The sequence below is a fragment of the Monocercomonoides exilis genome (genome assembly GCF_001643675.1).
Source record: "Monocercomonoides exilis strain PA203 chromosome Unknown scaffold16-1735695, whole genome shotgun sequence".
Classification (NCBI taxonomy): Eukaryota; Preaxostyla; order Oxymonadida; family Polymastigidae; genus Monocercomonoides; species Monocercomonoides exilis.
The window spans coordinates 828,651-1,097,354 of NW_027150561.1; the positions used below are offsets into that span (position 1 = coordinate 828,651).

General features: G+C 38.6%; 56 protein-coding genes across 56 annotated transcripts; 28 read left to right on the forward strand and 28 right to left on the reverse strand.

Annotated features, from left to right (window-relative positions):
- Nucleotides 1-1,038: 1,038 nt before the first annotated feature.
- On the reverse strand, nucleotides 1,039-6,153 carry MONOS_16762 (DNA mismatch repair protein Mlh3; the record flags this gene model as incomplete). Its single annotated transcript, XM_067869634.1, has 1 exon — nucleotides 1,039-6,153. One exon carries the CDS (start codon nucleotides 6,151-6,153, stop codon nucleotides 1,300-1,302), a length of 4,854 nt encoding a protein of 1,617 aa, XP_067729599.1. The 3' UTR covers nucleotides 1,039-1,299.
- A 13-nt stretch (nucleotides 6,154-6,166) lies between these two features.
- Nucleotides 6,167-13,102, reverse strand: MONOS_4311 (putative Myotubularin-like phosphatase domain; the record flags this gene model as incomplete). Its single annotated transcript, XM_067874375.1, has 4 exons — nucleotides 6,167-12,590; nucleotides 12,665-12,792; nucleotides 12,842-12,999; nucleotides 13,084-13,102. 4 exons carry the CDS (start codon nucleotides 13,100-13,102, stop codon nucleotides 6,377-6,379), a joined length of 6,519 nt encoding a protein of 2,172 aa, XP_067729600.1. The 3' UTR covers nucleotides 6,167-6,376.
- A 3,774-nt stretch (nucleotides 13,103-16,876) lies between these two features.
- MONOS_4312 (uncharacterized protein) lies at nucleotides 16,877-21,226 on the forward strand (the record flags this gene model as incomplete). Its single annotated transcript, XM_067874376.1, has 1 exon — nucleotides 16,877-21,226. The coding sequence occupies one exon, from the start codon at nucleotides 16,877-16,879 to the stop codon at nucleotides 21,224-21,226; it is 4,350 nt and encodes a 1,449-aa protein (XP_067729601.1).
- Nucleotides 21,227-21,337: 111 nt separating this feature from the next.
- Nucleotides 21,338-22,534, forward strand: MONOS_4313 (putative nitroreductase). Its single transcript, XM_067874377.1, has 2 exons — nucleotides 21,338-21,788; nucleotides 21,856-22,534. Exons 1-2 carry the CDS (start codon nucleotides 21,744-21,746, stop codon nucleotides 22,363-22,365), a joined length of 555 nt encoding a protein of 184 aa, XP_067729602.1. The 5' UTR covers nucleotides 21,338-21,743; the 3' UTR covers nucleotides 22,366-22,534.
- Nucleotides 22,528-29,707, reverse strand: MONOS_4314 (Vacuolar protein 8 B (Vac8B); the record flags this gene model as incomplete). The annotated part of the gene is made up of 4 exons (XM_067874378.1): nucleotides 22,528-27,160; nucleotides 27,306-27,562; nucleotides 27,695-28,765; nucleotides 28,972-29,707. 4 exons carry the CDS (start codon nucleotides 29,705-29,707, stop codon nucleotides 22,718-22,720), a joined length of 6,507 nt encoding a protein of 2,168 aa, XP_067729603.1. The 3' UTR covers nucleotides 22,528-22,717.
- An 870-nt stretch (nucleotides 29,708-30,577) lies between these two features.
- Nucleotides 30,578-31,525, reverse strand: MONOS_4315 (uncharacterized protein; the record flags this gene model as incomplete). Its single annotated transcript, XM_067874379.1, has 2 exons — nucleotides 30,578-31,339; nucleotides 31,400-31,525. The coding sequence occupies 2 exons, from the start codon at nucleotides 31,523-31,525 to the stop codon at nucleotides 30,578-30,580; spliced, it is 888 nt and encodes a 295-aa protein (XP_067729604.1).
- A 4,934-nt stretch (nucleotides 31,526-36,459) lies between these two features.
- Nucleotides 36,460-38,275, reverse strand: MONOS_4316 (putative calreticulin family protein; the record flags this gene model as incomplete). Its single annotated transcript, XM_067874380.1, has 5 exons — nucleotides 36,460-36,479; nucleotides 36,728-37,670; nucleotides 37,740-37,972; nucleotides 38,038-38,167; nucleotides 38,234-38,275. 5 exons carry the CDS (start codon nucleotides 38,273-38,275, stop codon nucleotides 36,460-36,462), a joined length of 1,368 nt encoding a protein of 455 aa, XP_067729605.1.
- Nucleotides 38,276-38,408: 133 nt separating this feature from the next.
- Nucleotides 38,409-40,014, reverse strand: MONOS_4317 (uncharacterized protein; the record flags this gene model as incomplete). The annotated part of the gene is made up of 4 exons (XM_067874381.1): nucleotides 39,958-40,014; nucleotides 39,761-39,890; nucleotides 39,442-39,711; nucleotides 38,409-39,374 (listed from the first exon to the last, which is right to left on the reverse strand). The coding sequence occupies exons 1-4, from the start codon at nucleotides 39,963-39,965 to the stop codon at nucleotides 38,409-38,411; spliced, it is 1,374 nt and encodes a 457-aa protein (XP_067729606.1). The 5' UTR covers nucleotides 39,966-40,014.
- Nucleotides 40,015-40,210: 196 nt separating this feature from the next.
- MONOS_4318 (uncharacterized protein) lies at nucleotides 40,211-42,615 on the reverse strand (the record flags this gene model as incomplete). Its single annotated transcript, XM_067874382.1, has 5 exons — nucleotides 40,211-40,444; nucleotides 40,538-42,208; nucleotides 42,265-42,416; nucleotides 42,471-42,531; nucleotides 42,586-42,615. The coding sequence occupies 5 exons, from the start codon at nucleotides 42,613-42,615 to the stop codon at nucleotides 40,355-40,357; spliced, it is 2,004 nt and encodes a 667-aa protein (XP_067729607.1). The 3' UTR covers nucleotides 40,211-40,354.
- Nucleotides 42,616-42,764: 149 nt separating this feature from the next.
- On the forward strand, nucleotides 42,765-45,719 carry MONOS_4319 (kinesin; the record flags this gene model as incomplete). Its single annotated transcript, XM_067874383.1, has 3 exons — nucleotides 42,765-42,859; nucleotides 42,931-43,105; nucleotides 43,178-45,719. The coding sequence occupies 3 exons, from the start codon at nucleotides 42,765-42,767 to the stop codon at nucleotides 45,263-45,265; spliced, it is 2,358 nt and encodes a 785-aa protein (XP_067729608.1). The 3' UTR covers nucleotides 45,266-45,719.
- A 526-nt stretch (nucleotides 45,720-46,245) lies between these two features.
- On the reverse strand, nucleotides 46,246-47,902 carry MONOS_4320 (putative Hsp40; the record flags this gene model as incomplete). Its single annotated transcript, XM_067874385.1, has 3 exons — nucleotides 46,246-47,484; nucleotides 47,550-47,641; nucleotides 47,789-47,902. 3 exons carry the CDS (start codon nucleotides 47,900-47,902, stop codon nucleotides 46,386-46,388), a joined length of 1,305 nt encoding a protein of 434 aa, XP_067729609.1. The 3' UTR covers nucleotides 46,246-46,385.
- Nucleotides 47,903-48,336: 434 nt separating this feature from the next.
- On the reverse strand, nucleotides 48,337-51,677 carry MONOS_4321 (uncharacterized protein; the record flags this gene model as incomplete). The annotated part of the gene is made up of 1 exon (XM_067874386.1): nucleotides 48,337-51,677. One exon carries the CDS (start codon nucleotides 51,675-51,677, stop codon nucleotides 48,909-48,911), a length of 2,769 nt encoding a protein of 922 aa, XP_067729610.1. The 3' UTR covers nucleotides 48,337-48,908.
- Nucleotides 51,678-52,347: 670 nt separating this feature from the next.
- Nucleotides 52,348-60,260, reverse strand: MONOS_4322fu4323fu4324 (uncharacterized protein; the record flags this gene model as incomplete). The annotated part of the gene is made up of 3 exons (XM_067874387.1): nucleotides 52,348-59,872; nucleotides 59,924-59,952; nucleotides 60,014-60,260. 3 exons carry the CDS (start codon nucleotides 60,258-60,260, stop codon nucleotides 52,583-52,585), a joined length of 7,566 nt encoding a protein of 2,521 aa, XP_067729611.1. The 3' UTR covers nucleotides 52,348-52,582.
- Nucleotides 60,261-60,931: 671 nt separating this feature from the next.
- MONOS_4325 (uncharacterized protein) lies at nucleotides 60,932-65,614 on the forward strand (the record flags this gene model as incomplete). Its single annotated transcript, XM_067874388.1, has 2 exons — nucleotides 60,932-61,249; nucleotides 61,347-65,614. 2 exons carry the CDS (start codon nucleotides 60,932-60,934, stop codon nucleotides 65,238-65,240), a joined length of 4,212 nt encoding a protein of 1,403 aa, XP_067729612.1. The 3' UTR covers nucleotides 65,241-65,614.
- A 1,414-nt stretch (nucleotides 65,615-67,028) lies between these two features.
- On the reverse strand, nucleotides 67,029-69,044 carry MONOS_4326 (uncharacterized protein). The gene is made up of 2 exons (XM_067874389.1): nucleotides 68,106-69,044; nucleotides 67,029-67,803 (listed from the first exon to the last, which is right to left on the reverse strand). Exons 1-2 carry the CDS (start codon nucleotides 68,853-68,855, stop codon nucleotides 67,519-67,521), a joined length of 1,035 nt encoding a protein of 344 aa, XP_067729613.1. The 5' UTR covers nucleotides 68,856-69,044; the 3' UTR covers nucleotides 67,029-67,518.
- Nucleotides 69,045-71,382: 2,338 nt separating this feature from the next.
- Nucleotides 71,383-71,997, reverse strand: MONOS_4327 (uncharacterized protein; the record flags this gene model as incomplete). Its single annotated transcript, XM_067874390.1, has 1 exon — nucleotides 71,383-71,997. One exon carries the CDS (start codon nucleotides 71,995-71,997, stop codon nucleotides 71,383-71,385), a length of 615 nt encoding a protein of 204 aa, XP_067729614.1.
- A 307-nt stretch (nucleotides 71,998-72,304) lies between these two features.
- Nucleotides 72,305-72,910, reverse strand: MONOS_4328 (uncharacterized protein; the record flags this gene model as incomplete). The annotated part of the gene is made up of 1 exon (XM_067874391.1): nucleotides 72,305-72,910. The coding sequence occupies one exon, from the start codon at nucleotides 72,908-72,910 to the stop codon at nucleotides 72,305-72,307; it is 606 nt and encodes a 201-aa protein (XP_067729615.1).
- Nucleotides 72,911-73,547: 637 nt separating this feature from the next.
- MONOS_4329 (uncharacterized protein) lies at nucleotides 73,548-74,234 on the reverse strand (the record flags this gene model as incomplete). The annotated part of the gene is made up of 1 exon (XM_067874392.1): nucleotides 73,548-74,234. One exon carries the CDS (start codon nucleotides 74,232-74,234, stop codon nucleotides 73,548-73,550), a length of 687 nt encoding a protein of 228 aa, XP_067729616.1.
- Nucleotides 74,235-78,881: 4,647 nt separating this feature from the next.
- On the forward strand, nucleotides 78,882-87,347 carry MONOS_9728 (putative nuclear pore complex protein Nup155; the record flags this gene model as incomplete). The annotated part of the gene is made up of 2 exons (XM_067880255.1): nucleotides 78,882-78,969; nucleotides 79,044-87,347. 2 exons carry the CDS (start codon nucleotides 78,882-78,884, stop codon nucleotides 87,188-87,190), a joined length of 8,235 nt encoding a protein of 2,744 aa, XP_067729617.1. The 3' UTR covers nucleotides 87,191-87,347.
- On the reverse strand, nucleotides 87,347-88,834 carry MONOS_9729 (Syntaxin 18; the record flags this gene model as incomplete). Its single annotated transcript, XM_067880256.1, has 3 exons — nucleotides 87,347-87,715; nucleotides 87,865-88,015; nucleotides 88,086-88,834. The coding sequence occupies 3 exons, from the start codon at nucleotides 88,832-88,834 to the stop codon at nucleotides 87,629-87,631; spliced, it is 987 nt and encodes a 328-aa protein (XP_067729618.1). The 3' UTR covers nucleotides 87,347-87,628.
- Nucleotides 88,835-88,901: 67 nt separating this feature from the next.
- MONOS_9730 (Conserved oligomeric Golgi complex subunit 8 (COG8)) lies at nucleotides 88,902-93,124 on the forward strand. Its single transcript, XM_067880258.1, has 2 exons — nucleotides 88,902-92,157; nucleotides 92,388-93,124. The coding sequence occupies exons 1-2, from the start codon at nucleotides 88,950-88,952 to the stop codon at nucleotides 92,903-92,905; spliced, it is 3,726 nt and encodes a 1,241-aa protein (XP_067729619.1). The 5' UTR covers nucleotides 88,902-88,949; the 3' UTR covers nucleotides 92,906-93,124.
- Nucleotides 93,125-93,961: 837 nt separating this feature from the next.
- On the reverse strand, nucleotides 93,962-96,228 carry MONOS_9731 (putative protein SHQ1; the record flags this gene model as incomplete). The annotated part of the gene is made up of 5 exons (XM_067880259.1): nucleotides 93,962-94,465; nucleotides 94,708-95,616; nucleotides 95,690-95,881; nucleotides 95,940-96,033; nucleotides 96,077-96,228. 5 exons carry the CDS (start codon nucleotides 96,226-96,228, stop codon nucleotides 93,962-93,964), a joined length of 1,851 nt encoding a protein of 616 aa, XP_067729620.1.
- Nucleotides 96,229-96,443: 215 nt separating this feature from the next.
- MONOS_9732 (uncharacterized protein) lies at nucleotides 96,444-98,444 on the forward strand (the record flags this gene model as incomplete). Its single annotated transcript, XM_067880260.1, has 2 exons — nucleotides 96,444-96,458; nucleotides 96,674-98,444. 2 exons carry the CDS (start codon nucleotides 96,444-96,446, stop codon nucleotides 98,285-98,287), a joined length of 1,629 nt encoding a protein of 542 aa, XP_067729621.1. The 3' UTR covers nucleotides 98,288-98,444.
- Nucleotides 98,445-100,862: 2,418 nt separating this feature from the next.
- On the reverse strand, nucleotides 100,863-108,410 carry MONOS_9733 (uncharacterized protein; the record flags this gene model as incomplete). The annotated part of the gene is made up of 1 exon (XM_067880261.1): nucleotides 100,863-108,410. The coding sequence occupies one exon, from the start codon at nucleotides 108,408-108,410 to the stop codon at nucleotides 100,863-100,865; it is 7,548 nt and encodes a 2,515-aa protein (XP_067729622.1).
- Nucleotides 108,411-114,217: 5,807 nt separating this feature from the next.
- Nucleotides 114,218-120,598, reverse strand: MONOS_9734 (uncharacterized protein; the record flags this gene model as incomplete). Its single annotated transcript, XM_067880262.1, has 6 exons — nucleotides 114,218-118,636; nucleotides 118,862-119,641; nucleotides 119,729-119,942; nucleotides 120,021-120,323; nucleotides 120,395-120,425; nucleotides 120,495-120,598. The coding sequence occupies 6 exons, from the start codon at nucleotides 120,596-120,598 to the stop codon at nucleotides 114,351-114,353; spliced, it is 5,718 nt and encodes a 1,905-aa protein (XP_067729623.1). The 3' UTR covers nucleotides 114,218-114,350.
- A 949-nt stretch (nucleotides 120,599-121,547) lies between these two features.
- MONOS_9735 (uncharacterized protein) lies at nucleotides 121,548-130,579 on the forward strand (the record flags this gene model as incomplete). The annotated part of the gene is made up of 3 exons (XM_067880263.1): nucleotides 121,548-121,722; nucleotides 121,837-130,472; nucleotides 130,568-130,579. 3 exons carry the CDS (start codon nucleotides 121,548-121,550, stop codon nucleotides 130,577-130,579), a joined length of 8,823 nt encoding a protein of 2,940 aa, XP_067729624.1.
- A 1,219-nt stretch (nucleotides 130,580-131,798) lies between these two features.
- On the forward strand, nucleotides 131,799-137,015 carry MONOS_16300fu16301 (putative multidrug resistance-associated protein 1; the record flags this gene model as incomplete). Its single annotated transcript, XM_067869215.1, has 1 exon — nucleotides 131,799-137,015. One exon carries the CDS (start codon nucleotides 131,799-131,801, stop codon nucleotides 136,560-136,562), a length of 4,764 nt encoding a protein of 1,587 aa, XP_067729625.1. The 3' UTR covers nucleotides 136,563-137,015.
- A 1,610-nt stretch (nucleotides 137,016-138,625) lies between these two features.
- On the reverse strand, nucleotides 138,626-143,343 carry MONOS_17425 (putative multidrug resistance-associated protein 1; the record flags this gene model as incomplete). The annotated part of the gene is made up of 2 exons (XM_067870344.1): nucleotides 138,626-142,438; nucleotides 142,489-143,343. 2 exons carry the CDS (start codon nucleotides 143,341-143,343, stop codon nucleotides 138,626-138,628), a joined length of 4,668 nt encoding a protein of 1,555 aa, XP_067729626.1.
- A 1,512-nt stretch (nucleotides 143,344-144,855) lies between these two features.
- On the reverse strand, nucleotides 144,856-148,365 carry MONOS_14323 (uncharacterized protein; the record flags this gene model as incomplete). The annotated part of the gene is made up of 2 exons (XM_067867116.1): nucleotides 144,856-148,260; nucleotides 148,322-148,365. The coding sequence occupies 2 exons, from the start codon at nucleotides 148,363-148,365 to the stop codon at nucleotides 145,656-145,658; spliced, it is 2,649 nt and encodes an 882-aa protein (XP_067729627.1). The 3' UTR covers nucleotides 144,856-145,655.
- Nucleotides 148,366-148,562: 197 nt separating this feature from the next.
- Nucleotides 148,563-149,173, forward strand: MONOS_14322 (peptidyl-prolyl cis-trans isomerase, cyclophilin-type). The gene has a single exon (XM_067867115.1). It carries the CDS (start codon nucleotides 148,575-148,577, stop codon nucleotides 149,025-149,027), a length of 453 nt encoding a protein of 150 aa, XP_067729628.1. The 5' UTR covers nucleotides 148,563-148,574; the 3' UTR covers nucleotides 149,028-149,173.
- A 2,224-nt stretch (nucleotides 149,174-151,397) lies between these two features.
- On the forward strand, nucleotides 151,398-156,634 carry MONOS_14321 (uncharacterized protein; the record flags this gene model as incomplete). The annotated part of the gene is made up of 8 exons (XM_067867114.1): nucleotides 151,398-151,467; nucleotides 151,530-152,023; nucleotides 152,079-152,465; nucleotides 153,087-154,022; nucleotides 154,252-154,804; nucleotides 154,973-155,082; nucleotides 155,258-155,541; nucleotides 155,596-156,634. The coding sequence occupies 8 exons, from the start codon at nucleotides 151,398-151,400 to the stop codon at nucleotides 156,632-156,634; spliced, it is 3,873 nt and encodes a 1,290-aa protein (XP_067729629.1).
- A 1,309-nt stretch (nucleotides 156,635-157,943) lies between these two features.
- On the reverse strand, nucleotides 157,944-165,326 carry MONOS_14320 (uncharacterized protein; the record flags this gene model as incomplete). Its single annotated transcript, XM_067867113.1, has 1 exon — nucleotides 157,944-165,326. The coding sequence occupies one exon, from the start codon at nucleotides 165,324-165,326 to the stop codon at nucleotides 157,944-157,946; it is 7,383 nt and encodes a 2,460-aa protein (XP_067729630.1).
- A 5,502-nt stretch (nucleotides 165,327-170,828) lies between these two features.
- On the forward strand, nucleotides 170,829-179,059 carry MONOS_17426 (uncharacterized protein; the record flags this gene model as incomplete). The annotated part of the gene is made up of 2 exons (XM_067870345.1): nucleotides 170,829-173,931; nucleotides 173,994-179,059. The coding sequence occupies 2 exons, from the start codon at nucleotides 170,829-170,831 to the stop codon at nucleotides 179,057-179,059; spliced, it is 8,169 nt and encodes a 2,722-aa protein (XP_067729631.1).
- A 1,307-nt stretch (nucleotides 179,060-180,366) lies between these two features.
- On the reverse strand, nucleotides 180,367-186,689 carry MONOS_7120 (putative Homotypic fusion and vacuole protein sorting (HOPS) complex component Vps18B; the record flags this gene model as incomplete). Its single annotated transcript, XM_067877423.1, has 8 exons — nucleotides 180,367-181,743; nucleotides 181,918-182,027; nucleotides 182,195-182,732; nucleotides 182,952-183,845; nucleotides 184,104-185,774; nucleotides 185,883-186,289; nucleotides 186,343-186,427; nucleotides 186,483-186,689. The coding sequence occupies 8 exons, from the start codon at nucleotides 186,687-186,689 to the stop codon at nucleotides 180,367-180,369; spliced, it is 5,289 nt and encodes a 1,762-aa protein (XP_067729632.1).
- Nucleotides 186,690-186,776: 87 nt separating this feature from the next.
- Nucleotides 186,777-187,554, reverse strand: MONOS_7119 (pre-mRNA branch site protein p14). Its single transcript, XM_067877421.1, has 5 exons — nucleotides 187,505-187,554; nucleotides 187,363-187,441; nucleotides 187,259-187,298; nucleotides 187,101-187,205; nucleotides 186,777-187,031 (listed from the first exon to the last, which is right to left on the reverse strand). The coding sequence occupies exons 1-5, from the start codon at nucleotides 187,526-187,528 to the stop codon at nucleotides 186,905-186,907; spliced, it is 375 nt and encodes a 124-aa protein (XP_067729633.1). The 5' UTR covers nucleotides 187,529-187,554; the 3' UTR covers nucleotides 186,777-186,904.
- Nucleotides 187,555-187,999: 445 nt separating this feature from the next.
- On the forward strand, nucleotides 188,000-189,865 carry MONOS_7118 (putative pseudouridine synthase; the record flags this gene model as incomplete). Its single annotated transcript, XM_067877420.1, has 2 exons — nucleotides 188,000-188,550; nucleotides 188,641-189,865. The coding sequence occupies 2 exons, from the start codon at nucleotides 188,000-188,002 to the stop codon at nucleotides 189,698-189,700; spliced, it is 1,611 nt and encodes a 536-aa protein (XP_067729634.1). The 3' UTR covers nucleotides 189,701-189,865.
- An 85-nt stretch (nucleotides 189,866-189,950) lies between these two features.
- Nucleotides 189,951-191,895, forward strand: MONOS_7117 (acylglycerol lipase). The gene is made up of 7 exons (XM_067877419.1): nucleotides 189,951-190,098; nucleotides 190,145-190,231; nucleotides 190,283-190,544; nucleotides 190,608-190,684; nucleotides 190,739-190,812; nucleotides 190,872-190,950; nucleotides 191,063-191,895. Exons 1-7 carry the CDS (start codon nucleotides 189,963-189,965, stop codon nucleotides 191,446-191,448), a joined length of 1,101 nt encoding a protein of 366 aa, XP_067729635.1. The 5' UTR covers nucleotides 189,951-189,962; the 3' UTR covers nucleotides 191,449-191,895.
- MONOS_7116 (putative Choline Transporter-like (CTL) Family Protein) lies at nucleotides 191,865-194,765 on the reverse strand. The gene is made up of 3 exons (XM_067877418.1): nucleotides 194,721-194,765; nucleotides 194,460-194,649; nucleotides 191,865-194,410 (listed from the first exon to the last, which is right to left on the reverse strand). The coding sequence occupies exons 1-3, from the start codon at nucleotides 194,740-194,742 to the stop codon at nucleotides 192,628-192,630; spliced, it is 1,995 nt and encodes a 664-aa protein (XP_067729636.1). The 5' UTR covers nucleotides 194,743-194,765; the 3' UTR covers nucleotides 191,865-192,627.
- A 126-nt stretch (nucleotides 194,766-194,891) lies between these two features.
- Nucleotides 194,892-197,780, reverse strand: MONOS_7115 (uncharacterized protein; the record flags this gene model as incomplete). The annotated part of the gene is made up of 10 exons (XM_067877417.1): nucleotides 194,892-194,945; nucleotides 194,999-195,063; nucleotides 195,138-195,204; nucleotides 195,320-196,130; nucleotides 196,412-196,466; nucleotides 196,659-196,820; nucleotides 197,053-197,183; nucleotides 197,330-197,414; nucleotides 197,495-197,573; nucleotides 197,637-197,780. The coding sequence occupies 10 exons, from the start codon at nucleotides 197,778-197,780 to the stop codon at nucleotides 194,892-194,894; spliced, it is 1,653 nt and encodes a 550-aa protein (XP_067729637.1).
- Nucleotides 197,781-202,053: 4,273 nt separating this feature from the next.
- MONOS_7114 (uncharacterized protein) lies at nucleotides 202,054-203,440 on the forward strand (the record flags this gene model as incomplete). Its single annotated transcript, XM_067877416.1, has 5 exons — nucleotides 202,054-202,097; nucleotides 202,179-202,377; nucleotides 202,429-202,648; nucleotides 202,709-202,801; nucleotides 203,130-203,440. 5 exons carry the CDS (start codon nucleotides 202,054-202,056, stop codon nucleotides 203,438-203,440), a joined length of 867 nt encoding a protein of 288 aa, XP_067729638.1.
- A 4,988-nt stretch (nucleotides 203,441-208,428) lies between these two features.
- MONOS_7113 (uncharacterized protein) lies at nucleotides 208,429-208,887 on the forward strand (the record flags this gene model as incomplete). Its single annotated transcript, XM_067877415.1, has 1 exon — nucleotides 208,429-208,887. One exon carries the CDS (start codon nucleotides 208,429-208,431, stop codon nucleotides 208,885-208,887), a length of 459 nt encoding a protein of 152 aa, XP_067729639.1.
- Nucleotides 208,888-214,497: 5,610 nt separating this feature from the next.
- Nucleotides 214,498-222,416, forward strand: MONOS_7112 (uncharacterized protein; the record flags this gene model as incomplete). The annotated part of the gene is made up of 2 exons (XM_067877414.1): nucleotides 214,498-214,511; nucleotides 214,685-222,416. 2 exons carry the CDS (start codon nucleotides 214,498-214,500, stop codon nucleotides 222,414-222,416), a joined length of 7,746 nt encoding a protein of 2,581 aa, XP_067729640.1.
- A 796-nt stretch (nucleotides 222,417-223,212) lies between these two features.
- MONOS_7111 (uncharacterized protein) lies at nucleotides 223,213-224,449 on the forward strand (the record flags this gene model as incomplete). Its single annotated transcript, XM_067877413.1, has 3 exons — nucleotides 223,213-223,374; nucleotides 223,449-223,986; nucleotides 224,076-224,449. 3 exons carry the CDS (start codon nucleotides 223,213-223,215, stop codon nucleotides 224,447-224,449), a joined length of 1,074 nt encoding a protein of 357 aa, XP_067729641.1.
- A 73-nt stretch (nucleotides 224,450-224,522) lies between these two features.
- On the forward strand, nucleotides 224,523-224,840 carry MONOS_7110 (uncharacterized protein; the record flags this gene model as incomplete). Its single annotated transcript, XM_067877412.1, has 1 exon — nucleotides 224,523-224,840. The coding sequence occupies one exon, from the start codon at nucleotides 224,523-224,525 to the stop codon at nucleotides 224,838-224,840; it is 318 nt and encodes a 105-aa protein (XP_067729642.1).
- Nucleotides 224,841-225,031: 191 nt separating this feature from the next.
- Nucleotides 225,032-226,003, forward strand: MONOS_7109 (uncharacterized protein; the record flags this gene model as incomplete). The annotated part of the gene is made up of 2 exons (XM_067877410.1): nucleotides 225,032-225,179; nucleotides 225,300-226,003. 2 exons carry the CDS (start codon nucleotides 225,032-225,034, stop codon nucleotides 226,001-226,003), a joined length of 852 nt encoding a protein of 283 aa, XP_067729643.1.
- A 63-nt stretch (nucleotides 226,004-226,066) lies between these two features.
- On the forward strand, nucleotides 226,067-226,834 carry MONOS_7108 (uncharacterized protein; the record flags this gene model as incomplete). The annotated part of the gene is made up of 2 exons (XM_067877409.1): nucleotides 226,067-226,446; nucleotides 226,495-226,834. The coding sequence occupies 2 exons, from the start codon at nucleotides 226,067-226,069 to the stop codon at nucleotides 226,832-226,834; spliced, it is 720 nt and encodes a 239-aa protein (XP_067729644.1).
- A 159-nt stretch (nucleotides 226,835-226,993) lies between these two features.
- On the forward strand, nucleotides 226,994-227,833 carry MONOS_7107 (uncharacterized protein; the record flags this gene model as incomplete). Its single annotated transcript, XM_067877408.1, has 2 exons — nucleotides 226,994-227,426; nucleotides 227,553-227,833. 2 exons carry the CDS (start codon nucleotides 226,994-226,996, stop codon nucleotides 227,831-227,833), a joined length of 714 nt encoding a protein of 237 aa, XP_067729645.1.
- Nucleotides 227,834-230,395: 2,562 nt separating this feature from the next.
- On the reverse strand, nucleotides 230,396-232,170 carry MONOS_7106 (putative Protein of unknown function (DUF410); the record flags this gene model as incomplete). Its single annotated transcript, XM_067877407.1, has 2 exons — nucleotides 230,396-231,959; nucleotides 232,018-232,170. The coding sequence occupies 2 exons, from the start codon at nucleotides 232,168-232,170 to the stop codon at nucleotides 230,769-230,771; spliced, it is 1,344 nt and encodes a 447-aa protein (XP_067729646.1). The 3' UTR covers nucleotides 230,396-230,768.
- Nucleotides 232,171-233,365: 1,195 nt separating this feature from the next.
- On the forward strand, nucleotides 233,366-234,980 carry MONOS_7105 (putative protein of unknown function (DUF4586); the record flags this gene model as incomplete). Its single annotated transcript, XM_067877406.1, has 5 exons — nucleotides 233,366-233,455; nucleotides 233,519-233,650; nucleotides 233,742-233,848; nucleotides 233,934-234,462; nucleotides 234,670-234,980. The coding sequence occupies 5 exons, from the start codon at nucleotides 233,366-233,368 to the stop codon at nucleotides 234,724-234,726; spliced, it is 915 nt and encodes a 304-aa protein (XP_067729647.1). The 3' UTR covers nucleotides 234,727-234,980.
- Nucleotides 234,981-235,115: 135 nt separating this feature from the next.
- Nucleotides 235,116-240,607, forward strand: MONOS_7104 (putative nuclear LIM interactor-interacting factor related; the record flags this gene model as incomplete). Its single annotated transcript, XM_067877405.1, has 5 exons — nucleotides 235,116-235,202; nucleotides 235,292-235,534; nucleotides 235,603-236,047; nucleotides 236,373-238,979; nucleotides 239,220-240,607. 5 exons carry the CDS (start codon nucleotides 235,116-235,118, stop codon nucleotides 240,605-240,607), a joined length of 4,770 nt encoding a protein of 1,589 aa, XP_067729648.1.
- A 4,093-nt stretch (nucleotides 240,608-244,700) lies between these two features.
- Nucleotides 244,701-248,410, reverse strand: MONOS_7103 (uncharacterized protein). The gene is made up of 3 exons (XM_067877404.1): nucleotides 248,333-248,410; nucleotides 248,081-248,265; nucleotides 244,701-248,000 (listed from the first exon to the last, which is right to left on the reverse strand). The coding sequence occupies exons 1-3, from the start codon at nucleotides 248,390-248,392 to the stop codon at nucleotides 245,042-245,044; spliced, it is 3,204 nt and encodes a 1,067-aa protein (XP_067729649.1). The 5' UTR covers nucleotides 248,393-248,410; the 3' UTR covers nucleotides 244,701-245,041.
- A 264-nt stretch (nucleotides 248,411-248,674) lies between these two features.
- MONOS_7102 (putative Zinc finger protein) lies at nucleotides 248,675-250,212 on the forward strand (the record flags this gene model as incomplete). The annotated part of the gene is made up of 5 exons (XM_067877403.1): nucleotides 248,675-248,890; nucleotides 248,951-249,124; nucleotides 249,190-249,245; nucleotides 249,291-249,715; nucleotides 249,876-250,212. The coding sequence occupies 5 exons, from the start codon at nucleotides 248,675-248,677 to the stop codon at nucleotides 250,082-250,084; spliced, it is 1,080 nt and encodes a 359-aa protein (XP_067729650.1). The 3' UTR covers nucleotides 250,085-250,212.
- Nucleotides 250,213-250,655: 443 nt separating this feature from the next.
- On the forward strand, nucleotides 250,656-256,126 carry MONOS_7101 (putative Importin-7; the record flags this gene model as incomplete). The annotated part of the gene is made up of 5 exons (XM_067877402.1): nucleotides 250,656-251,249; nucleotides 251,387-251,633; nucleotides 251,773-251,970; nucleotides 252,145-254,286; nucleotides 254,479-256,126. The coding sequence occupies 5 exons, from the start codon at nucleotides 250,656-250,658 to the stop codon at nucleotides 256,023-256,025; spliced, it is 4,728 nt and encodes a 1,575-aa protein (XP_067729651.1). The 3' UTR covers nucleotides 256,026-256,126.
- Nucleotides 256,127-256,668: 542 nt separating this feature from the next.
- On the reverse strand, nucleotides 256,669-261,442 carry MONOS_7100 (vacuolar protein sorting protein 18; the record flags this gene model as incomplete). Its single annotated transcript, XM_067877401.1, has 5 exons — nucleotides 256,669-260,026; nucleotides 260,396-260,929; nucleotides 261,006-261,141; nucleotides 261,205-261,282; nucleotides 261,341-261,442. 5 exons carry the CDS (start codon nucleotides 261,440-261,442, stop codon nucleotides 256,776-256,778), a joined length of 4,101 nt encoding a protein of 1,366 aa, XP_067729652.1. The 3' UTR covers nucleotides 256,669-256,775.
- Nucleotides 261,443-262,477: 1,035 nt separating this feature from the next.
- MONOS_7099 (uncharacterized protein) lies at nucleotides 262,478-263,589 on the forward strand (the record flags this gene model as incomplete). The annotated part of the gene is made up of 2 exons (XM_067877398.1): nucleotides 262,478-262,641; nucleotides 262,737-263,589. 2 exons carry the CDS (start codon nucleotides 262,478-262,480, stop codon nucleotides 263,587-263,589), a joined length of 1,017 nt encoding a protein of 338 aa, XP_067729653.1.
- Nucleotides 263,590-267,067: 3,478 nt separating this feature from the next.
- MONOS_17427 (uncharacterized protein) lies at nucleotides 267,068-268,171 on the forward strand (the record flags this gene model as incomplete). The annotated part of the gene is made up of 4 exons (XM_067870346.1): nucleotides 267,068-267,327; nucleotides 267,534-267,618; nucleotides 267,786-267,899; nucleotides 267,991-268,171. The coding sequence occupies 4 exons, from the start codon at nucleotides 267,068-267,070 to the stop codon at nucleotides 268,084-268,086; spliced, it is 555 nt and encodes a 184-aa protein (XP_067729654.1). The 3' UTR covers nucleotides 268,087-268,171.
- Between the last annotated feature and the right edge of the window lie 533 nt (nucleotides 268,172-268,704).

The window sequence follows — 268,704 nt, forward strand, 5'->3', positions numbered from 1 at the left end:
TAACTCACTCCTGTGATGATTACTATTCTGATTACTCCGGTTATTGCGTCTTTTTCTTCTTTTGTAACCAGCTCTGGTCGACGAACTATTCCCACGAATCTTCACTTTTCAACAGCAGAAACAGCACGATTGATGGATGAAAAAGAGAATTCATTAAGATTAATATCTACGGTTTCACTTCATTTTCCATCAGCAATAATTGTATCAATTCGAACAAATCGATTTTTGATTTGATGGTTGTGGAAAGATTTTGTCAAATCTCTCAATTTCGTCAAACCACTTTCTTATCTTTGTTTCACTACGCTCATACAAATAAAATATTGGTTATGATCATTCTTTTTATTTTTAAAAAAAATTTTTTTTGAAATGGGTTATTCTTTTTGAAAAGTCGCAAATGTTTAATTTTCAAACAAATCAAAAATTTCATATTTTGCTCAAATTTCTGTTTCTTCTCACGAATTTTCTTAAGAATGTTTGAAATAGCATTATCAAGATATTGATTCCATGTTTGTGAAGTTTAGTGTATGTCAACAAATTTTTGAGCAAAATATGAAATTTTTGATTAATTGGAAAATTAAACATTTGCGACTTTTCAAAAAGAATCACCCAAATGAAAAAAAATAAAAAAATTTTTTTTCGATTAAATTCTAACTTAGTAATACCCCTTGCTATTACCTAATCTCCTCAGGGGAGGCACAAATCAGAGATGGAGGAGCTGGCCTTCCCATCTCCCCCCATCAGAGATTAGGTATAGTAATTTGATGTTAATTTCTGACTTCTGACTTTTCCTTATATAATCAAAACTATTTATAAAATATGAAAAGTGGGAAGAAATAATTCATAATTAAAATTTTTGTCCGGATAAAAAAAAATGTCCGGAAAAAAAAACCACCCTATAATTTTTTTCTGTGTGAAGCGATTTCGTTTGTAATCACAATCGGATAAAGTCACAAAAAGTTGTGCAAAATACGATGTGATAAAATTCGGATTAGACTGAACTTCTTTCGAAAAGAAATAAATTTATTCTTAAAAAATAAATTTTTTTCCAATGAAAATATGTGAAAATTTTTATTTTGTTTTAAAAAAATTTTTCATTTTGAATTGTTTTTAGCGTATCAAAAGGAAAGAAAGAAAATGAGCCATAAAAGAAAAAGGATTTTTCCATCTGAGATCATTGCAATCAAATATCCTTTTAAAAAAAATATCGAATCAATTCATTTAAACTTTTCAAAATTTTAAACAAATTGCATTAACTCAATATTTTTGTGAAAATAATAAAATATGATTTAAATTTCCTTTCTATGAAATCTTGCTCGTATCGTTTTTTCTTTTCATTTTTTGAATAAATGAAGAAAGCGAGAGAATAATTGCTTCTTTTTCGGTGTCTCTTTCCTTCCTTCTCCTCCAATTTTCTCTTGCTATCCACTCGCTCAGTTCAGCAAATGGAGAAGCATTGTTACGCCCATGCGCACACTCAAAGCAGCACTCGCAAGCTTTGAGATCATCCATCATTTCATCAAGCTGCTCAATGCTCAAAGGATCTCCAAACATTACAGCTCCTCTGCATGCACGAGACGCTAATATCCTTCTGAATGGAGAAGGAATCATCGCGTCACAGCACCCGCAATCACGAAACTCATTTAAAGTCTGTAGAAAAGTGGAGGGCTGAACACAAACACCGAATATTGCTGGAACAGAATGAAGACGCCATTCAACTGTTTCTGATGTGGAAGCAAAATCTGCATCAAATGAAAGGAAATTGATATCTGGATCTTTGTCAATGTTTTTGTGATCCACTCCTTTCACAAGTTCAAGATCAAACCAAACAGCATGAAAATAATCTCTGTGCTGCTGAATAAACACAGTGTCGTCTTCGCTCAGAAAAAGGGTTACAGGAGGAGAAAGCTGATGTGCTGAAAGAGACAAATCGTCCTTCAAACGAGAAATAGGCTGCACAGCAGACAAATAAGCTTCATGTGAAAGTCTTCCAAACGAGAATGAGCGAGGCGTTTCCAATTGAATTGATCTCAACTGCTTTTCTGTCTGCTCTTCAATGACTTTATCGCTGTCCAAATGATAATCCAGTTCAATGGTTTCGCTATTGTCTTTCTCGTTTTTAGTTTTATTCGAATTAAATTCGTTTTTCAGTCTCAGATTTTCATTTATTTCTTTCAATCGATTGGATATTTCGCTTTGCAAAATTCTTTCAAAATGCTCCAATCTAATCCTCTCTGAAACTGCATGCTGGTCAAACATTGTGAGAATTATGCGTTGTTGTGCATCCAACTCATCTTTGCTTTGCTTGTGCAATGCCGTTGCATCACAAGGAAGTTTCAATACGCTAACAACAAATCTGTTGCTTATTTGTCCTATCACAGTCGAGTGCGAAAGATGGGAGCGTACAAGGGAAAAAGCTGGAGGAATCCTCATTAAGGAGTTGTCAGATAGAAGGAATGGAAGCCTCTCAGGCTTCGTATGCGAGCTGCAACTGGTTTGTTGCTTATTATGCAAAGTTGTGGAGTCTAATGTTAGCCCCTCTTTCGAAATATGAGATGACATAGTTTCAGCAAATGGTGAAGTAAATGAAATCATTATTCCGCTTGAATTTTGAAAAGATCCCTTTGAAGCATCTGTTACAGTTGTTTCTTGCCTCTTTTGAGAATCTTTTTCGCTTTTCTGATCAAATGGCAAAGGTGCATCCTTAATAGATTCGTCATAACGAAAAGCAGCATTGCTTGATAAGGAAACTTTCATGTCTTCATTCAAAAAATCTTCAAAAGTTGTTTCATTGCAAGGAATCCGATCTTCTTTTGCACATTCGAACTCGAGTCTCTGAGAATGAACTGGAAAAACACGGACGTCATTCACTTCTTCGTGTTTGCAGCAATCAGAGTGCTTACACCTTTGAAAATGAACTGATTCTGAACCATCGCCTGCGTCGCTTTCATCCAGAAAACAGCACTGCGAGTCATCAGATCGCACAGAATGAGATGAAATTTCAGACCCCGTTGAAGTTCTTTGAAAACGTTTTATTTTCCTTTTTGTCTCACTAAATTTTCTGTGTTTGGAAACACTACGATGACGATGACCATTGCAAGAATGACATTTATGGCAACGAACCGAACAGCATGAACGGCAAGAAGAACTGGAAGTATTTGAAAAAGAGGAAGAATTAGAAGAACATTCGGAACAAACTGATTCAGAATTGTCGGAATCTGCACTTTCCGATGAACGGTGGTGATTATGACTTCTACTGCAATGATAGTGATGGTGATGCAATTTCCGATGGTTATGTTTTGAATGTGATCGGAAATGTGTTGAATTGTCTCGTTCCTCCCTTAATCTTTTCGTGTGATGCGATGTTAAATGTAGCTTCCTCTGTTCTTGCTGTTGGGGTTCTTTTCTTTTTTCGTCTTCTTTCTCCTCTTTTTCAATCATTCTGATCTGATTCTTCAGTTCTTCTCGTTCATGTTTTCTTTTCTTTATGCATTCCTCTGTTTGGCTTTGGCTTTGACTCAACACTTCATCAACCTGCTTGTCAAAAAGGCTGTTTTCGAATTTGAAACGAGACGCATTTTGCTTGGAAGTCATCAGAGCATCTTCGGTTTTGAATGCTTCGTGCGTCTTTTCAATGGGAAGGAGCGGAACATTCGACGATGAGGCCATTTCTCTCAAGCGCCTGCTTTCTTCTTTGTGCAGAATTTCGTCTATTGAACGCTGAACAGAATTCACAAATGGATCGGGCTTCATTGATGTAATGTCATCAAAAGATGACTTTGTTGGAAAAACAAACGGAGATGAATTGCTTGAGTGAAACACATCATTTGATGAAGAAAAGAATGCAGGCGCTGTACGAGGAGAAAATGAATGATGTGATAAATTGCCAGTTTGCCTTTCAAACGAATGATAAGCGCTTTTTTGGAATGGAAAAGAAGAAAATGAAGCATTGTGAACTGGAGTTGTTTTACGCAAAGTGTTCGAAAATGGAAAACCTTCTATTTGCTTTATTCCCTTGTTAAGGTCAAATCCAAAGCTGTCAAATTTGTGATGATCATCAGCAAATGACAGAACAGGAATGTGCTTTCCAATAGGAATTGTGAATGGATGTGGTGTGTTGTGAATATGTGAAGTGTGATGATGTGATGTTGACTTGTAATCTTCAGAGGGAAGTAATATGTGAGATGGGCTGCTCGGAGAATGAGAAAGTGAATTCGAACGCGAATGTGAATGTGAATGTGAATGTGAATGTGAATGTGAATGTGAATGATCGAGATGGGTCTTGCTTAAAAATGTTTGACTCATAAATATGGGACTTAGTTCATCTTTTTCTTTCGATATAGGACTATATTGCGACAATGGAGAAGAAAACGGTGATATATCCATTGGGATTATATCTGATGATGATGGATGACTAAGCAATGAAGGAGTGTGTTCTTTAACTTCTTCCAGTTGCTTGCCTATTTCCATAAAACAGTTTTTGATGTCTTCATCATCAAAACTGGATAAAGAAACATCACGTTTTTTATTCACCGAATCCTTAATTGCATTGTCAAGAGGAAAAGAACAAGAGTTCTTTTCAATTGAATTGTAATTTAGTGCTTGTGGTTGTTCCATGCTTTTCTGTTCTTTTATATAAGTTTCTGCTTGCTGTAGCCTCCGTTCCATCTTTAATCTCATTCGTTCAAAATGAGTCATTCGAAAATTTTTGTCTGGAGTTGATTTTGAAGAAGAAGAAGAAGAAGAGGACGAAGAAGAGCGTAGAAAAATCTGTTCGTCCATTGATTGACCATCTTCGCTGGGTTGCTGAGATAAACGTTTATCTTCAGATTGACGTTTTATTGAATGTTCTGGTGTTTGAATAACGTCTAACGAATGCTTTTGAGATTCCATTTGTTTTTCTTGTAAGTAGTTTTCTTTCGCTTTAACATTGGCGAGAATGGCAGAAATGATAGCATTCCACTCAGTCTTTCCAATGACCGCACTATAAGAGTCTCTTTCGAATAAAAATGAAACATAAGCAGGCGATACTTCTATTCTAATAACAAAAAAAGGATAAAATTTGTTCGATTCGCTGCTGCGAAGCTGCTTCACTGATTGAGACAATATTTGTAATGATTGCTGATGTGTTGATGAAGGTGATGACTGATAAGATAAGCATCGGTTTAGCTCTTGGTGCAAAGGGGACTGCTTCACTAATCTTCCATTTATAAATAAAAATTGAATGCTTTTTGTTTTGTTTCCGAAATGTGGTAGAGATATAAGTCCATTCGCAGAAAATTTAAAAGCAAGTGATTCGTTGCTAAGAATCTGAAGAGAAGAAGATGAAAAAGATCGAGATGGCCCATGAATGGAAAAATGAGTAAGTTGTTTTGCTCTCTCCTTTCCGAACAGAAAAGAAAACATTTCAACATCTGATTTCTCTCCAGGTGTGCAAAAAGTCATCGGATCATCAACTGGCGAAATGGCTTTAAAAGAAAAACGAATTTGCGGCAAAAATATCCACAAGCAACGCACCAAACCCAGTAGAAGTCCTCCCCATTTTTTTCCAGCCTTTCCTCCGTTATCAGATTGTTCGTCAAAAAGATACCTTCGTCTAACTGGCTGGTTTGAAAATAACCCAAGAACTTGAACACGGGCCCAAGACTCTCCATATTGCCCACGATTGTAAAATAGAGGAGAAGGAGGTTTTACACATCCAGATGCAAAGCCACAATATTGTTCCTTTCCTTCTTTAAAAATTTTAACATACGGTTCGTCTTCAAATACAACTTTGCTTTCAACTTGGAGGCAAGATACATCTGCAATTGAAGCAAGAGCTTCACCACGAAAACCGAAAAAAGAGGAAGAATACAAATCATCATAAGATGAAATTCGAGATGTGGAATGATGCTTTCCACACAAAGGAAAATCATCCGGGGAAATACCATTTCCATTGTCTGTAACTGACAAATTCATAGTTGACATGTCAAAAGCAACATCAATCCTCGTAGCTCCAGAATCAAGAGAATTTAAAATCAATTCGTAAAGAACATGAAGTGGAGATGAAATGACCGAAGACGAATGAATTGCCTTGCTACAATCTTTAGATAGAACATGTATAGTTCGTCCGAAATTTGTATTCGAGGAAAATCCTTGGTTTGAGTCGGAATTCATGGAAAAGCCATTGTGCCGGTATAGAATTAAAATTATTATATAAAAGATCTCATTGTGAAATGTAATTTTTTGAAAAAAAGAAAGAAAGAAAATTAAATGAAAAAATATATAACTGAGAAATACAACATCAACATACATAATTATAAACTGTATTTATAACAACAAAGTTGAAAACGAAAACGCAAAAAGAAAAAAAAAAAATACTCTGAAATATCACAATTGATTATAACATATCATTAACAATTGTTTTGTAATCTCCATTAATACTTTCTGAGCTACCTTCACTCGCACTATTATCAATATTATCTCCACACTCTGCATCAATATTGCATTCACCATCGACACTGACCTGCACAAGCCTGCTTCCAGGCAGAGGCGCCTGATACACCTGCGCCACTCCCAAAGGTGTTGTTGATCTTTCCACAATTTGATCAGGTGAAAATTCTATTTCTTCTGTCGCATCGCTCTCTTCATTCAAAACAGGCTGCCGTGTTCTTGTGCGGTGTCTGTGATGATGTTGATGCTGATGTCTTCTGAAGTGGGCTGAGCGTGTGTGCTTCGGAGCCTGCTGCACTTTGGTTGAATGGTAGCTTTCGGAGACAGAACGAGGAGGAGGCGGGAAAGGGGGTGTGGGTGGAGTGGCAATAGAGCCAGAATTGGAATGAGAGTGGGAATTAGAGTTAGAACTGGAAATTGGATTGGATATTAGGAAAGAGCCAGAACGAGAGCCAGAACCAGAACCTGAGACAGAGCCTGAGACAGAGCCTGAGACAGAGCCTGAGACAGAGCCTGAGACAGAGCCTGAGACAGAGCCAGAGCGAGAAGAAGAGCGAGAAGAAGGAGCATTGGATGACAAAGTGATGGAAGAAGAGCGAGAGGAAGAAGAAGATGATGATGATGAAGTGCTTTGTGCAGAAATTGAAGCGGACGATGAAAGAGAAGGAGATTTCACAGGGGAAGGGCGGAAGGGAAGAGGAGGAGTGGGAGAAGGAGAGGCTGGGTGTGAAGGAGAAGCAGGGCGGATGAGAGGAATCCATTGGCTGGCAGGGAATGAGGCAGAGGGAAAGATGGAAGGAGAGCGGGAGAGAGAGAAAGAAGAGGAGGAGGAGGAAGAAGAAGAGGAAGAAGAAGAGGAAGAAGAAGACAGAGAAGGGAAAGAAGATAGAGAAGCTGGGGGAGGTGGCGAGGCAGCCGAAGTGTTGAGAGAGGCCTGGAGGGACGAGGAAGAAAAAGAAGAGATGGAGAACGGCTGGGCAGAGGAAGACGGGGTGAGCAGGCCAGACGAAAGAGGAGCTGAGTCCAGGGGGATTTCAGTGGCAAGCGAAGAGAAAGTGTCCAGTTTGCATTCAAAAGGGAAGTAAACTGACCAGACATGGAAGGACTCGAATTCAGGGAAGTATGCGTCCTCCAGGGGCTGGTAAGAGGTGTTGGTGTATTTGTCCCTGTGCAGCATGATGTGGATCCACACAGACTGCGTCTGGTTGGCGAGGTCGTTGCGGATGCGCTCTTTGAAGCAGTCGCAAAAGAAAGTGCCAAACAAACACGAAGTCAGATGCTTCGCGAGAAAACGGAGCATTTTGTCGTTGAACTGGAACAAGTCGGGGCTTTTGTGCAGAATCTGATGGACACAGTCCAGAAACTGCAGGAACACGGGTGACATCTGCTCCACATCATATCCACTGCTTCCACTACCACTTCCACTGCTACTTCCTCCCTTTTCGCTTCCTCCACTTCCTCCTCCTCCTCCACCTCCTCCTCTTTCCCCACCACCACTACCATTATTACTGTTACTATTGCCATTGCTACCATTACCACTGTTATTACCACAACTGCTATTACTATTGCTCCCACTCCCTTGTCCCGACTGCTGAAACGCCGATGCAAACGGCAGCGAATCCAACACAGACTCAGAAGGGTATATTGCCTGCCTCTTAACTGGATACGACCCTGTGCGTGTGGCAAAGCGGTGTCCGAACTGCACCCAGTCTTTCTCCACAAGTGTGATAAACCCAACAAGCGTGCGATAAAAGGGCTCCAAAAACAGAGCAGCCAATGAACACAAGCAAGGCGTGCGGTCCCAGCCGTCGGAGCAATGCACAAGCACGTTCCGTTCACTCAGCACGGCCTGCGCAATTGCCTGCGAGCACTCCAGCAGCTGCAGCACATGCGAATTCCACTGGCTGCTCCGCACAAGCGCGATGAACTTGTCGTTCGTGAGCCCTTCCTCCACACCCACCCGGCACGCCTCTGTCAGCTTCCACAGGCTCTTCCTCATTGTGTGGATGTTGCCTATCCCCAGAAACTCTACAGACGCAAAGTCCAGCGCCTTCTCGTCTTCCGACCCGCCTTTCTTGAAGCGGTTGCCCAGTGCTGCTATTTTGCTTCGTGCGTCGACGATGTGCAGAGGGAGAGGAGGAGGAGAGGAAGAGGAAGAGGAGGTGGAGGAGCTGTGGAAAGAGGATGTGGTGTGAGGGGAAGGAGAGCGGGAAGCCATGGGGGAGATTGGGAGCGGAGCTGGGGGAGAAGAAGGGAGAGGAGGGGAGAGGAGAGGAGAAGGGCGGTGTTGGATGTGGATTGGAGAGACAAGAGCAGAGGAAGTGTGGAAGGTGATGCCGGAGGGGAGAGAAAGAGGAGCAGGAGGAGAGATGCGGGAGAGGTGAGAGGGATGAGAGGGATGGGATGAAAGGGTTGAATGAGATGAAGAGGAATCAGAAAAGAGAGGGGAACGAGACTGTTGAGAAGAAGAGGAAGAAGAAGAAGATGATGATGATAATGATAATGATGAAGGTTTAGCTAATGCAGTTGTAGAAGCTGACAGATGTGGAGAAGGGTCAGAAATGACAGTGAATGGAGAGGAATAAAGTGACGTGTGAAGAGAAAGTGTCAAAAGGGAGCCTTCAGAAGCTGAAGAAGAAAGGTTCTTTGGCAGTTCTTCTTCTGTCAAGTTGGTGATTTGTGGCTGAGTGTTGCCTGGTGAATTGTCCAGAGGTAGCTGAGGAGGAGAGGCAGAGGGAGAAAGAGAAGGGCGGATGGGAAGAGGAGCAGAGGGCTTGAGAAGAGAGGTTGGATGATGTTGATTGGATTTCTCTTTATTTTGTTGAGTTTGCTGTTGATTTTGTTGGTTTTGTTGATTTTGTTGTTGTTTTGTATTGATTGCTGAGTCATCTTCAGTGTCTGAACATTGAAGAGTTTGAAACGTGGGGGAAGCAGATGAGTTGTTAGAGCGGAGGGAGAAGCGAAGAGGAGGAAGAGGTGGAGGAAGAGGAGGGGGAAGAGGAGGAGGAATAGAAAATGGGGTGTTTGGTTTGTCTTCGTTGTTGGTTGTGGCAAGATTGCAGAAGACGGATGATGTGGAGGATTGGGGAGGGGAGTGTTTGAAGAGAAGAGAGGAAGAAGAAGAAGATGAAGAAGAAGAGGAAGAAATAGAAGAAGATGATGATGATGATGATTGTGAAATAGAAAAAATTGAAGAAGAAGAAGAGGATGAGGATGAGGAAGAAGAAGAAGAAGAAGAAGAAGAAGGAACAGTCATCTTCAACCCAGAAAAGGAAGAAGTGAATGAAAAATCAGGTGAATTTCCAGATGAATGAAGAGTGAACTCAGGGATGGGTGCTTTGTGCATAGAGACGACGGCAGAGGAAGAGCGTGTGAGAGGAGAGGCAAGTGGAATAGGAGAAGAAAGAGGGCGAGAGGAAGAAGAGGAGGAGGAGGAAGAAGAATGAGAAGAAGAAGAGGAAGATGATGATGATGATGATTTATTATTTGAATTATAAGGAAAAGAAGAAGAAGAAGAAGAATATTTCGATGTCGACAAATAAGTTGTGCTCAATGAATGATCTGAGGGAGGAGGAGGTTGAGGTCTGCTGTGGGTGAAAAGAGGAGGAGAAGCAGAAGAGGAATGGAAGGTAGCAGAGAGAAGAGGAGGAGGGGAAAGCTCATATGAAGCAGAAGGGGAAGCAGGCAAAGGATCAGAAATTGAATGAGATGAAGGAGAATAAGAGGAAGAAGGAGAAGAAGGAGAAGGAGATGAAGGAGATGAAGGAACAACAAGAGAAAAGCCGTTGGTGAAAGAGGAAGAAGAAGAAGATGTGGAAGAAGAAGAAGGAAGGGAAAGATGTTCAGCAGTTGTGAAGATATCATCAGGATGCTTCATTGAAATGAGATCAGAAGTAGCAGGAGCAGATGAAGAAGAAGAAAAGGGGGAAGAAGAAGAAGATGATGATGATGATGTTTGAATTGATGTTAATGTAAATGAAGTGGGAGGAGAAGAAGAAGAAGGCAATGATGATGATGATGATGATGAATTTGAAGAAGAAGAAGAAGAAGACTGCAAGAAAAGCGACGGGAAATCGCCACAGCTTGAAGAGAATCTTCCATGTGTGCATTTTCCATCAGGCGAATAAGGAGCAAGCGTTGTTGTGAAAACTACATCATTTTCGCTGGAGACGGTTGATTTGAAAGAAGAGGAGAATTCTGAAGAGGAAGGGAGGTTGACATCAGAAGCAGACGCTTCTGAGCCGAAGGAGCGGAGGGAAGAAAGAGAATGGAGGGAATTGAAGGTGCATGTTCCACTGATGCTGCCTCTACTGCTTTTATCGTGATCTTTGTCTTTATCTCTTTCTTTTTCTCTTTCTCTTTCTTTTTCCTTTTCTCTGTCATTGTTTTTATCTTTATCGTTTTCTCCCTCTTTTATGCTATCTTTATTAATTTGCTGATAAAAAGGCAAATGCTGTTCCTGTTCTTGACTTCTATCTTTTTCTATTTCTCTTCCAATATCTCCATTGTCATCAGCATCACTTTCTTTCTCTCTTGCTTCTGAATTCTTTCTGTTTGAAGATAAGTTATCATTCATATTTGTGTCAATGACTTCTTCTTTGGTTGAAGAAGAAGAAGAATATGAAGAAGAAGAAGAAGAATATGATGAAGATGATGTTGTGGATGATGATGCACGTGAACTTCGTCGTGAGTGATCAGAAGAATTGTATATTGAAGAAGAGGCAGAAGGCGAATACTCAACACTCCAGTACAATTGCTCAGCTTCATTGCTTGCTCCTTTTTCTTCCTCTTCTTCCTCTTCTTCATTGTACTTTTCTTCATTCGCACTTTCTTCTTCTTCTTCTTCTTCTCCATCTTCTCTTTTCTCTTTCTTCAGCTTCGATCCCAAATGTGAAGGAAAATTTTCTTTCTTTGAACGAGATTGCACTTCTTTCTTGCTGAGGCTGAATGAAAAACGCGAAGGCGGAGGTTTTGGTGAAGGAGCAGGAGACGGATGCGGAGAAACATTTTCCGGCTCCTCCTTGTTTTGGTCAAATGTTAATGGGCCTCGGAGAAATTCGGAGAAATTTTCGAGGGATGGAGGAGGGAGCGGAGGTGTTTTGTGCTCAACTGGTGAAAGAGGAGAAGCAGAAAATGAAGAAGAAGAAGAAGAAGAAGAAAGCGCAGGAGAAGACGAAGGAGAAGACTGTGGTGATCCCCCAGGCACAATCACCGCATAATCCTCTTCTCTTCCCCACACTGTGTGCTCATCTGTATTCTCGAGCGTCTCCTCATCTTTTGACTGAAATTGCGTTCCCTTCGCCTTTTCCCTCTGAATGTCTGTTGCATCATCAGTCCAAGCCGTCAGCCTTGTTGCTTCTTCGATCTTCTTCGCCTTCTCCTTCTGCGCATCGCTGTGAATTGCGCTGCTTTCGAGTGCCTTGAGCAGTGTTTCTGATATCCCCTCTGTTTTGATTCTCTCCATGTTCATCTCCCCCGAAGACTGCTGCTGCTGGTTCTGCTGCACCGCTGCCAGCATCTCCTTGATGACAGCCTCGCACCGCGCCTCAAACAGCGCCGTGTCGCTTTCTGTGTCCCTCCGCACTGCTTCCCCCACCGCCCCTGCAATTGCCCTCAAAAGCATCTCGTCGATGGCGTTGCGGATGGACATCAAGCCAGACATTGGTTGAGACGAGCGGCAGATGGCGTGCCCGTTCGTGTGGAGGTATGTCAGCACAGGAAGCCGCCCGCTGCTGCGAAATGTGGCAGCGTCGCGCAGCTCTCCGTCGCTGACCACTGCAGGCACACACAGCAGCGGCGGGTACGTCTCACACACTTCAAAGTGGCTGTTGGCCTTGCTGATGCGCCACCCGCTCAGGAACGAGCTGCTCCGCGTGCTTGTCGGCGAGGACGGCGGCTGGGCCTGCAGAGGGGGAGAGTGTGACGGTGGTGATGATATGGACGATGATGCTTTTTCATCGATATATGTTATCCCCATTCTTTTGTATTCGTATAATAGATCGCAAAGCGACCATTCTGTTGTCTTCAATCTGTAATTCTCAGAAAGATGATTATATAATGGCATCAACGCTGATTGAAAAACATATGCAAATAAATGACGTTCTGAAACTCCTGCGGGAGTTTGAGGAAGCTCCAAAAATAAATCTTCAGAAGAGTATAAACTAATTTTTAAATAAAAAGAATGAATTAATAAAATGATAAGTGCATTTGAAAGTAATTGTTTGCAAAAACAAACGTCACTTGACGATTGTCCTTGAGAGTGAGCTTTAAAACTTGGGAATCCGGCTCTCCATCACGTAGTCGTATTTTTCCTCTCTGAATGCCTAGAATTGACTTGAGAGGAATTTGTAATTTTCTGTGCTTCTGACAAAATAATAAAAATTGTCAATTTTTATAAAAAGAAAATATAAACTGTTGCTTGCTTTTGCCATAGAGGAACGAAGACAAAACGATAGTTTGTGATCCACATGGTTCCGACGAGATGGAGAGAGTTAAAGCCAACACCTGAAAAGCCATTTCTGCGCAAGCACGTTTCTCCAGGAAGCAAAATTGAGTCGAACAAATTTGCTTCTGAAATTGAAAGAAAAAATAAAAAACAAAATTTAAAAAGTTCAAGCAACAACCCCATTTTAAATGTATAAACAATTTTCAAACTATTTTGCTTATTGGCCATCTCCTCTTCGCAGTTATGAAAACGCAAATATGAACAAAGCAAGCTGGTTTATTGTTTTTTTCGAAATAGCACTTTCATAATGGGTCGAATTGAATAAAAATAAACAATTTCTATTTTCAAAAAAGAATGAAAAGCTTTTCTGCATAAAACTTTCATGCAATGATTAGCCCTTTTCATGAATTTTTTATTGAGAAAGAATTTGTTCATTATTTCAGCAACGAATGTTGTTTTATTTTTATTTCGAGAAATTGTAACTTCTGTCCATTTTTTTTTTTTTTTTTTTTTTTTTTTTCGAAAAATATTGCATTATTCTTTATGATTCATTTTTCCAAGTTGTTCATACTTTTTGAAAAATATTGTGTTTAAATTTATTACATTATTATTTAGTATTTGATTAAATAAATTTCAATTAAAATACATTTCAATTTTGAATTCTGCAAAATGTGGATACAATAATAAATCAAGATTATCAAAACTCGTCATAAAGAAAATTTGAAAATAAAAAAAAAAAGTTGGTGATGGTTGTATGATTTTGAAAATATGTTCGAAATTAATTCACTTTCACATTTACAAGCAAACTTAACAAAGTTGTGGGAAAGAATTGATGTGCCAGCAGCACGATTTATTTCGTGTGCTTCGAAAAACTTCTCGCAAATTTGTAAAGTTTGTTTGTAAATATGAAAGTGAAATAACACGAACATACTTTCAATATCAAAATAAATAAACACTCAGACAAATCAAACTGAGTATGAATAAAATCTAATCACATTTAGCAAAAAAAAAACTTTAAATTAAATATAAATGATAATTCATTGATAAATAAAACAAATCAAAGCGATAAAAAAAACAGCAGAAATTAAAATGATAAATAAAAAATGCTTCAAAAGAAGCAAATAAAAGATATAGAGTGAATGGCACTTTTTTTCAAAACGTGCAAAAACCATTTAATTTAATCGAATTTTAAAGACAACGCGAAATATTGATATTCGAAAAATGATCAACAAGATCTGCTGAAATTATTCATTATCTAGTATTGGTCATTATCTGTTCTATTAAAGCTAATTTGTAAATCTTCGTAACCTTCTTCTTCCAACTTCCTTTGAATTGTCATCTTCAACGCAATTTTCTTTTTTTTATCTCTTGCAATTCCTACGTTTTTTTTCAATCTTTCTGTTAGTGATGATAAAAATATCATCCTTTTATCGGTAGACTGATTATCTGAATTGAATTTGCACATTTCTTCCAAAATAAAGCCGATAGTTCTTTCTCCAAAAAAATCGCTTATGTGCAATGTTGAGTTTCTATCCATGCAGGTAACAATTATCGTAATGCATTTCTCAACGGTGCTTCTGTGATTATCCTTCGCCAGTTCAATCAATCTTGTTGCGCACATAACAAACCAAACACTTTCTTCTTTATCTAAGTTGAATTTCTCTGTATATACACAAATTGTTGAGCACCATCTCTCAATAATACCTATTGTTGCCATCTCTTTAATGGTGATATCTTTCTTCTTCCAATTCACACATCCTGCAAGCTTTTCAATTTCTTCTGTTGATTCTCTCGCAAAATGAATTTCGTCATTATCCAAAGCAAATTCTTTCAGTATGTCATGATACTTGATAAAATAAATATGTAAAGCTGATCGAAACGCAAGTTGTGAAAGGTTGCGGGAGTTTAGATGTTTACGAATTAATTCTTTAAAGTCTTTGGCATCTGTGTAACATACATCAATCTAATTGTTATACATAAATCAATTTTCATCGAAAAATAATAAAAGATCACACGTCTTTGACATTTAAGTGACAAGCTAATAGTAAAGCTATTTCTTTATCTTTTTGAGCGCATTTGCTTTCATTCAGGTCAATTGCAATTCTTAAAAAATAGGACTTGATAGTTCGTTTCCAGCTTCTAAAGTGTTTGTCGATTCGTTCCGATAAAGAAGCAAAGCATCCGCAGAGATCTTTCACCAGTTTCCCATTCTGTTGCTTTTTTTTCATTTCATCAACCATTATGAATTCAAATCTTCGTCTTAAAAATGAATCATCAAAGCTTTCATTTTTAATTCCTGCTAAAACCTTGGAATATCCAATGTGCATCAAGAGTGGAAAGATATTTTCCAACGATAATTTGCATCTTGCAATTAAGTCGTTAAGATCATAATAAAAATCTTCTGTTATGACTGTTTGAAATTCCTTCTCATTCATTGCATCGATCAATCCTTTCAATTCATCAATTTTTATTTTTTGTTCTGCATAATTGCAATTTTCCAACTTTGCAAATGTTTCTGAAAATTATGTTCAAATTTTGTAAAAAAATAAATGATGACATTGCGAGCAAACCGATGAATTTTGTAATAGTAGACAACTGTTACGTATTTAAAAATTAGCAGCAGCGTTAATTGTAGCGTAGGTTTGGGATATTTTACAGCACAACATTCAAAAAGAAGAAGCAAATAAAAAATCGTTATAAGTCAGTTGGCAAACTTCAGACATTAACCAAAATGTTTTAAATGTTTCTTTGAGTATAATGGGTATTTGACCTGCTTAATGAAACTCAAAATCTTTCGGTTTTTTGATGAAATTTTGTGTATTAAATAACTCAACATAATGTGTTTCATTGCCAAAGAAAAAGCGAGAATCCTTTTTTTATCCTTTTTTCAAAGAGCAAATATGCGTTAAAGAAAGATGAAATCTGAATAGGACCTTCCAATTTGAATAAAGAGTGTTTTAATGAATAAACAGCCAATTTTTGAATAATCATATTATTTATTAAAATAAAGTCTGATCATTCGAAAGAAATATTCTTTTTCACATTTCTAACAATCACTTGTTCTTTATTAAAGTGTGCAGGCGATTAGAAAAAGAATGATAAAAAAATATTATGCTTCATCTTCAAGTTCGTTCTTTTTTCCTTAAAAAAATGGAAAGCTTTCGCTTGAAATAAGCACAAAAAATGTTTCCATTAAAAAATAAAAATATCTATCGCTTGTAAAAGAAAATATGAATTTTTCAAGGTGATGGGGATGTTAATCAGAAAATGTGAAACATTCAAAGTTTTTTTGAACATAAAATAACTTCACCTTCCTTTTCATATGGTGAACTTTTGGAGGAAAAATTGTTATTTGCATCATGACGTAAATGAACTTTTTTCTTTCCTTTTTTTTTTTTCCATTGTTATACAATTAAAAACAAAATTTTGGAACGCTTCTCTTTTTTTATATGATGATATTGTCAATTATAAAAATGTTGTTGATATTTTTAAAAGAAAAACATAAAAAGAATGTTGATTTTTGATAATTTTTAAAAAAATAATGGTTAGATATGATAATTGATATTTTTCTTCTTGTTATTAATGTTAGATTAATTGGTGAATGCATATTTCGTTCTGGCAACATATATAATTATGATTATTTTTTGAACTGTGCGAGTACTATTCCAGTTTGCTGTTAGAAGCGCATTTTTCACATGTTTTAATAAAAATTTTTGTATTAATTTTCACTGAAATTTTCTTTCATTTGTTTATTTTTAATTTTTTTTTTCTTTTGAGTACTACATTAGAAATAGCGAGTCCCGCAAAACTATCGCTTCAATAAAAGAACATTTAAAGGATTATGCATATTTAGATGAATCTTTTTATTTGAAAGCTTGGTCATCAACTCCAGAGAAAGATATTTTAAAGCGAATTGATACAATTGGAATAACTCAATATGATAATGGCTTTAAGTTTTATCAAGCTCTTGGGAAAGAGATATCATTTTTTAAAGATGGAAACATGCAACTGACTTCCCCGTGCTTTGAGCGGTTCATTGCAATTTTGCCTTTTGGTATTACTGCTTCAGTCGATGAAACAAGTCAATTTTTCATTCATATTTATGCAACGCCTCCATATTTCTTGAGCGCATTTCAGCGGCATATTTCAGAGAATAAGGAGGATATAACTGGATATGAAATTTTGAGGATATCGGTAGATGGAAAACATTTTCCGTTAGAGCCTTCCTGGAAAACGATTCGATCGTGGGCAAACGACAATTTAAGTTTCTCAAAAGATGCTTCTGGTCGTTTTAACTGTGCAATTGCGAGTGAATGGGCTGCAAGAGATTGCTCACGTTGGTATTTACCTGAGAAAGAAGCTATGAAATATGAAGTCAGAGATTTGAATGGAATAGTTAAAGAGGTGGAGATCAAGTGGTACATTTACAGCACTACGGATTCGACGACAATTGATTCGTTATGCTCTTTGACATCCTCAAATCATGGATTGAATGAAAACATTGAAAATCAACAAAATTTGAGAGAAAATAGAAATTACTTTTGTTCCAAAAGTACAAAATATCTCTCAAAAACAGAAGAATTGCGCAGAGAAAAAAAGATGACTCAAAACAAGAAATTTATTCAAAACGTGTTTTTTGCAAATTCTGCAAGTTCTTTAAAATCAGATGGAAATATCTATCCAGATGGCCTTTTCAGCAATCTTACACTGCATTCTGACATCTCATCTGATAAAATTAATACTGGTGGCATTCGTGTTTTATCCGAAAGCTCTGACATAAGCGCATTTCTTGATGAATCGCACAATATTGGCGTGATTTCTATTCGATCTTTCTCTTCCACATCTGCCTTTGCCCAGAGCTTCTTTAGCGCTCTTTCCACAATCCTTGCCAGTGCTTCCTTTCCTCCCTCATTCAATGCCAACACACACCAGCCATCCAGCACAGCACAGAAAGCGCGGTTGATTCTCGATCTTCGGCAGAACAGTGGCGGAAGCGCTGCAGCTGCAGATTCTGTTCTGAAACTCCTCTGGCCGAAGGAGTGGGGCCTGTCTGAAGAGGCGGAAGTGAGGAAGAGCTCTTTCATGGAGCAGCTGCAGGCGGTCCTGAAGCAGACAGAGAGGAATGTGCTGTATTGGAACAAGACGACGCTGAGTGATGTGAGTGAAGGGTGGTACAAAACAGAGAGGGAGAGAGAGTATTCGATGGAAGATACCAGCAGAGCATTGGAGATGGAGAGAAGCAGCTTGACAAAAAGCAGATTGTCTGATGATGATCATGATTATGATGATGCAATGGATGTTGATGTTGAATCTGATAGAAAACAAAAGAAGCAGAGATTTCTGTTGAATAGAAATGCGTTCAGACAGAAATTTTCATTTTGGAGAGAATTGGTTTCATTGTTATTTCAGCTTTTTCATTTCACTTCTGCTTCATCTTCTTCGCTTGATCCACCAACTTCACCTTCGCCATTATCTTCTTCTGCTTCGACTTCGAACAACGAAAGGAACATCTCTTCTTCCTCCTTCTCTTCCTCTTCCTCTTCCACATATTCCCGCTCCTTTTCAATGCCTGTGTCACTCTCATATCCGCTCCAGGATCTCTTTGCTTCGCACACAGCTGGCTGGTCATTTGCCAACAAAACGCTTTTCTCCCCTCAAAATGTGATGCTCCTTTCAGACGGAATCTGCAGCGGCGTCTGTGCAAGTTTTGTGGCTCGAATAAGAGAAAGAAACTTGGCAAAGGGAATGTTTTTTGGGGGTGTTCCAGATGAAAGTGAGGAAGTTGCGGATGAATTGTTGGTTAATAATGCTGAAAATAATTGTGGATTGAATTCGACAGTGTTTTTGGATCAGTTTGAGATGAATAATGTAACAAGCCGAAAACAACAAAAATTGTCTTCATCAATTTCATCAAACAATTTTTCAACCACCCAAAAAGAAAGCAATTGTCAGACTAATTTGTCCACTTCACGCATTTCAACCACAAATCCTTATTCACATCACTCTTCTTCCTCTTCTTCTTCTTATTCATCATCTTCTTCCTCTTCCTCTTCCTCTTCCTCTTCCTCTTCCTCTTCCACAAACCTTCTTGCGTCCTCTCCCAGCACCCGAGTCATCACATCCTCTCAAATAAACTCACTTGGATATAGTTTTTCGTCTCTCATGAACACTTCCTCGTTCCCTTCTCAGTTTCCGAGGCAAGGAACAGAGCTGCAGATGCCATTTATGCGTTCTCTATCAACCGATCCATTTTTGGGGTATCGTGTTGTTGTGGAGAAGCTGAGCAATGCCAAAGTTAGCATTTCTGTGAAAAGTAAGAAAAACCATTTGAACACAGCAAAATTTCAAAGAGCTTCACAAGAGACAAGTGAATATTTAGTGTCAGAGCATGCTGAGTTTAGTTCTGTTTATGATTTTCTGAAGGCGCCAAGCATTTTGGAGCATGTTCCGCTGTATGCAGATGCTGATGTCCAGATTTATCCGACGGGAAATGGCGGAGATTTTTCTGTGGAGAAAATAGCAGAAGCGGTTGGTGCTGTTGATGCTTACTGGAAGAAGTGCTTTGAATGGGAAGTTTTAGCAGTGAGTGAAGAAGAGGAAGAGGAAGAAGAAGAAGGAAAAGAGATGATGAATGAGGAACAGAGAAGATTTGAAACAAAAAGAAAAAGAACTTTGAAAGAAGGAGAAAATAGAGAAGGTGCTTTTGATTACAAATTGAAGTCAAATGAAGAAAAAGAAGGAAATAAAATTGGAATTAAAGAGAAAGTGAATAAAAACAATAAAAAAAATAAAGAAAACAAAGATGATAATGATGATCATAATAATGATGATGCGCCAGAATCTCCCACATTGCACATGATCTTTGGCCATCCCTGTGACACAGCAAGCGGCCAGTTCGATTTCTCCAGACTTGTCTTTGCGAAATGCGAAGACGGATTTCACATTCAACTCCTGGTGAATGGAACAACTAGAATCACTTCTCCTTCACATTCATCTTTCATCAGCTTCTTTTCGAATGCCAAAGGTTTTGATAGGACAAATGTTGTCCCACCAGAAAAGATCCCGTTTCGCTGTGTGAACAATTACGAGCCTCTGGTGACGATTAAGCCAGCAGCGGCAGATGACACTCAAATCAATCAGCTTCAGAAGCAGGTAAAAACATACAAGACAAGCACAATTGTGTTCAGTGTCTTGTTTTCTGTGTGTTTCGTGTGTTTTGTTGGGGTAATTGTCGTGTTTTGTGTGATTTTGAGAAGGAAAACGAAGGAAAACGACTTGCTTTCTTTGCTTTTGCTGGAAAGCGACGAAGATTCTGCACAGTTGAGAGAGCTGACTGGACAGAGCAATTTTCCTCTTCCTCATCAACAACAACAGCTTCAGCAGCAGCATCAGTCTCAGCGTGATTCTATCATTGAAAACACTCAAAGACAAAGACAAAAGCAAAGCCAGAAGCAGAAGGAGAAGGAGAAGCAAAAACAGAATCAAGAAAAAAATCAAAAACAAACACAAAAACAAAATCAAAGACAAATTCAAAGACAAAGAAGAGAAGAGCTTGATGGAAATGAAAGAATGAACAGCAGAGCAAGTCAGATGGAGATGGTTGATGATGATGTTGATGTTCATGCAATCAGAACGGGAAAGAAGAGGAATGAAGCAAACAATCAAAACAGACAGAAAATACAGAGCTCAACACGAAATATGTCAAATAACAGAATGAGGGAAGTATCAAATGAAGAAGAAGAAGAAGGAGTGGAAGAGGAAATGGAAGGAACTGAAGCAGAAGAAGCAGAAATGGAAGAAGCAAATGAGGAAGAAAGAGAAGAAGAAAGAGAAGAACAAGTTGGCAGAAACAGTTCAGAAAGAGCCAAAGATCGCAAAGGGAAGCTGACGGTGAGCGTTTCTGTGCCTCCAGTCGATTTGAGCCGTTCAGTCGGGTTTTTGTCTCCTTCTTCTTCTTCTTCTTCTTCTTCTTCAAGTTCATCATCAGATATCCTTTTTTTGAATTCAATGCACAGTGAAAGAGATCAGGTGCAAGATGGAATTCCTCTTTTCTTTCCTTTCTCTTCACCAATGCCTTCTTCTTCTGCTTCTGTTTCATCTTCCTCTTCCTCTTCTTCCTCTTCCTCTTCCTCTTCTCCTTCATTGTGTGCTTTTGGCTTTTCAACAGAAAGAATTGCTGCTTCGATGGAACTAATGCCTCATCACTCTTCTCATTCTCATGAAGAGCAGCCGCCTCCCTATTCACATGTATTGAACAAGAAGATGAGTGCCAATATTTACAGCAGCCATAATGAAGGCGATTCCAATTATGGACAAGATAACACGTTTGAAAGCATTTCACCTGAAACCTGAATTTTTTATATATTTATATTGAAGCAAATGGTAAGAGATTTTCTTTCAAAAAAAATAATTATTTTTTTATTTTTTTATTGTTTATTCGCTGAGAAATAGAAAGCGTTTCAATGAAATAAATATACGTACATTTAACAATCACATTTATTTGAAAATTAGATTCATTTTTTTTTTTAATGTTCTTTGTAGTTCTGTTTAAGTTCTCGATATTAAATTGTTCTTGATCTTCATTTTTGAAACTTTTTTTGTTTGTATAATCTTAATATATTCTTCGTAGCATCATTGATATTACAATTAATCATATTTAAAGTTATTACGATTTTTGTTTTTTATTTTGGGCTATTCAAAGAATTTGACATACACCATAATTATTAATATATATGTTTTCGGCAATTGTCTTTTTTTGCTTTTATGAACAATATGAACAATTTTATTGCAAATGAGAAATGATTATCCGATTTCAATCAGTTTATGAGTTTCTCCGAAAAAATGAAGAAATACCATAATAAATTTAAAGATGTCAGTCATGGATAAGATTCGGAGTCGTCGCTCGTGCAGAAAGGTATTGTGCACAAGTTCTTTTGCTTTTCGTTTATAGTTGTTGAATTTATTGATCATAAACATGTTAGTATGATCCAAAGCCAGTTCCTAAGGAAACAATAATGCAACTTATTGAAGCAGCACGCCTTGCTCCTTCTGGAAGAAATCTGCAACCTTGGTTTTTCTATGTTGTGACAAACATGGAGCGAAACCAGAAAATTGGAAAAGAAATTGAGCCCAGACTCATTGAATCTGTCCCTGCATATGCTGGTGCAGCTGAAAAGATGGGAGTTAGCAACATGCTTTTTTATGATGCGCCTGTTGTCATTTATTGCACTATCAAGAAGGACGGAATTGACACCAAAGAGCTCGACATGGGATTGGCACTGGAAAATTTGATGCTTGTTGCAGAAGAACTGGGACTTGGCACCGTTCCAGTTGGATGGGCAAAAGTTTATGGAACTGACATTGTTACAAAAGAACTTGAAATTCCGGACGATGAGCAATTTATTATTAGCATGTGCGTAGGATATCCCGACAAATCAGTTACGCGCTCACCAAAAGATAGACATGAAGTTGTTGCAAAGTTTTTTGAGTAGAGATTGAAGATTACTTTCGCATTTTTTTGTTTTCATTTATGAAATGAGGGTGTTAGTCTTTGTAAACTTTTTTTTTGCGTTTGCGTGTTTCATTCCGCCTATATCATAATTTTTGAGATCATCATTTGATTCAACTTTTGTAAAATGTTAATAGAATTTAAAAAACACATGTCTTTATTTTTTTGAAAAATTAAAGTGATTTGATAAAATAGCACAAATATAAAAACTCAAATAAAAGAGTGATAGTGAAACAATAACGATTCAACTCAAACAAAAAAATAACATTTGTCAAATTCTTTTGGATAACAGTGATTTGTACAAACAGAAGTTGCTTGTGATCGAAGCTCATCTCTCAAAGCAGTGGAAGTTTCTCTTCTTCTGATATTTCATCTTCATCCTCGTCTTCATCATCCAAATCATCATCATCCAAACCTTCTATTTCAACATTTCCGTATCTATGCTGTCGCCTCTTCTTCCTGCGTTCCTCTCTTTCTTGTTCTTTCTTTCTCTCTTCTTCTTCCCTCTTCAGTTCTTTGATTTTGTTTTGCACTTTTTCTTCCACTTGAGCTTCCCACAAAAGACGCACTGCCTCAACTGGTGTCATCACCGGCATTTCCTCTTCTCCTTTCTCGTCTGCAGAGTTATCATTCTCATCTTTCTCTCTTTCTGTGACTTCACTTGACGAAAGAATAGAAAGCGCACTTGACGGATGCTTGTTGGAATAAGCCAGTTGCATCGATTGGGAGGTGAGTGGTTGAGGGGTCGATGAAGTGAGAAGTGATGTGTGATGAACAGCAGAAACAAGATCAGCCACGCCTCGTGATGTGCCTAGGACATCGTCGTTGTCAATATCGTCAATAACTGCAAGCGGCGAGGCTGATAAGAAAGCAGATTTCGGAGAAGAGAAAGAAGAGGAAGCAATTGGAGATGAAGTGATATCAGTTGAACGACTTGTTGTAGAAGGAGATGAAAGTGCGTTGTTGTGGACTGAAGCTGATTTTGATGGAGAGAGTGGAGTGAAAGGATATATCGGAGGAGCAGTGGCGCCTGGAAATGGAGATACGACTTCTCTTAGAGATTTATTCGCTTGCTCTTCTTTCTCCCTAATCTTCTGTTCTTTCTTCTTCTGAATGATTTTGTCTTTGCCTTCCTGCTTCCACAGCAGGAACCAGCGTCGGATGTTGGAAATAGCGTCTGCTGCAGCGTCTTGTGTGCCAGCGTCGGTGCTGGTGACGCATTCTGTCAGGAGCTCCACACACCCACAGCGACGGAGCAAAAGAGAATTTTCGCGGTTAAATGAGACCATTCGCACAGCCAGCACAACTGCGCGGAGGAAAGATGTGTCGTCAATCAAAGTGATTGGAGATGCTGATATTGTGAATGATGATGACGAGGAGGAAGAAGAGGATGATAACGATGATGACGAAGCAGAAACTGAAGTGGGTTTTGATGAAGAAGATGTGGAAGGTCTATTTGTTGATGCTAGTGGTGAAGAAGAATTAATAGTGGAGGACAGAGATGATGATGATGAGGCTAAAGCTGAAGAAGAAGAAGAAGAAGAAGAAGAAGAAGCATTTTTGGGAGTCGGTGCAGTGTACTTCAAATAGCTCTTCTGTTTCATCGGCGCTTGCTTCACTTCGCTTTTCGGCTTCTTCTTCTGCGCAATGCGCAAGAAATCCACCAAAAGCGGAATTGATCCGAGCTGTCCGAAAAGCCAAGCCGTGTCGTCAGTTCGGCAAGTCGCTGCAACTGCCTTGCTGATCTGCACAATCAGCGTTCTGTCGCGTGTCGACATCAGCACAGACATCAGCGGCATCACCCCAATCTCAACCATCACTGCCAAATTCTCATCGTTCATCGCCAGTTTGCTCACAAGCCCGCACCCAGCACCACAAACACCGTCATCGCTGGAGCCCACCATCTCAACAACCTGCTCAAGCGCTCCCACGTACTGCCTTCCAATCATTCCGGCGTTCGTCTCCCATCCGATCAGCCTTTCCAGAGCTGCTCCAGCCGAAATCAGCACCAACGGAGACTGAGATGAAAGAAGCGACCACAGCAGCTTTACTCCATCTTGCTTCAGCATGATCTGCACAGACTCCGCCTCGCTTCCGCACTCGCACAAAGTGTTGCACACAGCTATCAGCAGTGCCTCCTTCATTGCTCCAGACAGAAGACTCAGCATGTACACAAGCCCTCCTTTCTCTCTCATCACCTGCTTGCCTGATGGGAGTCGGCATAACACCTCCAATGCACTGGCTGCATGAACTTGCACGTTTGTTGTCGAAGACAAATCTCTCTGCGAAACAGAAGGACTTGAAGATCCCGTTCCAGAAGCAGATGAAGAATATTCCTTTCTCACAACAAGAAGAGACAGAAGATCTGTCATGCAATGTGCTACCATCCATTCTACGCTCTCGTCATCTCCATCCATCGCCCGCACACAGTCTGCCAACCCTGTGATGATGCAGTCTTTCATGTTGACGTACAGACTGGGCTTGATAAAATCGTTTCTGACTTCTTCGTTCTTATCTGAGCTGCTCTTTTCTGATCGATTTTGATTGTTGCTGTTATTGTTGTTACTGCTGCTAATGCCTTTTTGAAGTTCTCTGAACATTGCTCGTTCTTTTTCCTGCTCTAATTCTCTTTCCTTTGCTTCACGTTTCTCCTGCTCCGCTTGCAAAATAGCTATTTCCCTTTTCTTTCTGTCTTGTGCATACTCCTTCAGCAATGTCTCAACAGCTGGCAGTCCATCAATTATCCTCATCTCCTTTTGCATCCACTCGTTCGCAGCACACAAACGGCCAACCACAACAATTGACAGCTGCAACGTTTCTTCCACAATATCTTCCTCATTCTCTGCCATTTTGTAGTTCATGCCAAGCTTTGCTTTCTTTCCTGCTGTATTTGCATTCTCTCCTTCTTTCTCTTTCTCTTTCTCTTTTTCTTTTTCTCCTCCCTTTACAGCCACCCCAGAGAAAGGTGCTCCTCTTTTGACACTTGCATTATATCCACCCACACCAGTGTATGCTCCACTCCCATCGCTTCCAGAGCTCGCAGTATTTCCGCTTCCGCTTGTTTTGTTCTTCGTTTCCTTCAGTTTCTCTCTGCACCACAACATAAGTCTCACTCCTTCAAGCAGAGCATCCGAAGCGAAAAGAGGAACGGACAGTGAATTCTCCAAGCACAAATGCGACAGAATCCCAACAAGAGAGCGGATCAGATTGATCGACGTGAGGTTTGCTTTCTGCTTTGCATATTCTATCACATGGGGCCAGTTGCGCGTGAATGGAAGTGACATCGCCAGCTGAGAAGATGGTGTGGCTGAAGAAGACGATGAAAGAATAGACGCCGACTGCAGCCGCTTCTGCTTGCTGAGAAAGTCGCTTTCTGTGCTCATCACAGGAGGAGGCGGTGGTTGTTTCAAATATTCGTATTGCTCTTCAACCGAAGGAGTTGCCGAGGCAGATGATGAAGATGAAGCTGCAACAGTTGAGGACAGCATGGAAGAAGATGTTGGAGAAGCAGGAGGATTCACACCTGTTGAAGAAGGAGCGCGCGAATAGGACGAACGTGAAGGAGGAACAGAAGATGTGCGAGGGCGTGGGCGAGATGTCTGACGTGAGGACGATTGCATTGCTGGAGAGGAAGAAGAAGACATCATTGTTGCCATTTGTGGATCAGCAATCGTGATTCCCTGTGTTGCTTCGTTGTCTGAGTAATATCCATTAGGCTCTTGATTTCTGCCAGAAGATGGCCTTTGTTTTTCTTCCTTTGATGGATTTGACAAATCACGCCTTTTTGGTGTTGGCCGTGATTTAGCAGAAAGCGAACGTGGCTGCCTTGACTTCCTCCCTGTGGGGCTTGTTGGAGTTGTTGAATTCGGAGAAATCGGAGAAACTCCTGAAGTTGAAGTGGGTGTTTTTGGTTGATTTGTTCCTGTGTAATCAGATCTTGTTCCAGAAGAATCAGAAAATCCTTGCTCATTTGCATCCAGCGCCTCGCTCAGCGCAACAGTTGTTGTTTTGCCTCTCATCGAAAGAGGAATATAAGCAGGAACTTTTTTCGCCTGATCTCCATCTGTCCCAGCTCCGCCATATCCTGTTTTCGTGGGCTTCACCTCCTTCGGCTTCAGAATCGGCTGGTTGATTGCTGCTCTGAGTCTTCGCATTGCAATCTTCAGGAGATCGAGTTTAACAGCCTCTTTACGACACTCTCTGCTCTTCAGCGCCTTCCACAGCAGCCGCGACGCAGCCTCAACAACCTCTCTGTTTGTTGACTTGTTCAGTGCCTCCACAGCCACTGTCATTCCTCCTCTTTCTCTGAACACTCTCCTATTTCCTGGATACTCCACCAGCTCCGACACGACAGACAGGCACAGCGCACACACCTCCTCTGAGCCGTCTCTGGCGCAGTCGACCATCCGCCCTGTGAGCTGCTGGTCGTACATCGCAGTCTGAATGAACGGAGACACGCAGATCAGCTCAAACACACGGCACACCGCCGCCCGCAGCTTCGCATCGGACACGTGCATCAGCTTCATCAGGACAGGAAGGCCGCCACAGTCGCGCACTGCCAGCTGGTTGCGCGGCGCAGACAATTCGACCTCGAGGAGCGAGGCAATCGCCACGTTGATGACGGGGATGTTGCCTTCGTTAACAACTGAGATCACTTTGTAGATGCGGCCGTAGTCGGCGTTGTTACCAGAGGAAAGGTGCCGCGTGTCCCGCCGCAGATTCAGCTCGTCAAAGCGCTCGTCGTCGCTCTCTGTTCGATCGCTTGAAGGCGAATATGACTGTTAATTGTGTATTTATGAGTTAAAAGTTCGATACAAAAAACAATTTCAATTGAACATTTAAAAAAAAAAGAAAATGAAAATGAAAAAGAAAAAGAAAAAATTATTAAGTTACAAAAAATTACGCTTTAAATGAAAAGCATACTCTTTTGTTATCACTTGATTTCCCTCTTTCCGTCACATTTCCGCTGTTCATTCCATAAATAGTCCCAATATCCAAAGAGTCTGTTCCTCTTCTAATCTTCCTCTCCCACCCATCTTTCGTAAGCTGCCTCGGCTCCATCGAAGAGGAAACCGAAAACCGCCGCTCAGAAAATGATGACTGAGACGCACTTGTTTTCTGCTTGAAGCGCTCATATGCAGCGATCCATTCATCGCGTTCAGAGGGAATCGGAGCAGAAGCTGGGGAAATGAGGGGAAAAATAAATTAATTGATTAAGTATTGAAGTCGAAGTATTTTTTTGTCACAGTAAAAATAAATATATAAGAAAAGTTTGTTAACTTTGAGTATTGAAAAATCTATTAATTCCAAACCTGCAGACAGAATTCGATCTTGTCTGTCTCGTTCAATTTCCAACTGCTGCCACATCAGCAGATGCTGAGGCGGTTTGTGCATCGGAGCTCCTCTTCGCTCCATCCTATCCTTCGAAGACGTCGTGTCGTGGATTGCGAAGTATTCCTGTTCCGAACGACGCTTCCTCAGCTCCACAGGAGTCACCCCGTTCAGCATGAGAAGCGATGAGTGCATGTTGTGGCTGCCACTCCCACCAAACTGCGGTTGAAATCCAGAAGTGGACGGAGAACGGCGAATCATCGCTCCCGTCTGCGAAGTGTATGGGCGAGGCTTCTGCCTGCTGCTTCTGCTTTGATAGTCGCGCGATCCCATCCCGTCGCCTGTGGCAGATCGCCGCTCAGTCGACAAAGGACGCCTCGATGATCGGAACGTTGGGCCAGATGATAAAGCTCGCCTTGGTGTCTTGTAATTCCGAAAAGCGCCTTCTTTCACAAATTCATCGTCGCTCACGCTTTCGTTCGCTTCATCGCCAAAAAGCATCTCTTGCCTGTCTATTTCATCAAGACCTGAGTCATTGGCACCGCTTGGTCTGTCTGTAAATTCTGTTGTGCCGTCTTGTGAAGTGTACTGTGACTGTCTGTTTTGACTAAGCGGATGAGCTGATGACACCCTCTTTTGGTTCTGCCGCCTCAGATACGAAGATGTCGAAGGGCGTGTGGTTGCTCTGCCGCTGCCGCGTTGTCTGGCCGATAGATACGAAGCAGAAGAGGCACGTTTTGCACTGCTGCTGCGCACTTTTCTGCTTTTGTTGCTCCGGAAGCTCATCAGCGACTCATTGTCATAAGCGGAAGAGAGGTTTCTCCGTAGGAACTGGTCATGGCCGCTGCCTATCCGCGATGCTGCATTTACGCCTGGACGTGAGAATGATCGAAATGAGTTCGACGATTGGTTAGGGGCGGAGCTTGAAGGTGTTCCAATGTTTGTGAGCTGAGGTGACGTTGAACGAATCAGAGACAATGGAACAAGATGTGTTGATGCTGACTGCTGGCTGTGTCCTGATTTCTTTTGGTCTTTGAATCTTTGGGCGCAGTCTAAGACAAAATTTGTTAAACTTTTGGAAATGGGCGATGAACGAAACATTGGCTCAGTAGCTTCGAAGAGAAAAGCAATGTGGAAATGAATTAGAAAATTGGAAAGAGAAAAATAAACAAAGAGAATGCAGAGGAAAAGGAGATCAGAAATGAAAATGTCAAATATGTCTTGTTAGGCAAGAATAAAAAAAAGTCTGTTGGCTTACCAAATTGATCTGGTACTGTTCCATCAACTTCAAAGCATCCATATGTCGTACACACAACAAGTCTTCTACGAGTTTCTTCAACACTTGGTGCATCTGACATAATAATGTATGCATACGCCAGCTCGCAGAGCTGCTCCCGTGGTTCTGGGACACGTAATCCGTCTTCTGATGGCTGATCGATAACCCACTCAATCATTTTTGTCAGAGGTTTCCCTTCAATTGTCATTAAAGTTCTGGCAGAATTAAAATCTGTTTCAAGAGCATCCACTGTTAAAAGCTTAGATTGTGAAAAATACTTTTTTGTTAATTGCACATCAAAATCGTAAAAAGCTTGAAGAATTTGCAGGCATAATTCAGGTTTCAATCCCTTATCAAACCAAGTCGGATGCAAATGTCCGCTCATTGAGACTTCTATCAAACTCAATTGCTCCTCTTGCTCATATGAAAGAGATCTTGGGGGTGGCTTACCCAATATTGAAGAGAGAATCGGACGGTTTTCATTCATTAAAGCCAAAACTTCCACTGTTTTGTTCACCGTGTTGAAGAGAGAACAATGCAAATGAAATGCGCGAAATGTCAAAATTGTTACCTCATTTCCTGGTCCTGCTGGTACGCTTGTTAGTGTGGGAACTGTTCCAACAAATTCTCTTGTTGTAACAATTCTGGTTTTTCTATCAAAATGAAGATTTTTCCATTCAGGATGCTTTTGGTAATGAGATTCTGTAACTGAAGACATGTAAGTTATAGGTTTTCTAAATGTAACGCCACTTAATAATTGATAATTTGCGTTTAGAAAGTATTCGACTTCTGGCCATAGAAAGTTGATAATTTGTTTGCTTTCCTCTGTACTCTCTATTATTCCATGTTTCCAATGAAATGCAGTTGATATAAAATTCCCCATGGCCCAGGGAAGTCTATAAATAAAAAATTGTTTCAAATACTTACCCTTAACATGTTTTAATTTATCGTTGAAAAATGAAAAGCATGATTTTCAACAAATTGTCTTTTGTTTTATTCTGCATCTTTTAAATTGATTCAGTATAAAAATTAGAAATTAAACAAATGTTCGTATTTTTTTTTTTTTTTTTTTTTTTTGAGAAATGAATAAAAAAGAAAAAGATATAATTATGGAGTTACAGAAATAGAAAAATTGTTGAAAAGGAAAATGAAAAATGAATGATATTTGTGCTACAAAATTTCATCCATTTCATTTTCTCAAACATTAACATCATCATCAGATAATTTAACAGACACGATCCAACAAAAATTATCGATAGAAAAAAAACTACAAACAACCGTTTGCTGATGAAGGAAATTATCTAAAAAGAAAAATACGAATTGTGAATATAAAAATGTGAAGCATTTCATTTCTTCAAACATTAACTGAACAGTCAGAAACAGATTACATCGAAATAATATTTTTTGTTTTTTAAATAAAATATGTTCAAAGTTTTGTTGAATCAAAAAATAAAAATGAAAATGAAAATGAAAAAAAAAAAAGAAAAAGAAAAAGAAAAAGAAAAAGAAAGAAAAAAAGAAAGAAAAAAGAACAAAAGAAAAGAAAAGAGAGATTTTTGAGTTACAAAATTCAATATGTCTCATTTCCTCAAGCATTCACAAAATAATCAAATGTATTTTTTGTTAATTCCTTTAGTTGTTGGTGAAAGCAATCAATCGTTTCATGAAAGCTTGTAATGACATCTTCGTATCCGTCTTCTTCCAACTTTTCCAACATTTTCTTTTTGTTTGCCTTTCTTTTCACTTCTTCAGCTTTGTCATCCGTCTTTTCTTTCAGTCTTTTTAATATTGTCAAAAAGAACTCTAAGCAATCCCATATCACTTCAACTTGCAAAGTTGACTGTTTCATTTTCTCTGAAATCAGATCAACAACACCTTCCTTTTGTAAACTATCAATTTCTATGTTTTTGTTTTGAACCGCTCCTCTGAAGGAAAAAATGCACCATTTAGTTATATTTTTGTAATTATCCTTTGCTTGTCGAAACACATTCACAACTCCGCCAATAAGCCCAACAAGTTCTTCGTTCCACAATGTGCAGCATTCTAAGTAATTATTAATTACATTGATCCATCTATTAACGATATGTACTTCTTTCATTTCTTTTCCTTCCATTTTCTCTTCTTTTCTCTTCCAATCTACGCATTTTGACAGATCTTCCAGTTCTTTTGCTGCTTCTCTCGCAAAACACAATTCATTCTCAATCACCCATTTTGAATTGTTGCCTTCGTAATATCTATCCATCAAAAACTTCCATGCTGATTGATAGGCAAGGCGAGTGAGGTTGTAATGTTCTTGATGATATTCGATGATTTTTTTGATTTCATTCAGATACGGTTCTTTATCAATACTCTGTAAAAAAATTAAGAAAAAACGTAAAAATATCAAAAATAATGTTTGCTGTTCTCATACAGAATAAAACTGAATGTGACTTAATGCAAGCAAAGACATTTCCACTTCTTTTTGAACTTCCTCGTTTTCCTCCTTTTTCAAGGCAATTTTCAGAAGGCAGTGAAAACTAATGTTAAAGACTCTCATTGAAGGACCTTCATCACACAGTAAAAGATAACATTCACAAAGATCAATCATCAGCTTTTCGTTCTCATTTTCTTTTTCCTTCTCCTCCTCAATTATTATCTTTTCAAGTCTATTTTCCAATATGGAAAAATCAAATGAAAAATTGATTATGTTTTTTAACATTTTGCGATGTCCCATGTGCCTCAACAATAAAACTGCATTTTTCATCATCAGTTTCCTTTCTTCAATAAGTTTGCCTATTTCATTGAAATTTTTTATTGATAAAATTGAATTAAATTCTTCTCCTTCCATTTTGTCAATAAGCATGTTCATATCTTCAATTTTTTGTATCTGCTCATTTTCTGTGTAATGCTCCAGTTCAGAAAGAAATTCTTCAAAAGGCATTCAAAAAACAAAAATTTGTTCAGAATTGTTCAATCCAAATAAAATGGCAAACTTGAAAACTGCTCGGTTCTGGCCGTAGTCAGAATTTTATCTTCAGAATTGTCATCTTCAGAATTATCATCTTCATAGCAATCATCATCTGACAAACTCATTCTGTTTGTTCCAAAAAAATATTCAAACAGAAGGGCAAATCTTGTCAAGCAACAAAATAAAATAAAACAGCAAATATTGTTATTTATTATGCAAAATAAAAATTATCTCAATATATACTGCTAAGATTTACTCAATATAAAGAAGTGCAAAACAAAATGCAAAGAAGTTACAAGGACTGGCTGTATGAGGAGAAAAAGAAATCTTTTATTTCTCTTGGATCAAACCAACAAAAAATTTTGAAAATTGATAAAGTTGGGGCAAAATTTTTTCATTTATGAAAAAAACAACTATTTGTTCCAAACTTTTTCCACAACCTTATCATTATAAGTCTTGCATTCCCATGTCAAAAAAATACATTAAAATTCCAAAATTGAGAAAAATATTTGTCAGAGAAGAATGGAACAAAATTCTTAAATCAAAAATTTTTGTCCCAGTTATCAAAAATCCATCTTCTTTCATAATCACATTTTTTGTGCAAACGGAGCATATTTTTTGTCTTTGGAGAAGATGAATGAGACTGAAAACATGAATATGCGATGTTGCATTCTCGATATTTTATGCGAATTATTGCATTTTTGGCTCTTTTCGAAAGAAACATTGAATGATGGAAGAGGAAAAGAAATGATTTCTGAAAATATACACAAAATCACAGGAGAAATGAACTTAATACATCTTCAAAATACGAACAAGAAGAATATGTTTGTCGAATGGCAAAAGATCAATGTCCAATTCTTCAATTTCCAAATAATCATATGCCAAGAAGAAAAACAATGAAGACCTACTCCAACAGAAATGTTGGAAATACTCAAGTTTTGTGAGACGGAAACATCAAAGGTTATGCATTCATTTCTTTGAAAGTTATCAGAAGATTTATGCATAAAAGACAATTTTTACTTCAGCTGAAATGAGACTTGGAGAAGAAAGAGGTTGACAACTTTTCTATGAGGCATATTCAAGAAACACATCAGCAAAGCTTTTTTTAACATCGGAAATGGAGAAAAGGGTTTTGAAGGAAAGCGATTTTTCTTGAATTCAATAACAGTCATTTCAGAATGAAGAGAATGAGAACATTTTTGAATTGTCACATTCTTCAATGGGCACATCAGAATGTTCTTCATTCATCTTCAAGGAATTCGATTGAACGCTATAGAAAATGAGAATTCAAGGAGAATCGTTTTTATTTCTCACAAGAGCTTCTTCTTTCTCCGCAAATGCAGATATAATAAGAAATTTTTGTTCATTTTTAATTTCTGCAACGAGTCTTGCTAAGTCTTTCTCTTTTGTGTGTGTAAAAGCAGCTCATCAACATATCATTTGATTGACGATGAGACTCAGTGCAACTGCTCTGATGAAACAGAAGCATGTGCTCTTTTTAACATAAAGAGCTCTGGAAATCAAATAGACTTTTCGCCATCTCCGCAATCATCTTTAATATTATCATTTTCCTCTTCTTTTTCTTCTTCCTCTTCGATTGTTTGATTATGATCACATTCTTTTTGAATTCTTTTTTCACATCGTCTTCTGCATCTTGATGGATAATCCCATGAAGAAGGCAACAAAACCAACATTGAAAAATAAATTGTTAAATTGGTTTCAGGAAATGCAAATAAAGAAAGCGAAAGTGATGAAGAACATAATTTAGAAAGCGAAAGAAGAAGAAGAAGAAAAGGAGAATGAAGTTGTTAAAATTCAACAAAAATAGAAATGCATTATTTTCAGGCACTTTGATTCGGATGTCAAACGACGAACTTTTTTAAGATTGCTTTTCTTTTTGTTTTTCATTTCAATCAGATCAAACTGATTCATTTTATTTGTTTCTTTTTTTCTGTTTTGAAATTTTTGTTGATAATTGCCCTTTTGAGAATAGTTGTGAGTTTTTCTGTATTTCAATCAAAAGAACGAACTCAAAACAAAATTGAAAGTTCTCTGAATTTGTTTTATTAGGAAATTTGTTTATTTAATTTTTTATTTTTGATCTTTCCAATAATTTTTCCTCGACTGCAATTACCAATCAACAATTCTTTTGTGAAATGATTTCCGTTGTTGAGGAGGTTTGATGGTTTTGTTTCGATTGAATGTGATGAAGGATATCGTTTGCAGAAAAGTGATCAAGTTTATAAACATTGTTTCACTATTATTTTTTATTTTTTTTATGATATTTTTTTAATCAATCACATAATACTGATAAAAATCATAAAATTGAAGAAAAAAGAAATTATTCTGATTTTGTATCTAAAGAAATGTAGTCTTAACAGGATATAATTTCATCTAACATTATCACGCTCATTCATAGTCACACTTTTGTATGCAAATATATATTTTTGCTTGTTTTCCATTCATTGCTCATTGCATTAAATCAAAGGTCCAAATATAAATGCAGGTATTTATTATTGAATTTATATTTTCCCAATCAATATTTTAGGTCTGAGAATTCTCTATGAATACTGAAAATCGACACTGAAAAGTTTCAACTCCTTTTAAAAGATCATTTTTACGTGAATAATGTCTCATATATCGATTTTTTAACAATCATTATTTTTTTATCTTTTTATTTTATTATGTATTGTTTTTTTTTTCCAAAAGTTTCATTCCTCTTCCAAGAAATAAAATATAGGAAGAATTCACTCCACCAAAATTGTTATGATTTCAAAAATAATCACCGATATAACATCATTTTTAATAAGAAAGAGTTCATTTAATAATGAACAATCAATGCAAGGATAAAAATTATTCCTTTTTATTTTTAAAATAAAGTTATTAATAATCGAAACAATGTTTATTAATGGTTCAAAATGTAATCGCTTTCGAAAAACAAGTTTAAATGAAAATTTTCCAATTATGAAAATATTGACACTTAAAATTTTTATAATTTTTGGAATATTTAGTTTTTTTCTGTTTGAAGCAACATTTCACATACTCATAACATTTTGAAGCCACAAAAATTTGTGCAAAACCAGATGTGATTATATCCGATTGAGTCTGTAATGAATTCAAAAGAAATAATTAAAAGTTATTTCAACTTTTTAATTCTATTTCAAGTGATGAAAAAAAAATGAAAGTGATATTATCATTTTGTTTCATGAGATAAACATCCAGAGTGTTCATTTCACAAAAAGAGTTTTGCTTTGCTATCTGAAAAAATAACTCACAAATATAAGATGTGCAGCAAATGGAAAAAAAAGACAGCTCAAATATTCTTCAGATTGACTGATATTCAATAAGATAAGAATAATATTTATGATCATTATATTACTGAAACAAAAGCTAATAGAAGCTCATTCATGCTTTTCAATTTCTGTTCATCCAGAAATTGGCGTGTATAAAAGTTTAATTCAACAAATTGAACTTAAAAATAAGTAAAACTCAATTTAATAATGTTTTGAAAGAAAGAGATATCTTTTGATATTAAAGAATTCATATGGAGAAATTGAAAATAAAATTTAGAAAGAAGAAGATTTTTTCAAGAACCCAAACATAAGTTCATCTAATAATATTACTCATTTAAATGTGAACAGCAATAATGAACAATGAATAGAGTCCATTTTAGCAGCTTAAAGGATCATGGACTTATTTGACAATCAGAAAATCATTATTTGAACTTTGTGTGGTTCCAATCACATGTATACACCTAAATACAGGAGAAGGAATGTGGTCACATCTGAGATTGTTTTTTCCAAGATTTGGTCCAAGTGAGAAATTAATTGGCAGTTATCTTTTTTTTTGACAGTGATTAAAACAGTGAAAGTTTCTTTTTTAGACATAGTTGGAAATAATGCCCATGGAAGAAAAAATGAAAGAGAAGTCACAGAAAAAGATGAACAATAATAAAAAGATGGATAAAATATTGATGAAAACGAAACAATCTCTTTTTCAGAAAATGATAATACTTCAAGAAATGAGATGAATGATTCAGCAAATCATTAAATAAATTCGAAATCAAATGGAATTGCATATTCATTCATAACAAAAAACAAAAACAACTTTTCCAATCAAGATAGAAAAGTCCAAAAAAAATACGTCAGATCGGATGGTCTTTTTGATTGTTAAACAATAACAAACGTATTCTTGAATAAATAAACTTTTTTTTCAAAAAAAAAAAAAAAAACAACGATAATGGATAATGAAAAAGTATTTTTACGTTTCCTTGAACTTTCATATTCAAATGCATTGTCTGAAAAAAGATAAAGATGATTTTCTAATTCGAAATAGATAAATTATAATAATTCAGAAATTTTTAATTTTGATTAATTTGACTGTGTTCTAGATATGTTCAAGGAAGAAAAAATCAAAACTGATCTGGATAAAAGATGTATCAAAAACCAAAACACTTTTTGTTGCAATTTTTGAAGCAAAAAAGAAAAAAGAGAACTTCTTTTAATTCTTTCAAAACAGCCAGCTTAAATATTGTTATTTGTATCTAACAAATAAGTGTTTGATAAATATATTCATAAAATGAAATAAAAATTAACTCAAAAAGATAAAAACGACGCCTTTTACAAAATTTAACTGAAATAAAAGTTTCTCTTTATTTCCTTTTCTTACTGCTTTTTTGTGCGTCATTTTTAATTTTTGTGTTCATCAAATTTTGAGATCGCTTTTTACTGTCATTTTGAGTTTTTTCTCTGTTATTAACTTTCTTTGAACTTTCAAGAATACTATTCATACGCGAACGTAGCTCGTTAATCTCTGGACGAGAAAGTACAATTCCGGACACGCTGTCCCCAACCTTTTCCTTTGAACTATTGTTATTTGATGTGGATTGTGAAGGATCAAATGAATTGGTTGAAGATTTGTCAGAAGAAGAAGAAGAAGAAGAAGAAGACAACTGCAAGGAGGACGAAGAACTAGATGATTCATGTTGAGGCACACTCTCATCCATTTCTTCTTCCAACTGTGCAAGCTGCCTTTCAACAGAAGATTTCTCAATTTTCGTCTTTGCAAATACACAGCAAAGCATTAAGGGGAAACCAAGCCCAATTATAAGCATGAAGAACATCATAACAAAAAGCTGAGGATTTTCGTCAGCAAAAAGAGTTATTATTTGAAACAGTATCAATGCTTTGCTGCCTAATGACTTTTCCGTCTTAAGTTCTTTCCACATTTCATCTCGCTTCATCTTCCGCCCAATGTTTGTATATGCCTTAACACGTGTATTTTCTAAGACATTCAAAGTCTCCCAACGTTTTTGCCCTTCTTTAACAGATTCTTCATCATCACACAAAAGTATCGAATCAAAAGACACCGGCGAAGAAGAAGTGAATAAATCTATGCCTATTGCCTTCACTGATTTTGCAGAGCGGAGTAGATTTGCATCCTCTTCTTTTTTGCCAGTTGGTTGTAAATTCATTTCACTATCGAAAGACTGATCTTGGCCATTTTGATCCAATGAAAAATCTAATATTGGTGGTGAGAATAAGGTCTTATCGTGAAGTGATCCCTGCAAGACGCTCTTTCCATCAACCATTATTTCAAATGTATCGTCCGCAGATAAACAAAGCGAATATAAATGTGAAAAATTCGTGCTGAAACCGGAAGGAATATTCTTTGTCAATTGGTGAGCGACAATCTCATTTGTCTTTGGATTGATTTTTTGAATTATGAATATTATCTTATGAAAAAGGAATTACATCAGAAAATTTTGATAAAAATGTAATAAAAATTAAAAGAAAATGCACACAGAATCTTTAGAACCACAATAATCCGGACCAAATTGAATGAAAAATGGTGTGTCAGACGAATAATTTTTTTGATTTATTTCTTCTGTAAAAAGTTTTAAAGTTCCTCCTCCACATCCGAATGGATAAATTTCTCCTTTTGCTATAAATTGAAGATAAAGATATGGATTTGAAAGCGAAACATCAACTTTCAAAGATATGGCATGCAAAGATCCTCTTGAAGCAGCAGTGAGAACTTTAGTGATCAAAAGAATTATGAAAAAACAACATTTTTGAAGTTATTAATAAACGAAGCAATACCAGGATTAAGCGCTTGCTCGTAATCATATGATCTTCTCGATATTACCCAACGCCCAGTATATGATGGATTTGAAGAAATTTCCCATTTGTTCAGTTGCTCCCCATTTATGAAGGTTTCATTTAAAAGTATCTTTGAAATGAAAAATGACGTGAATCAAATAGTAAAAATTATATGGAATATTTTAAAGTGTTGTACCTTCGATAAAGAAAAAGAAAAGAGCAACAGCAATTGAAGCATTCCGCTTTGAAAAATTGAATCAATTTATTATGGGTGTTCTTTCGAAAATTAAATCACTCATTTGAACAAAAATAACTTCATTTAAGCATATCATTTATAAATTGCAAGCATCAAAACACGATTAACTGCTGGATTAGTCGGTTTTAGGGAAAATTGGTTGACCATGATGTTTATAAGGAATTAAAAGTGAATGATCAACCTGCTTTGAAGAAGGAACGGATGATGATGAAGAAGAAGAAGCTGAAGATGACGAAAGAAATTCCAAGCTCCTTTTCATAAGCCCGCTTGTATTCCACAATTCTTCCACTTTGGCGATTATTTCCTTTGCCTCTTTTTCTTTTCCTTCCTTCACAGTGTATCGCTTCTCCCCTCTGAACCCAGAGACGGTGCAAAGAGGTGCAGACAGCCAAAGAGCAATGTCATTGCCGATTGCGCGAAGCGACTCGTCAATCAGCTGAGGCAACGTCTTCACTCCGGTCACCTCTGGACTTTCAGCGTCATCGTCGGAAGAGCAGACAGACTCAATGTCTCCGCTGAGGCGAGCCGGAGTGGGCGAAGCGCTGGCGGCTGGGCGGCGCGACGAAAACTTCTTCCGCATTTGGAGCGAAACAACAGAATTGCGGTCCTTTGAAGCAGATGAGTCGCACCTGAATACAATAGGTGCTTCCTTTAAAACTTTCTTAAGCTCGTCAAATTCTTTATTCATCAGCTCCTCGTTCTTTTTTTTCATTTCTTCTTCTTCGTTCTTCTTCTCTGCATCCTTTTCTACCTGCTCCATTTCAGCTTCCCAATCGTCAAAATCTTCTTCCGCTTCTTCAGATTTTGGCTCGCTAGTTGAGGCTGCTTCACTATTAGCACGAATACCATATTTATCTGGTGAAGCAACTGACTCATATCCACGCAATGAACCCAAAATAACAAATGGCTTTTCAAAAAGATTTTTGCCAAATATGCGGCTCAACTGTTCTTGAATAAACGGTTGAGTGCACGCACGATGTGCATATTTCTGCTTTCCTGATTCAAGAGTTATAACTGTTCCCTTTGCTGCATGCACCGACCTTTCTTTGCAATAAATGCATCTTCTACCTCGTTCTTGGAGCTGTCGTATTGTAAAATTCATTTAAATCAATAATTGTAATTTCAAAAAACTCACTAAAAAAACACACCTCATATTCAAACTCATCCCTTTTAGTTTTTGGCTTTGCATTTTCAATTTCACCAACAAAAAATCCTTCCATAACATCTCCTTCTCTTCTGCTAGTTATTCTATCATCCCCCAAGTATTTTTCATCATATGATTCCCACATGTCGAACGTAGAGCCATCTTTCATATTTTCTCTCTCAGCCAACGCTTTCCTCTTTAAACGTTGAACCTGTAATGCATAAACATCATCGTTTGAAATGTATTGCTTGAAAGCTTTTGTTGTCCTAAGAAGCTATATAACGTTATTGTTAAATTAAAAAGATCACTTTTTCCTGGCACACAGCTCCCAATGTTCTTGGAGAACAAAATCCTAGTATTGCGGTCAAAGAAGATTTAGTGAGGTTTGAGAATAAGCCAAGCTGCTTTTCAGACAAAAGAGCTTCTGCAGTTAATATTTTATTTTTCTTTTCTCTAATGAAACAACAGCAAATTTCGAAGTTCCAAAAGAATATGTAAATACTATGCAATGCAAGCAAACTGCTCCATTAATATGAATGATATGACGAGTGATTTTGCTCGAAAATGGAAATTGATTTATGAATAATTCCTCAATATATTTGATCAAATCATTTAATCATTTTTTTTGAAATGTTTTTTGATTGAGAATATTTTCAAACTTGAAAGTCGGTTTTGAAGTGAAAAATATGTTCCTTAAAAAACAAGTGATTTTGCTGCCATTCTCCATGATAGAAAATATTTTGTTTTCATGTTAAAAAGTATTCGTAGTTTTTTTCTCTTAATGAATATTTGCACTTGAAAAGAAAATAAAAAAAGAAAATATAAACACAAAAGAAGAGTTACTAAGATGAAATGAAGATAATGAAAATTATGAAGAAAAATATGTCACAATTTTCTGTTTTAATACAAAATTCAGATCAAAAAGCGAAGTGTATATTTGGTTGTTTTGCTTTCAATTTTTTCATTGAAATGCGATGCCTAAAGCCATCAGGAGTTCCAACTGTGATCTAAAAAAATTATAAAATATTAATTGAAAAGACAATTAATAATTAATAATTTATAATCAATAAAAATAAATGTGATACACAACAAATTCATACCCCTTCTTGTGATATGCTTTCAATCACTCCAGTTATCTTCCCCTTTTCTCCTTGTTCCTCAATCGTAATAAAATCATTCGCCCACAAGATATGCCCCATGTACAGCAGCGACGAATCGTCCAATAGCCGAATGGCAGACAGCCCACCGAAGTTTCCTCTGAACGCCTCTCCTTTCTCTGCAATGTATTCTCCGTCTTCTTTGACCTGCGCATCCGACAGGGTGAACTTGACTGGAGGAATTCCCGATGACAGCCTCCGCTTCAGCACCAGCGACGAAGAGCCGCTGATCGCTGCTGCAGTCACAGCCTCTGCCGCCGCCGAAGCGTTTGAGTGGTGCTCTCCGCTCTGCTCTGCACGCAGCGTGGGCGCAGAAATCGTCGGCGCTGAGGCAGACGGAGGCGGGTTGACGGGCGGGACAGTCGTTGCGGAAGAGGCAGAAGGTGGGGAACTGAGAGTGGTGCTGGAAAGAGAGGGAGAAAGTGATGCGGCTGAAGAGGAAGGAGAAGGAGACGGAGACAACGAGCGGCGGTGTTTCAATGGAGGGTGATCTGTTGAAGTTGCATCGCTTGGATACAAAGACGCTCCTTCAGCACTTGCACTTTCGCTTTGATTGGCAGCTGCATGTGACAAATCAGCATCGTGAATGCTTGCATCAATACCTGCTTTTCTGCTTTCTTTTTCTCTGCCTCCTCTGCTTTCTGAAGCGCTTGATGTGTGAATTGATGAGGTTGAAGAAGAAGATGAGGAGGATGAGGATGAAGGCAATGAAGAGGCTGTTAAAGAAGCTCCAGAAACAGAAAGTGAAGAAGCAGAATCAGACGATGTTGTGTTAGCAAAAGAAGAAAGCATTGAAGTGGATGACAGATGCGAGTCAAGGGGAACATGAGAAGGCAAAGCAGCCGAATCGTTCGTGGCAAACAAAGCCTCGTTTTCGGCTGAATGAAATATGGACAGAGGAACAGGAACAGGAGCGGTGTCTTCAGAAATGTTGAATGTGGGAGTGGAACTGTATGGCGTGCGTGTGGTGGGTGCAGACAAAAAGGGGAAGTAAGTGTGGATGTAGTCTGTGGAAAGAAGCCCTGTGTACGAAGGAAAGCGATCGGAGAAAGGAAAGGGGGGAAGACTGGAATATGGGGATGCTGTATCTTTCAGATTTTCGATATCTAATTCAGGGTCGTGTGCATCCAGCAATGAAGAATCATCAGCGGGAGGATCTTGAATCATAGAAATCGAATCATCATCATTTCTGCTTGTCTTTGATCCACTGAAAACTTTTTGCTTTGAAGAATTCGTTTTTGTCTTTTGCATTTCCTTGCAATTGACATCATTCCTAAATTTACGTTTTTGTCTATATTGGTTGTTGAGGATGATGCTTCGTTCCTTTTCTTTTTTCTGCAGCATATTCATCAATGCAATTCGTTCTTCGACATTCTGCCCTGCTTCACCCACACTCGAAATGAGTCCTTCAGCTTCATTCCACACTAAGGCGCTCGAGGTTGTCAGCACCCCAACGTCAAATACCTTGCCATCCACTGTTAGAAAAGTTGACGGAAACATTGATTGTTCCGAATCAGGATCTGTCTGCTCGGAAGATGGAGTTTTGCTTTGTTTTCCGATTTTTCCATGTGAAATTTCATCTGAAACAGATTGAATAAGCTGCTCTTGAGCTGCCTGATAATCATAAATAAAACAAAAATTACAATGCAATATTCATATTTTGAACAAACTAAAAATGTTTGGCGGGCCAGGGCTCTTTCATGGGCATAAGTGCGAAGTATGTTGGCTTCTTCTGTTTGAAGTGCAAGAACCGCAGCAGTTAATTGGTTATCTCTCTCAATAGTTATTTTATTCAATTGATGCTTTATTTTCGAACTTGTACCTGAAAATTTGATTGTTATCAATCTTTTTTGAAATTTGAGGATTATTCAAAAACCTGCAATAACTCTATCTGCTTCTTTATAAAGATAGTCGAGCTGGGCGCATGTTGCCTGATACTTAAATATGTTGAACATATCATTAATATTTCACACATATGCGTATTGACATACTTTTGAAGCTAATTCATCAACTGAAGTCATTCATAAATATCTTTAAGGTTTATGTAAAGTTTTTCAAGAATTGTTGGATATCTTATTTTCAATGCAAATATTCAAAAAATTCGATTGCTATTTTGGTATGTTCATTTTTCATTTTTCCAACCATAACTAATAATTTCTCACTTGAAGTCATGGCTTTTTTACCGGACCATTCAGTATACTTTCAGTCAAAATCAACAGAAATTCAAACAACAGAAGATCCAATTAAAGTCGTTATTCGAGCTAGGTTTTTCTATTTTTTAGGAAAATTATCGGTTAAGTTTATAAAGCTTTTTTGTATATTTTTCATTTTTTGAGACCTCTTCAAGATGAAGAACAGCAATTTGTTTATCTTCAACGCACAGATACTGGAAAGCAAACGATTCACGTTCCAACAACTATTCAACATTCACAAGGAACGAGCTCAACATCATACACATTTGACCGCATTTATGACACAACGACAAATCAACAAACCATATTCAATGAGATAGTTTGTTAGAATTTTTTATTTTATCCATATTTTTTTATCAATAACTTTTTTGAAAATATTTTTTTGATTAAGGCGAAACCAACAGTCGATGATTGTCTAAAGGGATATAATTGCACAATCTTTGCATATGGCTTGACTGGAAGTGGAAAAACTTACACCATGGAAGGGAAACATAACGAAAAAGGAGATTTCGATGGACTAGAAATTGGAATCATTCCTCGTTCACTTCATAGAATATTCTCTATTCTTGAAAGTGCTTGTCCTGGAGGAGTTATTGGAGAAGCTGGAGAAGCATCATCTTCATATGCATCCTCATCATCGCGTGGTGTTTCACGCCCTCCATCGCGGGCACCTTCTCCTTCATCTTCGTTATCTCAAATCCGCTTGGACGATCTCTTCACAGCCGTAAATGCTCTGCCACCAGCTAATGCAGACCTTCAGCAGCTGTTTGGGGACAGTCACATCACCAGCTACAAAGTGATGGTTTCGAATGTTGAGGTGTATATGGAGTCGCTGAATGATCTTCTTGTGGAGGAGAAGAAAGGAGCAGACAGCGTTAGCCGCGGGCAGGAGAAGCGGAAGCTGACGATAGTGCAGAGCAAAGAAAACGAAGTTGTTGTGCAAGGGCTGAGGGAAGAGATCGTAACGTCTACAGAAGACGCGCTGTATTGGTTGAAAGAAGGCTCGAAGAAGCGAGCGACAGCAGGGACACTGCTGAATCCTCGCTCTTCTCGCTCTCATTCGATATTCACGATATCAGTGCAGATCTGGATGCGCACGAAGCAAGGAGTAGAAGAGATCAAGCTGGGCAAGCTGAATCTGGTGGACTTGGCCGGGTCCGAGTGCGTGGGGAAGTCCAAAGCGGAGAAGCTGCAGCAGCAGGAGGCTGGTTTTATTAACCAGTCACTGCTCAGTCTGAGCAAAGTGATTACGGCACTGCAGCAAAAACAGTCATACATTCCGTACCGCGAGACGAATCTAACGCGCATCCTGCAGAACTCGCTGGGAGGGAACAGCAAGACGACGCTGATTGCAACGGTGGATCTATCGAAGAGCAACGCAGAGACGACGAAGTCGACACTGGACTTTGCATTCCGCACGAAATCGATTCAGAACAAGCCGAAGCTGAACGTAGCGATTTCGTCGGCTTCCATCATCAAAGGACTGGAAGTGGAGCTGCAGAAGACGAGAAGAGACTTGCAGCAGCAGATCGAGAAAGAAGGAGTGTGTGTTCCAGTGGATGAAGTCGATAGGCTCAGAAAGGCAGAAAAGGATATGAAAAAACTGGAGGAGATGCTGGAAGAAAGGGATGAAGAGTTAAAAAGTGAAAGGGAGCAAGTTGAAGAATTACGTGCACAGCTGGATAAGGTGAACGCAGAAAAAGAAGAAGTTGCTGAAGCAAAGAGAGAAATTGAAGGGGTTTTGTGCGAAAGTGAAAAGAATGCAGAAGAATTAAAAGATAAATTGGACAAAGCAAACGATGAGATTTCTTCACTCAAAGCGGAGAAAGAGGAGCTTATCACACAGAAGTCAGAACTGCATGAACGATACCTCAAATTGGTTGCAGAGTCTCAAGAAAAAGAACAGAAACTGAACCTGGAAGAAGAGAAGAAGCGTGAAATTGGAGAAAAATACAAAGTGGCTGTGGATGAGTGGGAGGATTACAGCAGCAAGCGGAGGCAAAAAGGAAGCTCTTTTGAAGATTTTCAGACAGTCAGCAGCTTTTTGATGTGGATGAAAGGAAACTTAATTCCGAAACTTATCTCTCCAATTTCTCTATTGGCAGAAGAGCACAGCTCCAGCGATATTTCGAAAGAAAGCGAAGAAATAAAGAGGAAAGAGGACAAACTAAAAGAAGAAGTCGATGAAGAGTTTGAGAAGATAATGAAAGATATACAGAAGATGAAGAGGGAAGTGGAAGAAGCGACGGCCAAACAGAAAGAAGCAGAGATGATTATCAATCAGATGAGAATAGGAGACAGCCAGATGGATGCTGAGATTCTGTCCCAGCAGCAGAGCTTGATTGAGCGTGTGAATGCGCTGCAGAAGCAGATAAATGACAGGCACAACGACAGAATTGAGTCTCACACACGAATCTTAGACGCACTTCACCACAACACCTCAGTTCTTCAGTCGTCGCTTTCTGAAAGTGCTATTTGAAGATTTCTCTCTTCCCCTCTCTCTCTTTCTTAGCTCAAAGAAAAATATATGTTTAAAATGGATATTAAACAGTGAAATGAGTCATTCCAGCACATTCATCCCATACACTTCATTATTCAACCCGCGCACTTCACCTCTCTCAATCGACATCTCCTATTCATTTCAATAAAAGCTCCCACAAACGATGAAAATTTACCGTTTTGTCGCATCATTTGCATGTTTGTATCTCAATCTTCATGTGGAAAAGGAGGACTTCTTAAGTGCCTTCAAATGTATTTGTGCCTTTGCATTTGGAAATTCGTCGAATTTATTTGATTTGATCGTCAAAGGGAAAGCGTTTCTTTACAGAATTTAGCATAATGATAAAACATTGAAGAATTCATTAAATAAAAATTTGTAAATATTCTATTTGGTCATGTGTTTTTGTTTTCACATTTCATCCTTTTTTTCAAAATTTTTGATTTTTGAAATTGCAAATAAGAAAAATTATGTATAACAAAAATTTGGAATGACCAATTCATTTCCGGTTCAAATCACAAAGACGAAGATGAACAAAAGCGTTTTCATGAAGCTCATTTAACAATCATTTTGTGCAAATTGATTGAATTTCAAAGAAAAATAAAACATGATTTTTCTTTTTCGAAAAGCAGGAAGGAACATTATGAAACAATTTCAGTTTTGAATATAAATGAGTTCAATAGACTTTTCATTTTTTGAATACTGTGAATATTAACATCGAAAGAATATCTGAAAATTTCATAGTTTTTTGTAAATGTTGTTCATTTCAGATGGTCAATGGACAATTTTTTTTGCAAACATTTGGACAAAAACACAAACGATAATATCTGAGATATGAAATTTTGAGAAGCAATCATTCAAGCAATCTTCACTATATTTCTTTTTTAACATACTTTTTGTGAATGAGACTTTTAGCCTTGTTCTGTTTTAATAACTTCAATGAGCATAAATCATAAATTCAATGCACATGTCAAATGTACAAATTCTTTTATAAATGTGAAATGAGGAATACAAACTGCTAAATCGATAAAAAAGCTAAATTTGAGAAAATGAGAGTGAAAAAAAAAAAAATCAAAAGAATGAACGAAAATGGATGTGAGGATTACTGAATTGAGCATTGGACCTGTGTTGCCCCACCAGGTCCGTAGCCTCCTCCTCTCATATCATCATCGTCGTCATCAGGGTCTGTTGCTCTGGATTGAGAATATCTGCTCTCATCTTCATCTCTCCTTGAACGATGCCTCTGTCTGTTGGACGAGCCTGTTGCAGTCGTCGACCCGCTGCTGCCGTCCATTTCGCTCAGCTCGACTTCTTCCACATCTGCATCTTCAGGTATTTCTGGCTGTGGAGTCCCGGGGAATATTTTGAGGAGGTTTTTCTTCATCATTGCATTCAGTGAGCCCTTTTGTGGATATTCAACTTCGAATGTAACGTAGAGATTTCCTTTCTCCAGTGCCGAACGATAAACGGGCATGCCTTCATTCACCACTCCGCGCACATCACCAGGCTTGATGACGTCTCCGGGTTCTGATGTCAGCATAAGCTTTCTCCCGTCTAACGTAACCACTTCAAAAGCAAAGCCGCACAGCGACTCAGCCAGGGTTATCTTCTTGGTGATATGGAGATCTCTCCCTTTTCGGACAAATACTGGATGAGGTGCTTCGTTGATGATGATGACAACATCACCTGCTTCTACATCAGGCTCTTCATTACCTTCATTCTTCAAAGTTATCTTCTGACCATTTTGCATTCCTCTTTCCACATAAATCTCAATTTCTTTTGGCTTTTCAACAACGTATTCTCCATCGCATTCAGGACATATATCTTCTGGATCAATTATCACACCCTTTTGGTGGCAATTACGACATGGCTGTTGAGATGTTGAAATAAATCCAGGCCCTAACCTTTGAGTTACGGTCATAATCTTTCTTCCATTGCATACGGGGCAAACTTGAACAGCACCTGGCTTTGCCGAGCCTTTACCTTTACATGTCGCACAAATTTTGCGAGCAGTAATTTTCAGTTTCTTTGTTTTTCCGTTGTACAAATCTTGAAGAGATAATTTAATTGGATATGTAACATCTTCACCTTTTTGAGGACCTTGCGGTTCTCCAACACCAAACCCAAAGAGTTGAGAAAACAAATCTCCTGCATCATGAAAGTTTTCTCCTCCTCCTTCTTTTAATCCTTCTTCTCCATATCTGATGGCGAAAAACAAATAAAAAACTGTTTCAAAAAATACATTATCAAAAAGCAATGCACAAACTTGTCATAAAGCTCTCTCTTTTTTTGATCGCTTAAAACCTCGTAGGCCATTCCAACTTCTTTAAACTTTTCTGCAGCTTCAGGATTGTCAGGCTTTTTCATTAATTTGTTTTGAAATATTCATTTTCAAAAATATAATTAAACATTTTCCGAAAAGCATAAATATTTTCAGGATGTCAAAAAATAATTTGAGAGATTTATATATAAACTTTTTTATTTGTAAGATAAAAGCATTCAAACATTTTTATCAGGATGCCACTTGAGAGCAGCCTTTCTATAGGCCCTTTTGATTTCGTCTTCAGTTGCAGTTTTTGTTATTCCTAAAATGTCATAAAATTTTGTATCAGGAGCCATTACTTTGTTGCCAAAGGCTGCAGTTTAATTTGATCAATTCCCACTTTTGAAATAATAACGAAAAATCTAATAAAACCAACAGGCAACCGAATTTTCCAATTTTGAATAAGTCAAATAATGCATTGTTGTTTAAACGTACAGAAATTATCTGAAAATTGAAAAAGCATTTTTGAAATCATATTTTCGAAAAATTTGAGAATTTCAATTTTTTTTGAAAAAAGAGTTTATTTAAAATATTTGTGAAAAATCACTTAAAAAAAAAAAAAAAAAAAAAAAAAAAAACAATATAATTTTTTGCTCAAAGTTGAGTGATGTTCTCAGCAAAATCTATACAGAAACCTTTATCTTATCTTATCTTTTCTTTCTTTTTCACTTTTTGGTTCATTTTAAGAAAATGGAAAAAACAATGAAAGATATTTAATGATGAATGCAATTTCATCTTTCGAAGAATTATAGATATTTACATAATAAAAGCAAGTTAACATCGAAATAAAAATATTATAATACAATATTAAAAATCAAAAATGAATAAATAAATAAAAATTAAAATCCATACAAAAATTATCATTATATCCTTTTATTAAATCTTTTGAATATGTAACTATATTCAAGTTCGAAAACAAATCATTGACCATATCAAACAGTTCAAAATATTAACGTGTATTTAAAAAAAATTTCAATAAACAAGAAGCTCTTTGAACAACAAATCAAAATTTTATAAATAAAAAAACATTAAAATAACATGTATATTATTTTTCATAAAAAAGGAATGAATGAAAGAAACTCTGCTTTGACGACAGGAGTAAAGATTTTTGTAATTTAACAAATTTTGAAAAAATAAAAATAAATATTAAAAATAAATATTAAAAACAAATATGATTCAAGATCGTATCCGAAAAAAATTTACCAATATCGTCAATTCGAAAATCAAAATAAATATGAAAATAAATATACAAACATACTCATTTTAATTTAAAAAATCACAAACAATATTGTAACGAAGTTATTACACCTCATTTGTCAATTCAGAGTCGTTAATGGACGTATACTGTCTTCTCTTTTTGTTTCGAATCACGAATAATTTTATCACAACTGTTACAGCAACAGCAACTACTGTAAATACGCTCACAGACACAATTATTGCAACAAGCTGGGCTTTTGTCAGTTTCTTTGGTTCTTCTTTCTTCTGTTTTACCAAAATTGCATTTGAAGAGAATTTTTTTTCTTCATTAACAACTCCAGCCGGATAAGAAAGACGACAAACAACAGATGTATAATCATCCACATTCAATATATCTCGAGGAATTAAAACTTTCATTTCTGTTTCATTCACATACTCAGATACAGCACAATTTATCCATTCTTGCTCTTTCCCATTCCTCTTTTTGGATGCTTCGAATGTTAATCCACACGGAAACAAATATGATCCATGAACAACAGCTTCGACTTTTGAATCACTAACATCTTTGTTGCTCATCTTGTTCATTGCACTCTTGTTCTCTTCATTCAAAGACACATTCTTCAAAATTTGTGAAAAGAAAAACGAATTCATGCCATTAATTGCGCTCCCATCTGCTTTTCCATTTGTAAGCAACCCAAGCGGTTTCCCTTCCAATCCATCGCTCCCTGGAGTCAGCGATCTTATGCAAATATAATCGATTCCTGGTTTCCCGTTTTGACGGATGTTGTAACGTAAAGATGGATATTTCTCCCAACATGCATCAATCGGATGATTATTAAAAAAACTACAGTTGTTTAATTCGATTTTGGAGCTGGAAGATAAAATAGCACCTTCTCCAATGTTAATAAAAGAACTATCGTTAATAATTGCACCAGACGAACTTTTCAACTCAAGAAGTCCCGAACTCCAAGAACACAATGGATTTTCTTTTTCGTTGTCTCCATTCAAGATTCCTCTTTCTTTGTTCAATTGGGATATTGACTGATGTGCAATTTTACTGTTTGCAGTCTTATTCATTTTTGCGTTGTTTTCATTCCTTCCATTTATTACAAGCTGAGAAATATTTATTTTTTCCCCTTCAAAAATGATCAACTTTAATGGCAAAAGTTTTCCTTCTCCTCCACTAACATTATCACCCTGAAGATCTGTTTTCCATGGTCTAAAAACAACATCAACAATCTCCAAAGAATGCTTTCCATAAATCAAATCTAATTTGTCTCCTTCAATGGCATCTGGATACTCGATATCAATATGTTTAAAGGAAAGCATTTTTAATCCGCCAAACACATATGTTGTTTTAACTCTTTTTATATCCGCTTTAATATGAAGTATTCCGCGATTCTGCTCAGTCAAAGGAAAAGCCAATGACGATTCATCCGGTGCGGATGTAATCAGCGCATATTGAGGCCCAGAAAAAGGATCACCTACATTGACACTATCAATAATCATCATTCTTGATTTTCCGTTGCAAGTATGATGCTCAGTTGCAATGGAAAGCAAATCGCAAGGTTCCTCTTTTCTTCCACATGTTTTTTCAAAGGTAGATTTTTCACCACCAATGAAAAGATTTTTTGAATGATAAGTCAATCTATTTGCTCCATCGCACATCAGATCAACAATATTTCCTTTTCCTTCACTCCTGTCTTCCATTATTATTAGATTCTCCTTCCCATAGATTTCTTCCATTTCAAACTCAAAGTCTTTCACATAAATTTGCGCTGTTCCAACTGGATAAGAAATGAAAAGAAATTTCCCTTGATCTGCGCTGCAGTCGGAGAACGTAATGAACTTTAACGATAAAGATATTGAGTCAGTGACCTCATCCGTTGCCCTGATGGACATTGCTCCTCCTTTTGATTCGTCGTTTTTCCGAGCGTTTCCACGAGTCATGTATGAAGCAGTTTGATGGCATGTGCAATTCACGAAATGGCTGTTTAATATTGTGGAAGATTGCTTATTATCCGCAATTTCCAAATATATAACTCCTCCTAATTTGTGTTCAATTGTGCAACAATTTGAAAATTCGCAATCGAGGACACTCGTAAAATGGCGCGCACTCATGATTGTGATGACCGATTGCGAATTGCTTTTTGTTGTTATTGAAGAAAGCATTGATTTTTCCAGATGAAACTCTTCAGCATCTTCAACAAAGATTAATGCACAAGAAGATATAAATTGCGAGATTTCAACTTGAATGAGTTCCAAGGTTCCTGACTTGCATTCCATGAAAACGCAGTTCAGCTCAAGCTCTGAATTCGTATTGTTGAAATGCACAACATTTAATAAGATATGTGTTCCTTCACCTTCACCAATTATGAACCTTTGATTTCTTCCGCTTTCTTGCTTTGCATCAACGCAAATATCCATATTCCTCAATTCAAACGATCCACCATTCTTCACATGAAACATTGTTTCGCCAATTTTCACTTTTTTCTCTTCCAGAGCTGTTGTTATGATGGTTTTTTCTTGACTTTTATAAGAAATGTGGACAGAACAGTCATCAATTACAATTGGCTCTGTATCATATTTGTGGCAGCAACCTGCAACATAAATTGACAATCCTCCTTTTGGTTTGCAAAATTCAATAGCTTTTTTAATTGTTTTGCATGGAGTTTTCCCTGATTGACCACAGTCAGTCTCATCAACTCCATTTTCACCATCAGCGTCCACTTTAATATCGTCGTTGCTCATTTCTTCATTAGTGTTGGAAATTTGTTTGTTTGTTAATTTCGATTCTTTCTTATTTTCTCTTCGCGAACTAAAGCTATTCAAATTTGATAAGCTGTTCATATTTGCAACAGTTTTCATATCCATTCCTATCTTTTCTTCAATGTCATCTTTTTATTTTTTGATGTTTTCTGTTTGTGCTCTGTGATTTGAAATAGCAACAGATGTCAACTGATCCAAGTTTTTTTAGATCAACAATGATATTCTCTGCGCTTTGTTTGCTTTGTTGAGAATAAAACAATCTTGCTTCATTGTGTTCGGGTTCGACAGCGAATACGATTTCTTTCAAACAAATCAAAAAAGTGAAAATCATAATCATTATGTCAAAATAAAATGTATGTGTTCCTTGATCAATTCACTTTCAAAATTCTCGAAAATTAAAATGTTTCATCTAGAAAATATATGTTGTGTGTTAAAAAACACATACTGCAAATATATATATATATATATATATATATATTTTCTTTGTTTGTCTGAAAATTCTTTGTGATTGTGTGGTATATAATTTATCCAAGTTTTCTGTTCATTCATCAATCAATCGAACTAACATTTTGATGTGGATTTGTCAGACAGTTCAATGGGGATGGGTTATTGCCAGCTCATTTTACTTTCAAGCTTGAACACTTTTGTTGATAAAGTGTTCTTTTTTGAAAAGAAACAAAAAACCGATTATTGTGATTTCATATCAAAACGAATTTCTTGTCCGCGAACACACAAATGTTTTCAAATTTTGGAGGCGTACACAAACAACAAAACTTTTTTTTCCCCCTTTCAATTCTTTTTTATCCTTGAAATAGAAGTCTTAATTTTTAATTTTTATGAAGAAAAGAATTGAAATTTTCCATATAAATTATTGAATAACTGAAATTTCGAGACACAATTATTAAAAAAAGAAAGAATGCAAAATACACAAACAAATTAAATTTCAATGTACAAAAAATTTTAAATTCATAAATACCAATTTTTAAATCGAAGATCAAATTCACAGCAATTCATTTCTTTGCTTTATCATCTGATGCTTTCTTTGTTTTATGAGCTTTTTCCTTCAGCTTTTCAACTCCGAGTTCAACAATAATATCATCGCCTTCCACCATTGGCTCCAGCAACGTCTTTCGCTTGTGCCTTTTCCGTTCGTCTTTCTCAATTCCGTCTTCTTCACTTTCTTCATTCAGATCTGCTTGCCTTGCAGTCTTTGCTTCTCCCTTTTTGGATGTTGCATTCGACTTCTTCTTACCTGATGATGATGATGTGATGAAACTGTCTTCTCCATCGAATGTCTCCAGAAACGTGTCAATTGTTGTTTCGCTTGTAATCCTCTGTATTTCAATGTCCTGCCTCATCTTCTTCTCTTCTTCTGCTTTCCTTCTCCGCTCTTCTGCCAGTCCTTTCTTCAGAAGCTCATCCTCTGACACCCTCTTTCTGCTGCTTCGTGTCTTTCTCTCTTTGTCTCCTTCTCCGCTTTCATTCCTCCCACTCTGATAGATGTGCGTGGCAAGCTTTCTCTGCTCCTCTGTCTTATCCAAAGACGATGCTGCAGATGATGATGATGAAAGAGGAGGAGGTGGCGGAGGCACTTGACGAGGTGCAGTTGGCTGAACGGGAGGATGCAAAGAAGGAGGCAGCGGTGGGGCAACGTGAGAATTGCGATGGAAAGCTCCAAAGAATGACGACAGACCAGAAGGTTTTTCTGATTTGAGACTTTTGCTTCCTGTTAAAGGTGGCTGTGGTGTTGCTTTTTCAGATGGAGTTGATGAAGGTGGCGACTGAATAATGAAAGGAGAATCAGCTTTCTGTGCTTTGCTAGCCGATGCTGCTTCAGCAGAATGTGCTGAAGAAGAATCTGCAGTCGATTCCGTTGAAGAAGAAGAAGCTGCTGAATCAGAGCAAAGGATGATTGGAATATTCACAGGCGGAAGTGCTGCTCGTTCTCTTTTGAATGCTGGTGTGCTGTCGCTTCTGCCCTCAGAATCGTCTTCTGATTCGTCTCTGTGTTTCCTCTTCGAACTGTCTTTGTCTCGTTTGTGGCTGTGGTGTGACTTGCGATGACTACTTTCCTTCGACTCTTTCTTCGCTTCCCTCTCAGCTGAAGTGTGTGTGCGGTGCTTGTGATGCTTCTTGCTGTTATCCTCCAATACCTCATGCTCACCTTCGATGTTCTCTTCTTCACTATCGTTTATCTGAGGCTTGATTTCTTTCTCTTTCTCTTTCTCTTTCTCTTTCTCCTTCTCCTTCTCTTTTGATTCATGCCTCTTTTTTGAATGTGCGTGATGATGTTTGTGTTCATGAATATGCTCTCGTTTATCTTTTTGCATGTCATCTCCAATTAAATCAATTTCTTTTTCTGGTTGTTCTGTTTCTTCTTTAATCTCTTCCTTTCTCTCCCTTTTCACATCCTCTTTTGTTTCTTCATCATCTTCTTCATCCTTGTCTTCATCATTTACTTTTGATTCTTTAAATTCTTCTTCTTCCTCTTCCTCCTCGATTTTTGTATCAGAAATTCTTTGTTCCTTCACTTTTTCTTTTTCCTTCATTTTTTCCTTTCCTTTTTCCTTTTCCTGCTTCTTAGCACTTTCTCCCTTTCTGTGGCGCTTTTCAGCCTGAACATTGACAATAAGTGTGAAATCATCAGGATCTGCCTCATCTTCCATCATTTGCCTCGTTTTTCCTATTTCTCGTTCTGTTGACTCATTTTTATTTTCTCTATCACTTTCACTTTCATTTTCACTTTCTATTACCCGCCTTTTTATTTCTGATGATTCATCACTTCTTTCTTCTTTTTGTTGTTTGGAATCAGATTTTAGCTTCTGTGATTTCACTTTTTCGTGATTTTTCCGTTGTTTTGATACGGACGTATTTTCATTTTCATGTTCAGTTTTTATTTCAGATAAATTTTCTGTTTTTGTTTTTTCTCCTTCATATTCCTGCTGTTCAGGTTCCTCCTTTTCTTCATCTTGCAAGTCCATCTTCTTTCTTTTTTCTGTCTTTCTCTCTTTCTGTTGCTTTTTTATCAGATTTTCGTCTTCTGACGAATCTCGTGAATGCTTTTGAATTATTTTATTATTATTATTATTATCAGCAGAAGAATCACTATCATTCTCCTCTTTCTCCTCTTTCTCCTCTTTCTCCTCTTTCTCCTCTTTCTCCTCTTTCTCCTCTTTCTCCTCTTTCTCCTCTTTATCATCATCTCTTTGCTTTTCACTGTATTCTTTATGTTTTCTTTCGCCACTTTCATCAAAGTTATCTTTCAATTCTTCATTTCCCCCTTTCCCTTTGCCTTTCTCTCTCTTTTCGTTCTTTTCATTTTTTTCATTCTTTTCTTTAATCTTTCTCTTTCCCAATTCCTTTGAATGTGCTTTTCTTGATCTGCTTTTTTCATTTCGTTTTTTGTGCATTTTTGATTCTTCTTTCAATTCTTTGTTCATTTCATCTTCTCCATCCTCTTCAATCTTTTCATCGTTTACCTCTTTTTCCTTAGTCTTGTCATCTTCAAGTTCATTGTCAATCTTTTCTTGTTGGATTGAGTCAATATCTTCTTCATTCTGTTCTTTATCTGTTACAATCCGTATTTCTTCTTTCTTTGAATTCGCAGGTTCATTTGCTATTTTCTCGACTTTCTCGCTTTTCTTTGATTTTTCTTCTTTCTTCTTTCTTTTCTTATCCTTTTTCTGAATGGAAGAAGCAACTGATTTTTCCTCCTCTTTTTCGATCTCTCCAATTTCATCATCTTTTTGTTCATTCTTTTCTTTTAATTCACTTTCTCTGTGTTTTTGTTCATTCATTTCGTTTGCATCCAAACTTTCTTCTTTCCCATTTTTCCTCTTTTTTTCTTTCCTTTTTTTGCTCTTCTCTTTCAATTCAACTGATTCCACATCGACTTTCAATGATTCTTTCTCTTCTGAAGCTTCAATCTCTTTCACTTTCTCCACTTTCTGTGACACTTCTTTCTCATCATCATGTTTCTCATCTTCTTTTGTCTCGGGTCTTTCTTCATTGTCTGAATCTGATTCTTTCTTTGAAAGAGAAGCAGTTTGAAGTTGTTCGTCTTTTATTGCTTCATTTTCATCATTTTTCTCTTCTTTGCTTTTTGTGTTGTTCTTTTCTGTCGCTTCTTCTTTCTTCTCTTTGATTGATGATGACTTCTCAACATAAACATTAGCATCAACATTCCCATTAAACTGAATGAAATCATCTAAATCTTCTTCTTCTTTTCCGTCAGTTGTGCTTGAAGATATTTCTTTTTCTTGTGTCAATTGAATTGCTCCCTGCGAAACGTTAGTTTCGTTTTGAGGGTTTTCTTTTTCGGCTTTATCTGAATCATCACATACAGTATAATTTTCTTTATTCTTCTTCTTTGATTTTTCATCTGAACTGCTCAAATCGTTGTCTTTTTCTGTGTCTTTCTCGTTTTTAATAATCAAAGCACCGCTTTCCTCTCCATCATCCTCAGATTCTGTAGCATATTTCTCAATGTTATGAGATTCTTTCTCTTTCGCATCTTTTGTTTCAATGTGTTCTTTTGAAGGAAACTCACTTGCATCATCTACTTTATCGAAATTCTTCATGATTTCTTCTGATAAATTGGATGAGCTTTGTTTAATCTCCTTCTTTTTGGCTTGCTCGTCAATTTCTGGTTCAATTGTGCTGTCAAGATGCAGTTTTTGATGCTCTTCTATTTCATCTTCAAAATCGCTTTCTAATTTTTCTATTCCATTTTTCTCTTTCTCTTTCTCTTCTTTTTTCTCTTCGTCTTTCTCCTTCTCCTTCTCTTTCTCTTTCTCCTTCTCTTTCTCCTTTTCCTTCTCTTTCGCTTTTGCTTCTTCATTTCTGGGTTCAATTTCTTCTTTTGTCTCCTCTTCTTCAGAGCTTTCACGATGTTTTCTTTGTATTTCTTTATTACTTTTTTCATTGGTAATCCTGATATCCAGTTCGATGAGGTTGTCATCATCATCATTTTCTTCTTCCTTCTCATCTTTGTTGCAATTTGTTTCATTGGATTCGGATGCTTTGCTTTCAACTTTCGAAGAAGAAATCTGTTTCATCTGCAGAAACTTTGCAAGTTCTGCTGTGATGTCATCATCTTCTTCATTATGGTCTGCTTCTCTTTTTTGTTCTTCGTTTTTATCTTTTTCTTTTTCTTTTTCTTTCTCTTTCTCTTTCTCTTTCTCTTTCTCTTTCTCTTTCTCTTTCTCTTTTTCTTTCTTTTTCTCTTCACCTTCATCTTTTAACATGCCAGTTTTATTTGAAGATATCTCTTTACTGAATTCAATCATTTGCTCTTCTCTTTCCTTTGGATTATCTTTAGATTTCTCTTCCTGATCATCTTCGCTTGCTTCATCATCTTCCGATTTCTGTTCTTTTTCTTTGGATTTTGTGTGTTTGTCATATTCATCCTTGACGTCTCGTTTAATTTCCTTCTTTTTCTGTTGTTCTGCTTCTTCTGAAGAACTTTCGCTTTCTTCGCTGTTTTCTTCTTCTTTTTTCAAAATCTTCTGTTTCTGTGACACGTCTTTGTTGGCTTTGTTTGGTGAATTCTTTGAATTTTTCACCATTTTTTCATCATTCTTTGAATGTTCTTTGATTTCTTCTTCTTCTTCTTCTTCTTCATTATCTTCTTTTTCTCGTTTTATCTTTTCCTTCTTGTCAGTTTTATATGTTTTCAAATCATCATCATCATCATCTTCTTCTTCCTCTGAATGCTCTGTTTTCTTCTTCATTTTCTGCTTTTTATCATTTGCCTGAATCGCTTTCTTTTTCTTCTCATTTGAACTTCCTTTCAATGAACGAGATGATTCAGATGAGCTTTTCATTGAAGATGAACTGAAATCATCTGCTTCAGAGCTGTCTGCTGAAGAAGACAATCGACTTCTTTTGCTTCGTCCTCTTCTTTTTGCCTTTTGTGAAGTGGAATTTTTGTTTCGCGAATGGAATTGAGGTTGAAGTGAATTGTGATGTGAAGGAGAAGATTGAAGTGAATGCGAAGGAGACGGAGATGTTGATGATGATGATGATGATGAAGGAGAGGAAGAGGAAGAAGAAGAGGGAGATGAGGAAGGAGAAGAGGAAGAAGAAGAGCGTCTTCTTGAACGTGATGGGGTGCGAATAGCAGCAGCAGAAGAAGAAGAAGACGAAGAAGACGAATGAGACGCAGAGGATGATGATGGAGATGGTGAATCGCTTCGTCTGCGTCTGTGAAGCGGCTGTTTGTGCTGTGAAGAATCCGATCTCTTTTCAGAAGAAACAGCACCTATTTTTATCTTCATTGAACTCTCTTTTTGCATTTCACTGTCTTTTCTGTGCTCATTTTCTTTCTTTTGCTTCTCAGAATGTTTTGATTCTTCTGAATGTATTTTGTTCCTTTTCTTTTTCTCCTTTGGATGTGTTGAACTTTTCGAATCACTTTCTGTTGATGATGATGAATTGTCATCTTCACTTGGAGGGTCACTCTTCGAAGGAGATGATGAAGTGGGTTCTCTTTCTTTTGAAGAAATTCTGTTTCGACTGTTTCTGTCTTGTTTCTTCTTTTCTGTTTTAATTTTGTCTTTGTTTTCATGTTTTTGCGTTATTAATAGCTCATTTGAATTCAAGTTTTGATGCCTTTTATGTTTCTCATCTTCCTCCTCCTCTTCCTCTTCCTCTTCGTTTTTCTTTGAAGATAATTCTTCTTTTTCTTTTTCTTTTTCTTTTTCTTTCTTCTTCTCTTTCTTTTGGCTTTTCTCAATTTTTATTGCTTCTTTGACTTTCTGAAATAAAATCTCTTTTTCTTTCTCGTCAAGTTTCCCATCTTTCAATTTTTGGCTTAACTCATCTTTTTCACTTGCTTTCCTGTCCATCTGCTGCTTCAATGCAATCTGCAACGCCTCCTTCATTTTCCTCTTTTTTTCCTTCTTCAACTGTTTTTTATCCATTTTGGTTATTTCTTCTTCACTTCCTCCTCTTTTCCTCTCTGAAATCGTCCCATCTGCTGTGATTGTTATTGCTTCATTGCTTTTTTCTGTGCTTGACAAACAAACTGCAACTTCTTTCTTCTTCGGAGGATGAAGTGGATCAAAGCCAGAAGAAGCAGAAGAAGTTGTAAGTGTTGCTGCTTGTTCAGAATCAGCTGTAACATTTGCTTCTTTTCCTTCTTTTCCTTCTTCTCCTTTTTCTTTCTTTCTATCAGCAGAAGAATTGGCTTTTTCATCAGTTGCTTCAGATGCACTTGTCTCTCTGAGCTGCTTCAGTCTTTCCAAATAAGAATTCTTCAGAACGAACTTCTTTGCTGGATGCTTTTGCGAAGTGCTTTTCAAAGACCCGTCTGCTTGTTCGTTCTCATTCTCATTTTCATTCTCAGGCGACGAAAGAGATGCCTTTGACGTTGACATAGCAGAAATCTCTTCATTTGCCCGTGCAGATGAAGATGCCTGTGAAGTTGCGTTCTGAATGGTTGGAGTGGCTTTTCGTGAAATGTCCTTGTTTGACGGCGACGAAATGAGTGTTGGTGAATTCTGTGTTTGGAGTGAATGAAGCGAGGCAAGCGATGCAGACTGGCTCAACGGCGAGCCAACTGAGGATAAAACAGAAGATGATTGTGAAGGAGATAGATTGGGTGTCTGAGGAGTTGAGGAAAGAGGAGGAAATGAATTATCTGAATCAGCTGTTTGCATCGTTTTCTTCTCTTCCTGTTTGGCTTTCTCCTTCTGTTCTTTCTGCTCCTTTTGCTGCCGCTGCATCTGCATGCGCAGAAGAGACCGCTCTCTCTTTTTAACGAGGTCTTCAATTATTTTCTTCTGCTTCTCTTCAGAGTCCTTGTCCTGAAGCCACTTCTGGAAGTTCTCAACAGACGTCTCACGAGATTTTTTGAGAAGGGCTGTCTGCATTGCTATCTCATTCTCGCGCATCCGCATGATCTTTCTCTCTTCGATAAGAATCTTTTCGTGTAAAAAGCACATCGACAAGAAGGAAAAGATTTCATTCAATCCGAAGCCCATTTTCAGGCTTCCATATATAACTGGAACAGAAGGATGAGAAGAAGAAAAAAGTTGAACTTGTGCCTTTTCAATCATCGTTGTTGATTCAAGGTCAACAAAATTTATGAAAATTAGCGATGAAGTTGTTTTGGGAACATCTGAAATCTTCTTTATTACATATTCCCAGCTTTGTTCAGAAGATAGGCTGCATAGAAATATAGCTGCATGAGCGTTCTGATAAACATTTATCGTTGTAGAGTCAATAGACGGAGCTGAAGTTGTCTTATCGTCCTTTTCGTTCTGCGAAGGAAAAGCAACATCAACAACATCCCAAATCTTATACGCAAAATAATGTTAAAAGCAAAATATCAAAAATGAACGCAATACCTCTAAAATATGTTTTTCTTTCTTTCCCACTTCGAAAATTTATAAGCATTCCTCATTTAAAAGAAATATTGTTTAAAAATGTCAGCAAACGTCTTTCGCTAATGTCAAACGATTGGCAGGCAATCGATGACGTTGGAACATAAAATCTTGAAAACGGAATATTTTGCAAAATTCTGTACAACTGAGTCTTTCCAACTCCTCGTTGTCCCCTGATAACAAGCTTCATTGAATAAGTTTCAGCTGTTGCTTTAAACTGAAGCGTTCCTACATGATCCACTACTGAATCATGGATTACCAAATCGTTTTTAGGCTGCTTTTTCTTTAAAAAAGACAGCATATAAAATTAGATAGCCTATAAAAAGCTATTTTTAATTATTGATCATAAATACCTCAATAATTTCAAGTTGAACTCGATAATAAAGAACAATTTGCAAAAGATGATCAAATATTATATATGAATGCTAAATAAGACAAATTTGATTGTTCACATTTTTGATCAATTGTGACCATATTGTTTCATCATTCCTAACCTTTTTTGATATTCGTGTTAAAGAAGTGTAGGATTTGCAACAACGCTACGTTGAAATGTTTACTTGTTATAATCATTTTTTATTTGATAACATTTATTGAAATTTGATATTTTAACCTTTATCAATTCAGAATATTTTCATTTGCTAAATGCATCGTATCCCTCAGCAACGAGGTTCTTTTAATGCAAATGTGCACTACATACATGTTGGAATTTTGAAACTTGTTTCCAGTTCTTCAAATGAAAAAGAATTTCGAATTACAGAGAAACGAACAACAATTGGAAGAGGATCATCAGCTAATATTCGCATTATTGAAAGAGAAATTTCCAAAATTCATGCTGTAATTTATAAAAAAGGAAAACATTTTTATATAAAGGATTGCCACAGCTTGAATTCAACAACCGTAAATTCAAAACGAGTCTCAATTTATGAAACTGTTGATAAGTCTGGTCAGAAAATTCAAGAAAGTAAAAAAGATATGAGCCCAATTGATAGATCGGAAGATACAATGGGAGAACCGCTTGCATCTGGAGATAAAATTGCATTTGGAACATGCTTTGTCACTTTTCAGATCACAACAGAAGCTGTGGAAATGACTGATCCGACAGATCCTCGCCAAACAATGAAAGTCGAAGAAGGATTGAACGTAAATACACAAGAAATGGATTTTCCGCCAAGTTCTCAGATTACCGATGAATATTCTCTTCGAGCAGATTACGATAAATTAAGAATAGCATATTTATTCAACAGGCAAGGCTTTGATATGGATATCGAAAGCATGACTCCGAAAGCAATAGTGTGTCTCTTTAATACGATTATGTTATATTTTACACATTCAATTAATTCTATTTAAACATTTTTCATCATCATTATTATTTCTATGAAAAAAATAGAATGTGCTGTTCAAGCTGTTTCCTCGAGCGGACCACATTGTTGTTCTGATTGTCGAAGAAGGGCAGAAGAAGATGCGGATGATCGCCGAGCGGTACCGCAAGCGGAAGCGGGACAGCCGGCTGACGCTGAGCGAGGAGAGCGACGAAGACAGCGGCCGAGGCAAGAAGAGGGGAAGAGGCAGAGGTGGATTAGAGGAAGGAGGGAGCGAAGACAGTATCAGCAACATCCTCAGCAATAACAACAACAACAATGGAGATGAGGAAGTCAGCGAATCAGACGAGGAGAACGCAGAGGAAGACTTCGAGCACGAGAAGTTCACGTTCTCTGAGGCGCTGGTGGAGTATGTGCGGAGGCAGAAGCAGGTGATTCTGTCTTCTGACCGGCAAGCCGACGACCGCTGGACGATGAGCAAGTCGATTGCGTGTGCAAGTGCACGCTCCACACTCGCTGCGCCGCTGATCGGCGGAGGGGAAGTTGTGGGCGTGGTGGTGCTGGACTGTGCAGAGCGCGATGCCTTTCAGAAGAAAGACCTGTCGCTTCTGCAGTCAGTGGCAAACCCCATCGGCAAAGTGGTGTCGAATCAGAAGCTACTTGCACGAATTGTCAAGGAGGAGAAAGAGCAAGAGAGCCTCCAGCGGTTCTTCCCACAGCAGGTGATGAAGCGGATCCTGCGTGAGAACCCGCTGCTGACGCACCGCAGCTGCATCGAGGCCAAACACGCCACGATCTTCTTCGCAGAGCCGAAACGTGTGCTCCCTCGCTCCGCCGCGCATTCGCCTGCGGAGCTGTTTGGCTTTCTGAATGACTACTTTGGGAGGATGGTGGAGTGCATCTTCGAGTTTGACGGGGTGCTGGACAAGTACATCGACGACATCATCATGGCGACGTGGGGCGGGCAGCTGCTGGAGGAAGAGAAGGAGATGCCGAGCGAGATGATCACACTGAAGAGCGTCAAAGCAGCACTGAAGTGCAGACAGCAGCTGTGGCTGTGGGACAAAGAGCGGAAGGAGAAGTGGAAGGAGAAGATGAGGGTGTGGACAGCTGCGAAGCAGGAGAGAGAGAAGAAGCTGAAGGAGCTTGCGAGGCAGCGGAGAAAAAGGAGGGAAAGCAGGAAAAATGGAAGCGCCAGCGAGAAAGATGCGCTTCCAGGTGCAGATGCTGACATTGAGGTGGACATTCCAATGCCGCCATGCCCTCCTCCCTTCCAGCCGTTCAGCATTGGAATCGGCATCAACACGGGACATGCAATTGCTGGGTTTCTGGGAGCAACCACCAGAATGGAGTACACGATGATTGGAGATGCAGTGAACCTTGCCTCTCGTCTGTGTTCTGCTGCTGAGCCGCACCAGATCTTGATCAGCGAAGGCACAAAAGAGCAGATCGAAGGGTTGCTGAGTGTGAGGGATCTGCCAGAGCTGCCGTCGGCGGCAGGAAGTGTGATGTCGGGAAGCAGAGGTGACGATTTAGAGACAGAAAGAGAGAGGAACGAGAGGGAGAAAGACGAGGTGGAAAGAGAAGACACACCGAATGAGCTGTGTCGGACAGATCTGAAGCTGAACTCGATGAATCTGCTAGCGACGTCCCGGAACACGGAGCAGCAGTGCTACGAGCAAGGCGAAGACATTCTTGTGATTGAGGTGCCGGCAAAGAGTCTGAAGGGGTTCAAAGAAAAAGTGCGTGTGTTTGAAGTGGAGTATGGATGCAGAGTGAGGCATCCGCGCAGAAGGCATTCGATCATGTCGTACAGGAGCAACAGAGGAGAACTTGCGGACACAGCGTCTGAGACGAACTCGTACCTCACCAGCCCAACCTCCTCCAGCATTGACTCTCCATTCTCGGCTTCGATACGCCCGCCATCATTTTCTTCGGCTTTTCCTTCTTCTTCTACTGCTCACGCAACATATTCTGGTTCCTCTCATTCATCTGCTGTTTCGCCGCCAGCAACTGCCCTGCCTTCTCCCACAAACCCGTCTGCTACATTTCATTTCCCCAGCCCTTCTTCTTCTTTACCCTCGACCCCCTTATCATCAGCTTCCTCTTCTCCTTCCACTTCTTATATCTCTGTTCCACATACATCTCACCCAAACAATTCTTCTTCTTCTTCTTCTTCACATTCATCTTCCTCCTCTTCCTCTTCCTCTTCCTCTTCTTCCCGTCCTCATTCCCGTCCTCATTCGCATTCCATTCCTTCATCTGATGGCTCCTCTACATTTCGTTCATCTCGTTTGTCTCCTGCCCCGCCACTTCAGCCAACTTCACACCGTCTTCCTAACACTCCAACCACTTCTTCTTCTGCTTCTTCTACCACTTCTTCTTCATTGAACCCTCCTTTTTCCTCTGAATATGAAAATTCTTCTTCTTCTTCTCATCACACCCGACGCCTAAGTGAATCTAACAACTCCGTCCATTCTGTCGCATCTGTCCATTCGATCTCTTCGTTCACCTCAAATCTCTCCCATCTGCCTTCAGATGCCGTGCAGCATGGCGCAAGCCAATGGGACGCGAATTCTGTCTCAACTGTAGACAACTGTGCAAATAGCATCGTTTCTTCGGCTTCGAATGGGACTTCTTCTTCTTCTTCAAGGCGCTCGCAGACACAGTATAGCATTAATACTACAACCACAACAGCTACAACCAATTATGCTAATGCTGACGCTTCTTCTTTCCCTTCGAATCATTCACAGGCTTTTTCGGCTCTTTCTTCTACTTCTTCTTCTTCTTCTTCTGCCTCTAATTCTAACCCTTCTTCTTTTTCTCCCTCTTCTTCTGAATCTGCCTCACTTTCTGATCGTCATCCAACTCGCCATCTTCATCCTCCGAATCCAACAATTTCAGCAAATTCTCAAACACAACACTCAAACAAAGAAACATCTGTTTCCTCTCATCCAGCTGTTCCGCCGCTGTTAAGCACAAAGTCTTCAGCAAATGGAGACTTAACACACACACACCCCAAGCTGGCTCCTTCATCCTCGCCTTCCCCTTCCCCTTCTCCGAATTTCTCCGTTTCTCCGACGGCATCAACATCAGCTGTTACAACTGCTTCACCGAACTCGTATTCTCCCTCTTCTTCCATCTCATCATATACTTCATCATCATCATCTTCTTCTTCTGCTTCTAATTCTTCCACTACCAATTCTTCTTCTGCTTGTTCATCTTCCTCCTCCTCCTCCTCCTCTTCTTCTTCTTCTTCTTCTTCTTCTTCTTCATTCGCCAGCAATACAACTCAGTCTGCTTCTCCTCATCCCCGTCGCCGTGTGTTCTCAATCTCTCCCACTTCTTATTCGCCTCGCAGTCTTGTCTCAACCTCTCCTCAGTTCAATTCTTCCTCTTCCTCTTCCTCTTCTTCTTCTTCTCGTACTTATTCCTATTCCATTGCCTCTTCTTCTCCTCCTCCTCCGTCTTCCCCTTCTCCTTCGCCTTCTCCTTCTCTTCCTTCTCCTTCATTGTATAACATTCCTGTGCGTCTGCCCCGCCATTCTCTTCCCTGCAGCAGTCCTTTGTCTCGCTCCTCTCAGTCAAACACAATGAATTCGAACAGCGCAAAGCTTTCTGCTGCAAAAAGCCCTTCTTCTTCTAATACTTCTTCAAATTCAAGTTCTTCTCCTTCTTCTTCTTCTTCTTCTCAAAAACCGTCTGATAGCATTTCAAGTGCTTCAATTGAAGGAGAAAGAGGAGAAAGAGGAGAAAGAGAAGAAAAAGGAATAAAAGAAGAGAAAGAAACAAAAGAAACAAAAGAAGAGGTAACAGCGAAAGTACCAGTTTTACGAGCAGATGCAACAAAACTGAAGTCTTTGAAGCAGTTTGCGCCGTCGCTCATTCCGAAGTTCAAGAAGAAGACATCACAATCGCCTTCTTCTCCCAGCGGAAGTCCTACACAAGTGGAGAAGAAGTAAGATTGTGGAGAGGAAGAAGAAGAAGAAGGAAGAGGAAGAGGAAGAAGAAGAAGAAAGAGAAGGGGGAGAAGAAAACGGAGAGGAAGGAAAAAGATGGAGAAAAAGAAACGAATTGTTTCTATTGTGGGTGTGTGTGTGTGTAAGCGTGAGTGTGGGAGTTTGCATGTGTGGTTCTTTTGTCTTCTTACAGGAAGAGAAGGAGAAGTGATGGTGATGATGATATTCAGTTGCATATTTCTTCAGAAATAATATTTTTTTTTTCAGTATTATTTTCCAGAGGTTTTTCCAGAGGTTTTTCCATATATATATTGTTTTTTAGTGTATGTGAAGATAACTTATTTATCTTATAGATTTAAAAAAAAAAAAGAATAAAAGAATAAAATAAATAAAATAAAATAAAAAATGGAAACAAAAAAATGTGTTTGTGAATGCTTCTTCATTGAATTTTCGTTTCACTCAGTGATATTTCAATATGAAATTAGCATTTTTTAGAAATTTTCTTTGAAAAGAAAAATTTTATTTCATTTTCAATTTTTATTCTCTTTCTCTCTCTCTTTCTTTCTCACTCTCACTTACTCACTATTTGGCGATTCATCTCTATTAATTATGTTTTGATGTGGTTGTGTGGGGAATAAGTGTCACTGAATTGTCAAGTGTACGCCTCTTTTTTCAGAGTTTGGTTAGCGTTTTTTTTTTTTTTTTTTTTTTTTTTTTTTTTTTTTTTTTTTTTTTTTTTTTTTATGAAGAAAATTTTTATAAGCAATCCATTTCATTTCTGGATTCTTCTTTAGACAGCATATTATTTTTTATTTTATTTTAAGCAATCATTATCTTTATGGTTTTTTATTTTATTTTTTTTCCAATTTTTTTAGCAAAGAATATTTCTTTATTTTGCCATTGATACCGATGGGAAGTGATTTGAGATCATGATATGTTCCAATTTATATTTCTCTCTATCTCTTTTTTTCAATTTTTAATTTTAATTTTTTTTTTCCATTTTTTTTTATCGTTGCCGCCATCATATGTCAGCTAAATTCTTATCTTTATATGTTATTTTTAATTTTAATTTTTTCACATTTTAATATTTTAATATTTATATTTTTATTTTTATTTTTCACTCGTTGTGATTTCATTGAGTTTGAATTTAAAAAAAAAAAATTTTTTTTTTTAAATAAAGGCAGAGTTTAGGTTTATAGACATTGAATTATTGTTACTCCAAAAATAAGTTTATTGTTGGCGGACATTGTGTATTATCTATTTAAATTATTGATGTGCTCTTTGCATCGATTATTTTTCTGAAGATGTTATTCTATTCATATTTTTGCTTAATATATATAATGTTAGTGTATTCAGCTTTTGTATAATAATAAATTTAAATTAAAATAAAAATGCAACCAATGAGAAATAATTTAATTATTCATCCTTTTTGAATACAAACTTTCATTCAGGATTTGATCTTTTTTAATGTTGCGAAAAGGAAATTTTGGTTTCTCTCAAAAGATTCTTTAATAGCAAGCATCCATCTTAAATTCAAAAATTATAACTTTATTTCTCTTGAGAATTGAAGTTAGATCAAAACTTGAGAGAAAATGCAGTATCTGCTATGATCAGTCTAAATATTTAGTTAGAAGAATGAAAATTTCAATTGTTCATTTTCTGATTCACAGTATTAAAGAAGCTATCAAAAGTTGTTCAACGCGCAAAAAATAATTCTTCATTTTGCTAAATATTCTTTTGGAAAGAAAATGTTTATTCATTTTCAAAGTGAATTAAAAAATAGAAGCAAGATATACAAAAGCTTACCGGTATCAATCTTCAATAGTGACATGATTTCATTAAATGTGCTAAAGAAATGAGCGAATACACAAAAGTGAATTAAATGCTCGAAAAAAATTTTCAAATGGTGAGAACAACTCTTTGCCATCATTTGACAGCCACGAAGGAAAATGAAATCACTTATCAAAGCAAATTTTTCATTGACGAAAACCGGAATTTTCACAACAAATCAAAATAAAGAATAAAATTCTATGATTGTACAGTCGTACAAAAAAATAAAAGGTTTTAATGAACGCAATGCCTACGCCAAAATTATTAAAAGCTTAACGCTGTGATAATTTCCAAAGCCTTTAAGCGATACTCATGTCAAACAATCAATTTGATACCACATTTCAAATTAAAAAGAGAAAAATACTTTAAAAATGGATAAAATAAAACAAAAAAAATTTTTTCAAAAAAAGATTTTGGATTTTCGAATCAATTGAAATTTGTAGAAAAAAATTTACTGTGACTCAACAAATGGTGAAGCATTATTTGCATTGATTTCTGCAGATGTTTCTGCAGCAACACCAGCCATATGCCTAAACACTACGCGAACAAAACACGCAAAGCAGCCGATTGTAACTGTGCATCCGAGCGAGAACCAGTTGAGCATCAGGCAGAAGGAGGTAAATTGCATAAGGCCAGACGGAGTGGCAAACACTGGACTATCTCCATTGGCAATGTCAAATGGATAGACGATTGTGTATTTGGTAAAAGGGTTCTTTTGCCAGTTGCGTATGTAAAACTGAGAAAGTTATTTATAAATAAAAATAAAAATAAAATAAAAATAAAATAATTAACAATAGAGAGAAAAGTTAAAAATAATTGATAGAAGTGGATATAAGTGGAAAAAAGAAAAGAACAAAAAATGGAAAAAAAATGTTTTCAAAAATTAATTAATTACTCTACCAAGAAAAAAAAAAAGAAAGAAAGAAGAAAGAAAGAAAGAAAATGGTTGAACACTCAATCAAAAACTGCTTAAAATTCTGTTAAAATTTCAAAGAAAACACGAATGTTATTGTCAAAAAGGATTCATTCATTGCATACGCATAATCTGTGTGGCATCGTTTGGATAATATTTCCTTCTTTGGACATGGTGTTCCAGCTGTACCGTGTAATAGCGAGGAAAACAGAGCCAATAAATGTCCATATAAACGAAAACATGCGGAAGATGGTCCAGGAAAGAAGACCAATCTTGTACATCAGTTTAGCATTTCCTTTCTCCTCGGTAATCACATTGAACGGAGAGGAAAAAATGGATGGTGTATCCGCTTTCAGCACCTGCGCAGGCTTTGACATAACAATCATGTGCAACGCAAGATCTGCAAATCCTGCCAATGAATCTACAAGCATCCATGCAGGCATGAAATATCCCTTTTCGCATCCGCTGTTCAAGAAAATCTGCCTTTCAAGACCTTTTGGCAAGCCATTGTTCGCAAGATACACAACGCTGCAAATAAATTCAGCAAGGAGCCATAAAAGTTGAGGAAGCAAATAGATGATAAGGCAATTGATCCCTTGAAAAGGGAAAAAACAAAATGAAACGAATTTTTTCATCACATATTTTTCGATTTTCTGCAAAAATTCTGGTAAGTCGCTTGATGATGTCGTTAGCTTTGAAGGAGATTTCTCTTTCTTTTTCTTTTTCTCTTTCTCTTTTGATTTAGCTGGAATCACTTCTTTCGCAGCGGATTCTGAAGCGGGCTGCTGATTTGATACTGTGTTCTCTTCAACTGAAACGACAGGTTCTGAACTTTTAGCGGGTTCCGAAGTTGTGTTTTCGCTTGTTGCACTCATGTCACTTGCAGATGTTGAAGTTTCATCAACACTTCTATGAAATGTGGCAACAGATTGTGCTTCGTCACTTGCACCTGGAGGGATTTCAAATCCTTCAGCTATGGAGTCTTTGGTGTCTTCAGTAGAATTATTTTCTGGTTCTTCTTCGGTTATTTCTGGATCACCAGGAAAATTCCATTGTGGAGATCCTCCCTCTTTTTTGAATTAGAAATTAAAAAACAATGAGTAAAGTTAACAATAGTCATCAAGATATTAAACCTTGATAATAATATGTATTTCCTTTTAGTGATAAAATTGTATTTAAGATTCAAGAACATTAAAATATTTTCTGAAAAAAGATCTCAAACCAGATTCTTCGTCAACGCTTGAAAACCATCCTTAAAAAACGAAATATGTGCATGCGAAGTTATTTTAATAACTTTAAGTATTCTAACAATGTAATACCTTCGGGGAGTGGCCTTTCTTCCTTTTCGCTCATTCTTAATTAACAAATAAATGGGATGGATCGATTTTTAATAAAAAATCATTATGTTCGATAAATATTGTATTCACTTCAAAAATATGTTTTTATATTCTTGAAATGATGATGAAATAGAATATTATGCTAAAGGATTCCTGTGTTCAGAATAATATGATTTCTATTAAAGACAAGACGCTATATTTTGATATAAATTTGAAGATAATAAAACTCTTCATTTTTTTATATGTAAGTATCGCTTGCTTAGAAACAATGAATGAATTTGTGAACTTGAAATGTGTAATTATTTTCTATTTCCTTTCCACTAATATGTTTCCAACAGAACTCGATTGCCGACTAGTATAATTTATCACAAATATCAATTTTTCCAAACAAAGCAAACCAATTCATTCACGACTGTGCATGTTGATTTAATATTACCGAAATGATGAAATGACTGTTTTGACTGTTAAAAGTGTCAGACAAAATAAGTATTCGATATTTAATAATTACATAATGTCCTCTGAATTTAATGAAAAAGAAAATGTAAAAGAAAGAAAATAAGTTGCTTGAAATAAACAGAAATTTTGTTTGATGAAGAAATGTGAAACAGTTTGATTTAAAATGGAGTTACAACATGGGTTGTTATTTTTGAATCCATATATTATCTGTGAAAAAATATATGTTTGAAAATTTTCTTTGAACATTAACAAATGAACGCTGAAATGTGTTTTCTCCTTTCAAAGAATAATTTTTCCATGAAAAGTATCAAAAACATTGTCTTTTTTTAAATTTTATCCTGATTTTTTCTTTTTAAATGGAATAATTCCTATACAAAATATTAAGTTTTTTTAAGAATCAACACTCCTAGAAAAGTTATGATTTCACAAATTATCACCCATATGTCCAAATATTTTTGAAAAGTTCTTTTTGTTTTATTTTCAGGTGAAAATGAAAATTAAATATTTTCATTAAAATTTTATTCCAACTCACCAACTTTCACTGGAATGAGAATTTTCACATTTTCAAGATTTTGTTTTCATGACAGCGAAATTCGGTGAGTAGGAGAAGAAAATTGATGAAAATCTGAAATTTTTATATTTCAGAAAAATAAAACAGGGTGATCATTTTTGAAATCATAAGCTTTATGCCAAAAAAATCAAAATTAATATAAAGAATTTTCATTTGGAAATATTTTTTCAAAAAGTTGAAATTTTCTTTGTTTGAAGAAGGCCATCAATTTTTAATTATTTATCCATCAATATCGCAAATGCATCACATCCAACATTGAAATTTCCACAGTCTTGCTCAAGGAAAGGATTAAAGAAATTATTCACACCCAGAAAAAAGTTATGATTTCAAAAATAACTACCCAACAAAAGGAACTTTTCAAAAAATTTAGACATATGCCAAAAAGAATAGGAAAAAAATATTTGTCAAGCATTAACAAAGAATATGAAAAATTCACATATGAGAATGCTTCAAAGAACTATAAAAAAACTTACTCTACAAAATATTCATTTGATACGCAAGATGCATTCAGATGAAAGATTTCCGAAAGATTGTCATTTCATATAAAAAAAGAGTGAAAAGGTTAAAAACGAAAACCTTTTCTTTTAAATACCTTGCGAAAAATGAACAAAGTTATTTATCTGAATAAAAATAACTTTTTTTTTTGACTTTTTGAAAAAAATAATTTTTCTTTGCATCACAATTTTTGATTCGAAAATCACATTTCTCTTCTATCATCTTCCTCAATTACCTTTTAAAAGCTTTTTCTGCTAGTTTTTGCAATGTTTCTGTTCACATTTGTTCTTGATTGATTTCTTGCACTTGTTTGTTGCAATCCACTTTTCACACTTTTTTAAGTTATTTTTTCTCATTTTTATTCTTTGATCATGTCTTTGCTCTCAAATGATTTCACATTCAACACATCCATCCATACGAATCATTCATTCTTTTTTCTCCTCTTCATGCAAAATTTCTATCGATACCTCCTTCTTCTTTTCCTCCATCAAATTCTCATTCCTCAATATTCGCTTCTCTGCCTTCTCAAATCTGCGTCATGTTTCAATTCTCCTTTTGATCTGCGAATTCACAAAATGAGCAGTTCAGAACACTCACTTCTTCTTTTGTTTCTTCTATCCTCATCTCACTCTCATTCCCACAAACAGAGTTATTCTCATAATTCACTTCCTTCATCTCCATTTCAACCTTCACTCCAACACAAATCAAACCACATTCACTCATCACATCCCAAACTCCAATCTCACTCATCGAAACCTTTCCCTCTTTGGTGAACGAGAGAAGTGGTGCTGTGGTGTGAATCCCATCAAATGTTGTTTCTGTCATCTTCAGCTCTCCACTCTCCACACACACAATCCTGCTCTTCATCACTTGCCCTTTCCCACATGAGCTGAACAAACACTCCGAAATCTCCAATCTCCCATCCTTCTCTTTCACAATGTTTTCCCCATCCCACCCAAACATCTCCCCAAACACAAATCCACATCTCTCCACAACACACTCATCAACAAACACTGTCACACTTCCTCCATTCATTTCATCATCTTCAATCATTGTGTTCAAATGAATGGTTGCCTGCACTCTCTTCAATGATTTCACATTCAAATCTCCAATCTCACACACTCCCCCAATCAGACATTCTTCTTCAATCCATTGCATATTCAAAAAATTATTTTCAATGTGTTGAATATCACAATTAATGCTCTGGCATGGTTTATTCTGTGCTCTGCACTGCCTGCTATCACTTCAATTCAGAGATACGAATTCCTGTTCCGAATAAATGAATGTGATCAATAGATTTGGTCAGCATCAACATTTTCCTTCCGATTTCCAAACAAATCGAGTTGTTCGACGTCAAAGTATCCTGGCTGAAGTCCAGAACAAGCAGCGTCTCGTTCGCAAATTAATCATTAGAAAAACACTTGATAAGCACATCCTTGCCAACATAAACTTCATTCATCACAAATCACATGCTTTCCAGTCTCACCCCAAGAGCTGGTATTTTCGTTTCAACCGATTCGTCTTTCGGATCAACTGCATCAATCATCACCACTCCTCCTCTCCCATCCACTGTCGAGCACATGCACATCACAAGCGAGCATCCTCTCATTTTCAATTCTGATTCCCCACTCTTCAGACACATCTTCACCCCTCCACCTTCTTTGCTCCTCTCGCTCACACACTTTGTCAGCACACACCCTTCCATCACGCACTCCACACAAACCCCAAACGAATCCACACTCACAACACATGTACCATTCTCTCCACTCAAAATGTTTGTGAATGTCGACTCATGCAATCTCGCAACTGAACGTGTGTTTCTTTCTTCTCTTTTCTTGAATTGGATATTATGAGATCCAACAGTCAGCGAAGTCAATATTTCACCTGACATTGTTTTGTTCAATATCGACACATTCACCACTGAAATCACTTCCACTTCTACTCCAATCTCCATAATCACTTTCACCACAATCAACTCAGAAAGTGTGAAATCCTCAATTGCAAGACTTCCTGCATCCACTCTTTCAACACAAAACTTCATCTCTCTTGTCACTTCCTCATTCACTCCCATCTACTCTCCATCGAATAACACTATTTTGCCTGAAATTATCACACCAAATGATGATCATGTTATTTCCTTGTTTATTGACGAAGATGAGACAATTTCAATTTCATTCACAGTGCTGCTCATTCTTGAGTTCGCACAATAATCAACTGTCAAACACCTGAATCCATCAAATCCACAATGGTTGTGATCCATCCCATTTCTTCCACTCCCATCAACAGTCACCTTTGTTCCCATTGTGCACAAATACACAAACAGTGGAATCATTCCATTTTCATCCCCATTTTTACTCCCACTCAGTTTCAACAAATCTGATGGAATTTCATTTGTGTCAAAAAATGAAAATGAATTGGTATTCACTTTTGACTCCAAAAACAAACCACTCCCATTACTCACAAACACATCCTTCCCATATGATACCACATTTTCATTCACCTTCGAAAACTTCACATTTTGCCCAATTGTCAATACACATACCCCACTCACAATCAACACAAACATCCCTCCTCCTCTCCCTCCATTTCCTCCATTATTCTCTGCCTTATTCCCATTAATCACACTCGACACATTCACAACCACTTTCCCACTTTCGTGCAAAAAAACATAAAATTTTGACCATTCCAATTCTCATGCACACATTGCTCTATTGTTGTGTTGCTCGCCACACATATCTCCTCTCCTTCGCACTCTTTGCCACAATCGTCCCATTTCCTCCTGTCAGATTCAAATTCCGAATTGTAACATTTGACTGAAAACTCTTATCTGATTCAGCTTCTCCTGATGATGGTTCAGAGAACGGAGGCTGGCTCATTTTCATGTTTTCAATCTCCACATCAATCGTCTTCAACTGCCTCAGTGCCACTTCAAACACAGATGAAGAGATTCCACTCCCTCCTGATGTCGAAGAGTCGATCACCACATCCTCCACTGAAAGAGTCCCTATCCCCACAGACACCACAAACACACTCGGCGATGAGCTTCTTGCCGCGTTGTGGTCGATCCCCACATTCCCCACCTCCAGTTGATCAGAAAAAACGCGAAACAGCGTTGTCGATGAAGAAGAAAGAGAATTCGTCCCAATCACACTCACTGTCTTCCCTCTCCCAGTTATTATTATCTTCTTATCCCTGACATTGATCGTCACCTCTTCGCTCACATGCCTCCCACCCAGCACTGTGATTGTCCAGCTCAGCTGTACCATGCTCGACGCCACTGCATGTCCCACTGTCTTGAAATGTGATGACTCACTAATCCCACACAGTTTGTTTGTATCTTCCACACTCACTCCAACATATCGATCATTTGCCTCCTTCTTCATCCAATCTTTCATTTCTATGGACAGAAATGCCCAACTATTTGACTGCATCTTTGCAAAATATTTTCTTTTGAAATAAGAATATGTTGAATAGAATTCATGAAACGGATTGTTTGACATTTTCAAATGATAAAGATTTTTGTTTTGCAAAAAATCATGCAATTGTGGAATATAATCAGTGCATTTGCGATCAAAGAAGATAAAAAATTAATAATTAATGATTGTTGCTTGGAGCTGTTGATTTTTCCAGATGCAATCAAAATCCTCCTATCTCTTGAAGCGCGAACATGAAATGCAATGAATGCATCATATTCGAAATTGTTCAATAACAAATTGACAAAGAATTCCTCCACCACATTTATCCATGAGAAAGCATTAAGTGAAAAAAGGAGTTCAACACACACGTACTCTCTCCTTCTCCATTTTCTTCCTCTTGCGTCCTTGCTCCAATGCTTTGAGAGAAACAAGAAACAGTCCTCCTCCATGATTGAATGCTTTGCATGCTTGGAATTCTCATCCGCTGATTTGGACACATTAAATAACAAAATAAGCACACATGCTCCAGCATTAATTTGAGCATTTCATGAATTTTGAATATTATTCAAAATCTCAACTGATTTGATTGAATAATACATGAATGTCTTCCTGGTTAATGTGCGTTGTAGTTTTTGAATCAACAATTTTGAAAAAAAAAAGTTCTCCACTTTTCAAAATACTCGTTCAGAGTGTCCCTCTGCCAGATATCCCATCTGAAAATGAAATGTCTGTTCCTTTTGTCTTTGATGAATTCCTTTCACACCAAGGAAATGTGTTTATTCCTTTGATTGTTTCAATTTGCATTAAAAGGAATTTTTGTTTCTTCAGTTCCATTGATTTCAACATTAAACATTCTCTTGCAATCAATAAAAGACTAATTCGAGATTATGAAGGAAATCTGAGTCCCGTTGAAATGAACAATAGATCCATCAAAAGCATCGCAAACCAAAGAAAACAAGAAGCCATCCATCAAAGTGGAGCTTTCCGAATAAGATGCTGTGAAAGACACTAAAAGCGAAGGGGAAACAAAAACGTTGTAAAAGATCGATTTCGAAAGAGAAACACTCTTCATGAAAGGAGATGGCAATTATTGAATCGAAAAGAGTATTGTCCAAAAAAATGAAAAGAACAAACTGCTATCCAACAAAGACGTGATGAAAGTTCTTTTATTGGCTTTCATGCATAAAGAGAATGAATAAAAGAATATTTAGTTTTTGAAGTTTTGAGAGATGCATTAACCAATATTGAACAACGACCATTTTAATCCAATAGCAAAGCCTCGCCTTCCATAATAATACATCGCCCATTCATCAAAATTAAACTCTCTTCTCAACAAATATAAAGGCAATTCTTCTATTAGAGACTATCGCAGATTCTCTCCACATTACTGTTGAATTCTATAAAATCATGCAAACCTTTATCCCACTTTCTCCAGATGTACTTCTTTTTTGTTCGCATTTCCTTGCTTTACTGTAAATACGTTTTTCCTCCTCAATTCCTTCGTTGCATCCATTTCAATGTGATGTACTCATTGACCTTTTTTCTTTTCTTTTCTTTTCTTTTCTTTTCTTTTCTTTTCTTTTTTTTTTTTTGGAAAAATATATATATATAGGGTCATAATTTTATTAGTACCCCGTTTTTTATTAGATCCTAAATTTTTTTTTCTCATATTGCTTTATATAGAAGCTTATACGCAATGAGAATAAATTTAAAATAAATAATATATTATTATAAGGTTGTATACAAAATATTTTTGAAAATCATTTCTTTTAAAAAAAGATCTGAATTTTTTTAGTTTTATTTTTTGATCAATGTTTTGCTCGTGTTTCCACGAGTTTTTGAAACCAAGCATTTTCCTTGTTAGCATTGTTTTTAAACTTTTCTTTTTAACATTTTTGGTTATTTTATAACTATAGAAACTCTTTTTTTTCACTAGTTTTCACACCTCACCTTTTTTTCGTAAAACTGAAATATAAACAAAGAGAATATTATTTACACCTTTTTCTTATGTTCAAATAATGTATTATTTAGTATCATATCATATAATTAAGCTATAATATATGAATATTTGTGAATGACGAGTTTAACACGAAAAACAAAATATCGTCTTTTTCATTTTGTGTGCCAAATGTTTTTTGTAAAATATTTTTTCCATATCACATATTTGTAACAAACAATAATACATTATTTGAACATAAGAAAAAGGTGTAAATAATATTCTCTTTGTTTATATTTCAGTTTTACGAAAAAAAGGTGAGGTGTGAAAACTAGTGAAAAAAAAGAGTTTCTATAGTTATAAAATAACCAAAAATGTTAAAAAGAAAAGTTTAAAAACAATGCTAACAAGGAAAATGCTTGGTTTCAAAAACTCGTGGAAACACGAGCAAAACATTGATCAAAAAATAAAACTAAAAAAATTCAGATCTTTTTTTAAAAGAAATGATTTTCAAAAATATTTTGTATACAACCTTATAATAATATATTATTTATTTTAAATTTATTCTCATTGCGTATAAGCTTCTATATAAAGCAATATGAGAAAAAAAAATTTAGGATCTAATAAAAAACGGGGTACTAATAAAATTATGACCCTATATATATAGGGTGATTTATAAACCCGGACTTTTTTTAAAATTCATATTTCTCGACGAGTTTAAAAAATTAAATTATAATAATTTACACAATTATGCATTAGTGTATAACACATATAACTATATACAAATTTTTATAAATTGTATTGTATATTTTTTGAAATAAATAATATTTATTTTTGAAAATCCGACTTTTGATGAATTTTTCTATTTTAATTAAACGATTCAATTCATCTTTTGCACACATAACCCATTTTTTCCATGATGCAAACAATTCTGGTTATTTTTTATTTTCCACAATTTGCTCTTTCTTATTGAATGATAATCTGTCATTTTTGAAAAATTTTGTCAATGGGACAACTTAAAAAATTTTTTTCATAAAATGCAGAAACATCGAACAAAAACTAACACTTGCATCAATAAATATGATAGTTATATAAAATTACCGCTACATTATAATTAATAATTATTCAGTAGGGATTTCATGAATGTTATCTGTTTTGATAATTAATGATATTTTAATGTTCATTTTCATTGAAATTCGAATAAATATTATTTTTTGAAGTCCCTGCTGTATCATTATTAATTATAATGTAGCGGTAATTTTATATAACTATCATATTTATTGATGCAAGTGTTAGTTTTTGTTCGATGTTTCTGCATTTTATGAAAAAAATTTTTTAAGTTGTCCCATTGACAAAATTTTTCAAAAATGACAGATTATCATTCAATAAGAAAGAGCAAATTGTGGAAAATAAAAAATAACCAGAATTGTTTGCATCATGGAAAAAATGGGTTATGTGTGCAAAAGATGAATTGAATCGTTTAATTAAAATAGAAAAATTCATCAAAAGTCGGATTTTCAAAAATAAATATTATTTATTTCAAAAAATATACAATACAATTTATAAAAATTTGTATATAGTTATATGTGTTATACACTAATGCATAATTGTGTAAATTATTATAATTTAATTTTTTAAACTCGTCGAGAAATATGAATTTTAAAAAAAGTCCGGGTTTATAAATCACCCTATATATATATATATATATATATATATATATATATATATATATATATATATTATAAAATAAACAAATAAATAAAATAAATAATAATGAAAACTTTATATTTACATAACTTTTGAATCAGGCCATTTAACACTCTATTTTTCTTTTTAATCTTAAAATCATCTTATGTGAAGGATAAAACTCATAATTTTCAAAATGAAGTTATTCATCTGTTGATGTTTTACCTTTAAATTCAAAAAATTTGTTTATATTCGATTTTTTCAGAATAATTATTCTTTGAAATAAGAATTTTATCCAAACAATAACCGTATTATGGTTATGATCAAAAATGGAAAATGAGCAATTTTCTCTTATAACTGCAATTAGATTTTTAAATGATATAATTGAAATCGAAGAGAATACACCAGATTTGGCATCATATATGTCAAATAGCACTCAATCATTATTCTCACAAATTGATGTTTGATTTTATTTTTTTGTCTTTGTCTGAAGTCTACAAAATTAATCATGATTTTTTCCAACATTTTGGTGAATCACATCAATTACTTAATAGATTCCACAATTTTCACAAAAATGTTTTGTTGCTTTTCCGAGTATTCTGAGGGATTCACTAAAATGTTAGCTTTTATTCTATTTCTTTTTGACGAATCATTTGCTTATGATCTAAATTTATTTAAATGATTGAACATTACGTATATTATAGCATCAAATACGAAAATTGGTATTTTTCCATCTATTAATCGAATTTGGGCGATTTCTGGAAGAAGATTTTTTCTGTGGAATTATCTTGATGGGTTTGAGATTTTATATGGTTTACTTTGCACTTTTTCAAAATCTTTGTTATTTTAAGGCAAGATTTTTGCCATTATGATCATGTTCACAAACCAATTGTGTTGTGTCACCTAGCTGCACCAAAGCAAAATATCTTCACTGATGATATAAAGTATTGCTTTAAATACTTCCATTTTCACAAAATGATATTTTTTTTTCTTTGAGGTACGTTATGGTTTTGGTAACCGCAGATAACATCAGAATTTTTGGAGTTTCTTTTTCTGATGGAACAATTGATGGAGCGATCCAGATAGTCGAAAGTGTGAATCTGAATTATTTTCAATAAAACTCTTCAATTTCGAATGATAATTTATTCACACATATTCACATTTAGCTGATCTTTCTACATCCACAGACGGAGTTTATTTTCGATCAGTTGGATCGTTGCCGAATGGGAGAATATTCTTTGGAGGTGACGACAACTGCGTTCACGAGCTGCTATACCGCAAGCAAAAAGGCTGGATCCGCGGGCGCTGCACACTGAAGAACAGAACGCGTCCGCACTGGAAGGATTACCTGCCGCGGCGACCGTCGCTCCCATCGTTTCTGTGGGTGGATGCAGAACGAGAAGGAATCGTGCAGCTGGTTGTGGATCCGCTCCGGCACACGCTGGCAACGCTGGGCAGCCGCGGGACAATCACTCTGTACGACCTGGGCGTGTCTGCCTCACCAACTGCATCGACATGCCGGAAGGTGTCTGCGATGCCGCTGAAGAAGCAGATTGAGCGGATGAAGAAGATCCACTCATCGTCTGACCTGCTGTTGGACTCGCTGCCACCACAGGCGCTGCAGCCTGTCTCACTCCACGTCATCAACCGCTCAGAGAGTCAGGTGTGGGCACTCGCTGCCGTCACACGCTGCGGCGTAAGGCTGTTCTTCTCGACGCTGTCGTGGTCGGTGAAGAAGATGCAGATGCTTGAGCTCGATGATGGGACAGGTGCAGATGCAGGTGGATCAACTGAGTCGCTGATGGCGCGGTATCTGATGAAGCAGCGGATGGAAGGGCTGAGCGACACAGGGAGCATGTTCCCGTCGTATGGCGCACAAGAACAAGACCGAGGAGGAGGAGGAAAAGGGGCAGGTTCTTCGAGTGTGGTGAACATCTCACCGTTCTCGTCGCTTTCGTCGTATTCGCCTGTACTGAGGGAGTATCGCCCTGAGAAGCTGAAGCTGATGCATGCACAGCTGCCTCCGGTGAGGGCACTCTCTGAATATTTCTCGCCAAACATTGCTTCTTCAGCAGCTGCGTCTGGAATGGAATCTGACCAATCTTCTGCTTCTGCTTCTTCATCCGCTTCTTCCTCTTCTGTTCCTCTCTCTTCCACATACGCACCTCCACAGTCCTCTCCGCTTCGTCCATATCCCTCTTTAGATCCAGCCATCTCATCATCTCCATACAACCCCAATTATCCTTCTTCTTCCCCTCTTTCTTCTGTCTCCTCTGAGTACGTTGTGCAGAACGAGACTGTCAACTTCAATGATGTGCGGACTGCCTTCATCTCATCCGGCATTTCTCTTATTTCAGACAAGCGATCGCGCGATTCTGATGTTCTGTTTGCGCTGACAACAACACCAATGGCCCAGTCAACTGCAGCAGCTGCTGCTCAAAGCTTCCATTCATTTCCCTTTGTATCTCAGCAGAATTCTTTCGTTTCTTCCTATCCATCTTCATCTTCTGCTTTTCCACTTCCACCACCACAATCACAATCAAATTCCACACTATCATCCACAACTTCCTCATTTCAGCCACAAACATTAGGTTTCTATCCATCCCCCTCCGACTACGGGAGCCATCTCACTCTCCCTTTCGTCCCCTTCCGCCCGCAAGACGACCTCGCCAAGCGCTTTGGCAAGGCCTCCAGCCTTCCCATGCTCTTATCCTCTTCTGGTCTGCTTCTCAATGAGTCAGCCACAGCCATCCACCCCCCATCTCCAGTGCTTGCCATTGGAGAGGTGCCCTTGTCTGTGTCACTAGCTGCCACATCTGACCCTGCCATCAGCTGGTTCTTGCTGCTGCGCCCGTGGCTGAGTCTGCCGTCGCCAGGTATGAGCCGCTTGTCCACGCTGCAGCGTCTGCAGAGGGTGTACGAGGAAACAAAAAGGCAGATGAGATTCCGAACAGAAGTTGGAGCAGCCGGTGGAGCGCAGGGGAGTGTGGATGTGATGTCGATGTTTCCGAAAGCACGTGTTTCGTTCCAGAACGCGTTTTTGGAGGCGAATGGAGGAAGTGGCAGTGGAGGAATGGGAATGAATGGAGGAGCAGGAGGAGGAGCAGGAGGAGGAGGAAGGAGGAGAGAAGAGCTGATGATGATGCGCCGACAAGACAACGAGGATGAAATGCAAGCGTTTGACGAGGTGTTCTTCACCCCTTCGATGTATTCCCTGTCCGCATATCTTCCGTTCTACTCCTCTCCCACCAGCATCGTCCCTCCTTATCTTCTTCCCCAAGCCTCTTCAAAGACTGCCCGTGTATCCATCGTGCGGCAGCTGCTGAATGCGTCTTCAGTGACACATCTTGTCTCTCAGATGCCCCACCCACCCCGAGCAATCGACCATCTCACACAGCACTTGCTTCCCCAGAGGATGCTGTTTGCACTCACTGGGCAAGGAATATGCATCCTTACATGCGCCAGGCCGATGGACAATGTTGCTGCTTTGCTCAATCGCATTGCTGATTCACAACAAAAACTGCAGTCGCAATCGCAGGCAGCTGGTCAGATACTTCCTCCACAACAACAACAACAGCTGCGTCAACAAGGAATGTTTACGAGACAAGACAATTCGCTTTCTCTTTTGCAATCAACCTCTTCTTCTTCCAATCCGAATTCGAATTCCAATTCCTTGTCTGTTGACTCACTGCGCAGTGCCACCAACTCGTATGGTCCGTCTGAAGTGTGCCACATGATTCTCCGCTTGCTCTGCTCTCCACAGCCGCTGGCATCAACCGCCCCTGCTTCTCTTCCTCCGCCACCTCCTCCACCTCATCTGCTGTCGTTGATGTCAGTACAGGAACAGCTGAATGGAGGAAGTGATGGTTCAGACATTGGGGGTGAGGAAAGATATGGCAGAGAAGCGATGGATGAGAGGGAGAGGCAAAGAGAAAGTGAGATGCAGAGGAAGATGATGGGTCAGTCGTCGCAGTTTGGAACGAGGCATTTTGGCGGCTTGGGGGCGAAGGAGCACAAGAGACGGTCGCTTTTGCTGGCACCTTCTTCATATTCAAACAAGTTTTCATATTCTTCTTCTTCTTCTTCTCCATTCTCTTCATCATCTTCTTCTTTCTCATCCAAAGACAGACATTCATCATCATTTCACCAAGGAAACTTCAATCAAAGCATTTCTTCATATTCTTCTTCTTCCTCCTCTCCTTCTTCTTCATTCCCACCTCAATCACTTGCCATCCGCACTGAACCTATCGTCCTCTCCTGCCTCGATCCAATCGTCTCTTCTTCTCCTTCTTTGACTTCAGCTACTGCCTCCTCCCTCTGCCTCAAGGCATTCATGCTTCTGGGTTCTTCTTTCTCCTCTTCGCTCCTCACCCTTTTGGATCCTCATTCTCCTCCTCCTCCTCCCCCCGGTGCTCCCTTCACTCCCTCCTCAGCCAATTTCCCTGCTGCTTTGCTTATGCATTCCGTCAGCCCTGCCTCTCTTCTGTGGAACAATTCGTATGTCGCTGACTTGACTCATTCTGTGATTGCGACGAGGTACTTTTCGGCTGCTCACAACGCGCTGTTTTTGTATCTGGCGCGGTCAATTGCACCCCTCTGGAACATGCCATTGATGCTGTTTATGGTGGCACCTTCTTCTTCTTCTTCTGGTTATTCATCTGGAGTTGGAGATGAGAATAAAAGAAAAAGTGGGGTTAATAGAGAAAGAAATGTGTTTGGTGGATATAATCAAGAAGGAGAAAAAGAACGAGAAGGAAAAAAAGGTGAAGGAGATGATGAAGAAGAAGAAGAAAAGAAGAGGAAGCGAAAGGAAGCGAAAGCACAAGAAAGGAAGTGGAACAAAAGAGGAAGTGTGGATGCGATTCTTTCATTGCTTTCGTGGGGAACAGAACTTGAACAACTGGATTCGACACTGAAGGAGAAAGACATGTTGAACTATCCAAATGTGTTTGGGAATGAGGTGAATGACAAAGAGGAAGGGAAAATTTTGTCGTTGAGATCGATTTTGAAGAGGAAAAGAGACGAAAATGAGTTGGACGGAGGGTTTGGGGAAGGGGAAGATGAAGATGAAGAAGGAGAGGAAGGAGAAGGAGAAGGAGAGGAAGATGATTGGGATGATGTGATTGGAGAAGACAGCTGGCTGTGGAAGGATTCAGACGAAGAAGACAACGAAAACGATGGCGTTGATGGCAATGAATCAAAAGAAAGGAAAGAAAAAGGAATAAATGCCAATGGCAGAAAAGAGAAACGAAAGAGGAAGAATGGCAAAGAGGAGATGTCTATGTTTTCGACAGGAAGTGAAAAGCGACGCAGAATAAATGAAACTGAATATGAAGCTATTGAGAACGAGGCAAGCAAGAACGAAAGGGCAAAGCAGAAGGAGCTGCAGGAGCTGGACGAGATCGTTCAGAGCGAAGAGGCGAAGAAAGCGAAGAAAGAGGCAAAAAGGCGGATGAGGTTGCTGAGGCAGCAAATGATACGAGAACAGATCCGCACAGCCGACCTGCCGTCTTCCTCGCCCATTGGCTCGCTGCCTCCTGCTTCTCTTGTCTCGTTCCTGCCTCCGTCTTCACTTGGATACCAGAATGGATTTGATGGAGGAATCGGAAGAGCAGGAAGAGCAGGAGGAATAAGAGGAAGTGAAAGAGGAGGGAACTTGCCAAACAGCTTGTCAAATGTGCAGCATTCAGACGATGTCTTCCACAGCTTCCTGGGCATCAGCGGATCAGGTGCTGAATCTTCATCCTTTAACAATTCTTACCCAAGCTCTTCTTCTTCAAACCCATTTGCCAATTCTCGTTGCTTCTCTTCTTCTTCCTCTTCTTCATTCTCTTCATCTTCTTCTGGTTTGTCTTCCATGTTCTCTATCTCTGACGAGTCATCTGCGTCTGTCCCTGTCACGGTCACTCTTCTTGTTGAGCCTGCTCTGTTAGCATCGCTCGCGCAGCCACTTGCTGCTTTGCTGTATTTGATATCAGGACAGAGGAGGTTTGCTTCGTATCTGTTTGCGTGCAATGGAGAGAAAGATGAACAAAATGCGAATTCTTCTTCTTCTTCATCGTCTTCTTCTTCTTCTTCTTCAGCTTCTTCTTCCTCTTCTTCCTCATATTCAAATTCACATGCATACAACAAACGAAGAAGAAACTGCTTTTCTTCTGCTTTTTCATTCCTTTCACCGAATTTCATGTCTTCTTCCTCTTCTTTTTATGCTCCCTCAACAACAACATCATCATCATCGTCTTCTTCTTCTTCCTCCTCATCCTCTTCTTCCTCTTCCTCTCCTTCTCCAATTTCATACACCTACACCGAGCAAGACTCCCTCTGCGCTTTCTACTCCATCCTCTCCCGCTGCTACGAAGGTATTCTTCTTGTTCTCCTTCTTTCTGAGCTGAACATCCTAACCACATCTGAATCACCCAAGCAGTTAACTCTTTCTCTTCCTGTCTCTTGCCTCAGGCACCCTTCAAGCATGCCTTTCCACACACACACATCGCTTGCTTATCCTCTCCCGGCTGCCACTCTGTTTTCTCCCACACCTTCTTCTTCTTCCTCTTCCTCTTCCTCTTCTTCTTCTTCCTCTTCCTCTTTTTATAGCAGACTGAATGTGAATGCTTATTATCTCACTTTTCGAGATCTTATTGCAACATCAGCAGGAGCAGCAGTTGCACAGTCGCTGATCATATCTTCACTCATGCGTGTCTTCCAAGCTCCTCAAGGCAATTCAAGCTTCAATTCTTCTTTGTCTTCTTCCTCTTCTTCCTCTTCTTTCTCTTCCTTCTCTTCTGATGATCACGACAGCACCCCACTTGAGACAGCAGATACGCTGAGCACCTCCTTCACTCGCTTCTGCCCATCCTTCTTCCCACCAGGCGATGTGAAGCTCTGCCACACCCTCTCTTTCCTTCAGATGGTTGCACAGGGCCAGCTGAGGGAGAGCGAGCAAAGAAGAGAGAAAGAGCAGAACATGCTGAAATGGAATGCGAATGGTGATGTGTTCTGCAAACAGAACGGAACACAGCAGGAAGAGGAGATAACACTACAGGACGCAGAAGCTGCTGTTCAGATGGTTGCCAGCCAATTCCAATCGAAAGAGCAACAAATGCAACAATTACAACAAGGCAAACAAGAACAAAGCAAACATAACAGTCAGCAACATCATCAGAATGATTCATTGAATTCTTCATTTGATGCACAAAGCGCTGAGCCGTTGTTCCGCCGACGTGCTCCTGCCAGTGGAAGATTTCTGGTCTCTTCTCGCAACACAAACGATGCTCCAAAACGCGTCTTCTTTGACGAGCCAGCAACTGAAGAAGGAGAAGAATCAACAACAAAGGCATCATCTTTCTCCTCCTCCTCATCATCTTCATCTTCATCTGCTACCAATTCTTTTTCTTCTTCTTCTGGTTATCAATCCACACAAAGCTCTGATCTCCTCCTGTTACTCCCATCCCACAAGCCTGACATGTACACAAGCAGCAGGAAGTTCCCAATGGATGCTGTAGAGCGCTTTGTGAAGCAGTCTTCTCCTCAGATGTTTATAAACAGACAAGCCAGAGCGATTCTGCTGGCAGCGTGTGTGCATCTCCTGCGTGAGTGTGCCCGCTCTGTCTCTCTCTCATTCTTCTGCCCTCTCTTCTGTGCGCTTTCTTTTCCCACAGCTTGCATTCCGCTGGTTGATGCGAAGATCAAACTGGCTGATCCGAATGAGCTGGCTCTGAAATGGCACAAGAACAAGTGCCCTTCATCGGATGTGGCGGGGGCTGAGGCATTCAGAAGAGTGAGGGATCTGCACTGGTGGGTGACATATGGCATGGAGTCCGCGCTGTCGCACAAGGAAGCGATGCAGGAGAGGCAGATCGAGATGGAGAGAGGGAAGGCGAAGATGAAGACTATGACGATGATGGCTGGGAGGGGAATGCAAAATAGAAGTGATACTGAGATTGGCTCAAACACATTGCAACAACAGCAGCTGCAACAGCAAGCAGCTTCGGCTTCAGCTTTGTCCAGCCAGATCCAGTCATCCGCCGAGCTTTTGAAATCCACCGACATTTTCCAGCATCTTCTGAAGCGGGACGACCAGCTGATGCATCTTTCTGTGTACCGCTGGGCTGCCTCGCGTGGCTTCCTCCGCTCTGTCCTTGTCGGCTTGGACTCTCCTTTCATTGTGGAGTTCCTGTGCTCTGCCGACTGCGGCGACCAGGACGCGCTGTGGGAGCACTATCTGAGGAGAGGAGAGTCTGAAAAGGCGGCGGCGGAGCTGATGCGGCTGGCGGCAGACAGCAAAACGCGGCTGAACAGCGACTCGATGGCACATTTGTCGCAGGCATCGGGCTCTGTTTTGGCAGCAAAGGACGAATTTGCATCGACTGGAAATAATCTTCTGGCACTGCGTGTGAAGTACATCACACTTGCAGCTGGCTGTCTTTCTGCTGCTTCAAACACGTCCATCTCAAAATTGCAGGACTTGAGGGCGCGTGTGAGTGTGGCGCATCTGCAGCAGACTCTGCGGCAGGAAGTCGAAGAAGAGCTGCGAGCAATGGCAGACACCCAACAACACACAGCATTGGAGCCATTGCTCACCACAGCACTGACAAAACTCGACTCCCAGTTGTACGACTCAACCGAGCTCTTCACACAGTTTGCGGTTCCTCTATCGCTGTGCTGCTCTGTTTTGCTGCTTATGCAGAACGCTGGGCAGCTCAGCCAGGAGCTGATACAGGCGACGTGGGACGCTGTCCTTGAGAAGGAGATCAGCAGAGCACCTTCATTGATGCATGTGGCACCAAATGTGTCGGCAAGGATCATTCAGATCGGGTCGATCCTGTCGGCAAACGCATCATCGCTTTCTTCAGCTTCTTCAGGACAGTCGCTTTCGGCTGCTTCGGGATTTGCTCCTTCTCCTTCTCCTTCTCCTGCTACTTCTGCTGCTGCATTCACTTCATCCTCTTCTTCCTCTTCATCATCATCATCTGCTTCTTCTTCCTCTTCCTCTTCACTCCCGTCTGTTCTATTCCCTGTGTTCCATTTGCTCGACCGTCTTGAGCGCATCTCTCTGCGCCTGTCTCAACAAGGCGTTGCTCTTCTGTCTGCCACCTGGGCAGCTGATGCACTGATCAGAACAGGAGTAACCAAAGAGGAGGTTTTGCTGTCACTTCGCAATCTGCTTGCAAATGGCGATGCAGCGCTGAAGGAGCTGCAGGGTGTGAGGGAGCCTGCGGGCTCGCTGGCATTCTGGGGGCAGCCGATTCCGCGCAAGCATCTGCTGAGTCTTGTGGCACTGCTCTCGGAAGAGAATGTTCCACAGGCTCTTTAGAAAAGAAAAGAAAATTAAGAAAATAATTAAAAAAATAAAAAAGGAATTAAATTTATTTCACTTCACAGAATTATTTGATAAGAAAATGCAATTCACTAAATTAGAATATTATTTTTTTTCATGGAAAAAGTTAAATATAAAAAAAAGATAAATTTAATGATTGGGCTCCTTGATGAATTTTGTTGCTTTACAAAATTTTTGAGTGAGATGGAAGAACACAAACGGAACACCATAAAATAAAAATTATAAAAATTACTAAAATGTTTTTTCATTCAAGAAGAAGAGGAGAAGGAGGATGAAGAAGATGGAGAAGAAGGGGAAAAAAAAAATAAAAATAAACACAAAAGCAACAATAAAAAGAGACGAATGGAAACACAATTACTTTAAATATGTGAGAGTGTGAAATGTATAAGAAATGGAAGAAGGAAGGAGTTATCTTCACAAGAACTCCTTCAACAAGAGAGATAAACTGAGGAAGATGTACAGATACGCAAACCAACGACGAATGGACCAGCGTTTTGATGCCTATTTTTGAAGATAAAACGAAAAATTTTGTGCAAAAAAATGTTTTTTTTTATTTTTGAAAAAGAAAATTGTAAATAGAAGTCGAAAATAAGAAATATAAAGCAACAAATAAGGAATAAATAACTGAAAATTAATAAATTGTTTCAAACCTTTTTTATGAATCTTGTTCCATCTTTCACTAAATCTTGTGATGTGTCTGTCAAATATGATATCAAATCAGTTTTTTCTTTCTGTTCCACGATCTGAGTCAGCAAAATCTGCGACAGCTCACTAATCTCTTGTGCAGTTTGTGCTGTTTTCCTATTTAAAAAATACATCAATTCACATAATATAATCAATCTCAAATACTTTTGGAAAAAAAATTACATACTGGACAATTTCAAGATGGTTATAAAGTTCATGTGCAACAAGTTCATTTTCAGCCATCAAATCATTCATTGAAGTTGAAGAAGGAAGGTCATCATCATACGAATACGAAGACCCTCTTTGCTCTTTCGGTTTTGGTTTCAACTTTTGTTCTGGTGGACGAGTAACAAGCTTCGGAGGTGCTTTCAACGCATATTTCTTTTTTCCTTCTTGTGCAACAATCGGTTCAAATCGAAAAGCAGCTTGTCTTTTTCTATCAACGTTTGTTCTAGCTTTTATAAGCGAATCGAGCATGTTCACTGAATCGCTCAGGTAATCAAGGAGATAACTGGTGATTTCAGAACGAAATGTTACAATATCAATAAAAACACTCATCTCATCAAGCTTGTCTTTTTTTGTTTTGAATATTGAAAATATCACTTTGCCTCTTGTTTTATCAACAAAATCTGCTAAATCAGAATTAAGCTTGTCAATTCTGATTTTCATATCACGGAAAAATTCCTTCCATTTCAGCGCAAACAAATCTCGATCTCTTTCTTCCATGGGCTGAATAAATCCAGTTGGAAATGAATACACATTTACAAAAGAAGCAGCATTGCTAAGAATAATTCCTCTTTTGAAACGGATTTCATCAAAAATCTTAACAGCTTCTTCCATGAAAGTATCTGCTTCAACAATTCGTGGACTAGGTTCTGATATTTCGACTTTAGGATGCTTTGCGCATATTTCTTTAAATAATTGTGTTCGATCCATTTAAAAAAACGATAAAACAAATTCGATATAGATCGTTTTACCATAAGCGTAATTATTAATTCACCCACAATAAAGTTGTCATTACAAAAGAATTAATAATTTGAAATCTGCTGTTATGACTTCTCACAAGCCTTCATATAATGAAATTCTGAGTACACCTTATAATGTACTACCAGAGAAATTGGAAGAGCTGAATTCAAGGACAAATTTCCTTACGCAGCAACTTCGACAAATAACTTTGTCAAATTGCGATTTATTTATGAGAATGGATTCAACTATTTCGGATGTTCAACAGCAAGTTTCTTCAATAAAATTTTCTTCCGAAAAATTTACAGGAATATTAAATAATCTGAAAAGTCTGAAGAAGACTTCGGAAGATATATCAAAAAAAGATAGTAATTTATCTACAAATGAAATCTTAAATATGCTCAATCACTCTCACGAAACTTCTTTGATTTTATCGATTCCAAGTAAATTGAAAAGCTATATCAAACAAGAACAATGGGATAACGCTCTTTCTCTTATTGCAGTTCTTCCAGATTTACAGAAGAAATTAGCAGCACAACAATGTCTCCAACCCCTCATCAAACAGTGCAATGAAATTGCCGAAGATTTTAATTCGATATTGTTGAGTAAACTGTCTTTTCCAATGAAAGAGAATTCAAGTAAAGGAGAAGCTTTATCACGATCTTCTCTTTCACAGACATTAAAGATCATCACTGTTTTAAGGAAGTTAAAAAGAAGTTCTGAAGAGATAATTTCCTCTGCATATTTAAGTGGGCAGACAACTTTTATTGCGAATTCAATCGCTCAATTACTGAGAATTGGCCCTCCTCAAGTTACCTCTCAAAAATCAAGCACATCACTATCATCATCTCCTTCAACTTCAAATGTACAATTCAATGGAACAATTTCTTCTTTTCAGTCAATTATACCTTCACTTTGCAATGCGGTGAATAGCATAGTTGAGCAGACTTTGGAGCAGCATTCAATTCTGTTTGCAGAAAGAGCAAGAAACGAGAAAAAACAAGCAATAAATCATTTTCGTGAGTCTTATGAATTAAACAGAGAAAACGAAAGCAAAAGCAATTACACTTCAGCAATTGGTGTTAAAAGCTCTCTTTTTTATCCAGATCACTTCAATTTTGGCGTTCCATTGAAAAACAACAAAACCAGTCAAACCTCGTCTTCTAAAGCCCAATCGAATAAATCAGCCACATTAAATTCAGCTGCTTCTCTGCTGGAACAAACAGAGCAATCGCTATTGTCCGAATTGCAGTCACAAAGCAACCCAGAATGCATATTAGAACTTCTTCCTCAGCCAAAAAAATTACAAAATCCAGAAACATCACAATTTTCTTCAGAAAATATAACTTCTCCTTCGTTTTCAGTCATTTCTCGTTCACAGGCTGTTGAATCGCCATCGCAGCAGGCCAAAAAATGGGCGGTGGCACAAAAAGAACAGCTGATTCTTTTGCTGATTCACATTCTTCATCCACTTCTGCTATTTGCATCTTCTCAAAAGAATAAGAGTCATCCACAATCGGCTTCATCATCATCATCATCTTCTTCTTCTTCTCCTACATCCGCTTCTTCTTCTTCCTCTTCCCCATCCTCTTCTTTTTCCCCTCCTTCTTCTGCCTCAACTTCTGCTTCCTCCTCCTCTTCTTCCTCTTCCTTTTCCTCTTCCACTTCTTCTGATGAAGTGCAACTTTCTTCTTTAACATCCAAGCAAGTTATCACAGACATGTTCAGCAGATATGGAAATGCAATCTTCAACTACATAAACGACGACTCTAATCACCTCACTTCTTCTTCTCCTCAAACATCTTCTTCCCCTTCCTCTTCTTCTTTCTCTTCTTTCTCTCTTTCATCATCATTGTCATCATCATCATCATCATCATCATCATTATCTTCTTCTTCTTCTTCTTCTTCTTCTTCTTCTTCTTCTTCTTCTTCTTCTTCTTCTTCTTCTTCTTTTCCCTCTTCTTCTTCCACTTCCACTTCTCATTCATCTCCTTATGACCGCATCATCATCCCTCTCTCAATGCTGTGTGCTTCTTCTTCTCCTCTTTCTCATCCATTTTCCTGGTTTTCCTCGCTTCTTGCTTCTCCTCCTCATCGCAGCCCACTTCGCTTTCATCTTCCTTCTTCTCTTTCTTCTTCATCTTCTACTTCTATTTCTTCTTCCACGTCATTTAGCTCTTCTTCTATTGGAATAAGTTCATCATCATCCTCTTCTTCATCATCGTCTTCCTTTTCTTCTTCTTCAATCAATCTTTCATTGCTATCTTCTATTGATCCTTCTGCTTCTTCCCTTGTAATTCTTGTTACTCGCCCTTCCTTAACATCATCATCTTCTTCTTCTTCCTCCTCCTCCTCTTCTTCTTCTTCCAATTCGATTTCTCTTCTTTCCACTCTTTTCTCGCCAAGCGCCTTGTTTTCAATGTGTTCCTCTTCTTTGCCTTCTCATCTCTCATTCTCTTTGCTAACTTCACTTGTGAAGGGAATAAATTCTGTACATTTCCGTTCATTTCCATTAACGTCAAATTCTTCTCCTTCTTCTTCTTCTTCTTCCCTCTCCTCTTTCTCTGCCAGCTCCTTCTCTTCTTCTCCTTTTCTTCCCTTCTGCAAAATTTCTCTTATCCAACTTTTCGACGTGTTTCTTTCGTCTGCGCTGATCCGCCTCAACCGCTCGCTTCTTTCGTTTGATTGGGGCTCTCCTTTGCTCAAAACATCATCTTCTTCTTCTTCTTCCATTTCTTCTTCCTCCTCCTCCTCCTCTTCTTCTTCTTCTTTTGATTCAACACAACAAAATGATAACTTTGATGAAGCAGATTACAATCACAATAGCAATAACAGCAATAACAGCAATAACAATAGCACAGAAGAGTCAGATGTTCGCTCTTCTCTTTTTTCTCTTCCTCCTCTTCTTCTGCTCTCGCAAATATTCTGTCTGTTTTTTGACGATCTTACTCATTTCTTCAATAAGCTCTTTTCATCATCATCTTCCTCTTCCTCTTCTTCCTCTTCCTCTTCTTCCTATTCCTTTTCTTCTTCTTCTCCTTCTTCTTCTTCTTCCTCTTCTCCTTCCTTGTCTCTCTTCACCTCCTTTCTGAAGCTCTTCTCGTGTTTCCTTTCCTCTGCCTCTGCCATCATCCTCCATTCTGCTGCCTCTTTCTTCGCTGTGAATGTCATTGGACTCATTTCTGCCCCAGACTCTGAAGAAAACAGCAGCCAAGCAGAAAAATGTGACCACAGCAAGTTCATCCCGATTATCCCTCCACACCCAGCGATTCCACAGGTGGTGGGCGAATGGCACGGTTTGTGGGATTGAAGAAATGTGTTTTTATATTTTGTCTTGTTTTATTTTATTTTGTTTGTTTGTTTATTCGTTTCTTCCTTGAAATTGTTTCTCATTTGTTAATTTTATTTAATCATTTAAAAATTAATGATTTTCTATTTTGATAATTTAAATTTAAAACGCAATTTTTCATTTATTGAATCTTTTATCTTTTATTTTTATTGTTAATTTATTTGTTTCTAAAAACAGATATTGCAGTCAGGTTTATCTCCAGAGCACCTCCTTCTCCTCTTCTTTCTATTTCTCCGATTCTCCGTAACTTCCACTCCGCTCCAGAAACTCCACAAAACGAAGGAATAGAGCAGCCAAGCGAGTCAGTCAGTGCTTCTCCTTTGTTTTCAGCTTATCTTCCAGCGTTTTCTGCTTTTATCACCGCTTTTATCTCTAATCTTTGCCCTTCTCTTCTTTCAATGCTTGAAAGAGCATTTGCTCCAGTGTCTTCTCAGGCTGCTGCGCTGCTCAATCAAAAAATGAGGAATGAAAAATCAGAAGAAAAAGGAAATTCTTCACTTGATCTTTTATCTTCATTATGGCCTCAATCAATCATTTCTTCTCAATTAGATTCGATTTTTGCTCCTTTCCTGAAGGCAACAACTCAGGAAACAGAAGAAAACAGCCCATTTTTCACTGACGACTGGGATGAACTTGCACGCGAGTTGGATGAGACAGATTATGCTCCATTATCAGAACCATCTCTGACACTTTGATCAAATTTATTTTGAGAAATCAAAAGATTGATCAGATTATTTGATCAATTAAATTTTGGATTTTTATGATCAAAATTAATTGTTTCTTTGAGTTTATTCTTTAACATGATGTTATGAGTGAACTTATTTAGAAATATTTTTTGGAATTTATATGTTTTAGTTGGTTTTTGTTGGAGATCTTTGTTTATTGTTTCATTCTGAATGAAAATTTACATGCAACATATTATGAAACTCTTTTTCATTGAAATTAAAATTAAAAGAGAAGTGAATTTATTTGGCAAAGGAACATTAATATAAAGTTAAGGTATGAAGAGAAGAGTGACTTGTTTGATTTGCATTTTGCGAACATTTTGAACTTCAATGAAGAAATATATATCAGCGATGGGCGGACTGATTGTACGTGCATGAAAATGTATCGTGCAAAAGGAGACCGTACAAACTCCTTGTGCTTTTAGCGCAGTGAAGATGTTAGCTGAACTGAGAACTTTCTTTAAATTTCTAGATATTTATTTATAATAATTTTATTTTTTTCTTTTTGCAAATCATTAATTCTTTTCCTCTTATATTTCTTTCCATTAGATATTTTTCTGCTGTATTTTTCTTCGTGTTTTTCATTTCATTTTTTAATGGACAAACAAGAGATAAACAAAATTTGTGGTATTTTTTTTTTAATGAAGAAAGATTTAAGCTTCAAATGCTATTTATTCTGAATGTTCACCGTTAACAACCAAAGGATTGGTGTTATTGAAGAATCTTCATTTTATAAAGAAAACGAAGAGAATTTAATAAATACAGTATTGCTCACTTTTTTCATGAGAAACATTTCAATTTACACTCTTCAACTGTCAAGTTCGAAGCAATGTGAAGCAAGGATGAACGCCAATCAAATTATTTCTTAAAAAAATAAGAATTTCAAATTGTTTTGTTTTGAAAAATACTTTTGCATAAAAACCAAAAAAGTAAAAAAAAAAAAAAAAAAAAAAAAAAAAAAAAAAAAAAAAAAAAAAAAAAAAAAAAAATGTGATTTTCATTCACCGTTCCAAAAAATGCAAGTTTCTAAGCAAGATGTTTTCTAAGAATCTCCGACAACCTCCATCCAGGCGCAATCTCATCTGCATCTCTATTCCACTGAATGTCAACAGATTCTTCAAACTCCTTTGAAGTGCACCAATCTTCCAGCTCCTTCTCGCTTATCTGCTGGACAAACAAGCAATAATCGTTCAAGTACAGTTTTGACAGAAGATACTTTGCGCTGTCCCGGTCCAGCACATACTTCATTCTCAGCAGGCACAAAAGCAGATCCCTCCGAACAGAGCCGCCAAACAGACACGACGCAAAAAGCGACGGTTGTGAAGATTTTGCTTCGCTTTCTGAGTTTTCTGAAGACGAGCTTTGTGATGCTTCTGATGAAGGTGCTGCTGCTGTTGGGCGTTTGTGGGGGCAGAACAAAGTGATTGTGTCATTGAGAACCATCGATGCGAACAGCGGGCCACGGAAAAGAGGAAACACGAGGCAGCGCCGGAGACAGGAGAGAACAGCTGAGCGAAGGGAGGTGTAGCTCTTGGGAGGAGGGATGTGTGAATGATGAATGAGGGAAAGGTTGTGAGGGAAAAAAAAGAGAAATAATGAAAGAAATTGACAGGGTGAAAAAAAAATATTTTTGAAAAATTGTTTGAAAAAAAAGAAGAAAAGTATAAATTGTTTAAATTTATAATTTAAAATCCAAAATTTTCAAAAAATAAGAAGAAAGAATGAAAGAAATAGAAAAAAAAGAAAGAAAATTTCAATTAAAGATTTCATACGATCAAATTCGACAGTGTTGGCGACAGAGTGGTGTAAGTCCACATGCTCTCTGGATTCCCTTCTCCCTCTGACAGGCGCATGTCATAGCAGAAAGCAAACATCAGATCGAAAAGCGAATAAAGCACAGAACGCGGATGGAAAGCAGGAACAACCACGCGCCGTGGGAGAGAAAGGAGCAGGTCACTGAAAGGCGAAGAGGCTGAAAATGATGGCGTGGCTGAGGGAGTGCTGGTGATTGAAATGGGGGATTCAAAACGTGTGGATGATGAAGAAGAGGATGTCGAAGTGGAAGAAGAGGGTGAGGTTGAAGAAGATGATGATGATGGAGAGGCAGAAGAAGACTGCGAAACAGACGAAAAGCTCAGCTCAGAGGGGTTCGCAGCAGATGAGAGCGGGGACGGAGAAGACACAGACAGCTTCTCCTTTGAAGGGTCTGACTCATACGGCAGGCAATGGAACTGGAGCGAATGCAGCCCATTCTTCTCTCTGCAGCAGTTCCACGGCTGCACAAACTGCAGCGCCGAGTCCAGCAAGTAGTTTTCGTCTCCTTCTTCATATTCGTCGAGCTCGAGTTCACTTTCTGAATCATCGTCTTCAGAACTTGCATTTTTCTCTTCTTCGTTTGTGCAAGTGATCACTTTATTCTTCCCAAGAATTTTTGATTTTTCAAATTGATTTGCTCTCATCCATTTTTGCTCATCGATCCAGTCATAAAGCATTTGATCTCTGTTAAATTTATCTTCTTCTCTGATTCGCATTGCATCAATTCGCTTCTCAAGTTCAATGTCATCAGGATTATCGAACTCAATAATCTCCAAACTTGAATGTCCAAATGTGCTAAATACAGAATAATATTTGTTATCAAATCCATATCTCAATGATTGTTTTACATCCTTTTCTTCTTCTTCCTTAAAGAAACAACAATAATAGCAATTATAACAAAACACAAAACTTTAACAAAGTATTGTTGATTTCAAATACCTCTGGAAGATTCTGTTCAAATTCGCATTCGATTTCCGTTGATGAAAGCTCTTCAATAATTGGTTTTTTTCCTTCAGTCATATCAGTTGGAGCAGCTGATTCTTCCAAATTCATTTCTTTATTCTTTCTTTCATCTTTCTTTGCCAAAAGCTTCGATATCATATCGAGATCTGGAAAATATTCTTTTTGATTCTAAATAACAAAAGAAAGTTTTGTTTGAAAAACATTAAAAAACAAAAAACTTGTAAACTTTCTTTGGAATTGAAATTTTAACTTCATTTGTATTCCAATCATAAGAACCTTTCTCGCGACCATCTTCTATCAAGTCTCCTGGAAGATACAACCTAATTTCATCATCGATACAACACTATAAATGATATTGCAAACCGTAAAAAATAAGGCTTACTATAAAAGACAAATTCATTATCAATTGCGTAAAATTCCATTTCATCAGCTTTGGCATATGGAACTCTAATTGTAAAATTAACGAATGCGTCGTTCTGAGAACATTGAAACAAAGGTGTAATATGACCGGACATGAAAACAAAAAAATTTTAATTATTAAAAATTTTTGAATAATAATGTAAAGGGATTAAGAGAATAACTATTTTAAATAATATATTGTGCCATCCTATCTATTGGATGCACTTAGTTTATTAACAATGATTTTTCTCATATCAATGAACAAAAACTTATATTAAGGTTTATTTAAGCATTTCCCATTATAAATAGTTATTCTTTTATCAAAAGATCAATGAGTGAAGATAAGGTGTGTAGATAACTTTTTTTACAAAAAGTCAAAAGAAGATGTGAGAGATTTATCTCGTTCATTGTTGTTTTTCTGTATTTTTGTGATCCTTTTTATGATCATTAATGATCCTTTGATGGATCGTTTCTTGATCACAAATATTTTTTTTAACGATAACCATTCACCTTTCACAATTATTTTATGCGTATTATGAAATATTCCAATATCAATAATAGGTAGAAACACAGACCCTTCACCCTGAAGGTCAGACTGCTGAAGAAGTGAATGATATCTCAATTCAACAACAACAACAACTTCAAGCACAGGCTGATCAAATTCAAACTCAAGCTCCTTCCCTCGCGGCATCAATGGCTTATTTAACATATGCGGGAGGTGAAACTGGCGCGCAGGTTCTTGCTGGACAGCCAGGACAGCAGATGTCCATGCAGCAAATGATACAGCCAGGAATGCAATATCAAACCGTATCGACTCCAAACCAAATGTGGCAAATGCAAATGATACCGCAAACAATGGATCAAAGCCGAATGGCTCAAACAATGACTGCTCCTCAGCCTGAGCCGTCTTCTCAAGCTGCACCTATTCAATCATCCATGATGGAAGGTTTTGGAATACCCGCATCAAGAATTGAGCCTGCTACGCAAACTTATGCATTTTCAGCCATGCAACGTCCTTATGGCTTTCAAACTTCATTTATGAGGGGAAGCGGAATGGGACCTGGATCTGGAGGAAGTGACGAAAATGATGATCTCGATGCAATATTAGCATCCACCGTCAATCAGCGCGTTGAAAGATATGATGATGGGGATAATACTTGGGAAGGAGAAGATGCAACAGATCTTCCTCCGGGAAAGCATGGTGCAGTAATTGTGACTGCTGGAGGGAGAAGATATAACATCCTTCTTGTGGTGCATGATTCGCGTGTTGGAAGCTGCTACTTACTCAACAGAGGAGAAACAGATCCTCATGCTTCGTCTAAAGTCAATCAAATTGTAGTTCCAAATAAATATCGTGCTGCAGTCACATATATCCATAAGCTTTTCATATCAGAGTTTTGCAATCGAACTTTTGCTGTTCAAGCCTGTGAGCCTGATGCGCCTATATTCCAGGGCTCCACATCTACTGCTGCTTGGACTTCAGCGCTGAAGTATTATTGTCCACAACGTCAGCAGCCACGACTTTCCGGACCACTTTTCTTTGGGTTTGCGCTGAAGCCGATTCAGGATGCATGCCCAGGTTTGCGCTATACTGCAAGAAAGAAGGGCAATCGAGGAGACCGTGGGATTCGCCATACCGCACAGATGATGCCGTTTGATGCGACGATGCCAGGATGGTTTGTTGGAGCAGTTCCTGGCTTTGGACCGATGGCAGGAGGTGGGATGCAAGCAATGTCTACAATGCCGATGATGGCTGGACAGGACTACCAGCAGATGATACAGTCAATGGATCCGCAGCAGCAGCAGCAGTTCACATTTCAGCAGATGCAAATGAACATGCTACAGCAACAGCAGACCCAGCAACAACAACAGCAGCAACAGCAAGAAGGAGAAGCTCATAGTGAAAGCACAAACGCAGGTGAAGCGGCAAGTGCAGACGTTTCTGTAAACCCTGTAGCAACGCAAGAACAACCATCTGGACAACAGCAAAATATGTTGGAAGGACAAAATCCTGCAAATAACGGGACATCTCAGAGCAATAATGAGACTGGCGAAGAAGATAAATCGAATGAACAGCTCCAAAAAGAATTGTCAACCGTTCAAAAGAGGATACCTTCAAAAGACGAAGGAGAGGAGGATGAAATTTCAGATGAATCAAAGAGACGCAGAGTCTAAAGCATTTTGAAAGCTATTTGTTTTATTCACTTTGTATTTCTTTTCTTTTCTTTGCTTTTTTTCTTTGATAGATTCATTTCACTTTAAAAGGAGAAAAAGGAAATTTATTTTGTAATGAAAAATATAATGAATAGTTCATTGAATTATTAAAGCAATATTCGAAAAGAATCATTTGTTTAAAAACAAAAAGAATTATTTAAAAATAAATTTAATCAAATTATTTGAAATCAAAAAAAATTATTTCCCATGAATACGATTATATTTTCCGTGAATTTCGTAACTCTCAAACATATTTGTGTGAAATGGTAAATAGTCAGAAAACAGAAATAAAATTTCAGAAAAATAATTATTGATTGCTGCGTTTTGTTTGAAATGAGATTCATCAACTTAAATATGCTTTTCATTCGAAACAGTTTTTCAAATTTATTTCGATGTTTTCGTCAATCCCAAATTTGCTTTTTAATGAGTTTGTTTCTTTGTGTTGGATCATTGAACAGAAAAGTGGAATTATGTCAAATATTTTTTCTTTTTTAATAGAAGTTGCAATTGTGATATTTTTAATTCCATAGGAATTTAGAATTTTTTTTCATGAGTTCTTATTACAGATCTTTCACATTTGTCAGGAATGCAAATCATAAAATATTGGAAAAACTTTATCTGCCAAATTTATTTAAGTGTGATGTTTAACAGTTCGATTGAAAGAATCCCTTATAAAATAAAATTAAATTTTATAGAATATAAGGCGTTTTCTTCTGTTCAAAAAAAATTACAACAATAATGCATATAAATGTTTGTAAAGTGTTCACAGTTATTCAATGAATTTTTTTATAATAATTGCATATCTTTCATTAAAATTCAGTCAAATAATCGGATTATTCTTTTTGAAAAGTCGCAAATGTTCAATTTTCAAAGAAACCAAAAAAATCATATTTTGCTCAGATTTCTGTTTCCACTCACAAATCTCCTCAAGAATGTATGAAATAGCATTATCAAGAAATAGATTCCATATTATTGAAGTTTGGTACATGTCAACAAAATATTGAGAAAAATATGAAATTTTTGATTTATATGCAAATAAAACATTTGAAACTTTTCAATAAGAATTACCCTATTTGATTATCCTTTAAATGAAAAATAAAATTTCTTCATATTTGTGAAAGATGAACATGATTTGGATGAATGCGCTCAAACGATTTGAACACTGTTGAAAAGTGAAAAAAATTTAAAAAAATAACTCAATAAATTATATCAGAAATAGAAGGTGCAAAAAATTACAGACATCGCACAAAATCCCTGACAAGATCGTTTTCTCAATAACCACTCAAAGAGAAAATCTGTTAATATTCCTCTAACTATTTCGTAACAAAACTAACTCATTTGGCATACCGGACATTCATTCACGTGAAGAGTGATTATTTAAAAAAATTAATTTTGAAATTTCGGAGAAACTCAAATTCAAAAATCTCCGAGATTTCTATAATAATTCTTCACAATATTCAGTCAACTCAAAAACGAAACACTCGCACGACAAATGAATAAGTTGAGATAACGTTTGTTAAAATGAAAATAAAAAGAAAAATTTCTTTTGCAGTCATTAAGAAAATCATCTTGTCCAGAATTTTATTCACGTTCAACATCACAAGAAACGAGTATTTATCATAAAAAATATTTCATGAATTTCAATCGAATATTTCGTTAGAGAAGAAACAAATTTCATTATTAAATAATCACTTGACATTCAAAAAATATGAACATGAAAAATATTTGTAAAATAAAAGTGAAAAATTTGTTAATGGTGGTTATTTTTATAATAATAATAACTTCTCAATTTCACGTTTTTCAAATGCTTGAACAATTTTTATCGAAAAATTTCAATTTAAGACTTCTAACAACTCACTTGAAAATTTCCTGTATTTTTGAAAATTGAAAGAAAAAAGGTTATTTTCATTGAAATAACACTTTATATAAATTTTTTTGATTGTTAATTTTTGATTTATCAAATCATATGATGAATGAAAATTGAAAAAAATGTTTGAGAACAGAAAAATGTCATTATCAACGAATGAAATAATTAGCAACGTGATTATATCTGGTTCAGGCTGAATTTTATTTTTGAATGAGAAATTAAGTGATATCTTTTTTTATTTTTTTCAGCATATAATCACAGAGTGTTGTGAAGAACATAAATAGAATAAATTTACTGATCATTGGAAATCAAATAAAAAACAGATAAAAAAGTTATTTTTGCAGAAAGATTCAAAGAAAAGTTGCAATAATATCAATTGGGATTTTCATTCTTGTTTTGAGAGTTTGTGATTTATGCGAACTCAAAAATTCTATAAATAACAGTTATCTTTTCATCACTTGCAAAATCACAAAATTCGAAAGAACAAAAAAATAATACTAAATGTAATTTAACAAAAACAAAAACAAAATGAAAAATTTTCCATTTGGTAATGATTGCTTGTTTGCAGATTTATTTTTGTTCCAGATGAATGGAGATGAATGATAAAACTGATGAACTCAACAACTTTGACCAATCACAGAAGATATGTATTGTCTTCTCAACAGTTTTTCAATGTGCTTCAAAACTCACTGTAGTCTCTTGTTCGCTGTTTGGAATTTCAGTTTCTTCATCAAGATCAATTGCATCAGAAATTGTGAAAATCAAGGCATCTTTTGGAAACCGCTGGATGAACTCTCTCTTGAGAACTGTGAGTTTTAGTCGTTTTGAGACGTCTTCTGAAACACATGATTGGATGACCCCAACAAAAGATGACGAACTAAGGATCTCAATATTTGGCCTTTCTCCATTCAGAATCTTCTGTCCAGCAACCTCTGCCTCATACTCCCCAAACGGGATCTGGAGCGTAAGGCACTCCCACAGCATCATCCCAATCGAGAAGGCAACCGACTCCTTTGTTGCTCCCATCTTCTTGCTCATCAGCAGCTCTGGCGCCTTCCACCTCATGCACTCTTTTCTGTTGTCATCCTCATCCTCAAAGGCCGATGAAGGAGGAGGTGATTTTGTGAATCTCTCGCTCTTCACAGAAACATCAGAGGAAGATGTGACAATGGTGGAGGTTGAAGAGATGGAGGAAGTGTCAGAGTCTGACGAGCAGTCGGAGTGGAGGGCAATGCATATGACCATGTGCTCTGAGAACAGCACAATGTGTGGGCTTAGATTGGTCAGTGAGGGAAGTTCATCTTCTTCATCTTCAAACGAGTGCAATGCAACATTAGCCACCCATAATAGAATCTGGGAAGCTGTCATCTCCCGTTGTTGAAGACTGCCAATCTCTATTTCTTTCTTCTCATTCCTTCCATGAAGCAGCATGAACAGCGAATCCCTCAAATCAACGATCATCTTCTCATGAGGCGAAGAACATGCCATTGCATCCACTAGATTCGACATTGATGAGGTGGTTGGACACAGACTCTCCACTCGAACAAATGTTGTGTCAGTGTCTGAAGTGTCTGCTGTTGAAGTGGATGAGATGGATGGTGATGGAGTTCTTTTCCTTGTCTCTTCCTCTTTCTCACCAACCTTTTCCAATGCCCATTGAGGAATCTTGTCTGAATCTTTCCCCAGAATATATTCAGTAGATCTACTCTCAGGCAGTAAATGTTCTGATGATTCTGAATGCTCCATATTCGTCACGAAAATTTTCTTCTTTATCCTCTCTTCATTCTTCTTCTCAGCCTCTCTCTCCGCTCTCCTCCACTGCTCTTCAGGTGACATCTCCATCGTCACCATCTCAAATGCCTTTGGATCCTTTTTTATATTGTCTTCCACAATTATCTCCAATTCTTCTGTCCTTCTCTTTTGCTTTCTCCATCGAACAATAAATATTATCGAAACAACAAAAACAATCAACAGCACAACAGCCATAATAATAACAATCAATAGCCAATAAGATTTCCCTTCTTTTCCTCCTTTAACCACATTTTCACCCCCATTCATCTTTGCTTCACTTGCATTCTTCAAAATGAATGAATTTGTTGATGAAGGAGATTCTGCATTCCCAAACAAAATATGAACACTCACCTCAATTTCATCTCCACAACTGTTGATAAGATCTTTTTCCACGCTTCCTTCAACTTCTCTTTCTGACAGGAATCCATTTGAATCAAAATCATGTTTTTCAATCTCTTTCTCTTCTCCTTTCCTCTTCACAACTGAGAATGACAAATTGCATGGAATAAGAAGCATTCCTTTGAATGTCAGCTTCATTCTGTTTGCTTCTTCTTTTGCTTCTACACTCTCCAGAACAGGTATGAAGAATGATGAATCTCTCTCTGAAGCAATCCCTTCAAAATTGCACCCTTCATTCAACATCCAAAGTGATGAATTTGGCAAAACTCCATCTCCTCCTTTCAAACTCATCACATTCAATGTTCCTGTATCAGAACAGATGATGTTTCTTCTCAATGATGGATATCCGTCAATCGATGGATTGTTGTCAATGAACTCTCCTTTCTCAATCCTCACAACTCCACCTCTCACACCCAAAACACCCTGCGATGCATTTCCCATTGTTGTATCCCTGATGATAGCAACACTGCCTGGCAGTTCCACCAACGATTCATTCCATCGGCAGATTGCACCTGAATCCATTTCAATAGAAGCAAGTGGTTCTTGTTGTTTGCCCATGAAACTGCACAAATCAACTGTGATCTCAGAGCACGATTTGAATGATGCAATTGTTGGATTGCTGGATTGAGATGTGCTCTGTGAAAATGAACAGTTGCTCAAATGCACTTTGCCAGATAATTGTTCTGTACAGAAAAGAGATGCATCTGTTGCAGAGGATGTAATATTTGAGATGCACAAATCAATGAGAGAAACATTCCAATTTCCATTTGAATTTGAACCAGGATTGGTCGAGTGGATTTTGAACACGCTTCCGTTTGCCTCAGTATCTGAACATTCAAACTCTTTCACACTCACAATCATACAGCCATCTACTATCACACAACTTCCATTTGCAACAACATTTTCCAGTCTCACACTTTCCATATGCATCTCTGATGCATTGTGCAGCTCCATCACATTCCCTGTGAAGAACACTTCCGAAACATCCAAATGTGACACATTCACTGCGTTTGCCATTTCGATCATGAGGAATGGCAATGTAATTCTCATTGAAGCAATTCTGGATTGGAGGATTGAGAGCGAGCCTTGGGCAACACGCACCATGCTCAGTTGCAGTATTTGCTCATTTGATGCAGACAGTGTATTTAACATGTTCTTTGCTGAAAACAATGCGCGTGAAAGAATAAGAGAACCACTCTTCACACACAGAAGGGATGGATGAGGCGATGAGAAATGTGCTCCAAATGCAAATGTGATCAGATCAATCTCCACTCGCAAGGTGCACTCAATGATCCCCTCTTCCTCTACTCCATTCATTGGTTGGTCCAGATGCACTGTTGCTGCTTCCATTCTGTCCGCTGAACGGATTGCCACATCTCTCGCTGACGCTGGGCCTGCGATGAGGGAATTGCCGAAAATGAACAGGATACTGTATGTGCTGCTGATCACATGCCTCAGCCCCACATTCACAGATTCACATGGAGCTGATGAGCTGCCACAATGAATGGCATCTGATGCTTCAGGTGCTGTCGATGAAGCAAACACAACATAATCCATGAATGGTGCAACTCTCAGCAGAAGATCTTCCTCATCCTCAAATGTCCGCATTGTGCACCCCCATATCGCAAATGTGCGGTTGAATGATGTGCCAAAGTCGAGGTCGAACTGCGTTTCATTGATCTGTGTGCCGATGTTGGTGCATCTCACATACACATCTCTCCCTCGCAATGCTGTGTTTGCTGAAAAGTCGATGTTGCTGAAGCGAAAAGGAAGCGGTGCTTGTGTGCTCGACGAACAATCCAGGAAGATCACACCCCCTCTGCCACTCGACTTTGCAAAGCACTCACTCGCTTGGCAATCTTCCCACGTGACAGACCCACCATCCCCAAGATCAAACAGCACTGCTCCTCCTCTTTCGCTTGAGGATGAGCCACAGCCTTCCAGTGTGGTGTTCTTCACTCGCAGTGTTAATCCTGTGATTGTTGTACCCCTCAGCAGCCCAGGTGCATTTCCGTTCTTCTGCTCCACTCTCAAAAACGCACACTCATTCACTTCAATGTTTGCCATCATGTTGTTGTTTGATTTGTCATGTGCCATTTTGGTACTGCTTGTCTTCTTTTCTTGCTCTTCGCTCTGAACAACCTTCACATCTAGCGCAATGCATCCTTCACATTCCACATCTGACAAGTTACTGCTGCTCATGTTGATTGTCCCGCTGTTCTCCAGGCAGATGAGCGGATAACTCGTTGAAATAGATTGCATGCTTAGCCTTGTGCAGGACAATGTTCCTTCACTCACTGTGATCATCACAAACTCAATCGATCCACTCTCCCCTTCATCCATCCCAAACGAGCTTTCTTCCACATCCAGCACCCCTTCCACACCCTGTGATGCAATCAGTCTCTTGTCTCCATTTCCAAACGAGCAAGGAACAGCAAATCTAATCCTATGAATCACACATCTCTTTGTGTTCACAATCACAGTTCCTGTATTCCCTCCAATCTCTTTCAGACACCTCACAACACAAGTGCTGCTTCCAGGTGCACATCTCACATCCACTCCGCTCACATCCACCTCTCTCCCTACCTCGCTCTCACCTCTCACAACAATCCTCTTCCCCTCTCCTCCCTCCAATCGGGTGACTGTGTGATGAAGCGATCTGCACGGACACCCCTCAAAACCACACACAACTGTGTCAGCACCTCCACTCCCAACATACACTTCTGCTCCAATCTCTTCAAAGAAATACACCAATGGGATTGCATTCGTTCTGTCGCTCCCATCATATCCCATGAACTGCTCTTCAATCCCTTCCTCACCCCTCATCCCATCCATGAATGGCAGTGTGGTGTTTGTGATGCTGCCCCTCAGCTCAGCCGATTGCACAAACATGTTGCTCCCATATTTCGCCTTGTTTGGCTTGCTCTCTCCTTCTCCAAAATCCGGATTCCTCACAACAAACCCATCTCCCCCTTCTTCCAGTCCGATCATCACCCCTCCTCCATATCCTCCTCCTGCTCCACTTGTTTGTGCTTCACACCCCTTGAATTGGCATCCCTCAATCACAATATCAGCAACTGTTGAATCAGCATTCCCATATTCAGCACATTCCACACACACCCCTCCTCCCATCCTCCCCTCACCCTCAACACAGCACCCATCAAAAATACATCCACTCAGCTTCACCATTGGCTCGCTCTCATCATTCCCAGCTTTTGTTCCTGTCTTCTCAATCACCACTCTCACTCCTCCCCCATTTCCTCTCTCGCTAACAATCCCACTCAAGTTGCACTCACTCATCTCCAGCAACCCTCCATTCATCCATTCCACTCCTGACCCAGACTCTGCCCCACCATTGATGTTGATCCCTGAAATGTTGCATCGTGCCATCTTTAACCATCCTCCTCCATTTCCTCCTTTGAATGAAATCACTGATACTCCCCATTCAAGCCCATTCCCACTCATCTTCACATCCTCAATCTCCACTTCCCCACCTCTCCCTGCCACAAGCCCCACACCCCTTGTCCCTTCCCTCAAGTCAACTTCGCAACTGCTCATCCTCAGAACCCCTCCAGCACACATCATCAGATACTCGATCTCAGAGTGAAGACTCTTCACATTCATCACTATCTTTTCGATCGAAAATGAACTGCCTGAAACAATCACTCCCTCTTGTGATATCTCTGAGCTCACACTCACATCAATGCCCACTTTCAACTCCTCTCCACATCCCACTCTCCACTCTCCTTCAGGCACAGAAATCTCCTCACTTAACACAAACGGCGCATGAAGTTGAATATCACCTGATTCGGCCAATGAAAATCGAAGAGCCAAACCTCTGCTGATCGAAGAGCATGGCGCCTCGGCAAATCCACACGCACTGAAGTCTGCTGCCCTGCTTCCCCCAACATGCACTGGCCCTGTGAAATTCTCCCACAGATACACAAAAAGGGGAAGCACCACATCCCCATATGCTGCTTCTGTCTCCACCCCCTCAATATCACCCAAACACTCCAACTCAGCCTCCGTCAAGCTCCAATCAAGCCAATTTCTCACATCCTCTTCATCAATGTGTCCTGCTGCAATAAACACATTCTTTCCCCATTTCGCCTTGTTTCCTCCAAACATCGGCTGAGTGAGTCTGAATGCCTCTGCTGGTCCTTTCAACTGAACATATATCGCTCCTCCTCTTCCACTCTCCTCGCTGCACTCACATCCCTCAAACTTCGATTTGCTCACGATCAATTTTCCTCCTCCTCCCTCTCCCATTTCAACGTTTGCGCACAGCGCCCCTCCTTTTCCACCCTCGCTGCCTGCAAAACATTCAGTGAATGTGCATCCATCAATTTCCATGCTGTTTCCATTCCCTATCCTCAGCAGATGGCTTCCTCCATCAGCAGATTTGCTGCACCCACACCTCACAAACTCGCAGCTGCTCACAGAAAGCGAAAGAGATCCATCTGAATCTGCCACAAGTGCTGCTCCCCCATCACTTCTAACCACATCGCTCACGCCTGTCGATGTGATGTTCACCACATCTGATGGAGTGCCAAAGTGGAACAGAGGAGCAGATGCCAGAGCAATAGAAGAAATGTTTGAGGAGGAAACAGACATTGAGCCAAACAAAACCATGAATAGAGACGAGCTGAAGATGATGGCTGAGGATGAGCCTGTGATGGTGAGGTCTGAGATGGCAAGGGTGGCTGCTTGCTGAGTGAGGGTGAACAACGAAGGCGACGGTGATTGAGGTGAGTTGTGGACAATGGAGAACGAGGAGGCTGAAAGAGAGCCAAGCGAGATCGAAAACAACGAGAATGAAGCACCACTTGGAAGCATGTTTGTCTGCACAATGCAAGTGGCTTTGTCATTCCCATTCATCTCAATATGCTTTGCTCCAATGTTAACACACAATGAAGGAGAAAATAAGGAGGGAAGGAGAATCACTTTCAATTCAAAATTTGCATCTGCCTGTCCAACTACATATTCAAGTGTCCTGCATGCATCTGCCTCAGAAGCTCCACATTCACTTTTGTCTGTTCCATCTGATTTCACAAACAGCTCAAGAATTTTGAAAGTTATCCAATCATTCACTGTTTGATTGTCTGCTGTGTTGTTGTTCCAGATTCTCTTTTCTTTTGTTGTTGAGAAGCAATTACTAAACGGAGAATCAATTACATTACTGCCATCAAAGAATACGTCGTTTCCCCTTCCATTCGCAGCTGTATTTCCATAAAACAAGCAGAATGAAATGAACTCAAATCCGCTCAACCAAGATCTTGATGAAATGAAGGAAATTGCAGCTCCACCATATGTTGAAGAAGCTGAAGTTAGAATGTTTTTGTGAAATAGACAATTATCAATACTAAAAGAACTTGGCTTTGAAGATGGAGAATCTCCAAATTTTATTGAACCATAAGCATCAATGCCAGAGTTTTCTTCAAATGCACAACATGAAATCTCAATTGTTCCTGATGAAGGAAAATCATGGAATCCACAGAATAAAACCGTACCATGACTTCCATTTATTGAACAATTACGAAAGTTACATTTAAAAAAACAAACAATTTGATTAACATCTGGATTTTGATAAAGATTCAGGGCTCCACCATTTCCTCCAGCTTGACATCCAATAAAGTCTGTTTCTGTTATATTTGCAACTGCAATTGGATGAAAGTATATTGCTCCACCATCGCTTTTTGAAGAACAGTTCTGGAAGAGGCAATTGTGGATTGAAACATTGGCGCTTGAAATAGAGCAGGAAATGGCCCCACCATTCCCTGCATATTTTGGCAAATCAATCCATTCACACCACTCAAACTCATGGTTGCCGTCTGGCAAACCAATCCTTGAACTCATGTTTATCGGGTTTTCTTGAGTTCCGTGTTGGGCTTCATTTGGTCTTGGAGTGCGAGCACAAGTGCGAAATGAGGTGTTGAACAGATTCAGAGAGTGACGAAGTTCGTTCATTGATGGGATTATCCCTCCATCAATTGCATTACTCACTGCTTCGAATGAGCAACATCTCATTTTTGTCGATAAATGGAACAATATGGATTCATCAGGCTTGGATGGCTCAGGCTTTGCCAAGGATGAAATATTCGAGAACGAAGAATGTCCAATGCACACAGAAATCAGGAAAGGAGATGAGCAGAAGGGATGCGAGGAAACACAAAACGATCCAAAAATACTTTGATCAATTTCAAGCATATTTTGGGAAAGCAAAGAAAAAGATTCCGGCAGAGAAGAAACAAGAGATGGGAGAGCTTTCAGAGCATCGGAAGAGCACATCGAAATATTGGACAAAAGCATGCACCCAGAAACGCACATTATCGGACTTTTCGATGCTGTTTTGCAACATACCACACAACAGCCACGAAGAGCAAGAAATGAATTTTGAGTTAATACAAATTGGGAGCAGCTTGGGGGAAAGGCACAACAAAGCGAGGATATTTCCAACGAAGAATTGATTTCTTGGATAATTCCATTGAAGCACGAATATTTATTATTGTGTTCAAGCTTTCTGTTTTCACTCAATAAATCTGGAAAAGAATCAAATAAAGATGATGACATTTTGCTCATTGGAGAACGGGATTTACTGCTCGAATGATTGATTTCACATGAAGGGACAACACAGCAGCAATATTGGAGCAGCAAGGCAACTGCAACACAAGGAGAAATCGAGTTCATTCCTCACTCCTGCAAACAGTTCTATTATGGGCCTTCAATCAAATTTCCCTTTTAATTATTTTCTTTTATGAAAAGGTTAGTAAAATGAGAAAAACATTGAATTAAAAGAATTCAGGTATAAATGAATGAAGATTATTTGGCATTCTCACATTTATTCATCAAAAATTTGATCCTTCAAAAATCACCTTTTTTCGAAGATAATTTCGTTTCCTTTATGACTTCACAGCAGACATCTTGTTTCCAAATCCATTTAAAAAACAATTTTCTCCTTTGGAGCAATTGTTTCGTAGAGAATAATAATCGATCAAATGCACTTTGATTGATATATTGAATTTTGATGATTCATCATCAATGAATATGACACAAATTTCTCGAAAACGAAAATAGAATAACCTTAAGCTTTAATGAAATCTCCAGAGAAATAAGTAAGGATTTATTCAACTAAAGATCTGTAGCTCTTGCCATTCGATCGATGATAAACTGGCATTTTCTGTTAGGTTTCACATTTGCAAATTATGCTCAGTTTGTTCAAAGTTGTATTTTCTTGAGCGAATGACCTGTCCGAAGAAACATTTTAAGAGATTTTCATAAAAAATCTTTTTCACTCAGAAATAACTGCATTGATCGAGCTGTGTGCCTTTTTTTGTGGAAACATTGATTCATCTAACGTAAGGTCATCAAAAATAATCTTCTCTTTGCTTTCAGGCAGGAATAAAATAATTATCTTCATAGGCTATTTTGCTTCAAGATTTGAATTGAAGAAGAAAAGAACATTGAAATAACTGTTATTTCTCCGTAAAGCTCAGAAATTGTGAATTCGTCATTTCCATCAGCAGCACAACATCATTGTGAAGTTCACTAAATTTTGCCTTTATTTCACCTCAAATAATCAAAAATGAAGATATTTCCCCCCTCACTAAGGATCATTCATAAAAGAAAATTAATCCCGCTCCAATAGAGCTCCATTACAAACAAGAAGTTCTTCTGACAGTGAAAAAAAACTTTGCATTCATCAACGGAATCACATACTCTAAATTTATCTTCTTCAATGAATTGAATTTCTTTGATGTTTTGTTCATAATGAAAGGAACATTTTTTCATCTGGTGTCTGAAGCTCCATATTGTTGTGAGATTTCTTCTTCTTTATCGCATAATTCCACTTGAAGCTCAATATGCAGCTCAAAAAAACTGATGGACATCAACAAAGCCGGACATTCATTGAAGATTGTCTTTTTTGAACATGCAATAATGGTGTTTTCTCTTTCAATGATTTCTCAATTTCCATTGCACGAAAATAAAACTCTGCATCTATCCCTTCAGAAAAACATTGTTTGATACGTCGTGAGTTGCAATTGCAACTCTGGGATGAGTGATTCAACAATTGCCAAATCCAATCGATTGGCACGAATGAGTATGGTTTGCAAAAAGAAGTTTTGATGGAGTGCAAATTACAACAGAACCCATAAGAGAAATCTCATTCGGAGAGTGGTTCTCTTTGAACAGAAGATGCTGCAATGAGAGGAGAGTCATATTCTCCAAAAAATAATTCGGAACATTTCATAAATATGAGCAGAGAAAAAGGCGATGAAACTTCAGATGAAACCTGAAAAAAACAACAGCTTGAGAGCTCAGAAGTCGAAGAGAATAAATGTGGATCAACAAATGGATTTGCACTCGCATACAAAAGGCTGCTGTTTGTCGAGAAGAAATAGAAATAAAAGATAACAAGATAATGAAGAAATATCCTTTTAATCACTAAGTTATGATTTTAGATTTTTATCTCATCACTTCTGTGATGCTTCATGCCCCCACAAAATGCCAAAGGACAACTTTTTCTCGAATTGAATGTTTAGAGGAAAATGATGGACAATAAATCCATCCGATCAGAACAAGCCGAAAAAAGCAGATAAATCACATGCATTGGAAATAATTTATCTGCCAATATCAGAGCCATTCCAAGTTGCATTATCCACACAGATATCATTTTCATTCTTCTGAGCAGATATTCGTTTTATGATGAAAGGAATCGCTTCGCTAGCTCCATTTTGCTCTTTCCAGTAAAAAGATTTGTTATTCAATCTTTTTTCCTTCTGGATACTGCATATCTGCGCCTAAGAAAAGAAATAGATCTAAAACAGAAAATTTTGTTTGTTCTTCACGAATTGTGTATTTGATGTGTCGAACATAAAATTCGCTAAAGACGAGCAAAGTCCACAGTTTGTTTGCACAAAAGGAAATTTTCGTTTTTCAGATGGTTTCTTCTTTGAATAATCATTCAGATTATTTTTGAAGGAATTCTCTTTGAAATGATTTATTGTATGCCAATTCACTCGAGATGTATTTCAAGAGAGCAGCATCTGAATTCCCTGTGCATTGGAGCTCATCTTTTGCATCACAACTGAGGATGAATGTTTGAATGAAACTGAAAACTCTGAGGAATCACTTAAAACGAATATGTTTCTCTTATTTGCTAGTTCAAACGAAAAGCCCATCATGCGCCATTCTGGAATCATTCTTTAAAATAATCCGTCTGTCATAACAACACAATACAATTCTTTGGTAAATTAGTCAAGATGTTGTTGTCTTCATTCACAAAGGAAAACGTTCATTAAAAAATCATCTGACGATTTGATTGACTCAAGCCAAGGCAATTAATCAAACAAATGAAATGAAAATGCTTCTACAGGAAAAATGAATGAATTAAGATGGCCTTCTTCAGTCAAAGATGAAAAGAGTACACAAAATAACAAGGTGTTTATGTTCGACTGTGAACGTAGATATAAATTCACAGTTTGAAAATGAAATAAGAATCGAGTAAAAGGCAGCACCGAATGAAAAGGACTTCTTATCTTTGTTGTTGTAAAGGGCCAACATGCACATAACTGGTTTCTTCGTTCGCTTTCCATTTCCTGATGCTGATGAATGCGCTGCAAAAATAGCACTTTTGCGAGGCAATAAGAGATGCAATGGAGATGGAACAAGTTTGTGGAAGAAGAATTGATGACATTCGAATTGAAGTCTCAAAAAAGAGAAGAGAAGAGAAGAAGAGGTGAAGAGAAAATTTCCAGAAATAATTTGATTTTTCTGGATATGATGGGAAATGTTTTATTTCAGGAAATGAAGAATATGACGATGAAGAAAAAGAAGAAATCTATGCTGGCTCCTTTGAATGTAATTTAAACATAAGGTATTGAAGACCTTTAAAGAAACAATAAGAGATATATGAATTGAAGAATAAAACGGAAGTGTTGAGTCGATTGGAGAAACGAATGAAAAAAGGAAAACAATCTGTCGAAGAATGAAACTGAATTGAGGAATTAATTGGGCTGATCTTTTGATAATTGAGCAGGTTTGTTTGATTCTTTGGCGAAGAATCGAGAAATGTGATAAAACATTTTCGGAATGAAAAGTGGAGGAGAAGTTGAAGAAGGAATGCAAAAAGAAGAAGAAATCGAAGAGGAAATAATCGCCTTTGAAACAATCGTTTGATGGAAATTGTGTCGAAGTGGATATTCTGAGAGAAAATAATCAGCAAGCAATTGGAAGCATTCTCCCTTTCCAGATATAAAATTGTGATTCTTTTCAAACTATTCCAGAAGAATAGCACAATTCCCATTTTGATCATTTACGCCTTGAACAATGCCATAAAGAGGTTGCTACAGGATGTTAGTTTATGTTTTTGTTTAATATTTTTCTTCAACCATTTCATGAAGCAATTTTTCCTAAAAGTCCATCGCGAAAGCTTCCTTTCGATCAAGAGCAGCATTTTCTTGTGAACATTGATAAGACCTATGAAAGAAGAAATGCATCTTCAAAAAAGTGTCAAAAGCTCTCGGTTGCAGAAGGCTTTGAAATACATCTAATCCATTATGAGAAGGCGATGTTTTGCGCAGATGATGAAGAAGTGAATTTAGAAATGCACGAGTGGTAATTCTCCCGTTTGGCAGAAGGTTTGAGGCATTCGTCAATTTGGCAAGCAGAACGCATGAAGAAGATGCAAATAATGAAGGAGTGTAATGATGAGATAGAAACTCAGATTGAACTGAATAAATGATAATGAAGAAAAAGGCAAAGTTGATGAAAGCGGATCTATTCTTTTCATTTCATTTTGTTTGCTCTCGACACTTTGCTCAATTCCTCATGACCAATGGCTTTGGCTCTTATTTCTTAGTATTCCTCAGGCGAAAAGGAGTCAAATGATATATATTTGAAGTTATTTACCGAAATCAAAGGAATAATAGATTTTCTAGAAGAAGAATAATTCTTTGTAACATACGTGCATTGGCTTCTGAATCATGTGAAAAGGCGAAATAAGGCAGCGATGTGGCAGTTGAAGAGAGTCAGCAGATTGCTCAAAAAATGTAGCGATTGCAAAAGCTAAGGCAGAACTGAGTTGATTCGAAGCTGCTGGCTTTGTTGCCGAGAAAAAGAAGTATTTCTTTGTTCTGGTTGGACAGAAAACTTGTGCTCCAACATCGCTGTAAAAAAATGGAGGTGATTAAGCTTTTATAATTAAATATGAAAATGCTTTTGTTGAAGGGGAAAGGAAATAAGATTGTTAAAACGGATGAACGTTGAGAATTATTGATGAAAAAGATGAAGATGAAAATGGCGATGATGTTGGAGAAAATAAAGTGGATATGACCATTTAATTGAATTCAAAAATATGCTTCACTAAAATTCATTCTGAAAAGCTAAGAAGATTTGAAAAAGTATTCAGCAGTTGCAATTTATCCATGTTTCATTCCATGTTTTCACCTCTTCGATACCGATGAATATCGTCATTTCAACAGATGCTTGCTATGTAGAATAAAAAAGATTATGTGCATAGCCATCGTTTAAAATGAAGTTTAGTTTTTTCTATTTCTTTTATTTTCTTTTAAATTTCTTTGTCTCCTTGTTGCTCTTCATAAGTTTCCAATTATCATGTCATTTTTCATTCTGACGTATAAATTCAATTTATTCCTGTTCCCGCATATTATTTCCCGTTAACCTCCTTTTCCATCTCGCAATCAGATAATCTTGCAATTCGCATTTTTGATCAGATTATTTTTTATGGTATTTGAAAATGAAACTTTCGAACACTTTTTTATTCTATTTACCTTTTCACATTGATATTTTTTCATAATATTTTGGAACAAAATCACTTTTTTTAAAAGTAACTGAACGTTGTCTCTTTTTATTTATGAAAAGAGTTGTAACAATTAAAAAATCAAAGAGAAAAATCAAAATAAATATTTTTCAAAATTGAATAAAATGTCATAACACATAAAACTGCCTTCAAATATTTTGCGTGTCGTGCTCAACTTGCCGAGGAGTTGGGCGAAATTTCGTTGTGCTTATTTGCGGTTGGCTGGGCACAGGAGGAATGCGAGAAAACGAGACCTGGCGCTTTTGGTTCAATGAAGAAGAAGAAGAAGATGATGATGATGATGATGACAATGACAATGAATATGATCCAACTCCTTCATCACCTCCCCTTTTATTCGAGTTCTCTTTCCCTTCTCTCAGACGCCTCTCGTGCTCTTTCTGTTTGTCCCTCGTTGACTCAAACCCTGGCGGAGTAGTACACTCAGCACCTTCCTCTGCTTTCCTCTTGTTCTCCTTCTCACACTCGTTGATCTGGCTGAGACTGACTCCCTTCAGCAGCACGCCCTGCCCGCCAAAGGGAATGTCTGCTGCCACATCTTCTCTCCTTCCGGTGCTCCTCCGGCGAAACAGCTGGTTCCGTGTCTGCCGCGGAGAGAGGGTCATTGGCGTGGGTGAAAGAGGGGATGATGTTGATGAAGAGACAGATGTTGAGGCAGATGTCGAAAGAGGTGCCACAGAAAGCGAATGAGATGAAAATGTTAGAGAAGGAATGACAACACCTGCAGACGAAGACGGGATCGAAGGAGCCGATGGAGGCAGTACAGCTTGTTGGAGGATATGTTGATGGAGATCGGCCACAGACACACTCGGCGAAAGGGTGGGCGAAGCATATGGCGATGCTTCGAGAGAAGGCGCGTGCGAGAGAGAAGGGTTGGAATGAGAGGGATCGGTGTCCTTTTGCGAGGAGATGATGATGGAAGATGAAGAGGAGGAAGAAGGTTGACTATTCTGCAACGGAGCGTCAGATGAAGAAACCACATAAGAGTTGAAAACAGGCAAATGCGAATTATGCAAATGCAATTCTTTCCTTCTCCTTTCTTCTTTCCTCTCCTTGTTCCTTCTCCTCTCCCTCGCTTCTCTTCTCTTCTGTACCTCCTTCCTCTTCTTCTCCTTCTTCTGTTCTTCCACAATGCAGATCTCCTCCTTCGCTATGCCCCTCGCTGCAAGCCACGCATCTGCAGCATCACCCACATTACGCAGAAGAGAGAGCAAAGGCAGCGGAAGCGACAAAAGCGTTGATCTGATACGATGGCTTGGGGTAGAGGCGTTTGAAGGGTTCTGTGGGAATGAATGGAAAGCGGATGACTTGTTGGATGCAGGGGATGATTGCATTGGATTGAAAGATTCTTCTTCATCACCCGCTTGCTCAGCAGTCGAATCAGCAATCACAAGATCGCTCTCTATTTGGGTGTCTATGGTAGGCACGGCTATCAAAACAGGAGGCAGTTGAGCATTGTTCATTTGCGGTTGTGATTGTTTCTGTTGCTGATTCTGTTGTTGTGTGTGTGTTGTGTTTGGATGCACATGCAAAGCGGACGGAATCGAATGTGGATCCAAAACAACAACATGTCTTTCTGTATCACTTCCTGTGCTGTTGCCTTTACTCAAATCATTTTGTTCATTATGTGTGTTTGATTTCCGCTTCTCTCCCTTTTTGCCTCCTCCTCCTCCTCCTCCTCCTCCTTCTTTTGCTTCCTCGTCAATGCATTCGTCTATAGCTTTGAACAGCTTTTGCGCTGCCTCTTTTCTTTCTTTCAGATAGATCGCTTTCTTCTCTTCCCACCTCTGTTTGAACTTCTTCTCTCTCTCAATCATCGATTCGACAACTGAATGGAACTTGAACGGCTTCCTCTTCTTTGCTGTTTCTGGCTTGCTCTTCGCTTGTGAAAGAATTGGAGGAAATGCACTTTGACGACTGCTTTGCTTATTGTAGTTGTTTTGAATTTTGCTTAATTCTTTAGCATCTTCATCATCTTTCTCCCTATTCTCTTTCCTTTCTTTCCCTTCTTCTCCTTCTCCTTCTCCTTCCTCATCCTCATCTTTCTCTCCCTTTCCCTGCGAAATCTCCAGAATCACGTTTCTTTTGTAAGCTGACAGCACACTTTTCACAAAATGCCCCCATCTCTCGTTTATCTCCCTCTTTCTCCTTTCCTCCTCTTCTGCTGCCAAATCCACAACAGCAGGCCTCAGAGTCGCAGAAGTCGCAATCAATGACTGGGGATCAACAACAAGAAGAGAAGGAGAAGAAGAGGAAGAAGAAGAAACATGCTCTCCTCCTTCTTCAAATCCAGATGCTGTGCTTTCTTCTTCTTCTTCTTCAACTTTTTCACTCACATATTCTTCTTCTCCTTCTTCGAATTCACTTTCGCTGTTAATGCTTTCACTTGAGTTGTTGTTACCACTTTGGAATTCTTTCAAAACAGCCTCTGAAATCTTCTTGTGCAACTCATTTTGCATTTCTGTTTTGTTATTTGAATCAACTCCATTTGCATCTCTTTCATTAGATTTCATTAAAAATGATCTTTCAGTTGTGACATTTGAGGAAAGAGAAGAAGATGATAAGTCAATTGATTCATTGGTATTACTCAGGCTCTGTTTTGAAGGCGAGCCAGAAACGGTGTGTGAGAAAGAGGAAAGAGAAGGATAAGTCTGAAGTGTCTTTGATGAAATGACATCAGCAGGGAGAGAAGGATGAGAGGAATAAATAGAAGACAGCTTATTGAGATGGAGTTGGGATGAAGGTGAAGTGGAAGAAAAAAGTTGTTGTGGAATTTCTTTGTTTGGTGGTGGAAAAGAATTGTTTCCTTGTTCAGTTTGAGGAAAATTATCAGCATTTTCTATTTCTTTGTTAAGAACTCCTAAAAACTCTCTCTTCTTCTTCTGTTGCTGTTCAAATTGAGAAATCAATTTTGAATAAGAAAACGAAGTATTTTTATCATCGTCATCATCTTCTTCGTTCTCATCAAATAACCCACGATCACTTTTTATCTGAGCAAGCATGTTTTCCGCTTCCAAAATAGTTCCATTTATCGAAGTTGCAAGAGACGATAGCGTCTGCTTAGAGATCTTGCCGCATTCCATCAGAATGCTTCTCATAAGCACCTCTTCTTCTTCACAAACGCTGCCAACCAAACAAGAGAGCGAAGCTTGCTCATCTTTTTCTTTGCTATTTAATTCATTTTGCATTTGTGCGTTTCCTTCATTTTCATTCAATTTCTCTGAATTTTTGCTTTTTTCGTCATTTTTATTGAAAGATTGCTCATTTTCTGTTCCAACCGAACCAAAAAGCGGTTGATAAAATCTGTCTTTTATGAACCCAGTTATCTTCTCTGGCTTTCCATTCACACTCAAAACGATGTTTTCCTGTTCTCTTTCTTCTCTTTCTTCTCTTTCTTCTTCTTCTTCTTTTCTTTCTTCCTCTTCTTCTTCTTCTTCGATTTTCCTCAAAACCCCACAAAACTTCTCTTCCATCTCCTTTCTCTCTTCTCTTCGTATTCTTTCTGTTCTCATCTTCCTCCTCATGTTTCCATTGTTTTTCTCGCTCTCTTTCCATTCTTCCTCCTCCAGCTGCTGTTGAAGCCTTTTGTTCTTCTCTTTCTCTTCCTCCAATTTCGCTTCCATTTTCTTCGCTTCTTCCTTCGCCTCTTCCAATTTCTGCTCCCACATGCTTTCTTTGTCAGCAAACTGTATCATCATCTCCCTTTTCATCTCTTTCTCTTTCTCTTTCTCTTTATACTCTTTCTCTTCCTCCTCTCCCTTCCTTTGCTTTGCTTCTTCTTCTTCCTTTTGCTTCTGTCTTTCACTCGCAATCACACAAAGCAAGTCAAAACGATTCATATGGGCCACATCTTCAACACATTCCACATTTATTCCCCTCTTCTCCATCTCTTCTCTTTCTTCTCTTTCTCTTTCTTTCTCCCTCTTTTCTTTGTTTGCCCCCTCATTCTCTTCTTCTCCCGCCCTTCTCTGTTTCTGCCTCTGTTCTTCTGCTTCTTCTTCTAACACTCTCAATCTCTCCTCCAGAAATATCTGCTTTCCTTTCTCTCTTGACAGCTCTTCTTCGTGCTCTTTCATCAACTTCAGCTCGTTCTCCCTCATCTCACTCATTTTGGCCTCGTTTTCTCTGCACTCGTTCTGCCAATGGTCGGCTGCCTCCTTCTTCGCTTCAACTTCCTTCTCTAATTCGTTCACTTCCTTTTGCAAGCGCCGAATTTTCTCTTTCATTTTCTCCATCTCTTCGTCTTCTGCTTGCTCTGAAAGACGCATTCTGGCTGCATATTCTCTTTTCGCCACTTTCTCCGCTTCTTCTTCGGCTTCTTTCTCTTCCTCTTCTTCTTCCAGTCGCTTTCGCTCGTTCTCTTTGATAGCTTCGTTAATCACTCGTTGCATTTGTTTGGCAAAGGATTGACGTAAATCTGTTTGAGATACAATAAAAAAAAGAGAGAGAAAGAAAATTAATATTAAAAAAAAAAGATAATTGGAGATGGAAGGAAAAGATGGAAGAATAGAAAAAGAAAGAGAGGAAGAGAAAAAGCAAAAAGAAAAATTAAAAAAAAAAAAAAAAGAATTTTAATTGAATGACGAAAAGTGAATTGTATTGAAAAGTCAACAACAATCACAACAATCTTTCAAATGCATACGTTGAAACTTCTCCAACTGAAGGCTTTTCTTCTTTTCCATGTCAGAAAGAAGCGACTGAAAAGAAGGAACTTGTGTGTTCTTCGGTGAACGCAGCGAAGCAGGTGGAGTGGAAGAGCGGGAAATGGGCTTATTTTCTGAAGATGGATAAGAATCAGAATTTGGATTAGAATTTGGATTTGAAGAAGAAGAAGAAGAAGAAGAAGAAGAAGAAGAAGAAGAAGAAGAAGGAGAGAAAGACACAGAAGAAGAAGGGGATGATAAGGATTCGCAAACAAGAGGAGGGAGGATAACAGAACGAGGAGCAGAATGAGGGCGTGAATGTGCTGAGTGTGTTGAATGTGACTTGCTGTCTGTTGAAAAAGAAGGAGAAGACGTGAATTGGATGGGGGAGACAGATGTGCGGGAAGAAGGGCGGGGGCGGGATGTGAATAGAGAAGAAGGAGAAAGAGGTTGAGATGGTGAAGAAGAAGAAGATGATGATGAGGGGGAAGAGGATGAAGTGAAAGAGGAAGAAGAGGAAGAAGAATCAGAAGCAGAAGAAGAAGTCTTGTGGTTTTGTGATGTGTTTTGAGGTGTCTTCAGAGAGAGGTATGTTTGAGGTGAAATTGAGCGTGTGGGCGACAGCCTTGAAGATTGGCTGGAAAGAAACGGATCTTCAAACATTGCACCAACAGCAGTGGTGCTTTCATTATCTTCGCTTTCAGTCGCCCGCGGCGTTGCTGGCTGCGAACGCGTTAAACGGCCTGTAACGTCCACTTTTTCGTCTTCGTCTTTTTGTGCTAGGAATTTTTCGATTGTGGTAAAAAAAAGAAATAAAAGTTTAATTCATTAAATATAAACTCAAAAATGAAAAAATTTTGACAAACCTTTGCTGCTTTTGCTTCTGTTCAAACCACCTGCAATTGAAGGTGACGGAGATATCAACTGGGGCGTTTCCAAAGGAAGCCTTGCAAATTCCGCCATATCGTATTCGGTTGCTCTTTTCATCAACCATTCGAATAGCGAATCAAAAATTGCTTTTTGCTCAGCTTGCTTTGTGTCGTAGCGAGAAAACACAAAATTGAGACGATTTTGTGCAGCCTAAAATGAGTCATTTTTAAAATTGTGAAAAAAAATTCATCCTTTGAAAAAAGACTTAATTTTTCTTTCACCACAAACATCATAATCAAGTGAAGGAGAATCGTATCTAACACGTTCTGATAGCGGAGACGTTCGAGGAGAACGAGGTGAAGATGAAGAACGCGAAGTGCTTAAAGGTACATCAACATCCGATTCCGAATGAGGACTAACAGTTGCATTATCTGTTTCCATCTGTGAATCTTCAGCATCATCAGTACCTTCTGCCTGCGCTGGTTGTTGCTGAGTGATAATCTGTGGTGATGTTGCTGACTCGTATTTTTGTAGAGCATCAACCATTCTATCGTTGATTGCTTGCAATTGAGTTTTTTCCTCAAGTTTTTTCTATTATTTTAAAATTATCAACAATATGCAGGAAAAATACAAAATAATTTTGAGAATCAGAAATAAAATACTTTTTCATATTCCTGCACAATATTTTGCCGACTAAACAAATTCAAGGAAATAATGATATAATTGTTTTTAACATTTTGCAACTATGATTTAAATGCAAACTCTGGATCGTGAAATTTAGGCTTTCTGGGTTGGGCCTGAGGTTTTTTCCGAGAATAATCTATTTTAGCCTGCCGTTTAGGCTTTTGTGTCAATGAAGATTTCATTCACAACAACACAAAAACTGGCAGAGAAAAAAGTATGGCTTGCGATAATTGAAGAAGGGTCGGATCGAATTAAAAATCGTTTTAACCCTCTATTTAGAGGGTTATATAAGTAATGAATCGGCTTATTTTATTACACACAAAATCTATTAGGAATTCAGTTTCTCAACTTGAAGTGAAACAAAAACAATCAACAGTTAAGGCAATACTTTACAATTTGCGTATTCTTTCCTCATGGTTGCAGTTTACAACACGCAAATTGTTAACGTATCCAATATTTACTGCACTTCTGACAGAAATTACAGGAGCAATAAATTGTTCAGATGCTTCTGTGAGAATTGCTGTATTATCAATTTTACCTCAAATTCTGGAACAAACACCCGAAGAATTCAAAATTGACACAGTTTCTCTCATATTTAGTATAACAGCTCATTATCCGCCGCGTGTGAGAGATCTCTCGTTCAGAATATGCTTTCCGTTAGGCATTTCTGTGAGTAAATCTAGCCAATTCGTTGTGCAAAATTCACTAACTTCTGTTCTTCAAGAAGAAATAATATGTAAAACTGCAAAAGAGAATTCGATTCTTCAATTTTTTGCGAGCCCGTTAGTGCTGCATCACTTATCTGAACGTTTTGCTCAAAATTCAGCTTTCACTTTTTCTGATTTAAATTTTGCCATAATATCCTCGCTTCCATCATCAAGCCATGAAGATGGTTGTTGCATATCAAAGATTTTTGCTGCATTTTCTGAAAGATCAAGAGATTCTGTTAAACTTTACCATATTTCAAAGATAATATCTTTGCTATTATCTGTTTGGATTTCAAAAGAAAACGAGTTCAATCGATCGGATTTGCCTGAACTTTCCTCTCGAAGCAATTTGCTTTCTTTAACGCTTGATTGCTTTTCTATGTTGGAGAATCTTCTCCTTTCTAATTTATCTACAGATTCCAATATGCAATCGAAATCTGGATCAGGCTTTTGGAATCCATCTGATTATTGGCTGTTCAGTAAAAAGTTCAATGAAACTTCAAAGGATGGAAAAGCTGATCATGTTCTGCAAGATTTTTATGAAAGTTACTACGAGGATAAATCTGATCATGAATCAATTACAGAAATCGGTTTAAAGAGTTTGCCAAACAGTAATATTTGCAATCTTGTAGCAGTTTTACAAACAATATTGGAAGCTTTTTTAAAGAAGCAAAAAGATGGGAAATGTCCAAAAACTCATTCTATTCCCACAGAAAGTCTTTCAACAGAAGAAAAAACCGGCACTGAAGTGGATGATGATAACAAACCATCAAATTTGATACCATCAACAGCAGTCGTTCTTCGTTCTCTTCAGCTGCTTCTTGCCTTGCTGCACTTTTGGTACCAGCATCGATCCATCACATTTGATGATGTTCAATGCAGCAGAAATGAAAAAATGAAAGAAACGATCAAATCACAAGAACCACGTTGCTCAAATTCGTCTGATTTTTCAACAAGACAAGTTATTTCTTCTGATGTCTCAAATACAGCGTTGATTCCTCAGATTCCCATCCATTTTAAAGAGACAGCGTCTTCTTCTCTTTCTGTTTCCACAAATAGTTCAGATTGTTTCCTCCCACCTCAAAAAAGAAATCACACCACCTTTTCACAACTGAGACAATCAACATCAAAAAGAAAAGGAAAAAGCTTATCAATACAAACAACAGAATCCCTTCCTATCCAACCAATGCTGCAAACTGGCTCACATTTCATAACTGTTCCTCTTTTGTCTTCTGTTCTCTCGCTTACAGCACATTCTTCCGCGATGATTGCGTCTTCTGCTCTGAATGTTCTGTCAGCTTATTTCATGTCATTTAACACACTTCATTCATTTCATTCACTTCCATTTCAGATTTCGTACAAGCAGCCTTCTCAAAAGAGCAGCACATCACAGCATTACACTTCATTTCTGGATCATCTGCTTCAACTTCTTTCTTCTTTCTCTTCCACCACTACCTCCTCTTCTTCTCCTTCTACTTCTCGGATCAAACACAAAGATTTTCAAATTGGCATTTCCAGTGAAAGTTCGAGACAAGAAAATAGCAAAATCTCCTGCACTGAAGAAATTCAACATTCTTCTTTTAATTCACTGAGAGATCTCGACAATGTGATTTTGACTGTCAATTCATCAAATGCCAAATTTCACGAATCTTTCATTCAATTTGTTGAAAGACTCAATTCAGTTGTCTGTACCAAAAAGTGCATAAACAAAGAATTAAACTCACAAGTTGTTCTTGAACAGGAATCAGATGTAATTAAGACTAACAATATTGAAGCTGATAGCATAAACTCAGCACCTGATCCTCTTATTCGCTCTTCTGCCGCATTTTGTGCTTCTCATCTGATAAGATTGATTCTTTCGTTTATTTCGCTCGCATTCAAAGAAGAACAACAGAAAATTTCTTGTCAAGTGGATTCTGCTAAAAAATTGCATTCTTCTTCTTCTTCTTCATTCTCTTCCAAAATGTCCTCTTTTATTCCTTTTGAATCATTGCATGTTTTTTTGAGGCCATTTGTGAGCAATCAAACCACATTTCAAACAGAAAAAGATGAGCGTCAATCAAAAAATTCCTTCATTTCACTTTCTCTTCTCTTTCATATTATCATTTCTGCCTTTGTCACTGAAACCTCTCAACAGAAGGAAAAAGAAAAAGATGAAGAAAATGTTCAAACTTCTGCTTCTTCGTTTTCTTCTATGAAACATCCTCTTTCTTCACCTCTTGTTGTGAGCTTCTCAAGAGATGAAGATGAAAAAGAGAGCGCAATGAAATATGAGGAAATTGATCCATTTTTGAACGCTTTGCATTCATTTGAAGATTCCTCAGTTTCTAAAAGCACTCAAGATGTGTCATTTTCGAAAAATGAAACTGTTATTCCATCTTCTAATTCATCTAATTTTTCAAATTCTTTAATTTCTTCAAGTTCATCTTGCTCATCTTTGCTTCTTTCACCTTTCTCTTCTCTTTCTTCTTCGACTTCTCCTCCTCTTCGCGCTATTATCATCGCTATCCACTCCATTCATCACTTCTGTTCTATCATTTCACCACCATTGCCTTTTCACTTCAAAGAAATTGATAATCTTGCTTCTAAAGGCAGATCATTTAGATGCTCAACAGATATTTTGAAGCAATTTGAAGGATCGCAAACTCTTGTTCATAATACTTCTTGTTCAATGAACTCTGATTTATCTTCTATTGCATTGAATTCAACCTCTGCTTCTTCAAATTCAACTTCATCACAGATAGATTCAACTTTTCCTTCGAATCTAACTTTTCTGTCTTCTCTTTCTCTTTCTTTGTCTTTCTGCTCCACTTTTCTGTATCGCCTATTTCTGTGCCAAGTGTTCCACCCGACTTCTTCTCTGCTTCCCCCTTCTGCTCTGAATGTGCTGCAACATCTCTCTTTTGGCTCAGTCGCAAATGTTATGGATGCTTCTGAAAAATGGATGGAATGCGTCACAAATAGACAGATTACGATGATGAAAGATGAGGTGTCGAAAGATGGAAGTGAAAAGTGTCGTTCAAAAGAGCTGGATTTATCGACTGAAATAAGTCGGATGACTGATAAATCACCAAAAGTTTCTGCTCCGATTCACGATTCTATTTCTTCATCAATGATGTGTTCAAATAAAACATCATCTTCTTCTTTCATTAAAACTTTCCTAGAAATGTTTCTGAAAGCATTTCTTGTTCAGCTTCATTCACAAAGGCAACAAGTCTTTTCAGCGACAATAAATTCATTTACACCTTTTGTTATGCATATGGTGATGGCTATGAAACAGTTTGAAAAAAGTTCTCGATTTGAAAACGAAAGAAACTTTATTGAAGCAAAAAATGAACCAAGAAATGAAAATTGCAGAAATAAAAGTGATCTTTCTGCATGCAATATTTATGAGGAGAATCGCAATAATGCACAAAATAAACAAATGAATGATTATGCGATGCATTCATCTGTATCTTGCTCTCTTCTCTCCTCAGACTCTTCCCAAAGAGACTTCAATCAATCTACCATTTTTGTGCGTGTGCTCCTCATGACGCTTGCGACTGCTGGTTTGAAAGGCAATGTTGATCCTTATGTTTTATCGTTAATTCATAAAACTTGCACAAATGAGCAAACATTTTATGGAGCTGCAAAAACAAGCTCAGAAAAACAAATAACTTCTTCCTTTTCAGAAATGCTGTCTTTTTCTTTGCATCCATCGACTTGTATAATGCTGTTGCGTTCATTTCTTCAGAACACATCTTCAATGAAGTTTGTTATTTGCCAAAAAGTTTTCAACCTTATCCACGATAAATGCATGACTCAGATTAATTTGAAATCAACTAAATCAATTGAGTCAAATGAATCAACGAAAAGTGAAATAACATCCAATCAGATTCAAAATAATAGCATGGAGCTTTTGGAGTATCTCACAACACTTCTGCACATGTTGTTTCTCAACATGACGACTTCATATTCCTTTTCTTCTTTCTCCGACAATCAGTCCTCTCAAAAGATGTGCTATCACGCACTTGTTGATATGCTGATTTCGCTCTCTTTGATCGTTTCTTTGATTCAGCAGACCGTCAAACAACCAAGATTTTATTCAATTTTTGAATCGCTCTATCAACAGAGCGTCAAACAGCAGGCAGAAACAGATTCTACAAATAAAGCTAATTTGAAGAATGAAGAAATCTGTCCAACTAATTCGTCTTCACCTTTGTTACGCCAGCTCCTTCTCAAAACTTTAAGTGATATAATTCTCTTCTCATTGGATCTTTTGTTTCTGCTGCAATATTATCTAATTCCGCAGATTCCAAATTACTCACAAAGCACATCATTTTCTCTGTTTAACTTGTCAAATGCACATTCAGTTAAATCCGATCTGAATCTAAGTTATCAGGCTTCTTCTTCCAGACCTTCCTTTCAGCTGCGGCAGATCTGCAAGAAAGAGCTGAGGAGGCAAAAAAGAGCGAAAAGAGAAGAGCGAGAAAGAGAAAGACAGAACAGAGAAAAACGCAGAGTTCTGCGGCGGCTGAAGCTCGAAAGAGAAAGGGAATTAAGAAAAGAAGGCAACATTCCATATGAAAGCGAGCCAAACACAGCTGATTCTGAGGAAGAGGAGCCAAGCAGTTCATCTTCTGATTCATTTGAGATGATATCTGAAGCAATGGACGAGAAAGAGGAGTACGAAGAAGCTGATTTCTGTTCAGAGACGTTTCCATATCCTTCTTCACTTATTGAGGACGACACAGCATTTTTGGATCTTCTCTGCTCTTTTCTACCTTCATTCCCTTCTCTTACGCAGTCAGCACAAAAATCCATTCGACCTTCAAATTCTTCTGCTTCAGGTGCTTTTCCATTATCTTCGTCTCCTTCACCATCTCCTTCCCCTTCTTATTCTCCTTTGTCTTCACCCGCTCCAACTTCTTCGCCTGCATCCGCTAATGCTATCAATGGTTCAACTTCTTCAACTTCTCAAACATCACCCGTTTCTTCATCGTTATCATCATCTTCTTCTTCTTCTTCTTCTTTTTCTTCTTCTCAATCGACGTTTGAGTTGATTCTCTCAAATATCTCACTCATTTCTATATCTTCTCTGAGATGGATCTTAAAAGTGATCCTTCATTCATCTTTCATTTCTGCCGAAGCCAAGGAAGAGCAGCGCATTTTCCAGCTTTGCAACAGAAAATCCAATTCGAAAAAAAGAGAATTTGGAAAAGGATTGTTTGAAGAAAATACAGAGTTCGAACTTGAACGTAAAGAAGTCGACGACAAATCTGAAAGGACAGATTCAAATCCTCAATTGATTTCAGAGCAGCTGACAACCATGCCAATAGAAGAATCAACAAAAAAGCATACATTTGAAAGCTTGCAATACAGTTATTCAAATCTTATAGGATCTTTTGGAAGTTCTCACAAACATCACAAAGACGACTTCATTCCAAAGCTCTCTTTAACCCCAACGGCGCCTCCATCTGTCGATCTTCTTCTTTCCGCCTTGTTTTCATCCGACTCACTATCTTCTTCTTCTTCTGTCATCAGTAGTAGCAGTGGAATCAATAATGTTTCTCCTTTTATCTCTCAAGTAACACAAAGCACTCGTTCATTGAATCCTTTCAAACCAAAAAAGAAGAAGAGCATGATTGATTCCGTGTGCCCGTGGATTAAACATTTGCCTCGCTCGTCTGAAGAGCTGGCTGAATTGCGAGAGAAAGAAGGCAGTCTTTCAGTTGAGGATGTTGTCAAGTGGCTGTCGAGTGTTTATGACGAATGGGAACAGTATGAAAAAAGCAAAGCGCAAACAAGAATCTGCGAAGATGGCAAAAAGAATGAAGAATTTGAAGCGCCTTCTGCTCGAAGTGCTCCTCAACGGAGGCTGTCTCCTTCTTTGTTTCGTAGAACGCCTTCACCTTCTGCCAGAACAAGAAACTCGTCCTCTCCTTCTTCTCCTTCTCGTTCAAATTCGTTTTCATCAACTTCGTCATCACTATCTTCTTCCTCTTCCTCTTCCTCTTTGAATCTTCTTTCGAACACATCTTCATCTGAATATCTTGATTGCCCTGTTTTTTATTCCTCTTTTTCGTCTTCGCAGTTTTTGCATAGTTTCCATTCGCATCTTTTTACAGTTCAACAGCCATTTGCTCTCAACCAACCTTCAAATTCGTTGCAATCTTCTGCTTCAAAACTACAATTGGCTAATATTTCTCAAACATCTGCAGGAGATTCCCAGCGATCTATGTTATCTTCTTCTTCTTCTTCTTCTTCTTCTTCTTCTTCTTCTTCTTTGCCTTCATCATCAATAACAACTTCTTTTTCTTCTTCTTCTGGTATCTCATCAACTCTCCGCAGAGGAAACCAGCGTGTTGCTGCTGCAACAATCATTCCATTGCTTTATCCTGCTGCTTCTCTTTTCTCGTCTTCTCTTTCTCTTCTTTTGGAACTCGAGTCATTTTCTGTAAAAACTCTGTCAGATTCAAGCAAAAAACATTGCGCATTGAAGAAAATGAATGACAAATCAAGTGAAAAGTCGGAATATAAATTAACTGATAAACAGGGGAAATCATCAAATGCTGATGAAAGCACAATCAATTTTCAAAAGGGTAACACAAATCAATGCGAAATGCCACTGTTTTTCTCCTTGGATTCAATTTTCCCTCTTTCTCCTTTCCAGTTCTTCATCGACGTTTTGCATCTGTCTCTTTCTTTGCTTCCTGTTCTTCCCTCTGCATCTCTTTTGCTTTTATCTGATATTTCACTCATTCTCAATGCAGCCGAGGAACACACACGCTCAAGATCTGATGATCAATTTCCAATTTCATCTGCATTTTTTTCTCCTTCTTCAATTTCAAATGCACATTGCAATTCTTCATATTCAGTTGGTTTGCAACCTCCTCAATTGCCTTCTCTTCCTCCTTCTTCTCGTGCTCCTTCTGTCACATCTGTTGCGTTATTTGAACAGCTTTCTGTTCAAAAGTCATCTGACTCTGTTGAAGCAGCTTCATCTCCTTATCATCTCAGTCAAGCAATTCATTCATCGATGTTCGTTCTCGTTTCTTTGGTTGTTCGAACTTGGATTTCTTTTGTTCTGACAGATTTTGTTGATCTCACTGCTTCTTCTTCTTCTTCTTCTTCTTCTTCTTCTTCTTCTTCTTCTTCTTCTTCTTCTTCTCCTTCTTCTTCTTTGTTTAATTCTTCTTCTTCTTCTTCTTCTTCTTCTTCTTCTTCTTCTTCTTCTTCTTCTTCTTCTTCTTCTTCTTCTTCTTCTTCTTCATCTTCATCTTCTTATCGATCTACGTCCAATCAAACATTAAATTCTAATTCTTCTTCCCATCATTTTAGTTCATCCTTCAATTTTATTGACACTCCAGTACGAACAGAAACCACAATAGCACTTTCTCAACTATCCTCCCTAATTTATTCACTTTCTGCTTTCTCTTCATCTTCATTGCTTTCTTCCCCTCTTTCTTCTCCTGTTCAGTCTGCCATTTCTGCTCCAAAATGCAAAGTTCAGACACCAAAACGGGGGAAATTCAACAATTCCCTTCATTTTGTGTCTCCTTCTTTGACTCCGTTTGTGTCATCTTCCATCACATCGCTGCTTTCTGCATTAAATTCGTATATTCAGCAGTCAATTTGTGCTTCGGCTGTTCTGTTTTTTGAAGATGCAATTAACTTTCACACTGAAAATGATGAAGAAAATGAAACAATTCTTGCAAAACAGCTAACTTCTTCAGAACAACAGATCAGAAAAAGATTTGCTTTACCATCAAATTTTGAAATATCAACACTTGAAAGCTCTTTGCGTTCAATGGATCTGTCTGAATTTTCGCAATTTGTGCACATTTCCTCTCCTCTCTTTGTTGCCTCAAAGAAAGCAATGGAAATGTCAGAACTTGCAATGAAACTTCGTTCCTCTTTTCCTTTTAGCAATTACTCTAAAAAGAGTTCTGATGAACAAGAAATTTGCTCTTGTAAGAGTTCGAAGGGAACAGCTGCAATTAACAGTTGTGATCAAACAACATCTAATTCTGTTTCGTGTCATTCAGTTGATGAACCTGAAAGCCAGAGAAGCATAGAAGACAGTTCTTTAACATCAAAAGCTGAAGATTCGTCTGAAGCTGAGACAAATAAATTTAATAGCCCAATCGAAAACAAGATACAAGAAGCAGTGCACTCGCTTCAAAAGATGATTGAATGCATTTGCAAAGAAAGCTGTCCTTCTTATTCATCTTCTTCCCATTCATCAGCATTGGATTCTCATTTTTTGGAGCCTAAACAGAAATCCTGCCTCGAATTGTTTGTTCGCTTCTGTGATTCAACTTACGTGCTCAAGGATTCTGATTGTAAATCTCAGTTTTGTGAGCCTAGCATCAAATATAAGCTTCAAGCGATGCTTCTTCCTGATGATTCGGTCACTCATTCAAACAATGATCAAGCTCATTTGGCATCTTCTGTTTCTTCTTTGTTCTTTGTTTTGTCGCCTTTTCTTTCCAACAGTCATTTGTGTTGCATTCTGCAACTTGCTTGCCTTGTATTGATGCTTCTTTGCCATTCTTATGAAGAACAATATTTAACAGAAGATTCTCTGAAAATTTTACTTGAAGATGCGTTTTCTTCTGCTTCTCAATTCATTAGCAGCTGTTCTTCTTGCTTTGGTTATTTTTCGAGCTCGACATATTTGATTTCAGAAATAGCATCTTTATCGAAGATTTGCATACAACAAAGCAAAAGTTGTGCTGCATTTTTCTTCAATTCATTGGGAGTAAAGGAGCATAAGTCTGGTTCATCTTTGCCTTCGACTCCATCTTCTTCATCGTTATCTTCTTCTTTTCGCCATTCTTTTTCTTGTTCAGATCTTTCATCCCGTCATCCGCCTCCTCCACCACCACCTCCTCCTCCGCCTCCACCTCCTCCTCCGCCTCCACCTCCTCCGCCTTCAACTCCTCCTCCTCCTCCATTGTACAATTACAAGTCAACATCATCTTCTCCAATCTCTTCTTCTGCTTCTTCTGTTTCTTTCGAATCAAAAAGCCTTCCATTGTCAAGTTTCCAGTTATCCTCAATGTTCTATTTCTTGTCGCTGCATCATGTTTTGTCTTCACTTGTGTTCAATTCAACTCTTCCTGTTTCTCCTCTTTTCTTCAACGAAGATTATGTGAATTCGTCGTTGTATCCAAAAATACAAAGCTTTCAGAATTGTAACCTTGCTTCTTTTGAAGAGTTATTTTCTTCTCATTCTCCTTTACAAATGTTCTCAACCAGAAAATCGAGAATCTCTTATGCCTCAACAGCATGTTCATCATCATCATCATCGTCTTCTTCTTTGTTATCTTCGTCTTCTTTTACAACTGAAAGTGGCAAAAATTCTGTATCCAGCAATTCATCTTCTTCATTTAATTCCAGAGTTCAATTGTCTAAAGCCAATGGAAATAATTCCATTATTTCACAAGTTAACCGTAAAAGTTGTGCAAATAGTTGCACAAGTTGTCAAACGCATTCTCTTATTTTGTCGCTTTCTCCAAGAATTTCTTCTCTTTCGCCATTTTCGCAGCTGCTCGCTTTTTATCCTTCGCCTAGTTTTCTGATTTCCAGCCCATGTGTTCGTGTTGGCGTTGATGCAATTCCTCATTCTTTGTATTCTTTTTTGTCTTTTCAGTCTGAAAAGCTGAGCAAATCTATCCATGTCTTGCACTCTCCCAAAAAGATGAGCCCTCTGCATACAGGTTCTCCTTCTTTTCCTCAATTTTCCTCTTGTTCAGTTTCTTATCAAAATCAATTGTTACGAAAGAATCAAGAAGAAATTGAGGAGTCCACGAATATTTCACAAAGAAACAGCGATGTTGCTGTGCTTCCACCAACATTCTTGCCTTCTTGTTCTCACTGCACAAATAACTTCACAGAGGTTGACAAGACGCTTTCCACTTTTCCGTTTTCTGTAGCATTTTCATTATCTCTTACCAATTTCTACCAACCTTGTCTGAATCCTGCATTTTTTGCATCTAACGAAAGGGAGAATGTGTTCTTCTTTTTGGTATTGCTGTATTGTCTTTTAAAGAAATATAAATGTTATATGATATTATAATTTTTAACTTTTTAACTTGTTTGATAATAATTGTTAGTAAGTGGAGTTGATCCTATTTTCAATGTGATCCTACCCACTATTTTTATCATTTTCATTTAAAAAACGCTTCTAGAGTTAACCCTAACGCTAATTTTGCTCAACAAAACCCTAGGCCAACTCTAAATCCAATATGAACTTGTTTTCTTCGCTATAACCCCAAAACCTAATAAACACAGCAAGAATGAATCACAATATTTTAATAATTAAGGGCAGTCATCATGTTGGAACCAGGATCTTCTCCATTTGCCGAGTAATTGATTCGAGTTTTGTATTTTTTTGATGTATTTTTAAATGTTTTTTTTTCAAGTGATTTGGTGCCATTAAAGAAAAGTGCCAATAAAAAAATGACCCTATTTGAAAATTGAGAACTAAAATTGAATTGAGTAGATTTTTTTTTTAAACCCCTTGAAACACGCATCCAAGCCGCAACAATGCGCAAGCGAGCAACCAGGCAGATTTCGAGCGTATGAAGATTACCATAATAATGTTTGCGGAGAGTGCGAATTAGAAGTTGGATCGTCTGATTTAAACTTTTTCGTGTTTTTTTCGGAGAAATTGGAAAAAAGAAATCGGATGGAAAACGAATGCAAAAACGCATCTGAACTCAAGAATATGACAAAAAAGAGTAAAAATGAAAAGGAGGTGACTGGTTGTGGAAGCGGAGAATCGGGGAAATCGGAGGCAAAGAAGCGGCCGAAGAACTACGAGGAGCGGAGCAACTTCCTGGCGAACTTTGTGTTCCTGTTCTTCTTCCGGTATGTGTTCCGGAGGCAGCCGATCATGGATGAGGATGTGTGCGAGATTGCGGAGGCGAACTCGACAGAGGTGAACTGCCCGAAGGTGAAGCAGAAGTGGGAGGCGCGATATCAGGCATATGTGGCGGAGCTGGCGGCATACAGCGCAGAGAAGGAGGAGTGTGAGCGGGAGGGGAGAGTGCTGCGGAGGAAGGCGCCAGCACGCCCGTCAGTGGTGTGGATGCTTGTGTCGCTGGGTGGGTGGCGTGTGTGGGTGTCGCAGGTGCTGATGGCGCTGAGTGCCGGGCCGAAGCTTCTGGGTCCGTTCCTGCTGCGGTGGCTGCTGGAGGCGTTGGCAGTGAAGGAGGCGAACGATGCGGCGGGGCTGAAGACGCCGTTCCCGGGGTGGGTGGTGGCAGGGCTGATTGTGACGCCGCTACTCACAGGGTTGTGCGAGTCGAACGGGTTCCGGTTCATCATCAACACGGCGGGACAGATCCGGACAGGGATCAGCGGGATGATCTACGACAAGACGCTGCACCTGAATATCGCGGCTCAGACGAAGATGGATGTGGGGAAGCTGGTGGCGCTGATTTCGACAGACACACAGAACGTGACGGAGTCGCTGATGGATGTGCTTGGTGTAGTGCAGTATCCGGTGCTGCTGGTAGGGACACTTGTGCTGCTGGTCATGGAGATCAGGTACTACACAGCAATCGCAGTGGTGCTGGTGGTATTGATCTTCCCGGTACAGGGGGTTATCGCAGGGCAGATGTTTAAGAGGTACAGTCTGTATCTGGAGGCAAACGAGGAGCGGCTGAAGGCTACGAACGAGATGGTGCAAGGGATGCGCGTGGTGAAGCTGAGTGGGCTGGAGTCCGTGTTTCTGGAGCGGATTGGAAAGGCACGGCAGATGCAGCTGGGGCACTCGGCGCACTTTGTGTTTGCGCTGCAGATGATGTACTCGTCGATGTCGGCGTTTTCGATGCTTCTGCAGACGATTGTGCTGGTGGCATATCTGAAGGGGGAGGGGATCGCGGAGGCAGAAGTGGTGCACCACTTCTACCAGATTGGGAGCATCCTGGGGCTGTTCACGTATGCGGCGACGTCGCTGCCGATGGTTATGCAGTCGGGGACGCAGCTGGTAGCGTCGGCGCATCGGATTGCGGAGTTTTTGCTGATTGAGGAAAGGGAGGAGTATGTGGAGGAGATTACAGAAAGAGACGAAGAAGAGGAGAATGATACAAAGGAACATGCAGTGATCATCAGGAATGGGATGTTCAAGTGGCTGGACCCTCCAGCAATTCCGCTAATGAACGAAGAGAAGGAACAGATGGAGGAGAAGCGGGTGAAGGCACAGAGAGAGAAAGCAGAGGTGAAGAAGAGGGAGAAGAAGGGGAAAGAGATGGAAAAGAAAGAGAAAGAAGAAAAGTCTTCGTTATCTTCTGACTCGAGCGAAGGAACAGGCAAGATAGAGGGAGACGAGAATAAGAAGAGTGGAAGAGAGGGGAAGGGCTGTTCGAATGTGGTGCTGAGGGACATAAACCTGAAAGTGAGGAAAGGGGAGCTTGTGTTTGTGGTTGGGGCGGTAGGAAGCGGGAAGTCCTCGCTTCTGGCAGCGATGAGCGGGGACATTGCAAAGGCTGATGAGCTGGAGGAAGATGGGAAAGAGAAAGATGAAAAGGGGAGAAAAAAGAAGACAGAAGTGAAGGTGAGAGGGAGGGTGGTGGCGTTTTCGCAGACGCCGTGGATCTTCAACGGGACATGCAAGGAGAATATCGTATTTGAGGGAGCGATGGACGAAGAAAAGTACAGGGAGTGTGTGTCGGCGTGCTGCCTGGAGGCAGACTTTGGAGTGCTGGGGGCAGGAGACGAGACGGCGATAGGGGAGCGGGGAATCAACCTGAGCGGAGGACAGAAGGCGCGGCTGCAGCTGGCGCGGTGTGTGTACAGCGGGGCGGAGGTGGTGCTGTTGGACGATCCTTTGTCAGCGGTGGATGCACATGTGGGGAAGCGGCTGTTTGAGGAGTGCATTGTGGGGCTGCTGAAGGAGCGGCGCGGAGCTACCGTGGTTCTGGCGACGAACCAGGTGCAGTATGCTGACCAGGCAGACACGGTGGTTGTGATGGAAGGAGGAAGGATTGTGGCACAGGGGACGAAGAAGGTGCTGGAGGAGAAGGGGATTGACCTGATGCGGCTGACGAGGAAGTGGAGGAAGGACGGGAAAGAGAAAGAGAAAGAGAAAGAGAAAGAGAAAGAGAAAGAGAAAGAGAAAGAGAAAGAGAAAGAGAAAGAGAAAGAGAAAGAGAAAGAGAAAGAGAAAGAGAAAGAGAAAGAGAAAGAGAAAGAGAAAGAGGAGAAAAAGGAAACCGAGAAAAATGAGAAAAAGGAAGATGAAGTGATGGAAGTGATGGAGTCGATCACAGAGAAAGAGGCGGAGATTCATTCAATAGAAAAGTCAACAGATAAGGCAGTTGAGATTCATTCACCTTCATCTTCATCTTCTCCAATGGTTTCACCAACGCACACAGAGGAGCAACTGGCATCAGGCACAAGCACACCAGCAAGTGTGGCAGAGATTGAGGCGAAAGCAGAGAAAAAGGCGGCGATGCAGATGATAACGGAGGAGGAGCAGATGGTGTCGAGTGTGTCATGGAGGATCTATGTGGACTATCTGGGGAAGCTGGGGAGTCCAGTGGCGGTGGGGTGCTATCTGGTGCTGCTGGTGGTGTGCGAGGGGGTGAACACGCTGAATACGTACTGGATGAACGTCGTGAGCACACCGGAGCTGCTTGCAGGGTTAGGGTTTGACTGGAAGCTGGGGATGATGGGGGTGGTGGCCGGGGTGTTCCTGGGGCTGGTGGTTGTGCGAGCTTGGGTGTTTACGTTGTTCACTCGGCGGGCGAACGGGAAGATCCACGACGAGCTGGCAGCGCATGTGGCAGGGTGTCCGCCGGTGTTCTTCGACACGACGCCGGTAGGGCGGATTCTGAACCGGTTCAGCAGTGACATCACGAAGACAGACACAGACCTACCGACGACGTTCACGTATCTGCTGCAGACGTGGCTGCAGGTGGTGGGGACGTGTGTGGTGGGGGCGATCGACTGGCCGTACTTCCTGTTGTTTGTGGTGGGGGTGCTGGGGCTGCTGCATGTGATTGTAGTGGTGTACCCGCGGACGTCGCGGAACCTGACGCGGCTGGAGGGTATCACACGGAGCCCGGTGATAGCGCAATTCACAGAGACTGTGACGGGAGCGGGGCTGAGCACAATCCGTCTGGGGAGGCGGGAGGGGGTATGGGAGCGGCAGTTCGCACAGAAGGTGGATGAATGGGGGTCAGCGTTTGTGCTGGTGCGGGAGGGGCTGCAGTGGGCGAACTTGATGATCCAGGGGATTTGCTGTGTGTTCACGGTGGGGGTGACTGTTCTGGGGTGGCACTTTATGCGGGCATCGAGCGTGGGGCTGGCGGTGTCGGCATCGAACAACCTGGGGTGGCAGGGGACGATGCTGGTGACGATGGGGGTGCTTGTGGAGTCGACAATGACAAACCTGGAGCGAATCCGGTTCTACTCGACGCGGCTGCCGCAGGAGACGAAGCGAGTGGAGGTGGAACCTGTACCGAGCTGGCCGAGCGAAGGGGAGGTGTCGTTTGAGGATGTGTCGTTCAGGTACCGGCCGGGGTTGCCGCTGGTGCTGAAGAACGTGTCGTTTAGGATCAAAGGAGGGGAGAAGATCGGGGTGTGTGGGCGGACAGGGGCAGGAAAGACGAGTCTTGTGCAGGCACTGTTCCGGCTGGTTGAGCTGGATCCAGAGCTGATGCCGCAGCTGATCGATGTGGAAACCGGGCTACCTGTGGAGAAGCAGAGTCAGTCGTCATCTGCTCCGCACTCAAGTTGTAGCTCTTGTTATGGTTCGTCATTGGAGCTGATGGAAGAAGGAGGTTACGTTGGAGAGGAAGAGAAGGAGGAGCAGAACAGCGGGCGAATTGTGATCGACGGAGTGGACATCTCGAAGGTGGAGCTGGGGCGGCTGAGGAGGTCTATCGCGATCATCCCGCAAGACCCGACGCTGTTTGAGGGGACAGTGCGGATGAACTTGGATTTGGGAGGAAAGCGGAGCGATGAGCGGCTGTGGGCAGTGCTGGATCAGGTGGAGATGGGGGACATGGTGCGGGGGATGGAGGGCGGGCTGGAGGGGCATGTGGCAGAGGGCGGGGCGAACCTGAGCTGCGGGCAGCGGCAGCTGCTGTGCCTGGTGCGGGCGATCGTGAACGAGTGCAAGATAGTGGTGATGGATGAGGCAACTGCGAATGTGGATGCAGAGACAGACAGCAAGATCCAGCAGACAATCCGGACATCGTTTGCAGGGCAGACGGCGATCATCATTGCGCATCGGCTGAACACGATTGTGGGGTGCGACCGGATCCTGGTGATGGACAAGGGGGAGGCAAAGGAGCTGGACACGCCGCAGGCGCTGATAAAAGACCCGAAGTCGCTGTTCTCGCAGTTGCTAGCACACTCGGGGCTGGGCAGCAAAGGGACGAGTTGTGCGATTGAGTGTGAGGCAGGCAATTTGGAGGAGAAAAAGGAACATGAAGATTAGAGGGAATAAAACAGAAAATGGGGTAAGAGAGATGCTTTGTTTGGAAGGTAAAGGCAGAAAGTGTGTTGGAAAGAGAAGCATTGAAGAGGGATAATGAGAATGGAAGCTGACAGAGTGGAACAGAGAAAGGGGAGGCAGAGGCAGCGAGTGACTGTTCTGAGATTTGCGAACTGTCAAATATAAGTCATTGATTTCGATTTATTATATTTTCTTTGCTGTCAGTTTCTATTTATATGTTTATATTAATATATATATACATACATTATTAAGACTTTTTGGTTTGGTTTTTTTGCTTTTGCTTTTGCTTTTGATTGGTTGCGTTGCGAAACTTTATTTTTCTATTTATTTATTATTTTTATGAATACGTAGCAGCAACTGTTGTGCCTCATTTCCTTGGTCACTTGTCTTCATTGGAGAAGAACGGGTGATGCAAGACTGTGATATATAGTGAGTGCAAAACTCGATCCTGCTAAATACTTCTAATTTTGAAAAAATAATAGGGTGGATTTTTTATCCGGACATTTTTTTTTATCCGGACAAAAAATTTAAAATTTAAATATCTCAACAAATATTCAATATTAATTTCCAGCAATTTGCACAGTTGTATGTTAGCATATATGACATCGATTCATATACAAAATTTTCATAGCAGTGTTGTATTTTTTTGAAATAAATAATTTTTATTTTTGAAAATCCGACTTTTGATGAATTTTTCTATTGAAATAAAATGATTCAATTTATCCTATATGCATAAAACTTATTTTTTCCATGATATTAACAATTCTGGTTATTTTTAATTTTCCACAATTTGCTCTTTCTAACGGAATGAAAATCTATCATTTTTGAAAAATCATTGTCAATGGGACAACTTAAAAAATATTTTTCATTAAATGCAGGAGCATCTAACTAAAACCAACACTTGCATTATTTAATATAATAGTTATAAAAAATTACCACTACATTATATTTAATAATTATTCAGTAGGGATTTCATAAATGTTATCTGTTTTGACAAATAATGATATTTTTTTATATTCAACTTCATTGAAATTCAAATAATATTTATTTTTTGGAATCATCACTGAATCATTTTTAAATATAATGTAGTGGTAATTTTTTATAACTATTATATTAAATAATGCAAGTGTTGGTTTTAGTTAGATGCTCCTGCATTTAATGAAAAATATTTTTTAAGTTGTCCCATTGACAATGATTTTTCAAAAATGATAGATTTTCATTCCGTTAGAAAGAGCAAATTGTGGAAAATTAAAAATAACCAGAATTGTTAATATCATGGAAAAAATAAGTTTTATGCATATAGGATAAATTGAATCATTTTATTTCAATAGAAAAATTCATCAAAAGTCGGATTTTCAAAAATAAAAATTATTTATTTCAAAAAAATACAACACTGCTATGAAAATTTTGTATATGAATCGATGTCATATATGCTAACATACAACTGTGCAAATTGCTGGAAATTAATATTGAATATTTGTTGAGATATTTAAATTTTAAATTTTTTGTCCGGATAAAAAAAAATGTCCGGATAAAAAATCCACCCTATTATTTTTTCAAAATTAGAAGTATTTAGCAGGATCGAGTTTTGCACTCACTATATATCACAGTCTTGCATCACCCGTTCTTCTCCAATGAAGACAAGTGACCAAGGAAATGAGGCACAACAGTTGCTGCTACGTATTCATAAAAATAATAAATAAATAGAAAAATAAAGTTTCGCAACGCAACCAATCAAAAGCAAAAGCAAAAGCAAAAAAACCAAACCAAAAAGTCTTAATAATGTATGTATATATATATTAATATAAACATATAAATAGAAACTGACAGCAAAGAAAATATAATAAATCGAAATCAATGACTTATATTTGACAGTTCGCAAATCTCAGAACAGTCACTCGCTGCCTCTGCCTCCCCTTTCTCTGTTCCACTCTGTCAGCTTCCATTCTCATTATCCCTCTTCAATGCTTCTCTTTCCAACACACTTTCTGCCTTTACCTTCCAAACAAAGCATCTCTCTTACCCCATTTTCTGTTTTATTCCCTCTAATCTTCATGTTCCTTTTTCTCCTCCAAATTGCCTGCCTCACACTCAATCGCACAACTCGTCCCTTTGCTGCCCAGCCCCGAGTGTGCTAGCAACTGCGAGAACAGCGACTTCGGGTCTTTTATCAGCGCCTGCGGCGTGTCCAGCTCCTTTGCCTCCCCCTTGTCCATCACCAGGATCCGGTCGCACCCCACAATCGTGTTCAGCCGATGCGCAATGATGATCGCCGTCTGCCCTGCAAACGATGTCCGGATTGTCTGCTGGATCTTGCTGTCTGTCTCTGCATCCACATTCGCAGTTGCCTCATCCATCACCACTATCTTGCACTCGTTCACGATCGCCCGCACCAGGCACAGCAGCTGCCGCTGCCCGCAGCTCAGGTTCGCCCCGCCCTCTGCCACATGCCCCTCCAGCCCGCCCTCCATCCCCCGCACCATGTCCCCCATCTCCACCTGATCCAGCACTGCCCACAGCCGCTCATCGCTCCGCTTTCCTCCCAAATCCAAGTTCATCCGCACTGTCCCCTCAAACAGCGTCGGGTCTTGCGGGATGATCGCGATAGACCTCCTCAGCCGCCCCAGCTCCACCTTCGAGATGTCCACTCCGTCGATCACAATTCGCCCGCTGTTCTGCTCCTCCTTCTCTTCCTCTCCAACGTAACCTCCTTCTTCCATCAGCTCCAATGACGAACCATAACAAGAGCTACAACTTGAGTGCGGAGCAGATGACGACTGACTCTGCTTCTCCACAGGTAGCCCGGTTTCCACATCGATCAGCTGCGGCATCAGCTCTGGATCCAGCTCAACCAGCCGGAACAGTGCCTGCACAAGACTCGTCTTTCCTGCCCCTGTCCGCCCACACACCCCGATCTTCTCCCCTCCTTTGATCCTAAACGACACGTTCTTCAGCACCAGCGGCAACCCCGGCCGGTACCTGAACGACACATCCTCAAACGACACCTCCCCTTCGCTCGGCCAGCTCGGTACAGGTTCCACCTCCACTCGCTTCGTCTCCTGCGGCAGCCGCGTCGAGTAGAACCGGATTCGCTCCAGGTTTGTCATTGTCGACTCCACAAGCACCCCCATCGTCACCAGCATCGTCCCCTGCCACCCCAGGTTGTTCGATGCCGACACCGCCAGCCCCACGCTCGATGCCCGCATAAAGTGCCACCCCAGAACAGTCACCCCCACCGTGAACACACAGCAAATCCCCTGGATCATCAAGTTCGCCCACTGCAGCCCCTCCCGCACCAGCACAAACGCTGACCCCCATTCATCCACCTTCTGTGCGAACTGCCGCTCCCATACCCCCTCCCGCCTCCCCAGACGGATTGTGCTCAGCCCCGCTCCCGTCACAGTCTCTGTGAATTGCGCTATCACCGGGCTCCGTGTGATACCCTCCAGCCGCGTCAGGTTCCGCGACGTCCGCGGGTACACCACTACAATCACATGCAGCAGCCCCAGCACCCCCACCACAAACAACAGGAAGTACGGCCAGTCGATCGCCCCCACCACACACGTCCCCACCACCTGCAGCCACGTCTGCAGCAGATACGTGAACGTCGTCGGTAGGTCTGTGTCTGTCTTCGTGATGTCACTGCTGAACCGGTTCAGAATCCGCCCTACCGGCGTCGTGTCGAAGAACACCGGCGGACACCCTGCCACATGCGCTGCCAGCTCGTCGTGGATCTTCCCGTTCGCCCGCCGAGTGAACAACGTAAACACCCAAGCTCGCACAACCACCAGCCCCAGGAACACCCCGGCCACCACCCCCATCATCCCCAGCTTCCAGTCAAACCCTAACCCTGCAAGCAGCTCCGGTGTGCTCACGACGTTCATCCAGTACGTATTCAGCGTGTTCACCCCCTCGCACACCACCAGCAGCACCAGATAGCACCCCACCGCCACTGGACTCCCCAGCTTCCCCAGATAGTCCACATAGATCCTCCATGACACACTCGACACCATCTGCTCCTCCTCCGTTATCATCTGCATCGCCGCCTTTTTCTCTGCTTTCGCCTCAATCTCTGCCACACTTGCTGGTGTGCTTGTGCCTGATGCCAGTTGCTCCTCTGTGTGCGTTGGTGAAACCATTGGAGAAGATGAAGATGAAGGTGAATGAATCTCAACTGCCTTATCTGTTGACTTTTCTATTGAATGAATCTCCGCCTCTTTCTCTGTGATCGACTCCATCACTTCCATCACTTCATCTTCCTTTTTCTCATTTTTCTCGGTTTCCTTTTTCTCCTCTTTCTCTTTCTCTTTCTCTTTCTCTTTCTCTTTCTCTTTCTCTTTCTCTTTCTCTTTCTCTTTCTCTTTCTCTTTCTCTTTCTCTTTCTCTTTCTCTTTCTCTTTCTCTTTCTCTTTCTCTTTCCCGTCCTTCCTCCACTTCCTCGTCAGCCGCATCAGGTCAATCCCCTTCTCCTCCAGCACCTTCTTCGTCCCCTGTGCCACAATCCTTCCTCCTTCCATCACAACCACCGTGTCTGCCTGGTCAGCATACTGCACCTGGTTCGTCGCCAGAACCACGGTAGCTCCGCGCCGCTCCTTCAGCAGCCCCACAATGCACTCCTCAAACAGCCGCTTCCCCACATGTGCATCCACCGCTGACAAAGGATCGTCCAACAGCACCACCTCCGCCCCGCTGTACACACACCGCGCCAGCTGCAGCCGCGCCTTCTGTCCTCCGCTCAGGTTGATTCCCCGCTCCCCTATCGCCGTCTCGTCTCCTGCCCCCAGCACTCCAAAGTCTGCCTCCAGGCAGCACGCCGACACACACTCCCTGTACTTTTCTTCGTCCATCGCTCCCTCAAATACGATATTCTCCTTGCATGTCCCGTTGAAGATCCACGGCGTCTGCGAAAACGCCACCACCCTCCCTCTCACCTTCACTTCTGTCTTCTTTTTTCTCCCCTTTTCATCTTTCTCTTTCCCATCTTCCTCCAGCTCATCAGCCTTTGCAATGTCCCCGCTCATCGCTGCCAGAAGCGAGGACTTCCCGCTTCCTACCGCCCCAACCACAAACACAAGCTCCCCTTTCCTCACTTTCAGGTTTATGTCCCTCAGCACCACATTCGAACAGCCCTTCCCCTCTCTTCCACTCTTCTTATTCTCGTCTCCCTCTATCTTGCCTGTTCCTTCGCTCGAGTCAGAAGATAACGAAGACTTTTCTTCTTTCTCTTTCTTTTCCATCTCTTTCCCCTTCTTCTCCCTCTTCTTCACCTCTGCTTTCTCTCTCTGTGCCTTCACCCGCTTCTCCTCCATCTGTTCCTTCTCTTCGTTCATTAGCGGAATTGCTGGAGGGTCCAGCCACTTGAACATCCCATTCCTGATGATCACTGCATGTTCCTTTGTATCATTCTCCTCTTCTTCGTCTCTTTCTGTAATCTCCTCCACATACTCCTCCCTTTCCTCAATCAGCAAAAACTCCGCAATCCGATGCGCCGACGCTACCAGCTGCGTCCCCGACTGCATAACCATCGGCAGCGACGTCGCCGCATACGTGAACAGCCCCAGGATGCTCCCAATCTGGTAGAAGTGGTGCACCACTTCTGCCTCCGCGATCCCTCCCCCTTCAGATATGCCACCAGCACAATCGTCTGCAGAAGCATCGAAAACGCCGACATCGACGAGTACATCATCTGCAGCGCAAACACAAAGTGCGCCGAGTGCCCCAGCTGCATCTGCCGTGCCTTTCCAATCCGCTCCAGAAACACGGACTCCAGCCCACTCAGCTTCACCACGCGCATCCCTTGCACCATCTCGTTCGTAGCCTTCAGCCGCTCCTCGTTTGCCTCCAGATACAGACTGTACCTCTTAAACATCTGCCCTGCGATAACCCCCTGTACCGGGAAGATCAATACCACCAGCACCACTGCGATTGCTGTGTAGTACCTGATCTCCATGACCAGCAGCACAAGTGTCCCTACCAGCAGCACCGGATACTGCACTACACCAAGCACATCCATCAGCGACTCCGTCACGTTCTGTGTGTCTGTCGAAATCAGCGCCACCAGCTTCCCCACATCCATCTTCGTCTGAGCCGCGATATTCAGGTGCAGCGTCTTGTCGTAGATCATCCCGCTGATCCCTGTCCGGATCTGTCCCGCCGTGTTGATGATGAACCGGAACCCGTTCGACTCGCACAACCCTGTGAGTAGCGGCGTCACAATCAGCCCTGCCACCACCCACCCCGGGAACGGCGTCTTCAGCCCCGCCGCATCGTTCGCCTCCTTCACTGCCAACGCCTCCAGCAGCCACCGCAGCAGGAACGGACCCAGAAGCTTCGGCCCGGCACTCAGCGCCATCAGCACCTGCGACACCCACACACGCCACCCACCCAGCGACACAAGCATCCACACCACTGACGGGCGTGCTGGCGCCTTCCTCCGCAGCACTCTCCCCTCCCGCTCACACTCCTCCTTCTCTGCGCTGTATGCCGCCAGCTCCGCCACATATGCCTGATATCGCGCCTCCCACTTCTGCTTCACCTTCGGGCAGTTCACCTCTGTCGAGTTCGCCTCCGCAATCTCGCACACATCCTCATCCATGATCGGCTGCCTCCGGAACACATACCGGAAGAAGAACAGGAACACAAAGTTCGCCAGGAAGTTGCTCCGCTCCTCGTAGTTCTTCGGCCGCTTCTTTGCCTCCGATTTCCCCGATTCTCCGCTTCCACAACCAGTCACCTCCTTTTCATTTTTACTCTTTTTTGTCATATTCTTGAGTTCAGATGCGTTTTTGCATTCGTTTTCCATCCGATTTCTTTTTTCCAATTTCTCCGAAAAAAACACGAAAAAGTTTAAATCAGACGATCCAACTTCTAATTCGCACTCTCCGCAAACATTATTATGGTAATCTTCATACGCTCGAAATCTGCCTGGTTGCTCGCTTGCGCATTGTTGCGGCTTGGATGCGTGTTTCAAGGGGTTTAAAAAAAAAATCTACTCAATTCAATTTTAGTTCTCAATTTTCAAATAGGGTCATTTTTTTATTGGCACTTTTCTTTAATGGCACCAAATCACTTGAAAAAAAAACATTTAAAAATACATCAAAAAAATACAAAACTCGAATCAATTACTCGGCAAATGGAGAAGATCCTGGTTCCAACATGATGACTGCCCTTAATTATTAAAATATTGTGATTCATTCTTGCTGTGTTTATTAGGTTTTGGGGTTATAGCGAAGAAAACAAGTTCATATTGGATTTAGAGTTGGCCTAGGGTTTTGTTGAGCAAAATTAGCGTTAGGGTTAACTCTAGAAGCGTTTTTTAAATGAAAATGATAAAAATAGTGGGTAGGATCACATTTAAAATAGGATCAACTCCACTTGCTAACAATTGTCAGAATCGTATAAATCTTTATGAATTTGACAAATACATTTGGCAAGATGCTACTTTAAGGGTACCCGATTTTTTCGTTAAATCCATGAATAAATAGCAAAAAAATGCAATGTAGAGATATTATAAGTATATTCGGTTTATAATAATCAATTGATCAAAACTGAAAATGATTGAATGGTTTTTTATTCAAATCTCAAGTTTTACGAGGCTTTTTTCAAACTTCACAAAAACTCTTTAATTGAGTTTCTTTCAACCCTAACAATTGCAAATAGCCCCTATAAACAAATTATAAAACCTTGATATGTCTTTTTATTGTTAAAAAAACGATTTGTTGATAGTTTATTTTAATTATTTCTATTAGGGGACAGCTGTTTTTGAGAACGAAAACCCTAAAAAAGAAAAAAGATATATAAAGCATAAAGTCAACGCCAAAGAGTGTTGATGAAAGTTCAATTGGAAACAATTAGCCTTTTCATTAAGCTTATTAAGAATTTTTTAGGTACCCTTAAAGTAGCCCTTTGCCATACATTTTTATTTGAATATAATATTTTTATTTTTTTTTTGTATTTGGCACATTATTTTTGAAATCATAACTTTTTTCGGGGTTTTGATTTTAAAAAGATTGTTTGTCAATGGGATGTGTTTTTATGAACAGATGATAAAATTTTCACAACTGTTTCAAAAAACAAATGTTATTACCGAATCAAAGATAAAAACGTCTTCAATAATCCTATTCACTTTTCAATGTTCATTGGTTAATATTCAAGAGAAATTTTTGAACCGAAATTTTTGAATGAAATAATATTCTTTCAAAAATAATCACCCATTTTGAGAAACAATTAATTTCTGTGTTATTTTTGTGTTTTTTGAGTGTGAGATTTCAATATTATATTTTCTGTTTTAATTAATTGGTGTAATGAATTATTTTTGCACAAAACGTTTTTATTTCATAACTTGTTGCAAACAATAATTTGGGAGTTATTAAACAAAGATAAATCTCATAGAGATTAAAAAGAAACAACAAAAAATAGTGAAAATCCAAAGTATGCAAATTATGAAATAATAACATTAAAAAAAGTTTCTTTTGATTCAAAAAGCACAGAAAAGAAAAATATAAAAGCAGTGCAAAAACGAATAATTTCTACATTTCATGAAACAAACAACGAATAATTAAAAATGAAAACAAAAATAAAAAAATAAAAAACATTTGTGTGAGATCGTAAATAGACATATCAATTCCAAGTTAAAAAAAGAAGAAATCGATAGAATTTCTGCAAAATACAAACCATTCGTATTTCGCGCAGAGAAAATTAAAATAAATTAATTTTATAAAAAAGAAATGAATTTTTTCTTTATTTATGAAAAAATGAAAAAAAAAAAAACACATTCAACATTCTATCAATTCATAAAAACATTTTTTCTACTTATATTGAAACATAAGTTTCAATTGTCTACATAACAACACAATCATAATTACTCCATACTTAAAAAAAAAAAACTTTATTATTTTTTTATAGTTTTTCTTTATAATTAATAATAATGCATTCCACGCATATAAGTCCAATCAACTTAGCTTTCACTTAATCTCTTTATTTTTTTTTGCTATTCTGCTCAATCTAACATGCCGAAAATTGAGTTGCGGAATAATTCGAATCTGACCGATGTGAAGTCAATATATGTAGATTTGATTAGACTCTTGACGATTCATATTGACTTGTATGAATAAATGGCATTGAATAGAAGAGTTGCTGTGAGTGTGCTGTTGACAATGCGAAAGACGATGATGCTTGAAAAGTTGATGGAGCTGGCGATGGCAGGCAAAGCGTGGAAGGGTGATGAAAAGTGGCAGCAGCAGCAGTTGTTGTTGCAGAAGTGCTGGGAACAGAAGAGCTAAGCGATGCTGTCTGCTGCGGATGTGCAATTGGCATTGGTGCGAGAGAAGAAGAAGAAGAAGAAGAAGAAGAAGAAAAGAAGGAAGGAGAAGAAGAAGAAAACGATGATGATGATAAAGCCAACTGTGCAGTATTTGAGTGTGAGCTTCCAGAATGATTCGCATCCGAATTACTTAGATCAGAATTAGAAGCACTAAACGAATGCGGAGAAACCACAAACAGAGAAGCTTCTGGTGCTGCCTTGCTGGAAGGCGCAATTTCAGGCAGCCCGCTCGCCCAATCAGAAAGCTCAGGTTTGTTTGCCCCTTCTCTCCCTTCTGCCAATTTGTGTGCCTCCACTTCGCTTCTGAGTTTCTTCGCTTCTTGTCTGTTTTCTTTGGCTGGATGCTCCTTCTTCTGCAGCGTCATCCGATGCGCCAGCAGTGGCGGCGAGCAAAAACATTCGTTTTTCTCCTGTTTGGTTACAATCCTATCTGTCAGCGCACTTCTTTGGAACGGCAAAAGCTCATTGGCTAAGATTCTGTTCAAGCTCAAAGAAGTTGCAGACTTTGAATTTTTGTTTTTTTCTGAGTGCTCGAGCATTCTGCTCTCCTTTATTCTGTTCTCTTTTCTGTTTCCGTCGCTTTTCTTCCGCTGAGTGTGAAAATTGTGTGGAATATGCACCGCCATTTCTGACTTTGCTCTTCCCGCTGCCTTTTCGCTGGTTGCTTTTAGCTTTCCGTTAGCTTCTTCTCTGTTTGCGTCTAAGCTTCGCGGCGAAAGCAGAGGAAGTGTGCGTGCAGAAAGCGGAGTGTAAAGCGCAGGTTCTTCGACTGAGGAAGAAAAAGACGGGAATGAAGAAGGGGACGAAGAGGAGACTGAAAGTGAAGAAGTTGAGGATGCTGCCGAATTATTGGTTTGGTTCGGAGAAATATACGGAAGCGCATGAATTATCACTTTTGGCGAGTTAAGCGATGCGGGCAGTGCAACCAGACGGTCAGTAGTAATTGCATCGTTGCTTGGCGCAGAAGAAGAAGACGTAAAATTTTGAAGAATTTTCGCTCTTTTTGGAGTGGAAAAATGAAGTGCATTTGAATGCAGCCTCAAAGAAGGAGGAGAAAGCGGAGGGAAACCAGTAAATGAAGAAAAAGATGATGATGATGATGATGATGATGATGATGATGATGATGATGATGATGATGATGATGATGATGATGATGATGATGATGATGATGATGATGATGATGATGATGATGATGATGATGATGATGATGATGACGAAATTGTAGCTTCGCTTGGATTGCTCGGTGGATTGGTAAGTTCTCCATCGCTGTTTGTGCGATGCTCACTTGACTGTGGCTGAGTATGAGTCTGTGGCGAGTTGTTCTTTCGAGTCTCTGCAGTTGCTTCTGAGCCTGCTCTGCTGCAATGCGAAAAAGCGTGGACTGCGTCAGTTGCTGATGGAGGCGTCAAAAAAGGCGGACGCGATGTAAAATGGCTCTGCGCAAACGAAAACGGAAGCGGCGGAAGTCGGAATTTTCTTGAAGGAAAACCGCCTTCAACAGAAGACCTTGAGCGGTCAAAGGAGAAGTTCTCTTTCTGATGTTGTGTGTCTTCGCTTATGGCAGAAAGTGAGTGGGGGTGCAAGTCAGAGACATACGCATTCCGAGTTGCTTCTGAAGGAGCATAATGCGAACGGCCAGAAGTGTTGTTGGCCGAAAAATTCCCAGTCATCACATTCGAATCAATTAATATAGAAGAAATAGGAAATAGTAAAGCAGAGCCTGTTGAATGAAACTCGATTTCTCGCCCGTTTTTCCTATTTGAAGACTTGTTTCGAGAAATTATCTTTTGATAAGTGTTGGACGAAAGTTGGTTTTCTTTAACAGATTTTTCCATTTTCAAGCCAATCTCAATTTCAGTGCGAGATGATGCATCCATTGAATCAATAGCCGGATTGTGTGTCCTTATCTTGGAAATAGGTGCAGAAGGACGTGGAAATGGACAAATAGCTTGATCAAAAGTTGATTGACTATTTTGGAAGTTTTTGCCATAATCATGAGATGAATTTGCTAAATGTGGATTTTTCAAAAGCAATTTAGTATTTTCAGTTTTAACTTGTAGTATTTTATGATATGAAGCATCAAATTCCATAATTTCCGACTGAGTATTTGAAGCAGTTAATGACTGAGAAAGTGGGTGCGGGTGACGTAAAGAAAGTGGAGAAAGAGATGTCTGTGGTTGGGAATAAATATGGTCCAGCGATGATATGTAACTATTTGTTGGTATGTTTCTCAAAAGAAGGATTTGCTCATCGTTGACGACTTCGTTTTGATCAAGAAAATAAATTGACTCATAATTATCCAATTCGCTCGGTATTTTTTCAAAAGGTATTCCCATTTTATCTGTTCCAATCGCATTACTTTGAATGAATAAAGCATAAAACAATCAGCAAAACATAATTTACAAAACATAAAACAAACAGAGTTAAATCGGCTGGAGCAGTTTGCGGTGTTCTTTTTAACATAGAACAGCCCGTGAAAAAAATATTACTGCAATTTCAAATTTAGAGTGCTCGCTTCTTTCAATTTCACAAATAACTAATGAATTTATTATGTAATATGATCAAAATATTGATTTATGATTTCAAAGGACTATACAGCACCTCCTTTAGAAACAAATCCTGTTGTGTTTTTTGACATAGAAATTGGAGGGCATTCTGCAGGAAGAATCAAGATGGAGTTGTTTGCTGATGTGTGCCCTCGAACGGCAGAGAATTTTCGACAGTTTTGCACTGGAGAAGCAAAACGTGGGATATTACCCATTGGGTATAAGAATTCCATTTTTCACAGAATTATTCGTAATTTTATAATCCAAGGAGGAGATTTTGTTCGGGGAGATGGTTCTGGTTCAACAAGTATTTATGGAGAAACATTTCCAGATGAAAATTTTCTCCTAAAGCACAGTGCGCCTGGCCTTTTGTCAATGGCAAATAGTGGACCAAATACAAATGGATGTCAATTTTTTATAACATGCGCACCTACTCCAAATCTTGATGGAAAACATGTTGTTTTTGGACGTGTTATTGATGGAATGAGCGTTGTTCGCTTGATCGAGCAAGCATCTGTCACTCCTCAAACAAAAAGGCCACTTCATCCAATTATCATAAAGGAATGTGGTCAAATGTGAAGAATTATCTTCTAATTATTGAACAAAATAATCCCTTCAAATCATATATTCACTTCAATCCATTTCATTTCACAAAGTTTTCATATCATTCATCATTTATGTTTTATATAAAGCGATGTTTTGAAAAATACTTTGCTTGTTAAAGAGATGATAGTTTTTCTGTGTAAATGTTTAATTTTTTCATCAAAAAGTAATTTCTTCACAAACAAGAAATAATTGAATTTGCAGAATCTTGAACGAAAAAATGCTTTATTTTTGTTTATCTGCTTAAATAAAACTTGATGAGATTCTAAAAGAATAATTTTTCCAAAATGTTAAAAATATGGCTGATCCTTTTTGAAATCAAACTTTTGTTCGAGTTTTGATAAAAATTTTTATCTCAATGGGACTTGTATAAAAATTTGTTTTTCCAATCGCAATATCATACACAATAAGTGTTCACTATTTCAACTCATTTTTTCAAAAATCCCATTGAGATGAATATTTTGATCAAAACTCGAACGAAAGAATGATTTCTAAAAGGATCAGTCATATCTTCTTTACAGACAATAAAATTATCAGAATTAATTCAAACTTTCTTTGAAATCATATCTAAAAATCTTTGGCAAGACCGCATTATATGGGAATAGCGTATTTTCAGTGATATTAATATATGAGGATTACATTTATTATTTATCATGATTTCATACATCAGAGATGTGCGGAAGTTGACAAAAAAGTCAAAAACTGAAAATTAAAAAATTGAGGGAAAAATTGGTGAATGAATTTTATTAAATCAGAATTTTAAAAAAAAAAATTAATCAACTTCCATCATGTCAAATTCTGATGCACTTGCACGGTCCCCAGCTCCAAGTGAATGTGATTCTTCAAATTCAGTCATTTAAAGAATGTCATTTTCATCTTAGATGTCAGATTCTTGCAATGATTCTGTCGAGTCACATTCTACACTTTTTGATTCATCCAATTCATTTTCTTTTTCAATTAAATCAAACACGATTTCCTTTATTAATTCCTCAAATTGAATTTGCAAATTTCTTCTGACCAGTCACATAGATAAATAGTCCCCAAGATACTTTTTTCTGCATCCTGTTCTTGGAAAAAACTTCCGTAAATTCATCCGCAAACCTTCGATAGTGTTTGAACAGGCATGTGCAATTTTGTTTTTGAATTCTCGCTTGCGACAGACAGTATCATAAGCGTAACCATAATCTTTCAATCTGGCATAAGCCTTCCATTCATCGCTCATTATTCGAGTTCCAGGAAGAATTCTGTCTCGTATTATTGGAACCAATGTCTCAGCCTTCCAATTTGGCACAATCATCACAAAGTTATTTCCCGCATCTCCCTCTGGTTTCCTTTCCACAGCTCCAAATATCCAAATTTGCATCTTCTTTTTCCCTCACCCAAACTTTCTGCACCTCCAAACCGCTTCGTGGATCTCCACAATTCTTCCCAACCCTCCAATGCTAGCTTGATTTTTGTTCCATATTGATGTGCATCTGACTCGAATTACACTCGTCCAATAATGAACTGGGTTTTCACTTATTCCAAGCAGTTCACAAATGTGTGCGGCTGATATACCAATGAAATAATATAAAACAATAATAAAAAACTTATTCAGAGGTATTTTGGAATCTTCCAAAGATGTGTTTTTGAAAACTGACTGTTGTTTGCCACATTTTTCACATCTCCAATACTTGTAATATTGGCCTCCAAATGTGAATATCATTTTGCATTTATCATGTCTGCATTCTGGAGCTTCTCCTTCCATCACATTTTCGAAATACCATTTCCAAGCACCCATTTCATCAAAAAATATATCGTTGAGTTCACAAAAAGGTGTTTTTGTGAACATTCTGTGTGACAAAGACATTTGATGAATGTTTGATCAAACCCATAAATACTTGAAAATGACCTTTTTTCAAAAAATAAAAATTATATTTTTGACCACTATCCGCACGTTTTTTGGAGATTATTATTGGATTATAATTAATTATAAATCAAATAAAACTGAAATAAACTTATTCCAGACGTTCCCATATCTTCAGGTCTTGCCAAATCTTTCTTTCTCATACAAAAAATAAAGGAAAAAAAAATAAAGAAAAAGATTGTGCCATATTTTTTCTCATGATCATTAGTTTATGTTGGTTGGATCAAAAAGAAACAAATTATTTGTCTTTCTGACTTTTCCAGCCGAGATCTTTGGCTTTGGAGAATATTCTATATCTTTCAGTTTGTTTATAAAGGAAAGAAATTGTATTGAAATTGTAAGTGTTTAATTTTGCAAGATAATCAGGCATGTTTGTGTTTGTCAATTTTTCATTTTATTCAAAGCTTTGCACCCATTGAAACTATTTTGTAATAAACAGAATGGAATTGCGCACCGATGATAAGAATATTGGTGAGATACAAGAGTTCCCCACAACAGAAAAGTTTTTGGGTTTGTGTATTTCAAATTGTCTTAAAGTTGCTCAACTTCACACTTTTTGTTGATGATTGAAGATATTTTTTCTGAGCTTGAACAATGCGCTGAAAGTGTACAGAAGCAGAAAATCAAAGAAATGAACGAAGCGATGGAAGAGATGAGCGAAGAAGAATTCAATTCTGTTTTTTCAGAAGACCTATTCAATAATATTAACAAAATGATTGATGAAGAGAAACTTTCGATGAGTAATGCAATTTTGTTGCTGAAGCATATTGGATATTTCAATGTGATGAAAAGAATTTGGATTTATGGTTTTGAAGAATCCTGGTTGTGCAAAAGATTTAAGAAGATGATAATTGAAGAAGAAAAGAAAAAAGATAAAAAGAACGTAAATTTTGAAGTTGATCTTTGGGAATGCTATCTTTTGTTGAAAGGATGGTCTTCATCAAAAATGGCTTCAATAATTGTGCCTTGCCTTCTGAAAGTTGCATTGAAGAAAGAGGAAAACGAGGAGACTCAGAAAGAAGTGGAAGTGGCTTTCCTGACTTTAAGTTGCATTGATGATAGTAATGTATGAACATTTTTTTTTTGAAATAATTGATTTTTTTCTTCTCTTTTTTTATAAGATATTGGATAAAGAACTGTATTTGAATGAGATCACAGAAAATATCAAATATCATCAAAAATGTCACAACCTCACTCGACTTGCATATCAGTCTGTTTGGCAATTTTTGATGTACAGATTTATCAATGACAAAAGCTTGGAAGAAGTTATTGTGGATGAGCTGCATTTTGCGAGAGAGGCAATAAAAGAATTGGAAGAGCTGGCAAAATGCGAGAAGCAAAAGAAGAAGGAAAAGAAGTCAAAGGAAACAAAAATTGAGGGTACTTTTTTGAGATGGACATTTTCATTGCACTTTTATGTTGGCAAGTGTCAATTACGTGACGAAGATCATGTTGAACTTGTTTATCGTCTTATACATCTGTATAAAGCGGAAATAGAAAATGAAAGGGTAATATTTAATAGTATTTTTTTTGTTTTATGGGCAATGGGGAGAAATGAGTCAATTAACATTGATATTTTGCAGGAAGAAGGAGCTTTCGATCTGCCTGTGAAAGAAATTCAGCGACCAACAATGAAAAATGATGTAATGTTTCATTGTCTTTCATTCTTTTTTTTAATTTCAAAAAGATTGAAAGGAAAGAATAAAGACGAAAAGGAAGATGTGAAAAGAAAGACAATTAAAAGGGAAATATTTGAAAAGTTTGAAGAAGAAGGTTACGAAGATGCCATCATAAGCTTTTATCAATCATTCCATTTTCTTTACAGAGGAAATTTTCATGAACTATCGTTGAATATTTTCGATTATTTTGTGAATGCTTGAGGAAATGAAATATATTGAATTTTGTAACTCAAAAATCACTCTTTTCTTTTCTCATTTTTTCACTCTTATTTTTTTTTTTTGAAGAATTTTGTTGTGTTAGCTTAACAATAGTCAAAACGCTGTGAAATCTAATTTTCAATTTATTTATTTCTTTGATGTTCCTTCTTTCCCAAACTGTTTATTTCCAACAAAAATATTTATTTATTTGTTTAATATTTTTCTTTCTTACTTTCTCTTTCTCTTTCTCAGCCCACCTTCACCTCGCGCAACCAGCCGCGGTTCAAGAACCCTCTGCGCATTGTCTGCCCAGATGCTCCCTTGAAGCAGCATGTGACACTTCCCGATGAAGAGCACGTGGCAGTCGTGGTGGGAGGCGATGGAGCAAGCGGGGTGAGCCACGTGAAGGTGGTGAATGCAGTGACAGGGAAAGAGGTGAAAGTGTGGAAGAGGAAGAAGACGCCAGCTGAGAAGCTGAAGGACCAGGTGATTGCAGAGGGGAAAGCAGATGGGCTGTTTGACGATGCGATGGAGGAAGCAGCGAGGGACGAGCAAGTGAACAGGCCATTCCGAGCAATCGCTGCTGGGCCATCGTCGTCGATGACGATGGTGCCATCTCCGCTGTCTGCCTCGTCATCGTCGCTGTCTTCGTCCCCGACTCCTTCTTCTTCTTCTTCGCCTTCTCTGACGCCTTCTCTCTCCACTCTGCGTTCGCATTCCCGTTCCCATTCCCAATCCAAATCCAAATCTCATTCTCGCTCTCGTTCTCATTCCCATTCGCATTCACATTCGCATTCACATTCCCAATCCAATTCTCGCTCCCGCTCTCGATCTCCTTTGTCTATGTCTTTGTCGTCTTCTGCCCGCAATACAGCAAATGCTGCTTATTCTTCTTCTTCTATTTCTGCTGCCTCTTCCCTGTACAGATCCTCCCGCCACCCCCAAACCGCTTTTGAGCTGCGCCCAGACTTATCTCTGCAGAGTGCAGTGAAAAACGGGAAGAGAGACGACGAAGTGGAAGTTGACTTGGCTCAGCTGCAGCGCATTTGGAGGAAGTTGCACAGGCGCCGGATGCCAATCAGCGAGCTGGCGAAGTTTCTGTTCCCGAAAGTGGAAGGACCGCTGTGGAAACACTATCAGAACAATATCTACAGACACAAGTGGTTCACAGCGGATACGAGAACTGGGGTGTGTGTGTGTGCGTGTGTGTGTGACATGAGCAAAATATCTTTGAGGAAAGAATGAAAGTGATTTTATTGCTTTTGAATTCTATTTATTATTATTATTATTAATATTCATTCTTATAAATGGTAATATATCTGTGTTTATCAACTTTTCCTCATCTTTCCTTTGTTTTCTATTTATTCCCTTTCAAATAACACTTCTCACATTTATATGTCATTTCTTTTAACTTTAGCGCCTCACCATCGCCTTAGAACTCCCCGAGTGTTTCCGCTGCGCTTTCCCCATCTTCCCCCGTTCTGAAAGCGAATATCAATACTTTGATCACAACGACGCTGCTGTTAATGCACCATCTTCATCTGATGAGCAAAATATCGCATCTTCAGCAGAGCATTCGAGTTCTGAGCTTCTTAATTCAAAAGGGGAAAGAAGAGAGAGAGAGAGAAAGGGAAAAGGAAAGGGAAAGGGAGGGTTGAAAGAGATGAAGGAAAGTGGAGGTAACTGCGATGATGATGGGATTGCAGAGGATGATCAAAAGAACAGGAACAGGAACAGAAATGTTGATGGAAGGGATAATTTAGGAGGGAAGAAATTGAGTGAAGAAGAAGAATGTGACAATGGCAATCAAGATGTTGATGGAGAAGAGGAAGAAGAAGAAGAAGAAGATGATGATGAAAAGGATGAAGATGATGATATTGAAGAAGATGATTGCGTTCTGATGAATTTGGGGGAAGAATGTTTGATGAACCTGTTTGAAACATGGAATCCGATGGAAGAGAAAGAAAAATGTGTGTTTTTTATTTTATTTTAATTGTCATCATCATCATTATTGCAATTGGTTTTTTATTATTTTTAAAACATATTTCTTTGTTTTTTTGCACAATTCTTGTGAATTCTGATTGAATGATGAAACACTTGCTTATTCTGTTTCATGCCTTTGCCTATTGATCTTTCAGCGTTGCCTGTCTGGTGGAAGGAATTTGTGACTTCACATTCACGCCAAAGAAAATCAACTGAAAATGCTGAATTGTCAAACACATCTCTGTCTCTATCGTTACAAAACTTTGTATGTCCTTTGCGTCTTTTTTTATTAATTCATTATCATTTTTTTTTTTTTTATGTTTATGCAAAAATAATTCTTCTTCTCTCTTCCTAAAAATAAAAATAAAATACTGAAACTAAACATTTCACTAACCTAATTATTCTTTTTTTTTTTCCTCATCCCAATCACAAACCACCAGATATTCCCACCCTCCACACTCATCAGCGCCTTCGACCACAAGAACCGCATCCTCTTCCGCTCCACCCTGCGAGAAATAGCAGACGTCCCATTTGCTCTCCCCTCCCCGTCCACCACAACCTCACACCGCTTTGCCTCGGTCATTCCTGACGATGACTTGTCCTCTTTCTCCTTCACCTGTGCTTCGCCTGCTGTTGGCTACTCCAACATCACCTTGAGCCACGCCCCTTTCCCTTACTGCAACCCAACGCTCATGGCTTCCCCGCCGGCCCAGCTGCTCACCCCGTTCTTCTCTTCTTCCTCGCTCCGGTACTCCTTTGCCCCTGCATCCGCACACAGCTCTTCGCAAGCTCTGATCCCGCCTTCCATCTTCTCATACACGTCTTCTTCTTCATACGTTTCGCAAAGAAACCCGAACTTCCTGATCGACCATCTTCTTCTGCCGCTTCCCAGGCTCATTCCCCGCTGGATTGCGCTCAGCCTCCTCAAAGGCGAGCACCAGACGCAGCGGTTTCCTGTGTGTGTGGTTCTGAAGCACTCGCCGTCGGTGCCAGAGAAAGTGCGTGTGTGGACGAGAGAAAGAGAGCGGAAGGAGAACATGCTGGAGGCGATTCAGACAGAAGGTGAGTCTGTTTCCTCTGAAAATGGAGCTTCTTCTTCTTCTGCTGCTGCTGCTGGTTTCAATGGCGATGACTCAGACTCTCAGCGCATTCAGATATCGACGTCGCTCATGTCCACCATTTCTCCTCTGGCGCATTCACATCTGCTTCCTTCAACCCCTTCACCTTCACCTTCTCTTTCTCCTTCTCCTTCTCTTTCTCCTTCTCCTTCTTCCACATCAGAGCAAGAATCAAGGCAAGAAGATTCCTCGTTTCTTCTAGGCGATTCTGAGTCGTGCTTTCCGGACATTGGCACCTTCACATTCACAGTTGATGAGCATCTTCTTGTGGCGACGCTGCATTCATTCCTGTTCCATCACTTTCTCCTGCTGAATGAAGCACAGCCTGCTTTTGAGCAGAGCGCACAGGCGAATAAAGCGAACGATGGAAGAGCGGAGGGAGAAGGGGAAATGAGCTCGCAAAGGAAAAAACGAAATGCATTTTTCTCGCCTTCCAGCACGATAAATTCAAAAAGCACTTCAATAACATCATCATCTTCATCTTCTTATTCTTCTTCTTATTCTCCGTTTTCTTATTCCACCATCCCGGTGCCATTTCATAAGCATGTACACTCTCTCCCTTTTCCTTTGTCTCATGCCTCGCTGACGCTTTCTTGCAATGGCATTCCTTTGAATCTGTCCCATCACATACAGCACGTGCTGTTTGCTGTGTGGAAAAAAGAACAGCCAGTTGTTATTAATTACCACAGTAACTTTTGATTATTTTTGTTTTTGTTAAAAAAAAAGGTTATTCCTTAATCCATGTGCCTTGTGATATTATTTATTCAAAAAAAATTTTTTTTTATTTTTTGTAATTTTGATTGATGTTTTTCAAAATATTGAAACTATTTTTAAAATAGGAGAATTCACCATTTTTTTAAATATATATATATATATATACTTAAATTTTAATTGACATCATTATTCATATTACACACTCAACAGCAAATGCAGGCAAGAGAGGATTAAAAGACTTCTATGATTTAATTTCTTGAAAAGCTGAATATCAAACAAAAACTTTATTTATGTGTTATGAAAAAGTTTATTATTATTGAAACAAAAATATGCAAGCGCATATGAAATATCTTTTGTGAGAAATCGATAATTTTGAAGTTCATCTTTATTGAACAAACCCATAAAATATTTTGATGTTTTCAATTTTGATTTTGTTTGCTTGATTGATAGTTTTGCAAAATTACTCGATGAATAATAGCAAGCCCTTAAATTTTTTCTTTGTTTAGCTATATGTTTTGGTATATAAGGCTTTTTGTCAGAGAAATATTTTAACAATAATTTCAAAAACCAAATTGAATGAATTACATTCAAAACAAAAATGAGTGCGCAAATGATTGTTATTAATATGACATCATAATCAGATTTTTTTCAGAATATTTATTGAAAAGCAGCTTTAATGGCATTTTTTAACAATTCATGTTGCATCCTTTAACCAGCAATATTTCATAAATAAAGAAGAAATATTTTTTCTTGAGATCTTGGTTTTAAGCGACGCCATCGAATCCGAGCTTCTCTGAATTGAAAATTGAACATATGCTTTGACAATAACAAATTATTATATTTGCTCGAAAAGGAAATATCCTGCGTTGAAGATTATAAAAGCACTGCTTTTCATATTCTTGTAAAGCAACAAAAGTTTGATAGAAATTTGATGAATTTTCAATATCTTTGAAAATAATATTTTATTCTTAAAAAATTTCTCGGAGAGCAGCACATATTCTATTTATAACGCCACAGAGAAATGTTCCATGCTTTTGCTGGTGCGGGCTTTCAAGTCATAAGAATTATAAACAGAAAACGAACAAATAAACATGAAAAAAAGAAAAGTTCCATTTTTGCTTTGAAAATGGTGCAAAACGCCTCTTGCCACGCCCAACAAAAGCAGAAACACAACCATTCACCCCCCTATTAATGGCGCATAAGTACAGATTGCAAATGCAAATGTCATTACTGTTCCTGATAAATGCCCCAGATTCCATTTGCACTTTGCAATCCTTTTGCTGAAATGCAGTTCTCATAAAATACTTCCAGAGCCGCTCCCTTCGGACTCTGCCCCAGAAGCCTTGCGCCGACTGCCGCTGCTGCTCGAATAAGCGTAGCCAATTGCATCAGACATCGTGAGCACAGCTGCGCCTGCAGGAAAGTGCTGGATGAACTCGCGCTTGAGGCCGACAAGTGTTGGCCTTGCTGGGGCATTGCTGTCCAGGCACGACAGAACGCAGCCAGAAAATGGGTTCTTTTCAGCAATTCCCATGATAGGTCGTTCTCCATTCACAATCTTCTGTCCTGCCACCTCTGCCTCGTACTCCCCAAATGGGATCTGGAGCGTAAGGCACTCCCACAACATCATCCCAATCGAGAAGGCAACCGACTCCTTTGTTGCTCCAAGCTTCTTGTTGATCAGCAGCTCTGGCGCCTTCCACCTCATGCACTCTTTTCTGTTGTCATCCTCATCCTCAAAGGCGGATGAAGGAGGTGGTGATTTTGTGAATCTCTCGCTCTTCACAGAAACATCAGAGGAAGATGTGACCATGGTGGAGGCTGAAGAGATGGAGGAAGTGTCAGAGTCTGACGAGCAGTCGGAGTGGAGGGCAATGCAGATGACCATGTGCTCTGAGAACAGCACAATGTGGGGACTGAGATTGGCCAAAGAGGAAAGCTCATTTTCCATTTCGTCAAAGGAGTGGAGCGCAAGATTGGCCACCCAGAACAGGATCTGGGCAACTGTCTGCTCCCTCTCCTTCAAACTCCCAATCGCCATCTCTTTCTTCTCATTCCTTCCATGAAGCAGCATGAACAGCGAATCCCTCAGATCCACAATCAATTTCTCATGAGGGGATGAGCAGGCCATTGCATCCACCAAGTTCGACATTGATGAAGTGGTGGGACACAGATCCTCTCCTCGAACAAATGTTGAATCTGAATCAGTTGTGGATGTGGAAGAGATGGAAGGTGAAGGCGTTCTCTTTCTTGTATCTTTCTCTTCTTCCTCATCTTTCTCCAGTGCCCATTGAGGAATCTTGTCTGAATCTTTTCCAAGAATGTATTCAGTCGATCCGCTCTCAGAGAGAAGATGCTCCGATGATTCTGAATGTTGCATATTCGTCTCATATATTCTCTTCTTGATCCTCTCCTCATTCTTTTTCTCGGCCTCTCTTTCTGCTCTCCTCCACTGCTCCTCAGGCGACATCTCCATCGTCACCATCTCAAACGCCTTTGGATCCTTTCTGATGTTATCGTTCACAATCTCTCTCAGATCTTCTGCTTCATTCTTCACCTTCTTCCACCGAACAGCCAGAATAACAACAATTGCAAGCAGAAGCACAACAAATACAACACACACAATCACAATAATTGGCCAAAATGATTTTTCTTTCTTTCCACCTTCAACAATCTTTTCATCTCCACTTGTTTGGGTTACACTCCTGTTCTTCAGAATGAATGATTTTGTCGAAGCTGAAGATTTTCCAAACTCAATTGCTGTGGAGAGTTCTGACCCATCGGCATCTGATGTTAACTTTGCTGACGGAATTGTTCCAACAACTTCTGTTTCAGAAACAAAGCTATTTTCGTCAAATGGATACCTCTCAACCAACTCCACATCGTTGATTGTGCATATCAACTTGAAAGATAGATCGCATGGCAAGAAAAGCGATCCTATGAATTTGATATTGGCCTCGCTCCCAGATTCAGCCAGACTTGCTGATTCCAGATGAGGAATGAAAAACGGAGAGGGTCGCCCCTGTGCAGCACCCTTCAAGCTGCAGTCTTCGCTCGTGATCCACAACGAAGTGTTGTCCTTCACGCCATCCCCGCCTTTCAAGCTGTCAATTGCCAACGAAGCCGAATCGCAGCAGAAGACGTTCCGGCGGAGTGATGGGTATTTCGGCATCGAGGGGCTGTTGTCATAAAACTCGCCTTTCTCGATTGTCATGCTGCCCGCTGCCAACGACAATCCTCCTGATGACGAATTCGATATTGTCACATCCTTCATCAGTGCTGCTGCATGTGACAAATTGATGAGCGATCCATTCCATTTGCAGACACTCTCTTCGCTGCTGGAAATTGTTTGCCTCCCCACAAGCTCGCACATTTGCATAGAAATGACAAGTGCACTGCTGACATCCACAATGCTCCCTTTTTTCGACAACGACACACAATCCGAGCACGAGCAGTTTGACAGGTTTATCCGGGCAGAAGGCGAAGATGCCGAAAGGAAGCATGCACCAAAAGAGTCACGACTGAAGTTTCTGATGGAAGAACTGCCAAAGGAAACAACTCCCGACATATCTTCGCAAATGGAAATGACACTGCCATTGCGAGACTTCACTCCATCCACCGCTGCATCATCAATCACCACACTTACACACTCTCCAACTTCAAACAGATTGGACGACAACTCAACCTGCTTCACATCCACCTTTGCCAAAGACACCTTGCTGCTGCCAGTCAGCCGGAACACTGGCTGCTCAAATGAAATTTCCAATACGGTGCAATTATCGATGAGCAGAAGTCCGCTTTCAACGCTCAGGAGAGCTGAGTTGAAGGCAATGGGATGGATGCTGTTTGAGGGCACTTCAGATGCAAAAAGGACTGACGAAAGATAAAGCTGCCCATTTGTCTCACTGATGAGTGATCCTCCTGAAAACGAAAAGGAGGAGCCAACAGAGAACGACAAGCTCTCGATCCGGACTTTCTCTGAGGTTGTGATAATGCTGCTGCCACATGGGATTGTTGAGTTGAGGAACACCTGCGCCGGCGAAGGCGATTCAAGCGAGCGGATGGTGACATTCAGCACATTGCATCTGCTCAAGATGGCGGTGCGGCTGGAGATCAGCAGCTGGGAGAACAATGACGGAATGACGTGCAGCAGCCCTTCGCTCAGCGTGCTGCATGGCCCATCCAGCCCTCCGCACTGCTTGCTGTCCTCGTGATTGTCCCCGGCCGAAGACACAAACACCGTCTCGCTCTGGTACTTCACAATTCTCTTCAGCAGATCTTCTTCGTCCAGATACATGTCTGAGGTGCATCCCCATATTGCGAGGTCTTTCACAAATGGGGCTCTGAAGTCCAGCAAAAACTGCCCATCTGCGATCTGTGCTTCTATCGAGCGGCATTTCACATACACATCTCTTCCCCGATATGCAGTATTGTCCTTGAACGTGATGTTCGACAGCACAAATGCTGCTGGCTCGGCAGCCGCAGATGTGCATTCCAAAAACAAGCCTCCACCCCTTCCAGTTGATGAGCAGAAGCAGTCGGTGATTGAAGAAAACAAGCAGTCAAAACGCCCTCCTTCGTTCAGTCTGAACAAAGCAGCCCCTCCATTTTTGCATCCAGAACCACCACATTTTTTGATTGTTGTATTGCGGATGACCATTTTTGTTGGGTCAATGCCTGTGCTTCGGAACATTGCGATGTTGCCAGCTGCACTCTGGGTCACTTCTTCAAGTGTGCTCCACTCCACCACAACACTTTCATCGGCTTCAGCATTCACATTTTCATTTCCAGTTAAAGCCCTTGCAACATACAACCCGCTTCCGCCTTCCAGCTGGATGTTTTTCATTGTCAAGTTTCTGAATGCCAAGGATGCAGCAGATGCTATTGATGCGATGTCGCAGGAAAAGGAAAGCGACTGTATTGCCACAAATGCGAAAACAACACTTCCTGCATCCGCTTTAATCAAGCCAAAGTTAATCATGTCTTCTTCTCCTCTTTCTTCATTTTTTGCGAATGAACAGTCTTTCAGAGTCAACGATCCTTCTCTGGAGCTGACATGAATCAAACTGTTTACACCAGTGGCGAATGAAGATGGCAGAACGAATCTTATCAATTCGAAATATGAGATGCCTTGAACATTCATTGCTTCGTCCTCCGCTCCTTCAATAGAAGAGCGACACTCAAGTGAGCACATATCTGTATTATTTGAGCTTATTGAAATATCACCAAGATCAACACTTTTTTTGAGAATTCCTTTTCCAATGATGTTAATATTCCTTTCATTTCCTTCAAGCAGCCGATCCAAAGAATAATCAATTGACAGGCAAGGATAATCAGAAAGTCCACAAATACACACATCCTTTCCATTGCCCCCAATAAATATCTCTGATCCAAATGTTCGCCAGAAATAGATCAGTGGAATGGCATTTGTTGTGTCACTTTTATCAAAGCCGCTCAATGAATCCAACGAAATATCTGCCATGTGCTCGAGCACAAATGGAAGCGAGGCGTTGGTGATGCTCTTTGTCAAGTTTGATGATTCAACAAACAGGTCATTTCCGTATTTTGCAACATTTGGCTTGCTGTTATCAAAAACAGGGGATGATATTGAAAATGAAGGATCGCCATCAACCAATGTCAGTGCCATTCCCCCGCCAAGCCCAATCTTGCCTTCTTCGTCAGGGGCAGTGCATCTTGTGAAAGTACATGAAATGATGTTCAATTGAGTATTCCATTTTATCTGAGCATCAATGGCACCTCCTCTGCTTCCATCAGCCATCACAGAGCATCCATCAAAAACATTCCCTTCGATATTAATTTGTGTGTTTTCGTTTTCTATGTTGCTGTTATCAACACTTATACTGCCTCCATTTCCAGTTCTTCGAACAAAAGATATTGCTTCGCATTTCGTCATGTTCAAATACCTTACATTTCTGCTTTCAACCAAGCATCCGCTTTGCTGCCCATTTCCTGAAAAGTTGCCTTCCACAATTTCGATCGAAGGTGTTTCTCCACCACTCCCATCAACAATAATCGCACTCTTCTGCCATCCGATTGCATTCCCAAATACATTGTTCATCACAACCTCGCCTCCTTCCACTTTCACACAGGAAACTCGCAATTCGTTTTTCGATGCAACAATTCCACAGTTCTGAATTGTCAATGTGCTGGAAACACAATGGAAAATACTTCCATAAGATCCAATTCTTTCTGAGAGTGAAAGCACCACTTCAATGAATGATACTGGACAGTGTGACTCGAATATTCCACTTTGAGCACCAGAAATATCACCAGCTATCCCATAATTCGTTTCATTTCCTTCTCCGCTCATACTCCATTCCTCTGTCTTCATGTTCAATTCTTCTCCAAAAAAGAACGGTGAATTCAGCTTGATTGACTTGTTTTTGCCTGAAAACCTCAAACTTGCTGCTTTTGTAATCGTATCACATGGAACTTGCTCGAATCCACAACCACTGAAGTCATGAGCCTCTTGCCCACCCACATGGCATGGCTCTGTGAAGTTATTCCACAGATACACAACAAGCGGTATTTCGAACTCTTCATTTGCTGTTGAGCGCTCAAAGCCGTTCAACTTTTCAAAGTCATTCAATTCAACATCGAAGCAAAATGTTGTTGTGTTTGCCACTGCACCCAGATCATCAGCATCCAGAAACACATCTTTCCCTTTCCTTCCTTTGCACCCAATGAATTGCACACTCTTCAAAACAAAATCAGATGCTCCATCATCCAAAACAAGATATATCCCTCCTCCCAATCCTTTGCTCCCATCTGCATTTGCAGTTGCATCACACTCCGAAAACCCCACCTTTGCCTCTTGCTCAACCTCACTTCCATTGTTTGGAAGAGCTTCTGTGATATTGCCAACACTGAAGCTCGATCCACTTTTCATATGTATCCACAGCCCGCCTCCATTCCCTCTCTCGCTTTTGCACGAACTCATGCTTCCTTCTTCAAACGCAAAAGAGCAGCCATCTTCAAGTGTGCATTCAATTGCTCCCCCGTTTTGATTTTTCCCCACAAAGTTGGACAGAGTGCAGCTGACAATTTCAACTTTCTTGGCACTTGTGGAAGATATCAAATGAGAGGATGCCATCTCTTCTGATTGAGTAATCGAAGAAATGATGCAATCTCTCATCAGAAGTGAAGCCTTCCCCTTCACTTCAAACAAGCCTGATGCACAAGTTGTTCCAACTTCATTCATTTGAATGCTTGTTAATTCTGCTTCTGTGCTGCTTCCTGACAACGAGATCAATGGACTTCCACTCAACATCTTTGACGAAACAGAGAATGTATCGATTGTTAACATCCCTGAGTCAACAGACAAGAATAGAAATGCAATTTCAGATGAAGGATTTTGAATGGAAAGCGAACACTGAGACATAGTCAGTGATGATGATGATGACGAAATAAAAGTGGAATGTGAAAGAGAAGGAGGAAGAGAGAAGATAAGAGTTGACAAGACTGTTTCGACTCCAACTTTCACCATTGCCGTATTTGCTCCTGCGGTGGCATCAGAAACTGTCCATCCACTTTGATCGTCTTTTCCTCGGATTTCATGTTTCTGTTCACCAAATACCAATTCATCGCTCATCATAATCATTCCATTAACAACAATTTTCTTTGGCCCTGCAAGCTGAGTGAGGGAGTGCTTCAAAGTCAAACAAGGGAATTGGACAATTCCGCAATGCGAGTGATTGGACGCCTCAGTATTACTCACATAAATCTCGGATGGAGGAGAAAGAAGATAGATGCACAGAGGAATGGCCACACTGTTGTTTCCACCATCATATCCTTTCACTTTGTCAACGGAATCCGATGAGGCTGTGACACATGTGATTTTTTGTGACTTCGCGGTCACTTCCAGATTGGGTGAAATGGCAAAGATGTCATTTCCCCATTTTGCTGTGTTTGTGCCAAAGGAGGAAGAAATCAAGAAATCTGGGTTTTCAGTTGATAATTGAAGAAGGATTCCTCCGCCAAGTCCGTTGGATGCCGAGCAAAAGCAGCCATTAAACGACCCGTCTTTCACATTCACTTCATTTGCATCCCCAACACACAGCATTGTTGATCCTCCATTCTCTGAACTTGTGCTCCCGCATCCTTCAAATACACTTGAATTCAAATCAATATTTGCCATGCCATTGGATAACGACATCACTGCTGATCCGCTGGTTGTTCTTTCAATCCCATCAAAGTCACATTCCGAAAGTCTCAATGAAACAGCACTTGTTGAAGAAAGCGAAAGCAGTGAAACGGTTGAGACCATCCCTTTCCACTTCACATGATCCATGCTCATCCTCCCATTTTGGATGCAAACCATTTCTGTGGAATAAGCTGTACCAGATTGAAGCGCGCTTCCAGCTGATATGTTCAGCCTGCTCACATCCATTTCTCCCTCGCCTGATATTTCGAACAGCCTTGTTCTGCAATTGTTCTGGTGTGTTGGGTCGTGTACAAGAGCAAGGTCACTGACAGACAATGTGCCTGCTGAGACCGAAAAAAGAGACAAGTCAGCTGTTTCAAATTCTGTTTGCATCGTTGTGCTCGAATCACTTTGTCCACATATTGTGAATGCATTGACACCACAATCCACACTGTGTGTTTCGACAATTGTTCCTGCCAATATTTCAATGTCTTTCACAACACCTGGAATCATCTGTGTCAGGCAATGGCTGACTGTGTTGCAGGGATGGCTTTCATTGATTCCACATGCAAATGCATCTCTTGCATTCTCCTGAGTTTGCTTCGATCCCACATATCTAATTCTTCCTCCTTCATTCAGAAGCCAATCGCTTTGATCAATAACACTTAAATAACTTGTACTAACTCTATTTAATGTATTCCTTGAAGAGCAACAGCTGATATCAATATTGTTTGATGTTGAATTATGCAAGACGATATCATGTCCACCTTTTAAGCAATTGTTATCGTGGAAAAAACAGAAATACAATAATATTCCGTTGTTAATTTCATTAATCAGTTGACTGACTGCTCCTCCTCCACACTTTGAACTGCAATGGAGAAAAAGGCAGTTTGAAATAATGACTTTATCGACGCTTCGCCAATGTTCAATTGCACCGCCTGTTCCATCAGTGGTGCTATTTGCACCACAATACACAAACATTGAATCCGTAATGCAATGTTTTTGCCTTTTTGTCATCGTTGGCCGAAAATTTATTGCTCCTCCATCGTTTCCTGAAGAACAATTTTGGAAAGAACAGCAATCAACAAGTGATTGAGTTTGAACATTCTCTGCCATTATTCCTCCTCCTCCACAATCCGTGCTCGCACGTGCTGTGCAGAGGACAAATATCGAATGTTTAACTGAACATTCAGCAATGTTATCAGCATAAATAGCACCACCTCTTGTCACAGAAGCGTGGCATCTTGTGAAAGATGAATTTTCAACTGTTAGTGAAGCCTCAGAATTCTCATGAGCAAATATTGCTCCTCCTTTTTCTTCTGTGCAGTCCGCCCATTCACAGTGTTTGAAGGATTGAGTTTCTGTTGTGTTCACTTTTTCTTTCAATTCATTATTATCAACTCGTGTCACAAACGAAAATGAGTTGTTTCTGAATAAACACATTCGAGAACAGTCTTCATCACCAGAAAAGCAAGAATAGAAAATGTTGGAAGGGGTTGAGATAACAGCACAATTATCCATCAATTGTGAACAACATGTGTGTTTTGTTTTATGGTTGTCCTTCGATTGAGAATTGGATGAGATATTGAAAAAGAAGCAATCACAAACATCCACACTTTGACACAACTCCGAATACAGAAAAAGAGATGATGATGAAACAACAAGATCTGAAAACACAGAATTCCGAAGAACAAGAGAGGATTTCTCACTTGATGTTTTTATAAGACTTTGAATGATAGAATGTTCTTGAGGTGCAATACTAATATTATTCAAACAAAGAGACCCTCCTTGAAGCACAAACAAAGAAGATGACGAAGTTAAGAAAATACAATTTGTGAATTTCATAGAAGAATGTTTGTTAATTGTTGCGGGAGGAGAACTGAATGTCTTTAACACCAATGAAATCATTTCAACAGAGCTGTTCGAGGAGATAAAAAGTGAATTCACCATTGAGCATGCTTCTTTCAGAGATGCATTCACAGCTGGATTAACTTTCACAACTTCACGATCTTTGTGATCGAAATTTCTGCAGTGAATAATGAAAAGAAATAGCACATGAAATAAATTTACAGATAAGAGAATTTTCCAAACTGGTATTTGTTCGTCACAAATTCCTTGTTCAAATTATTAAAAATCAAATTTTGTGCATATCGTGATGTTTGAAAAAAAATAAAAAAAAGAAACAACAACAAAGAATATCGCATAAATGGAAACAAAAAATAAGGCAGTTGTGTGACTTGTGATCCAACCATTAATTTATAAAAAAGATGTTGTAAATTATTCTTTTTCAAAATTTCAACAATATAAAGTTGAATAGCATTAAAGAAAAAAGAAAGGAAAAAATCAACAATAAAAATAATTTCATTATTTAATTTGTTATCGCTTTTTTGGAAGAACATTTTGTTGGAACATTTTCGAAAATGAGAAAAATCAACAGAAAAAAATTGACAAATAAATGCAAATAATCGTTTGATATTCATAAATGAAAAATCCAAAAAAAAAAATTAAAAAGAAAGAAAATAATTTTTTTTAAAAATTTTTATTGACAACTTGTTCCATTCATTTTATTTCATTTATGAACATCAAAAATTTCGTTTGACACAAATATTTAAGGAATTCAAATGAAAATGATAAGGAAAATCATTTTCGTTTTGATTATCCAATGGAAAACATGAAAACAACAATAATTTTTGAAACGCAAAAAATTGAGAAAAAATCAATGCACTTTTGAAATAATAATTGGCATATGCACACTTGACAGCAATTTCTAATTCTTGCATATTTCGTTTGTTAATTGCTTATAAACATCATTTGTGATGTTTTGAGTTGTTAAAAACATGCGGAAGTTCATTAAAATATAATTTTAATTTTACAAAAATTATGAAAATGGGTCAAAATATTCTCGAAAAATAAAAAAAAAAACATAATAAAAAATCAAAATAAAATAAAAATGTTTATCTTTATGAGTTTTCTGAACACTCAGAGGCAGATAAACCATCGCCTGTGTCAATATTGTCGGTTTCACTTGTTTCGCTGTCATTAGAAATAAGTGAATCATCTAAATCATGTATTTCTTCTTCATTTTCTTCTGTTTCTTCATCTTCTTCAGCTTCTTCTATTTTCTTTTCTTTGTAGAAAATAATTTTTGATACAAATTCTTCAAATCTCACAATCTTTCTCTTATTGATCATCCAAAAAGCAAGTTGATCAGCAACATATTTTTCTCGAATTCCATATGGAGGAAAAAATCTTCTCATATGGCTCCATAATCCTTCGATTGTATTTGTGCATGCGTGAGTTTCTTCATCATATAGTTTTCTCTTATGACACACTGTTAGATGATTGTATCCTAAACGAGAAAGAGATGAGTATGCCTACCATTCATCTGACATTATTGTTGAATGCGGTTGAATGTGCTTTTGAATGATAGGAATCAACGTCGAAGCAGAACGGTCTGGTACAATCATGACAAAAAAATTTCTTGTTTCATCCATTTTATCTTTCTTTCGCTCCACCGCACCAAAGACCCACATTTGTCTCTTTCTTTTTCTTCTATGATATTTTATTCTCCTGAAAACACATTCATCTATTTCATCAATTATGTTTTCGCCTCCAAGAATAGTTTCATTCTGATTAATGATGTCCATCGCGCAACACCTCATAACAGATGACCAATATGCCACAGAGTTATATGAATTCCCAACATTTCCGAGCAAAATTTTACACTAGCACCATTCCAAAAAATATGATAATTAACAAAATCACATTTATTGGTATTCTGCTACGATAAAATGACGTATTCTTGTATGCTGATTGCCTATTGCAACATTTTCTGCAAACCCACATCATCCTGCCAGAGTGACGCCGTAAATCCATTTCAATTCTGTGCCTTCTGCATTTTTGCTTGTTTTTGATAATTTTCCTAAATATCCATTTTTCAGATTTTTCCGAATTGAGAAACATTCTGAATAATTTGTTTGAACGTTTTCCAGGCAGAGCAAGTGAATCGTCTGAATCAGACACTTCTTCCATGAAATTTTTGATTTTTTAAATGATCAAAAATCCCATTAATATGTGAAAACGATAAATTTCAAAAATCAAAAAATCATGGTTTCCTTTCATATTCAGTTCATGCTATATACACTAAATAACTCACTTTTTATTTATAAACTGTTTTTTCATTGTTTTGAAAATTGCAGTTAAGTATGCATTTGCCGAATTTTTTTAGCAAATCGAATTGTTGAACATGAAGTGATTTAAATGAAATTGCTTCGACTTATTTCAATAATTTTCAATGAAACTCAATCGAACGAAACAATATTTCATTTCCACTAATCTCGAATGTTCATTGACTTTTCATTAGTAAACATTCATTTCAAATTTATATCGAAGACATATTTTATGGTTTTTAATATTTTCTTGCTGTTTAATTAATTTTTTTTTAGTTTATTTTTGCATATATTTTGAATGGTTTGGTGCAAACAGTGATTTTTTTAAAAATAAGTGCATGAATTTTTCCAAAATTTTCCAAAATACAATTATTTAAATTATGGGAACTTCTAAAAGTTATATTATTTTTTCTTGAAAATTATCAAAAGTTTTTTTATTTGTAAGTTTTTAATCAAAGTGAAGTGTCAGCTTTCGAATATTACATTTTTGGATTTTGATAACTTTCCAATTTTACTTGAATCGTCATTTGCTTGGTGTTATTCCATTTATTAAGAGATTATTTGATGCATGCAACGCAAAAATAAAACAATTATGTATAATTTTAAAGAATAAACAATTCACACTATTTTTCGCTTTTATGGAAATTACAAACGCATGTTAAAGTTCTTTTGAGTGCAATTTTTGTGATGATCTTTTGAAAAGAAAATAGATATAGATACATTATTTAAACACACTTGACTCTTTCACTGTTATTTATTCGATTCTTTGAATTGATTTTTTAGATTTATTTTATTGAAATTTAAAATTTAATGCAAAATGAGAATTTTTTCTCCAACGAGAAAAAGAATTTGTGAGAAAAAAGCTTATTTTGAAAAGCAAATGCTTTTTTATGTCAAAATATTGAAACATTGCATTTTCTTTATAAATGAAATAATAAACATCACAAAATACAAAAATTACTTTCTTTCGAACCATAATTCTTCAATGATTGTTCTGTTCAATTTTGCACTTCTTTTGGCATTGTCAAAGACTGCAAATATCAAAAGCAACAATCAAATTTATGTAGGAAATGACTCTTCTCAATGTTTCAACATTCAGATAATTGAAGACACATTCAAAAAGAAAGGCAATTGCTTGTTAAATTATCACAAAAGCCACAAAGATGAATTTTTAACAAACTATGGCAGCTTTGAAAAGCAGTATTCATTTCGAAGAAATGGATTCACTACACTTTTGTGCAAATGGACTATTTCAAATTCTTCCACAGTTGTCAGCAACATACTCTTTGAACAATTTTTTCATTCGAATCTCGTCTGTGCACTCGACAATTCAAATATTTGTATCTCTTCGTGTCAAGTCACAAAACCATCAAGATTTGTCCCGTTGTTGAACATCCAAAGTTCATCATTCGTTGCACACAATTTTTCAATTGATATCAATCTTCTTCAAGAAAGTGTCGAATCAATTGGATATGTGAAAGGTGAAACTTCATTTTTGTTGATTGGTTCATCCGTTTTTCAGAATATTGTACTATGTGGAAGAAAAATGTTTGATATTGAAAGTTGTCATTTGTTCTCATCTGAAAATTCAATTTTCAACAATATCACCAACGTTCATAACCAAATACATACAGGAAAAACTGATGGTCAGTTCAGCATGATTGAGGAAAGCATTATGGAAAGTTGTGTTGTTTTCGCTTGTGAAAATGCATTGGATGGAACAGTGATGAATGGATTGAAGAAATCAAATGAGTTGGTGTGCAGAAACGTTTCGTTCTTGAATAACATCAACAAACTCATCAATTACGACAAACAAACAACAATTCATACCTCCAACACAATCAATATGAACAATTGCGAATGGATGGACTGTACCTCCGCAACAAATGGAGGAGCCATTTGCATATCAGGAAACAGCGCTTCAACGCTGACTCTTTCATTGTGCTATTTCAGAAATGACACTGCACAAAGTGGAAGAGGAGGAGCAATATACACAAAATCAATCTCACAAATCTCAATCAAGCATTGTTTCTTTCTCGGGTGCCAAGCTCCAGATCAATCTTTCAATGAAGCTGGAGGAGCAGTTTGTATCTTCAATCCGCAAACAACATACATATTTGAGAACAGCTCATTGAAAGATTGTTATGTTGGAAATGATGGAGGAGGCTTATCAATAGATAGAAAAGGAACTCAAATAAATGGGGATCAGATCCTTGATTGCTCATTCGTTAATTGCACAACTTCAAATGAATCAACACCAGTTGGAGGAGGAATTCAAATGTGGGATATGTCAATTTCTCCTCTCATTAGCAATTGCTTATTTACAAATAACTATGCCATGAATGGAGGAGGTGGACTCAGTTTGTATGTCAATTATCAATACACTGAAAAAAACTTATTCTTTTGCTTTTTCCATAATAATGCGGGGGTTTATGGTGGTTGCGATGTTCTATTAGCAAATCAACAAGAAAATACAATCGATATATCGTGTCGATCAACTCGTCAAACTGGAATACGAGTGAGTCCAAACTTTGCCACAACTTCAATAACTGATCGAAGTGATTGGCTTCTGAATGAAGGAGGAAGGATCAGATATGTGGGATCAAAGCAGACTCAGGAGAATGCAAGAGATGCATTTGCATGTGGAATCAATGAAAGCCATCCCTGCAACACAGTCAGCCATTGCCTGACACAGATGATTCCAGGTGTTGTGAAAGACATTGAAATATTGGCAGGAACAATTGTCGAAACACACAGTGTGGATTGTGGTGTCAATGCATTCACAATATGTGGACAAAGTGATTCGAGCACAACGATGCAAACAGAATTTGAAACAGCTGACTTGTCTCTTTTTTCGGTCTCAGCAGGCACATTGTCTGTCAGTGACCTTGCTCTTGTACACGACCCAACACACCAGAACAATTGCAGAACAAGGCTGTTCGAAATATCAGGCGAGGGAGAAATGGATGTGAGCAGGCTGAACATATCAGCTGGAAGCGCGCTTCAATCTGGTACAGCTTATTCCACAGAAATGGTTTGCATCCAAAATGGGAGGATGAGCATGGATCATGTGAAGTGGAAAGGGATGGTCTCAACCGTTTCACTGCTTTCGCTTTCTTCAACAAGTGCTGTTTCATTGAGACTTTCGGAATGTGACTTTGATGGGATTGAAAGAACAACCAGCGGATCAGCAGTGATGTCGTTATCCAATGGCATGGCAAATATTGATTTGAATTCAAGTGTATTTGAAGGATGCGGGAGCACAAGTTCAGAGAATGGAGGATCAACAATGCTGTGTGTTGGGGATGCAAATGAAGTGAATGTGAAAGACGGGTCGTTTAATGGCTGCTTTTGCTCGGCATCCAACGGACTTGGCGGAGGAATCCTTCTTCAATTATCAACTGAAAACCCAGATTTCTTGATTTCTTCCTCCTTTGGCACAAACACAGCAAAATGGGGAAATGACATCTTTGCCATTTCACCCAATCTGGAAGTGACCGCGAAGTCACAAAAAATCACATGTGTCACAGCCTCATCGGATTCCGTTGACAAAGTGAAAGGATATGATGGTGGAAACAACAGTGTGGCCATTCCTCTGTGCATCTATCTTCTTTCTCCTCCATCCGAGATTTATGTGAGTAATACTGAGGCGTCCAATCACTCGCATTGCGGAATTGTCCAATTCCCTTGTTTGACTTTGAAGCACTCCCTCACTCAGCTTGCAGGGCCAAAGAAAATTGTTGTTAATGGAATGATTATGATGAGCGATGAATTGGTATTTGGTGAACAGAAACATGAAATCCGAGGAAAAGACGATCAAAGTGGATGGACAGTTTCTGATGCCACCGCAGGAGCAAATACGGCAATGGTGAAAGTTGGAGTCGAAACAGTCTTGTCAACTCTTATCTTCTCTCTTCCTCCTTCTCTTTCACATTCCACTTTTATTTCGTCATCATCATCATCACTGACTATGTCTCAGTGTTCGCTTTCCATTCAAAATCCTTCATCTGAAATTGCATTTCTATTCTTGTCTGTTGACTCAGGGATGTTAACAATCGATACATTCTCTGTTTCGTCAAAGATGTTGAGTGGAAGTCCATTGATCTCGTTGTCAGGAAGCAGCACAGAAGCAGAATTAACAAGCATTCAAATGAATGAAGTTGGAACAACTTGTGCATCAGGCTTGTTTGAAGTGAAGGGGAAGGCTTCACTTCTGATGAGAGATTGCATCATTTCTTCGATTACTCAATCAGAAGAGATGGCATCCTCTCATTTGATATCTTCCACAAGTGCCAAGAAAGTTGAAATTGTCAGCTGCACTCTGTCCAACTTTGTGGGGAAAAATCAAAACGGGGGAGCAATTGAATGCACACTTGAAGATGGCTGCTCTTTTGCGTTTGAAGAAGGAAGCATGAGTTCGTGCAAAAGCGAGAGAGGGAATGGAGGCGGGCTGTGGATACATATGAAAAGTGGATCGAGCTTCAGTGTTGGCAATATCACAGAAGCTCTTCCAAACAATGGAAGTGAGGTTGAGCAAGAGGCAAAGGTGGGGTTTTCGGAGTGTGATGCAACTGCAAATGCAGATGGGAGCAAAGGATTGGGAGGAGGGATATATCTTGTTTTGGATGATGGAGCATCTGATTTTGTTTTGAAGAGTGTGCAATTCATTGGGTGCAAAGGAAGGAAAGGGAAAGATGTGTTTCTGGATGCTGATGATCTGGGTGCAGTGGCAAACACAACAACATTTTGCTTCGATGTTGAATTGAATGACTTTGAAAAGTTGAACGGCTTTGAGCGCTCAACAGCAAATGAAGAGTTCGAAATACCGCTTGTTGTGTATCTGTGGAATAACTTCACAGAGCCATGCCATGTGGGTGGGCAAGAGGCTCATGACTTCAGTGGTTGTGGATTCGAGCAAGTTCCATGTGATACGATTACAAAAGCAGCAAGTTTGAGGTTTTCAGGCAAAAACAAGTCAATCAAGCTGAATTCACCGTTCTTTTTGGAGAAGAATTGAACATGAAGACAGAGGAATGGAGTATGAGCGGAGAAGGAAATGAAACGAATTATGGGATAGCTGGTGATATTTCTGGTGCTCAAAGTGGAATATTCGAGTCACACTGTCCAGTATCATTCATTGAAGTGGTGCTTTCACTCTCAGAAAGAATTGGATCTTATGGAAGTATTTTCCATTGTGTTTCCAGCACATTGACAATTCAGAACTGTGGAATTGTTGCATCGAAAAACGAATTGCGAGTTTCCTGTGTGAAAGTGGAAGGAGGCGAGGTTGTGATGAACAATGTATTTGGGAATGCAATCGGATGGCAGAAGAGTGCGATTATTGTTGATGGGAGTGGTGGAGAAACACCTTCGATCGAAATTGTGGAAGGCAACTTTTCAGGAAATGGGCAGCAAAGCGGATGCTTGGTTGAAAGCAGAAATGTAAGGTATTTGAACATGACGAAATGCGAAGCAATATCTTTTGTTCGAAGAACTGGAAATGGAGGCAGTATAAGTGTTGATAACAGCAACATAGAAAACGAAAACACACAAATTAATATCGAAGGGAATGTTTTTGATGGATGCTCTGTGATGGCTGATGGAAGCAGAGGAGGTGCCATTGATGCTCAGATAAAATGGAATACTCAATTGAACATCATTTCATGTACTTTCACAAGATGCACTGCCCCTGACGAAGAAGGCAAGATTGGGCTTGGCGGGGGAATGGCACTGACATTGGTTGATGGCGATCCTTCATTTTCAATATCATCCCCTGTTTTTGATAACAGCAAGCCAAATGTTGCAAAATACGGAAATGACCTGTTTGTTGAATCATCAAACTTGACAAAGAGCATCACCAACGCCTCGCTTCCATTTGTGCTCGAGCACATGGCAGATATTTCGTTGGATTCATTGAGCGGCTTTGATAAAAGTGACACAACAAATGCCATTCCACTGATCTATTTCTGGCGAACATTTGGATCAGAGATATTTATTGGGGGCAATGGAAAGGATGTGTGTATTTGTGGACTTTCTGATTATCCTTGCCTGTCAATTGATTATTCTTTGGATCGGCTGCTTGAAGGAAATGAAAGGAATATTAACATCATTGGAAAAGGAATTCTCAAAAAAAGTGTTGATCTTGGTGATATTTCAATAAGCTCAAATAATACAGATATGTGCTCACTTGAGTGTCGCTCTTCTATTGAAGGAGCGGAGGACGAAGCAATGAATGTTCAAGGCATCTCATATTTCGAATTGATAAGATTCGTTCTGCCATCTTCATTCGCCACTGGTGTAAACAGTTTGATTCATGTCAGCTCCAGAGAAGGATCGTTGACTCTGAAAGACTGTTCATTCGCAAAAAATGAAGAAAGAGGAGAAGAAGACATGATTAACTTTGGCTTGATTAAAGCGGATGCAGGAAGTGTTGTTTTCGCATTTGTGGCAATACAGTCGCTTTCCTTTTCCTGCGACATCGCATCAATAGCATCTGCTGCATCCTTGGCATTCAGAAACTTGACAATGAAAAACATCCAGCTGGAAGGCGGAAGCGGGTTGTATGTTGCAAGGGCTTTAACTGGAAATGAAAATGTGAATGCTGAAGCCGATGAAAGTGTTGTGGTGGAGTGGAGCACACTTGAAGAAGTGACCCAGAGTGCAGCTGGCAACATCGCAATGTTCCGAAGCACAGGCATTGACCCAACAAAAATGGTCATCCGCAATACAACAATCAAAAAATGTGGTGGTTCTGGATGCAAAAATGGAGGGGCTGCTTTGTTCAGACTGAACGAAGGAGGGCGTTTTGACTGCTTGTTTTCTTCAATCACCGACTGCTTCTGCTCATCAACTGGAAGGGGTGGAGGCTTGTTTTTGGAATGCACATCTGCGGCTGCCGAGCCAGCAGCATTTGTGCTGTCGAACATCACGTTCAAGGACAATACTGCATATCGGGGAAGAGATGTGTATGTGAAATGCCGCTCGATAGAAGCACAGATCGCAGATGGGCAGTTTTTGCTGGACTTCAGAGCCCCATTTGTGAAAGACCTCGCAATATGGGGATGCACCTCAGACATGTATCTGGACGAAGAAGATCTGCTGAAGAGAATTGTGAAGTACCAGAGCGAGACGGTGTTTGTGTCTTCGGCCGGGGACAATCACGAGGACAGCAAGCAGTGCGGAGGGCTGGATGGGCCATGCAGCACGCTGAGCGAAGGGCTGCTGCACGTCATTCCGTCATTGTTCTCCCAGCTGCTGATCTCCAGCCGCACCGCCATCTTGAGCAGATGCAATGTGCTGAATGTCACCATCCGCTCGCTTGAATCGCCTTCGCCGGCGCAGGTGTTCCTCAACTCAACAATCCCATGTGGCAGCAGCATTATCACAACCTCAGAGAAAGTCCGGATCGAGAGCTTGTCGTTCTCTGTTGGCTCCTCCTTTTCGTTTTCAGGAGGATCACTCATCAGTGAGACAAATGGGCAGCTTTATCTTTCGTCAGTCCTTTTTGCATCTGAAGTGCCCTCAAACAGCATCCATCCCATTGCCTTCAACTCAGCTCTCCTGAGCGTTGAAAGCGGACTTCTGCTCATCGATAATTGCACCGTATTGGAAATTTCATTTGAGCAGCCAGTGTTCCGGCTGACTGGCAGCAGCAAGGTGTCTTTGGCAAAGGTGGATGTGAAGCAGGTTGAGTTGTCGTCCAATCTGTTTGAAGTTGGAGAGTGTGTAAGTGTGGTGATTGATGATGCAGCGGTGGATGGAGTGAAGTCTCGCAATGGCAGTGTCATTTCCATTTGCGAAGATATGTCGGGAGTTGTTTCCTTTGGCAGTTCTTCCATCAGAAACTTCAGTCGTGACTCTTTTGGTGCATGCTTCCTTTCGGCATCTTCGCCTTCTGCCCGGATAAACCTGTCAAACTGCTCGTGCTCGGATTGTGTGTCGTTGTCGAAAAAAGGGAGCATTGTGGATGTCAGCAGTGCACTTGTCATTTCTATGCAAATGTGCGAGCTTGTGGGGAGGCAAACAATTTCCAGCAGCGAAGAGAGTGTCTGCAAATGGAATGGATCGCTCATCAATTTGTCACATGCAGCAGCACTGATGAAGGATGTGACAATATCGAATTCGTCATCAGGAGGATTGTCGTTGGCAGCGGGCAGCATGACAATCGAGAAAGGCGAGTTTTATGACAACAGCCCCTCGATGCCGAAATACCCATCACTCCGCCGGAACGTCTTCTGCTGCGATTCGGCTTCGTTGGCAATTGACAGCTTGAAAGGCGGGGATGGCGTGAAGGACAACACTTCGTTGTGGATCACGAGCGAAGACTGCAGCTTGAAGGGTGCTGCACAGGGGCGACCCTCTCCGTTTTTCATTCCTCATCTGGAATCAGCAAGTCTGGCTGAATCTGGGAGCGAGGCCAATATCAAATTCATAGGATCGCTTTTCTTGCCATGCGATCTATCTTTCAAGTTGATATGCACAATCAACGATGTGGAGTTGGTTGAGAGGTATCCATTTGACGAAAATAGCTTTGTTTCTGAAACAGAAGTTGTTGGAACAATTCCGTCAGCAAAGTTAACATCAGATGCCGATGGGTCAGAACTCTCCACAGCAATTGAGTTTGGAAAATCTTCAGCTTCGACAAAATCATTCATTCTGAAGAACAGGAGTGTAACCCAAACAAGTGGAGATGAAAAGATTGTTGAAGGTGGAAAGAAAGAAAAATCATTTTGGCCAATTATTGTGATTGTGTGTGTTGTATTTGTTGTGCTTCTGCTTGCAATTGTTGTTATTCTGGCTGTTCGGTGGAAGAAGGTGAAGAATGAAGCAGAAGATCTGAGAGAGATTGTGAACGATAACATCAGAAAGGATCCAAAGGCGTTTGAGATGGTGACGATGGAGATGTCGCCTGAGGAGCAGTGGAGGAGAGCAGAAAGAGAGGCCGAGAAAAAGAATGAGGAGAGGATCAAGAAGAGAATATATGAGACGAATATGCAACATTCAGAATCATCGGAGCATCTTCTCTCTGAGAGCGGATCGACTGAATACATTCTTGGAAAAGATTCAGACAAGATTCCTCAATGGGCACTGGAGAAAGATGAGGAAGAAGAGAAAGATACAAGAAAGAGAACGCCTTCACCTTCCATCTCTTCCACATCCACAACTGATTCAGATTCAACATTTGTTCGAGGAGAGGATCTGTGTCCCACCACTTCATCAATGTCGAACTTGGTGGATGCAATGGCCTGCTCATCCCCTCATGAGAAATTGATTGTGGATCTGAGGGATTCGCTGTTCATGCTGCTTCATGGAAGGAATGAGAAGAAAGAGATGGCGATTGGGAGTTTGAAGGAGAGGGAGCAGACAGTTGCCCAGATCCTGTTCTGGGTGGCCAATCTTGCGCTCCACTCCTTTGACGAAATGGAAAATGAGCTTTCCTCTTTGGCCAATCTCAGTCCCCACATTGTGCTGTTCTCAGAGCACATGGTCATCTGCATTGCCCTCCACTCCGACTGCTCGTCAGACTCTGACACTTCCTCCATCTCTTCAGCCTCCACCATGGTCACATCTTCCTCTGATGTTTCTGTGAAGAGCGAGAGATTCACAAAATCACCACCTCCTTCATCCGCCTTTGAGGATGAGGATGACAACAGAAAAGAGTGCATGAGGTGGAAGGCGCCAGAGCTGCTGATCAACAAGAAGCTTGGAGCAACAAAGGAGTCGGTTGCCTTCTCGATTGGGATGATGTTGTGGGAGTGCCTTACGCTCCAGATCCCATTTGGGGAGTACGAGGCAGAGGTGGCAGGACAGAAGATTGTGAATGGAGAACGACCTATCATGGGAATTGCTGAAAAGAACCCATTTTCTGGCTGCGTTCTGTCGTGCCTGGACAGCAATGCCCCAGCAAGGCCAACACTTGTCGGCCTCAAGCGCGAGTTCATCCAGCACTTTCCTGCAGGCGCAGCTGTGCTCACGATGTCTGATGCAATTGGCTACGCTTATTCGAGCAGCAGCGGCAGTCGGCGCAAGGCTTCTGGGGCAGAGTCCGAAGGGAGCGGCTCTGGAAGTATTTTATGAGAACTGCATTTCAGCAAAAGGATTGCAAAGTGCAAATGGAATCTGGGGCATTTATCAGGAACAGTAATGACATTTGCATTTGCAATCTGTACTTATGCGCCATTAATAGGGGGGTGAATGGTTGTGTTTCTGCTTTTGTTGGGCGTGGCAAGAGGCGTTTTGCACCATTTTCAAAGCAAAAATGGAACTTTTCTTTTTTCATGTTTATTTGTTCGTTTTCTGTTTATAATTCTTATGACTTGAAAGCCCGCACCAGCAAAAGCATGGAACATTTCTCTGTGGCGTTATAAATAGAATATGTGCTGCTCTCCGAGAAATTTTTTAAGAATAAAATATTATTTTCAAAGATATTGAAAATTCATCAAATTTCTATCAAACTTTTGTTGCTTTACAAGAATATGAAAAGCAGTGCTTTTATAATCTTCAACGCAGGATATTTCCTTTTCGAGCAAATATAATAATTTGTTATTGTCAAAGCATATGTTCAATTTTCAATTCAGAGAAGCTCGGATTCGATGGCGTCGCTTAAAACCAAGATCTCAAGAAAAAATATTTCTTCTTTATTTATGAAATATTGCTGGTTAAAGGATGCAACATGAATTGTTAAAAAATGCCATTAAAGCTGCTTTTCAATAAATATTCTGAAAAAAATCTGATTATGATGTCATATTAATAACAATCATTTGCGCACTCATTTTTGTTTTGAATGTAATTCATTCAATTTGGTTTTTGAAATTATTGTTAAAATATTTCTCTGACAAAAAGCCTTATATACCAAAACATATAGCTAAACAAAGAAAAATTTAAGGGCTTGCTATTATTCATCGAGTAATTTTGCAAAACTATCAATCAAGCAAACAAAATCAAAATTGAAAACATCAAAATATTTTATGGGTTTGTTCAATAAAGATGAACTTCAAAATTATCGATTTCTCACAAAAGATATTTCATATGCGCTTGCATATTTTTGTTTCAATAATAATAAACTTTTTCATAACACATAAATAAAGTTTTTGTTTGATATTCAGCTTTTCAAGAAATTAAATCATAGAAGTCTTTTAATCCTCTCTTGCCTGCATTTGCTGTTGAGTGTGTAATATGAATAATGATGTCAATTAAAATTTAAGTATATATATATATATATATTTAAAAAAATGGTGAATTCTCCTATTTTAAAAATAGTTTCAATATTTTGAAAAACATCAATCAAAATTACAAAAAATAAAAAAAAATTTTTTTTGAATAAATAATATCACAAGGCACATGGATTAAGGAATAACCTTTTTTTTTAACAAAAACAAAAATAATCAAAAGTTACTGTGGTAATTAATAACAACTGGCTGTTCTTTTTTCCACACAGCAAACAGCACGTGCTGTATGTGATGGGACAGATTCAAAGGAATGCCATTGCAAGAAAGCGTCAGCGAGGCATGAGACAAAGGAAAAGGGAGAGAGTGTACATGCTTATGAAATGGCACCGGGATGGTGGAATAAGAAAACGGAGAATAAGAAGAAGAATAAGAAGATGAAGATGATGATGTTATTGAAGTGCTTTTTGAATTTATCGTGCTGGAAGGCGAGAAAAATGCATTTCGTTTTTTCCTTTGCGAGCTCATTTCCCCTTCTCCCTCCGCTCTTCCATCGTTCGCTTTATTCGCCTGTGCGCTCTGCTCAAAAGCAGGCTGTGCTTCATTCAGCAGGAGAAAGTGATGGAACAGGAATGAATGCAGCGTCGCCACAAGAAGATGCTCATCAACTGTGAATGTGAAGGTGCCAATGTCCGGAAAGCACGACTCAGAATCGCCTAGAAGAAACGAGGAATCTTCTTGCCTTGATTCTTGCTCTGATGTGGAAGAAGGAGAAGGAGAAAGAGAAGGAGAAGGAGAAAGAGAAGGTGAAGGTGAAGGGGTTGAAGGAAGCAGATGTGAATGCGCCAGAGGAGAAATGGTGGACATGAGCGACGTCGATATCTGAATGCGCTGAGAGTCTGAGTCATCGCCATTGAAACCAGCAGCAGCAGCAGAAGAAGAAGAAGCTCCATTTTCAGAGGAAACAGACTCACCTTCTGTCTGAATCGCCTCCAGCATGTTCTCCTTCCGCTCTCTTTCTCTCGTCCACACACGCACTTTCTCTGGCACCGACGGCGAGTGCTTCAGAACCACACACACAGGAAACCGCTGCGTCTGGTGCTCGCCTTTGAGGAGGCTGAGCGCAATCCAGCGGGGAATGAGCCTGGGAAGCGGCAGAAGAAGATGGTCGATCAGGAAGTTCGGGTTTCTTTGCGAAACGTATGAAGAAGAAGACGTGTATGAGAAGATGGAAGGCGGGATCAGAGCTTGCGAAGAGCTGTGTGCGGATGCAGGGGCAAAGGAGTACTGGAGCGAGGAAGAAGAGAAGAACGGGGTGAGCAGCTGGGCTGGCGGGGAAGCCATCAGCGTTGGGTTGCAGTAAGGGAAAGGGGCGTGGCTCAAGGTGATGTTGGAGTAGCCAACAGCAGGCGAAGCACAGGTGAAGGAGAAAGAGGACAAGTCATCGTCAGGAATGACCGAGGCAAAGCGGTGTGAGGTTGTGGTGGACGGGGAGGGGAGAGCAAATGGGACGTCTGCTATTTCTCGCAGGGTGGAGCGGAAGAGGATGCGGTTCTTGTGGTCGAAGGCGCTGATGAGTGTGGAGGGTGGGAATATCTGGTGGTTTGTGATTGGGATGAGGAAAAAAAAAAAGAATAATTAGGTTAGTGAAATGTTTAGTTTCAGTATTTTATTTTTATTTTTAGGAAGAGAGAAGAAGAATTATTTTTGCATAAACATAAAAAAAAAAAAATGATAATGAATTAATAAAAAAAGACGCAAAGGACATACAAAGTTTTGCAACGTCTGAGAAAGAGATGTGTTTGATAATTCAGCATTTTCAGTTGATTTTCTTTGGCGTGAATGTGAAGTCACAAATTCCTTCCACCAAACAGGCAATGCTGAAAGATCAATGGAAAAGACATAAAATGGAATAAGCAAGTATTCCATCATTCAATCAGAATTCACAAGAATTGCGCAAAAAAACAAAGAAAATATTTGAATAATAATATAAAAACCAATTGCAATAATGATGATGATGACAATTAAAATAAAATAAAAAACACACATTTTTCTTTCTCTTCCATCGGATTCCATGTTTCAAACAGGTTCATCAAACATTCTTCCCCCAAATTCATCAGAACGCAATCATCTTCTTCAATATCATCATCTTCATCCTTTTCATCATCATCTTCTTCTTCTTCTTCTTCCTCTTCTCCATCAACATCTTGATTGCCATTGCCATATTCTTCTCCTTCACTCAATTTCTTCCCTCCTTCTAAATTATTCCTTCCTTCAACATTTCTGTTCCTGTTCCTGTTCTTTTGATCATCCTCTGCAACCCCATCATCATCGCAGTTACCTCCACTTTCCTTCCTCCCTTTCAACCCTCCCTTTCTCTTTCTCTCTCTTCTTTCCCCTTTTGAATGAAGAAGCTCAGAACTCGAATGCTCTGTTGAAGATGTGATATTTTGCTCATCAGATGATGCTGGTGCATTAACAGCAGCGTCGTTGTGATCGAAGTATTGATATTCGCTTTCAGAGCGAGGGAAGATGGGGAATGCGCAGCGGAAACACTCGGGGAGTTCTAAGGTGATGGTGAGGCGCTAAAGTTAAAAGAAATGACATATAAAGGTGAAAAGTATTATTTGAAAGGGAATAAATAGAAAACAAAGGAAAGATGAGGAAAAGATAATATTTATATATGAATTAATAATAAATATAATAATAAAAGATAGAATTCAAAAGCAGTAAAATCACATTTATTCTTTCCTCAAAGATATTTTGCTCATGTCACACTCACACATACACATACACACACACACCCCAGTTCTCGTATCTGCTGTGAACCACTTGTGTCTGTAGATATTGTTCTGATAGTGTTTCCACAGCGGTCCTTCCACTTTCGGGAACAGAAACTTCGCCAGCTCGCTGATTGGCATCCGGCGCCTGTGCAACTTCCTCCAAATGCGCTGCAGCTGAGCCAAGTCAACTTCCACTTCGTCGTCTCTCTTCCCGTTTTTCACTGCACTCTGCAGAGATAACTCTGGGCGCAGCTCAAAAGCGGTTTGGGGGTGGCGGGAGGATCTGTACAGGGAAGAGGCAGCAGAAATAGAAGAAGAATTAGCAGCATTTGCTGTATTGCGGGCAGAAGACGACAAAGACATAGACAAAGGAGATCGAGAGCGGGAGCGAGAATTGGATTGAGAATGTGAATGCGAATGCGAATGAGAACGAGAGCGAGAATGAGATTTGGATTTGGATTGGGAATGGGAACGGGAATGCGAACGCAGAGTGGAGAGAGAAGAAGGAGCCGGGGACGAAGACAGCGACGATGACGAGGCAGACAGCGGAGATGGCACCATCGTCATTGACGACGATGGCCCAGCAGCGATTGCTCGGAATGGCCTGTTCACTTGCTCGTCCCTCGCTGCTTCCTCCATCGCATCGTCAAACAGCCCATCTGCTTTCCCCTCTGCAATCACCTGGTCCTTCAGCTTCTCAGCTGACGTCTTCTTCCTCTTCCACACTTTCACCTCTTTCCCTGTCACTGCATTCACCACCTTCACATGGCTCACCCCGCTTGCTCCATCGCCTCCCACCACGACTGCCACGTGCTCTTCATCGGGAAGAGTCACATGCTGCTTCAAGGGAGCATCTGGGCAGACAATGCGCAGAGGGTTCTTGAAGCGCGGCTGGTTGCGGGAGGTGAAGGTGGGCTGAGAGAGAGAAAGAGAAGATTCAATAAATAAATAAACATTTAAAAGGAAAAAAAAAATATCATGGAATTTAATAAATTGAAAAAAGGTTTTTGTTCAACATTTTTCCAAACGCATTTCCAACACAACAAAAATCCTCAAAAATAAGAATCACATTCAAAACAACCCTACTCCATTCGCAAAACAAAAAAAAAAAAAAATATTAATTTTTTCTTTCTTTCTTCTTCTTCTTGATCAACACTCATCCCATGAACACACCCACAATTCAATCGTCCCCACTGATGTTGCCACCACCAGCAGGTCTTCCTTCTTTCCGTGCATCACACGCGGCACCAGCGCCAAGCTCAGCACAGACACCTCTTCTTCATCATCAGCCATATCACCCACATCATCAATATCCTCGTTTTCTGTCCTCCACGTGTCTGACTCTTCACTTTGATCAGCATTTTTCATTCGTTCTTTTTCTCTTTCTTTTTCTTTCTCTTTCTCTTTTCCATTTCTGTTATCTTTTTCCTCATTCTCCTTCTCCTTCTTCTCTCCTTCTTCATTCTCCCCCTTCAACTCCACTTCCGAACGTGAATCACTTCTTTCTCTTCCCTCTCTTCTTGCACTTCTGCTTCTATGCGCCTCCCTCTTCTGCTGTCTCTGCTGCCTCTGCAGCTCCTTCCTCCTCCTCCTCTGCTCCTTCATCCTCCTTCTCCTGTCCTGCTTCTTCAGCTGCTTCATAATCTCCACCATTCTCTTTCTCTTCGGCCGGAGCGAATGCACTTTGAAGATGGGGAAGGCCAGCATGTGGTGTTGCAGCACAATTGGCGCGGAAAGCGGCGGGCGAATGACAATCGAACGGGACTTCTTCGACGCGGACTCGGCGGGGCGGCTGGTGAGGCGATCGACTGGAATGGAAGAGGAAGAGGAAGAAGAGGAAGAATTGACAGAAGAGGAGGAAGAGGAAGATGCTGTTGTTGGGCGATATCCTTCTAAAGTGACAGTGTTCTGTGTTTGTGGAGATGAAGTGGATGAAGCTGCTGAAGAGGAGGAAGAGGAAGAAAGAGGAGGGAAAGCAGAAGTCTGAGACACAGCTGGTATTTGAGACTGAATTGCTGAAGATGAAGCAGAAGGAAATAGATTTGCCTCGGAAGTTGTTGTTAAAGAAGCATTTGCTGCATTTGCTGCATCTGTCGCTGTCTGAAGAGCATACTGATTTCCGCCAGTAACATTCGCATTCTGTGAAATGGTGTCAGCTGCCTTTGGCTGTTTGAATATAGTGAACGGCGACATCGATGAATGAGACAGTTTTGAGGAGGAAGACTTTGAAGAAGAGGAAGAAGAAGAAGAGGACGATGTGGTGAGGATCGATTCCATGTCTGAGTGCAGCAGCGACGGCTTCATTTCTCTTTCAAACCTCTTCTCCTCCACCAGCCTCTGCCTCTCCGCCCTCTCCTCGTCGCTCTCGTCCTCCCACATCTTCCCTGTCTCTTCGTCGTCAAACGCTGTGAGTCTCACTGCTCCGCTTTTGTGTCCTGTCCATATCCGCCGTGTGACCTCGTCCGCGCATATGCACCAGATCGGGTCAGGCTTCGCACTCGGAGCAGAAAACCCAGCCGACCCCAGGTGCTGCAGCTGCTGGATCTTTTTGTCTTCCTCGCGCCGCTTGTTCCGCGCTCGCACCTGCTCCCGCTTTTCGCGCCGGCGCCGCTCTCTTTCCTTCTGCCGCTCAGCCCCGTCTGTTCGTTTTCTGGACGGTTTTTTGCCTGGCGAGCTTCCGTCCTCCTCTTCTTCCTCGTCGAAGTCGTCGTCTTCCAGCGCGTCTTCGGCGTATCCGTCGTCGTCGTCGTCCACATCTTCAACGGTGAACGGAATGCACACGATGCACTTGTACTTTTCGGTGCTCCAAATACGCAAACATCCATCGCTGCATCCAGTTAGAAGCTGTTTTTTTTTTTTTTTTTTTTTTTTTTTTTTTTGAAATTATTTATTTTTCATTGAAAAAAAATTAAAAATAATTTTCAAACAAGAATAATATAATAACATTCATACAAATTTATCATCTGCGGAAAATATCATTGCCTTTACCAAATCTGGATGTTTTAGTGGTTGATAATATTCTGTTTTTACAGTATCTAACAAAAGAACATCTCCGCTCACCGTTGAGAATGCGATGCTTCTCTCGTTGTGAGACAGCGTCATTGAATGGATGCTGCGTTGGCTATTCTGTGGTCGCGCGAAACATGTTATTTCTTCAGGTTTGTAGATAAGTGAGTCAACAGAGTCAACTGGTAACCATCTGTAAACTTTACCATCCATTCCTCCAGAATAAAAAATTTTGGACTTTGAACATGATGCAACACTTTTGACTCCTTGCTTATGTCCCCTTAAAGTTGAAAGAAGTGCTCCATTCGTCATATCCCAAATTTGAATGGTTTTATCTGTCGAAGCAGAAACCACTGAAAATAAAAATTTATTCATTAAGAATTTCAGGAAATTAAAAAAAGAATACTTATATTTCCATCCAGAAATGTTATTGCATTGACCCAATCCAGATGTCCATCACAAGACATTTTACAACGAATTTCTTCAAATTCCTGGAATATAAAAAAGAATAAATACTCAATACTTCATTTTAAAGCGCATGCAAACATTAGGTATCGCCCATGACTTAATAGAACCGTCTCTACTTCCTGTGATAATTGAATTTGTTTCATGATGATATAAAACAGAGTTCACAGGCAAGCAATGATGTGCTCCTTCCCTTGGCAGAGTAAACGACAATTTGTGATGATCATAATTACGCTTTGTTGCAACTAACTGAATTGATTCGTCCGCTGCTTCAAGATAGGCTTTCATTGAAACAGGAACTCTTGTTATGGTTAAGTTGGGATTTATTCAATATGATTTAAAAGATTACTGTATGTTATAAATTATTCAAAAATATTGGAAATGTTGTTTTATATTCTTCAAGGAAATGAAATGAAAAGTTGGAAACTGAAACAATAAAATTTTTTGAAGTGTTAAATTATTTTTGAAATGAACAAAGAAGAAATATGTCATTCACATTAACATTAGCTACTTGATGCTTCAGGTTTTTTTTGATATGTTGCTCTGATTCTTTCCAATTCTGCTTGTTGTTTCTTTTGATCTAATTTCTTTGTCATCTTGGCCTGACTGTAATACAAAACAACAAGATACCTTAAAAAGTTCAAAAAGAAATGTATGCAACAATTAATGATTAAGAAAAAAACGAAATTCTGTTCAAACCTGTTTGAAACATTAAATCCAGACAAATGCTCGCATGCATTCTTTGCATCATAAATATCTTCATAAATAACAAAAGCCGTTCCTTTTGTATCCGGAGAACTTCCCCTGTGCAAAATTAATAACTTTTCAATTTGTGCAAAGAATAAAAATGTTCATACACTCGAATTTGTCTAATGGCTCCATATTGACCAAATAATTCTTCAAATATCAATTATTCATGTAATATAAAAATACGGATATTTAAAATTAACATCATTCAAACTGTACATCTCTTCAGAAGTAAATTTAAAAGGTAAATTTCGAACAAAAAGGATTCTGTTAACTTCTGGAGCTAATCGTTCCTAAACGAATTCATAGTAAAGAATAACATTTTATGGATTGTTAAAAACAATTTGATAAGCTACCTGTGCTTTTGCTCTCACGCTCATTGAATAAAATGGAAGTTACGGATCTTATAACCTTTATAAAAAATATGAATGAGCAAAAAAGGTGTTCTGGACTTTTTCACAAATGAACAAAAATTAGATTTACTCGATTCCTTTGTAAAAGATTATGAGCAAAAATTTGGCCAAGAAGCTTTGGATGAGTTTATTAAATTACATTTGAATGAGAAGATTTCATTTTATCAAAATAAAGAAAGAGGTGAAGCCAAAAATGAAAGTGAAATCAAAAATGAAAATGATCTACAACAGCAACGCGTAATTTTTGAAAGTGATTCAACGAAGCAGCAAACAGAAAAACAGAAAGATATCGAAAATGATGGAGAGTTGATATTTTGCAGAAAAACAACAAAAGATATAAATATAAAAACTGAAAATCTTCCTCGTGGTGAAAAACGGAAAAAGAAGAGAGATCTTGATGTTAAAACTTGCCCCAGACGCTATATAGCTCTGAAAATTATGTATAATGGCGAGAGTCTTCATGGATTTGCTGACCAAAGCCAGATAGATGACACTGTTGAAGGATATATTTTCTCGGCATTACTTAAAACTCATTTAATTTGGGACAAAAGCGCATGTTATTGGACAAGATGTGGGAGAACTGACGCTGGAGTTAGTGGATTTGGTCAAGTAGTTTCTTTATTTGTAAGATCTTCTTTACCAGAAGGATCTCCTGGAGTATTTCCACCATATTCACCAAGTGTTGAGAACGACATTTTAAAGGAAAAAGATAGAAGCGATCATTCAGAAAGTGAAAAAGCTGATGATCTTCCTTCAGCTTCATCGCTTCTTGAGGCGGGCGAACTGAATTACACAAAAATTCTTAATTCAACTCTTCCGCCTTCTATTCGTGTTGTTAGTTTTTGTTCTGCTCCTGTTTCTTTCAACGCTCGATTCGATTGCATTAACCGCACATATAGATACTTCTTTATGGCAGGCTCTTTGGATATCGAAAAAATGAATGAAGCTGCAAATAAACTTATTGGAAGGCATAACTTCCATCTTTTCTGGTTTGGTCAACCCTCTTTTTATTTTTGAAATGCATTTTATTTAATTTTTTTTTTTTCCTTCAAAAACTTCAAATTATTAAAAACTTTCAGCAAGCAGGACAAGAATCGCTTGAATGTTCAATATTCTCGTGTGATTGAATATGCTGCCATTCGGCCAGCCTTTCATTTCGAGTCGCTATTCGATCCTTCTTCTGTTTCTGAGGCATCTTTGGCTCATTTTGCATCAGAATTATCAGCTTCATCATCATCGTCGTCGTCTTCTTCTTCTTCTTCCTATTCCTCTTCTACTTCTTCTTCTTCCTCCTCCTCCTCTTCTTCTTCTTCTTCTTCTTCAATTTCATCTTCTCTTTCGTCATCATCATCAAGTTCCCCATTAACTTCCTCTTCAACGTCTGAAGTTATTTCCGCTATTCAAACGTTATCCAAGCACTTTCTCATGTACGAGCTTGTGATTGTTGGCCAGTCATTCCTCTATCATCAAATACGATGCATCATGAGCATCCTGTTTAAAGTTGGGATGGGAATTCATCCTCCTTCAATTGTGGACGAAATGCTTGCAGAAACTGACGAAACAAGGAAATGGAGCAAAAAACTGGATGATGAAAAAGAACTTCAGAAGAAAAGAGGATGTAAAGAAGAAGGGAAATGTACGGATTCAACTTTGGAGGAAGCAGAATCTGATCAGTTATCTTTAAGTGATTGCACTTCATCCTCTGATGAACCTGATTTCCCTCCCAGTGAATTCTTTGCTTCTTATGAGCTCGCCAAAGAAACACCGCTTATTCTTTGGAGTTGCAACACTATCAACACAAAGTTTATGAGAGAGAAAACAGCGGTCAGTAGAATCATAGCTGATCTTGTCAAAAATAGAATTTATCCTTTGCTCACTTCAGTAGCACATGCAATGAGTGAAGCGCTTGATTTGTGGATGGGCGAATGCTTTGACCTCGAAGAAATTGAAAATTTTAAAAGGAAAAAGAAGGACACAAAAGATCAAACTCGAGAATTAAACCAAGAAAATTGTTCATTAACAAGTTGCACACTTTCACTGAAGCCTTTTCATTCCTTTTCATCAGTTGAACCACCTCCGATCATCGACCACAATCACCTAAGACCAATTTTTCCTCAACAGCGTTCGAAAACAAAATGAAAAATAAACTGGTGGATAACATTTGATAACATCTTTCAGCCATTTTGATGCAAAAAGCCTTTTATAAAATTGTTTTATTCAAAGCATTTTTTTCGCAAAAGCATTTCAAAAACAGAAATAAAAAAATTTTTTTCCAAAATTTCTCTCAGAATCAAATTAAACATGAATAATAAAAATTTTTGAATTTAATCAAAGAGATATGATTGAAGAAAAATGACTGTTTTCGGAATGATCAAAAATTGTACCATCATTAATTAATAAAATGGCAAGTTCGTCTTCAACTCCTTCAACCCAATCATATGAATTACAGACAAAGCCTCATGAATATAGCGGAGAGACTTTGATGTCATATTATTACAGAAATCCTACTCCGAGAGGCGTTATATTTTATTCACATGGTAAATATCTTTTTTTTATTAATTTTTAAATAATAATGTTTTAAAGGCGTTTTGGAGCACACGAGATGTCATATGTTTAACATTGAATTTTTTATTCGAAATGGATTTAGTGTATTTGCTCTCGATTTGCCAGGTAAATTTTCTTATTTTTAAAAATTTTTTTAAAAAAATTATTATTTCAAAGGACATGGCCTTTCCGCAAAGGGGAAAGTTGATAACACAATAAAAGATTGGAGAGCTGTAATTGCTCATTGGTCCGCGTTTATTCGAGAAATTTCTCAAGAAGAATGCCATCAAAACATTCCGAAGTTCTACTTTGGCCATTCACTTGGCGCGACAGTCGGAATACTAGTCGTTCGACAAGTTAAAGATTTACTGACGGGAGCTATTTTTTCTGCTCCAACAGTTTTTGTGAACGCGCCTGGCATTGCTGTTGCATTTTTGGGGTTTGATATTATTTATTAATCTGAAAGGTTTAATATTTTTCAAACAAAATTCATTTTTAAAAGTCCTTTATCTGTTGTAGCAAAAGGAGTTGGAGTTCAAAAGCTTGACAGAACAACTTTATGTCATGATGCTGCTATTAGTGTGCAGAAAACATTCAATCACAAAATTTAAAATAATTTTTTTAAAAATACAGTTAAAGCTGCAAATGAGGATCCACTCTGCGGACAGAAAGCAATCAACGCACAAACAGCAAACGAAATTAAGCATGTATGAAAATTCAAAATTTTTTATGTTTCGTATTTCTGAACAATGTTCAATTATATAAGATGACAGAGGAGATAAAGAAGCATCCTGAGCAGGATGATTATCCATTCTTTATCTTTCACGGTGACAAAGATGCAATCGGTGTGCTTGCGAAATATTTTTTATCCAATTTATTTTTTTCAATGTGTATTTTTGCAAATATTACCAAATTTTTGAATAATCTCATAATTGCTTTATCTTCAACCCCCTTCAGCACCTTTCAAAAATTCCCAAATGTTTTTTGAAAAGGCAGTTAGCAAGACAAAGACACTGCACATTTTCCAAGATACTTTTCATGAAATCCACAACGAGCCATGCAAACAAGAGTGCCAGGGAATGATTCTCGATTGGATTAATAGAAGAATAAGCGAAGATGCTCTGAAATCGTCAAAAGAAAACGAAGCGAAGTCAAAAGCAGAGGAATCTGAATCAAAAGAAGGAGAAGGTGAAAACGAACCAAAGAAAGAAGAAGAAGAAGAAGGCAAAAAAGAAAGTGAGCAAAGCAAAGATGTTGCTGATGCAGAAACGACAGCTGCAACGGGTTCTGAAAAAAGTGCTGAAGAAGTGAAAAGTGAAGAAAAAGAAGCAACTTCTTCGTAATAAAATGCAACAGAAGAAATATGAGAAATTGTCGACCGAACAATTCCGTTTTAATAGCGTCTTGTATTTAATTTTTCAGTTTTTTTTTAAAAAAAAAATATTATGAAGTTTCAATTTCTGTTTTTATGCATTTTTGAAATGACTTATTTGGTTGCTTCATATCGTGCAAGTCTTGGTTTTATGTGTGTGCGTGTGTGTCTGTGCTCGTACGTTGTTATTGTGTATCTATTTTCTTTCCTTTTTTTATAAGATTACAAATGATGAATTCATTTTATTATTATTATAATTTAAAGTTTTTTCTTTCTTTTTTATCTATTAACGACCATTCTTTCTTTTGTTTAACATCAACTGATATTATAGTTCCTTTTTAAAATTTTCCCTTCAAATATGTGTTTTGTCATTTAATAAAACTGCTGTTGTATTTGAATCTTTGAATAAGAAAATAAATTTCTATTGAGAATATGCAAGGAGAGATGATAATTATCCATCGAAAATTGACTTTGAAAATTTAAAAATTATTAACTCATTCAAAAATTTCAAAAAAATAAAAGAAAGAAATGTCGCAGCCATGAAATCATGGTTATCTTTTTCTGATAATATTGATATGAAAAATAAAAGAACGAAGAGAAATGAAAAAGGAGGAAAAGCCAAATAATGTTATTTTTAAGAAACCTTATGGAAAAAAAATAAGCGAGTTTAAAAAAATAACGATTTCTTATGTTACACTTTGAAAAAACAAAACGAATATGACAAACTTCATCAAAATCATTTCAAAAAAAATTTAATTATTAAATTACCGAGTTAAACATTTCTCAAAATGAAGCATTTCTCAGTAATTTCAACAAAGTGACAAAAATAAACTCAAAATATGAAAAATGTGATAATGTTAGTGATTGTGTGCGTGCTCAACGTTTCAAGCAGAAATAGTGCTTTCCATTGACAAGCAGTTTTACAATTGATTGCAGAAAAAATACCGTTGATAATTCAGAAATATGAAAGTCTAAACTTCATCTTCCAAAAATAATTTCTCTTCAAAAAAAAAAAAAAAAAACTCTCACCTTTCATCAATCTCCTTTCCTTTGGGAAAAAAAGAAGCAGATAAAAAATTTTTTTCAGGTAACTTGAAACGTCGATCAAGCCACATTCATAGCTTTTTAGAATTTTCATTCGTCATGAGCATTAAAAGGCTGTTTTCCCTCCGCTGTCTGCTGTTCCCATCGATGCTGAAGCAGAAGAGGCTGTTCCTGTGCCTGTCGTCAGCTGCTGCTGCTTCGCAAGCTTCTTAGCTTCTCTGTCTTCAAGATACTTCTTCTTTCTCTCTTCTTTTTCTTCAACATCCTCCTCTCCTCTGTGTTGTACTCCATCCATATATTCTTTCAGTGACTGTGAAGAATATGGTGCATATGTTGCTCCTTTGGCCTTCGCGATTTCTTCATCCTGAAGGAAGCACATGAATATCGTATCAATCAGTGAATCGTAAATCTCCATCACCAAGAATGACACGACAAAGGCAATGATAAACGAAAGCAGCGCAAGGAACCACCAGTAGTTGATTGTCAGCTTATAGAATGTCACTCCCACGAAATCTGGGCGCATAAACAGCACGCAACAGAATGTCGACAGGCAAGCGCTGGCAAGGATGGCACACATAATGATGATTGTTGTCAACACACTGAGTACTGACGTGCGGAGCACGTTGCGGACCATAATGTTCAGTGCATCAACAGCAGACGGGAAGAATGATTTTCCGTGGATCATCATCATGATGTATGCGCGTGATGCAATGAACTCCACCAACTTCTGGCAGCACTTCAAGCAGCAGCTGCAACAGCACAAAATTCCCTTGATGACCGGATTGTTGATGTCTTCCACTTTCTTCCGCAGATACAGAACGATCGTACGGAACAGTTGTACAAGTGCTATCATAAATGACCCAACAGACACAGAGCCCAGATGGTGGAGCAGCAATATCTTTGTAGCTCGTGCAATGGGGAACGTAGGTACATCAGACTTGTCGTGGACAAAGAACCATGTCGCTCCTGCTCCAGCGACAGTTGACTGGTTCATTCCAATCAGGAATGATATGCACCACAAGAAGAAGAAGAAAACAAACAAAATCACATAGCGAGACGTAGAGTCGATTGTGATGGAACGGGTTTCGCTGAAGCTTTCTGGAATGACAACATGTTGGCTGAAGTAGTAAACCATTGTAATAACAAACAATGCTGCAACAATGATGAAAATGATAATGTATACGATTGGAACTAAAATAATGCAGCACATTGAACGAATTGCTCTTGAAGCTTCTTTGATAATTGCTGTTGCAAGTGAAATCCTTCTGCGCAAAGCAATTGTAATGATGACAAGAATAAAATCAAGCAAAATCAAGAAACCACCAAAGCCAATAAACACATATGATGATGTCTTATCATGTTGTAAAGGATCTCTATAGTGCGAGAATCCATAAACGAATATCCATATTCCAACCACAGCAACTGCAACAAGGCAGCCAAGAATGCAAATCCATACTATGCAAAATCCACAGCACTGGAAGCAGCAGATCTCAAGGAAGCAGATCACCAGTGCAAATGCTGCAGCCAAAAGTAAAATATACCACCCTTGGGTAATATCTGATACAAAAGTTGTGAATACATTTTTCATGTCGTCAAATCCTGGAATTTCGCTTATCCTATCCTGAACAGAAGATGGGATGCATCTGTACATCAATGAATAAAACTTTGTTTCATTTGTATAATATTTATGTGTAACAGTGCACGTATATTCATCATCTGTTGTAAGCATTCCTGTTTCAAGATCAATACATTGAAATCCTTTGTAAGGGCATTCTTCAAGGCAGTACGTCTTCACTTCAGTAACGTTATCAGAAAAAAATGGATCCTGGAATAAATATTTTCTTCTTTGGTAGTTGTTTATCTTGTTTTTTACACCGCAAAATTCTTTACTGAAAAATAAAAAGATATATCATATAAACATTTATCGAATAATCAAACTCTGTGGTATATGGATAAGCAAGCTTATACGGCTCTCCATGGATAAATCCCAATCCAAAAATCACAAACATAGCAATGATGCAAATGCCAAATACAATTAAGCAATAAAAGTCGCGGCAACATCCATGATTTTGACGGAAATCAACTTTTCCATCCTTCATGGGAATTTCCTGAATTGGCTCTCCTGCTTCTATATTATAATAAAATAGAGTATAAATGAAATACATGAAATTTTGTGCATTCGATAAATGCTTTCCATACTGACTTCCGATTTTTTAGACATTCTCACAATTCGGTCAAATAAAGGAAAGATCATACAACTGATCATTTTTTGAATAAAAGTTAATTGAATACAATTGAAAGCATTTTTTGGTTATGAAAAAACAATAAAAAATATATTTTTACCGAACAACACAAAAAGTTCGATAAAAATCAACTTTCTTTCTTTTTTTCTCTTGTTGAAAGTTCCATAAGAATATCCTTTTCCTGCATCAATCTCAAAAATAAAAAAATAAATATATTTAATAAAATAATCAAACCCTACGAAGTGTAATGATTTCGTTTGCCATATCGTTGAGTAATGCATCAAGATCGCTGAAAGAAACTGAAGAATTGACAGTTTTCCAACGAAAAAAATATTAAAGAGAACAAAGAAAAAAACAATATCCTGAATAATACCAATTTTTCTTCCTTTCCATATTCCTGAATGAGATTCGGGCAGAGCATCGACTAATCCTTGCACATCCTTTAATTGAAAAAATTAAAAGAAATAAGTATCATAATAATAATAACAATAATAATAAGAAAGAAAGAAAGAAAGAAAATATGTAAAAAAAAAAATCTCTATTTCTCATTCAAACATCCGATGTGATCGTCAAGAACTCATTCGCGCGCGGAGAGGACACTTCTGAGTGGATCAGCCTGGGCGTCGTTGCTTCCGTGTGGAGCATCGACTGCTCTGGTGTGGTTGTCCCAGAGGAAGGCACAGACGCCGAAAGAGAGGCAGAAGGCGGTAGCGGCACGAGCGGCGGCTGGTTTGCGGGCTTGTTGATCTGCAGGAGCGTCTTTGTCGAGATGGGGGTGGCTGCGGGGGAAGCTGTTTGTGATGTGGAGAGCGAGGAAGTGAGAGAGGAAGAGAGAGAGGAGGGGAGAGAGGAAGAGGAAGAGAAAGAGGAAGAGAGCTGAGTGCGTGGCTGGGTGGAGAGTGGGAGCAGGCGGAGTGAAGTGAGTCCTTTGTTGGATGAAATGAGCCCCGAAGGCGAGAAAACCTGGCGGCGGTCGGCGGACAGCAGCGGCGATGTGAGTGGCGATGGAGAAGGTTTCGTGTGGGAAGCAGAAGAGGAGGAGTTGGTGGACTGTGAAAGAGATTCGCTTGTATTTGGCAGCTGGTTGGAGCGAGAAGAAGAGATAGAGGAAGAAAGAGAAGAAGAAAGAGTGGAGGACAGGATTGAGTGGGAGGTGGTGGCAAAGACGTGAACGTTCTGTGAGTTTTGTGTATTTTGTGTGTTCTGCATATTCAATGCAGATGTTGCGTCGTTTGCTGCCTGTTCAAAGGGAATTATATCGCCAAAGTCAGCTTCGTTGAGCATCTCGGTCTCTGCTTGGATGCTTTCAAAGGCTGTTTTCTTCTGTTCGGGCGAAAGATATGGAAGCAGAGTGCGCACTAAAAGACTGGAAGATGAAAGATGGAATGGTTATTTTTTATTGGTGGTTTTTTTGATATTAGAATGAGAAAATTATAAAAATAAACAAAAAATGGAAAAAAAAATTTTTTTTTGAATTAAAAATTTCATAAAAAAAAGAGCAAAAGGATATTTTAAAAAAAAAATATTGAAAAAAAAGTTTTGAAAATTTTGGGGGTTAAAAAGTGAAAAAAAGACAACCCAAAAATAAAAAGTTTTGAAAACTGTAACCAACAAAAAGATGTTATAATTGCAATTGCAAATGCATACTGCAAATCTTTGATTGTTTGGACGAGCTGGGTCTTTTCTTCTGCGCTTAAAGGCTCTGCAAAAACAAGATATTGTGAAGTCAGTGGCATATCGTACATAAAGAATCATTTCAATCAATCATTAAACAGGAAAAAAGAAGAAGAAGAAGAACGAAATGCAAATAATGTTTTTTTAAAAAAAATGATAAAAAACCGATTAAATAAATAAATAAATAAATAAATAAATAAAAATGCACAATATAGCAAACTAGTCGAGTTCAAAATACTTCCGTCAGCGTCCTCGTCAACACCCAGCCAATCGTAATTGCAGTCTGCCTCGGGTTTTTCTTCACTCTTCGTCGTTTCTTTCATCGCATCTTCCTTTTTTTTGTACTCTTCAACGCTTTTCTCGAGCCTTGAGCATTTGGTCTCTGCAAATGAAATGAAAATATTTTCGGTTAAAATTACAATCAATCATATAATTTTTTTTTCATTATTATTTTAAAATAAAATAATAAATTGATAAGGAAGAAACAAAATAAAGAAAGAGAAAGAGAAAGAGAAAAGAAGAAGAAGAAGAAGAAGATGATGATGATGATGATGATGATGATGAAGGCGAATAAGAATAAGAATAAGAAAAAGTATAAAGCTAAGAAATCACACCTGTCACAACAAGCAATGCATTCAGGGCATCTAATTGTTGCTCCATTGTTTGTATTTCCCGCTGGCGGCTGTCAACTTCTTTTCTGCAGGAAATCAGCTGAGTCTGCTCTGCAATCAATGAAGTATTCAAGCTGAATATGAGCAAATTTCATTCAGAAATATATTGTTAGCATTCAAATTCCAATCAGATAAGAAATTGCTTTTTCGAAAAAAAAAAAAAAAAAAAAAAAAAAAAAAAAAAAAAAAAAAAAAAAACATAAAAAATTGAAATACACACTCGGTGATTGTTTTGAGTTGGTCTTTAAGTTCTTTTGTGTACTGCACGTGAATACTTTTGAGGTGAGATGCGTGATCATCTTGCACTATAATTCGTTTGACATATTCATTTTTGTTCATAACAACATTAAAAAACATGAAAATTGGATAACATTAGAAAGCATGCATTTCCTGATATAAGCTTCAACTTCTTCTTTGTACTTTTGAGCATTTTCCTGACTCGTCCGAACAGACACTTCAAAGATCTGAATGTGAAATTTAGATTTCAAAAGAAATATTCAGAATTGCACAAATAACAAATCACATGCCTTTTTTGTTAATTGCATGTACTTATTCCAGTGAGTGATCATAAGTCTTCCTCTTTCTGGATGTTGGAGGGAAACTTGCCTGCAAATCTCTTTGAAAACTGTGGTGTAAATCTTTTGAGATTCAACAAGATATTCTTCATTCATCAAAAGAAGTTTATTTCATTTCACAAAAACTAACATTTTCATGCCATTCGTTCCCATTTCGCTTTCCTTTTCATCTATCTGAGCAATTTTATCTTCCATCCATTTTTCCAGTTGGTCAACATCATTCACGCTTCCATCTGAGGAAGATACAAGAACTTCCCCCTCCTTCAAGTCTTGAGGCGAAATTTCAGATTCAGATGGCATAGGATGAATTAAAAAACTCCCATCGTCTTTCGGCATCCGAGGAGAAGAAGGTCTCGATGGAGCAGCAAAAACAGATGTGTTAATTTTTCCCGTTCCGCTAACCAGTTTCGGAACTGAACGCTTTGGTAAAGAATGGGTGATGTCTTGAAATAGCATTGTTGAAGAAGGCATCTGGTGAATGTTTAATTTTTATTATTATAAGAAATTTAATGTGCAATAACCTGTTTGCTTGTTCCTCGTTTTATATTTCCTAAATTTCTATTTTGAGCGCTTTGAGAAAAGGTTTCAGCCATATTTTTTTTTAAATTTAATTAGTAATATCGATGATAATGTCAATTAAATAAACGATAAATAAAAAACAAAAAAAGTGATGGGACTAAAGAAAATTTTAAATACGGAAACATTAAAAAATCATTAAATACGGTGTATAACTAACACAATTTGAGATTAACAACATTTGCAAATTTTAAAAGAAAAAAAAATAGTTCCGTTAAATGCAAAAAAATTTTAGAAATGAAGAAAAGAAAAGAAAGAAAAAATTGAACCGTTTTTGTGTTGAGAATTTTTATGGAAAAAAATATTCAATGCTCAACTAATTCTTGGATCACACAAAATAAATGATCCATTTAAAAAAAAATGAACAATTTCTAAAAATAAAAATTAAAATGAAAATTAATATTAAAATATAAAATAATAATGATAATATAATAAGGATTTCTTCAAAAAAAAAATGTCAGAAATCAACAAAATAATCTTCTATGTTGTGAGGAATAGTTGAATTGTTTCTTGTTTCTAAAGCAAAGAAACAGTTCAATCTTGTGACACAATCTTCATATCCTTCTTCTTCCATTATTTCAAATATTCTTCTTTTGATCTCTTTTCGTTTTGCAGTCTTTTCATTTTCTTCTTTTTCGCAATTCAATTTTTTTGCGGAGCCTGTTGAAAAACAACAAACAGATTGGAATTTGAAAGCGATCGTCGCTAGAATAAAGAATCCCCTTTAACGCAACATCAACGGCTCCACTTTACACAAAGACATCGACTTCCACAATTTCGTTTTCTGCTGCACTTTAAAATAAACTAATGCTCCTGTTGCAAATTGTTCTGTGATTTTCCTTTGCTGCTCGAAATGCCTGAACAACGCCGCTGATAAGCCCTTCAATTTCTTCATTCCATAGTTGAAACGAAATAAAATTGCTTTTCAATAAATCAAGCCATCTCATCTGAACATTTACGTTTTTCTTTTCAATCATTCCATTCTCTTTCTTTTCTTCTTTTGTTATTCAAATGCAAATGAAAATAAACACTATAAGTTCTTCAACGACAGCAGCATCACACATCCCCCATTTCTGCATGCGGATCGGCAACTCTTTCATAAAGTGTGTGAAATCAATGAACATTTTCAACTTAAAGAAAAATTGATAGCTTCTTCTTGTAATAACAAAAATAATTGATCAAATAAAAAAGCAAACACCTATCTTTGTGGAAAAACACAACTTGGCACATGCCCCAGAATGAATTTTCTCTTATTTGCATGGCAGATACTCAAGAAACTTTTTTCACCATCCTCAGCTCCTCTTTTCTTCTTATGTCTCCTCCTCTTCTCAGTCAAGCCCTTTTCTCCTTCACTCCGCTGTATCAATGACAACTCACAAAGCCTGGACAGCATATCCATCTTGCTGTCTCCTCTTGTTTTTTCTGAGAACCTATCCATATTGTTCATCACTTCTGATAAAAAATCAAGGATTTGCGGAATGCAGCACGACCTTTCATTGCTTGAACAGTTTGGTTGGCTTTGAAAACATTTTTTCAAACTTTGTCTAAGTTTATGCCACATTTATCCAATTATCATTATAGAAAAAGAACTTTGAATTAACAATTTGTTGTTTGTATGTTCTCTATTTCTTCTTATTGACTCTTTCAGCATCAGAAAGTGTTTTTTTTTTAAAATGAATACAACGTCATTCAATCTATTAAGTATCTTTTCCTTTTTTTGTTAGACAAGATGAATCAGTCACCTTTTTATATCTGTCTTTTCAATGCTTATCTTCTCCAACTTGTTGTTATTCATTGTGTTTTTCAACTTCCAAAAAAGCACATTTTGAACTACCCTCTCAGAGAGAGCGTTCCTTTTTTTGTTGTCTGCACTGCACTGCTTCTACAGCAGCAATCTTTCAAGATAGAGTGATCCTCTTCCTTCAGATTGCACTTCTTCAATCATCGATTCTGCTTAACAGCGTTTTGAAACATCGATTTGTGTGAAGCAACTTGGCAGACAGAGAGAAATTTGTGCACGTTAAGCGGTACGAGAAGGAGATAAGGGAGCAGGAAGAAGAGAAGAGTGAATGAATAAATCGATTTGTTAATTATTTCTGACTGATCTCAGAGGTGGAGGTGAAAGTTGCAGCAGAGGAAAGGATGTTTAACCTGTACGAATATGATAGTTTGAGTTACTGAAGTGTTGTTGTTCATTGAGAAGGATAAGTGATAAGAAAGATGAATGAAAAATTATGGCTGATGGTCTTGGAAGAGGATGTGTGATGGCTTCGAATGAATATGAAGACGAGTGTATGATTGGAAAATGAAATTAATGATGCTGTGGTTGAAAAGTGATTGGCTGGTGCATTGGGAACAATTGGTGAAGAAGAAGAAGAAGAAGAAGAAGATACTGATGATGATGAAAAGGAAGATAAGGAAATTGGATTCTCTTGGATTTGAATTGTTCTATATTTTTTATAAATTCAGTTGATTACAAGTGCAGAAAGCGTGGATGGTTGTTTTTTCATCAACTGTCTCAACTTTTTCCATAATACATGATGATTGAAATTTGAACGAAGAAATAAAACAGAATACACATTTCAAATTGTTTTCGATAACATTCGGAACATCACAGGTGAATTTAGCAGATTTATGCAAAACACAGCATATTTCAGTGAAGCCCAAGCATTGAGACGGTACTCAAATGAATGACTGATAATTGTAACTAATGTGTTTTCATGTTTTTGAAAATGTTGCAGATAAATTGAAAAAGAGTGTTAGAATTGTAAAAAAAATATATAAAACTATTTTTTAATCGCTATAAAAAAAATAAATCATATAGTTAGTGTTAATAATGGTGGACACTTTCAATAACTGTGGACAGTCGCATTATCTCAACAACCGTTGATAGTTGCATTTCATCAATTAACCCAACTATTCTCTCATTGAAAGCAAACTTATAAGTCATGCAAAAATGAAACAACTCACTTCCAAGAATAAAAGACTTAACATTTTCAATTCTCGGAGAAACTCGGAGAATTTTATTTCTCCGAATTTCTCCGAAAAGAAAAAATTGTTTTTGTATAATATCGTTTAAATGGTTTGGTGATATAAACTATTCATGCTAGTTCATATTCATTGAGAGAATAGTTGGGTTTATTGATGAAATGCAACTATCAACGGTTGTTGAGATAATGCGACTGTCCACAGTTATTGAAAGTGTCCACCATTATTAACACAAACTATATCACTTTTCGCCTTTCTTTTCTCTTTTATGGAATTCAAGCAATGTAGCAATATGAACTGTTTATCAATGATTGTTTAACAAACTATTTTGTTGTTTTGAATCCAATGTGAAATTATGCTAATATAAGGAGGAAAATACGGACTTTCAAGCTTTTTTTCGCACAAGGTATTGAAAATTTGCTTCACTAATAACTATATATCGCTTTCTCAGATTTCAAAATAAATGTAATTTTCTTATCTGCAAACAGGCATCGTTGAAATCATAACATTAAGTTTTGTGATATTCCTCGTTAGTCAAAAAAATGAACACATTTCAATAAAATTTTTTGAACTCAAAAAGCTTGTCAATAGTGCATAATTATTCAATGAAAATGCATGATGCAAAATATTTTGCCCCAAATATATTTATTCTCAAAAAGAAATTTAAATAAGCATTCTCCAATTATCAAATCACTCGTTTTGCCATTTCAATGGCACTTTGATGATTCCGTTTTTTGAAGCCTTCACGAAAAATTAAAATTTATTCTTCAATTTGAATAAATTATCAAAAATCAAACCCATTTTAATGGATGTTTCAAAAGAATTGTCGTTACCAGAACTAAGGAAAAAGTTGGCAACCTCCGAAATAAGAAGATTAAAAACAACATCCCAAAAAATATTTGAACTGCGTTAGGATAACATCATAATTAGAAAAGTCGCTGTTGATTCTGGAACAATATCAAATGGTTCGTGGGACAGAGGAATAGTGGCAAAGAAGCAGAAAAGGCAGGCGGGAGTGAACAAAAGACCTCCGATAATTAAGCCAGATTTAATAGAAAAAATCGAAAACCAAGTTATTGTTCATCTCTCAAAAGGTGAAACAATAAGAGTTAAAGACGTGCACAAAATGGTTTATGTTTAATTTTTATTATAAAAATAATTTTTTTTTAAATATATTTAGATTGTGGAGCATATGGAACAATCCTCAAAAGACGAAGAAGCGAAAAAAATACCAAGTTTAACAGCCGCATACTATGTTATTCAAAAAAGTTCTATATTGAAGTCAGCTGTTTCAAAGCAATTGGACACTGCAAAAATATCTTCCCAATCTTCTGATTCCGTCAGAAAGTGGTTTGATGAACTTTCGCAGATTGTGAATGAGAAAGAAATAGTTCCATCAGGTATCTTTAATTTTGATGAAACTTTTCTTCATCTGAGTACGGATTCTTGCAAACAATTAGTGTGTCTGCAAAACCAGAAACCTCCTTCAACTCCTTCTCCGAAAAAGACTTCTAACACGACATTGTGCTTATGTGCCTGCGCAGATGGCTCATGTTTGTCATCTTTTTATCTTTGGCCTGCGAAAAAAATTCTAGTGGAATTTTATACGCTTTCATTGTTTAATATCAATTCTATCTTCGCATCTTCAGGATGGATATCTTCAAAAATCTTCGAAAAAATCATGCTCGATTATTGGCTTGATAATTTCGAAAAAAAAGATTAAAGATGGAGCATTGAAATCCGCATTGTTCCTGATGGATAACCACTCTTCTCACAGCAGTGATGCTGTTGAAATAGCTGCATGAAAGAAAAACATCATCAAAAAAAAGTTTCCTCCGAATTTAACCCATCTTCTACAACCGTGCGATAATTCAATTTTAGCACGGTTCAAGAAAACATATAATAATAGCTTCAAATCACCAACTGATCATTCTTCTGCTGCGTTTCGCTCCGCCATCTTCGATATTCTTCCAGAAGCACTGACTGCTTCGGTCGCACCTTCAAATATTAAGCATGCATTCAGGCAGACGGGAGTTTGGCCGGTCAAAGCTACTCCGGTTCTTGAAAGAATAAGTGGAACAACTGAAAAGGAAGCATCATTGAATGACGATGAGAATAAAGAGCAGCTGTTTGGAAAATATTCTCCAAAGAAAAAGAAAATTGAAGATGAAAAAAACAAGAAATTGCGATAATGAATCAATTCAAAAGATGAAAGAAATAAACTATGCTTCTATTCTGCGAAAAGCAAAAAAGAAACAATCGAGAGAAGATTAATTGGATTTGAAAAGAAAAGAAAAGAAAGAAGAGAAAATGGAGAAGTCAAAAAAAAGTTGCAGGAGAAATAGCGACAAAATAAAATGGAAAATAAAATGCTTGAAGATCGATTATGACGACGACGCATATTATCAAAGAAAGATATCGAAGATATAACGAACATTCTTCAGACAATTGTTCATTGATTTGAACGACAAACAATTACAACTCTCTCAAATCCTTTAAAAGTGTTTTTATCATAAAGAATATCTTTTTAAATTCGTTATTCATAAAACAATTGTTTTCTCATTTCAGAAAAGTCTAATTAAATAGAAATAATTAAAGTGTAATAATTCGAATTAATGTTTGAAGAAAAGAGTTTTGAATTTAAGCAATTTTATTTGCGAACAAACACAAATTGCATGAAAATATAAGAAACAAACAACAAATTCTAACTTTCGATTGTGCAAAGCAAAAAAGCAGTTCGAAATCCTTCAATGATGAAAACATATAACTCAATTAATAATGAAAGAACAGATATGGTTTCAATTGATATATGAATCATTCCTGTTTAAATATTGACATGTGTTGAGGAAATCATAGAGAAATCATGGTTTTGAATAAGTTTGAATTCATATCTGAAAAAAAAGGCTTCTCTGTGTTTTGAAAAATCAACGAGTTTTTGAACGATGGTGATTAATGACTTTTGAACAGAAAAAAGCTCATATTTCAAAAAGCAGAATTATCAACACGTTTGAAGAAGACTTTTCTTTTATATAAGATAATGAAAAAGCAAACTGAACAAAGGATGTTATTTTGTTGATTCACTTTTTCAAATTGAAGTGAGATGAAAAAAAGAAAAAGAAAAAGAAAAAATAATTCCTATAAAAAAAGTTGCTATGAATGCTTGCTTTCTTTTTTGTTAAATATTGAAAAAAAGAAAAAGAAAAATTTTGAATTTGAAAACAAATAAAATCTCAATACCTCAAACATTAACAGAATAATAATTATAATAAAATAATATAATTCATTTTTAAAAACTCATTTTTATAAAGAAAATATATCCTAAGTTTTATTAATTCTTGAATCGATGAGGGAAAAAAATTTCATTTTTTCGTCAGAAGATGAAAAACATATTATTTCAAGCATTCACAAGATAAGAAGAAATTTCAAATGGAAACAAATAACTATCATAATGTTGTTTTCTGTTTAGAAAATCAAATGTTCCTCGAAAGCTAATGATAGCATCTTCGAGCCCTTCTTCTTCAAACTTTTCAAACATTTTCCTTTTGGCTGCCTTTCTTTCTTTTTCTTCCATTATGTTATACTCCTTTCTAATCGATCGCCTTTGAATCTCAATAAAAAACGTTAAGAATGTATGTGTCATTTGATCATTCAATGTTGGCCTACGAATATTCTCAAAGATAGCATCTACAGCTCCTCCATTCATTAAGTTATCAAACTTCACTGCTCGTCTGTTTGCAACAGCGTTTCTCAAAATGCAAATGCACAAGATGCTTATTCCACAGAAATTATCATTCGCCGCCAGAAACAATCGCATAGTGATATGAATAACTCCAATTAATGCTTCATCATTCAACTCTAATTTGCATAAGAAATATTCTAGAAATTTCAGCCATCTCTTTAAAATCATCACTTCTTTAGTTTCTTTTCCTCTTTCCTCTTCTTTCTTTCTCTTCCAATCAACACATTTCAAAAATTTCTCAAATTCTAAAATTGCTTCTCTTGCAAAATGCAGCTCATCCACAACAACTTCTTCCAAGCTTTTGTCATTGCCCAATCTGAACATCAAAAATTGCCAAGCAGAATGATACGCAAGTCTCGTAAGATTCTGATGTTCCTGATGATGTTCGATGATTTCTGTTATTTCCTTCAAATATACTTTTTGTTCCAGATTCTTTCAAAAATAAGGCGGGAAAAAGCAAACATAATAAAAATGAAATAGAAGTGTTCATGCATCAAATTTCTCGACACAACTCAAAGCCAGCAAAGCCATTTCCACTTCTTTTTGATTCTCCTTATTTTCCTCTTTCTTTGAGGCAACTTTCAAAACGCATGGTACACAAATCGGAATCAGTTTCGATAAAAGTTTGTCATTTAATAAAAGAAAGCATTCACATAGATCAACAAAAAGTTTTTCAGTCTTCTCTTCTTTCTTCTTATTTTCCTCAACAATCATCTTTTCAAATCTTTCGTTCAAAAAAGATCCTTCAAAGCTATACATCCGCCTGAATTTCAATGCCTTGTTACATCCAATACGCTTCATCAGCGCAAATGCATTCTCCAATGACAATTTCTTTTCTTTAATCATTTTTCCCATTTCATTAAACTGTTCTTCTTTGTAAATAAAGAGTAATTCATTTGCATTCATCCTATCAATCATTTCATTCATTTTTTCGATTTTCCGTTTTTGCCCATCTAAATCATAACCTTCAAGCTCAGAAAACAATTCTTCAAAAAATATAAAAAAAAAATAACGAAATGAAATTAGAATGAATTCCAATTCAACAATGAAAACAAGCCTGCGAACATTTTTGTATTGTTCTTCTCATGTTTTTTCGAAATAAATTGAATTCAGAAAACAACATGATTTTGGCATTCATATCGAATTCGCATGCGTTTGGATTGAAAAAAATTGAAGTATAATAAATACTCAAAACAACCGTGAAAATATAAGTATTCGCACCATTCTTCTTTGTATTAGCGTTCTTGGGAAGTGATAATTGAGTAATAAATGCTTTATGTATTTCAATTCAACTTTGAAGTAATGGTTAGTTTGATCGAAAAGTTTTATTTGGGACAAAATATTTTTTCTATATGAATTTTGTTCCATTCTTCTCTAACAAACATTTTTCTCAATTTTTGAATTTTTCTGGAATTATTTGCATCGTTGCGATTGATTTTTAGTGAAATGATTGAAGAAAAAGTATGGAACAAATCTCAGATTTTATTCATAATTGCAAAAATTTTGCCCCATTTGAACTGGAATTTCAGTTTGTAAAAGAGAAAACAGAGAGTGAATCTGTCCTGCAGAATTAGAAAATTTATTTCCTGTGTGACAACAGACAATGGTGAGATGCAATATTTTTGAAATTCTTTCGGATTTATATTTGAAATTGGATGGGCAAGAAAATGCAATAATTTTATTCATTACACAAAAAGACGTAATGAATGTAATTTTATATCATTCTATTGATTGTGAAGATATTTCCGTCTGTATCCTTTCCAAGGTGCAGGAATCCGAATTATTGTTGAAATGGCCAATCTCCGCTTTGTGGAGCAACACGATGAGAATGGAGCAGATAATTATATTTCAATTGGGTAGTAAATGTGGTTACGGAAGATACATGATTTTAATTTGAACAAGAGATGAAAACAAATTCAACTGTTATTTTATTGAATGTCGATTTATGGATGGAATTCTGTGAAGGACAAAATCTACATAAAATTATGTAGAATTTTTGAATTATATGCAGTGGAGCAGTTTGCGATATTTTTTGGGAAAGGAAAGTGGATGGCAATATCGAGGGAAGGATATTTATCACATATAAAAGGTAAGAAATCTACTCAAATCAATAAAAACTTGGTTTATACAACGTTATCAGGAGAAAAGCAGCTGCTGCTTCTGCTCAAAAAAAGTTGCTCTTCTGTGTGGAGTTTTTATTGGATTTTTTAGAAGACAACACAATTTCTTCAAAACTGAATGTGATTTATATCAGTTTGTTCTTTCTTAATGAAGGGCTTTGTTGGGATTCTCACAAATTTTTCATTCAAAGCAAAGGAGATACAATATTTTTATTTCTTGTGGGCATATTCAACGCGAAGGAGCAACGAAGTTACCATTTTATGTTCATACGAATAATTTCCACAAATTCTCAGTGACATTGAGTTATCTCAGATTATTTCCCCCTCATCGTCGACTTTTGAAACAATTCATTTGATTAGATTTCAGCAATCAGATGGACTTCTCATTCAACTTCAAGGACTTCGTATGACTGTGGCTGATTTGGTTGATCTTTGACTTTTGCTTCCTCGTTGCATGTGCAAAGCTTACGAGACAATCATAAAAATTGAAGTTAAACATTAATTGAGGATTTTCTATATATTCCAGTGCATTCTGAAACAGATAGTTTCTTATCTTCATTTTCTGATTGTTCTGCTATTGCTTGAATTTCTGCTTGCGAAACTGAAAGGATTGCCTTTTGGATTTACAACTCTTTCTCTCTCACTGAACGTTTCGATATTTCAAAAAACAAAATCTTGAGTTTCATATGCATTTATTTTGGATGATTTCATATCTGCATGCATGCATTCTGCAATCTATTCATCAATTCTTTCAATCATGCAAAAGCACAGAAAGAGCAGCAGTGAACTATTTCTGGTAAGACTCTCATTTAATTTTTATTATGCGAAAGAATCATCAGCACTTTGCTTGCAGATTGATTGTTAATAAAACGATTATATTAAGCACAAGAACATTTTGGTTGAAGAAATGGAAATTCTAATAGAAAGTTCATTTTTCTTTCGCTCTTCCATAATTTCTTCGACTTCAACTTTCTCTTCTGTGCATTTGCTTTTCTGCTTCTATCGTCAAATGGCAAGTTTCTCATTTTTCTTCAATTTTTTTGAATTTCTTTTCAACATCATCCATTGGCTTCTTTTCAACTATCTTCTTAAAGTCCATCCTTCTCAGATTTGATATAATTCGTTTTTTTTTAGCAAGCAACAACAAGAATAATTTCTGAGTCATTAGTCAATCTTCACTTTGCATTTGGTACCTTCTTCTCCTTCTCCATCACCTTTATCATCTTCTTCAACACCTTCTCTTTTTCTTTCTCTTTCCCCTCCTCCTCCTTCCCCTCCTCCTCCTTCCCCTCCTCCTTCTTCACCCCTTTCACCCACGCCAATGACACTCTCTCCACGGCAGACACGGAACCAGCTGTTTCGCCGGAGGAGCACCGGAAGGAGAGAAGATGTGACAGCAGACATCCCCTTTGGCGGGCAGGGCGTGCTGCTGAAGGGAGTCAGCCTCAGCCAGATCAACGAGTGTGAGAAGGAGAACAAAAGGAAAGCAGAGGAAGGTGCTGAGTGTACTACTCCGCCAGGGTTTGAGTCAGCGAGGGACAAACAGAAAGAGCACGAGAGGCATCTGAGAGAAGGGAAAGAGAACTCGAATAAAAGGGGAGGTGATGAAGGAGTTGGGCCATATTCATTGTCATCATCATCATCTTCTTCTTCTTCATTGAACCAAAAGCGCCAGGTCTCGTTTTCTCGCATTCCTCCTGTGCCCAGCCAACCGCAAATAAGCACAACGAAATTTCGCCCAACTCCTCGGCAAGTTGACCATGACACACAAAATATTTGAAGGCAGTTTTATGCGACATGGCATTTTATTCAATTTTGTTCAATATTTAATTTGATTTTTCTCTTTGATTTTTTAATTGTTACAACTCTTTTCATAAATAAAAAGAGACAACGTTCAGTTGCTTTTTAAAAAGAAATTTTATTGCAAAATATTATGAAAAAACATCAATATGAAAAGGTAAATAGAAAAAAAAAGTGTTCGAAAGATTCATTTTCAAATACCATAAAAAATAATCTGATCAAAAATGCGAATTGCAAGATTATCTGATTGCGAGATGGAAAAGGAGGTTAACGGGAAATAATATGCGGGAGCAGGAACAAATTGAATTTATGCGTCAGATTGAAAAATGACATGATTATTGGAAACTTATGAAGAGCAACAAGGAGACAAAGAAATATACTAGAAAATAAAAGAAATAGAAAAAACTAAACTTCATTTTAAACGATGGCTATGCACATAATCTTTTTTATTCTACATAGCAAGCATCTGTTGAAATGACGATATTCATCGGTATCGAAGAGGTGAAAACATGGAATGAAACATGGATAAATTGCAACTGCTGAATACTTTTTCAAATCTTCTTAGCTTTTCAGAATGAATTTTAGTGAAGCATATTTTTGAATTCAATTAAATGGTCATTTCCACTTTATTTTCTCCAGCAACATCGTTATTACATTTTCATCTTCATCTTTTTCTTCAATGATTCTCAACGTTCATCCGTTTTAACAATCTTATTTCCTTTCCCCATCAACAAGATCCTTTTTATACTTAAGTTGAAAAGCTTAATCGCATCCATCTTTTCACACGATGTTGGAGTGCAGGTTTTCAGTCCAACCAGAACAAAGAAATACTTCTTTTTCACGAAAACAAAACCAGCAGCTTCAAATCAATTCAGTTCTGCCTTTGCTTCTGCAATCGATACATTTTTTGAGCAATCTGCTGACTCTCTTCAACCATCACATCGATGCCTTATTTCGCCTTTTCACATAATTCAGAAGCCAATGCGCATATGTTATAAAGCATTATTCTTCATCTGGAAAATCTATTATTCCTTTGATTTCGGTAAATAACTTCAAATATATATCATTTGACTCATTTTCTCCTGAGGAATACTAAGAAATTAGAGCCAAAGCCACTGGTTAAGATGAATTGAGCAAAACATCAAGTGCATACAAAATGAAATGAATGGAAGGGATCAGCTATCATCAACTTTTTCTTTGGATTCATAATCATTTATTCAGTTCAATCTGAGTTTCTACCTCATCATTACACTCCTTCATTATTTGCATCTTCTTCACGCGTTCTGCTTGTAAAATCGATGAACGCCTCAAACCTTCTGCCAAACGGGAGAATAACCTACTCATGTATTTCTAAATTCACTTCATCATCATCTGCACAAAACATCGCCTTTTCTGAATGGATTAGATGTATATTTCAAAGCCTTCAACAACCGAGAGCTTTTGACACTTTTTTGAAGATGCATTTCTTCTTTCACAGGGCTTATCAATGTTCACAAGAAAATGTTGTCATCGATCGAAAGGAAGCTTTTGCGATGGATTTTTAGGAAAAATCGAGTTATAAAATGATTAAAGAAAAATATCAAACAAAAACAGAAACCAACATCCTGCATCTATCTCTTTATGGCATTGTTCAAGGCGTAGATGATCAAAAGGGGAACTGTGCGATTCTTCTGGAAAAGTTTGAAAAGAATCACAATTTTATAGCTGGAAATGGGGTGAATGTTTTCAATCATTTGCTGATTATTTTCTCTCAGAACATCCATTTCGACACAATTTCCATCCAAAAATTGTTTCAAAGGCGATTATTTCCTCTTCGATTTCTTCTTCTTCTTTTTGCATTCCTTCTTCAACTTCTCCTCCACTTTTCATTCCGAAAATGTTTTCATCACATTTCTCGATTCTTTTCCAAAGAATCAAACAAACCTGCTCAGTTATCAAAAGAGCAGCTCAATTAACTCCGCAATTCATTTTCATTCTTCAACAGATTGGATACCTTTTTTCGTTCGTTTCTCCAATCAACTCAACACTTCCATTTTATTCTTCAATTCATATATCTCTTATTGTATCTTTAAAGGTCTTCAATACCTTATATTTAAACTACATTCAGAGATTCCGGATAAATTTCTTCATTTTCTTCATCGTCATATTCTTCACTTGAAATAAAACATTTCCCATCATATCCAGAAAAAACAATTCAATTATTTCTGGAAATTTTCTCTTCTTCTCTTCTTCTTCCTCTTCTCTTCTCTTTTGCAAGGGCTTAATTCGAATACCATCCGTTCTTCTTCCACCAATTTGTTCTATCTCCATTGTATCTCTTCTTGCCTTTCAAAAGTGCTATTTATATTGAGCATTCATTAGCATCAGGAAATGAAAAGCGAATGAAGAAGCTAGCTATGAACATATTGGCACTTTACAACAACAAAGAAAAGAAGGCATTTTCATTCGGTGCTGCCTTTTACACGATTCTAATTTTATCTTCAAACGGAGAATTAATACCGACAAGCATAGTCGAGTAAGAACACCTTGTTATTTCTTGTATTTTTCACAGTCTTTGTACTGGAGAAGTCCATCTTTATTCATTCATTTTTCCTGTAGAAGCATTTTTCTATCATTCGTTTGATTGATTTCCTTGGCTTGAGTCAATCAAATCATTAAATGATTTTTTAATGAACGTTTTCCTTTGTGAATGAAGACAACCAAATCTTGACTAACTTAAGAAATGTCTCGTGTAATTTTGGCAGACAGATTATTTTAAAGAATGATTCCAGAATGGTGCAAAAACGGCTATTCGTTTGAGCTGGCAAATAAGAGAAACAGATTCATATTGCGCGATTCCTCAGAGTTTTCAGTTTCATTCAAACATTCTGCTGCAGTTGTGATGAAAAAGATGAACTCCAATGCGCAGGCTATTCAGACGCTGCTCTCTTGAAATACATCTCGAGTTGATTTGCAGACAATAAACTCTTTCAAAGAGAATTCCTTCAAAAATAATCTGAATGATTATTCAAAGAAGAAACCATCTGAAAAACGAAAATTTCCTTTTGTGCAAACAAACTGTGGACTTTGCTCGTCTTTCGCGAATTTTATGTTCGACACATCAAATACACAATTCGAGAAGAACAAACTGAATTCGCCGTCAAGATCTATTTCTTTCCTTTTGAGCTGATGAGCAGTGTCCAGAAAGCAAAATGATTGAATAACAAATCTTTTTGCTGGAAATAGAGCAGAATGAAGCTAGCGAAGCGATTCCTTTCATCATAAAACGAATATCTGCTCAGAGAAATGAAAAAAGAGTGCTTGAAGATGCTCTTTCTGAGAATTGCACAGATATTGGCAGATAAATTATTCCCAATACATGTGATTTATCTGCTTCTTTCGGCTTGATCTGATCGGATGGATTAATTGTCCATCCTTTTCCTCTAAACATTCAATTTGAGAAAAAGTTGTCCTTTGGCATTTTGTGGGGGCATGAAGCATCACAGAAGTGATGAGATATAATCAAAAATCATAACTTAGTGATTAAAAGGATTTTTCTTCATTATCATGATATCTTTTATTGAATCGATTCTTCTTGATCAATAACAGCCTTTTGAATGCGAGTGCAAATCCATTTGTTGATCCAGCTTTTACCACTTCGACTTCTGAGCTCTCAATCCGCTGTTATTTTCAGGTTTCATCTGAAGTTTCATCGCCTTCCTCTCTTCTCATGTTTATGAAATTATCCAAAATACTTTTTGGAGAATATAGCCTCACTTCTCATAACTACATCTTCTTCTCGAAAAAAACCATCTCTCCGAATGAGATTTCTCTTATGGGTTCTGTTGTTATTTGTACATCATTCGAACTTCTTTTTGCAAAGCACACTTATTTGTTCCGACCTATTGGGTTTGGCAATAATTCATTTATCATCCCAGAGTTGTAACTGCAATTTACGATGTATCAAACAATGTTTTTCTGAAGGGATAGAAGCAGAGTTTTATTTTCGGTCAATGGAAATTGAGAAATCATTGAAAGGAAAACACCATTATTGCGTGTTCAAGAAAGACAATCTTCAATGAATGTTCTGCTCTGCTGACGTCCATTAGTTTTTTTGAACTGCATATTGAGTTTCAGATACACTTGTGTGATGAAGAAGAAGAAATCTCACAACAATATGGAGCTTCAGACACCAGATGAAAAAATGTTCCTTTCATTATGAACAAAACATCAAAGAAATTCAATTCATTGAAGAAGATAAATTTCGAGTATGTGATTCCGTTGATGAATGCAAAGTTTTTTTTCACTGTCAGAAGAACTTCTTGTTTGTAATGGAGCTCTATTGGAGCGGGATTAATTTTCTTTTATGAATGATCCTTAGTGAGGGGGGAAATATCTTCATTTTTGATTATTTGAGGTGAAATAAAGGAAAATTTTGTGAACACCACAATGATGTTGTGCTGCTGATGGAAATGACGGATTCACAATTTCTGAGCTTTACGGAGAAATTGCAGTTATTTCAATGTTCTTTTCTTCTTCAATTCAAATACAAACGTGAAAATAACAACAAAGAGAGATTATTATTTAATTCCTGCCTGAAAGCAAAGAGAAGATAATAATCCATGTCCTTGCGTTCGATGAATCAACATTCCCACCAAAAAAGGCACACAGCTCGATCAATGTAGTTATTTCTGAGTGAAAAAGATTCTTTATGAAAATCTCTAAAAATGTTTCTTCGGATAGGGTATTTGCTCAAGAAAACACAACTTTGAGCAAACCGAGCATAATTTGTAAATATGAAACCAAACAGAAAACGCCAGTTTATCATCGATCGAATGGCAGTTGCCGCAAAACCTGAACTGAACGAGTTCAACCTATTTCTCTTGAGACCAAATGAAAGCTTAAGGTTATTCTATTATCGTTTTTGAGAAATTTGCATCCTTTTCGTTGATGATGAATCATCAAAATTCAATATTACAATCAGAGTGCATTCGATCGATTATTATTCTCTACGAAACAATTGCTTCAAAGGAGAAAATTGTTTTTAAATGGATTTGGAAACAAGATGTCTACTGTGAAGTCATAAAGGAAACGAAATTATCTTCAAAAAAGGTGATTTTTGAAGGATCAAGTTTTTGATGAATAAATGTGAGAATGCCAAATAATCTTCATTCATTTATACCTGAATTCTTTTAATTCAATGTTTTTCTCATTTTACGAACCTTTTTGTGAAAAGAAAATTATATAAAGGGAAATTTGATTGAAGGCCCATAATAGAACTGTTTGCAGGAGTGAGGAATGAACTCGGTTTTTCCTTGTGTTGCAGTTGCCTTGCTGCTCCAATATTGCTGCTGTGCTGTCCCTCCATGTGAAATCAATCATTCGAGCAGTGATTCTCGTTCTCCAATGAGCAAAATGTCATCATCTTTATTTGATTCCTTTCCCGATTTGTTGAGTGAAAACAGAAAGCTTGAGCACAATAATAAATATTCGTGCTTCAATGGAATTATCCAAGAAATCAATTCTTCGTTGGAAATATCCTCGCTTTGTTGTGCCTTGCCCCCAAGCTGCTCCCAATTTGTATTAACTCAAAATTCATATCTTTCTCTTCATGGCTGTTGTGTGGTTTGTTGCAGAACGGCATCGAAAAGTCCGATAATGTGTTTTTCTGGGTGCATGCTTTTGTCCAATATTTCGATGTGCTCTTCCGATGCTCTGAAAGCTCTCCCATCTCTTGTTTCTTCTCTGCCGGAATCTTTTTCTTTGTTTTCCCAAAATATGCTTGAAATTGATCAAAGTAATTTTGGCTCGTTTTGTGTTTCCTCGCATCCCTTCTGCTCATCTCCTTCCCTGATCTCTGTGCGCATTGGACATTCTTCGTTCTCGAATATTTCATCCTTAACAAAGCCTGAGCCATCCAAGCCTGATGAATCCATATTGTTCCATTTGTCGACAAAAATGAGATGTTGCTCATTCGAAGCAGTGAGTGATGCAATTGATGGAGGGATAGTTCCATCAATGAACGAACTTCGTCACTCTCTGAATCTGTTCAATTCCTCATTTCGTGCCTGTGCTCGCACTCCAAGACCAAATGAAGCCCAACACGGAACTCAAGAAAACCCAATAAATGTGAGTTCAAGGATTGGCTTGCCGGATGGCAATCATGAGTTTGAGTGGTGCGAATGGATAGACTTGCTAAAATATGAAGGAAATGGTGGAGCTATTTCCTGCACAGTTTCAAGTGCTAATGTTTCAATCCACAATTGCATCTTTCAGAACTGCTCTGCAGGTGACAATGGAGGAGCAATATATTTCCGCTCAATTACAATTGCGAATGTGACGAAAACAAACTTTTTTGCATGTCGGGCTGGAACATGTGGAGGAGCCATTTTTCAATACGAAAATACAGCAGTTGCACAAATCATTTATTTTTTGAAGTGTGACTTATGTAATTGTCCGACTGAAGGAAACGTTGGAACTGCGTTATACAATGCATTCTATTATTTTCCAACATCAGGAACAATTAAGATTTCCAGTTGCATATTTGAAGGAAACACGGGTCAAGATGCTTATGGGTCTATCACTTTTGGAGATTCTCCAGGCTCAAAGCCAAGTTCATTTAGTATTGACAATTGTCTATTTCACAAAAACATCCTAACTTCTGCTTCTTCAACAAGAGGAGGTGCTGCGATTTCATTTACTCCATCAAGTTCTTGGATGAGTGGATTCAAGTTCATTTCATTTTGCTTGTTTGATGGGAATACAGCTGCAAATGGAAGAGGAAATGATGTATTCTTTCATAACAGTTTTGTTATTGAATCTCCTTTTTACAATTGCTTCTCAACAACAAAAGAAAAGAGAATCTGGAACAATAACACAGCAGACAATCATACAGTGAATGATTGGTTAACTTTCAAAATTCTTGAGCTGTTTGTGAAATCAGATGGAACAAACAAAAGTGAATGCGGAGTTTCTGAGGCAGATGCATGCAAGACACTTGAATATGCTGTTGAACTGATAGATGTGATTTGCGAATGGAAAGTGATTCTCCTTCCTTGCTCGTTTTCTCCTTCATTGTGTGTTGACATTGGAGCAAAGCATATTGAGATGAATGGGAACGACAAAGCCGCCTGCTTTGTGCAGACAAGCATGCTTCCAAGTGGTGCTTCAGTCTCGTTGTTTTCGATCTCGCTTGGCTCTCTTTCAGCCTCCTCGTTCTCCATTGTCCACAACTCGTTCCAGTCGCCATCGCCTTCACTGTTCATCCTCACTCAGCAAGCAGCCACCCTTGCCATCTCAGACCTCGCCATCACAGGCTCATCCTCAGCCATCATCTTCAGCTCGTCTTTGTTCATGGTTCTGTTTGGCTCAATATCTGTTTCCTCCTCCAACATTTCTTCTGTTGCCCTGGCATCTGCTCCTCTGTTCCACTTTGGCAATCCATCAGATGTGGTGAACATCACATCGACAGGCATGAGCGATGTGATCCGAAGTGATGGGGGAGCAGCACTTGTGGCAGATTCAGATGGATCTCTTTTGCTTTCTGTGAGCAGCTGCGAGTTTGTGAGGTGTGGGTGCAGCAAGTCTGCTGATGGAGGAAGCCATCTGCTGAGGATAGGGAATGGAAACAGCGTGGAGATTGATGGATGCTCTTTCACTGAGTGCTTTGCAGGCAGCGAGGGTGGAAAAGGAGGGGCGCTGTGCGCAAACGTGGAAATGGGAGAGGGAGGAGGAGGGAAGATGATCGTGAGCAAATCGAAGTTTGAGGGATGTGAGTGTAGTGAGGAGAGTGGAAGAGGGGGAGCGATATACGTGCAGTTGAAAGGATCAGCAGAGGCATTCAGACTCACTCAGCCGATGTTTGGAGGAAACAAGGCGAAATGGGGAAAGACTGTGTTTATTGCAGCAGGACACATTGATGAAGAGGATGTGAGAAATTGGCTTGATTGGAGCTTGACGGAGGCTGAGTTGGGGTGTTTGGATGATATTGAAGGGGTGGAGACAGAAGCAGCATATGGGGATGTGGTGCTTCCCCTTGTTGTGTTTCTGTGGGAGAATTTCACAGGACCAGTGCATGTTGGGGGAAGCAGGGCAGCAGACTTCGGTGCATGTGGATTTGCTGAGGCGCCATGCTCTTCTATCAGCCGAGGATTGGCTCTTCGATTTTCATTGGCTGAGTCAGGCGTTATTCAGCTTCATGCACCATTTGTGTTAAGCGAAGAGGTGGCAGTGCCTGAAGGAGAGTGGAGAATGGGATGTGGAGAGGAGTTGAAAGTGGGCATTGATGTGAGTGTGAGCCCAGAGATATCACAAGAGGGAGTGATTGTTTCAGGCAGTTCATTTTCGATCGAAAAGATAGTGATGAATGTGAAGAGCCTTCACTCTGGGATTGAGTATCTGATGATGAGTGTTGGAGGGGTTCTGAGGGTGAGCAGTTGCGAAGTTGACTTGAGGGAAGCGACAATGGGTATGGGACTTGTGGCAGGGAGAGGTGGTGAAGTGGAGATTGAGGATGTGAAGATGAGTGGGAATGGGCTTGAATGGGGAGTATCAGTGATTTCATTCAAAGGAGGAAATGGAGGAGGATGGTTGGAGATGACACGATGCAACATTTCAGGGATCAACATCAATGGTGGGGCAGAGTCGGGATCAGGAGTGGAATGGATGAATGGAGGGTTGCTGGAGATGAGTGAGTGCAACTTGAGTGGTATTGTGAGTGAGAGCGGTAATGGGGGAGGAGTGAGGGTGGTGATTGAGAAGACAGGAACAAAAGCTGGGAATGATGAGAGTGAGCCAATGGTGAAGCTGAGTGGATGTATTTTTGATGGGTGCTGTGTTGAGGGTGAGGGGAGGATGGGAGGAGGGGTGTGTGTGGAATGTGTGGAATATGGGAATGTTGATTCAACAGTTGCTAATACTGATATTGTGATTGAGGGATGCCAATTCAAGGGGTGTGAAGCACCAACAAGTGGAGCAGGAGGAGGATATGGAGGAGGGGTGATGATTGGACTGGAAGAAGGGGGAGATGGGTTTGTTGTGAGGAATCCGGATTTTGGAGAAGGAGGGAGCAAGCCAAACAAGGCGAAATATGGGAGCAACATGTTTGTGCAATCGGCTGAGCTGAGGGGCAGCATCACAAACACCACACTGCCATTCATGGATGGGATGAGGGGTGAGGAAGGGATAGAAGAGCAGTTCATGGGATATGATGGGAGCGACAGAACGAATGCAATCCCATTGGTGTATTTCTTTGAAGAGATTGGAGCAGAAGTGTATGTTGGGAGTGGAGGTGCAGACACAGTGGTGTGTGGTTTTGAGGGGTATCCGTGCAGATCGCTTCATTACACAGTCACCCGATTGGAGGGAGGAGAGGGAAAGAGGATTGTTGTGAGTGGTGAGAGTGAGGTAGAGAGGGAGGTGGATGTGAGTGGAGTGGATATGAGATGTGCATCTGGAAGCCTTCCTTGTGTTGTGAGGTGTCTGAAAGAGGTAGGTGGGAACACAGGAATTGTGATTGTGAACACAAAGAGATGTGTGATTCATGGGATTGGATTTGCTATTCCTTGCTCGTTTGGAAATGGAGACAAGAGACTGATTACATCACACGAAGTGGAAGGGGTGCTGGAGGTGGAAGAGAGCTCGTTTGGGATAGATGAATGGGAGAGTGGATCGATTGCGTTTGTGATGATCACAGTGAGTGAAGGAACATTGCTATGCACAAGGATGAGCATTCAATCTATTTCAACGAGTTGTTCACTCATATGCCTGGAGAACAGCGGGACAATCAACATGAGCAGCAGCAACTTGTCAGATGTGGAATGCGAAGGATGCATTGCGCTAGATGTGGAGGTTGTTCTGAGTGAAGATCCAGAAATGGGAATGAGCAGTACCAAAATGGCACATGACAAATCAAACAACAACATAATGGCAAACATTGAAGTGAATGAATGTGTGTTTTCGAGAGTGGAGCAGAAGAACGGAAATGCGCCTGGGCTGCTGAGAGGCGCAACAATCACAGGATTAACACTGCGAGTGAACAACACCACACTGGAAGGCTGTGGCTCATCCTCAAGTGAAAGAGGAGGAGCAGTGCTGTTTGATCTTGGGGATGATGGGTCTGTCACGTGGGAAGATTGTCGAGCGAGTGAATGCTTTGCAAAGTCGAGTGGCAGAGGGGGTGTGATCTTCTTTGATTGTTCGTCGAGCACACAAGCACCGCTTCCTTTTCGCTTCAGCAACATCGACTTTTCAGCAAACACAGCGTTGCGAGGGAGAGATGTGTATGTGAGATGCACCAACATCGACACACAGATCAATGAAACACAGTTCAACATCGACTTCGGCACATCATTCAACCGCACGTTTGCGATATGGGGATGCACAATGCAGACATTTGAGGATGAGGAAGATCTTCTGCTGAAGATGTTGCCATTCATGGATTATGTGGTGTTTTCTTCATCGACAGCACCTGAAGCATCAGATGCCATTCATTGTGGCAGTTCATCAGCTCCATGCGAATCTGTGAATGTGGGGCTGAGGCATGTGATCAGCGGCACATACAGTATCCTGTTCATTTTCAATGATTCCCTTATCGCAGGCCCAGCATCAGCAAGAGATGTAGCAATCCGGTCAGCGGACAGAATGGAAGCAGCAACAGTGCATCTGGATCAGCCAGTGAATGGAGCAGAGGAAGAGGGAATCATTGCATGCACCTTGCGAGTGGAGATTGAGTTGATCACATTTGCATTTGGAGCACATTTCTCATCGCCTCATCCATCCCTTCTGTGTGTGAAGAGTGGTTCTCTTGTTCTTTCACGCACAATGTTTTCAGCGCAGGACATGTTAAATACACCTTCTGCATCAAATGAGCAAACACTGCAACTGAGCATGGTGAGTGTTGCCCAAGGCTCGCTCTCAATCCTCCAATCCAGAATTGCTTCAATGAGAATTGCATTGCCATTCCTCATGATTGAAATGGCAAGCACGGTGAATGTGTCACATTTGGATGTTTCGGAAGTGTTCTTCACAGGGAATGTGATGGAGCTGCACAATGCATCGGAGGTGCACATGGAAAGTGTGAGACTGGAAAATGTTGTTGCAAATGGAAGTTGTGTGATTGTAGATGACTGTGTGAATGTGAGTGTGGAAAAGCTTGCCTGTTCAAATACTCAGGCAAATGGAAGCGTGTTCAAAATCCACTCGACCAATCCTGGTTCAAATTCAAATGGAAATTGGAATGTTTCTCTCGTTGATTTGTGCATCTCAAATATCACATCCTCTGCAACAGATGCATCTCTTTTCTGTGCAGACCAATTATCTGGCAAAGTGCATTTGAGCAACTGTTCACTTTCACAGAGCACATCTCAATCCAGCAATCCAACAATTGCATCATTCAAATCGTGCTCTGAGATTGCAGTTGATTTGTGCGCTTTCATGGGCAAACAACAAGAACCACTTGCTTCTATTGAAATGGATTCAGATGCAATCTGCAGATGGAATGAATCGTTGGTGGAACTATCAGGCAGTGCTGCTATCATCAGAGATTCAACAATGGGAAATGCATCACATGGTGCTTTGGGTGTGAGAGGTGGAGTTGTGAGGATTGAGAAGAGTGAGTTTGTGGATAACAATCCGAGAATCGAAGGATATCCATCTGTGAGAAGAAACATCATCTGTTCTGGTACAGGAACATTGAATGTGATGAGTTTGAAAGGAGGAGATGGATGGGAAAGAAACACATCACTGTGGATTCTGGATGATGGATGCCAGCTGTCAGGGCTGAGCGATAACAGACCATCAGCACTGTTCATTCCTTCGCTGGAGAGTGTGGAGACAGAACAAAAGGGGGAGTTCACAACACTGCACTTCAAGGGATTGCTCCTTCTCCCCTGCAATCTATCGTTCTCTGTGATTGTGATCATTGGAGAAGAAGAGGCTGTTGAGCCACACTCCATTGAAAGAGATGGGTTTATATCAGAAGAGGCTGTTGTTGCAGACATTTCATCAGCTATTATTGAGCAAGCATCTGATGAATCCGAGGTATCTGTAGCAATACAATTTGGAAGAATCGAGTCACCCTCATCAACAGATCGAATTATTCTCAAAAACAAAAGTGAATCTGGTTCAAAAGGAGATGAAAGAATTGTTGAAGGTGGAAAGAAAGAAAAATCATTTTGGCCAATTATTGTGATTGTGTGTGTTGTATTTGTTGTGCTTCTGCTTGTAATTGTTGTTATTCTGGCTGTTCGGTGGAAGAAAGCAAAGAACGAAGCAGAAGATCTGAGAGAGATTGTGAATGACAACATCAGAAAGGATCCAAAGGCGTTTGAGATGGTGACGATGGAGATGTCACCTGAGGAGCAGTGGAGGAGAGCAGAGAGAGAGGCCGAGAAAAAGAATGAAGAGAGGATCAAGAAGAGAATATATGAGACGAATATGCAACATTCAGAATCATCGGAGCATCTTCTCTCTGAGAGCGGATCGACTGAATACATTCTTGGAAAAGATTCAGACAAGATTCCTCAATGGGCACTGGAGAAAGATGAGGAAGAGGAGGATGATACAAGAAAAAGAACACCTTCACCTTCCATCTCTTCCACATCCACAACTGATTCAGATTCAACATTTGTTCGAGGAGAGGATCTGTGTCCCACCACTTCATCAATGTCGAACTTGGTGGATGCCATGGCGTGCTCATCCCCTCATGAGAAGCTGATTGTGGATCTGAGGGATTCGCTGTTCATGCTGCTTCATGGAAGGAACAAGACAAAGGAGATGGCGATTGGGAGTTTGAAGGAGAGGGAGCAGACGGCTGCTCAGATCCTGTTCTGGGTGGCCAATCTTGCGCTCCATTCCTTTGACGAAATGGAAAATGAGCTTTCCTCTTTGGCCAATCTCAGTCCTCACATCGTGCTGTTCTCAGAGCACATGGTCATCTGCATTGCCCTCCACTCCGACTGCTCGTCAGACTCTGACACTTCCTCCATCTCTTCAACCTCCACCATTGCCACATCTTCCTCTGATGTTTCTGTGAAGAGCGAGAGATTCACAAAATCACCTCCTCCTTCATCCGCCTTTGAGGATGAGGATGACAACAGAAAAGAGTGCATGAGGTGGAAGGCGCCCGAGCTTCTGATCAACAAGAAGCTGGGAGCAACAAAGGAGTCAGTTGTGTTTTCAATTGGGATGATGTTGTGGGAGTGTTTGACACTGAATATTCCGTTTGGAGAATATGAGGCAGAGATGGCTGGGCAGAAGATCCAACGAGGAGAAACGCCAAATCTTGATGGAATCAACGCATCATCTCCTTTCTTCGGTCAATTGATCTCTATGTCGATTTCGTCTCATTCATCGCAGCGTCCGAGCCTCACCGATATGAAGCGCTATCTTATTGGGAATTTTCCACCAGGAGCAGCAATACTGACAGTTTCAGATGCAATTGGTCTTCAATGTGCTTCAAATGGGAACGAAGAAGGTGGCTCGTCTTGCATTGGAAATGGAAGTGAAAGTGTGGGAAACATTTTGTCCTGATGACGACGATAATGATGATGGAACTGATTGTGCTTCTTTTTTCTTTCGATGTGTTGTTCGAATAAGAAAGAGAATTTTTGTCAATTTGATTTCTGACTTTTTTTTTTCATTTTTTTGAAGATTCTGACAATTTGAAAATTTGTAGGCCTCTGTTTGTTGTTTGCTTGTTTATCAATATGTTGTTTGCATTTTTTGGGAGAATATGTGGTGCAATGCCAGTTTCCCTGTTAATTTGCAAGACATGTGCGTGCAGACAAAATTTATGATATTTCAAATTTCTGTATTTTGAACACCAAATATTCGATTTCTTTCTTCGAATGATTGCGAATTCTGAAAGAATAATGAACTGAAGAATTCATTTTCAGTAATGTCCCTCCATTGAAAGCTTCAATTTTCATCTTTGAACAACTTTTCTTTTCTTATCCAATCACATTTTTTATGAGTATTAATTATTTCAAAATTTATATATGTATTCATTTTCAATTGAGATTGAACAATTAGGTTCAAATGTTGCATTTTAATTTGTCACTTTAAGTTTTCAATTCACTGTCAAGTTTGTTATTCCTGCTTGTTAAGTATTTTTGTTGAATTTTTTGTTGAGAAAATTTGCTCAAATAATTTCTTTTTCTTTCCTTTTTTATTAAAGAATTTGATAATTTCGCAATGGAGCGAATCAACAAACGCAAGGAGCAGGTTTGCTCCTCGATAATGAGTATTGATTGTCAAGTATATGTGGTTTTAGATCAAACTTCGCCAACAATTTTATTTCTATAACATACCATTGTCCGCAGTGTAGATGACACAAGATACTGTTAGAATGCCAAATCGAGAAGGCAAGGACAGAGGATTTGATCATATACACAGACTTTCAAGAGTAGAAAACATGATCGAAGAAATTACCAGAAGCCAAACATGGCCAATGCAGTCCGGAGCCACGGGAATGTTACCAATGAGAAAGGTGAAGAGGGAACGACTGAAAAGAAGAAGCAGATCGAGATCAAGCGAGTCGGAGTCGGATGAAAATTTTTTTAGAATCTGATCGCGAGAGGGAAACAACAAAAGCGTGAGAGATTACGGCGTACATACATCCGAATGAAGAGACGGGGAGACGAAGAGAACAGTGACTGGGATTTGGCAGAGTTGGAACGGCAAGAAGAAATGGAAGGAACAAAAGACTTCATCAGAATCTTTCCCTGGGAGTGGTTGACACACCTGAGACAGGCGAGCGAGTTGAGGAAGTTTATTGAATTTTGCAAAGCTGGCTCGATAAGAATGAGCGATGACATATTATATACATTTATTCCGGAGAGCGAGAAGGAATTTGTCACGGTACACACGGATACAAGCTGGAACGCGCTAGCCAGAACAGCCATCACAACAAATGGGAGAAGAGATTCACCAGAAGCGAGCCGAGCAATTGAACTCCTCCAGCCTGCCCTAGAATCGGGCTTTGAAGCAGAGAAAGCGATCGCAGCACTAACAGTAAAGGAACAAGAGAAGGCGCACCTCATGGAAGAGGAGAAAGAACGACTGAGAGGACTGTTTTGTGCCTATGCGCTTATTGCCGAAGGTATCAGCAGAATAAACATACTGAAAGTGATACCCCAATCGGGTTGGGAGAGCGCGAAAGGCTTTTAAGAAAGTGGAATGTCCAAAGAGGTGAAAGAGAACCTGAAGAAGCTGGTAGAGAGCACAAGCTTTTTTCAAGCAGAGGGAGATCAATAGGATACGGTGCATCTCCCGACTCCACAACAGGTTTCGGGCCTGCAACCGCCAGAAGGGGACTCCCGAGAATATATAGTTCGGGAAGGAGCACCCAGGGTTTTGTATTCAGACAGCTCCAGAGAAGGGGAAAAGGAAAAAACTTCACATGTTTCAGAGGGAAGAAGAGGACACACCAGTTCCAAGCACAGTTTGTCCCAACCATCGCTGGGAGGCCATTCCCTATCATTGGACCGTCGCCCCCATCCCCACCAAGGACTCAAGGAGGTACTGTAGTGGATTCAACAATTGGAGCAAGTGAAAGGTCGTAGGAGTAAGGAGGAAAAGAGAGCCGCGCTTTGCCGCGAGACCGAGAGAATAGAGAGAGAGTCCATTTCCAGCAAAATGATTACACAACAAGAAACCGCAGCTCTTTGCGAGATGAGATCAGAGACGGAAGTTCCGAAACAGTTCGTGAATATCGGAAATGTGGTGAGTTGGATTGATCAAGAGAAGAAAAGAGCACGGGAAACCACAGTGAATCGCGCGATGGGGATATTGAGAGAAGAGGCGCAACACGAGACAACGAAAACAGAAGAAGACTCTGCATATCCCCGAGTGAAGGAACAGACGAGCGAGAGGAGGAACGAGAAGAGTGTTTTGAGAGCTTCTGGGACTGTTACAGAGCCTCCAGTTGGGACTGCTCGGGAGGAGAACTCGTAGACAGTTATTGAAGATATTCTCGAAGGGGAAGAGTATACACAGATTCAGTTTGGCCACAAGACGCCAGAAGTGAAGAGGAGCGTAGCAAGTGGATCACCGAAGGAGCCACTTCCGGGGAGACTAGTGAACAGACTGAGCGAGTGGAAGAAGATTGGGGAAGACAAACAAGTGAGCCGTGGTATAAGAGCTCAATGGAAAAGTCCCCAGGATCCGAGCTCACTCGAGGAGTGAAAACACAGACAAGAGTTTCGGGGGATGAAGGAGATGATGAACAATTATTTATCCCTCTTGGAGGAGGAGTTGAAGGATGGAGTTGTGAAGCCCATATAGGAGTCGGAGGTGAAGTGGTTCAACCCGACATTTATGGTGATAAAGAAAAACGGAAAGAGGAGAAAGATCCTGGATTGCAGAGCTCAAAATGAGGAAGTGCAGGGAAAACACTTCAAGATGGATTCCCAGGAGAAAGTGGTGGAACTCCTGGAGGAGAACGACTGGATGACAACTCTGGATATATCGCGTGCATACCAACATGTCAAAGTGGACGAGAAATTCAGTCCCTATCTGTGCTTCAGCTTCCAGAAGCAATGCTATGCTCACATAGGGATGCACTTTGGAGCAAAAGACACGCCCAGAGTTTTCACGAAGATAATGAGACTCGCAGCGTCAAATATCAAAGAACATTGGAATGTGAAGCTTGTTATACACCTGGACGACATTCTCCTCATGCACCCAGACAGGGATGCATTAAGATCGATCTCACAGGAGATAGCCCAGTTCCTGAGAAATCTGGGCTGGATACTGTCGGAAGAGAAACTGAATTTGGAACCCGAAAGGAGCGTGTAGTTTCTGGGATGGTTGTGGAACTCAGAGAAGATGGAAGTGACGCTCCAAGAAATGAAGAGAGTGCTGCTCCTGGAGGATGTGCGAAAATGGATCGCACATGCAAAGAAAAGGAGGAGACAAAGGACGAGGGACCTAGCAGCACTCCTTGGGAGGCTGAATTTTGTGAGGTTACAACGCCCACCAGCGAGTTTGTGGATGAAGCGCAAGCAATACGTGCTGAGGCAGGCAATAGCCCTCGGGGGCTGGAAGGGAACGGTGAGAGTCAGCCCAATGATGTAAGGAGAATTAACACATTGGAGGAAAACCCTGCAAGAGAATAGACCAAGGAGTCTGAAGAGAAGGAACAGATCAGCAGAACTTACAACTGACGAGTCAAAGCTTTGATGTGGTGCAATGTTAACAATACAGAAAGAGAACAAAGAGGAGAAGATGAATGTCCACGGGAGTTGGACCCTCCAGGAGAGTGCGTTAGCGATAAACGAAAAGGAGTCCAGAGCAGTGTTGAGGACTTTGATAAGGAAAGGATCATGGCTGCAACAACAGAAGATAGACCATATTCGTCTAAAGATAGACAACATGTCTACGAGATGGACAATATAGAAGAAGAGGGGAGCGCCATCGCTCATCCCAACACTGAGAGCATTGGAGAAGAGACTGAACAGCCTGGACATATCAATACAGACGGAACATCTCCCGGGAGAACAAAACACGGAAGCAGATGCACTCAGCCGGATTGCGAAAAAGCCGGATTATGCGCTGAAGGGTGAGAAAGTCGCAGAGATATTATAAACAATCGCACCGAGAATACCAGATACAATTTTGGAACAGATTACTTCGGTATTCCGCGGAAGTACTTGGAAACTATCCTGTCTGAGAGGGAGGAGAGAGAGAGAAATGCAAGGAAACGAGATAGTACTAGTACACCCGTTCCTGAGAAACATCGGACGGACCATGAAAGAGAAGGTGAAGGAAGCCCAGAGGGAACTTACGATTCTGATTCTGCCAGCCTGGCGGGGGCAGACCTGGACCCCGCTACTGCAGCCTGGGCATTCGATAAAGACCCTGGGGACATATCAAGAGTGCATGATACCGGGAACGAAGATGAGAAGGGAAGGCTGGAAACTACCCCCATGAGAGGTGATAAGCGTTAAACTGGAGAGGAAAATATCCAAGGAAGGGACCTCTTCTATGCATGGGAAGAACACGTTGGAGCAAAGGACATTGCAGAATCAATTTTGAGAAATCAAAAGAGTGAAAAAGATACGTGGAGGGTGATGCTGAGATTTAAACAATTCTTGGATAGAGAGCGCATGGATGACATTGACCCCCTCACAACCAAAGATGCAAAATGGATAATGGCAGAGTTTACCGAAACGCTTTCGAATACGAACCTCTCAAGCGGAGTGATTCATCAGACAGTACGGAAAATACTGGATTCCATCAACCTATTTAGAGAAACAAAGATTGATCGAGAGGACATAGAAATTTTTCTAAAAACTTATGTGGGAGATAAGCCGAGAAAGGGCAAACGGTTCAAGACGATGTTATATCTTCCAATAATCACCAAATGGGCAGAAGCCACCCATGAGATGACGGACCCACAGATCCTCCAAAGGAGAGCTCTCATCCTTACCATGATTTTTGGTGCTTTAAGTCCAGCAGAGCTGGAAAGAATGAGAAGTGTGACAACGATATTTAAAGATAACTCTGTCCAGACACAAGTACGAACAAAGACGTCGGGAGGTGAGATTATCAAAGTTATAAAACGGAAACATCCCAACCCACGTATCGATGCAATATGAGCGCTTCAATGTTGGATGGACAATGTAAAGACGACCTTTAAGTGCGAACATGTGTGGTTCGATATAGAGGGGAGTAGACCCGCTAACCTACAGAAGATCAAAGAAGAACTAACAGCTATTTTGAGAGAGAACGGAATTCCCGAAACTTTCACGGCGTTCTCTATAAGACACACAGTGATTACACACTTAGCAAATCGAGAAGGAGCTGACTGGAAGGCTATCAATGCTTATGCGAGATGGGCCTCAGGTTCTAGAGTAGCCCAGGAATATTACACCGTTTTACCGGTTCAATACATGAGATGGATCCTAAAGACGATCGGAGCCCCAGTACCCCTTGCAGGAAAGTGAGACAAGTCGGAGAAGGACAGCGAGAGAGAGGATGCAAGAGATGAGGAGATAGTACCAAAAATTAAGGAATACACAGGAGAGAATGCACAAGCTGGGGGAGAAGTGGAGGTGAGCAAAAGGAAGAGATCAAAGAGACGAGTGCTTATTCGAGATAAGGGTAAACAGCAGGAGAGTGATATGGCCCAACGTCCCAAAGGTGAAGAGATACCTCCCATAATTCACCGCAACATTATGGAGCTGACGGAGGGCAGACAGACTGCCTCACAGAAGAATCTTGAAACTGATGGGAGGAAACGCGGGGAGAGAAGCATAGGACAAATTGTCAGGACCGCAGAAACATTTAAGACCCGATCAAGAACACCCCATAGACACCTCAAGAAAGGGAGGGAGTAGAGACAAGGGCCGCACCTTCATCCGCAGTCATTCTGTGCATCCGCCGCACCAGAGCGTGCTAGGAAAGTGGTTTTAGATCACACGTGCTGAGATAGAAGGGATTTCGAGACTCATTATTGAGGAACAAACCTGCTTCTTGCGTTTGTTAATTCGCTCCATTGCGAATTGATAGAACGCAGTGAGACAGGTTTGCTCTGAGATAATAGGAATGCGGATGGAGAGACGATAGGAGGAGTGGTGCGAGGGGGAGCCAGGAGTATGTGGGGAGATGGCTAGAAAAAAGGGCGAAATATTGAAAGTGAGAAAGAAAGAATAAACGCCCGAAGTGATTAGTGTACGTCTAGGATCTGGAAATATTCAAATAGATTGAATAAACAGTATTAATTAAAAGCTTTCTCCTCAACACGATAACGATTGTTTTTAACACAAAAGAGTCAGAGCAATCCATGCAGTGCGCGATGATAGGGTTTGCTCTGCCGATGCAACAGAGGAGCGGGAGGCAGAGCTTATCACACGCAGTTTTCTTTTCCACGCTATGCGGAAGCGAGAGTGGTTTTTCTTTCTGCTCCAAGATTACTCGCCTCACCGGACCCCTGCACGGCCTGCAGGTGAGAGCTCCGAGGGGCAATATCCCCTGCCCTCTGGTCTTCGTGACCAAGGCGAAAAGGCGAAGACGGTGGGGAAGTGAAGCGGACAATGCATTATTTATTTATTTCTTAATTTTAATGTTATTGTTTTGTATTTTTATCTCGCCCTTTTTTCCACGTCATATTTGGGATAAGGCGAAGTTTTTCACTCAAACCACCCATAATTTATAATAACACTCATTATCTCGGAGCAAACCTCCTTTGTTTCTGCGTTCTATCAAAAATATGTGTAAAAAGCTTTACAATAAAGGAGGTAGGTTTGGTACCAGTGTGCGTGTTAAGCATTGATGGTTACAACAGCAAACTTTTTTTTGGATCAGTGAGAAATCCACAAAAAAATCGTTTTGAGTTATTTTTAACTATCTTTGAAAAAGATAACAAAAATTTGAATAATCAACGATATCAAAAACAGTTATCGATTATGAATCAGAAATTCTTTGCTTTCTCTTCGACAGTTTTTTTTTCACTTTCACCTTTTCATTTTCACTTTTTTATTTTCTTTTCTTTCTTTTCTTTTCTTATTTTTCTTATTTTTCTCTTTTTATGGATCATTGAAAAATCAAAACTTTTCGTCTGTAACATGACAAGTGATAAAAACATTTGTTTGTTTAGAATTAAAAAATAAAAAATAAATTTAAAAAATAAATAATAAAATAAATTTGTTAATAAAATAAATAAAATTAGAACAAAATTAAACAAATGTTAGCAAAAAGTTATAAAGACTTTAAAAAGCACTTTGGAAGATATTTGTTGACTGCATCTGAAATGCCTATTTTTTTCTCCTTTGCCAGTGACTGTCAATGACGGTTAATGACATATGGCTGATCCTTTTAATAATCATGCTTTCGTTCGAGTTTTGATCACATTTTTTATTTCAATGGGATTTTCGAAAAAAGTTAAATATTCTTTTAAACAGCGTTATTTTCTACACCTCTGTGACATGACAAGAGAAAATAGAAAAAATGACAAAATGGCTGACAAGATATTTATGATTTGTCAAAAAGGGTTATTTATAACGATTTCATAATTCTTAATTACTAAAATAATTAATTTGAAAATCTTCATGATATAATTCTTTTTATATTGAAAAAATCAAATTTTTTATTTGTGTGATCAAGTTCCCAATATTCATTTTATTTGACACGAAATGTCAGTTGAGGAATATTCTTGTCACAATTTGTCATTAACAGTCACTGACGGTCACTGACATAAGAGAAAAAACGACAAGATATAACAGATACTATCAACAAAATCTTTCCATAGTGCTTTGAAAAGTCTTCAGAAGTTTTTGCAATAATTTATTTTATATTAATTTAAAAAAAAAATTTATTTTTTGTTTTTATTTGTTATTTTTTATTTTAAGTTTTTAATTTTTAATTTTTTTTTTTTTGACAAACAAATATTTTTATCACTGGTCATATCACAGATGAATACGCCAATTTATTAGTCAAAAGACCAATTTTTTCATCAAATATTATTAATTTATTCAAAACACAACACTTCATTAAAAAAACTGAACATCGATAGGTGCGTGTAATGTTGATGCATAAATGCGAAAACTGTTGTGATAAATTTTTAAAATTGGTAGAGCAAGCAAATTTTCGTTGATAATTAATGTAGGTTTATAAATTACCCAAAACAAACAAACATATAATTTAATAAAAAGAAACTTTTTTTTAGGCAAATTCATCACATTTTTGATAAATTCTGAAAAAATTGAAGTTCAATCTGTTACGTAAACTTATCTTATTTATCAATATCTTTTTTTTTTAAATTATGTATTTCTTAATTAATACAACTTTTCCACATTATTTTTTCTTGGAGAAAATGAAATAGCATTTTCATTTTTTCTCACATTGTAAACAAAAGCAAGTGCAAATAAAAACAACTAACACTTATGAATCCTCAAAACCTCCAAAAAGAGAACCGACCATATTCATCAGTCCTCCCATATCCCCTCCCAATGCACTTCCAAATAATGATGACATGAAATCACCTGAATTTCTTGGGTCTCCTCCTTCTTCAGATGCATTTGTAGAATGCTCCTTAAAGTACACGTCGTGGATTCCATCCAAACACTGGCCAAGTGTGTCGTCTACGAGTAGAAGAGGTCTATAGACAAGCTCAGTCTGCCTAAATAATGAATAGTTATGGCTTTGCAGCGAATCCAAGAAACATGCGCAGCAGCGAGTGATCGGTGTGAAACTTTCGCAATTCACAAATGAAATAATCGGCTTCTGAGTAATTTTAAATCCTTTGAATGATACTTCATCGGCATGAAGACTACTTTGCGCATGCGAAGATGAATTTGTTTCTTTGCTTTTTTCCTCTTCCAGTTCTTTCTCTTCTTCTTCACCACTCACCAATTCTATTTCTTCTCCAGAAATAATATCTTCAACATACGTTTTCATAAGCGATACCGCCATTTTCAGAGTTGCTTTCGCATCCATTGCATTGTTCACAGAAAGGATTGTTAATATCGCTCTTACAATGCCATATTCAAAAGGGGCAAAAATCTCCTTCATTTTGTCTTTTTTCGTTTTTCCAAGAGTTGACTGTGTTGGTGTAAAGTCTTGTTCTTGCAACGGATTTTCTTGATGAATTTTCTGCTCTGTATCTTCTAAAGAATCAATTTCTTCGTCTGTCGGATACAATTGATCTTTAATAAAATAATACAAAATAAATGAAGTGTCGGAATGAAGATAGTGTTGATAAGCCAGATTAACTTCATCTGGGCAAGATGAGTGCAACTCTCCAAGAAGTGTATGAATAGATGGATGTCCGACTTGGCATATCTTCGTTTGTATAGACCATTCGAGAGAGTTGTGAAGAAATGTAATCGTTCGCTCTCTAAAGCAAAGCTTTTGATCTTTTTTAAGTTTTTCTGATGAATTATTTGCATCTGAAATATGAAATTGATCAAGTTGATTATTGCTTTCACAATCTTTGTTGTCCTCTTTGCTCGATAAATCAATAAGAATCCGTCCAATCTCGAGAATTCTATTCAGAGTTCTTTCTGAAAATCCTATTTTTTTCTTATAAAGCATAGTTATAAATATCTCTGCATAATCGTATGCAAGCGCAAACTTTTATTTCATTTAGAAAAAAAGGAATTAAAAATTAAAATAAATATTACTGAAAAACCTGGGGAATTTGTGAAAGAACTTCAACACTTTTTGCAGCGAGATCTATTGCTTCTTCTGGTTTTTTTGGGAACATACGTTTCATTTGAGATACATAAAGCTGATAAGCTTCATAATAACTCCCCTCCTCAATAAGTTTTGAAGGATTGCTCATAATTAAACTTTTATTATGGGTGAAAAACGAAAAGAAAAATTATTCCTTAAGAAAAATAAAGTTCATTATCCAGCTGAACTTATATGCTGATTTGAAGAAATAAGAATCACATGAACAATGAAATAAGATATGGTATTAATTTTGCAAATATCAATCATTTTCCATTCATAATCACAAAGATGAAATAATGCTTGAAAATTACAAACACAAATAACAAATAAATATTTCTGTTAATTTTGCTTGGATTGCACGTAAATATTTTGAGTAGACAACATGGAGTCTACTTTTTTCTTCGTTTTTGTTGAGAAAAAATAACAATGTTTAATATAAAGTTGTTTTTCCTGAAAAAGTGCTTTTCAAATCATATTTTGAATTTCAGTAATTTTAATTCCTTTTTGTGAACTAAAATTACAGATATGTTTCAATATTTAAGATTCATCATTTTCTTCTTTTTAATCACAAATAAATTTCCCAAATAAATAATTTGCTATCAATTTCTAAATTTATTTCACATCACCACACACACAAAATAAAAAGCAATTCAACAATAATCAATTTCTTGTTCATTATTTTTAAATTAACTTTTCTAAAAGAAATTAAAGAATTATTGAAAAAACGAAAAAATATAATGATATAAATTAAAAATTTTAACGATAAAAATATTCTTGAAAAAATTTAAAAATTAAATGAAAATAAAAATCTCAGTCACATTTAAGGATATTTCTCCACATATGATAGCAATGAATAAAATGAGATGAATACGGTTAACAAACAATACAAACACTTTCACCAGACATTGGACTGATGAAAACATAAGAATTGCGGACTTTGCTAACTTTTTTCATCTCATCAGTCAAATGCTTCATTAAGAGTGGTGCATGAATACCCAAGGTATCATCATATTTTTCAAAAATATTCATAAATTCTCGCATACCTTTTTTGTTAGGTTCTTATTAACTGATCATTCACATAAATTATCAAACTCGAAGATCTCAAAAGTTCACCAACTATATACTCGCTCCGCTTTGCTGTTTCATAGCATATCTAACAAAACATTAGTGAGCGCATGTTTGTATCAAAAATCCTTTTTAAACATTAAATTTTCAAATCATTATTATTTGATCAAATAAATATTTTGAAAAATTCGGATCATCCGTTGCATAAAGTATAAAATCTCAAATTTATTATTTTCATAATGTCTTCTGGAGACCGACTTGCAAACGCTGCGCAACATGATTTGCATATAACAGATACATTTTCTGAACCGTCTCATATTACTATTGGGGTATTTATTTTGCTTATTGATAAATTTTTTAAATTGTTATATTTTATTTATTTTTGCTTCAAGGATAAATACACTGCTGACAAACAAGCTCCAAGAGATGACCGTTATCGTGGAAGGCAAATCCTCACATCACCTGGCAAGCATGGGAGAACAGATTCACAACTGCTTCAAAAGCAATATGTTCCTCTTGCATCTGTATGTTTTTGAAAATGCATCAGCTATTGCATAAAGGAATTTTTATCATTCTCCTTAAATTCATTTCCTTTTTTATCTGAATAAAAATTAGGGAACACCATACGTTGATATGCTTTCCTATGAAAGAAGGAAACACTTAGAAGAAACAAAAAAACATCCTCTAAAGCCTTTTATTCCTGCAAGTCCTCCCAAAAAATCGTTTGATTTAATTATTAAACAATTGAATACAGTTTTAAATATGTTATTTTTTAAATACTTTTTATTTGAACGATGTATTTTGTAGCGTTGGTAAAGGTAGCCTTTACGGAACACTTCAAAAACCACCTGAACACATGCCTGAAGGTGTAAAAGATGTTAAAAAAGGAGATACAAAAGTTACCCCTCGAAACTTCGTTACAAATCCTCCAAAGAAAGGTAGTTATGGTTATTATCATACAACAATCGGTGGCAAAGAATTTGAATATAAATCCGAGCCTTATGGAGGTGTTAAAAAGAAAATTGTGGGCCAGCTTCCGAACAAGCCAATCACAAGACCATTTTTATCGACAAGCCATGGAGATAGGCTTTTTGATAACAAAATATATTCTGAGGAAGGAGTGAAGAAAAGGTCAATGACTGCTCCGCAAAAACAGCGCGCCGTTTCAGTTCCTTTCAAAGGAATGTCCCCGATGGGAGGTACGATTAATAAGTTCCCCGAGTATGTGATTCCCCAAGGAGGTACTTATCGAACAAGAATTCCTGGAAAAGAGACAGTACACGAGAAAGTGTGGAGGCCAAGTGGAACAGATGACTTGAGCATTCCTTCAAAATCAGTATGTTCTGAAAAAAATGAAACGAGTGTTTTATTGAATGATGAATACAAATTAAAATGAAAGAATTGTAAAAAAAATTTGAATTTTGTCTGTGTTGTAAAAATTTAGTTTTTCATTATTATTTCCAAATTCTTTTTTTGTGTGCTCTTTTATCATCTTTTTTAATTTTTTTTATTTTATTTAATTTATTAAAAATTTTTTTTAAAGATTGCATTGACAGGGTTATGCGAATCTCAAACTTTCATGCGTTCAAGAAGAATGTGATCATCCATCATCCCTCTTTCCTGAAAATTCCTCTTCTTATTTTTATAAGCTTCTTCTTGTGAATTGACAAATTACACTTGAGTCAGATATTATTTATTTCATGTTTCATTTTACATGTTAATTCCAAACATGTGATGTTTTGGTTTTTTTAGTAAAAATTCATGGAAATGATGATAGGCACTTCACAATTTATCCTAAAAATTTATTTCATTAAATAAACTCTAATATAAAATGATTAGAAAGAAAATAACAAATTTTCATCATTTTGATTATTGAAAGAGTTAAACAAAAAAGATCGCTTCAACTGTTTTGATGATGAATTATAGTTAAGATCATATTTCTTCACCAATTCTACTCTTTCCTACAAACTTATTTACATCTATTGTTTGATGGGAGGAGGCTCTTCATGCCTTTGCGGTGATAATATGGTTTCGGATGTGGAAACACCACGCCCTCGCCATAGAACACCGACTCAAGTTTGTGAGTTTTTTTCTGTCCCTTCATGCTTAAGTTAATTTTATTGTTATTTCTAAATAAATCTATTCATTTTTGTATTTTTTTCTAGCATCATTCACAATCATCAAATGCACCATCCAGACATGCTCCACCATCTCCAAAACCACCTCAAAACACTCTACCAAAGCCACCTGAGGTTACTCAACCACCTCATAAAGAGAAAAAATCGGTTAAAAAACAGCCAGCCACTTCAAATTTTAACTTTATTCTCCCCAAACCACTTCCTGATGATTCTGAGAAAAAATGTCTTGTTCTTGATCTGGATGAGACATTGGTGCACAGTTCATTCAAGGTATATTTTGCAAATGTATTTTAAAGATTATCCTTTCGAAAATTCTGTGTTTTTTAAATTGAAAATAGCCAATTCCTCGAGCAGACTATGTTATTCCTGTGGATGTTCAAGGATCCACTCTTCTTATTTATGTTGCGAAGAGACCAGGAGTCGATTATTTTCTTCAGCGCATGGGCGCGCTTTTCGAGATTGTATGCTTTACGGCATCAGTTTCCGACTATGCATCTCCTCTTCTTGATCTGCTGGATACACATCGCGTGATTCGTCATCGTCTTTTTCGCGAGCACTGCGTTTATTATGAGCAAATGTACGTTAAAGATTTGTCGCGTTTGGGCCGTGCTTTGGAGAAGACATGCCTTGTAGACAACAACCTAACCTGCGGGCTTCTTCAGCCGCAGAACACAATAGGCATTGGAGCATGGTTTAGCGATGAGAACGACAGAGATCTGATGGGGCTGATTCCGCTTCTCGAAAGAATGGCTGAAGCAGACACGGTAGAGGAATTTTTGGGAGGTGTGGATTGGAGAGAAGAGGGAATAGCTGTATTTATAGCGCAATATGTTTTTATTAAAAATTAGTCATATTTTGCTTTTATCGTTGATAAATGACTTGCATATTGATAATTTGAAACTTAAAGTATTTCGATCATTTTGCTAAAATTTTAAATAAGTTTTTTTATTTCATTGTTTCATAATACAAACCTTTTATTTCAAATTCAATTTTTCAATTATTCATCAAAATTTTAATTTTTTTTACCATTTCTTTTCATTTCTCTTCTTTTCACCCCCTTTCTCATCCCCCTCTTCCCCCCTCCAAAACATGATCACATCCAACCCAGACCAACTCACCTGGATCGACCCCACTTGGAAGTTCCCTACATTCCCTCCATATTTCACCCCTCCTGCAGACCCCTCAGCCCCTCAGCCAGTTCCATATCTCCTCTCCACTTCACCTCTTCAGCACCCGTTTCTAACAGAGCTGCTTGCCCTCCAGACGCAGCAGATGCTGGTGATGAAGGGCATTGTCGAGGAGAGCCAGCTGAATCTGTTCTATTCCACGCCGAAGGAGCACCGCCTGCGGATTGAGGAGGACTTGCGGATGATGCAAGAAGAAGAGCAGGAGAGGGAGAGAGAGAGGGAGGCAGAGAAGAGGGAGGAGTCTGTGTATGACAACAGCAGCGGAGGGAATAATGTTAATAGTGCGAATGGCAGTGGTAGTAGTAATAATAATGCAAATATTAATAATTCTTATAATAATAATAATAATAATACTGTGAGTGGAGGAGGAGAAGGAGAAAGAGAGAAAGAAGCAGGAAATGCAGGTGATAATTCAGGAGACGATAGAGAAAGAGAAAGAGAAAGAGAGAGAATGAGGTATGAAAGCGAGCAACGATATGACAGTGAAAGTGAAGACAATGGTACGAATGATGATGAAGAGAGGCGCAGAAGGCGGAGGAGGCGGAGGAAGAGGCAGGAGAGGAGGATGAGCGAGGAGCAAGTGAATCAAGGGTATGGCGGAGGGGGTGTGAATGTGCTGCAGAAGAAGGCGTCAAGAAGAGAGGCAGAAAGAGAAGAGATGCACAGCAGCCGGCTGTCGGCGAGGCAGCTGGCGCTTTCAGAGAGAGAGATGAGGAGAGAGAGAGAAAGAGAGAGGGAGAGAGAAAGAGAGAGGGAAAGGGAAAGGGAAAGGGATCGAGACAGAGACAGAGAAAGGGATCCGAAGTCGAGTAGGAGCAATGCGGACAAATGGGAAGGGTATGATGATGAAGAGAGGGAGGGGTATGACAATGACAATGATGATGAAGACGAAGATGAGGAAGACTATTCGCATTCAGGAGATGACTACGATATGGATGAGAGGCAGAGGGAGAGAGAGAGAACGAGAGAACGAGGAGAAAGAGTGGAACGAGGAATTAGAGAATCGATGTCAGGTGTGCATTCAGGAAGGCAGCAGCAGCAGAGGCAGAGGAGAGAGAAAGGAAGGGGCAGAGATAAGAAAGGCAGGCGGAACAGAAGAGACAGAAGAGGAGGGAGTTTGAATGGGCGGCTGAGCAGTCGAAGAGGAAGAGATATGCACGAGAGGATGGAGTATGAAGGAGGAGGAGGAGGAGGAGGGGAAAGGGGAGGATACGGAGATGATAATGATAATGACAATGACAATGACATTGAGTATGACAACTATAACGACAACGATGGCGACGAAAGAGAAGATGGGGACGAGTTCAGTGACGATTCATTGGGCACGCCACAACCGGAACACACTGAGCATCCAGAGCATCCAGATCATTCTGATCACACAGAACTGTCTCAACAGCAGGCAGGAGATGGCATGCACAATGGACATTCCATGGCAAATGTGGTGCGTTCGCCACAGGGCTTACACCCTATCTCATCGATGCAATCTATACAATCTATGCAATCTATGCAGGGCATACAGCCAATTCAACAAATGCAATCAATGCCAACCATCCAAGCGATCCAAGCCATCCACACAAAGACCTCTTCCTCCAGTCTGACTGGAATGATTTCCCCAGCAAGTGCTCGTTCACAGAGCCCTCCGATTGACCCGCGCTCGCTGCTCACTCAAGTGGAGGAGCAGCCCATTTTGACTTCTGCGCTGTCTCAGGTGAAGAACAGGATGATGATGCAACAACAACAACAGCAGCAGCAGAACATGCCATCTCCTCCTGCATCGCCTGGACTGGGCAGTTTGCCTGCGCTTCCTGGCTCTCCACACCAGTGGCATGCAGTGAGCTTTGCCCAGGGACAAGGGAATGCTTCTGGGACATCATTATCATCAGCTTCATTATCATCTTCATCATCTTCATCGTCTTCTTCATCTTCATCTTCAAATCCAGTGGTGCATCGTGCTGAGCGTTCGCAATCGTTTAGTCAGAATTCATATGATCAACAACAGCAATATCAGCAGCAGCAACAGCAGATGGAGATGAGTGGAGGAGGAGGAGGAGGAGGAAGAGACGGAATCAGTGGAAGCAATCCAAGCAACAGCCTTTCCCACCAGCAGTTTTACCAGCCGCACCAGATCCACATTCAAAGAGGGAGTGCAGTTGGCGAAGTTGCCCACAGCCCTCGTCGGGACAGCATCAACAGCAGCTTCAACAGCATCAACAGTTTGAACACCATCAGCAGCAGCCTCAACACAAACAACATGAACAACATGAGCAATGCAATTGCAGAGCATGGAGCAGAAATGGCTTGCCTGCCGCTCCCTTCAACAGCTGTGTCTTCGTCTTCTTCTTTGTCTTCTTCTTCTTCCATTTCATCTGCTTCTGCTTCAGACTCCATCCACTCAACACACTCATCTCTATCTTTCCAGCAGTATTCCTCGCTCCAGCCACATCAGATGCGCCATTCAATTGATGTTTCTCTGCTTCCACAGGCATCTTCATCTCCCCCTCCTCTTCCTCTTCCGTCTTCTTCTTCTTGTACTCTGCCATTCCAAACAGACTTGCAATACCAGCATCAACACCAGCACCAACAAAGCAATGCTTATCAATCACACACACATTCTTCTTCTTCTTCTTCTTCTTCTTCTTCTTCTTCTTCTTCTTCTTCTTCTTCTTCTTCTTCTTCTTCTTCTTCTTCTTCTTCTTCTTCTTCTTCTTCTTCTTCTTCTTCTTCTTCTGATGCGAATCGAATTGTTCCTCTGAGAGAAATACCACAAGCACCGCTGTCAGCTGAACGCGAACACAATTTTGGAGAAGAAGGAGACGAGAAGAGGAACAAATACGTGATGAACGAAGGAATGACAGGCGTTTCAGGGCAAAACCAGTTGTCTGTGTATGGAACGCCTTCTTCTTCTTCATCTGCCTCTTCTTCAATATCACTTACCACTCCATCCACTTCTTCTTCGTCTCCTTCTCGTTTGCCTCTCTCTTTCCCTCCTCTCACTTCACTCTCCACACCTCAGCTTCAGCAACAAAATCAACTGCAGCAGCAACAAGCTTATTACAATACACCTCAATCAGCTATGCCTTCACAATCATCATCATCATCATCATCTTCTTCTTCTTCCTCTTCCTCCTCTTCCTCCTCTTCTTCCACCATGTCATCTCCACTTGCTCTCAAACCCCCCATCGGAAGGCCTCCGCTGTCGGTGCTGATGAAGCAAAAAAGCGACCTCACTTCAGCTCATTCACAGGCATATGCTTCACGTCACATTTCATCATCATCATCTTCTTCTTCTTCTTCGTCTTCTTCTTCATTCCCAACCTCACAAACACCCCCAATACCCAATTCACACTCACATACATTTCCTTCTTCTTCTTCTGCTTCTGCGTCTTCTACCCCTTCTTCCACACCTTCAACTTCCCCTTCTTCTTCCTCATCGAATCTTGACTATCTCCACAATCCAACATCTTCTTCCTCTCTTCCTCCTCTTCTTCCTCTCCCTTCACTCAACATGTCCTCCTTCACCACACACCAGAATGTTCCTTCGTCTTCTCCTTCTTCTCCGTCTTCCTCTTCTGTCACTCCGTCTTCCTATTCCACTTCATCCCATCATTCTTCTTCTCCTTCTCTGCCTTCGCCTTCCTCTGGTGGAAGCGCTGCTAGTCAGCAATTTGCTCATTTTGCTGTGTCTTCTTCTTCTTCTTCTTCTCCGATGCAATCAGATTCCCCTTCTTCTTCTTCCTCTTCCTCCTCCTCTTCTTCTGTTCCTTCTTCTCTTCCTGGACAAACCCGATACCCTCCCTTGACAGCACACACCCGCTCCTCCTCTTCACACTCTCTCCGTTCAAATGCATCCAATTCCTCTGCCACGTCTTATTCATCGATCAACACACAGCAGAATTCAACGCCGAGAAGAAGCGCTTCTCAGACACCGCCGATTGCGCCATATTCGCAAGGGGGTGTGGGGAATACAGGCGTTTCAAATGTTTCAGGTTTGCAGGGCCTACAGGGATTACAGGGATATCAGGGTTATTCAGGGCATACAGGACATTCTAGTCATTCGGGACATTCGGGACATTCGAACCATTCGAGTCATTCGAATCAGTCGGGGCAGTCAGGACAGTATTCACCAGCATCAAAGCAGAGGAGGATAAAGTCATGAAAAATTGTAAGTTCAAAATTGAAAGTTATGGGTAAATGATAAAATGATAAAATTAAATCAAATATAATGGTAAATGAGGTTGAGAAGAAGGAAAATGAATGAACGTCATTATGCAGTGAACATTTGAACACGATAAAATGAATCGAAATGAAATGAATACATAATATTCCCACTTATCTTTTGAATGTGAAATGTTGAATGAAAAAAATGTGGAAGTTGAATGTGTTTCTGATATGTTCATTTTATAGTACCATTGATATCAGTGATGATTATATGCACACACATTCATTCATATATATATATGTGTGTTAAAATGATGCTCCTGCCTTCAACTTCAATTTCTTTTACTTCTTCATATTCTAATTCTTTTTTCTATATGTTCTCATTCTTTTCCTTTTTCTTGCCTTTTTCTGTTTATCTTGGCGTTTTGCCATTTGACTTCTGATTTTCTTTTTTGTTTGTGCTTTTATTTTATCTTATTTATGACAGTCATTTTTGAGTGATCGCTTTTGAAAGTTATTTTGGTTTTTTTCCTTTCTTCAATTTTTTTTTAAGATTTTTTATTTAATTTTTTGTATGTGTTATTTTTTTAAAAGTCAAATAAAATCATTTTGTTAACAATAAAATTGTGCTTTCAGATTGAATGAAAAGTGCAAAATGTGTTTTGTCGAGCAATTTAGTATTCTTTCTTTCTTTCTTTCTTTCTTTCTTTCTTTCTTTTTTTCTTATTCTTTTCTTTTCTTTTCACCTTCTAAGTTTTGCACAAGTCTAATGTCGATTTCCTTCTAAGCATATAAATAAAGTCTATATTGTTAATTATTGCGATTTTGCTTATGCAATTTTTTTCCCTTTAATGTTAAAAGTCTTTTCAAACTAACAATTGAAAATTTTGAATTAAACCTGCTTTTTTTATTGATTATTGTTCATAAGAAGTCCTGTTTGGTTGCCTTCTTCCTTTTTTTTATTACAACTCGTCAGAAGAATAATGAAAATGAAATTTGTTAATCGGGTTATTCATCCTTTGTCGTTTTTAATCCACTTTTTCTATTTATTTTCTCTTATTTGATTTTTTCTAATAATTTCTAATCTTTTCTTCAATTATCTTTTTTCATTATCTTTTTCATTATTTTTGAGAAACAATACGTTTTTTCAAAATACTGAACAATATCTTCATATGCAATGTGTATGTAACATCTTTACTCAATCTGTGTGCTTCTCTACTTTTATTCAAGTGTTTATTGGATAAAAATCCGTTGCTTTCTTTCTTAATTGTTCTCTTTAATTATCTTTCGTATATCTATGTTTTGATTATTTATCTTTCAATATTGTTTCTTTATTTAGTTGAAATGTCTCTTTTCAATTGTGGATTTTTAATGATCAATTTGTGAATTGCTTTTCTTTTTCTTTTTCTTCTTTTTCTTCTAATTTATTTATATTTATCACAAATTTTTTATTATTGAAAAAATGACTGTCATAAATAAATTGTATATGTAGAATTGCACTTTTTACAACATTTCTTTTCTCAATGCTTGACTTCGCAATCATTGTTTGAAAATATTTCTTTCTTTCTTTCTTTTTCTTCTTCATTATTCTTTCTTCATTCTACTCTTTTTTTCATTCTTTTTTTATGCTTTTCCTCCTCCAGCTTCAATCATACACGCACTGTCGTTACTACCCCTTTCGATTATTTCACATTCAAAATCACACAGTTCCATTTGAGTGGGTCTGACAAGTTTTGTTAACTGTTAAGCTCATCCTCTTTCTCTTTAGTTGTTTCAAATAACAATGAAAGAAAAAAATGAAAAAAATAAACTGATCATTAATTAATTTATTTTTTTCTTCATTGAAGAAAGTCATTTGAAGTTTCGTTCATACACTGCGTTAAGTGCAAGACACACACACAGCGTACACGTCTTGTTGGTTCACCTGCTCTCGCAAATGCGAGGTTTTCTATTGTTTATTAATAAGCATCGTTTATTTCTCATTGATTTTAATGATCTTTTATAATTTTGTTTTGTTTTTTCTTCTTTACTTTTGTCTTTTTCTTTTCTTTAATTTAATTAATTTTTTTTTTTTTTTTTGAAAGAAAAGTCTTTTATTGATCAATTACTGGATTTTTTTATGTGCAGTTTCAACAACAAGTTTGATATTCTCTTTTATTAATAGATTTATTAACGTTCAGTTTCAATTTGCTTTTTCTCTCCTTTTTTTCTTTTTTTAAAATTGTTCTCTATTTTCATATTGAAACTCGTTCTTTCCTAACTCAACTGATAAATCTTTCTTATTCATTTCACAAACCTCTTTCATTTTCTCTCTCTTTCCCTCTTTCTTTATGCCTTTCTTTTTTTCCCTTCTTTTTGACTTTTTCAGCCACAGGATCTGGAAACCTGCTCCTAATTTCCGCTTCCTTGTTATCTAAAGCACCATTTTTTTGGAGGTGTGCAAACAGACATAGCACACATCAGCAAGTTTATCTGTTTTCAGTTACATGAATAATAATGATGATAAAAATACTTTATAACAATTTACACTTCATATTGATCGGCTTTTTAAATTAAGAAATAAAGAAAAAAATAAAAAAAATAAAAAATAAAACTTCCAATAAATAAATATAATTGCATTATATAATGATAATAATAGTAATAATGTTAAAAGTGCTTAAGTACTTTTCTTTGAAAAAAAAAAAAGAAAGAAAGAAATAAAAAAGAAAATTTTCTACCAAAGCTAAAAATGATGAATGCACTTTTAACAATTCAAAGGAACACATGAATACAACTAAAATAAAAGAAAACGTGAAAAAGATTAGAAATAAATTTGCAGAGAACATAAAACAAAACAATAAACTGGACATTTTTATTTTTCATTCGGGATAAACTGAAAATTGAGACTTGATTTCCAAGCTGAAAAGGAAAATGGTAATATGAAAAGAGAGAGAGAAAGAGAAAGGAAAAGAAAAAGTATTTGAATAAAAAAGTAGATAAATGGATATGTGAATAAAAAAGAAAGTAAGAGAAAAAGAAAGAGAGAAAGGAAAAAGAGAAATAAAAACAGAGCATATAAACAATTAGAGAATGCGCAACTTAATTTATTCTTTCTGTTGAGGGAAGAAAAAGACATACGCGAAAGGTTGAATAATGTGAATGGAACGAAAATAATTCATCGAAGAAATAAATGAATATGAGGAAAAAAGAAAAGAAAAGAAAGCAAGAATATTAAAAGTTGTTTATATCAAAGAAAGATTATCAAGAAAGATTATCAAGAAAGAGAGAGAGAGAAAGTGAGGAAGAGGGGGGAAAAGAAGAAAATTTAAAAAAAAAAGACAATGAAAAGGGAGTGAAATAAATTGTATGAAAGAACAGAAACATCATATTGACCAGAACCGGGCAATCCAAAAAGATTAAAAGATTTAAAAGAAAAAAAGAATTTATTTTTGAATAAAACAAAAGATAAGATAAGATAAGAGAAGAGAAGAGAAGAAATAAGAAGTATAGTTCATAAACAGAGCAATGACGAGTAATGAAGTGAATCGAAAGAATACAAAAAAACTAAGTCAAAGATCAAAGATGAATGCAATTGCACAAGACTGATTAATTAAATGATGAAATAATCTATTAAATATTTTTATTTTTTTTGAATATCTGTTCATTAATTATCAAGAAATAAATGATCATAAACAAGAAAACAGATCAAAAAAGAAGAAGTCGTTGATGAACTTTGTGAAGAAGAAGGAAAAGGAAGAAAAGGAGGAGAAGAAGAAAATTAAAGCTAAACATTACTAAGACTTTGGGCAAGCATTCAAAAAATCATGCAAAACAAAACAAAACAAAACAAAATTATAAACAAAGCAATTATCTTCCACACCAAGGGAATACAAAGGCATCTTCGTCATTTTCCTTTCTCTTCCACTCATCCGAAAATTCGTTACAAGAGCAAGAAATGCACTTTGCAAAAATAGAAGACAAAATAGTTGGGGAAAACTACTTAATAGCTCTTCCTCACTTAATCATTTTCCTTCATAAACGAAAAAAAATCAAAAAAAGAAGCAAAAAACGAAAATTATCAGAGAACATTATTGTAACAAGATGATATTACAAAGCAGGAGGAAAGGCAAAAGGCAGTCAGTTCAAAGCTAAATCCAACTATTTCATTTGAGTCAAAAAAAAAAAATATGCTTGACTTCACAAAAAACATAATTACTCCATTCACCATTATTCATCCCCTTCTTCTCTTTTCTCTATTTCTCTCTCTCTCTCTCTCTTTCTTCTCTTTCTTCTCTTTCTTCTCTTTCTTCTCTTTCTTCTCTTTCTTCTCTTCATCTTTCTTCTTCTTCCAATCTTCTTCTTCCCTCATCCTCTCTCTCTTTCTCAAGATAACTATTTGTTATTGCCCATCCTTCCCCTCATCTTCTTCATTCTTCTCGTTCATTTTCTCGTTCTATTTCTTCTGCTGTTGCTGTTGCATCAAAGCATCGCTGCTGCTCTGCTTCACAAAAGGCGAAAATGACATCGACGTCTTTCGTGAGTGGGACATGAACGGAGCAGAAGGAAGCGAATGCGAATTGCTTGGATTCTGGAAAGGAGATGAAGAAGAAGGAGAAGTTGAAGAAGAAGCAGTTGAAGAAGAAGAAGAAGAAGAAGATGATGATGATGATGACGATGAATTATTCGACACACCAAACGGAGAAGGAGCCAACACATTCGTTACTTTTGCGCCAGTTGCTTCAGATTCGCCTCCACTTGCACAGTTTTGTGATTGCGCTGCTGTCTTTTTGAGAGGCTGAGGAGCAAACAGAGTGGATGCCTTGTGCTGTGTGGCGGGCTGTGTGGTCATCTGAGGATGAAAGGCAGAGGTTGTTGTGGTTGAAGATTTTGATACTGATGATGAAGTTGAGGATGAAGAAGAAGATGTTGATGCTGTTGTGACAAGCTTTTGACCGAATTGAGGTTTTGGGGATGCAAATGAAGAAGAAGAAGAAGAAGAAGAAGAAGAAGAAGTATTAGAAGAAGAAGCACCAGAAACCGAACTCGAACTCATCCCCTTCAGCTTGAATGCAGCAGCTCCAAACGCATTTCCTCCACTCATTCCACTCCTCCCGCTCTTCGCAGGCGACGCCTCATTCTCCACTGGCGTTGTCGCACCAGAACTGAGCGGAGTCGAAGAAGAGGCAGAAATCGGCTGCGGAGTCCATCCGCTCTGCTTCATCCGCTTTTGGATGGCGGAAGAGCGAAGAAGCGCTGTTGCCTTTGCCAAGCCCGACACACCTGCTTGATGGCCAATAAGAGACGGCTTGAAGGTAAGGGACTTTGTTTGCTTGGTGGAACTGGATGTGGATGCGGATGAGGCTGAAGATGTCTTTGTGACGCTGGATGAAGCTAAGTTTGCAGTGTTTCCTTGAGGCATCTGTGTCTTCGCTTTCTCCTTCTCATTCTCTTTCTCCTTCTCCTTCTTCCACTCTTTCACTTTCCCTCCCTCATCCTCACTTGCACCTCCTTTCCCCACTTTCCTCAGCTTCACCTCTCCCAGCACAACCACCCTCTTTCCGAGCCCCAGTCTTTCCGCTTTCGTCTTCCCATCTGCATCAAGCAGCTCTGCTTCTGACAGCCCGCTCTCGTCGTCGTTGTCGAGATCCAACAGATCAAAGTCCTCAGAAAACGACGAGGTCGATGGAGAGCTTGGAGCAGTTCCTGTTGAAGTGGCTGAGGCGCCTTCTTTTGCATTCGAACTGGATTGTGCTGAGTTTTTGGCTTTGTGCACTCGTTTCCCTTCTTCCTTCGCATGCTGCTGCTTCTCTTGCTCCATCTCTTTTTCTTTTTCTTTTTCTTTCTCTTTCCTCTGGAGTGTCAACTGCCTCATCTTCTCTTCGGCCTCGTGGATCTTCTGCTTCTTCGCTTCTCTTTCCTTCATCAGCGCCCTGATTTTCTCCTCTGCCTCTTTGATCTTCTTTTCCCTCTTCACTTTCTCTTCCTCTTCTTTCTTCTTGTCCAGCATGCCCCTCAGCGTCTGCTCGATCTCGTTCTCCTTCACCTCCTGCAGAATCGGCTGCATCAGCTTCTGCAGCACCTCTTCCAGATCGCTGCTGCCGTCGTCCTCTTCGTCTGCCCCGTTCCAGAAATCAGGTTCCTCCACGCCTCCAACTTCTGTCGTAACCTCAGCACTGATGTCGATTTTTTGCACATTTTGCGATTGGCCCATTGAAGATGAATAATCAAACGCGCTTTTGATATTTGCACTTCCATCTTCTCCTTCATTTTCTTCTTCTTCGTCATCGTCTGGCGGTGGAGGCGTCTTCAGTCTTTCTGTTTGGATGTTTGCAGAAGCAGATGTGTATGTGGCATTGCTCACAGCAGTGTGTTGATTGCAACCTTCTTCCTCCTCCTCATCATCATCATCAGGCGGAGGGGGTGTCTTGAGTTGTCGATATGCTGCCTCTGAACTTACTTTCACGTTGTCTGTGTTTCCAATCGAAATATTTGCTCTTTCATTTCCATTGCCCTCTGCAGCAGCAGCACCAGCACCAGCATATCCTTCTTCCTCGTCTTCATCATCATCAGGTGGGGGCGGGGTCTTCAGCTGTGCTGCTCTTTGAGCGATGCTCTCTTCTGAAACACGAACACTCGAAACAGCATTGCTCATTTGCTCGGTCACCTTTGCGTTCTCTTCCACTTCCTCTTCATCTTCATCTTCGTCATCGTCTGGAGGAGGTGGGGTTTTCAATCTGCTTGTGGACAGTTGTGTATTCATGATTTCATAGTTCTTGACCGCACTTCCTCCTTCTTCCTCTTCCTCTTCCTCTTCTGATGGAGGTGGTGGAGTTTTCAGTTTTTGGCGTTGCTCAGAAATAATTGTGCTTTGTTGTGAATATGATTCTGTTTCTTGAATTGAAGCGTTGTTATCATTGAATTGATTCAAAGCTTCTTCATTTCTTCCTCCGCCTTCTTCTTCGTCTTCATCTTCAGGCGGACCTGGCGTTTTCAGTCTTTCAGATTGTGAGGGTTTTTCCGATGCATTCGCCTGAACTTCGTCGTTATTCTCATTTTCCTCTTCTTCCATTTCAGGAGGACCAGGAGTGCGAAGACGAGGTTGTTTTGCTTCTTCTTCATCGGATTCACTGTCAGGAGGCGGAGGTGTAGGAAGTGGAGGAGGTTGTGAAGCTGAAGCAGCTTCAGAATTTTGAAGAATGCTTGAAGGGTTGGATGCAGCAACTTCACCTTCATCACATATCATTTCTCCCATTGCTTGAAATTGCTTCATTTCTTCAATTTCTTCTTGGCACACGGGCAGCATAGTTTCTTGTTGTTCTTCTTGTTCAGACTGCACGCTCATTGTTTGTGCAATATGATGTAAAAAATCAACAATTAACTCCGCAGCCACAAAAGTAGGCGGATCTTGTTTCCTAAAATTGTGCGAAAAATAAAAAAAAAATCCGAAAAAAGTCTCTTTGAAAAAAGGCATAAAAATTTATTGTATTCATACAGCATCGCATGGTGCTTCGAGCGATTTTGATGTGCCCAAATATCAAATAACGCAATTGCTGGAAGTTCTTCTTTTCCTTCAAAATGGTCGAAAATTGTTCTGAGACCTCTCCTAGGCTTCTCTAAACAAATTGGAAGATATTCTTTTAGAGTTACAAGGAGAAAATCCGATAATCCAAGAAGCTCCTATATATCAACAATTATCGCATCAATACAAACAAATCATCCATATAAAAAATGAGCAATGACAAACAGTTATAATTGAATCAGTTTGATCTTCTTGATAATTTTGTGTGCCTTTTTCTTCTTCCATGTTCTCTAATTTTAAATTACGTTTGATCAATGCATAAAAAAAGATTTTGAATAATGTCGAATTTTCAATTTTTTTGATAATTCCATTTCAAATTTAAATGTTTGTAATTCATTTTAATGCTTTCAAAATAGAATGAACAAAATAATTGTGAATAAAAGATTTTGTTTTGTTCATGAAAGATGTTAAATAATAATAAAGATGTGAATGCTTTTAAATTATGAAAAGGATGAAAGAAATTTCGAAAAATTCACAATAAATCCAATTCAATAATATTATCGATCAATGAATTCAGATAACTCTTATGAAAAATCCAAACAAAGGCAGTTAATTGAAATTCAAGAATTACAAAAAAAGATAATTGAGCAAACAGTTTCAAAAAAAGTTGCACATGATTCTGTCAAAGAAACAAGATTAAACCAAAAAGAAAAATTATCGAATTATCCAACTTCTCAGTCTTCAATCTGTTCAGGAAAAGCAAAAGCAAATCCATTAAATGATGTTTGCTTTCTATCATGATTTTTTAATTTTAACAAATTTATTTTATATATTTTATAAAAGGAAGTTCTTGAAAGTCTTGCTTCAAGAATTGCAGTTCGAATCAGGCATGATCTCGCACGAGAAACTGAGACAGAATTTGCAAAGCAGCGTGAAAGGCGTATTAAAGAGCTGGAGCAGTCATCTTCTTTGATTTCTGAAGTCGAAGGAAACACTTGCCCAATTTGTTTTGATCTTGTTTGTTACTTATTTGTGATTGTCAAAATTCTTGAGCTTGTTTCATTATAAAATCTTCAATAAAGATGGCTCCTCCTGAGCATTCCCCCATGATTCTTGTTCCTTGTGGTCATACGTTTTGGTATGAATTTCTATTTTTTTCCCTTTTTTGCTATGTATCCATTAGTTCATCATGCATTCCTTACATATACAAACAATCGAAAGCTGAAGCTCATAGGCAGAATCATTGTCCTCTTTGCCGCGTTAGTATTACATCTGTTGCACCAAATCGAAATCTCCAAAAGATTATTGAAGAATATTTGAAAGCACAGGATAGAAGAGATAACACGAAACTTTCGAGCGCAATGCATTCGCAAAACAGCTCAGTTAATTCCAACACAACTTTATCATCTGGAGAATCTTCGCTTTCTTCGACAGCAGCTTCTTCTTCTTCAGATCTTCTTTCGCAATATAAATCTGAATTATCATCTTTATCCATTCGACTATCAGCACTTGAAAGCGAGAAAATCAGTCGCGAAAGGGAATTAAAAGACATCACAGAATCAATTGAAATAGGGACACACATAAAAACAAAATTGGAGGATTCATTAAGTATGAAAACAGTATTTTTAAAATTTTTTAAAGCGATTTGATGAGATGAGAATGAGAAAAAAAGGAAAATGTTGATAATTTTTGTTTTTTAAGAAATGGTTTCAGTTGTGTAATAACTAACTTTCTTCTTCTTTCTCTCTTTCTTTTTTTATTTTATCAGAAAAGGCAGAAGATGAGCTGATTCTTGCCAACAAAAGAGTTGAAGAAGCAAAATATTCATTGGCTGAACATGACGAAAAAATGAATATGTTACAAGAGAAGCAAAATGAATCTGGCTATACAATTGATTTGTTGAAGGAGCGCATAGATGATATTAAAGAACAAAAAAGCAGGATTCTTCTTTTGCTTTCTGGGATGGAGAAAAAGTGAAAATTTTTAAGAAGATTTTTTGATTTTATTTTTACGCTTAATAATCGATTTTTTGTGTCTTTCATTTTTATTGGTTAATTTTTGTTGATATATTTGTTTCAATAAAAAAATTTTGTTGAAGGAATCAAGATAAGTTTTTTTTTCTTCAAAGATAAAAGATAAATAGAAAAATATCAAAACAAGACGAAATAGCTCATCCAACGAAATAACTCTTTTTATTTTCTTCATATGCGCAAATGCCAAAACACTTTTCATAATTTCTTGAAATGAGAAAAAAGATAATTGAAAACTCTTGAAAGATGAGATTAATTATGTGAAGATCATACAAGAAAAAAGCTCCTTTCTGAGCTTAAGAGAATGAATAACGCTGTAATTTTTGACACATTACAAAAATCTTTTATTGGAGATAATGCAGTTCAAAAACAAGTTGCAGAAGAATTAAAATTAGTTTGCATTTTTAACATTTACTCTTAATCATTATTTGTCAATGAAATTCAATTTTTGAATTAAAACGACCACACGATTGCATCATTCATTGCAGTGGAGAACAAAGCCAGATTTTTATTCATCAATGCTGCAATTTACGATGAATTCAAGCGTTGATATTCAGATTCGAAAAGCTGCAGTTATTCAACTCAAAAATCAAATAGAGCTTAATTGGAAATCAGGAGGATCAAAAGAAAGCAAAGATTATCTTAGAAATAATATTGTACATGCAATTGTTGCTGCTCCCCCTTCGATTGTCAAATTTTTGATGAGAATTCTATTTGTAATTGCACCTTTTGACTTTCCAAAGAAATTACCAACTTTTAATGAAGCAATTATAAAATATATATCTTCTGATGATTCAAATATGATTTCTGGTGCTGTGAATTGTTTGCTGCCTTTGGCTCAGGCTTTCATGCATTGGAGTTGGAGAGATTGCAAGCCATATTTTGATCTTTTTTCTTCGCTACAGCCAAGATTAATCCAAATTTGTGAAGGAATTATCGGAGCAAAATCATTGGATCCTCTTCTTGGGTATGTGGCTAGGAAAATGTTGAAGATTTTTTATAGCACAATTAGAAGCCATTTGCCTCCATGCATATGTGAAGATGAGGCATTTAAAAAATGGATGGCTATTATTGGAGAATTTTATTCATTGGATATTCCTTTATCTGCTGTGGTGTGAATATGCTTTGCTTTGGATTTGTTCATTTCAATTTAACTTGTCAAATTCAATTATTTTTTTTCAACGATATTTCATGACTTTACGATTGAACACCTTTATAATACACATTTTTATAATAATATTTTGTTTAGCAAAATCCATCTCTTCTCAGTTCGACATCATTCTGGAGAGCGAAAAAATGGGCTGCACAGTCACTCGATTTGATGTTCGACCGATACGGCACACCTTCAAAAGTGGGGACAAAAAGGCAAAAGGAGTTCTGCCAGAGATGGACAGCACAATATGCCTTGCCACTGCTTGATGTGACAGTCAAGCTTCTCCAAAAACACAAGCAGAGTGGAACTTTTGATGTTGTTGATTGGACACTGCTCCAAAACGGTTTGACTTCTTTTCGATTTGTTTTTTTTTATCTGAATTTTGCATTGTTATTATATTTTTCCCCCCCCTCCTTCTTTTTTTTTCCGCTTTCTTTCTTCTTTCATCTTCTTTCCTTCTTCCTTCTTCTTTCATTGCTCAGCCACATCCTCCTCTCCTCTCCCCATGTTTATGACTCCCAAAGTGCTCGTGCCAATGTTGGAGATTCTTCTCAGAGGAACAACTCATCGGTGCTTTTATGTGCCTATTTTGAGGCCGCAGCTGCTGACTTTGTTTAACGACATCATCTTCCCCACACTCAGATTGCAGCAGCCAGAGCTGGAGAGATGGGACGACGCAGGTTGGATTTTTGATATTTCTCCTGCTTTTTTTGAAAAGATAATGAAAATGTTCTTATAAAAAAAAATTGAATAAAAATTGTATTGACCTTATTCATACGATTTTTCATTCAATATCTTCAACTTGCTTTTCTTGTGTTTTTTTTTCTTTTGTTTTCATTTTCTAATTCCTTCAGCTTTAACATCAGCACAAACGCTGTCACAGATGGAGTCTGACAGAGATTACGTTCTGTTTGTGGAAGAATCCGACAGAAGTCTTTTCTCATCTCGTTATGCCTCCTCCAGACTTCTCAAGGCGCTTCTGTCAAATTTTCCACGCTCAGCCGTGCCTGTCCTGACATCTGCACTGGGAGCTGCTCTTGTCTCTCTCTCATCCTCAACTTCTTCTCCTTCTTCTCCTTCTGCATCTCCATCTTCTCCTTCAACACAATCACAACTGTGGCTTCAGATGGATGCTGCCCTGACTGTCCTTGGCATCTCTTCCACCGCGTTGATCGCATCGCAGCCCGCTCAGCAGCTAGAGGGAATTTTGAGTCAGTTTGTGCTGCCAACACTGGAGTCTCCTGAGCCACGGCTGCGAATCAGAGGCTGTTGGTGCCTGTCCTGCTTTGTGGCGAGGATGAAATTCACGATGAACACATCCACACAGTCTGGTTATCCGCCGCTTGTTGATGCCATTGTCACAGGAATCATGAAGTGCTTCAACGACAGCCGGTTTGCTGTGAAGATGCATGCAATCTTCGCAATTCCGGATCTGCTGGCAATCAAACAAAACACATCGCAATCACTTGCATCTTCTTCTTCCTTTGCAACTTCCTCAACAACTCCAGTTCAATTGCACCCTCTTCTCCTTCAAAACGCCTCTGTGATTGTCACTCAGCTTATGCAGATTCTTCCCTTGATGAGCGAAAGTGAAGATCTGTTGGAGTCCATTCAATCGATCATAACCACTTTCTCTGCAACTCTTCGCCCAACTGCACCTTTCTTGTTCGCTTCTCTGTGCCTCGCCTGGCTCCGGGCGCTGTTCAAAGCACAGAGGTGGAACGTGGCTTTAACTCCTTCTACAGGCCAAGCTGCAACAGCAGCGGCATCGTCTTCGTATTCTGCTGGTTTTCCTTCTATTGGTGGCGGAAGTGCTCAACAGGGAACAGCATTCATTTCGTGTGTGGCTGATGGAGACACTGCTCAAAGTGGAAGGAAGCTGATATCGCTCAACCGGAAGGAAGCAATGCTTCTGCAGCATTTAAGCACACAGATGAGTGAGAAGTGCGCAGCGTGCGGAGTTGACCAACTGACACTTGGACAGAACATCTTTCAATCGCCTTCCTCCTCCTCTTCTTCATCTTCTTTTTCATTCGGAACAGAAGACTCCAGCTCATCCGCAGCAAACTCGAGCTATGCACCGTATCTGCTGCTGGATGCGATCAAGCTGCTGTGTGAGGTGTTCGAAACAGACGTGGCTATTCAAGAGCAGTTTGCAACCATTGCAGCGCCTGCTGCCTCGCTTGTGATGGCTGTGAGTGCCCTCACAAACGGAATCACCCTCAACTCCTTTTTGAGCTCTGTGCATTCAGTCTCCCCGCAGATGTTCTGTGTCCTGCAGCGGCAGAAGCAGTCGAGTCTGAGCAACTCTGCACAGATCCGCTCAGACGACTCGCTGATGTTTCCTGACACAGTAATCACGCTCCTCTCCCTCTTCACCAACAACCACATCGCCCTTTCGTCCGCCTCTGTCTCGCTGTTGCTCTTGCCTGTGGTCAAAGCACTCACTCAGATTGCGTCTTTGCCTGGTGCAAACACACTCTGCGACTCACTGGCAATCATTCGCCACTGGCTGCTCCACTCTCCGCAGGTGCTTGTTCTCCCTGTGCAGTCTATTTGGGACCAGGCTGCTTCGATTGATTCGGCTCAATTGCAGTCACAGCAATCAGGGGAAGTACAAATAACGTCGTTTGGGGGATTGCCTTCTCCGCAGCTGCCTTCGTCGACAATCTTGTTTGATCTCGTCAAAGTGTGTGTGAACTTCATTACGAGCGAGGACGATTTCAGCTGTGCTGTTGGCTGCTCGCTGCTCCGCCTCGTTTTGGTTGCATCTCGTTCATTTCCTGCTCCATCTTCATCAACATCTTCTCCTTCTCCAGCTGATGGAGGAGCAAAGTCTGCCACTTCATCTGTGCTAACACCTGTCATTCCACTTCTTGTGAACTGCTTGTGGGATCGTCTGGACGCAGAGCTGGTGAATGCGGTGAATGTGTGGATGAAAGAAGAAAAGAAGAAGAAGAAGAAGCAAATTAAGAGACAAAAGAAGGGGAAAACAGGTTTGAATCGAATTTTTTTTTTATTCTTTTTTCAATTATTTGAATTATCAATGATTCACTTTTGTCTATCTCTTTTATCAAAAAATTATTTTTTGTAAAATATATTTTCAACGACACTCCACTTTTCATTGTCACAATCATTCATTATTTCCATATTTTCTATTTCTTTCTTTCTTTCTTTCTTTTTTCCAGTTGTGAATCCTCCAAGTGAAGTTCAAGCGCCTTCATTGACTTCTCTTTTGAATGACGTGCTTTCCTGGTCTCTTCCTGGGAAAGTGCTTGTGATCGATCTGATTATGCTGCTGTATGCAGACGCACACTCCACACTGAGTCACCTCATTGCGTTATCTCGTTCTCCTCTTCCCCCGTTTCTTCTACAAACATCCACACCTTCTTCTTCCTCCTCCTCTTCCTCTTCTTCTTCACCACAAGCAGCAATCACAACAGTTCTCAACTCTCCGCCTTCTTCCATTCTCACTTCATTCTTATCCATCCTTTTTGAGGGCGTTCAGGTCTACAAAGGTGTTTCTTCTCGCCGCTGTGTCTGTCTTTCTCTCTCTTCCATCTATCAGCTCCCTCCTCTTTCCTCTTTTGCTCTTGTCGGTTCTTCCGCTGTGCCAACGCCAGATGAGAAAAATGTCATTTTAATCGCTCAAAAGAATGCTTTGCCTGTTCTTGTCAAACTGCTTCAGACACTTCACAAAGTGGAGCTCAACAGAATTAGGAAAAAGGGAATTGAAAGAGTCAGAGCTTCCAAAATGGCTGAGAAGAAGAAGGAGAAAGAGGCTGCTTCTGCTTCTGCTTCTGCTTCTCTCGCTTCTGCTTCTTCTGCCACTGCAACTGAAAGCGTCCAGTTATGTTTCAATGAAGATTCGCCCTTGACACTAGTGGATGAAGACTTCACAGCCATCACACGAGCACTAATGCAGCGTGCGAAGCTGCTGGGCGATGCATTTGACGGTGGGGTGGATGTCGACGATGAAGATGCAGAACTCAACGAGGAAGGAAGTGACATGGATGATGATGATGACGATGACGACGAAGATGATGAGGGTGAGTTTGGATTTGCTGGAGCAATGACTTCTTCCGCTCAACCTTCACAAACATCAGCCGTTGGAGGAGCAGCAGAAGGCAACCAATTTGCCAGTGGATTCCGCACTCAAGGAGAGCTCTTCACGATGATGGTGAGGCTGAATGAGATGACAGGGCTAGGGATGGATGGGCTGGGAGATGACGATGAGGAGGAAGATGGAGAAGGAGGAGGAAAAGGAACACATGGCGATGGCTTTGATGATGACGATGACTTTAACGTTGATGATGACTCTTGTGGCGATGATGATGATGATTTTCTGCAAGAAAAGGACAGAGATGGGAGAAACAGCTGCTGGGTGAGCGATGAAGAGATGAAAAATGACATTGCGCAGATTGACGCTTGGCTAAATGCTTTTACTCAAACTTCTCCTTTTGGCCTACCAACACTTCCCGCTCTTCCTGGTTCCTCTACCACACCTTCATCCACTTCAACATCAGCATCTTCACCCGTTGCATCACAACCGCCTCCTCCTTCAGTGCTTACGTTACTGGATCCCATTGTGCTCACCGCCAAATCTTGGAGTCAATTCACTTCATCAGCTGAAGGTCAAACAGTTTTCTCGCAAATTCTGGCTCAACTTGATCCCCAAACACAGCAAGTTGCCCAGTGTCTGATGCAAGAGGGAAAGAAGAGAGCGGCATCTTGAAGTTGAGCTTTGCTTTGCGAACATTGGATTTTTAGTATTTAATATAATTATGATACAAAGATCATTTCGCACCAGCAAATTTTCTCTTTCTTTTTAAAAAAATGTTGAAATGAAAATGAATGATTCCGAATCTGTTTTGGAATACGTTTGTTATATTTCTAAAATAAAGTTTCATAATTGTTTTTTTGTTTCTTTCTCGTTTGCAGAAATTGATGAAGAAGGCGTTTGATTTTTCATTTCTTGAAAAAGTGAAGAATTTTTCAAAGAGTGCATAAACCTGAATAAATTAAAATAAAATAAAATCTCTTCTGTGAACAATAAAGCATATATTTGTCAAATGAATACCATATCCAAGACAGAATGAACAGAACACCAAGAATTGACATAATTAAAACATGGACGTTCATTTGTCCGCTTTGCACAGCTGAAAATGATAGAAGCAAAAATGAAATGATAATTCCAACAAATGTGAATGCTAATAATTTCACTGCCTTTGAACTTGAGTCCATATAATAAAATAACGAAAAATTATGAATTCAAACTTTAATCCCGGCTTAAAGACGGTAAATATCCAAGGAATGTTTGAATCATTATCTTTTCTTTCTTTTTCATCCTTTATCTCTTTCTTTTTTCCTTGACTCATTGAAAAAGAATGAAAATAAATTATTAAAATATTATTTTAAGGGAAGTGAAAAGAATTATCTCAACAAAGAAAAAAGTTCCAAAATACAAAAAATACACTCAACAGAATTAGAGCAAAAATGATTCATATTCAGGGTCAGAAGGACCAACAAAGTCCAATGAAATTGAGTTCACCATCGATTCACCACACCAAGGGCAATCAGAAGAGACGAGGTTATCCAACTCTTCGTAAAGAATATTAGCTGGAAGCGACAATGCAGCAGACGGAGTCAAAGCTGGAGCAGCTTGAAATGGAGGAGAAGAATCCTGTGTGGATCCAGATGATAATGCAGAAGAAGAAGAAGAAGAAGAAGAAGAGGAAGAGGAAGAAGAAGAGAAAAGAGCAGATCTTGCATCGCGCTGAGGAGAAGGCTGGGCGAGGAAAGGAGAAAGGATGGTGTTGACAGTGCGGGCGAGGGTGTGCTTCTGAATAGGAGTGGAGTTGTCGAAGAGCGTCATCAGGGCGCAGTTGGCGTGAAATGAATGGCCGCAGGGGAAGCAGTAGATGCCTGTGAGGAGCACAGGAGACGAAGACGAAGAAGAAGAAGAAGAGAAAGAAGAAGAGCGGAGGTTGCGCTGAGCCGCGTTCTGAGGCAGAATCAGTGGCGGTGGCTGCTCTGAAAGCAGGCGCTGGCACCGCCTGCACTGTGAGGCAGTGGTGATAACAGTGTGTCTGCTTGTTTGGAGTGTCTCTATTTCCTTTCTGATTTGCTGTCTTGCTTCAGCATGTTCGTGTATTTCAGCCATCAAATCTTTAGCCTCTTTCTCTGATTCCCTCAGCGACTCTTCGATTTCCTGTCTGAAGTCGTCGATGCAGAAGAAATCGGGGAAATATGGAAGCACATCCACCAGGGCAAGCTGCAGATCGGATGATTCGCTTCGCAGTTGCATGCACTGTGATAGGATCTCATGCACAAGAGAAGATGAGACTTGCTTTTGCTCTCCTCCGCCAGAAGAAGAAGAGCTGCTTGGAATACCCTTCATCTTCAGACTCACCATGTGTTTCGCAATGGTAATCCACAGCCTCTGGAACGAAGCAGGGTCTGTGTGATTGAGCGCTGAGTGAGCAGCCTTCTTTGCGAGGTCGAAATCGACAGTGAGTGCGAGCTCAACTGCCTCGTCAAACAGGCCCAGGATGATGTACACATGCACAGCTGCTGCATGCCTTTTCTCCTGTGTGCAGACACGCAAGGCATATCTTGCATCAAAACACCTCAACTCCTCTGGCCGTGTGATGAAGTCGATCAGCGGCTCGTCTTCAGCTGAGCGCGCGAGCAACAAGATGTAAAAATTGTGCACTTCTTGCTGTGTGCACTTCCTCTGCTCAATCACCCAGTCCAAATAGCGCAGCGCCACGTTGTTTCTCCATTGATCGCGCGGAGGAGAACGATAGAGCGAGAGCGAGGGAAGCAGCTTGACGGGGTCTAACCCTCTGTTCTGCGTCACTTGCTGCCAGCGGAAGATCAGCTTGTCTGGAATGTGCCTGATCAATGCGGGTGAGAACGTGTAAAATAGATCGGCTTCTCCTTTCACATACATCACAAACAGCGCCTCGGGATACATTCCCCGGGTGATAAACTGCTCAATCAGTGTCTGTGTGTCCTTTGCGTCTTCTGCAAAATCCGCCAGCTCGTCCAAAGCACCATGTGCTGTGAGCATCCCGTAAATGACGCTTTTGTTGAGCAGCTTTTCGTTGTTCTTCAGAAACTGCATCAGATTCTTCTCATCTTCGTCCTGATATTCCTCCTCTTTCTCTCCTTCGTTTCCAAACGCATCTCCACTCGCCTTAATCTTCCCCGTTCTCACCAGCTCCTCTTTCCTCAGCTGCTCCAGCTTCTTCGTGATCTTGTTCTTCCTCTGCGTCACCACCGGCAGCAACCCCGTTTTACTCCCCGATCCATCTCCTGCAATTCCCAGCCCTGCTCCAATCACACCCATCCGCGACCGCCTCGCCCTGTTCGCTGCCATCTTGTCCAGATACAGCCCCACAATCCACGTTCCCAGCAGCGACGACGCAATCTTCTCCGACGGCTGCAGCGAGCGGTGCTTCTCCTCCACAAACGTAAAAAGCGCGTCCCATCTGCCCAGTCTGATGAATGAAAGCGCAGCCTCTTCGAACTCGCGCCCGGACTTTCCCCATCGCGTGGCGGCGTCGATGTAGTCCCCCTCAGCAAAGGAGCATTGTCCTTTGATCACATGAATCAGGTTCCTTTGTGCTTCTGTCGTGCAGCTGCCGAGCGACTGCTGGAAGAGAGCGTTGATGCGTGCTGTCACTGACTCGGGGAGCAGGCGACGGAGGAGAGAGGACGAAATGTGCTTTGAGGAAGAGGAAGAAGAGGAGGAGGATGAGTTAGAAGCAAAAGATGAGGAAGAGGAAGGAACAATTGACGATGCTGATGCTGAAGAAGAGGAAGGTGAGGCAGAAGAAGACGAAGAAGAAGAAGAAGAGCCTTTCCCTCTGTCGTCTCCATCGCCAATCGCCTTCGACGACTTGCTTCTCAGCACAGACTTCGCTGCCTGCATGGCCTGCCCGTGGAGTGCGACAGCTTTGCTCAGGTAGATCGCCCAGTTGTCTCTGTTCTCGTCGTCGATCACCACGCTGTACACATACGCCCCGTCGCACACGTAGATCTCTCTCGTCACAGGATCGGTGCAGATGCCTGTGAACTGGATCTTCTCTGCTGTCGGGTCGCTGTCTGTGTTGTTGTCCTCGTCTCCGTCGTGCTCGTCGTCCACAGAGCCGTCAAACCCTTCACCGTCGTCGCTGCCTCTGCCTCTTCTGCCCATCCCCCCCATCCCTCCCAGGCCAGCATCCGTCTCATCTCCGTCTCTCTCTCCCCTCTCCATCGCATCGCGCTTCCGGCGGCGCCACTTGTCTCTGGGGTTCTTGTGCAGCGAGCACACTTTGATGCGCGTGAGAACTGGGTCAGGTAAACCAGGGTGATCAACGTAGTGCATCACAGGCGCCTCTTCCTCCACGATGTCTGCCGACAGATGCGACCAGACCTGCAGGCGATCATCGTAAAGCACTAAGAAATGCGACTCAGTCGCTGCGATGCCGATGGGGAACGGGTACTGAATGACGTCAGAAAAGGTGCCGAAGGGATGTCTGTGGAAGGAGACAGCTCTGTCTGGCGGCGCGAAACGTGCTTCAGAGGAGAGCGTAGTGGGCGGGAGGGTTGTGTGGAAGATTCCCGCAGTGGTCATCCAGCCGTACCATTTGGGGCGCACGATGCAGTGGTTGGAGGACTGGCTGCGGATCAAGAGTCCGCCGATGGCGATGTCCCCGGGAAGGCCGATGATGTCTTCGGCGTGTTTGGCTGATGTGGTAATTTATTTATTTATTTATTTATTTGTTTTTTAGAAAAAAAGAAAGAAAGAAATAATAAGCGATGAGAAAGAGATAGATGTAGATGGAATTGCAATTTGGTGCAAAAGAAGAGAATGGATCGTTGGCGATATATACAAATATATATATATAAACATATAAAATAATAGAAAAATATAAAGAATTAATCAGTGAATGAATGAATTCAAAGAAAGCAAAGTTGATGAAATTGAACAAAAATAAACAAGAAAAAAAAATAATAATAAATTTGATTATTTTTTATTATTATTATGAAAAAGCTTCATCATCATTAATAATTAATGAGTGCAACAAAAAGTCATTCGATTATTGAAATACACACTTCTCACAGGAACATTAATTGGATGACCGCCCAGTTGAAACCCATTTGTTGCGTCTCTAATCAGCTCTATCTGCTTCACTGGCGTTGACACAAGCACAACTTGCCTGATTTTGTCACCTTTCACATCTGTTACTCCATCAATGCAGGAAACTGGTGCATTTCCAAGTGAGGATGGCCCAAGAACAATATTTGGTTCTTGTTTTCTTCCATCAACCGTTGTTTCCAGCACTCGCCCGTCTGCTGTTCCAATCAATAGATTCCAATTTGTTCCCTTAACTGGCATAGAAGTCCCATGAAGTGGCCCCACAAGCCCCTTTCCTGATTCTGGAGTTTTCGGTGGCAAAGGCGAGAGAAATGCCATTGAAGAAATTACAAATACCCAAGACTTAATAATTTTAGCAGAAGGCGATTTTGCTTTGCAATCAATAAAATAGTTATCTCCATTGTTCGCTGTGACAAAAATTATAGTGCCAGTTGGGTCAACAAAGCATTTTTTAAGTTCAAGGTTTGGAAGCCTTGTTGAAACAGGATATACTACATATGAGTTGTTTTTTTTAAAAAATATTTTCAATCATTATTCAAAAAAAAAAGTATATGAATAAAAACAAACAATCATAAATCGCTGTTCCAACAGTCCAACGAATAATTCTTTTCCCTTGAAGCAGCACCACATAATCATTTGCAGCTGTACAATATTTCAGTGGTCCTCCAGATTCAGGATCTTTGTCAGGAATAGGTTTTGAGAACTTAGTTATTGTTTTAAAAAAATGAAAAAAATGAGCTGAATTCCAATATGTAAAAGCTCAAACATCTGTTCTATATAAAGAAAATTTTGGCTTCAACTCTGTTATTATATTTTGAGGTTCAAGAAGAGCATCAGAAAAACCCTTTCAAAAGCAAAAAACGAATATTTGAATATACGATATACAACTAAATGAAGCAAACGACATTTTCCGCATCATCGTGAAGATCTGTAAGATGAGTAGGCTCTTGCTCGGGAAGTGGAGTATCCCAAGAAAAGAAGTCTGGACGAGGATCAAAAGACATCAAAGTTTTATAAAGGTATAAGATCTTTTTTAAAATGAAATATGAGCCTTTGCGCAAACAGATGTGACAGAGAGCAGAAAAGAAAAGAAAGCTTCAGTCAAGGTAATAATTGTTTATGTAGAAATTTGATAAAGGAGATTTCTTTTGTTCGATAAGATTCATCAATTTCTGTTCAGTTAAATTTGAAGAAAGCAAGAAATTTTTGCATTCGAGAGATCTCACGCAAAGATAAATTGAATGAAAAGAGATTTTGTAATTCGATGTGCGAACTCAAAGATTGTGAAATTTCCGAAATGCAATTTGTTTGAAATAAATTGACCTTTTTTGCGAATTGATCTTTTAAAAAAACTTAAACGTGTTTTTTCATTCATACAGATGAATGAACTTCCAAGTATTTTGATGTCATTAGAAAGCGGAAACGATGAATCGTCTCTTTTTGCTTTGGAACGGATTAAAAGTGCATTTATGAATGGTTTGTTTTTCAATCGTTATCAAACTTAATTTATCAAAAAATATAAAAAAAAATATTGAAAAGATTTGATAATAACTCATTATCAAAATTACGGAATACTTGCACCTATGATTCATCTTTTAAATCGAACAAATTCTTCATCAATTATTACTTCATGCTCTCAAATTCTACTTTGCTTATCGACTATTTCTCCTACACCATCTGAATTACTTGAAGATTCAGAGGTTTTTGTGTTTTTACTCAACTTGCTACTGTCTCAAGACTCTTTGCAGCATGAAATAGCATGCTATACAATGGGAAATCTAATTCAAAACGATGAAAAAAAGATTAAAAAAGCAATATCAAAGGGGTTGAGGGATGGTTTAAAAAAGAACTACGATTTTCTATTGAAGCATTCTTGCAGTACATTTCTTTCTTGTGAAGATTCTTTGCATTATGCGAAAAGCACAGTCTATCTTTTAAGCACAATATCGAGATACATAATGGATAATGATTTTCAATGTGTTTCTATGAACTTTCTATGCGAAACATTGAAGATTCTGAGATCAAGTAATTCATTAGAAATGGAAAGAATGCATAGTTCTATTGATTACAGTGATTCAGCGGAAGAGTCTGACGATTCTATCGTTGTGAATGATGTCTGTTGCTCAATATCATCAATCTGCAGGAACGGAGTGGAATTTCCTGATCAAGACAATCTTTTATTGGAGCTCATGCATCTCATGCAGTTTGCATTGTTTCTTATATTCTTTTATTTTGTTATTTGAAAATTGACAAAATTTTATGTATTCACATGATATAACATTTTTGTGTGTATTTTAGAGTCACATCGATTGCAAACACAATAAATGCAATTGATGCAATTGTTGACATTGTTGAGAATGCAAAAAAGCCATTTTCGCCTATCGTTTCGATGAAATTGGTTAATGCTTCGCTGTGGATCGTGAATAGTTCTCTTGTTAATTCAGCTGTTAGGAGTGCAATGATTTATGTTTATCGACGAATAGCTGAAACTCAGTATGAAAGCTGTTGTTTGATGGCAAAACTTCGGATATGGGATGAATTAGGTCGTGAAATTACGGATGAAGACTTTTCAGTGAGCATCGAGGCTCTTCAACTGACATGTGTACTCCTTTCGAGTTTAGCAAAGTTTAATCCAGATTTTGGAGAATCTTCATCAAAGGCAACTTCATCTTCCGCAACTGAAGAGCCAACCGTCTCGTATTTGTTGAGTCAGTGTCGATCCATTGAATCCAGTTGCTTGATAAACTCAGTCGAACATGCGCTTGATTCAGCAAGTTGCCAGATTCAGCACTTAACTTTGGATGTATTAGCAGCGTTGTTCGCATTATGTTCAATGGAAGTTCAAGTAATTTCCCTTCAAACATCAGTTTTCTCTTGTGCAACAAAAACTTGTTGCAAAAGATGTTCCTTAAAATTGGCATTAAGTGAATCAGCTGTTCTTGATAAGCTGAAGCTGCTGGTTTCTACGCACAAAAATGATACACTTCAAAAGCACGCTTCAGATGTTTTGGAAAACTCTTCGAAATGGACAATAAAAAGCAATGAGGAGTTTAGAGATAACGAAGCTTCTGAGCCTTCAGTCGATTCTGTAAGTTCAGACATCAAAATGGAAGAAGATATAACGTCAAACACATACAACTCTACAAATTAGAGTTTATTTGATTTTTATTGATTTTCTTGATTTTTCTCACAAAAAGCTCATGGCTTAAATCAAAGATAACTTTTTAAAAGTAATTAAAAATTAGGGTGATTTTTTTATCCGGACATTTTTTTTAATCCGGACATTTTTTTTAATCCGGACATTTTTTTTAATCCGGACATTTTTTTTTATTGGCGTTTCTCACTAAATAAAAACTGAAAATAGAAAAAGCATATTGAACCAGGTTTGAATACATATTAAATGTTCATACAAAAAAATTTTTTTGTCAATTTTTGTTTTTGATGAAGATCTTGTGAATTTTTAATTTATTTTTGATCATTTGTTTTGCTCGTTTTTAACCGACTCTCTTTTTCTGTCAGTTTTTAGCTACTGGATCATAAATCATTCATAATTATCTTTAATAATTTCAAATCTTTTATGTTTTTTCTTATTTTTTCACGAGTTTCTCGCATTTCATTGTTTTTGAAGATAATAACAAAAATCTGAAAATAATGAGCTACACAATATTTATTAGATGTTTAAAGTGATATGCGTCAAATGATAAATACTTGCAGTAAATATACATAACGAGAAAATTTTGTTAAATGTTGATGCTTTTGCAGTACAAATCTATTTTTCATCTTGACAAAATTGCTCATTTTGTTTTTGATTTTATGAAATATGATAAATAATTTCGATTTGCAATGTATTTTAATATAATTTGCATAATATTTTGGTATTTTCATTGAAAGAATAAATAACAGTCGAGAAAAAATGAGTTTTTTGTTATTATCTTCAAAAACAATGAAATGCGAGAAACTCGTGAAAAAATAAGAAAAAACATAAAAGATTTGAAATTATTAAAGATAATTATGAATGATTTATGATCCAGTAGCTAAAAACTGACAGAAAAAGAGAGTCGGTTAAAAACGAGCAAAACAAATGATCAAAAATAAATTAAAAATTCACAAGATCTTCATCAAAAACAAAAATTGACAAAAAAATTTTTTTGTATGAACATTTAATATGTATTCAAACCTGGTTCAATATGCTTTTTCTATTTTCAGTTTTTATTTAGTGAGAAACGCCAATAAAAAAAAATGTCCGGATTAAAAAAAATGTCCGGATTAAAAAAAATGTCCAGATAAAAAAATCACCCTATAACAATTTCTCGTTATGTTGATTTCATTTGTTTGCGAATATTTTGGAAATGAATTATTAATTTGATTTTTTTTTTTTTATCCTGTAAGATTTGGTGCTATTGTACATTGATGTTCCTTGATTTACTGGAAAATATGAGTCCATAATATTGTTGAAGAACAAATATTGCGAAATTTAAATTACATTTATTACCCAAACGAGTAAAAAGCTCACAAAATTGAATAAAAGTGAGTGAATCAAAAATAAAATAAAATAAAATAAAATAAAAAAATAGCATTTAAAAAAAAAGAATTGATTAAAAAAAAATAAAAAGAATGAATTGATCAAATTGTTTGAAAGTTTAGCATTTGCCTTATTGATTCTAGCAAGTGTTTTTGGCTTTAAGAGTAGGGTTCACAAGAATATGAGATAATTCATTGCGTTTGCCTTGTCTCTACACAAAAATTGGAAAGAGGGCCTAATGCACTTGCAGCAGCTGTTCACAAAGTCCTCGTAACCTTCTTCTTTAAGTTTGTCGATTATGTCTCTTCTTAACTTCTTTGAGCATTTTACGAAATAACAATAAGTTTTTGATTCACACATCCCAAGAATCAAACAAATTGTTGAGCACCATCTCTCAATTATGTGAGCATTGGCCTTTTGCTCAACAGTCTCTTCTTTATCGCTCCAATCCACATATCCTTCCAGCTCTTCTTATTCATTCGTTGCCTCTCTCACGAAATGATAGTCGAATACCAAGTTATTTCGTTTCTTTCTTATATACTCCATTCGAATCGTAGCCAGATGCCAAGAACATTGGAAGGCCAGATGCGTGAGATTGCGATTAAGTTGATGGTTCAAAATAATTTGATTAATTTCATCCATATCAAGATCGGAAGCAAAGTTCTATTAATAAAATCAAAACAAATAAATGCAATAATAAAATAATAACGTCCAAACGTATAAACTTCTGAGATGGCATTAAGCTAACAAAGCAATTTCAACATCTTTACTGCAAAAATGATGAAATGTTTTCATGGATGCAACTTTCATAATTTGGTTTGCACAAATAGAGGAAACTTCGAACGAAAGAGAGCAACCTTTATTTAACAAAATAACTCAGCATTCGCATAGGTAGATATATGATTTATCATCACTAACTTCGATAATTATCTTTTCGTCACAAACCTTCATTTCATATCTGTTGCATAACAAGGATTCACTATAGCCCTGGCTTCGAATTTTTGATAAAGATTTATAATACCCAATATGCTTCAACAGCAAATTAGCATTTTCAGTTGTCAATTTCTTTTTGGCAATCAGAAAATTCAGTTCATTAAACAAATCTTTATTAAGAATTGATATTAGTTCCTCTTCTCTCATCTTATCTATCAGTCTGTTTATTTCAACAATTTTCTGTTTTTGTTCATAAGTCGTGTAGCGCTCAAGTTTAGAAATCTCATCTTTGAAATTGAGAAAGAACAAAAATATTCTCCATAAATAAATAAATAAATACCCAAAATCTTTGCTGCATTTTTAACCTTGATTTTCTAAAAAAAAATATATATATATCACCAATGAAAGAAAAATGTCAGGAGAAGGAGATGGAAATCAAAAGAGTTATTTTTTAATTTTTTTCTAATTTTTAACATAAACAAAAAGAATTACAAACCTGATCCATTTGAATCGCAGAAATAGCCTATGGCATATTATGGGCATCTCTGATATCGTACGGTAATACAGTCTAAACCGGATATAATCACGTCGAATATAGTCACATTCGTTTATAGTCACTAAACATCTGCGTCACATGCCTTCTGACGTGAACATTTTTGGAGTGACGTGACTTGAAAGAAATAACTTTTTCTACACTAATTTTTAAAAATTCCACTTTTGTGAGAAATAAAAATTATAAAAAATATTTGATTAAATTTTTTTTAATAAAATTTAATAAATACGGTGAATATATGTATTTTTATTTTTTTTAATATTCATTTTCAATTTTCAGATGAACAATGGGTTGTGTCGTGATCATTTTTTTATGGTATAAATACCACGGCATTCACGTCACTGCCTGTCACTGACGTAATTCAAGTCAATAAGGCATTTTTGAAAATGTTTGTGTTTTTTCAGGTTGAAAATATTCTTTTATTAAATTTTTAACTTCTTTAAATCAGACAATTATTGTTAGAAAATAATTTTTCATTTTTTTTTCTGAATTTATCTTATATTTTTTTTATTCATTCAAATTATTAGAGCTTGTTTTCTACAAAAAGCTGTTACAAACATATGAGATGCTTGTTAAAACATAAACAGTTGTTAGAGTTTGGAGCCTGAGCGTCAGGAGCGAATGGCTGTTCGGTGGAAGGCTGTGTTTTCATTTTCTATGGCGGGGATCAGGACAGAGCGGTTAGCGTGCAAGGCGCTAGCATTTGCGGAGGAGCATCTGGACAACGAGGCGAAGAAGACGTATCATGCGGTGGTTTGTCCTCTGATATTTACGAATGGGAGCTGGATGCCGGGAAAGCATAAGAAGCTGTTGTTGGTGGCTGAGGAGCGCGTTATGATGGGGACAGAGCAAAACAAGAGCGAGTCGGATGCGATTAGGGGGTGAGAGGGAGTGTGGAGAGGAAGAGCGTGGGGGCAACAAGCGAGTCCTTTCTTCCGGTGCAGAGCTGTGAGATAGATCATCGATGGGAATTTTCAGCTAGAGTTCATATGGAAGGAGCTGCGATGCTCCGTTTTTACTTCCTATAATCTGTGTGTGGAGAAAATTGAGGAGAGCGGATTGAAACACACCGTTTTGATCATGCAAGGAAGATCACTGAAAGTCAGGGAAACAGGAGGATCGGGCAGGAGGTGATTGAAAAGAGCAAAGCAGAAGAGGAGGTGGTGGAGCGGGTTGGAGGAAAAGGTGAAAAAGGGAAGGAAGGGGAGGAGAAAGAGGAAGGATAAAAGTGTTATGAGACATCAGCGATTGTGCCGAAGGGAAAAGGGGAAGGGGCAGGCAGGAGGCAGAATCTGCATGAAAGGTGTTGGTGACCGAACATCCTGTTTATTGGGATGAGAGCGGCGGAGGTGGTGGTGCTGTTAGTGACTGTGGAGTGCTGTGTGTGGCAGCAGCATTAGGTGGAGTCTGGGAAGATGGTGCTGGGGTTGAACTGGGAGATGCAGGAGACGGCGTTTGAGTGGATGAAGCTGTAGGGGGAAGAGGTGGCAGAGGTGTGGGATGAGGATGCGGAGGTGGGTGTGCTGCTTTTTGCGCTGGTGCAGGACAAGGAGGCTGCAGTGACAGAGTGGAAGATCAAAGCGGAGGAAGTGGAAATGGAAGTGGAAGATGAAGAGGAAGGAGAAGACGAAGCAGAGTGAGGGCTGGGGAGAAATCTGCTGCTTCAGTGATTTTTTTCAAACAAATTCATAATAAAGTGTTTTTCATTTATATTCATTGATAATAATTCTCTCATGTCAATAACACACAGAATAACATATCAAATGTTTTTTTTTTATAAACAATTGTTCAATTAAAATAAAAAATCGTCTAATGAGAATTGCAAAAAAACAACATTAAAATAATGATAATTATGTAAGTTTTTGTTAAAACTTACTCAACATGAAAAATATATTAGGTTGTAATCTTTTTAAAAATGAAAAATAATAATAATGTGAAAATAAAAACAAATCTTCAAAAGCATTAACAAGTGAATTGAAAAATATTGATATTAATTTGTCTTGAATGATATGACTTCTGTCAAGGCGAAAAATGGTATTTAAATAAAAAAAGATTTAATAAAGGTCTGCTTTTGGAAAATCAATATTTTCTGAACAATCAGATATGTTTTAAATGTTTGGTAATTAATTATTGTCAATTAAAAATTAATATCAATAAGTTTGTTTTTATCAAAAAAAAAAAAAAAAAAAAAAAAAAAAGTGCCCGGCACTGACTGACGGGAGCTCGAATTTTAAAAGGTGACGCAGATGTTTAATAGT

Bases quoted from the DNA above. Each gene is read 5' to 3' on its own strand.
- MONOS_14322 (XM_067867115.1), top strand. From the start codon at position 148,575: ATGGAGTTGTTTGCTGATGTGTGCCCTCGAACGGCAGAGAATTTTCGA.
- MONOS_4313 (XM_067874377.1), top strand. From the start codon at position 21,744: ATGTCAGTCATGGATAAGATTCGGAGTCGTCGCTCGTGCAGAAAG. The intron at 21,789-21,855 runs GTATTGTGCACA...TAAACATGTTAG, and splicing joins GTCGTCGCTCGTGCAGAAAG to TATGATCCAAAGCCAGTTCC.
- MONOS_7119 (XM_067877421.1), bottom strand. From the start codon at position 187,528: ATGAGCGTGAGAGCAAAAGCACAG. The intron at 187,299-187,362 runs GTTTGAATGATG...TGATATTTGAAG, and splicing joins TACTTCTGAAGAGATGTACA to AATTATTTGGTCAATATGGA. The intron at 187,032-187,100 runs GTTTGAACAGAA...GAACTTTTTAAG, and splicing joins GGATTTAATGTTTCAAACAG to GTATCTTGTTGTTTTGTATT.
- MONOS_4326 (XM_067874389.1), bottom strand. From the start codon at position 68,855: ATGAGTGCAACAAGCGAAAACACAACTTCGGAACCCGCTAAAAGTTCA. The intron at 67,804-68,105 runs GTATGCAATGAA...TAACTTTCTCAG, and splicing joins CGATGCCACACAGATTATGC to TTTTACATACGCAACTGGCA.
- MONOS_7117 (XM_067877419.1), top strand. From the start codon at position 189,963: ATGGCAAGTTCGTCTTCAACTCCTTCAACCCAATCATATGAATTACAG. The intron at 190,685-190,738 runs GTGTGCAGAAAA...TTAAAAATACAG, and splicing joins ATGTCATGATGCTGCTATTA to TTAAAGCTGCAAATGAGGAT. The intron at 190,951-191,062 runs GTGTGCTTGCGA...AACCCCCTTCAG, and splicing joins CGGTGACAAAGATGCAATCG to CACCTTTCAAAAATTCCCAA.
- MONOS_7116 (XM_067877418.1), bottom strand. From the start codon at position 194,742: ATGTCTAAAAAATCGGAAGTCA. The intron at 194,650-194,720 runs GTATGGAAAGCA...ATTATAATATAG, and splicing joins GTCTAAAAAATCGGAAGTCA to AAGCAGGAGAGCCAATTCAG. The intron at 194,411-194,459 runs GTTTGATTATTC...TTTATTTTTCAG, and splicing joins GCTTATCCATATACCACAGA to TAAAGAATTTTGCGGTGTAA.
- MONOS_9730 (XM_067880258.1), top strand. From the start codon at position 88,950: ATGACTTCTCACAAGCCTTCATATAATGAAATTCTGAGTACACCTTAT. The intron at 92,158-92,387 runs GTTTGTGGGATT...TTCTAAAAACAG, and splicing joins GGTGGTGGGCGAATGGCACG to ATATTGCAGTCAGGTTTATC.
- MONOS_7103 (XM_067877404.1), bottom strand. From the start codon at position 248,392: ATGGAAGAAGAAAAAGGCACACAAAATTATCAAGAAGATCAAACTGAT. The intron at 248,266-248,332 runs GTTTGTCATTGC...GTTGATATATAG, and splicing joins AAACTGATTCAATTATAACT to GAGCTTCTTGGATTATCGGA. The intron at 248,001-248,080 runs GTATGAATACAA...GCACAATTTTAG, and splicing joins TCGAAGCACCATGCGATGCT to GAAACAAGATCCGCCTACTT.